The sequence below is a fragment of the Setaria viridis genome, chromosome 1 (genome assembly GCF_005286985.2).
Source record: "Setaria viridis chromosome 1, Setaria_viridis_v4.0, whole genome shotgun sequence".
Lineage (NCBI taxonomy): Eukaryota > Viridiplantae > Streptophyta > Magnoliopsida > Poales > Poaceae > Setaria > Setaria viridis.
In genome coordinates, this window is record NC_048263.2 from 33,189,187 (window position 1) to 33,461,051 (window position 271,865).

The following is a 271,865-nucleotide window of genomic DNA, read 5'->3' on the forward strand; positions in this document are numbered from 1 at the left end:
TAAGGAATATATAATTATCCTGGCTGTTCTGTCAGTGAGGCACAGCTTTTTTTTTTTTTGCGAGGAGTGAGGTACAGATATAGATGCTCGTTATTACAACCTCATTCCGAAGGTGATCGAAACACACAACAAAAGTTATTATCTTATGGAAATAAAAAAGATGACTTCAAACTAAAGACAAAGTCTATTATTAGTGCACCTCGTACCTATCACTCTGTTATTGACCACCCTCCCGAACATTGCCGCACTTTCTTGTATATGGTGTAAGTCCTCCCTTTTTGCAATAATGACTCAAGTGGCTAACCGGGAATGTAGAACTTTGTCGAAGACCATCTCCAAGGCTGAGCCAAATAGCCCAACATAACACCCGCTTGAGGTGCTTTATTTTTTACGTCCGTGGACGCAAATCTGGACTTCAGACTTCTACGTTGAACAACACGGAGGACCTGAGAGATCTGCTTAACTTCAGTGCAGGCTTCAAATCAGCTCGCGAGTGGTGCGCAGCGTGCTAGTCAATTTGACCTGCGATTAACAAGGGAACGTAAAATTCCTGAGTCGATAGGCGGCAAAGCCTTTGAGTAGGCATTCTTCAAATAAACACCATTAAGATATGTTCAATATAATCATGCGGTGTAAATAAACAGAAGCATTAATGGCAGTGCCATCGGCTGTATGAGCCGACGGGTTAAGATAGAAGCAATACAAAGCAACAGCCATAAAAGGGAGCCCTTGTTAACCACACACTTATCAGATAAGCTAACAGATCTAGCCAGTATCTTGTTAAGTGTATTGAACTCAGACAAGGTAACATGAATGACAGAGCATTGGCATCAATCGACTAACTTAAAAGATTAGAACATAGCAACAAGGACCAGCTGATGCTGATTGTACGCAAGCCAGATATATTATCAGATTTTAATTAATATCTTAATAAGTGTATTGAACTTAGATAAGGCAACACGAATGAGAGGCCATTCACCTCGATCTGACAACGTAAAAGACTAGAGTACAATCACCAAAGACCTCTTGCTTACCTCTTACAAGCCTATTAAGGTAACAAAGTTTAATCAATATATTAACCATGTAATTGAACTTAGATAAGGTAACACGGTGAGAGGGTATTAACTTTGACCCGTTAATCTTAATAGATAGGCTCGCGGCAGCAAGGCCTTGTACGCTCCCCTATCAGCTCAATGACCTCATCATGCTTCCGTGAGATACGGATAAGACTCGACCGAAGCATCGGCTCTCAATGGTAACACGCTGATGTCAAATGCCTGACAGTTAGCAATACGAGAGGTAGGGGTAAAGATCTATCGGACCTAGCATATATATAAGGTAGTAAGAGCATGCAGAGTCTACCAACCAATACGATCTGATAACTATGAATGTTTAAACAAGGTGAGGGAGCCGATGAAGACAACCTAACCAGATCTAAATGTTTGATAACTGTGAGCAACGTCGAAGACAAGCAGAATATTGGACAAAACCTAGAAAGTTCTACTTGCAATCTAAGTTAACTCGATAACTAGCCACACGACCGAATATCAGAATATAAGACTTAACTTACAAAGTTCCGATAGAGATCGTATGACCGGGTGACGGTACTTACAAATTCGCTAGAGATCAAAACCGATGTAGCCTTGCGCGTAAGAAGAAACTCGTCGAAAAGCTACGTTACTTTTACTTCTAAGGGTTTGGCAGCATGGCGCCGAAAAATTGTATTGATTTATTAAGATATATATGTTACAATGGCTAGAGGTACATATTTATATCAATAATGACTTATGACGGGCTACGACAATGATCTAAACAAAACTTGCCTTAACATAAATATCTAAACAAAAGGAAATCTTAAGATACATGGACTCTAAAGTCAAGAATCGTTGCTAATCCGACCTGTCCGTGCGTGGATGCGTGATTAACATGGACTTCTCCTTTCCATGCGGCAACTGGCTTTTCCTTTTATTTTAATCATCTTCCCGTACATGTGCTGGCCTGCATGCTCTTTCTTTACTCTGCTTATCTCTTCTTGTTAGCCGATCCCATCAAGTCAAATTAATCCTTGCTCCTCAATGAAACATGGGATTTTATCGGCCTTTGGCCGGTGTCAACCACGTCAACGCCACTTAACCATCTTATAAATATATGTGAAATTGAACTCGGCCGATTAGGGTAAAGAAAAAACTATTCATCGTTCTCCGAAGAAATCTAGCAACGAACAAGGGTGTCGCGTTGATTCATCTAAATTGCGATAACAACGCTTCAAGTTAGGTTTCCATTCTCTCTTAGCTATATTGTCTTTGATAAAGACTACCCATTATATATATAAATGCCACATGAACACTTTAATCTAAGGAATTTGAAGTCTTCAAATGTATCCATGGCGTGCGATGACGGGCATGCTTAATGACCATCTAAAATTTTTCTTGCCGGTATTCAATTGAAAATTCAAGACGCATGCCAGCTCGTGAGCTTACTATCTACTACCAACGCTCTGCATAAAGAAACAGTGAGCGTTTTTTTTTTCTTTTTTGAGGGTAACATTGAGCGGAATAGGTAAGCTAAACACGATTGGTCGGTTTCATTTGTCAATTGGGCCAAATTAACAAAAAGGCATATCCTGGACTGGGTTTTACACAATTGGGCCAACCCTCCATTACTGTTTTATTGGGCCCATTCAGCCCATATTAGCAGGAAAGTCAGCCTGCATATGTGGTTTCTACACTTGCAGTTGCAGGAGCGGGACAGCCCGCGAGAGGTCAAGACTCGCCTCCGACGACGCCCCACGCCAGGTCCGGCGACCATGGGCACCGCGGCGGTCGACCTCGAGGCGCGTCAGCTCCGCATCCTTGGCCGGATCGCGGACCTCGAGCTCGCCGTGCAGCAGCGCCGCATCGGGGCGCTCTCCATCTCCGCGGCGTCCCCGGAGGACGGTGAGGCCGAGGCGGGAGCTACCGAGGCGCGGCTCTCGGTCCTCCTGGCCGCGCGCGGCGTGCGGGACTTCGCCTTCCGGCGCGTGCCCGCGGACTACTACGACCGTCCCCTTGAGGAGCGCCGCGGCCTCCTCCGCGCCGACTCGGTCGCTCAGCTCTGCAAGAGCATCGTCATGGTACAAGGTGTTCCCTTTCCATTTCCTTGAGGGCATTTCGTCGAGCACTTAGCCTGCCTAATTGCGTTAGGTTCGCTACAGTTACGTTGATATGGCGTTTTGTCGAGTGATTGGTGCGGTCATGCTATTGGTCGATTTAGGCAAGCTGCATTAGGTTGTTAGTAGCATGTGGAATATGAAGGAAATGGTGTCCAAGATTAATTGCTTCTGGATTGTTAAATGATATACGAATTGTATTGTAGGATGGAAAAATGCTTGTAATATTCAGATTTTTTAGACGACTACTACTAGATTACACTCAATAAGACTGTTGCTATCTTCTATTGTATGTTCATACTTGATTACAGTTAATAAGACTGTTGCTATCTTCTGTTGCTCGTAATGTTCTGTACCATTCTATGATTGTACTAATATGTTGGGTGAGTGCTGTTGCAGTTGACTTGTTACAGGAAGAACTGCTCTAGTTTTGTGTTTTTGAAATCCTACAGTTCTAATAGCTGTACAAAGGATAGGATAATTTACCAATGATATAGCCTTGTTTCTATGAACAATGAAATACTCTTTGAGGGCTACAACTAACAATGACATGTAACGATTTACTTCCTAAGCATAGAAGTGTAGAGCTACAGTTTATGGCCATGCCTCAAAATCCGACAATAATCTTTCTTGATGATGAATATGTCCTTCGTTTATTAGGTGAACACCCAAGCCACTGCAGATGTTGTTGACTGCAGCAATCCAAAAAATTCAAAATACTATGTTGTTGTTGTTCAGGTAAGCTTTAAGATACCAGAATACCATTCTGAATTTATGACCTTATATTTATCTTGAGAAAATGTATATCCTTGCAGTATATGGCGCGGCTTAACGCTGAAAACATCAAGAACTTCCTGTACGAACTAAATGAGAAGCAAATACCCAAAAAGAGATTTAACAGTAAGATTCTTACAATATAATCGAAGTTCTATTTTTATTTTTTTTGTAGGCTGATGCGTGTATGGTGCCTCCTTTGGTTTTTAATTAGAAATCTGTAGCCTAGACCCCTCTCTTTCTGATGGTGTACAAACGAAATGGAGTGGATTCACACGGTGTATCTCATTTCCTGATGCTATACAGCAGCTAGGACAGGAACTATTTCCTATGTATTTATTGTCTCCACATAGAGCTCCTCTTTTCATATACGGGGAGTTCTTCTAAACACAGATTGCCATCATCAAAGATGTAGAAATGTACTAAATCTAGATTGCAACAAGCTTATTGCAGCGGTATTACTGAGGAATGGAGAGCCTTAACCTTGATAATGAAAAGATGTTAGATGTGCTACTAAAACATTTTAGTAAAGTTTTGGCCTTAATAACTTCCACTATGGGCAAAGTTTGTCTGTATTCCTAGCCAGATTGCAGGATATTCTTCTGCCCTTTACTTTATTGCTGTTGGTGCTGTCAGGAACTGACCTAAACCTGCTGCCAGGCCACAAGAAGTCGCCAGTTCTACTGATTTCTGAAACAATGGTGCATGCCATACTTTATATATCCACTGAAAGAAATGTGCTTCTTTTGCATTCTGGACATTTTCATTGCCTAGTAATAAGCATTGACGCATACCATAGCTTAGGCATTTTGAATGGCTGCTGGCCTACTATTGCTGTCATCTGAAACCGACCTTGCTTTTTACTTGTCTAATGCAGTGAGGTTGGCACCAGAAGAGGAGTCACACAAGCTTACTGGGTTTGTGCACAACGCTGTCACATGCATCGGGATGGAAACAGACATACCGGTAATGTAAATTTGTAGTTACATTGTAGCTATTGAAGAATGTACATTGCAAAGATGCTGCCATAAGCTTCAACTTAAATTCAAAGATTTATTTGCATATCCATACACGACATTCTCTACTAAACATCTTATTTAGCTGTCTAATGGCTACAGTCCTACTCCCGTTACATAAGAACAAATAAATGGTAGGAGTAGCCGATAGATAGATGATCCTACTCCAGCTGCATAAGAGTAAATGCATTCAGCTGTGACCTGTGAGTATGGAGAAAACATTCTCAGTTTTATTTTATTTTATTTTTCAAAAGAACAGGAGGTGCTAGGCCTTTAATATATATTAAAAAGATAAAATGTACAAAGAGGGTAAAAGAAAGTTACAGGGAATCTAGCCAATCACTAATACCAGGGAAATAACTAGCTTTGGCTCTGTGGATAACATTTTGTCAAGTTGATGCTTTCGGTAGATTTTTATGTACTTGCTCAAAATGTACGTCGTAGAGTGAACGTGCAAAATTAGCAAGGTACTTGATGCAAAAGCTTCCTCCTCAGGTTATCATAGATGAAGCTATCACCAAGTTGGATGAGGGGTTCTTCTGGTTGGGTGGCGGAGAAGTTGACCTCAAGCTCGGGATGCGAACCTCACAATTCCTTAGTGCCTTTAGTCCATTCGTTGTGAAATGCAGCTGATGATAATCTGCAACGGAAGAGAAGCTTCTGATCCATTTGGTTCTACAGAGCGTCTGGATGCATCACATGGAGGCACACCACAAGTAGATTTTGCTTGGATCTGGGGTTGGGATGTCTGTCTTTTTTGAAGCAGGCTATCCCCTTCCAATTGCTCACCTTGCATTGTTTACAGCTGACTGTTGGTAAGATTGATGTGGTGGGAGGGGACATTCTTGGGAAGATTGAGATATTTGCCACAACTAGGCATATAATACTCTTTGTACTTTGTGCCTAAAATTCATGTTGGTTTCTGGTGTGGGTACTTGAGAACTAGGAGTTACATGATTTAGTCATGGTAATTTATCAGGAAGCTCAACTGACAATAAATTTCTGTTGTTATTTCATCGTCTTATTAAACGATAAGCCAATATCATATACGTTGTGCACGCGACATCAGGACAGGGCAGCGGAATGATTTCGGCTGCAACTTTGTACAATAGAGGCGCAAGAAATAGATGAGCATTACGGTTGTGAACTATGAACACGTACTCACGGAGCATGAATGCATGGTTGACTAGTTGTGAATGGGATTCATTCAAACATTCGATTCTTGATTTCTCTATACAAAAGCACAAGATGCACTGAGATCAGGCAACTGAAGAACTGCTAACCACACTGTATATATCAACTGACTAGGAAAGAGGCCAGATAGATTTGAGCCCCTGTTTTGTGTCGCTTGTCTGCTTGATGCACTCGTCACTGCTACCTGTTATGAACAGCCGGTGCTGGGTGAGCATCTAGGTAGTCCATGGCTACTAGGGTTTCTGCGGTGTAAGCTGTGGTCGTGTTCGATCCTACTATTAGCTCGCTGTTCGACTCCGCTCCTAGCACCGACCGCTCTCGCAAGCTCGACCTCACCTACACAGCAAGATGGAAAAAAGTTTTCCTATATCATTTCCTGGCAGATGCTTTGTTATGCCAATCGCTACATATGCTACACATGTTGGAAATGCATTACATGCTGCATACCTTCATCCCTTCTGATCTTTTTCTCAAAGAACCACGGCAAGAATCACCTGCAAATCAGACGACTGTCTATGAATGACCAACATATCAATCAAGGTGGCTAGCTACGAAGTTTGTACAGGCATCATCGACGGGTAATCTAACGATACGGTTTCATGTTTCGCTCGAGGTATCCAAAATATCTACGGTTAACAAGCACCAAGTCAATTTCAAGCATGCATAGTTGCATACTTGCATACACAGATGAATGTCGCCTAAAGGCCAATAAAAATGAAAAGACGAAGAAATATTTAAAGTGCAAGACGAAGAAATATTTAAAGGATAGCTACATTAAGGTCAGAGCAAGTGATACATGACATTCTCTCATCGGTTATGATGCGGAGTGTGGGTTCTAGGTTGAGCGTAATCCAGATGGATTCCCTCCTCATGCCCATGACGACGAAGCTGCCGCAAAACCCTAACGACATGTCTAGCATTTCTAACTACTGCACCTGATGATGCCATTTCCTTCTTCGCCGCAATCACTGCTTCATTGCCCATTGATGTATCCATGTTGCTTCCAACTGGAACCTCCGATGAGGATCTCATCTTCCCCTTGGAAGCACCACCATCTGTCACACCCTGTGGAACAACTCCACAGAGAAAATGAAGAGGGTATAAAAACCATTACGTATTAAGGAGTAGATAGAATCTGACCGAACGGATAATCCAGTAAATTCCATGGAATGATTGTAGTTAATAGTTGTGAATTAGATAAATAGGTTACCTTGGGTGGTGAGGAAGAAGCAGGCAGCATTCCTGAGTAGTCCTTACCATGGACACGGAGATGGCGAGCTTCGCAAGAGTTTATGTAAAGAGTGAGGATGAACGCAGCTATAAGGACAGTAGTGGTGGTGCTTAGCTTTAGCTGCCCCTTGAGAGCCAGGGTAGAGCTTGGGCTAAACATGGAGGAGTGGTGTGGTTGCTTGTAGTGATCTCTTAGAGTACATGGATAGGTTAGAGAAAACGGCATGGAGGGAGGCACAAGAAGGATGAAGTATCAGAGAGAAGGCTATGTGTTTTCGCGGCCCAACCTCTGCTTTCTATCATCGTTCCAATGGTAGATAGAAGAATGAGGAGGAAGGATCCATAAGCAAATCAGTTTGACGACGTTACCGCTGGATCGAAATATATACGGTACATAATGTATGGGGTGATTTTAGAATAAACTAAAGGTGCCGAGGTGTACTTTTCAAAGCTAAGGGTTTCTTCTTCATGTCAAGTGGCTAAGACATGCGCCTAGCTAGTGACCTAGTCAAATCTTTATTCTGCATCTTTAGCCTCTGAGTCTATTCGCTTCAGCTTATCAGCCACCGAACAGTATTTTTTTCTCACAGCAAATCAGCCGTTTCAACTTTTCAGCCAGCTTATAAGTCCAGCCGAACAGGCCCGTTTTTGCAAACGGTTAGAATAATCCATGTACTCGACCTTACTCTGTGTGTTCAACTGAGGCTTGTGATTAACCAGGGGATCGGATTTGGGATCAGCGCATCAAAGGCATGGAGAGCGTTCTCGCGAAGGGCCACCACGCACCATCCTCACGAAGGGAAACTCGGCGTGTTTCTTAACACAACCTGTCGTACGAATTAGAAGATCTCTCGCTGGCCGATGGGGGCGCGAGCAACGAGGCAGGGAAGGGCGGAGCCACCTACTCAACCGCACGTGAATGTCTCGATCCGTCCGTCCCCGCCCTTGAGGGCTTGAGGCACCGCGCGCAGCAGCCGCGCATAGATTTTGTGGGCGGCCATGCGCGTCGCCATTATGGCATGCAGTGCGATCCACTGTTTCGGCACAGCTTGGAGCCGGTCCGTATCATCGAACCGATTAACCTATCGGGGCTTCCATCGCCTCGATGTGACCAAGTTGGCATTCTTAAGCTCGACTCTAATTCAGTTCAACTTGCCGTTTTTATTAATTCACTCGTTAATTATTTTCATTCTGTTGCAGAGATGGTAGCTTCGGTTGATCGATCCCGTCGACATGGACATGATGAACTTGAGTGCTTAAACAAGGCTTTTTTTTCGTTAATTGCTTGCAGTGCAAAGTTGTTTGCGCGTATTGATCGACTAGAAGAAAGGAGTGTTGGTCTGAACTGTGAACTGCGAAAGCAAACGAATGTGGCTACTGCATAGTGCATACACATACACTCTCGAGACTCGAGAGTGTGTGCAGGGTGGCAGCGCCGATCGCCGTGCGTGCGTGCGGTGGGGCCGGCCGGCCGGTTTGCTTGGCGAGGCAAAAAATGGCGCTGCCTGGCTGGCTGGCGGCGTCGGAGAAAGTGCCGGTGAAAAGGAAGGAAGGAAGGACGGCGGCTACTAGGCTGGGCTGTGGCGCGCGCCTGCCGCGCCGCCGTGTCGGCCGCGCGCCCGCACCCGCTCGCCTGGCGTCCCCGCCCGCGCTGGCCGCTCCCCGTTGTCGTCCGGCGCACGCACCATCACATCCCCTGTGCCCTGTCGGTAGTCGCGTCCATTCCGAAGCACTCAGCCAGTCAGCCTCGGCCGTGCAGGATTAGGCGTTCGTGCCAACGGAACCGGCAAATGCCAACGACGAGTCGTGGCTCGTGGTTAGCCTTAGCCGCCGGTTTGAGTTGGCATCCCGCATCCCCCTCGGCCTCGTGGCGCCGCTGCGGCGGGCTAGGCGTGGACCGCGCGATAAGCCGGCGAGTCCTAGTATAGTGTCACTGAAATCGCAAACAGATCTCTGATCTGCTGGTAGGATACGCGAGGCAGCGATGATGAACGGATTGGGTAGTTGGAGTATGTCGACTACCCCACGCTTTAGCAGTTGGCAGTTGCGGATTGGGCGAAAGTTGGGCAGCTCTCTTTTTTTCACGTCTGGCCCAACTACCCACCAAAGAAGATCTTCCCGGCTGCCGGCCCGGACCAGAAGACTCTCCAGCTAGATTTCGGGCCTGCTTGCCGTTGAAATCGTACCGGAAGTGGCCCACTTACATGTACAAATTATATTGCCATTAGATTACAGACAACTAATAATAAAAAGAAAATTCTAAAGCTAGTGTGGAGTTTCATGAAAAATTTTATGAGTATTAAATTCCATCCCACATCAGCAATTTTGAGAAAAATTTTATGAGTATTAAATTCCATCCCACATCAGCAATTTTGCTGATTTGACAAGATCTTTACAAGAAGAGAGAAGTGGGAGTTTCATCATATACGTAAGAGGAGTTTCATCCCCATAAAACTCAACCGGCAGACTTACCCAGTTTCTATAACACTATAAAGAAAAAAAATATGTACCAATCCCTATAGCCTCTCTTCCTTTCTCAGCGTCAGCGGTTAGGACTGTACATCACACATCATCATCACTGAAAAAAGGAGAGCTGCCAATACAGTACTCCGTAGCGCGGGACGTTCACCATAATCATCATCATCCATTCATCCGGTACACTGTACAACACAGTGTACGAGACCACATGAACCGTGCAGCACCCCCGGCTCTGCCATGTGCCGCTGCCACCGTCCAGCGATCGCGCGTGCTGACTTGCTGACAGAACGGCCAGCGCAAAGACACGTTCCCAGGCGATAAAATTTGCCGCACGCTAGCAGCAGAGCAGCCGATGTGGCCAGCCACGAGAAAACAAACTGCACGGTACTGGAATTGTTATAACCACTGTATTTCTACCATTTTTCTCATGGCAGAAATCTATTTGGCATTTTCCATGCCACGGTGAAGACATGAAATGAAAGAAAGTATGCAATTTTCGCCTCATGCAGTCAGTGAATTGCAGGGAAGGGAAGGGAACGCTCCCCTCTGTTGGGACCACTGGCCAAAAGGAAAGGGAAGCAACCTTGGCAAACTCATCTCAGCTTTCCATCGTTAATGCCAAAAGGCTTTAGGGGCTCCGTCCCTCATTTATAAATGGGAAAGAAACAGCCCAATGATCGTCTCTTTGAAAACTTTGTTGCCACAGGAAAAAAAAAATATGACATCAGTATCCGTCCTCCCCACAGTTTTTTAGAGCTATTCTTTTCTTCCCCGGAGCAGAGGAGGAGGAGGAGGAGGAGGGCGTTCTTTTATCCGCGTCGATGGGGACATTTTGTTGTATGGATTGGATGGGGGCATTTTTGGTTGGAAGAGAAATTTCAGTGGCTGGGGCCCACCGGGGACCGTGACACGTGGAAGCGACATTGCTTCGTTGTAGTTTTTTTTCCCTGTACGTCCTTTGTCACTTGTAATTGACTGATGAGTAGCACTCGACTCGTAGAACGAAGACGCTTCAGTAAACAGTAAACTACACGACGATTTTACTTCCTATCTGATCTGATGAGAGAGAGGGCAATCACTCACCCCTATCTTCAGACTCTTCAGGGGCATTTTGGTCAGAGGGGGTAGCAATGATAGTGCCAGTATTTGTTTGGGACCAATTGGCTTTAAGAAATTCTTTCTTTTCCCGGCTACTATCCCTTTCTTTCTTTCGGGGTCTCTGGTTATTATTATTTCCTTTTGGACCCGGCCGGGCCGCGGCCCTGGTCTCGAGTCGAGCCCTCTGGTCACAGTCAGTCCGGTCACTGTTCAAAAGACTGTGAAAAGTGAGCGAGGCGACTGGCCGGGGCTAGAAAATGGCACAGGATCCTCTGCCCCCGCAGCTCAAACGGTGCCAGGGCACGGCGTGCTGTGTTTCAAAATGTTCCAATCCAGCGCGACGGGCCTGCCCGATAGGATGGGACGACGCCGTGTGTAAAATGTTTCCTTTCCGCAGTAAAAAAGTGCCGGGGATTTCACATGCTTTTGTCTATGCTTGCGTTGCCCCGATGTTCTTAGGGCTTGTTTGGATCAAAGGTTTTTCAAAGAAATTTTGGAGATTTTCATTCCTTTGGAAAGGAATTGTGTGGCTGTGTTTGGAACAAAGGACTGTAGAATTCCATTCCAAAGGAAAGGGAACCATCCATGCACATTTCAAAGGAAAAAAAAGCATCAGCCAAGGGAAATCTTTCTGAGTCTCTTCCTCTGCTGTGTGCTGTCTCAGTCTTTTCTTCTAATATGTTGTTGTGTGCTCTCACAGATCGTTAGTGAGCTAGGCACTTGATAAATGGCAGTTGTACTGATTATGCATTAGGCATCCAGATTTTTTTTCTTACAAAAGGCTAGCAGAACTAAAAACTGAGTGTGATACTCGCATGTTTTTAGTGTTCCCATTCTAGCATAATTGTTAATTAGCTTGGAAACTTAGTACAAAGCAACTCAATTAAGTGGGCATTGTGGTTATTTTGTTTAATTGGGCATGTGAAGATCAACATTTTATCCTGGGATCCAAACAGTCAAAGTTTTCCATTCCTGTATTTTGGAATCCTATAGATTTCTACTTTTCGCTCCACTCAATTCTTACGTTTTTTTCCATTTCTCTGTTTTACATTCCTATGTTCCAAACAGACTCTTAATTGGGAATTCGAGGTACGCAAACGTTTCCCTTTTTACCTCGAAATTCCACGAATAATAAATTATGTTATTTTAGGTTCTGTTTGGAGCCACATGACTAAAAATTAGTTCAATATTTGGAAGTTAGGAGGATTAAATACAAGCTAATTGCAAAACTAATTGTACAAAGTCATGACTAATTGATTAGTAGAATCTATTAATCCTAGTTAGTCCATAATTAGCTCATGTGATGCTGCATTAAATCTTATATTCATTGACTTGGGCTCAATCTAGTGTAACATTTTCCACGTAATTTTATACCGTTTCCGTACCACAGTTCTCTTACAGAACATATTTCATATGAAAACCAAGTAATTTGGTCTTATAATTTGATTATACCATTCAATTGCATCAGAATCTAACCTATCTCCACCTAACGATCAAGTTATGAGATGGGAAATGGGGTGCCAGGGGACATTTGCGCCCCCCCCCTCCCCCAGATGGTCAGTGATGGGCGACTATTTAAATGGCGAGATTAGAGTAATTCCAATGGACTATTCATTTTTCTTTTCATTTGAATCTCTACCTAAGTTGGCAAACAGATTTTCATGTTTAGTTGCTCATTCTAACAAACTATTCATTTTCCACACTTCAAACGTTGGATGGGACGGTCATCCGAATAGCAATACTAAATTTTGACTTGAAGAATAGGATAGCAAATATTTGAAGTTGCTAGGAAAATGTTACGAAGGTGGCGGCAACGGCATAGCGGTGGTAGTGCTGACGGTGTGAGGGGAGGTGAAGGTGTGATTAGATTATCATGCTTCTTATTGCTGCGTTAACAATAAGTAAAATGGCGTTAGAAGGAAAAAGGTCAAGACGAGGATAATAATCCCGTCCTTTTAAACACCGTAACTTGTTTTGATGGAATGCCCTGATGAAGGTAACGTCATGTCGAATTTCTTTTTGTATTTGGTGTATCAAGTTTGCCATGTTTAGGTATGTTTTCATTGTTGTCGTTTGCCACACCTTTTTAGCAGTCAATCTAGTATATGCAATTACAAATCGTCTGTGTCGAAATGCATAACTTTGCATGGCATGAAACTCAGAGAAATACCGAAAGGGTTGGTAACGGAAAGAAGAAGAAGAAGCGCATGCTCCTCTTTTTTTTACAACCATCAGTCCATCACGATTCACGACAGCTACTTTGGTGGCCAGACGTGAGGACAAAGGCTTCAAGACATGAAGGGTGAGCAGTAACATGTGGTCAAGACGTTTTTAGCCATACAGTACCCATGCCATGCTCGTTCACGGCGTAGACGTCACATGATTGGAGTCTCGCGCGTACTGTTAACCGAACAAAACAGTCGTCAAAGCTCCCCCAAAGATTTGGTGCAGTACATCTGCGTCGGCTGCCTGGCGCCACTTCAATAATTTTCGAATAATTTTGCTTTGCTTCAAAAGATAAATTTTGCATCCCGCACTCCACAATCCACATACAATTAAAATACTCTTACTGGTAAAGGTAAAACGAACCCCGTGGCTTGTAACTCAGAGTTACGGGAGATATACTAGTAAAGCGTAGGTAGGAAAAAAACTAAAAGCTAGGAGCAGATTGAAAACGACGGAGAGAGAGAGAGAGAGGAGACACTTTTTTAAACCTTTTTTATGTTGCACGCATCCAGGGACGATTGCAGTAGAGAGAGAAGAGGCCACAGACTCGCAGAGCAAGCAAGGAGAGAGAGGGAGACCATAGCATAGCAGCTTGCAGCAGCAGCAGGAGGGGAGGGGAGGAGAGAGAGAGAGAGAACAGAGCAGAGGCACAAGGCAGGCAAGGGCACGCGGTGCTCCTGCTTGCCCCCACCCTCCTCCCTGCTCTATACTCTCGCACGCCCCCCGTCCCCCACCCCATCAGAAGCGCCGCGCCAAGAACTCCTCCTAGCCATAAGCCATCCCGGGTTGCGCTGCGCTGCTCCCCAGATCTCGCCGCCAGATTATGTGGGATTAGGTAGATGAGGGCGGCGCTGTTCGGTGCCGAGCGGAGCGGGGCAGCAGACCTCGTCGGCGGCGGGAAGGTGCTGTTTTGGCCGGAGGGGAAGGCGAGAGCGCTGGTGGAGCCGAGATCCGTGCTGGACTGCACGCTGAGCCACAGCCCCAACAACTCCAAATCGACGCTGTCGTCGTCCCTGGGCGGCGGCGCCGCGGACTCGACCGGCGTGGCGGCGGTTTCGGACAGCAGCGCCTCCGCCGCCACCGAAGCCACCAAATGGGGATCCCCTGGTGAGCACGGCGGCGGCGGGAAGGAGGACTGGGCCGGCGGCTGCGAGCTGCCGCCGATCCCCGCCGGCCTCGACATGGGGCTCGTCGGCGGCGACAACTGGGACGCCGTGCTCGGCAACGCCGCCGCCGCGGGGCAGGACCAGACCTTCCTGAACTGGATCATTGGGGCCGCCGGCGACCTGGATCAGCCGGGGCCGCCGCTTCCCGTGCACCAGCAGCCGCTCCTTGACAATGCGGGGTTCGGGTTCCCGGCCGCGGACCCCCCGGGCTTCTCGCTCGATCCCCACCTCGGCGGCGTCGCCTCCGACATGTCGTCCCCGGGTGCGGTGTCGCACACTACCAACAGCGGCGGGGGCAGCAAGGCGTCCTCAGCCTTCGGCCTCTTCTCTACGGAGTCCGCCTCCCTCCAGCCGCCCCCGCCTCCGGTGCTGTTCCACGAAGGTATCGACACAAAGCCCCCTCTTCTCGGTGCGCAGCCGCCCGGCCCCCTCCTCCACCAGTTCCAGCACCAGCCGCCGCCCACCACAACTTTCTTCATGCCACTCCCGTCCTTCCCCAATCACAACCAGCAGTCCCCACTCCTCCAGCCACCGCCCAAACGCCATCAATCCATGGGGGACGACCTCTATCTCGCCAGAAACCGGGCGGCCGCGGCGGCGCAGGGTCTCCCCTTTCCACCACTGCATGGCCCTGCTCCATTCCAGCTCCAGCCTTCGCCGCCACCGCCCCACGGGGCGATGAAGACGACGGCTGCGGAGGCGGCGCAGCAGCAGTTGCTGGACGAGCTGGCCGCGGCGGCAAAGGCCGCCGAAGCCGGCAATTCCGTTGGCGCGCGAGAGATATTGGCGCGGCTCAATCACCAGCTTCCCCCGCTCGGGAAGCCGTTCCTCCGCTCCGCCTCCTACCTCAAGGAGGCCCTCCTCCTCGCGCTCGCCGAAGGCCACCACGGCGCCTGCCGCCTCACATCACCACTCGATGTTGCCCTCAAGCTAGCGGCATACAAGTCTTTCTCTGACCTCTCGCCCGTGCTCCAGTTCACCAACTTCACCGCAACGCAGGCGCTTCTTGACGAAATTGCCGGCAGCACAGCTGCCTGCATCCATGTCATTGATTTTGATCTCGGTGTTGGAGGCCAGTGGGCTTCCTTCTTGCAGGAGCTTGCACACCGCCGCGGCGCAGGTGGTGCAGCTCTGCCGTTCGTTAAGCTCACTGCCTTTGTATCAACTGCTTCGCACCATCCACTGGAGCTGCGTCTTACCCGGGATAACATCGCACAGTTTGCTGCAGACCTTGGAATCCCCTTTGAGTTCAATGCTGTCAGTGCTGATACGATCAATCCTGCGGAGCTCATTTCTACCACAGGCGATGAAGTTGTAGCTGTTGTCCTCCCTGTTGGTTGCTCTGCTCGTGCACCACCGTTGCCAGCGATCCTTCGGTTGGTGAAACAGCTAGGTCCTAAGATTGTGATTGCCATAGACCATGGCGGCGATCGTGCTGACCTTCCATTCTCGCAGCACTTCTTGAATTGCTTTCAGTCTTGTGTGTTCCTCCTTGATTCACTTGATGCTGCCGGCATTGATCCTGATTCTGCTTTCAAGATCGAGAAGTTTCTGATTCAGCCAAGAATTGAGGACATGGTGCTTGGGCGGGGCAAGGCGGACAAGCCAATGGCATGGAGGAGTGCATTTGCAGCTGGTGGGTTTGCGCCTGTTCCTCCCAGCAACCTGGCGGACGCACAGGCTGACTGCCTCCTGAAGCGGGTGCAGGTCCGTGGCTTCCATGTGGAGAAATGTGGGGTTGGGCTCACACTCTATTGGCAGCGCGGCGAACTTGTCACCGTATCAGCATGGCGGTGCTGATCAGCAATCCGCGCCCGTGCTCACCGACGTTTCACCATTCGCTGGCATCTTCAACTCCAGTAATGTGTATTTTGTCTTGCAATTAATTGTTGCAAAGAAAACTAATATCTTGGTGTTGAACACTTCATGTTGATTCTCTTTGCAGCTTATTAGCTAGAACTAGTGGGTTTAGCGATGTTGGTGCCAGTGTCTCTAGTGTAATGATGTTGCTCTAGGTTTTTACCGTGCTTGCTCTCTGCTCACTTCAGGCATTCTCATGTCATTTGAAACACTGCTTGTGAGGAGAGGGTATAATTAACCTATCAAATGTGTCTGTGGTACAGGATTAATATGTGTTTCCTATTTCTTTATATTGGTTTCTTGTTCTTATAGTATTTTCGTTATGCAGTTCGATTGTCATGGACCAACTTTTAATGCATCATGCTATCTTATCAGCAATTTACTTCAAACTTCTGCTGTCATCCATCGTCACAATACCAAAATGTGGGTCTGACTGACATTAGACTGAAGCATTACAAAACAGTATTGTTAACCAGATGTATTAGAAACAATAGAACTAAATTTATGTTTAAAGAAGGGAATTATAGATTGTCTTAAATTTTCATTTGCTCTGCATTTCTATTTGAGTTGTATTTCGTGACCATGCAGTTTGTCGGCACTTAATATGGAATTTAGAGGGTTTATTTGAGGATCAGCTATGGACCCCATGTTGATTTTATCTTGGAATTTAGCTTTCTATAGTAGGAATTTCATGTGAACCGTAAGACCAGACTTGTCAAATGGTGAGTGCTGATCATTCGACATGGTTTTGAGAAAGCTGATCGGGAATGCAAATATGGTATTCAAGGTGTTCCTTAAACACAAAACAAAAAGAAATGAATCATATGCAAGAATGTAAGTTGCTGCTTGTTTTGCTAATGTGCCAAACGTAGACAGCAAGCAACACAAGCGATTCACACCTCACGAACCGTTCTGTTATATTTCCGCAATAGACTTGATGCCAGTAGAGTAGTGGATTAGTAGAGCATAGCAAGCACAAAAGACAACCACATACGTTTTATTCATGAGGGAAGGGTCAGATTTCACTTGTCACTTTGTAGAACCCGCAGCACAAGAAGGTTTTCTCAGTGAAAGCGCTTAGGTCAGCTTGTTGGTTTCCTTGTTTGTGGCCCTTGGCGTATCTTGTTTGCAATGAAGATTTGGTGTACTCAACTCGATTGTGGGAATGTATTGACTGCTCTTGAACCAAAACTCAAATAAGTACTACTCCCTCCGTTTCAAATTGGATTTTCTAGATATATAGCTTTTGCTCTGCACCACGATATGTATTATGTCTAGATACGTAGCAAAAGCTATGTATCTAGAAAAGCTATTTGCTATGTATCTAGAAAATCTAAAATGAGCATCTAAAATGAGCAGTAATTTAGAACGAAGGGAGTACAAGGCATGCCTTTAGCGTTTACTGGGCGGTGGGCACAATAAGGGGGTGTTTGGATACACCTTTAGCACATGTTACATCGGATGTTCGGATACTAATTAGGAGTATTAAACATATGTTAATTACAAAACTAATTGCACAGATGGAGTCTAATTCGCGAGACGAATCTATTAAGTCTAATTAGTCCATGATTTGACAACGTGGTGCTACAGTAACTATTTGCTAATGATGGATTAATTAGGCTTAATAGATTCATCTCGCGAATTAGCACAGGATTCTGCAATTAGTTTTATAATTAGTTCATACTTAATCATTCTAATTAGCATCCGAACATCCGATGTGACACTGCTAAAGTTTAGAGCCGGCATCCGGACATGTTTTCTTTTTTGGCTTTTGGTACTCTTGGAGACATCTGAGTTCTTTTTTATTCTCATCTACTGCTTGCAAGATATATATAAGTCTGTACCAGTGCCATCATGTGATATGTCCTACCTCTGATTAGAAAATATTTCACAACTATTTTATCTTACCTGCTACTGGCTGATTAGAAATACCGGGGAAAAGAATTCTGAAAGGCCCGGACAAGAAAACCGGCACGATTATTTCAGGTCCAGTTTCATCTCCTGCTTATCGCTCACATGGCCGTGTCCCCTCCTGGCTCCTGCCTCCCTACACTGTTTCACATTCTTGCCTTCATGTTCATGATCGCCTGCCATGCGTTTGCCTTGGCTTCCATCCGCTTACCTTATAAAAAACTTCTCAGCTGTACTGGTGGTACCAGTTGAGAAGATGGTTTTTCTCGAACAAATCTAGGATTTGAAAAGCTTGGAAACTGGAGTACTACTACATGTTACATGCATGACAGCAGGGGAGTACATGGTGAGCTAACATTTTTCTTCTCCCTGGCAGGATCCTTTGCGCTAGAGAAAGTTCACGGTTTGCTTGGGTGGGTTTAGAGGTCGGTCGGATTGGAAGTTTGGAACACGTGAATTTGCCGCTTACATTACATATAGAAAAAAACATTTAAAAAAAAACCAACATCAAACACACGATTTTACATTTTTCGTATAGAAAATCATTCACAAACAGAAAAAAAAAGTCCGATAGAGTCTTATAAGAGTTATACTGTACTTACACTTCATGTAACATGTGTAACCGCATCACGAGTTGCCGCGATTGTTTTTCGTTCTCGTTTGACAGTCTCGTTAGCAGTGTGAGATGTACACAGAGACGACGATGCAGAGGATCTGGGAGAGGCTCGCTGCAACGCTCCTACACGAGAACGTGCCCTTGATCATGAAGCTGACAGCTACCATTTTCTTAAGCCCCGGGGAGGCGACGACAGGCTACGCATTTGTTTATTTCGCCATGTCCCTACCCTCTACCACCCCATGTGTCCTCTCCTCGCGCGCCGCTGCATTGCATGCATGCACAAACGCCAAGTGCCACTCTGGAGGCCTTTTCGCTAATCCAAGGAGCTTAGCACAGCGACGATCCATTCTTTTCAAGCTAATGTACTTTTGCTTGCTTGCTAGTAGAATGCTAGTACACTAGTACAGTATGACCCGCCGCTCTCGTCCAGCAACCATCTCGCATCGGTTTCTCCAACCCGGCCCTGTAGAGAGTAGAGACGAGCTGCCTGCTGCCCACTGTCCCGTTGCTGTTAGCAGTGTGGTGTAGGTTGAGGAAAAGGAGGCCTCGAGTCAGGGCACGCTGAATTTCGGGGGACCCTAGGGCTTCTGGTCTGGTGTGGTGTCTCCGGTAGAGGCCTTTTATCAAGGCAGCCTAGTGTGGTTTTATAGTTAGTACAAGGTCCAAATCAGTCGCAGTGTCCGCACGGATGCAAACGGTCTACCTAACGAACTAGCTGATGGCAGCTCCAAGCCAATTTTAATTTAGTTTTTATGAAAATCCCAAGCCAACGTTCTGTAGTAAGAACCCCCAATTCGCAAAGCAACTCTGGACGAATGGCTCTGTTCTCCTGCAGAATTCTTGTATCAGTAATCAGTTCCGCCCAAGTTCCCTTGTGTATAGTTCCTGACAGCAAAATTGGGTGATCTCGGAGCCGGGCTGCCGGAGAGAAGACCTCGGTGAGCACCGAGCAGCAGGTCACTCCAGCCTCCAGGTCAGGACACGGCCTCGTGAAGTGTCCGTCGATTGGACCGAGGGTCATCGTCAGCCGTCAGCACAGCACAGCGAGGGGGCGCACTTGCAGGGGGTCCACGCGCCATACTCCAGGGGCCCCCTTGGCTCCCTCCCAAGAGAGACCGAGCCATGGAGGGCAGATACGCGCCGATATCCTCCCGGCCAGCCCCACGTACAGTGGCCAGCGGGGGACTGGGCTGGCGGGCGGAGCAGTGGTGACTCGACGCACACGCACACGTAACACACGGCAGCAGCACGGACCCGGACCGGGCCGTGAGGCGTGGGCGCCCCTGATGGCCTGGCCGGCTGCCAGGACCACGCCCACACTACTTGCTACTACCACCGTGCACTGCGGGCGCGCGCCCGCCGTGCTCCGGAGCGGCCGGCGCGCGCGGCAGGCAGGGGCACGCGGACACGACGTGATCTCTCGCTCGCGGCAGGGGCTCCGGGCTTTCTCCTCTTTCCTCTGCCGCTGCGGAAACAGGGCTGAACAGTTGGATTGGACGGAACGGGCGGGCGGCGACAGCGGGGGACGGGCGGGCGGCGACGCGCTTGCTATCTCCTCTCCCCAGCGTAGCTGCGTAGAGCGCGGCCGCGGGCGGGTGACGCAATGCGCGGAGGCGAAAAGCAAGGTGGGTTTTGGACTTTGGTTTGGTTGGCGATATGGTTCGTTTCGTTGCGTTCCAGGACCAGGCGGGGGGGAGGGGAGGGGACCCCGGCGGGGGGCTTGGCTTTTCGCAAAAGAGGCGGCCTTTGCTTTCGCCTTTGGATGGACGTTCCAAAAGGACGGCGAGATCAAATCTCGTGGCGTGGGGGGAGGAGGAAAAGGGGTACGTGCTGCGGGCAGGAGCCTACCCGCCCGCTCCACGCGATCCCCGTTCGTCCGCTGCGGTGACGGTGTGCGTGCTGGGTTCTAACGACATGTTTAGTTTTTCGCGTGCCCGTGGCGTTGTTCCTGTTCCTCCCTATGTTTGTTTAGGTCGTCCACGGTAGCAGCGCATCACGAGTTGTTGGTCCGTTGGCTTGTTCCAGCCCGAGAAAAAAAAAACCAGTAGGATTGTGCGTTTCCTGGCTCGCGGGCAACGTGCTGCGGTGTGCCACTCCGGATCGGCCCGGGAGGAGTGGGATCGCCGGAAGAGCGCACGGGGTCGTTTCCTTGCAGGCTAGGGAACGAAGCTGCTGCCGGCCTGCCGCTCCTCCTCCTCCCGCCCCCACGTTGACGCATTGGTTTTTTAGAGTAACAGGCATCTTGCCCTGCCCCATTTTATAAAAACAAGGCACCGAATTCACCGTTTAAGCGTTTACATGTTTTGAGATAACCAGATCAGCACTCTACCTAGCTACCCTGCAGTACCAGGCAACACACTGATCGAACACAACATATAAGCACCATTCGCAGATTCTGAGACAGACATAGCAGTTTGTCTCCCTCGTGGGAGTCGCATGAGCCACTTCCTGCAGGCTCAAGCAAGCAGCCACATCGCACCTATTTTGATCTTCTTCATGGAGCGCCTATTGTCAATGGGGTCTTGAGGGCTTTCTCCACGAAGCTGAGCCATCGGCTCATGTCCTCCAGCTGGTCTCCCACGTACATTAATTGGCTTCCAGTTTGTCATGCATTTCCATATCTTCTTTAGCACCATCTTTATGTCCACCCAAATCTGTTCACGAAAATTCATATCATTCCTTATTAGCCAAATACCCCAGCAAACTCCTGCAGAGATGCTATTGGTCATACTATATTTTTTTGTCACACACCCATTTACTAGCCAGCTCTGTGTAATTTGTAATCAAGACATGTGTAAAGGAGTTAACAAATGCTCAGATGGCTTTAGCTGTTACACACTCAAAGAACAGATGCTGGATGGTTTCATTTTCCTCACAGAACTGACATTTGGCCGGTTTTATTATGTTTCTTTTCAAAAGATTATCCACCGTCATTACCTTGTTGTGTGATAATAACCAAAGGAAAACTTGGACTCTAGGCGGCACCTGCACCTTCCACACAGAGGGGATATACACCGGCCTAACGTTGACGCATTGGTGGTCTGTTACATCCATACGGGAACCCCCCCTCCTTTTTTTGCGGCGGGTGTGATTTACGACATTCTAGCTTGATCATGGCTTTAGGAAGACCGCAAAGAACGTCTCGATCGCCAAAGGTTTCAGAGTAGTAAAAGTCAACAACCAGTAGCTAGAAAAAAAAAAGGAAATAACCGTGTGCTAGAGTTGACCTCTGAATTTGTGAGACATTTCCAATTTCTACACGGCTACGCTGCTGAATATGTCCTTGGACGACATCGACACGCACACAGTTACGTCGGTGTTGCCTAGCTCTTAATGGCGCGCCGTCAGGTAGCGCGTGCGAGAGGTCTCCGGGATCGCGTCGACGGCGACGACACCTCATTTCTGGGTGCCCAGAAATGGAAAAAAGAACCCCAACTTGTGTTTCTACCAAACATAACCGGTTGAACGAGTCGGAAATCCATCCTGGTGCAGTTTCAGAGTTTCTGTTCGTTGCCCCTTTGGGACTGTATTCGTACATGGATGGCAGGTTCTGTTCAGATAGAACATCTGAAAACAAGAACGCCTGCTGCCTTGACAATCTGGCTTTGAAATGATCTAATGGTCACCTCTCTTTCAGCTCACACACACCGAGCTGACTGTGACTGAAACGATCGATAAAGTCCTAGGGAAAAGGGTAGAAGCTGAAGTGATCGTGTTGGCGGCTTAACCATTGGATGCACACGGTTGCTTTTCTTCACGACGATGCACATTTTATTTAATCCTGTCTGTCGACTGTACTCTCGCTTTGCTTTACGCCAAAAAATGGAAACAGAGGAGATCTTAGGGAACGATACTGTACCACTCTGTCGCGAAGAGCGATGGGGGCCAGCAGAACTGCAAAAAGGCAGGACGCTTGTTTGGACAAAAGCCGCCAATTCGCCCAAGGTTGAGCCCGTGAAAGCACAGCGGATCACCACTCTATCAGACGGTGATCGATGATCCGGCGATACGCTTGCGGCCTGCCTGAACCGTGTTTCGCTCGACCTGCTGGAAAGCTACGACGCATATGCTGCCTGGCCCAACCTGCAAAGCAGCTGCAGAGCGTATCCCGCAGCCTGGTTAGACGTGGTGGCAAAGGCGGTCACATGGCCTGGTGCCGCGGCAAATCTAACTTGTGCATGACATTACATCAGAGGCACATGCACGTCCTCAGGTCAAGAGTAAAGTGAGCCGTCAGTGACTGATTACATTAGGGCCGGCCAATAATCAAAGTCACGCTAATGTCACAGCAGCTATAGCGTGGTGGATGCGATCACTTGGCTTCAACGGTTTCAGACGTGCGGGGTTACGGGTCTGAGTGCAACATGTCGTGTGTGCGTACGTCTGCGTCTTCTAATAACCGAACATAAAAGGATGGGTATATGGTCAAAAACTAAAAAAACGGTGTGCGAAGTGGGACGGAGAGGAGAATCGAAAGGAGGAGAGGAACACGCGATCAGGCCTTTGCACCAAAGCAGAATAGCGAAAGGGCTCCCTTGTCCTTATCAACCAAGGCTGCGAGCTTTTTGTGCCCGTCGATCTCCCCTCTCATGGCATGATGGCTAACGGAAAAGAGAGAGAGAGAGAGGAGTAAAGCGCGCCGGGCGGCAGAAAGCGGCCGGGCCGGCGGCAGCCGAGCTGTGCCGTCGTTGCGTCTCTGCAGCCTTTGCATCGAGATCGTTCGTGTAGGGCGAGAAAAGAGGCCGCCGTCCATTCACAGTCTGTATTGCACCACGACGCGTTCTCGTCAGCGTATGGGCAGCTGGGCACGAGAGAGAGAGAGAGAGAGGGCCAGCAGCGTACGTCGTGTAGGGCTCGGGCATGTCGGTCTCCACCCACGTACTGCTCGCAAAGTGCTGTAATAATGCAGGGGGCCTTTGCAAAAGGGAGGGAGGAGAGATCACATCGTGTACAACTTGGATAAGGACCCGGGGTGAGGTCTGATTGCGATACCGATACCACTCTTCATGCGTAAGGTAAAGGGGCTTGCCCGCTCGGCCGCCGGGCCATAGGCTTCAGAGTTCGGAGCCCCAAGGTTAATGCACCAGCCGCCCCCACACTTTCCTCAAAACTTTGCCGGTTTTTAACTTGGTAAGGTCAACAAAAGAAAAGAGAGAATTAAAAAGCTCTCAAAGTAATGCTAACATAGACTCGAATTAGTGGGCTAGTTTAACTGAACATGGCCACGTCAATCACTGAGAACGGGAGGACAAGGGTAGTTTCTCCTCCTTTTTTTTGGGGGGGGTGGGGGGATTGGTTGCATGGTCATTGGTCAAGAAAGTTAGAAAAGATAACCAAATATTATGTAAGGTCACACTCCAGTCTCTCTCACCCGTATTGGCCGATGGCCGATTGCACGCGCGCGTAGGGCAAACGCTAGCTTCTTTTTCCCTCCCACGAACGAAATCTTTTCACCAACTTGCCGTCCCCGAGGCCGAGAGAACGCACTCATCATGCTCGCTCGTCGAAAAGCTGTGTGCTCGGAAAGGGATAAATAGAGGGGGCCCAATGGGCGTTGCGCTCATGCTCCGTCGTCGTCTGCACCTTGGGCTGTGCCGTGAAACAGGACACCTCTGCATGCAATCTCCTCGCCATTTCGATCGCGTGGTCCTCTGCTCTATCTTTCTGTTGGTCTTTGGAGTTTAGAATGATGGTAGATCGATCGATTGTGTCCGAACAGAAAGGAAGGCGGGAAAGTCATCAATTTATACTGTATTGATCAACGACTGATTTCTTTTTGGGTGTAGATTGTGTCACCCTGCTCCTCGCCCGGCAAATCCCTGAACACGTCGCCGCAATAGAAGACATACTTCTGTTGATCTGTTCCAAGGTTTATTTACTCTTAAAAGAACATTTACTATGTGTGTTTTAAGAAATAAAAAGGTGTCCATGTTCTGTCAGCGAAGTGCCCGATGGAGTCGAGATTGAACACAGGTAGATGTTAGCGCCGTCCACACAAACTAACCAAGAGGCAGGGTCAACTCCCAGCACCACAAGCCAACAAACAAGCAAAAAAAACTCGTGGCACCTTTCAGGCTTTCACCCAACACGGGCCACGCGCGGGCGCGGGCGCCTCTCGCCGAGTTGTGGCGGCAGCCAAAAACAGCAGCAACAAAACAAACCGGAGATCGCCGCGCGAGTGCCCGTCCCTCTCCACCTGCACTGCACTGCACCGCATGTTCCTGTCACCTCCTGCTTTGGATTGCGTTTTCGTCTCTCTCAGGTCAGAGTAGCTAGCCGATATGGCCAACGGGTTTCTTCTACGCTTCCAAGCTAGCTCATCGGCCCAGCAGTCACATCGATCGGTGGCACGCCCGGCTTGCTAGCTACCTAGCTAGCTGCTGCCTGGCCGGCTCTCCCTCCACGTCGACCTGGGCGCGCGCGTACGAGGCTTTTTCGCTCATTCTCCCTGATCTCCTCCGGCAGAGAATGAAAGAGATCGCCGCTGTTGATGGATCGAGCGAGAGTGTGATCCATGTTCCGCCGCGCGTCGCTCTCGGCCTCTCGATTTCGCAGCTCTCGCCATCATCCCATCCACACCCATCATTTGCCTAGCTTTTTTCGATGTGCGGTGGACATGGGCCGCCCGGGATAAGGGCGGCGAAGGCCAGCGCAGCGCACGCGACGTTTGCCGCCCGCCCGGGCCTCCGATCGGTCTGCCTGCGCATGGATCGACGAGGCCCTCCGGTAGCTCCATCTTCACCGCGAGCCAGCAGTCATTCACAGGGAGAGGCGGAGAGATGGTGGTGAAGCTGACGGGGAGGTCACCCGTTGATGGATGGATGCGCGCGCGCGGGGCCGGTTTCGTTTCTTGCAGGAGGAGACTATACGCGTGGTGGAGCCTAGGAAGCTGTCACTAGCAAAGCGAGGAATTTCGGGAACTGTCGCGTAGAAAAACTTTTATTTATTTGCGCTCCACCTGGAATGTACTACGGACGCTGCTTTGTGGAAAGGGCAGGCGGTATACGCGATCGACACACAGGGGGAATATATTCCTCGTTTCCTTCTGTATGAAGACTGCCCCGTCGTTACCTTGTAAAATATAACATCCCACCTTCAATTGAGTGACCCATGCACTCCTGCTTGCGTGCTGTATTTAAATGGGACGCGTCTATGGGAGAGACAGAGAGAGAGACCTTTGGTTGTTCACTGTGAAATGCTCTTAAACAAGGCTGTTGGCTTTAGAACAAAAAAAGGAGGAGGATGTTTACCTTTTTGCTACTGCTGGGACTTTATCTGTTCAAGAAATCAAATGTGATACTCAGTCCCTTCTGCAGAGCCTGCCCCTGACAGGAAAATGGCTTCCTTTTTGTTCTTTAAATTTACGTCCCCAGTTCTAAGCGAATTTGTCCAACCGGCTCGGCCCACCTCCCTTGCCGCTCGGCGCAATCGGCCCACAAGCCCAACAACCCAAAACACACACAACGGCGTGCGCGTCCCGTCCCCGGCGTCTTCGAAGCCGCCACGGGGAAGCCCGTGGGGATAGTTGATGACGCCATATGTTGTGAACAAGCAAGCAATGGAGTATTATGGCGAACCAAAACATGAGGACAAGAGCTACCATTGATCCGTTGTGTAAATTGTAATGCTGTGATCAGATGTTCAGATCGTTAAATATGTCTTGGAACTTGGAAGTGCAGGATGCTCGAGGCTGTAACCGGGCAGTAGCAATGCGTCAGTTCGGAGTCTTAACTTCTTCATGCGCATCAGCAGCACTGACCACTGCCCAAAAAAGTTAGAGGCCAGAGTCAAGGGCACTGTCAGCAGACCTTCCAGCAGGAGGGTGGAGCAGCTGCCGTGCCAATGCCGTAGCCATTTTTTAGCATTGCGAGCACTTAGAAATGCGGGGGGGGGGGGGGGTTTAGCACCTGTCACATCGGATGTTTGGATGCTAAGTAGGAGTATTAAACATAGACTAATTACAAAACTAATTGCACAGATGGAGTCTAATTCGCGAGACGAATCTAATAAGCCTAATTAGTTCATGATTTGACAATGTGGTGCTACAGTAACCATTTGCTAATGATGGATTAATTATGCTTAATAGATTCGTCTCGCGAATTAGCATAGGGGTTCTGCAATTAGTTTTGTAATTAGCTTATGTTTAGTCCTTCTAATTAGCATTCGAACATCCGATGTGAATCCAATCATCACATATTGTTGACTACGACTTCCATTTTTCTTTTCTTTTTTCCAACAATCATTCACACAACTCCCAAATATGCCTCGAAATCCTGTAGTAAACAAACTTGACAAAGAATGCTATCTATACACAAGAAACATGGACTACCAGCTCAGGTCTAACATTTTGAGGGTTTCACCATTTTGGAATCTCCAGGAAAGCGTAAGCAATTCAGTTATCTCCAGCCTAAGCTTCCTCTACAGAGGACACAGGCAGACCAGTTGCTGCTGCCGATCTCTGGGATTCTAGCTTCGCAGAAACCTCAGCCATGACCAGCCTTGATAACAGCAGCCCTGCAACGAGGGCAGAAACCATCAGCATTGTGAAGACCGCAGTCCAGCTCTTAGCAGAGATGTAACCCGTCAGCAAGGGACCAACTGCAGCGCCAGCTGAGCCTGTCCCGTCTATGATTGCCGTCACAGTTGCCAATGCCCTGGAGTTGCCTCTCAGGGAGCTGTGTGTTCCGAGGTCTGCAGAGACCGCGGTGGTTATGAGCGCGTAAGGGCCATTCACGAGCATGCCGGTGATGAACATTAGGATGATGTTCCAGCAAAGCGAGATGCTCCCGTATATGCGGTAGAAGAACAGTGTCGGTATCGCAGAAAATGTGAAACTTGCTGCTGTCAGTGCCCGGGCATCCAAACGGTCTGACATGTGGCCAGCAAGGATGCCGCCTATGACACCACCTAAATCAAACAACGTTGATAGCGCTCCAGCAGTCGAGTCTGACAAATATTTTCCACCAACAGCTGGGAGGAAGAAACAAGATGGTAAATCAGTTAGTTAATAGATACAGAAGACTGAAGTCAGTTGTTCAAACCCTTATGATGTGCAGCAGCAGTACTGGATCACAACACCACAGATTAGCATACTAAGATGTGCATGTTGCACTAGCTTTTTTAATTAGCATACTAAGATGTGCATGTTGCACTAGCTTTTTTAACAGCTAAGCACAAACTTCGCAGACATCATACATTCATACTCTGTCATGATTACCATCATAGCTGAGGTTATACCAGAAACTTCGGCCTTCCATTGGTCATAATGCCAACGAAATGACACAATTAATAGAAGGCAAAATAGGCGGTTCGGTCCCTCAACTCTTCCACAAGGGTCAAATTCGTCCTTCAACTTTCAAATCGACCAATCTAGTCCCTCAACTTTTATTTTTAGGTCAAACTTGTCCTTGTACTGATGTGGCGCTCCATAATAGCATGAGACTAATGCGAAAAGTCTTTTTTGCCCTTGTCTCATTCTTCCCCTCAACTTCCTTTCTTTTCCTAACTGAGATGAAGAAAACGAAAATAAATAATAGTGTGAGATCTAGTATCTGCCACGATATTGCAGCACAAACGCATCGAATGGAACCAGCAACGATATTGCTAGCTGAAACCAGCAAATGAACCGTTGTTGGGCAGCCAGTGTCGACCTCCAATCCTCCATCCACGGCTGGCTTTGCTAGCAGTCAACTGGTCACTAGTTAAGGCTGCACTGCATTGGACACACATCAATCGATCGATCACATCACGTGATCTATGACGGACGGACGGAGCAAGGAAGAGCAAAGGTCATAGCATGTTCAGCACAAAAGGCAACGCATGGAAATTGAGGAGGAAAAAAAGAACCAAGGGTAAAAAGGACTTTTCGTACATAGTCTTATGTCAAAATGGAGCGCCATGTCATCACAAGGACAAGTTTGACCCAAATAGCAAAGTTGAAGGACTAGATTGGCCAATCTGAAAGTTGAGGGACGAACTTGACCCCGAAGACAAAATTGAGGGACCAAAACGCCTATTTTGCCTCAATAGAAGTACGTAATAAACTACAATTGTTGACATAAATAGTGGGATTAGTTGTTTAGGTTTTTGCTAGATCCCAGCCTAAAAAGTATCTCATTAATGATTCCGTCTAATAAGTACTTGATAATTGATGGCATGTAAGGTTGCGTAATATCTACTATCAGTTTGTTCGGTGCTATATCTTGTTGTCTCCATTGTCTCTCTTCAAACACTGTTCCCTAAAATCCTATTGCATCAAAACATCATATACTCATATCATGTGCACATCCCAACTAAAGGCCAAATAAGCAGTCATTTTTATGCAGTACAAACTAAACTATGGCTATTCTCGTGACAAGAAAAAGAAAAGACAAATTGCATGATTAGTTTCACCAACCTGTGTGGCTAATATAGAAAGGAAGCCAATATAGGAACGTGTAGGCGACTAGCTTGCAGAAAAACAGGCAGAGAGCAAATGGCACTACTCCAGGAATTCTCAATGCTTCAATGAATCCCACTGGCTTTTCTGTTACTTCTGTCTGTCCTTCCAATAAAGGGGTGCCTATTTCATTCTTACCAGAATCATTCAAATGGTCATCCTCAGATCCAATAGCCTCAGGGCCAGAAGGCAAGAACAGAAACACAATGAGCCCAACTAATGCAATCATAACACCAGGAACAACAAATGACCAGCCCCACCCAAACTTCAGGAGAGCAGCTGCTATCAGAGAGCCTGATATGTTCCCTACAGAAGTATGAGCATTCCAAATTCCCATGATTAGTCCCCTCTTTTTCTTCCCAAACCAATTGCCGACAACTGCTACCACTGAGGGCCACCCAGTTGACTGAAACAGGCCAGCAATCAATTGAATGCCCAAGAAATAGTAGAAGTTGTGTATATTCAGCCAGTATCCAGCTCCAAAAGCAGCCGTGAACAAACCAGTTCCTATCATTCCAATTGTCAGAAGGTTCCTCAGATCCACTCTGTCACCAATATGGCCAACAAAGAACATGCCAATTGCATAAATTGCGAGAAATGCCAAATCAACATCCCCAAGCAATGCAGTGCCATTTCTGGAATCAAATGGTGCCCAACCACCATAGAGCACCGTTTGGCTCTCAGCAGTATGCAATTTACCAATATTCAAGCATCTAGGCCAGTGCAACAAGCCTGGCTTTGACGTCTTAGGATCAAGAACACCTTTAACAACACTAGTGGTTTTCCTTGCTGCATGGTAGCTAGCGTATGAAAAGAATGTCAATACCAAGACAAGGGCCTGGCATGTCCTAAGAGATAGAGAACTTCCCTGAACACACACGAAAAGATGAATCCCAGGAGGTTTTGTGCTACGCATTGTTACTGCTGTGTTTAGTTGGATTGGAACAGATGAGCGAAGCAGAATTCAGCTCCTCTGCAATGCTAGAGCCTTGAAGAAACTGACTAGCATCTACAAGGGCGAACACAAAACATCAGAAATTCCCGTAGTGATTCGGTACCTTTTTTTAAAAAAAACATAATTGATGTATTATCACGTATGGAGCAATTCAAAAGGAAATACAACTAATGGGACTAATCCGTGTACAGTAGTGATTCGGCTTTTTTCCCCTTATAAAACAAGACTCATTATTAATGCGACTATGTCCATTTTGAATCAGTCATTGGCCAAAGTCCAATCTTAATTGCGGGAAAGATATACAAGAAGTTAGGCCTGCTAAATTGCGGGCAATCCTTTTGCACTGCTCTAGGATTAAACAAGTTGTTCAACCCCGAAGTGGATTTGAATCCCAGATCAATCAATTTGAATCGTCCTTTAGAAGGCAAATTTATAACTAGAACCAAAAATAGGACTTATCTCATTATCTCATCAAAACTGCCTGAACACCTACCAGAAACCTATACTTGCAAGAAAGGAAAACATAACGCCAACCGATTACCTCCATGAGATGCGGCTCTTATGAAGAGGTCCGATCGAGGGGGAGGGGGCAATGCGGAGGGCAGCTTCTGGGAGCGCCGCAGTTGTGGCTTTCCTCGAGGGATCAGGAGCTTATGGCCCGCCGGGGTGGCCAGTACAGGGCTTGGCGTTTCTCTCCTCGCCCAGGGCCAGGGGTTTGTTGGGGCCCCTACCATCCCCTTCCTTTTCTAGAGGCAACCAGTTTGCTCTAGCAGCAAATCACTGGTTCTGATGGACACAAACATCACACACGTGTTGGTCTTTTGTGATCCTAAAAGATCAATCTCACTAAAACACGGACATGGTTATTACTGCATATCTGATTGAGACAGGGAAGCTTCAGTGTGAAATGATTCATGAATAATAACTATTTTCCTATCCTATCATGGGATTCTGAGTTTTGAATCCCTGATGGAGTCATGGTAGAAACTTCGTGTGTAAATAAACCTGTCTCACCTACCGACTACCGTGACTCCTTACAATGCTCATTGTAACTCGTATAGAGTACAAATCAACGCAGATGATTGCTGCTGTAGTGATGTATGCCACGAGCCACGAGGGGCAGCGTGCTATCGGCGCTCCTTCTGGACGATGACCACATGGCTATATGCATGTGAACAAAGGATTGCGTGTGCAAGTCGAAAGAGACACGGTCAATTTCTTGGACGACATTCTGTACACGGATGCAGTTGACAACGTTGCATGCCACCTCGCTGTTGCACCCAACATAACTAATGCGACTTAACAGAGACACTACTAGCAATAATTACATTCGGATGTTAGCTTCTAACAAATCAATCGGCCGCAACACAGACGGGTAGGATCCTTCTTTTTGCTGCGTGTGGAAGGTTTCACGCCACGGCATCCGAGGATGGCAAGGTCCATGATCCGAGAAGTAAAATTCTTCTGTACCAGCAGCATCACGACGCAAAATAACAGGGTTATGCTGCAGCTCTCCTCCTTTCTGTACACATCTCGCCCATTCAGGTTCCAGTATGTACATCTTACAGCAGAATCTGGTGGAGCCTCTAAAGTCATGCACGTTAGACGCTATTTCTCACGGCTTGAGAAGTCCATCGCTTTCGTGCAACACTGATCTGTCTGCCACCTTCAAGCTCACTGCAGCATCAAGGACACTCAGGTAAGATGCGATGGATATTTAGTAGCAGAAATGGTCATTCAGCGTGCCAATCACAAACCTGTCAATCGGGCCGTGAAGGCGTTGACCTCTGGTACATTAGCCAGTCAGGTCCTGAAGAGCTACTGATTATCTATAGTGCACTTGGGTTATTTGCAGCAGGACCGGTGAAGACTATTAGCTGCTTATCAGCTGTTGAAACCAGAAGGGTGGTGTTCTCTTTGTTTAGAGCGAGTGCAGTGACGTCCATTCCTTCTCCCAGCTTCAGCGTATGAATTACCTGGCAAGTATATACCTAACTGCTTAGAATTTTGCACTAGTGAAATCAGAGGTAACAACACATAACAAAAGCCAAAATGTTGCATTCCATGTTCACCTCAAGTTTGTATAGATCAAGGAGGCAGATAGAGGGTGCATCAACAGATAGCCTGGTCTCATTTGATTCTTGTACATCTTCATCACCACAGGGCTTGTCAAGCTCATAATCATCTTCTGTAGCATTACTGTCCTTATTATTGCAATTACTAGCCGAACAAGTTCCCATTACAGCAAACTGTCCATCAGCAGAAGTTTCAATGCAACTGACTCGTCCAGAGAAAGGTGACAGAACTGACGTAGCAATAGGGATTCCGTTAACAGTGAAGGTGGATAGTCTTTTCTCGGATTCATTCCAAATTAATACAATTCCTTGAGAAGATAAGCATATGGAATGGGCTTCTGGCACATCGAGTTTCTTTATGAGCCGTCCTGTCCTCAAGGAATGCAGCAGGACACCAGAAACACTCGAAGATGACACAAGTCCCAGGTCAGAACTAACAGAACAGCAGGTTACTTCTCCAAGATGACCTCTTAGTATATGCATAGGACCTTCAATTCGTCGCCTCCTGTAGGTTTCTAGATTTTTGCTTGAACTACTATTGCTGCTACTACCAGTGGCTTGAGGACTAGTAGGTGTTGTTGGCGTAGATGGTGGAGGTTCTGGAGCATTTTTCTCTTGTGAAGAACCCACCTGACGTATCCTCCAAAGTATAACTGTTGTGTCACGGGATCCTGTAACAAGATAATTGCTGTCTGCAGACAGTGCAAGACAGGTCACAGGAGCAAGATGCCCAAATGCAGTTTCGACAGTCCTTGCTCCATCCGGGGAAATCATCTTTACAGAGTTATCTGCATGCCTGCCTATAGTCGAATAAAAAAGGATATCAGAAACAGCTTCAGAACAGTTAGCATTGCAAGACAGAAAACTAAAACAATATAATAACCCAAAGATATGTAGCATTTTATTCAGGAACTGATAAGAAAACTAGTTTTTTGATACCATAACCTTTTAGGCTTCAATTTAGAAGATCTAGGAGGGTTCTGTAGAAGAAAAGAGAGCAAACAAAATGTATGGAAGAACACCAGTTTTTCAACAAGTAGCATTGAAGGAAAAAATTGAACCGCAAGGAAATAGTTACCAGTTATAACTTCTTTGTCACATGTAACAACAACAGCTGATGAATTTTGGACTGCAGATGCAGCAAATGCTACAGCTCTTGGAAACTGGTAGTCTTCAGTAGAGCCTGAAGATCCTTTAAAGATGCGAAATATAGCACCGCCACTTGAATTTATGGCATTTTTTCCATGATGGAAAAGGAAAGGCGCCCCTAGCCCATCTGGAGTATTTGGCTGCCAATGGTGCAACGCCACATGTACTGTGGGAACATTAGAATCTATGACTACAATACAATCTTTGGATATAAGCATCGCGCTAGCAGGAACATTGCAGTGATCCGGACTAGGAAGTGCATAAGATCTAACTTCATTTGGGTTCCGGAATATTGTCTACACAGAAAAAAAAAATTAAAGAAGGATATCGAGTTTAGTACATCATGACTTATCATAGTGCCAAAAAAAACAACTGATTGTTGTTTAATGCAAAATACAATGGTGCCTAGGGGCTAAGTTGTTACCATTGTCATTCTTTTTTTTTTTTGAAACTGTTACCCTTGTCATTCTTTTTTCTTTTTTGAAACTGTTACCCTTGTCATTCAACCATCATTTATGTCAAAATTGCATGGAACAAGGAGTGGCACCAACACTAACAGATCATGTTTAATTAGAGTACTAAAGAACATCTAATACATGCTGTCAACTTATCATATGCCCTTGAGGCAAAAATGGAGATGGATGTAACTTAATATGACAGTGAACTGTTGAATGATGTGCTATTCTGTCCCTTGAACAAGCAATTAACATTAATCAGCAAGTATGCAATTTATTTATGATTATTCTAAATTATCCATATTTCATATCTACTTGGTATAGCAACAGTACATGCACAAGTATGTCTATCAAATAATGAATTTCTTTTGTAAAACATGAAATGGTGCTTGTAATGCTTACCTGCACCTGTAAGATTTCTGTCAACGTCCTTCTTCTTATGTGGGGAACTGTCAACAGCTGAGATGGCGTCTGTCCAAAATTGGATATTTGATTTTGTGTAGCTCGCCGTTGCATCTATATCATTTTTTAGTAAAACATTAGCATTTGTATAGTTACAAAAAATCTGAGAAAAGGAATGCATAATACTTACTGGATCAGTGATTTTATCAATATCCACCATCCCATCATATGTAACATGAGGGAAGACATTGTTGGCTACCACTGCTTCTTTACCTCTCTGTTTATATCTGAAACAAGTATCCAATGACAAAAGAATGTGAAGAAAGAATAATCAATAAATGCCTCTTAAGAGAAACTCAGGATAGTTGAATATGTTCTTCCTGATACTAGTTCTTTTAAGGAGAACAATGTATACATTGAGTCTCAGTTCTGCTAAACATAGAAACCATATTCCAAAGATCCATTTATCATAAAATTAAACAGACAGACATTAAAGCAGCTTACTTAGTGGTCAATTGAAAACTAGCATTAGGGGTTTAAAGAAGTGAGAGCATATTGATAATATCGCAAAAATAAAAAAAGTAGGATAAATGATTGAGTAAAAGGCAAATGCAGTTACAAGTGGCAACAGAATAACACATAACTAACATACCCAAATATTAGATCGATCCATTCATGCAAATGAGTGGAGACATGATCACTCTCGAGAGCTTTACGATGTATATGAATAAAATCAACAGGGTTCTCAGCCCAGGGAGGCAGTGCTACAGAGCCTGCAATAATACTCTACATTAAGGGTTTCAGTTTCACTACCTTATTTGTACGGACTGAAATGAAACTCACCTAGTCTTCCGCTTGAGTTCAAATTAGTAAATACCTCAGGAAGGTAAAACAACTCTGGAACCTAAAAAAGATAATCACATAATCAGATTCTAGTAGAAGATTCCAAATAGACTTCTGCACCAAACAATACACAGTGTACATTGAAAAATACATCAAAGGAGCACTTGTTTAACAGAAACTTACTAGCTCTTTTACATCATCCAAGCCCTCAAGAACACTGTTCCATGTTTTGTTGACATCAGAGAACATGCAATCATCATGATCAAACTTGGCACGTTGCAGCTGAGCAGAGAGGGTACTAAAAGGCTCTATCCTGGAAAGGTAATACAATACCTGCAATAAATATGATATTAATTTCCAATATCTTTGCAATTAAGGAATTGTTAAAACAAATCATATATGTATAATGTAACTCATTCCAATCAACTAAAGAATGGTTTGTCATTGAACAGCAATGAATACTTAACAGAAATCTCTTAGTCCCAACAAAAGGCACAAGCAGATCACTGAATCAAAACTCAAAATCATACAGATATCAAAAAGTTGTACCGTGCCAGGACTAGAATAATGTGAACTGTAGTGAAATTTCGGGATGATCGGATCCTTGAAACTGGAGTAATGATCTTGGAATTTCTTCAACCGTGCAGGATTTAGTGCACCAATTGGCTGCATAGGAAATCATCAAGTATCACCAGTGAAATGAATGAAAACACATGCAGGACCCAGACTATCAAGGAAAGGGGCACACAAATTTACCTTTGAAAGATCTCGGTATGTGGACGGACTTTCCAAATCCAAGGTTTTGGATTTGTAATCTGCTATCACCCATGGAAAAACAGGATACTGCAGAAATAAATATAGAACATAAGGAACAGTAGCGAACATGTTACTCCCAGGACTGAGAATCATGTAGTAAAAAAATGCCTGAGTAATATCGTTGTAACTGCGGCCAGCAAGAGTGTTCAGTTCCATTAAATACTCGAAATTGCTAATCTGCACAAGCAAGGTATACTCAGATCTTGATATTTAATGCATAGGCTGTACTGCTACAGAAATGAAATTATTGTGTTTGTGTACCTCCCATTTAGCCCAGCGCTCCATCAATTGTGTCTGCTTGAGGATTTGCTCAGGCCTCTAAAAAGATATCTTAGATTAGTGGCTCTGAAAGGACTAGAAAAACATCCTGGTTTCAGAATTGCACTGGACACTTACTTGGGTAGCAAGGAAAATGTCGTTCAAGTAAGGAGGTTTGGCGTGAACAATGGCCCGATATGCATGAGTACGTGCTCCTACATCCTATATAAAGTTCAGGTACAATTTCAGAAAGGTTATTCACCTATTATACGCATATGGTTCAAACAATGTGGAGTAGAGTCTCATCAAGGTTGTACCTCGAAATCAAATAAGAAGTTTGACCTGTCTACCATGAACAATTCCAAAGCGCTTTGGCGTAGCAAATATCTGCAGCAATTCATTTAAATCAGCGTGACACAAACTGGTGCTAACCCTGTAACGTGAATCTATACGAGCAGTCATGAAATGATCTAACATGTGAAAAATACCTCCATAACTAAATATTTTTTCTTAGAAAATCATAAGCTAACAAGTTCAAAATCTACCAGACGGTAAAAAGAACCACTTACCTTCTACTATAAATCTGATGAAGTGACGATATGAGCCAGCTCCGATCTCTATCTTGCTGATCATATTGGCCACTAGTTGATGTGATATCATCCATGTAACTGTCACTCGTATGCTCATCAACGATAAAGTTAATCCTCTTTGATGTGACCTGAGAAAAAGATTACATACTAGGGTTTAAGATATCGTTAGCATATTGGATTGGGAGATGAAACAGAATAAAGGATAGAAAACATAAGAGAGATTTGTAATAATACTAAAATCACACCTACTCCATACGATAAAATTAACTAGCTAAGATCATTAGTGAACTGAGATTTGATTATCATGCATTCAGGGTTAATATAGCTATGAAATAAATTGAAACCTTATGCATAAGAGAAGCATGGTAGTCATGTACTTATGTTTATTTAAACTTCAGTTTTAATTGATGCCATTATCATTAACGACAAGAAGGTATGACACTTATCAGAAGTTTGATTTGGTACAACATGCAATGTACAACTATATAGTGAAACCACGTACATTAGACCACACTTACTTGGAAGGTTCCTTGTACAACCTTCAACGGCCGAATCATCATTGAAGGAAGTTCAATAATAATTCTCTCATTACTAGGCCTATAACCAGGTGCAACTACTGTGGATCGGACCAAGTTGCGAACACCAGAAAAGTCAGAACTTCTTGAATCCACTGATCCAGTCAAAGACTGATCAAGTGGTGATGAATTTGTCAGTTGATCATCTACACTGCTGCAAATATTCTCAGTTTCACCCTGCAGAATGTCTTCATGTCCTCCATCCACTGTAATCAAAGAACTTGTTGAAAGAACATTTGTAGGTAAAGAGTCTCCATCTTCTGAGTGGCACGCATTGGAGTCTGCTCCATCACAAAGAAACTTCTGCTCCCCATAATTAGCAGTAGCACCCAAGTGATTCAACCAATTGTAGTTTCTTTTCATAAATCTTCTCATTCTTAATGAACTTTCAGTTAAATCTAACTTCCAGAAAATCTGTGTACAAAGATGGAAATACACAAAAGACATCGGTGAGAAACAAAATTCATGCATGCCATTTAGCACTAAGATGCAACTTTTTCCCTGAATGAAAAAAATGATCAATTCAAGGTCATCATAAAGTGGTCAGCAAAGAGAATTGCTTTTTGTATAGTAATGAGATATAACAGGGAAGTGAAAGTAAACACAGAACTGCTACCGTACACTATCAGGGGTGCACAGGAGTTCTCCGAAAGGCCCATAGAGTCTACTTGTCTCTATCAAGCAATGAAGAAGATGCCGCCATGCCCGAAGTCCAATTGACATGCAACTACGGTTCAATATTTCAACCTGTGTTCGCCTCTCCATCTGCATGCCCAAAAGTTACCTTTAATGATGCATAGAAATTTCTAAATATCAGGAGTGGAAGTGTTCAATTTCATGACAAGTTGACAACATACCTCAACTCGCTGCAAATTCCGTGCTAAGGCGAAACTGGAAACAAGAAGTGCAACGTATTTGTACGAAAGGGCAGAAAAATCTCTTCCTGAAACAGACTTTGAATCAGCAGACTGCAGACACTCCATCCACGCAGCACCCATAGCTTCAGACGTGTTCCACCTTTGTGCACGCTCAATATCACCGGCAGATCTCCTTTGTACTGAAGTTGCCATTGCTACAGCACTAAGACCCCTTCTCGAACCAATCTTTGCACTACGCTCAAGGTCACGAGCAGCAGCCAAGGCTGCAGCTTTCGCAGCTGCTTTGTCCTTTGGTGCCGATGTAGGCAAGCTTGGTGTAGTATCTAGAGGCTTCTGAAAGCTTGAGAATGTGTGCAATTTAGCTGATCTACGCTCAAGCAATGAGGTGTCACGCCTGCGCAATTTATTAGTTGGCGGTGCTATTGTTTCTGTCCCAGAGGCACCAGCAGCAATCATGGCCAATGCCATTGCAACTGGTGGAGAGGCAAAAGCAGCAGCCCAGCCAGGTGATATCATTGAAACACCAACCTGAGATCAAAAGAAATGAAACAAAAATATCACCATGAACAGATGGGTTTTTGAAGAAAAACAGTGGCGAGATCTTTATCCAATAGGAACAATACAAACTTTTGCATCAAAAATCAGCATTTTTCTTAAAAGTAACATCCAGTAGAAATGGTACACTATCACAACTAAAATGTTTACAAAGACTTAGCCGAAAGCATCTCATGAAATATTTCACATAAGAAAAAATAGCAGCACTAAAATAACTGATAAGGGCTGTACAACTCCTAGTTTCAAGAACATGAAAATACACCATAAATAAGTTAACCACTAGGTTTGGTAATGTGCCAAAATTCAGAGTTCCCTCTGCAAAATAGCATTTTTCGGAAAGCTATAAGATCCAAAAATCACATTTCTCAGCAACAACCTGCTAGAGCTTTTAATGCTCTAGTACCAACAGTCACTGATACAAATGAGCACAAGCACCGGGTAATCTCAGTTGTAACTCTAGCATGAAATATAAAAATTAACTTTTACCTCAACAGGTGAAGTGTCTGCTGCTGAAGCCCAGTCATCAACAGCTAGTGGATTTTGCGCATCTGGAGATGTAAGCTCATGTATACCAGCCAAAATAGAACGATATCTTTTCAGAAAAGCTACAAATGGTGGCATGATCAACCCAACATACTTTTTCCTCAATGGTTTTCTGTCACTGCTTACAGCATGCCATAACTGTTATGATACATAAATTTCATGAGCAACATTTGATAAAACAAACTTTTTTCCTCTAGCTCCTAGAAACAATCAATATCAACAAACAAACAGTAGCAGAAATGCAGAATAGTATCCCACAATTTTAGAAGGCCTAAAATAGAAAACTTTACTTAGACATTCTAAAATGCCATTTAATGTTGCAATATCCCATGGTACAAGATGTGAATATCATAGATCACAAAGAAACCGAATAAGCATAGACAAATTTCCTTCTTTAAAATCAAAGGTAGCTATAGTAGAGTTTAGGGTAGTATACAAGTTCAGATATAGGACATATGCTTACAGTTTAGATACAGCAGTGATGGTACATGCTTTGTGCGTAGGAAAATTTAATTCCTTTAAATAAACACACAAAAAAACACAAGATTTATTACAGGTGATATGGACATTCTATGTAGGTTTCATAGAAGCTGAAAGTAACCGTAAGCTTTACAGAAAGAGATGAGCAAAGAGCTTCAATGCAGGTAACATTGAAGCATTAAAACACTTTCATGGATTCCTCCAAAACAGAAAAATAGCTTAATAACGTATGATTCCTGGCACTTTAAGAAATAATAATATTTTTTAAAAATGTGACATCATGTGCCGACTTCAATGATTATTCAATCTGGAATAGTACAACTGGAAAATGGTATTTCATCAAATAGAGATAATATTATTCTATGCAAGTAATAAATAAACTTACCTCTGAATAAAGAATAGAAGAAGCAACCAGAACTCGCTGTCTCTTAGTTTCTGAAACTGGCATATTTAAAATAGGGCCAAGCACTCTGTAAAAAGAGCAACAGCTCCAAACATCAGTAAAGATGAGATATATGGCTACAAAAAAAAGAAAAGAAAATATTGGATAAAAAGTCACTCCAGAATACGCTTGAACATTGAGAAAGAGTGGGTCATGATGTAATACAAAAGCATCAGCAATATTACCAAAGCTCATTTTACTTAAATAATTGTAAACATCATGTAACACAGAAAATGGCATTGGAAAGATGTCCCCATGGAGCAATTGTCAGCTTCACCCTGGACACTATTTTTTAATTTACACATATATGTATTGTTACTGAACTAAGAGGTTTCTTTTCATTCCCTATGAACTAGGAACTTCATACTCTAAACAGCACAAATAGGTCGTATCCCTTTTCATGGACATTGATTTACAGTAGCTACAGGGTGTACCTCCACAGAAGTGCAGCCGGACATTTTTTGATTGATGCACTGGAGTGACCATCAAGTGGCAGCATGCTTCCAGTTTGACAGCCCAATCCTTCTGAGATCTCATTCTTCATGCTAATGTTCCTCGTGAAAATGTCATCTTCCCCACTGTCATCCTCCCTCATTGAAACAAGGATCAACCGGAGCATACAAAAAAATGGCTGGTCACTATCTAACAACTGATTAAGGGCACCCATAACACCCATGCCAGGCCCAGATCCAACTCCAGTAGCAAGGCAACCCCCAAGTCCAGAATCCAATAGAAGTGCCTGCAGCATAGCAACTGATTTCTTTACTAATGGAAGTTCAATCCAGTTTCCATTGGAGTCCTTTTCAAGAACAGATTTCCATGATACAAAACCACTTCCCCCACCACCAAACACATTAGATTTGGGCGGAATGCATACACCATACCACAATCGGGTTCTGTACTTCCACCCTTCTGAAAGGTCTGAAATACAGCTCCCATAAGATACAAATGCATGCCTGACCGATCCATAAGGCTCAGCTGCTGCTGCTGCTGTTACACGTTCCATCACCTCAGCAGAAAGTTGTCCGTTTGTATCTGCCGTAGAAGCAAGAACCTGAATATTTTTTGACAAAGAAAACAACAGTGTAGTAAGATAAGCTTCAATAGATGATATAAAGAGTATTCCAAAAGCAAGCGCATAGCTATCATCGATGAAGTAAAATCACTGTTGCAGTGCACACAGTATTCTTCTGGATTATACTTGTGCTTGTTGAGTTCCAAACTTAGTGCAACTGAGCAGTCAATAGGCAACACAGAAAAAAAAAGGACAACAGAGAAAACAATGATAGTAAGAACGGTATACTGCCATAAACATATCATAACAGCAACTACTAGCTACAGATATTCATTTTAATAAACAACTTACAAGCTGCAAACAGGGCATTTGATTATAATTCAGCCTCTTCAGAAGTCCATACTTGATCCCCGTAATGGCTAAGGACCTTATTGATTCTAAGGTTAAAGAAATAGCATTCTTTATTGTTTATTTCTTCATGATAAGTTGTTCCTAGAAGTTGGACTTCCAATCATCTATGATTCATATATTCCCCAATTAACATAATAGTGCTTCTTACAAATTGAACATATTTGGACCGACATCATATCATCTTGCAAATGCACCACAAATACTCAGAAGTAGAAATAACATCATACGCAGAAATATTGGAAGGCCATTCTAGATATACATACATCAACTGGAAGACCACCAGCATCACTGGACAAAGACTGCCTTGAGCCCCCAGCTTCCAAATGCTCACTGCCAGATCTACTCAGCGAATTTGACCTACTGGCAGCTAATGAAGCCACTGAGGCAGGTGAGGCAGCACTATCAACCAAACAGGACATGAAAAAGTGTTGACTGCGTGACCTCAGATGATCTTCTACAAGCATCATCAGGACAATTGCATTCTCAGCCAATGCTACCGAGAGATTGGCAGCTTTCTCTGCTTGTACTTTTGTTTCTTTAGGCACTAAATCCTCCACTGCAACACCAGCTGCTGTGGCAGCAATTCCTCCAGTTTGCTGTAACGATGAATAAGAGAAGTCAATAATTGTTGAACTGAGAATCATTAATTTCATAATTTTAACTTAAGAGACCATTTTTTACGGGACAATACATGGAATGTTGGTTTAGAAGGTCTATGAGGTTACCCTTTCTATCTTAATTGCATAGGCAGTGATCCTGTCATACAAGGTTGCAAGGGCTTATAAGCCACAATTAATGTGTAGCTTCTTGTGCCAATTTTGAAAGTTACCTTGTTTCACATAAGTGGACACCAAACTGGCTAAGATACACCAAAGATAAAGGCCTAGCCCTACGCTGACTTATTTCCAAACTTTGACAGGATCGTACCAGAACAGGAATAAAATTAGATGAAAAAAGGAGCTACCAACAGAAAAATACATAAAAAAATATGCTTTAGATCTCTGGTCGTATCTTTTTTTATTGCATCCGCCTTGCATTTGAGAGGGGGAGGGGGGGGGGGGGGTTTAACTGTATAGGGTCCCACTTTGTTTAGTCATGTACTCATATATGTTAGCAACGGATAGTTCGGCAGGACCTTTGGGCCTTGGGTGCTGGCCACACAGGCCTACTGCCGTGCACCACCCCTTGGTTTTGGTAGATGATATTCTGTTAGGCAAGGATCTCCTAATTTGTGGTGTTTCTATAAACCCTGGAGACCCTTGCCTACATGTGTACACATGCTCTGCACCTCATCTATCGATCTACTATTTCCTAAGCCCTTTCAATATATATACGAGTGCTATTCTTAACAGTATGAGTTTTCTTAGACTCTTTTATCTTCTTAATATAATGATGTGCAGCTCTCCTGCGTGTTCGAGGAAAAAAAGATATGCCTTGTTTGTTGGAACATTATATTATAAAATAAAATTCTATATATGAACAACCTTTGAAGAAGTAACACCTACCTGAACTTGAAGCTCCTGGGCAGAAAAATCAAGCAGGCTACCCAGTAATCTCCTTTTGAAAATTGGTAATGATTCTTCACGCCTTAAAATGAACAAAATAGCACAAGATATCACCAATGCAAGACAGCATTAGATATTTCTTCACAGAATCGGAATATGAAAATTAACAAAAAAATATCAGCCTTGAATTTGGTCTCAGGAAAAAGCATATGTGTGCTCTTGGGAACAAAAGAATGTGATAACAGATAAAGCACAGATAAATACATGCCTGAAACATTAAACAAAAAACACAAATGCAGAAGCGATAGATAAAATAAATAATTAACTAGAAAACTTCATATGCGCTGGCGCACTGCTGCTTATTGTTTACCTAATTCTTTGGTCACCGGTGCTAGATCCTCCAACCATTGAAAGCCATTCTGCACAATGTATTGCTGCCTCTACATCCTGAAATATTACCACATTACAAAAATTATAAAGCTGCAACCAAGTGTCCATGTCAAAGAAGAGTATGACGAGGGAGAAAGCCCAAAAAAAGAAGTTTGAATCTATAAAATATGCCATTTTCTAAATGGAAACAAGAGATCAAAGTATCGCACCTTCCACCCATCTTTTTGTCGCATTGAATGCTCCAACATAACAACTAGAAAATTGTGTATGAGATCTTCAACCTCACATGTGCTTACACCATCTGAATCTTTGTCGTCCCCCATCTACATATCAGTTTACACATTATAATCTATACGGAAGTAAACAGTCCAAAAAGAAGAAAGTAGGGACTACAACTGCGAGCTCTTAACGTATGCCCGTTACAAAATTCTTTGATTTGTCATCGGAGAAAATATTACCTCATGATTAGAAATCAAAATGTCCAATATCCATTCGGGCCATTCGCTGATGGAAGTCATTGTACTTCTATTCTTGGGCTGACTACAAACCAAATATAGAAGATCCTGAAATAACGTAGAAGGGCACCATGAGTGATCAAACAGAAGGAAAAACAATAAATAACATACTGTCTACGTAAAAAATGTCATCCAAGTTTCAAACCATAGAAAAACGAAGTTTAAGCATTCACATATTGTACTGCCTGAATTTTCAGCATTAATCAAACAATTGAACCAATGAAGAATTGAATGTCATAGTTACATGAATGGTGACATATAGAATAAATGGATGCGGCAAATGATACACTACCTAGCCTCCAGCTGGAGGCTGGAGTATATTTTCTAGTGCTGTGGTCACTTCTGGCAGTAGCCAGCACCTAAAACCATTTTCGTAGCTTAGTGAAGTTAACAAAAGTTTCAGTATATATAAAGGTATTCATTTCTGACGATTCCAGTGTATAATGTTAACCTCTGCCCAAATCAGACCTTAGCACATACTCCTGACTCATGCTAGTTATGGTATCCTAAGCTTTTCCAAAAGAAGCGGAAAAAGGCATGTCCTGAACCCAGATGGTTCTTTTAATTGTAATGGAGCTAAATCCAGATGAGATTTGGTTTGGCATAAAACTTAAAAAGAACTAAAACTAGCCGACCACTTCCATTAGATGCTATGTACCTAAAAGACAACAGTAAAATTAGGCACTTTGGAGAAGCCTTGTTTTGTTTTCAGCATTCAGAGTGGATAAACATCAAGCCAGTGTGACACAAAGTGTGGAATAAGATAAAAGAACTGGTGGGTGGTGGCCAATCTTCAAGGATATGGTATTTCCCCAGATGGATCAGTGTATTCTTAGAACAAAGATGAGAGTGACACTGAAATTGAAATACATCTCCGAAGACTAGAAGCATAGATGGAAAGATCATCGTTCAATCATTCGGCTGGGAAGGAATAATTAAGAGTTTGGAAAGTTTGGTTATGCTCTTTTTATTACTGGTAGTAACCTGTTTCTATGCCTTACTATCAGCTGGAGGCTGCGATATATATTGGAGTAGAAATGTTTTGATCTGATCTAACTGTTGGCTCTCAGGTTGATAAAATTCGTACATAGATGTCCTGTTAATCTAAAAAGAAAGAACAGAAGCACCTCTCTGGAGACCTCCCTTAATTTCAGCAGAATGTCTCCATAACTGCAACTTTAGCAAAGGCATTTAAAGTGCCCACCCCACCTTAATCCATCTTTGATTTCATACCATCTATGTCGCTCCACAAGCACCAAAGGCCATCATCTAGGAAGGTAGAATCTCATGTCAAGCAATATCATCTTCCCTAAGGAGGACATCAACCAGGAAATATGGATGAAGGATAGTTATTGTGGCTTTGGTAATCATGGTACACACATTGTTATAAGTAATGGCTGATTCATGGCTAATGTCCATTGGGCAAGGTGAGGTCTTGACCCCCGTGTTGTATCAGAACCTCTGTATGTTGTTCTCCCTTCGTTATGATTACCAACCATCCATATCTGCATATTTTGACTTTGGAACCAATTATCAAAACAATGGGAGACAGCCATGGTTTAAAGCCGAGTAGCTGTGGAAATTGAAGTGTCAGAACCTCTAATAAACAAAAGGTCCCTCCATGTTTTATCTGATTGAGTCATCAGGACTCAATTTAACCATGTTATTCATATTGGCATCAACCTTGTCATACAGTAATCTAGTAAGAACAGCACTTCCATTGTGTATAAATTTATCTAAAACTTTAGCATGGTTTTTCCCGTGCACTTTGTGCATAAATCCTGTTAAGGGTAGCAGTATATGTGTTCAGGGTAGCTGTGATATTGTGATCTTGGTCAAGTGCTGTGTGATGCAAATAAAGACAACCCATTTAATGTTTATCAATGAAGAGAATAACAATAATGAAACAAAGTTCTACAAGAAGATATGTAATAAAATCTAGTTATTGGAATCAATAAAACATTAAGACAGAAAACAGTCTTAACAGATCGACAAATATACCTGAATAGCATGAGCTTGGAATGCCCGTGATGCATATGGAAGAGAACAGAGTAGGACCATCAAAAGTGGAATGTGTTTAAAATGACAACCAGAATCATGTAGGTTTTTTAGGTTATCTTTTGGTGAAGAAACATCGATCTGCATTCAAGAACACAAACACAAATTCAGAAATTCCAGAGGAAAAGCAGTTGTGCCTATGATTAAATGAGCAAAATTAATAGTGTGAACCAGAGTTAAATAAACTTGAACTTTTTTCTGTAAATCATGGTTGAAAAAGGCTCTAGGATGTTTACTCATTCAAGTACTTCCAAGAGAATTGACAAGTGATAACATAACCAAAGAGAAGGCAAAAGAGGCAATCATATTGACCCAGTACTATAGTTCTGGAAACATGATGCATATCCTTTACACATAACTACATATAAGGCACCTGAAAAACACCCATACCACTGAAGAAATTAATGCCCGGTAGACATTTCTGGTCATAAGCCTTTTTGGGGCTGCTTGGAAAGCTTTCTGCAATGCAAAGAGCAGTAAAGATACTCTGTCTTCAAACATGGTATTTCCTTCTCCATTACAGGTAGTCAGAAAACCACTTGGCAACTTCGGTCTCACAGTAGATGAGGTAAAAGTCAGGTGGCCTGATGCAACTAAAGCACCCAAAACATGGACTATCCCAACAAGAACTCCATCACCACCATCGATATTGTATACGCTATTTTGGACATTGTCAGAGATATTTGGGACATCGATGCCACCCAAATTATTTAGGAACTGACCCTTTAGTAGGCACCATTTGCTAGTAGACTCATGTCCACTGCCAGTTTCATGGGAGGTTGGTTCTTGATGCTGCACTGACTGAATCTGATGATCCTTGCAGCTTTCTTCACCATTAGCAATTTTTAGTTCCAAATCCTTATTAGTAAGATTAGAAGATCCATTCCACGAAGCAGCATTTTGTGGCACATTACTGCTGTGGAAAATATTGCTATCACCAGATTTAGCCTCCCTCTGCAAAAGAACAAGTAATGCTTCTACTACTCCACGAGAAATGAAGGACTGAGCAAACATGTTAGCTCTAGAAGTGTTTGGATGTGCAATCAATCTGTAGATGAGAAGCAACACCCTAGCAACCTGCCAAATAGAACATTACCAAAATCATAAAACCATCTCTTGCTTAAATTACTCTTGAAGAAATTATACAATTGATTAAGAGCATGAGCTTGGTGGACATCTCATAAACTAAAAATAAAACTTTCAAACTATAAATGCCCACAGGTTTTAGAAACACATTATTTTGTGTCTGAAGGACACATTATAGTTCAGAATCAGGAATAGTTCAATTAAGACACCACTAGTTTCTACTTAAAACTCAGTTCTGTATAAACCAATACATCTGAGTGTGTACTCCGGATGTCTGAGCCATGAAATGCAGTGCCAAGTGCAGTTACCTGATTAGGTTGTGGGCAGTCGACGACAAATCCAACCAAACAACGAACATCATCAGAAGCAAACGTAGAAGGTGCTGCTCCTATCAACAGTTCAATAACAACCAAAAGCTCATCAACCAAAGCATTTACATTTCCTAAAGGTCTCTCATGTCCAGTAAGTGTGAAGGTATCAATTGAATCTGCTTCATGAATTACCCAATAACACCTTCTGCATCCATCAAGAAGCATTTGCAGTGCGTTTGCATCACGCATGCAAGTAGATTCAGCAAAAACCATGTCTGCAAGTGAAGAGAGAAGCTTTTTCTGCAAAAAATAGTTGCATGAACTCCACATCTTCAGGTCCAACAGCAAAGTGCTGAAGAGCTGCACCTTTTGACCATGATCGTTTCTTTGAGACTGACACAAAGATACAATTGCAGTAACAAGCTCCTCAGCACTCAGTATCTCTTTCTTTCCACTTTCTAGTTTGGACAGTGTGTCCAACAGATAATGTAAAACTTGTGATAGCAGCTCTGGTCCATGAATACGGCACAACTCATCTTTATTTCCAGGATGTTGAACAGCCAAGGAAATGATCCTGAAAATAGGGACAGAAAGAGACGCGGTGGCAAGAGACAAAGACAAATCGCCAAGTATAGGTTCCAGGTTATCCATCTCGACATTGCTCACAATTAGTGGTAGTAATGCCATTGGACCTCCATAAGCCAAAGCCCATAAAGATTCAGCTGGCCGCACACGATGAGAAACATGAACCATGCCAAGAACTTCTGCAGGCCTTCGGTGAGTACCTAAGATTCAACATAAGATACCATCAGCAGTAATACTTCTGAACCAGCCCAAGCACTTGTTTGTTATCATTGCATGACAAATGTTTTGGCACCCATTGGAATGCCCTGATCACTGGTAATGGTTAACACCATGTTATTGAAACATTTATTTAACTAACACAGGCATGGTTAATGCAGGACTGTGGAACAAAATTTTATGTACAATGTTGCAGGTGATAGCCCAAGAAAAATAACATAATAAGCTCCGAATTTCAAAAACATTTGAGTAGCCATTGCATCAGGACCTAACTAGATCATGGTTCAATCACCAAGTAATAACCTTATAACCAAGCTCCCCCACCCCCAAAAATAAAGAGTTCATGAGTCTCAATTATGAGGACAATGGTAATGAAAGCAACCTAAGAAAGAAAAACAATATCTAGAAAACAGACCTGTTGAGCCAGAAGGTGAAGCATCAGAGCAAAACCGGCCATTGAGCAGGCTGGGATGATAGAGAAGATGTAAGCTTCCACCAATCTCAATATCAAGTGCATAACTATCTTCTGCAGCTTCCCTTATGTGATTACTTGTAGATTTCCAAGGAAAACCAGCACCATTGCCGAAACTGGGAAGTGCATCTCCTCCCCTGGAAGCTAGTCGACTCATTCTCTCTGGCCCAATAGGATCTGTAAATATATAGATAGGTCCCATCTCTGCAAACAATGGACATTGCCGTCGGCGCCGTTGAAGGCCAGCGATAGTTGGTGATGGGTTGGTCCCAATGCAGCAAAAAGCCAGTGGTTTCACGATGCGCGGGGGCTCAAATGGACAGCTTTCGTGAAGGTCCCCATCCACATACAAACGCAATTCACTCTCAGCCTTCCCAAGCAAAGCTTGCTTGCTTGTATGCTCCAGACCAACAAAGTACCAGCACCGTGGTTTGAATTCATAAGTGAAATGGAGAGAGGCCTTTCCCTTCCCAGCCCCACTCTCCACAACTAGAAACTGGCCATTGAAATAGGTCTCAATGCCATGGCTATCCGAAGTGAGGAAACTGAAAAGCCGGGGCATGTGCTTTGTTCCTTCTCCCGCAAGCGTGCAGGCGGCAGCAGCCGCCGCCGAAGGTGATGACTTCCCAGATGTTGATGCTGCAGCGGCTGCAACGGCCGCAGATGCCGTATCTGTGTCGAGCGAGGCTGAGAAAGACTCAACGTATATCCATGTGGCAAACCCAAAGCCATTAGAGAACGGCCACCGGTTATCCCCAGGGCCGAGCAAGCCGGAGCTCTCCCCGTCGAACTCAAAGGTCACCGCCGGGCCTTTAGCCTCGTTGCTTGCCACGGCGTTCTCCAAAGCGAGAGTCAGCGGCGTGGCCCACCGCGTGACGAGAGCTTTCTTGATCAAAAGGAGCCAGGAATGCAAGTCCCTGACACTGACCGAGTGCCCACCCAGCACTTGAATGCACTGCACAATCGGCGTCCCGTCCCACTTGCTGCCCTGACCCATTCCGACGAACAGCTTCTCTGCGACGTCGAGGAGGACTGCGAGGAGGCCGGAAGCGGAGCACATGGTGCGGTTGCGGGTGCAAGCGCTGAGGGTGGCAAGGAGGCCGCGGGCCATGCGGGTGCGCGGCGACGGCTCGACGCCGCAGGGGAGGTAGGGCACGAGCTCGGCCGCTATCGCGGCCGCGCGCGAGCTGGACATGATGCTGGGCGGCAACCCGGTGGCCGCGCCGAGGCCGTCGCCCGCGCCCTCGTCGAGGCCGTCCACGCCGCCCATCGTGACCATCAGCACGTCCACGATGAAATGCGAGACCTCGCCGTTCTCCTCTGAGACCATCTCGCGGAGGTGCTCGACCCCGCCGCCCATGATCACCGCGTCCACGGCGCGCACCACCTTCTCCGGCACGTCCGACGCCACTACCGGAGCCAGGCGCCTCCGCAGCGGCGGGGAGGGCTCCGACGGGGCCGACGGGGAGCACGCGCTCATCTCCGTGTCCGATACCTCCTCGTCGTTGACGGCGTACGCCTCGTCGCCGAACGGGAGGAGCGACTCGGCGGCGAACCGCTCGTCGACGCCGTGCTCCCACGGCGCGGGCGGCGAGCCATCGGACATCTCGCCGGTGTCCTCCTCCCCCATCTCAAATGCTTACTCCATAAAACATTTGAGAAAAATGTGAGGAATCTGTTGGCCACTGGAACAATGAGGAAGGATCAAACGCGATGGCGAAAATTTTGGGGCTGAGACAGGACGACGACAAAATTGGGGGGAAATTTTGCGATTCGTTCGGGCGAAAATGTTGCGATTTGGGTATGAGGCCGGGAAGAAACAGTCGGAGTTTTGGGAAAATGCTCGCGCGAGATTAGTGGTGGTGGCGCGGTGCATGGCCGTGGGCGTGCCCCGAGAGGCGGAGGAAGAGAGAGAAGAAGAAGCGGCCGAGCGGGGAACGCGAAGAAATGGCGTCGCTGCCGCGATTAGCTAGGCCTGTTAATGGTTCTTGAATCTTGACGTGGCAGGATTAACGAGCATATTTTTCCCAGGGCGCGGGCCTGGCTCGAATTTAGCGGCCATTTCCAAGGAGGCGGCGGCATGGCTCAGGCTGGGCCGAATGAAAGCCCAGAAAATGTTTTCTCCTGATAATTTTGACTTTTCCATTTAATAAAGGGCAGATGTGAGAAAAAAATCAGAACTATTTTTTCAATATATGATCAGAAATGGGGCAAATTAAACTCAGGTGCAAACATCAGCAGCCTTCCCATTTTGGCGCAGCATATACTTTATCTCCCTCTAGTTTTAAGGAAAAATAAATTTCACTGGAGTCACAAAATTACTGTTAAGCCAAGATGTGTGTTTTCAATTATTCTACAGCTTCCTAACACCTTAATTTTATATTTAAAAAGGTTTTATATAGAAAGACATTTTAATTTTTAAATAATTATGTTGCGAAAGGATTAGGATGATAGAGCTTCCAATAACACCTGACTTTTTCTTATATAAAGAGAGACATCTAAACAATTTCCTTTTAGAACATAAACTTCAAATTTGATGTAGAGCACGGAGCCAAACTAACACTGACAAACCTGGCCTATACCTTGCCTTATTTCCCCTAAAGGATATAGTCATTGGGGCTTTGTTAACGAAGATGATGATTTTAAAGTAACAAAGGAAGTGATTTTTGGAGGATCAATATAATAGAAGAAATGTAATCCGAAGTGAGCATCATACATGTTTAATTAATTCACAACTTATGTTAGCCATAAATCTAATAATATTAACTCAGATTTGAATAGCAATTAAACAATGCAAGTTGGTTAGATTTGTTACATCGTTAATTGGTGTCGTGATTTATGCTTTTCTAATGATTATTATTTTCATATTCTATTACTGTTAACTTATCAAATTGCCAATACTCTGGTTGCTTAATTTATGTTAGTTTGATGTGATGTTGTATGTGACGATAAACTAGTTTTTTTTTTAAGTATTTCAGGATAAGTTTCACAATATTTGTAGCTTGTAATAAGAAAGACACTAGACCTACCTTCCCAAATCGGTGGAAGAGGTTAACCTTTGATATACGAGTACTAGCGCTGTCTCAACATGATGTTTGTGATGTCGGGATGAGAGAGAGGACAAGAAAATTTTACTCGATCTTGCAGGCTGCCTGACGCATATGTAAGTCTTCTTTCTAATCAAGAGAAAAGTAAAGTAGAACTGGGAGAATATAACACAATAAATGCTTCAACAAACATGGTAGTTTTTTTGGTTTTGAGTAATGTTTTTGTTCAAATGAGCATGAGCCTATCATAGTTCTCTAAGAAGACATATGGTTGGTTTTGTCTTTTGATAAATAATGCTGAAGAATATGGCACTAAAATAGAAGAGAACCTTCTTTTTTAGGGCTATGGCTTTTTCCCCAATTCGGAATAATAAGTCCAAACAAATAAGAGCAGAGTAAGAGTGTTGGATGTAATTTTATATGAGAAAGTCTTTAAAACTATATTTTTTTTACCTTTTTTCGTGCAATATATATGTTATTTCTTGTAAAATCAATATATCTTAAAAGTTGTTCAGATGTGAATCTAGCTACACATCTTTTGTAAAAGAAACCTATACATAAGTTTGTAAAAGTGGTCCATCAACCTATGCTCCCGCACTACCTAGTCATTTTGAAGGGACACTACAAATGTTAGAAATCTGTGGATAAATTTAGAACCCACATCAAATCAAGATTGTATATCTCTACTGTATCATTTGCTCATATTCTAACATAATACTTATAGATATCTGTAATATTTATCTAGTTGTAATACATTTTAATTACCAATTATCATATATATATATTTATATGTTGTTTCCCTTTGCATTCAATCTCCACGTGTTTCAATTGAAACCTTAGCTTAAGTTATGTGTTTAGGTTTAACATGGGATTTGATATGCTCATTGCTTCCAACATATATGTATGTGCACACATCATGCATGTATACCCTAAGTTATTTTTTTCTTTATTAACATTGATAGATGTAAATAACATGTAATAACATATTAGAGTACCTTTAGATTTTTTTATAATTTTAGAAGTATATAATTTAAATTCATTTTTAAGGTTAGTTTAGGCTTTTTTAATAATAGCATATGTGGGTACTCAAGATGCAAATTTAAGGGTTATTGTTAGCTTATTTTCACAATGAAGAGGCGAGTACTTTTTAGATAAAACAGAATAGATCCAATGGTTACTACTATTATGGATTATAATTGGAGTATATCAAAATGGTAGCGTGGTGTTTCTGTTTTTTCAATGAACTTTAGATTTATCTATTTTTTAGTGTGCCTCGTTGACAATTAACGTGAAGGCTCTTAAAAATCCTATAGTTGGTAATACTACAAGATTTGATCTTTCCGGATAAAAAACATGTCTTATGTTGATGGACGATATGGAGTAGTATTTGCAGCAGTAGACATGCGCAAGACCAAGATATAAGATAAATATCAAACTTTTGGAAATCGGTGATTAAACTACGGTACATCAGGCTCCACAACTAGCATTGCATAGACACATGAAAGACTCGAGAATGCCACGAGATAAAACACCAAATGAATTCTAGTTTACAGCAGTAGCAGGACTACGGCAGAGACGGTAAAAAAGGGAAAATGGCATACAGTCTCATACAGAGGGCAACACTTTTGCGTCCAGGAAAACAGTGACACGAAAACGGATGACCGTCACCAACACAGAAGGAATAGCAAGGGCAGGAGCTGATGCGCTCCTGGAGGATGCAGCGGTCGGGCTGTTTCAGAGGGCTCGCGACTTGATGATATCCATGCTCATTTCGCTCGGGTCAGTTGCTTGTAGCTCCACCTGGATACCGTCCAGCTCCCTCTTGAACCGGTCCTTGGAACTCGCATAGAGCATCTTGCTCCTCACCCTCGATGTATCTGGGGCCCTGCATAGAGTTTCAAGGTTCAGTATTAATGCCTTTTTTTAGCAGAGCTCAATTTCATTTCTGCGCATTTGGCAGAGTTTCATGGTTCAGTGTTCATGCCTTTCTTTTAGCAGAGCTCAATCTCGTTTCTGCACATTTGGCACAGACAGAAATATACATATTACCCACAAAGCTAACATGTCTAAATGTTTTGCATATCATGCTTAAGAATCTAATGACCCATGATCAATGCACTCGATCAAAGATTTATGTTAATTTTGACGGAAAATAAAGATTTATTATATGAAGCAGCTTGCCGCCTGTAAGTATTTGTTCTGAACTCATGCTGCTAAATTGCCTGGCTCCACAAAATTCACCAGAGGGGAACAGATCATGATCTGTAACATGAAGTTTGCATTAGAGATTTGATATGAGTTCCTCGAGATGCTAAGTTTCAGTTTCTTAAGATGCACAGTGTTACAAACACGGTATAATTGGCCAATCGGCTATTACCAGTTCTATGATACATCTGTTTCACATGCATCAGTAATTATCTATCAATTTATTTCGCAGCAATTACTTAAGCTGGTGAAGGATCAAGGACAGTAAAAAATAGTGTTTGGACATGATAGTTTAACTGTGCAAACACATGAACATGGATGATTTTAGTAGCCACAGAAATTATAGTCATATATATCTGTTTTGAGAAACAGACGTGCTAATGTGCGTCATTTTGCAGATCACAGATCTCTGCTTCTGTTTTTACACTGTGTAGTAAGTTGCTAGTCTCTCCACCCCCAGATATCTGTGGATTTACGCCTTTTTTCATTCAACATTGTCTTTGGTGTTTAGTGCAATAACTTTTTTCAAGTCGCAAAGGTTGAAAACAATGCTGAGAGAAATGTTGTAATATACCAATGGCCAAGCTGCAGTAACTGAACATGTATAGATGATCCTCTTGTGAAAAAAAATCAATTGTAAACTAAGAATTCAGGGAAGCAACCATCATTTAGGCATTTAACGTACATAAAGAAGGTTGACAGAATTGAATAGATGCAATGGAAATGGAAAATTCTGCAATGAAGAACAAAATCAAACAAAAAAATATATGTGGGCTGGAGGGTTACCAAGAGATGAAGAAGATCTTGCTCTTCTGGCAGTTCTCATCAGTGACAAAGTCAAAATCAAACACCGCGTAGCGGCACTCGTCGGCGGGCAAGCAGGCGGTGAAGTCCTCGTAGCTCTCACCTGGTTCTCCCAGCCTGTCCACCACCACCTGCTGCACCTTCTCGTTGATCTTGAACACGATGAAACGGAAGCTCCTCTTTGCCTTAAGTTCCAGGAACTTGAGTTTGCATTCATCACACACGGCCATTCCCGACGCGGAGTTCGACTTACAACGAGGAAGGCCCATGACAGAACCCACCACATCAGAGAACATTTCTGAACGAAATTGAGAGAGAGAAACAGAATAAACGTACTCACCATGATTGATGCTTTTGATCTCTTCCTTCCTTTCTTCCTCTGGTTGAGAAACAAACGGAAATGCGCAAAGGAGAGAAAGGGACGTGGACAACAGCACAGAGGGGAGAGATTTCTAGGCCTGAAAGAGGGGGAGGAGGAGGCCAGATATAGGGGAGGGAGGGGATGGGCAACCGGGATGGAGGCTTGCATGATGCCACCACGTCCGGGGAGGGGCCTTTGACCAAGCACGTCCCCTCCTTCGTGTGTGAGAACCAGAAGCGTTGTGCCCAACCAACATGCGCGCCACCACCCGTCCCTATAATTGACAGCCCCCTCTCTCGGCAGAAACGTTTGTGGCAACAAACCAACATGCCGTGCATTCGGCCTGTTTCTTTTGCACGGTGTATGTCTTCTTTAATTTGCATTAGTTTAACAGTCCTTCAAGACAAATTGATAATTGCTTCTCCTGTATTGCGAGATAAAAAAAATAGTACTACACTTGTTAGCTGTAGCCTGTAGGCCTGTAGCCTATAGAGCAACGAATAGTACATCTTTGTTAAACTCAGGATTTTAATAGGATTTTTTTAACTAACGCTTTCATCGAAGTATAATTGCGCTCTATCTGTCACAAGTATAACACTTACTGTTCTATCATGGTCCAGCGCAATTCAGACTTTGCATCAACCACACTAGATCCGGGATTTTTGCGAAGACCCTTTTCCTCCATCATTCTCCGCAGATCTTGAACATCGGCCCATCTGTCAGCTGCGGCATATACCTTCCCAAGGAGCACATAGTTCTCAGTATTCTCCGGCTCAAGCTCAAACAAATGCTTAGCAGCAACCTCCCCAAGCTCAACATTCTCGTGTAGAACACAGGCACCCAGCAGAGCACCCCACACCGAGGTAGTTGGCTCGAATGGCATGTCTTCAATGAGGCAGTACGCCTCCTCAATCCTTCCAGCTCGGCCAAGCATGTCAACCAGGCACGAGTAGTGCTCGACACTAGGCATCAGGCCATGGACGTTGCGCATACCATCAAACAGACGAAGGCCTTCATCTATCATACCAGCATGGCTACAAGAGTACAGCAATGAGGCCATGGTTATGCTGTTCGGCTTCACCCCCAACTCTGCCATCTTATCATATAGCAGGATGGCAGTTCGAGCATGTCCGTGCTTTCCGTATCCAGCAATGACAGTTGTCCAGGCAACCGTGTCCTTTTCAGGTAAACACTGGAAGAGCTCCCATGTCACATCCAAATTACCCGCCTTGGCATACACGTCGATCAAACCAGTGGCAATCTCTGCACTCCCAAGAAATCCCAGAGTCAGTAAAAAACAGTGGATGTTCTTCGCCTGTACCAGGTCAGCGGATTCTGCATAGGCTGGGAGGACACTTCCCATTGTTGCAGAATCTGGGCGCACTGATTCTGCAATCATTCGTTTAAACAGCCCTATAGCTTTCTTTTCCTGTTTTCTGTGAGTGTAACCAGAGATTGCTGCATTCCAAGTTTCAGTCCATCGTGATCCTTTTTCGACAATCAACTCTATCATCTTCATATGGCCACATTTAGCATAACTGTCAACAAGTGCAGTCTCAAAAACAATGTCTGATTGAAGCCCAAGTCTAATGCACAGCGCATGTGTGCACTTGGCATGCTTCCCAGATGGCAAACTGGCACAAGCTGAGAGCAGATGCGCCATAGTCACAGCATTGGGCCGAGCTTCACTTGTCAACAGCATCTCACAGCCAATAGTCAAGGCCTTGCCCGCACGGTCATTCAGCACGCATGCACCAATCATTGCCGTCCAAGAAACAACATCCTTATCAAATTTGTCATCGTCAAACACCTTTCTTGCGTCCTCCAAGCTTCCGCACTTCCCATACATGTCTATCAAAGCGTTCTTCACTGCGACATAGTTCCCCAAGCCTCTCCCCTCAGCCAGCCGGTGCACGGCTCTCCCTGTTCGCAAGTCCTTGGCTTGCGCACAAGCTGGCAGCACTGACACAACCGTGGCACGGTCAATGCCAACGCCACCACCAACCATCGTCTCAAACACCTCCAAAGCCCTTTCCGCACAGCCGTTCTTGACATATCCGGCAATGACCGTATTCCAGGACACGACTGTCCGGCTCCGCATCGTGCCAAACACTGCCTCCGCAGCAGCCACTTCTCTGCATCTCGTGTACATGGAAACGAGCGTGTTCTGCACGTACGCGTCGCCGCCGAAGCCCGCGGCCAGCGCGCGGCAGTGCACGGCGCGACCATGGCGGCGGAGGCGGAGGCCGCCGCAGGCCTTGGCGGCGAAGGGGAAGGTGAGGTGGTCGAAGGCGCGCATCCGGGAGTAGAGAACGAGGGCCTCTCGGTGGAAGCCGAGGTCGGTGTAGGAGCGGAGCAGGGTGTTGGGGAAGGAAACCGGGGGCGGCTGGGGCATTTGAGCGAGCAGGTTGTGGGCATCGAAGGGGCGGCCGCAGGCGCAGTAAGAAAGAAAGAGGGGACGAAGACTGTCGTGGTGGAGGTGACCGGACGTGAGGAGGAGCGCATGGAGCTGGGCCACGGTGGCCGGTGGGAGCGGTGTCGAGGAGTTCTTGGAGCGGAGGAGGAGGGCGAGGCATTGCCGGACAAGAGTGCTGGTTGTCATTGAGGATTTCAGGGCCTCGGGTTTCGGGATGTTGAATCTGACGGACGGTCTGTGTTTCGGTCGGGGCCTCGGGGGAGAGGCAAAATGGGTTTCAAACTGAATGAAAAATGGAAATCTTTGTAGAGTTGTGTTGACTGTTGACTTGTGTAGCACAGCGTTTACAAAGTGCATTGACGTACAACCATTGGATTTGAAGATGCTAACGGCAACAGAATATCACGTGACGGACTGAAAACTTCATCCCATCCCCGATCAAAGCAGGCAATCGACCTTGCAGGGCAGTCGCCGGAAGAAGTTCGTCGGCACGTCGGGCAGCCTCTGCCGGAGCGCCGGGTGCCGCATCAGGTAGAACCCCGTCAGCAGCGCCACCGCCTGGAACGGCGCCAGAAAGGTGGTCACCGCAAGGAACAGGCACGCCAGGAGGTACACGGCCGTGGCGCGGGGGTCTCTCCACGTCATCGCGCACCGGGCGCGCTCGACGTGGGCTGCGACGTCGCCGACAATCTCCTGTATCCGCGCCCCTAGGCTCCTCAGCCGGTCGTACCGCATGCGCACCACCTCGGGGGGCCGCTTCGTCGGGAACTCGTCGAACTCCTCGTCGAGCTCGTCCTGGTGCGCCATCTCGGCGTGCGAGACCTTCGTGTCGACGTGCCACGGGTGCCTCGGCCGGCGCCGGTAGTTCCACAGGCCGAGCAGGAACTTGTACAGGAAGAAGGTGGGCAGGATGAGGTTCGGGCAGCACACGAGCATGGCGTAGATGATGTGCACCGCGATGGTGGTAGCCGGGTTCCTCCAGTGGCAGACGTCGACGAACCACCTGAGCGCCGCGAACAGGGGCGCCAGCGCCGCCATGACGCGGAAGAAGTGGGCCTTGCTGCGCCGCATGCTCCACCGGTGCGAGTGCGCCTCGCAGAGGTGCTCGATGCACTCCCGGCGCAGCGGCGGGTCCATCCGGCCCAGCCGGTGCGCGATGAGCGCCACCGCCTCGCGCCGCAGCGTCTCCTGGTGCACGATGGGCAGCGGGTGGTGGTAGTGCATCGGCGGCAGGTGCGGCCGCGCGTACGTCTGGAGCAGGCCCAGGGTCGACGTGCTCGAGAACCGGACGGCGAGCTGGAGCTCGCCCATCTTCTTGATGCCGCCGCCGTGGAGGGAGACGAGAGGGTAGGCGTGCGTGTAGATGCGGCCGGTCTCGAGCGTGGAGAGCCGGATGCGCACCTTGCCGAGGAGGACGTCCTTGACGGGGTCTCCGGTCACCAGGCCGCCCTTGTCGCCGACCTGGCAGTTGTGGAAGACGGCGACGGTGAGCACGGTGCAGTGGTCGTGCACGTCCCAGTAGCACTGCTGGTGGAACCGCGGCGCGAGGCTGTCGATGACGGTCTGCGTGCGGAACCACTTGACGCCGTACTTGGCGACGCAGTAGGCATCGCAGGAGCCGCGGCCGTCGCGCGTGCGCATGGAGCTCAGGCCGAACGCGTTGTGGATGCCGAGCTCGATGAGGCCGATGGGCGGCCGGTTGTGCCACAGCTCCCTCGCCGCCGGCCGGACGTCGCTCAGGTAGTGGACCGGCTCTGTCAGCACTCTGTATCCGCCTTCGAGGCAGAGCCGGACGCAAATCTTGGTAGAGAACTTTTCTATCTTGGCGGCTCCCTCTGGCCGCACCAAATTGAACCTGTCGGTACGAAATAGAGTTCTTTATTAACAAATCTCCTTATAATTGTTTAATCCATTTCTTAATTTGCCGGATATTTGGAATTAAAATTCCGACGGAAATTAAAAATGCACGTACCATCTTGGGCGAATTGGACGAGCGTCCCACCGTCGTTCGAATTCCTTGAACGGAATGTGGACGTGGCCGATGACCTCCTCCTTGTCGACCTTGACGCGGTCCTCGACGGAGAGGATGAGGTGGTCTTCGAACGGCTCGGCGGCGACGAACAGGTGGTCCTCGTTCCAGCCGTACGACGGCAGTCGGGAGACGCACGTCTTGGTCTTGTGCACCTGCCCGGCTATCCTGGAGCGCACGAACACCTCGCCGACGCGGGCCTTGTCCACGAACGCGACGTCGCGGGCCTCGATGATGTTGACGCGCACGTACCACAGCCGCGGCACGGTGTACTGCTTGCATCGGATGTGCGCGGCGAGCTTGGCGTCCACGGCGAGCGGGGCATCCGCGTGCACGGCCAGCGGGAAGCACTCGTCGGCCTGCGTGCCGAACCACACGGCCATCATCACCTCCCCTTTGCGCTCGCCGTTCTTGTCCAAGACGTGGTACCACTGCGGCGCGAGCGCGCTGTCGGGCGGCACGCGCACGGGGGCGTCGCAGAGGTCGAAGCGCAGTTTCCCGACGTAGTCGTCCTTGGCGAAGCCCTTGCCCCGGACCACCACGTCCAGGAACGACGCCTGGATCCGCTCCCGCGAGAACGCGAATACGTCGTTCCACTCGGGGCTCGCCGTCTTCTCGATGTGCCGCGTCGCGCAGGAGTAGCCCCCGAGCTTCACGTCGGCGAAGGGGTCGAAAGCGCCGGTCCACTTGAGGTCCCGCGCCTTGACGACGCGCACGTACAGGTACTCCATCCGCTCCACGAGGTCGTAACCCCCGGCCCGCCCGCCAGCGAGACGGGGCCTCGTCTCCTTGATCCCGAACTCATCTAACGGCGGCGGCGGCAGAGGGCCGAACGGGCCGAACCTCGGCAGGACGCCGGCCATCCCCACGCGACGAGCGCTAACTCGGGTTGGCAGAGCGACACTGGTCTCTGCTCGTGAGGAAGCTGCATGCTCTTATGTGCGTTCCGCACTTCTGCAGTCTGGCCACCAAACGGGTCGTGACGTCGACTCGTCGAGCGTGCTGCTGGGCGCATACGCATGGACTTTTTTGGGTTGGTGATCGACACGGTTGGTGCGTTTGCTGAGGGACGTTGGTGATCTGCCGTGGTTAGTTCGAGCAACGTTCTGTCGTATGTGTAAAGAGGCATGTCATGCGCATGACTTCAGCATGTAGAGCTTCCGCTTGGTCAGGTGTGTGAGTGGGAAGATCAACTAAGATGACCAACCATGTTTGCTAGCGTTTGGTCGTTTGGGACGTCTAATCATACGTCTGTTACGTTACTGTGACTCACTATCTCACAGTGAAGATTAGTTTAGTGACTGTTAACGAGTCAATCCAGTTTTCTCATTATTGGCTGACGCCCATTTTTAGTACTGATGGAGACCGTACTGGACGGGGAATATTCTGGGATTAAATCTGCTGTGGGACAAAAGTGTAAAACCCCTTTTTTTTCCACGCGACTGAAAAAGCTATACATATGAATTCTACTTTGTTTAGTATATTATATTAAACATATATATATTGCACATAGACCTGAGCGAATTCGGCTCAACCTATAATCCATTTATTTTACACATGAGGTTTGTTGGGTGGCCTGGCTCAAAAATGGATTGAAAACTCCGTCCATGTGGGTGGACTTGGGATTTTTTTTCGAAACTTTTCAGGTTTTTTGTCGGTCTAATCTGATTTTTTCTCAGTTCTAACTACAGAACCATCCTAGCACCACCATTATTCCCCCGCTTAGAACCGTCCAACCGGGCACCGGCTGCCGCGCCTCACTATTGGCCTTCCTTCCAGGGGCACCTGCGAATTTCCAACCTATGAAACTCCGAACCCTAATCTTTTCGAAGTTCAACCGGAGTTAGAGGAGAAACACAAAATCTAGGAGGAAGAAAAATTAAGTGAGAGATCACCACAAATCACTCAAGTGAGTGATCAATTTCCCTAATGTTCTATTATACCGCGAGTTTATATGATTTGTTTCAGGCGTACAAGATCTCTGTTAGTTTTGTTACAAAGTTTTGTTTGACCTAAACAAACTTTTGCTCCATAGTCAGGTTTTGTTGACATGGACAAATTTTTGTTTAAGAATAATCTTATCAAGCACGCCATAGAAAATAGCATAAGAAATCCCTATCAAGTAATATGCACTGTACCTTATATTAATACATTTTTTAATCAAAGAATAAGCCCACCAAACCTAATACAAGTGATATGCATTATTAACATTTATCTAAAAAAAGTTTACTGATCAACATAAGTAAAAGTAATTAATAAGTAACAATCTGAACAAAAATAATTAATAAGTCGCTCCTAATCTCCTATGAATCGGCCGGCCCATAATCACGGCGGCTAAAAATTTGTTGCCTCTACGGCAGTTTGCCTCCAACCAAGGCCAAATAACCGTGGCCGTGCTAATTTTGACTCGGCAGGCGAGAACTCTGGGAGCATGGACATTTGCAAACAACCTGTGTCAGCTTGCCGGAGTTTGTAGGGATGCAAGCGGGGCGGGTTGCGGCTCCCCGCCCCCGCCCCCGCGTCCGCAAGAGCCGCAAGTACTGATGCGGGCATATGCTTTTTGCGGGCGTTGCGGCTGCCCGCATGTGTCCGCCAACTCCACAGCGGGCGGCAGCCATCGCGGTCATCCCATCGCGGAGACCGTGCGCGAAGGCCGAGAACAGCATCGTTGGCATCGTGTCCGTGCAGCCGCTGCACTGGCACGGCGATGATCCTAGTGCCCACCATGACCTGTGCAAGCCAACGCTATACTGACGTTTGCGACGGTCGCGTTGCTGTTGCTGCCGTCTCCAGAAGTTGCCGGCCGCCGGCATCGGTGCAGGTATACGGGCATGAGGCTGGGGAGCTCGCGGTGGCCTTGCCGTTGCCGGCGAGGACGAGATTGCTCTTGATGCCTTGACGGAGAGGTTGTTGCCTTGTCGGTCCTGAATGTACGTGCGCCTGTCGGGGACGCCGCCGGTTACGAGACCGACCTGAACACCTGGTCACAAAATCACGACCTTCATCTCCTTTCTGCGGATGCAGCTTGCCATACCGGCAGTCGGATCTTGCTGCCGTTGACACCCGCGTGGAGCGTGGTGACTAATTGAAAAGCCAACAAAGAAATTACTTGCATCGCTAATCTATGGTTTGTTGCCGTGTATAATGAAGATGCTCAATCCAATCCATGCAGCTCTGATGTCGCGAGCGGTCCGCGTAGTCTGATTGGCAAGGGAGTTTTGCAGGTCCACCGCCCGCTCATGTCGCGCGCCGCAAGGGATGGGGCGCGGGCTTGCGGCGCCGCCGGGTACCGGCGTACCGCGGGGCGCGGGCAGAGCCGCGTAGTCCGCTTCAGCGATGCGGGCGCGCGGCGCGGGATATGCAGGTTCGCGGCGCGGGTTGAGCCGGCGGGTTCGCGGCAAAGCCCGCCCCACTCTCATCCTATGATGAGGTACGCTAGGCCATTGACGTCAGCATGCATGATGAATACAAGTACGAGTATACAGCATGAGCTGATGAGCTACGAGTGAACCGTGAAGTTCGATGTTAGCCGTTGCAGTGTCATCGATTGACATGGAAGTTTAACGGAAAGCGCTTTTCTTTGATAAGGAATGTGAACCTGCCCCTGGAGGCTGCCGCTGGAGGCCTGGAGGCTGGAATGCTGCATGACTGCATTACAAGTTGCAACTGCGTGCCTGCATTGCAGCAGTTGTCCAACTGGATTTTTCACTTCTACATGTGACCACATGAGCTATCCAAGTCATTCATTTTTGAATCAATGGTGAGATGGATTATGGGTAGGTGAGAAGTACATGGGTAGGTAGTAGACTAACGGTTGGATGTAGAGAAATTAACGGTTAAGATAAGTCATGTGGTCACATGTACATGTGGTTTTACAATTTCCTAGCGTTGCCGCCTTCCGTGCTCGCTGTAGAGCTCGTTGCGGCGTTGCCCATGTGACTTTGACACCCTAAGTTTACAATTTACGTATGCTACTAGACAAGATTATGTCCGTCAATACACTGCGACGGATACGAATAATGGACCATATTTACATTACCATTGACTTTTACTTAAAAAAAACATTAGCATTTACTTCAAAATACGAGGGCGATCGAAGGAAGATGCTCAGAATACACTCCTCTCAGCCTGCCATCAGAAGTCCACGATATCCAATAGTGTTCTTCTTCTTGTACGGATCGAGAAGAGAAGTTTCGTTTCGAATAATGGCGAAGAGAAGTTTCTGCCCCATATAGACACTCCAACGCCTACTTGGTGTCACCACATGCACCGTCAGAAGGGATCATCGAGATGCCACTTTCGGCACCGTTAGAGCAGGTCCAATAACAGATGAATCGATCGACATGTCGTCATGCTTTTACGGAGGTGGATGAGAGAGAAGAGTGAGCTTGTCGCTGCACCCTTCGGCCAGCTCAACACGCACTCAAGAATCCTTTCTCACTGCTAGGTCCCGCCACCTCCACTGTTGCCTTCTTTCCTCTTCCGATCTTCTCCAAACTAGCTGTGGACCCGTACAAATAAAAATACCAATTGTTAGCAGATGTGAAAGAGACTAGTTATTGTATGTATTAGGCTCTACACTTACCCTTGCTAATTTGGCTTGGCTTATAGCTAAAATTAAACTTGCTCTTGCAGTCTCGCGAAGACGGCATAGTTTGTCCCGCTTCCAATAATGCAATAACCATATGTAACTAATGCACGTTTTCGTATAGCACAGTCAGCTAGTGTTGTCCATGTCTCTTTGTCGCGCGCTTAGGGCACCGCAATCAGCTAAACGTTACACTGGGTTTGACCCGCGTGAAGAACGCGCCATGACGAACCGTCGAATGCCGATCGGACGGCGGAAGCCTGCGCGTTGACGTTTGACCAGCCCAGATCCCGCCCGGGCCCGCGTGGGACGTGGCGAGAGGTAGAGCCCTCCCTCATCTGCGGCAACCGCCAACAAGACGCATCCGTGCCCACGCCTCCGCCGCAAGATTTTCCCTTTTCTTTTCTTTTCTTTTTTTTGGAAAGGATACCTGAGCGGTGACCGACGCAAGATACCGTGAATCACACTCATCAGTTCTCTCACACGCGCTCCTCACCGGCTCCGCCGCACTGGTATAAATCGCGGCCCGATCCCCGATGCCCCCACGCCCCGCCCCGCTCCTCTCTCGCCTCCGCGCTGCCGCCGTCGTCACCCCTTGCTCCTCCGCCACGCCGCCGCGGTACGGCCGCCACCCTCGCCTCGCTAGCCCCTTTGCTTCGTCCCCTTACTGCCCGCGCTTCCCCCGCGCCGCCGCCGCCGTGGTCTCGCCGCTCGTACTGCGCCCGATCGCCGGCGGGTTCGCGCTGTTCAGCATGGCCGCCGCCTCCTCCGCCTCCTCCGTCCACGACTTCACCGTCAAGGTACGCAAATGGCTCAATCGTCTCTATAGAAAATCGATACCCACTTTCCTTTTGAAAGTGAGAGTAGTTCGAAGTTTGTATTCATGTCCTCGCGGACTTCAGCATTTCCACATCGATCCCTCCCTGATCTCGCTGCTATTCAACCCTTGTTGTATTATTTAAGTCAATATTCTAGTAATCTAGTTGTCGTTTGAATATTGTCTCGTTCCCCAAAGTCTCTGGTTGTTGCGGAGGTGCTACCATACTGTGTGAATTCTTATCCTTAAGACTACCTGTTTTTTGTTGCTTGCAGGATGCTAGCGGGAAAGATGTGGACCTGAGCACCTACAAGGGGAAGGTCCTGCTCATCGTTAATGTTGCATCCCAGTGGTACCGATTATCACCGCCTTCTTCACACCATTTCCTGTTCTGTGGTAAAATTGATCATGGTTTCAGAAGTTTTGTGGAATGCATCATGTGAATATGTGATTCTTTTATTCATGGTGAAATGATCAGTGTTTCATGGTGAAACTGGCCCTAGGAGAGTGCTTTTGAATTTTATAAGCGGCATATGCTCATTTAGTTATATTATCTCAGTGTATTTTGAAATTTTGAGATTTACGTTAAGTGGATTAGTGGGAGGAAGCTGGCAAATGGAGACTTGCAATTTATGCTTTGTTATGGAATCTTAGCATATTCAAGCCTAAAATTAGCTGGCAAATGTAGATTTACAATTTATTCTTGTCATGGAAACTTAGCATATTCAAGCCTAAAATTTTACCTTGAAATATTTTGTGCTAAGCGTGCACCCTGAGGGCCATAGTAGTTCCTTTACTTGAGGGTCGACGTTTGAGTGAATTATACATCTCAGAAGAATTAGCCTGTTAAGCAGATAACTTGGTTTCAGATGAACATTTAAATGTTGGGCCTCCTGTCAATGGATCATTTATGCAGATTTAAGTGTCATGCTATTTTTTCTGTTTCTGTTTGTAAGCTAAGGAATATATATCTTTTGGAGAAAGTCTTTTTATGCCTAATTTTGAAGTGCAGGTGTAGAAATGTATAAGATTGTGTATATTACTTTTGTATTAACAAAGCTACTTGTCGTTGCAGCGGCTTGACCAATTCCAACTACACAGAGCTGAGCCAATTGTATGAGAAATACAAGGACCAAGGCAAGTATCTAATCTTGTGCCTTGTTATTCCTTAATCATGGAGTGTGCATGCACTGTTGCTCATATAGATCAATTCTGTCATGTTAAATCATGTTTATTTATGTGCTAAATGCTGTTGTCGATTTGATGTGAGTTCAGGTTTTGAGATCCTTGCTTTCCCATGCAACCAGTTCGGTGGGCAAGAACCTGGCACTAATGAGGAGATCGTCCAGTTTGCTTGCACTCGCTTCAAGGCTGAGTATCCAATTTTTGACAAGGTAAATTTGCCCACAGTATTTTTTCCTTTCTCCTTTATATGTATTAATCTGAAACAAAACAACAATCAACTTGACCATCCATAACCAGCTTTGATCAAGGAAATTCGACCTGGCTACTATTCTGTATTCTCCATTTTGTATGTCTGGGTGAAATGTGATCTCTGAACTTATCTCCTGTTCTAGGCAGTCTGACAATTGTTTCCGAACACAATTGTGGGAGTTAGGGACCAGTTTTATTGTTTAATTTATGCACGCAATATAATTGTTCATATGCTTGTACTTTTGATTCTGATTAGCATCAAATGGATTGGAGTTTTAACTTCCATTTTTTGTTAGGTTGATGTCAATGGTGACAACACTGCACCCATCTACAAGTTCCTGAAGTCCAGCAAAGGCAGTCTCTTCGGTGAGAATATCAAGTGGAACTTCTCCAAGTTCTTGGTTGACAAAGAGGGGCGTGTTGTGGAGCGGTACGCACCGACCACTTCCCCACTCAGCATCGAGGTACGTTGCACCAGTATGATTTGTGCTCCCCTCATCGTGCTTTCTTACATGATCATATATATGGCACTAACATTTGTGCATCTTTGCAGAAGGACATCAAGAAGCTACTTGGAGGTTCTTAAACCTTGTAAACTGGAGCCACTAGCTGCAGTGCTGCATTGCATTGGGAACCTGATGCTTTAGTAATGTTGTAATAAAGCTGTACTTAGAACTGAGATGTTTTTACTGTCCTCTGCCTGCCCTGTCTTGTGGTAAATGCCATCTAATAAATTCGATGCAATGCATGATGTCTCTTGTTGAGACTTCTGAGAGTCAAATTTTGACATGGGGCATATCTTGCGGGCCTCCTCGTCAGAGCCAGGTAAATATCAGAACAACTCTCGCTAAAGACCAAACGGGCTTAATTTGACGGCCGCATTTTTTTTCATGTTTGAAGTGGGAATTTCAAAATTGTGATGATTTGAACTATGAATTCTTATGGATCCAGTTTGCCTTTCCCCATACCTCCGCGATTTTTCCTGCTATTTTGCTAGGATAGCACCCAGATTATCTATTCAGCACCTGGCTAGCGGCTAGCCCGCCTACCCGCCACGCTCCATCAGCCCCAGCCAACCACCGGCCGCCAGCCAGACTGCAAGAGCCACCGGGCGGCCGGCACGGTCTCTCCATTGTTGCTCCACAGCTCCAAATCTCCAATGCAGCATTACTCGTATCTCCACTCCAATTTCCCACTCATCACCTCATCATCGTTTTCAGAAGCTAAGCTTTCCACGCAGATTCCACGATTATAAAGTCGACGAACTTTCAAATTAAAAACTCAAATCCCGGAAACGTGAGGTGCAGGACTGAATCATGTGGCCGTCGCTACATAAACCCGTCGCCCACGCCCACATGCGCCTCCTCCTCGCAGTCTCCGCCTGCTCCGGTCCACTCCACTTCGGCACCACCACCAGCGCAGTCGCGGCGGCGGTTACGACTCGAGGCCCGAGCCCGAGCAGCGGCGTCGCGGCCACCGCGATGCCTTCGTCGTCCTCCTCGCCGCCGCCGCCAGCCGAGGAGACGACCGCCGCCGCCTCCCCCGCGGGTGGGTTCCGCCTCACCGAGCCCTCCTTCCTCGAGTCGCTGATGCCGAAGAAGGAGATCGGCGTCGACCGCTTCCTCGCCGCGCACCCCGAGTACGATGGGCGCGGCGCGCTCATCGCCATCTTCGGTGAGTGTCCCCCTTGCTCTCCATTCTCCAACCAGCCGATGCGTAAAATTGCTTAGCGCTGCCCCCTATGGGTTGGGTTGGCTGTAGTTGACTTCACACGGAGCCTGGAGGCTGGTGTTTTCGCCGATGTGGTACAATTGAGGTGTTCGGTGCGATCTGTTGGGCTCAAGGTTTTAAGTAGGTGATACTATCATACGCATGTCGTCAATGGAAGAGTGGAGTTCACTGAGGTTTGGTTCATAGCTTTGTGTGGCTTGCACTCTTTCAGTGTTTAAGTGGTTACTGAACCGTGTAGCTTGAGTTTTCTCTGTTACTGCAGGGTTTTTGTATTTATCAACTTAGGGCCCGTTTGGAGCCTTGGGGCTAAACTTTAGCTCTATGTTTAGATGCTAATTAGGACTAATGGATTCTACTCACCAATTAGCTACGACTTATGTAATTAGTTTTACAATTAGCTCATATTTAGTCCTCCTAATTAGCATCTAAACATAGGGCTAAAGTTTAGCCCTAAGGCTCCAAACGGGGCCTTAGTTGGGCTCTGTGGGTTTTATTTACTAGTTAAAGTCTTTTACAGCCTCTCTGAATTTTGTGGAGCATATTTGTGTTTTCGATATTTGTGGCTTAACCTAGCACTTATAGTGTGACCTTTGTCTTATATATGAGATTCATGGTCTGTGGAGTCAATTGAATTTGGCAGGATATATTTTTTTTATAGAATCCTGCTTGCAGCTTATGGGGTTCCTTTGCTTACTTGCTGTATGGTTCAGATAAGCATTTACCTGTTTTCATGAGTGTTTGTTTTACCAAGTTTGTTAAAATAAACAACCATAGTTTGGTAATATTAAGATAAATAAACAGTTAGTCAGAGGCTGTTACATCTGCATTAGATATTCCTCTGGAAAGTTTATTGTTTAGGCAAGAATGAATTCAAAGCATGGGCAGTTGGGCACAGCTTGAGTCTAGGGTAGTTGGGTGATCTACGACAGGTTTGATTTTGGGAGCAATTCTATGCATTTGATAGGCTTTGATTCTCCTAGCTGTGTTGTGCTGATGTGACTTGTAAACGTGACAGATTCTGGAGTTGATCCAGCTGCTGCTGGGTTGCAGACTACTTCAGATGGAAAACCTAAAATCCTTGATGTTATTGATTGGTACTATTGACATTTCCAGCATCTGCTTATCTGTTCTTGTCCTTTTATTTTCTATATGACAAGTTCTCTTGAACGATGTGTTCATTGATTCAAGTACATTTATGCTCCTAAATGCAGCACCGGTAGTGGTGATGTTGACACATCCAAAGTGGTGAAAGCTGATGCTGATGGTGCTATTGTTGGTGCTTCAGGTTGGTCAAATTGTGTTTAGATTCTGTGTTATTTCTTGTTCTTCTCAAAAGGTAGAATTTAAATGCTTAACTTTTTTTTGAAATAGTAAAAATGTTTTGGAGCATGAACTTTTACTTGCTATGAGTTATGACACTAGGCTGTTGAGGTTTTCATTTTGTCATGTTGCCCTAATTTTAGCATGTACAATATAAATTCTTAAGGCATCATCTACCAGTCATATTTTAGTTTACTATTGGTTGAATGTTCCTTGTCTTGTCAAAGCTATGTCGCCAGTAGGATCCATATTCTGATTGGCATTCCCCTGTTCTTCCCTGATATGCTAAGCTCTGTTTGCACCCAGGTGCTCGTTTGGTTGTAAACTCCTCGTGGAAGAACCCTTCTCAAGAGTGGCATGTTGGCTGTAAATTGATATATGAACTGTTTACTGATACACTTACATCTCGATTGAAGGTAAACTTATTTTTCAGTGTCTGCATTCTAAATTTTTTATGTTGAAGTTGAGATCTTAACAAGCATTTACCCACCACTACTTCAGAAAGAAAGAAAGAAGAAATGGGATGAGGAAAACCAGGAAGCAATTTCTGATGCTCTGAAGCAGCTGAATGAATTTGAAAAGGTTCACATCCATTCTGATTGCAACATTGATTCTCCCCTCCTGCTTATTTGCTTTTTTACTGTATGTACTGCATTCAGCTCTTTGCAGTGTAGACAAGTACTGCTGCAGGGTGCATTGTTAATTGCACATTCAGAAGTTCTCACCTTTGATGATAATGGCTGCAGAAACACACTAAGCCTGATGATGCCACGCTGAAGAAGGCTCATGAAGACTTGCAAAGCAGACTTGATTACCTGAGGAAACAAGCTGAAGTAAGAAAAACACATATAATGCGCGGGAACTTTTCTAGCTGGCTTATAGTGTAATGTGTTCCTTCTGTTTTTGTAGGGTTATGATGACAAGGGACCTGTGATTGATATTGTTGCATGGCATGATGGTGATGTTTGGAGGGTTGCTGTTGATACCCAAACCCTTGAGGGTAAAAATAATGGCGGAAAACTAGCAGACTTTGTTCCGTTGACAAACTACAGGTATGGTTAATTTTGTGTTATTGTGTTGTTAAGTAGATGCAGTAGTCCCTTACACAGTTCTTGTTCATTTCTTATCCTGGCTTTGTTTTATTGTAGTGTATAGCCCATGCTTAGCTGCATGTTGTTTGAATGAATTGTATTTCATTTACCAATGATTCTAGTCTTCTAGTTTCTAAAGGGTGCTAATAAATACTCTTTCCATGGTAATTTTATATGGTTTTGCAACGTCCACCCTTTGAACAAAAAGGAAGTGTTTAATGAAAGCATATTAAGTATTCAAATGAACGAATCTAATGGTTGATTTTCTAGTTCAATATATGACACTCTAATTTTATAGTGCTGGTGTCAAAGTGTGAACTCTGTATCTTAGGAGCCAGTTTTAGTGTAAAGAAGGTTTTTAATGCACCTATATGCATGAATGTTTGTATGCCGGAATGTAAGCTCTACTTGTTCCTAAGCCTTAACCAGAGATCATTCTAACTCTATTTTTGTAGACTTTCTATATACCGTTACTAGTGTACCCCTTATTGTGGTTGGGGCTTCTGGCTGCTTTCATATTTGTATATGACCGTATTATCTAGCTTCAGGTTTATATGCAGTTTAGATGTCTACTGAATGACTAGCCATTCAAACATAACCTTTTATCTTTATTTTCACTTCTGTTTGGTACCCATTGTCATTCTTATATTGAGCAATATGTTTCTGATATCATATGAATGTCTGATCTACTATATTTTTTTTGCAGGCTTGAACGAAAATATGCAATTTTTAGCAAATTAGATGCTTGCTCTTTTGTAGCAAACATTTACGATGATGGGAACCTCGTTAGTATAGTAACTGACTGCTCTCCGCATGCTACTCATGTCGCGGGGATTGCTGCTGCATTTCATCCAGATGTACGTTACTTTAATCATCGGCTTCTCGTTATATGAAAATTGTGAAAGGCACTGTTGTGTTGATATGTTCTTGCACAGGAACCTTTGCTGAATGGAGTTGCACCTGGAGCACAATTGATTTCGTGCAAGATTGGAGACACCCGCTTAGGATCAATGGAGACAGGGACAGGCCTGGTTAGGGCCTTGATAGCTGCAGTAGAGGTAAAAATACTTCTGCCATTTTGTATATTATTTATTGGTGTGAATTGCAAAATGCATTTGCTTGTGGTCAATTGAACAATACCTTCATACCACATCCTGATGAAGTGCTTAATGGTTGAGGAATACCTATTCGACTAAAACATCCTCAGCACTCCATTGAATCTTACGATTTTTTCCATGAACTGATTCCTTAAATTCTGACATCCAGCACAAATGTGATTTGATTAATATGAGCTATGGAGAGCCTACAATTCTTCCTGACTATGGCAGATTCATTGATCTTTCTAATGAGGTGAGATCCTTTACTACATTGTTATTTCTTATCCATATGTATTCTTGGGTTCCAGTATTCTATCTTAGAATGCTTGTGGAAATGTAGCTGAAAGTCTATATTGTTTCACAGGTTGTGGACAAGCATCGTATTATATTCATTAGTAGTGCTGGAAACAGTGGACCTGCTTTAAACACTGTTGGTGCTCCTGGTGGGACTAGTACAACCATAATTGGTGTTGGTGCTTATGTTTCACCAGCTATGGCTGCTGGAGCTCACTGTGTTGTACAACCACCAGCTGAGGGGATGGAATACACCTGGTATGTTGTTAGTCTGTAATTCTTTCATGGTATTTTATGATACACCTGACCAACAATTTCATGTTATGTCATCTTATTATGGATGAAAATATATATTGTGCAATTAAAATAAGTCTGGTACAACCGTGGAATTGAACATCAGGCGTGTTTGCTTGGGCTTAGCTTCTACTTTCTCTTTGAAAGTAAACCAAAGCACAAATATTATACTTGTCCTAGACTCCTAGTGAAGGTAATTGTTATAAAAGAATGCAAGAAAAAGGTTTCTTGTGGTATTGCTTCTGCTTGATTCTCATAAGATAGGTGGCAAATTCTAGATTCTTTAATTGGCTTGACTGACATTTGTTTTGTTACAACCGTGCCTGCTTTTAGACAGTAACATTGAATCTGTTATGGACATTTAAGGTCTAGCCGAGGCCCTACTGCTGATGGGGATCTTGGTGTCTCCATTAGTGCACCTGGTGGGGCAGTTGCTCCTGTACCAACTTGGACGCTTCAATCTCGCATGCTTATGAATGGCACTTCCATGGCATCTCCTTCTGCCTGTGGTGGGGTAGCTCTTCTTGTTAGCGGCATGAAGGTTTGTGTGGCCAATGTTTCTTTTTTGTTAATGCAATGCAATTAACCTTTTTTATGCTTGATAAAGCAAGACAAAACGGTACTAGCTCTTCTAATTTGGAATATATTTCAGGCCGAAGGCATTCCATTAAGCCCTTATTCTGTAAGGAAAGCAATTGAGAATACAGCTGCATGTATAAGTAATGCACCTGAGGAGAAACTGACTACAGGAAATGGGCTTTTGCAAGTTGATAGGTTAGTTGCAGCTGTCTCTTCCATGTTATGCTTTGTGAGGAAACCTCTGTGATCTGATGGGGTTGAAATTTCAGTTGACGTCATAGTGTTGATTTGGCAGGGCTTTTGAATATACACAGCACGCGAAGAAGTTGCCACTTGTTTCTTATAGAATCTCAATCACTCAAGTTGGAAAGTCAAGTAAGTGCCCTATCTGTTTTTAGTATTTAATCTAATAAATCTTCTTCCAAGTGTTCTTGGAATCTCATTTGATCAAATCCTAAGGTTCCCTTTCTTTTCTTTTTAGTCATTTTTTCTCACTAAAACTTCTCTAATTTGCATCATGTTTATGCTTTATTTGAAGTTATCATTTGTAGTAATGGAATGTTGCATGCGGCTGTGTATGATGTTTTCATGTTTTTTAATTCTATATTGTTTCTAGTCTTGAATAATGATGCATATCTCAACATCTGTTATTGCTTTTATTGACAAACAAGCTTAAATATCTGTATTATTTATTGATGTTCAGTTGATATATTATGTGTTGGAGTTGGATAACATGACAGCATGTCCGCCTTGCAGTTCCTAAATTAAGAGGAATATACCTTCGGGGGAGTAATGCATGTCACCAAACAAGTGAGGTCAGTTCCTGCTAACCTGTTTTAGTTACCCTATCATGCTTGTATTTTTTCCTTTCTGGAAAAGAGGCTGGAGGTGCCAGCAGTGTCATTGACCAAAGGAAGATGGTGCTTTTACTTCTGTAATAGGATAGTAGAAGTGTAGGATTCTTTAATATTAAAAAAGTTATAACTTCTTTTTTATAACTTTTTTTTTCTATTTTTCTCCTCTGTAGGGGTAGGGCAGCACAAAAGAGTGTGATCTATATTCTATAAGTTTCTATTATATTCATAACTAGAATCATGTTTCACTTTTCAGTGGACTGTTCAACTTGACCCTAAATTTCATGAGGATGCCAGTAATCTGGAGCAATTGGTTCCTTTTGAGGAGTGCCTGCAGCTGCATTCAACTGATACCTCTGTTATTCAAATTCCTGAATATATATTGGTGACAAACAATGGGCGCAGTTTCAAGTTGGTACCTTTTGTCTATGCAGCTAGATGATTCTATTTTTTTCTTTCATTTGTCGAACTTTAATATAATGTTTCTTCCATACTTGTTGAGATTTTCAGTTTATGTGAACATGTACAAAAATATAATTATTGGTGTATATAGATCATATGGCCATTAGTGATGATAATAGATGATTTTGCTAATGGACTGTGGTTATTAACTTATTATCACAGACTTCTGTTGAAGTGATAGCACATGGCATTTTAACATGTAAAAGCTCTTCAATTGAATGCTAAATGTAGTTTCATATCAAACCATAAACCTGGCGAATGAAACACATACTCTTTCAATTTAGACTTGCACGCTAGTAGTAAATCAGAATCTTTTGATCAATATGCGATGTTAATTCTGTCAAGTGAAACTTCTTGATTTGTTTTTGCTTTGCCTTTTTGCAGCATTGTTGTCAATCCTGCTAATATCAGCAGTGGCCTTCACTATTATGAAGTTTATGGCATAGATTACAAAGCACCGTGGCGTGGGCCCATTTTCCGCGTGCCAATTACTGTAATAAAGCCTATTACTCTACTGGGAGAGCCACCATTATTGTCAATTACAAACCTTTCGTTTAGATCTGGTACTCATTTTTGTCACATTCTTACAAATTTTTATTTTTTCTTAAATTATATGTCCGTGTGCTCAAATTATTTTTGGATGCTTATATTTTTGCCTATAAAGGTCTGCCAAAGTATTTACTTATTCAGCCGGTCACTGGCTAAATGGTGCAACCCCCATCTCTCTCACACGGTGCATTTTGTTCAGAAACTAGTATTTTCATGAGTTTTTTGGAACTCTTGCTCACACTATATTTGTCCAATTTCTATTTATATAGTTTAGAGATTTAATAAACTCCATCTATTTTGGTTACCTATATATTTTTCCTTGCTTACAGGTCATATTGAAAGGAGGTTCATAAATGTGCCTTTTGGAGCTTCATGGGCAGAAGTTACCATGCGGACATCAGCTTTTGATACTCCTAGAAGGTTCTTTTTGGACACTGTTCAGGTAAACCACATAAGATTTTATCTTAGTTCCTATTTCTAAGATGCAATATCTAACATCAAATATGCCAGATCTGTCCACTGAAGCGACCTATCAAATGGGAGGCTGTTGTTACTTTCTCTTCACCTTCTTCAAAAAATTTCAGTTTTCCTGTAGAAGGTGGCTTAACTTTGGAATTGTCAATAGCCCAGTTCTGGTCTAGTGGAATTGCTAGCCACGAACCTACTTGTGTTGATTTTGAGGTACTTCTATCTACATGAATAGTTTTTTTTCTTCTCCTGATCAACCTTAATCCTTGGGCTCCTAGATGGATTTGTAAATTTAGTTGTGAGGCACTCGTTAATATCATCTGTTTCCATGCTGAGTACATTTATTTCAAATTGCAGATTGTGTTCCACGGAATATGCATTGATCAGAAAGTAATTGCCCTTGATGGCAGTGAGTCACCCTTGCGTATAGTTGCTAGATCACTTCTAGCATCAGAGAAGCTTGCTCCTGTTGCCACCCTTAACAAGGTAAGTCGAGAATCTGTAGAAGCCTGTGAAGAGTTTCAGTTTTATTTCCATATATTGATTTTTAAGCTTGCAGATCAAGACACCTTATCGACCTGTGGAGTGTAATCTTTCTTCACTTCCCACTGACCGTGATAGATTACCCTCTGGCAAGCAAATTATTGCGCTGACCTTAACGTGAGTTGATATTTGCTTCTGACATAGCTCTACATTCTTGTCAGGACCTTTTTTTAACTTTCTTTGACTGACTGAATTTCTGCAGTTACAAGTTCAAACTGGAGGACAGTGCTGAAGTAAAGCCCCACGTGCCACTACTTAACAACAGAATATATGACAACAAGTTTGAGTCTCAGTTTTATAGAATTTCAGATTCAAACAAGGTGCATTTATTTTCCTTTCAGAAAATTGTTTCTTTAACTTATTCGTCCCTCTTCAGTGATGGGGAATTTAGATATTCTATCCATTGATTATTTCTCTGGTTTTGATTAAAGCATTCTCATCTTTTCCCTGATCTGCATGGATGTACCTGTAAAATTATCTGAGTTATTATTTGTGTTTTCACTCTCATTCCACTCTTCTTTGAAACACAACTTTACTAATATGCGAGATAAACTATGGAAGTTTCAAGTAATGCATGGTGTAGTTAGTCAATTAAATTTTGGTGTAGGGTCAATTTTTCCCACAGAACTGTGGCTGTGGACATAGGGGGCAGAAAAAATGACAGAACTGTTCTCTTTGCATTAAGCAGCGTGTTTACTCTTCTGGCGATGTCTACCCTAGTTATGTCAAACTTTCAAAAGGAGAATACACACTGCAACTGTACATAAGGTAAATCTCTGCCACCTACTAGGTATCTCTATGCATTCTCATATTTGTTTAGCCTCATTTTGTTTTTAATAATATGTAAATGTGTTGATTGTACGTTACCCAGACCGAGATTTCTAACCTGCCTGCTGAATCTTAATTTATTCCAAGCGGTTGATACTGATTTTTGAAACTTGAATATTTCAGTTATAACAACCTATATATTGACATCGATTATTTACCACTGAATTAGTCATGTCTCACTCTACCATCGGATTTCAAATCTCTTCACACCATGCTATTGCTAGATGTCCTTTGCTATCTGGACGGCACCGTTTGAAACTGGAGTTATCAGTTATCTGCTGGCAAATCATGAGTTAGTAACTTCCCCGATGGCATGCACTGGATTTATGGCTATAGAAAACAAAAGATTATTGCTTAGTAAAGATTGAGCTTCCTATCTGGATATGGCGCCGATTGAAAATGGAGTAATTGTTATCCACTGGCAAATTATGAGTTAGGAACTTCCCCGATGGCATGCACTGGATTTATGGCTATAGAAAACAAAAATTATTGCTTACTAAAGATTGAGCTTCCTATTACTCACATGCAACTCCTTTCCTCTTGTTTTTCTTGCTATACATCTTTAAATCCTTCTACAAAAGAAGAAAAAAAGATTGTCGGGGTGCAAATTTTGACTAGTGTTGACAGTGATAAGGATACAAGAGATGAATCTTTAATTAGATGAGCAAAGATAGGGGGGGCTACCCAGTGCAAAAGCTCCCACACAAGGTGGGGTCTGGGGAAGGGAATTCCTAGACAGCCTTACCCTTGCAAAATTCTTTTAAAATTCTGCGAAGAGGCTGGTTCGAACCCAGGACCTCCGGGCCACAAGTGGAGAGTTTAACCACAAGATGAGCAAAGATAGGGTTAATTTTTATGTCTTCTTACCTAAAAGGGTAAGTTGTGCATTATTTTCATGCTCTTCTTGTTCTGAGTTACTAGGGGGCTGTTTGGCTTGAAGCCAAACCAAGCCTAAGGTTAGGCAAGTTTGACCAAGTTAGTACTTAGTAGCTGTTTGGTTCTAGCCACAAACTATGGCAAGATTCCTTTTCTCTTAGCTTGGCCCCACACATCAACGACTTAAAAAAGGTGTGGCAAGATTCTTAGGCTAGCCAAAGTGTGGCAAGCAATTTGATGAGCTAACCTTAGGCTAGCTTGGAAAAAATTTGTGGCAAATGGTGGCAACCTTAGTATACCAACCAAACATGCCCTAAATACTAACTTCGCGTTCTGGTTGTGGTTTAAACACACTACATTCTGTGTTAACGAAAAAAATACACTACATTCTTTTATATGTCAACGCATGGAAATCCTTTTTATGATATGTTTGCAGGGTTATCATATGTCAGATGCTGCAAACCATCTCATGTATCATGGTCTCTGGTTTATTTATTAATACATGTATTGGTGTAGGCATGAGAATGTGCAATTCTTGGAGAAACTCAAGCAATTGGTTCTGTTTATTGAGAGGAAACTAGATAAAAAGGTATCCCATCTAATACTGATGTTTCACATTTCGAATAATGATTTAGCAACTACCAACATGGCTGATGTAGATGTTATGACCTTATCACAGGATTTCATTCCATTGAGTTTTTACTCTGAACCTGATGGCCCTATAGTTGGAAGTGGCACCTTCAGATCCACAATTTTAGTTCCAGGGTATTTCCTACTCAAATGTTTGCTATTATCTTACTAGCTTCCGACTCAAATGTTTGCTATTATGTTACTATAATAACACTTTGTTGCAACATTTCTTTACATTTTCAGAGAACCTGAAGCATTCTATGTGAGTCCTCCATCTAGAGAACAACTCCCAAAGGTATATATCCTCTTGACATATATTTTGGTTAGATATCAATACCCTCAGCCATGTGATTTTGCTGTTGTGTTATCTGTTGATTGCTCTGCAGAATGCTCCACCTGGGGCTGTTTTGGTTGGGTCCATAACCTATGGTACTGTAAGCACATTTAACAAGAAAGATGACCAAAAACAGCATGCTCCAGTATCTTACAATATCTCGTATAGCATTCCACCATCAAAGGTAACACCAAATTAAATTGTCAGCTCCCTATTTTCTACCAAGGTTGCTGTTATGATGATCCTTTCTGGAACCATAAAGTCCCAATACTTTTTATACACATGTTTGTGCTCTATAATTTGCCTCATATGTTCAATGTATTTTGTTTCATACTTTCATTCATTCATATTTCAGCGTATTCAATATGATTATGCTTTCGCAGGTTAATGATGATAAAGAAAAGGGGGTTTCAGTTGGAACAAAGAGCATATCTGAGCAGTTAGTTGAGGAGGTTGGTCCGCACTTAACTGGAATCCTTCTTTTTTATTTGGGTGGGGGTGGTGTTTGCTGCCTGTTTTTTGGGGGGTGGGTTGGGGGGGGGGGGGGGGGGGGAGGGGGGGGGGGATTCCAGTTACATGGAAATAATGATCGAATTGTGCTTTTTAGGTTAATAATAACTACGGGTTTTCTCTTATTGCAATTCAAACTCCTGGGAATATCACAATCCTTACTATGTATTGCATGACTAGGTTCGGGACACCAAGATAAAGTTTCTTTCCAGCCTTAAGCAAGAAACTGAGGAGGACAAGTCTGCCTGGTCGGAGCTTGTTGCATCTCTGAAGGTAGGCGTTGACATACAATTCTTAATAACAATTTACCTTCTGATTAGTTGTAGTCAGAAAGATCAAATTCTGCATAGCACAAATTATATCACTTGTCTAATACTCTGTTAACCATATGTCAACTCTCCTACTGTTTTCGCTAAGAACAAAAAACTATATGTCAACTCTCCTTTCTAGTTGAAACTTTAGGCAATCTTACATGCAAGGACTATTATTTCCTTTTGTGATGTTTTTGTAGCATCCTCAGATGTAGTTACTGCTGAATGACTCATCCTTCTTCCGATTTTATTATTTTGTTACATATTTTACACATCATGTTAACATAAATTTGGAAGGTCCTTTATTTATCTGCTTTACACAAAAAATTAATTGTTTCAATTTTCTGTTGTCAAAATCATAAACTGTACATAGTTATATTGTATCAGTTTTGTTTTTGCAATGCCAACTAAGTTAACCTTTCTTGGCATGCTGCAGTCAGAATATCCAAAATATACACCCTTGCTTGCTAAGATTTTGGAATGTGTACTCCGGAAAGCAAATGACGATAAGATTGGCCATGAAAAAGAGGTAACTACTAACTAATGTTCCTTTTCATTTATGTTGACGTGCATTTTTGTGGAAGGCGCTCTGCATCTTATGTCTAATTTCTGAACATACCAAAGTTTAAACAAATTTACAAATTTGATGTACTCAGATGAAACTGTGCTTCTTGTTTAATGCCATCTGCCATCTCTGTGATTGGTGCAAAGCATTTAGATAATGCCTTTTAAAACTCACTGCTAGCGGTAAGACAAATCATACCTGTATTCCGGAACTGGAGAATGGATTTTTCCAAGGAAACCTATCTGCAGCAGCATAGTATGAGAGCTGTGTTAGAATTCTCTTCTTCGTGCTTCTTATTTTTCGCTTTACTCTTATGGAGTGATCTTGGCTCACTTGACTTTTGCATAGCTCGTTTTCATTATTAAGGGCTTTCCCTACTGCCACCCCCACCCACCCATCACCACCCCGGAAAAAAAAAATTCACCACTACTTTTTTTCACATTGTTATTTTGGTGTTCAGGTTATTACTGCAGCTGATGAGGTTGTGGACAGTATCGATAAAGAGGAACTTGCAAAGTATTTATATCTAAATTCGGACCCCGAAGACGAAGAAGCCCAGGTAATTGGATGAGTACTTTGTTTTTGTTCCTTTTTAGTGAAAATGTACCAGCTCCTGCTGAATGCTGACTACCTTAAATATTTTACTCCACGATAGAAATTTAAGAAAAAACTGGAAGAAACACGGGATCAGTTCGCTGATGCACTATACCAGAAGGGTCTCGCATTGGCAGAGATTGAGTCACTAAAGGTGCAGAATCTTACTTTGCATTTCATGATTCCTTACCTAAATGCCTTTTTTTTTTAATATTTCTTACTCATGGTGTCAAAACCTGGAGCTTAGATGTATCTTGCTCATTAATGTTCTACTATTAATCTCTCTTTTTTTTTCTGAAATTCAAATTATTGAAAACCTTATATCAACATTGCGAAGTATAACAAGATTAGTTTTTCTACTTTTTGCTCAGCCAATATGTGGATTGTTTTTATACTGCATCCATTTGGTATTCCAATTTATTCTTCTTGGTGTCATATTTTTTCAACTGAATTTTCAAAAGCATGCATTTTTGTCATAATTCAAATCCTTGTTTTGTGACAGTCTGATGAATCTATCGAGGCATCTTCTAAAGATATTTTTGAGGAAAATTACAAAGAATTGATTAAATGGGTTGATGCTAAATCTGCTAAATATGGCACTCTGACTGTCTTGCGTGAGAGACGCTGTGGAAGGCCTGGTACAGCATTGAAGGTATATTCTGCCTACCAATTTCCTACTATTTGCAAGTGCAGTATCCTCTAATTATATTCATGAAGATGGGTAGACATTGCAGAATACTACCTCCGTCTCAAATTATAGGTTCTTTTGGTTTTTGTAGATTCATAGACTTTGTTATGCACTTAGATATACCCTATGTCTAGATGCATAATAATATCTAAGCATCTAGAAAAGTCAAAACGACCTATAATTTGGGACGGAGGGAGTAACATATCTTACGTGCACCTACGTTTAATAATAATATATAAAGATGACTTTTTCTATTAGTTATTGTTTAATTGGATGCTTGCGAGTTCAAGTGAAAACTTGTAGGTATTGCAGAAAAGAAAACTTACCTGTAACTATAAACCATGATCTAGTGGTTGCTATTCCTGTAGTTCATGCACTACATCTTCTGCGTATTTTAGCTAGCTTACATGGCTAGGTGCAGTCAAAAAGTGATCCCTCTATTTATTTTCACTGGATAACACATGTGAAGTGATGAAATTTTAGGTTTATTCCTTAGAAAACAAAATGTTGTTCCCTTGTGGTGTTGGTCTCTAGTCTGAGCTGACTGTCTTCTTGTCTTGCATAATTTTATTAGTCTTACTACATGTTTCTGTTTTGATTCTACTCTTGATTTGAGCATAATTTGCGTCAATCTACATTGGGATTTATATCAATTGTCATTACAGCAACGATAATTTGTCATACAAATTCAGTTAGTTGTTGTAGTTGCAATTGAGCAACACAGGGATGATAACATAGAAATTTCAGAACAAAGTCGATAAATCTGAAGGACCCTGAAAGTTTTGGGCCTTCCACATTTAATTTTCTACTTTGTTTAAGTCTTTTTGTTAACTTTCCTACCGCTGTTGTCCCTAGGTTTTGTTTTTTCAAGGTTCATCTAAGCTTTGTGCTAATATTGGCTGTTTTCATGATGTCCAGGTTCTAAATGACTTGATTCAAAATGAATCTGAACAGAAGAAAAAGCTCTATGATTTGAAGATCCAGTTGATCGAGGAAATGGGATGGAGCCATGTTTCAACCTACGAAAAGCAGTGGATGCAAGTCCGCTTTCCCCCAACTCTGCCTCCGTTTTGATTTTCAACCCATATCTTTACTATCATTCTCTAGAACCAGTTCAATTGTTGCCATTGTTACATCAGTTGATTGTTTCGATGGTCATTTACTTGGCATTTTCTCTTAAATAGTAATAATATAAAGGGCATATAGGCGAGCTACATGATTTTTGTGTTATTTTCTTTTTTTGTTTGTTTAGCATCTTTCGAGCAATCCTGACTTTAAGACCGAGGTGGTCTATTACATATTTAGGGTCAGACCGTCAAACGACGTTTGGACGGTGGCGGCATCAATAGTTTTGCGCACGGAGCATCTGTGCAATGGGCACTGACGTAGCCATGGCCGTTGTCGTGCCAAAACATTTCCGGTTTCCTGTTAGGGGTGCATTGATTGCGTCCCCGGAGTTGGTCTCGAAATATAAGCAGAGTGAGTTGGGGCCCTTTTGGATGGCTAAGCGAGCCTTGGGTGCGCTAATGGACTAAATATGGAGTAGTCAAAGGCTAATTAAGACTAACATTAGACTAACTATCGATTACTCCCTCCGCAAAGAGTGTCCCTTTAGTTCTGTCCGAAGTCAAACAATCCTATGTTTGATGTCTAGCAATACTTTCATTAAATTCATTATGAAATATATATATTCATAGCAAACTTATTTAATATTATAAATATTGATATTCTTCATTATAAATTTGATCAAACTAAAAATAGGTGACTTAGTCCCTCCGCAAAGAGTGTCCCTTTAGTTCTGTCCGAAGTCAAACAATCCTATGTTTGATGTCTAGCAATGCTTTCATTAAATTCATTATGAAATATATGTTCATAGCAAACTTATTTAATATTATAAATATTGATATTCTTCATTATAAATTTCATCAAACTAAAAATAGTTTGACTTAGGACAAACTTAAAAATAGTTTGACTTAGGATAAACACTCTTTGCGGGACGGAGGGAGTCATTATCTATGCAGTTAACCTACTATGTTGGTAAAATTGCATAAACACTCTTATAAGCCATTTCAAGTTTGACATTACCCCCATAAATCATTTTGTTACAAACATCCACCCACCTACTTAATGTTGTTGCAAATACTTACCTATTATGCCTAAACTTAACCGATTGAACACATTTTCAAAAATAGCAACCGCCAATGTTATCTTTACTGAAATTTGAACACATTTTCAAAAATAGCAACCGCCAATGTTATCTTTACTGAAATTTGAACACATTTTCAAAAATAGCAACCGCCAATGTTATCTTTACTGAAATTTGGTACTTCTAGTAGTATACTCTTGATATTTTTTAAGAAGATTCCACTATCTGTAAAAAAAATTCAATGTGAATTGGTAAATGAACATAATGCAAGCACTTGGGCAAGTTTGACTATGCTATCTCGGTATGTAGTGGCTTTATCTCGGTGAAAACGGGTTGATTCGTTTAAATTTCCACCCATTGGGGTGGTTTTTTGCAACAAAATTTAGTAATCGGGTAGGTATTTGCAATGAAATGGCTTATGGTTGCAATGTCAAACTTGAAACCACTTAGGGATGCATTTATGCAATTTTACCTACTGTGTTTAGTTCTATTTGACATTCAAACAAGAGAGCTAAAGGTTAGTTTTGGGATACAAACGGGGCCTTAAACATTAAGCAATAGCTGCAGTTACATTAATAGCAAACTGTTGAACACATCGAATCAACAAAAGAACGTACGACCACACCAAAAAAAATATTATACCCTTCCTGTTAAGTCTTGGCCTCCAGAATAGAGGTGGGACTTGCCCTTTCGCCGCTCGTGCCGCCTCGGGTCTAGACGGTATTACATGCTGGGTCATATCAGCTCGGTATCAAAAGCATTCATGGTACGCCTTCGTGTCGCGCTACACTCGTCTGCTGGCATATATAGTTCTAAAAAGTAGTGGAGAAAATAAATTTAGTTATATAGATATTTTAAGTAAATGTTCGAAGTTTTATTAATATTCATTGCCACAATTTCAATCATGGAAGGTAGGTTTTACGATTTTATTACATGATCGTAGTTATGCCAAGGTGTAGTAGAGATTGTAGGCTGGAGACATGATGATGTGTCATTTATGTGTCGTCCCAATCAAATATCATACTTCGGATGGTCAAAAATAGCAAGGTCGAAGTTTTAAATTTAGTTCAGCAAAACAGCAAATTTATGCTATGTCGTATTTTTGAGAAAATTTTTAACTTTGAAATACTCTAGTTTTAACAATGGTTTTCAAAATAAGGCTTGTGCATCCTTGGGCCTTGGCCCAGCAGTGTGCTGCATACACGCTAGAATTTTGTGGCAACACCAACACACGCACAGCGAATAAACCCGGAATCAGAACCACACGGCCAATTAACTTACATACCAATAAGGCAAAAACCTAACCTTTAGTCTGAAAAGTGCTGAGTTTGAAATTTTGTGCAGTTCTTCGGAGCAGGCTTAGAAAGGCGTATGCCGACCCGGCCACAATCTAGGACCTATCCCTACGCTTGGCAGGGCCATTTTTCTGCCCCGCTGCTTCTCCTATTCCTTGTGTGCTACCTTTTTCTTCTTCATCGCGCGCTCGCGCCTCTCTTCATCCTGGATCAGCCGGAGCTGCTCCTCATCCTCTTTCCTCGCAAGTGCCGCGCTTAAGATCAATGCAAAAAAAAAATCAGCAGACATGCAAATTAAAACTAACCTAAGGTACTGCTGCGGACATTACATTCTGAGGTCTGACTTATGCAGCTGAAATGAAAACGGTTCTCATATGTAAATGGAGATGAAATTAAAGGTTTCACCAAGGCATGCAACCAAGTACCTTCGTCTCTCTTCCCTCTCTATACTAGCAAAATCAGCTTCCATGTCACGGTCATCTTCATCTCCGCCAGGAATAAATTTTTCAGGATTGTACCTACACATGAAGCCGAACACCAAATCAGAGCTAGTACCGAAAATTCATAATATGGAATGCCTAACCCATGGAGGCCACCACGTGAAAGAGCACGATAAAAAAACATAATAAAAACATACTTGAATATTTTTCTGATAATGGATGAATAGTTTCCCATTCCATCATCTGATTTTCTTTTCACTGCACGTTTTTCCACTGGACGATGTGCCTGCAAACGTAAACCAATGTTGGAATAAAAGTACTCAATGGTTGTATTGTTAATGGCAAACGGTCTGTTACCTTGAGTTTTGAGGAAGGACCGAGCAGCTTTTGTTCTGATTTCGATCTCCCATGGAGCACAGCCGATCCATTATGTCCAATATGCTGACCTTGTACAGATTCATCAGGCCTTCGACCTTGCAAGGATTGCTGACGGCCATTGCCTTGCGGTCTCTGAATCTGCAACTGATGCTGCATCCTCTGGCCCTGGGATGCCAGCTGTTGCTGCCTCTGGCCAGGAATTGACGCCTGCGGCTTCTTGCTCTGCACTGACGGCTGTAGCTTTTGGCTATTCGAGGATGGCTTCATCAACCCTGGAGTTTTCTTCTTCATGTTAGGCAGGTTGGACCCGTTTATACCAGCAGCAACCATCCTTTTTCTGTCTCCAAGAGGGTCCTTCCCAGGAGACCCTGCCTTACTATGGACACGAGCCTGAAAGGAAGCCCTGCTCATACCAGCAGAATTCATCGGCCCACGAACATGGGACTCTGCATAAGTACAAGCATTATATTTATGAAATTTACAGCAACAGGAAAAACTAACTTTTGTTTAACCGATAAGTAGTGTCCCTACCAGATTTGGGATCAAGGAGAGGCCGCCTATTGTCAGATTGCTCTTTTGTAGGTTGTGGAGTATCAGCATCATCAGAGAACAAAGATGAGTAATCTCGGTTCTCACGAAGTGCATTAACCTTTCTTTTCTCCTGTATGTGTCAAAACATAAGTTTATAAATCAATCTATGCAGAGGTCCGTACAATAAGCAGAATAGTCAATCTTGCTTTGATTTCCTTTTACCTCACTAACAAACTTTGGCTTCTGCAGATTCTCAACTGTGCCAGGTTGCACCTTTGAAACCAATTGGCCACCTTTCTGCAAGCAATGTTTCAAGATACATATGACTACAGTTCAGCAAGATAAAATTCTAAATGTAATTAAATGTAGTGTTTGCACGTACTCTGGATGGCACGTTTTGTCGTTCTTTCATGATCGATGGGCATCCTTCTTCAATGACTCGACGAGCAAGCACTGGCTTTGATGGACCAAAGAAGGTGCCATATCTGCAAAAAGTTCGCCATCAACTACAGGAATTGAAATATATATCCGAATGACTATTCAAAGTCAAAGAGCACACGTACCCGTCCTTCGCCGGTGGCATTATCATCTGATTCACAGATGATGAACAGCTAGCCTTGGAGGTGCCAGCAGCCATTGCAGCATTTTTCCTCCTAATTTCCTCCTTTAACTGCTCCCTCAGGCTAAGTATCTCTTGCTGCCCAACTGGAGCCTCTTCCTCCTCCTCCTCAATCTCCTCTACTTGCTCAACCTCCTCTTCCACTTCCTCTTCAATGTCATCCTCCAACTCCGCTTGCCGCTGATGCTTGTGCTTCGACATCTCAGCATCTTCTTCATCGCTATACACGATGAAATCACCGAGGTCGTCGTCGTCATCTTGGTCAAATTCTTCGTCCTCAAATTGCTGCTGGAGGCATCCATAGGAATCAATAGCATCGGTTAGAAACATCTGCCAATAAACGGCTAATTCTGAGTAGTAAAGTGGTAATAGAGGTTAGCATTGGAATCAATGAATAATGGTATGATCATGATCAAAATTATTTTACCCAAGATCGATTTTATCTTACATTGGCTTCGTTGTCGAATTTGTTCGCCATCTGTTCACGATCGGGCTGATCGTACACAATTCAGAATACCTAAAACAAATTAGAGAGAGAACTTGTTGTGAGAAAGCATGCAAGGCATAAAATCGATCAGTAGAACTTTGAACTCGATGAAAGCGTCGAGTTCGAACACAGATCAAAAGCAGTGTTTTTTCCGCGTAAGACAATAGAGCTGAAGAACATATAACAGATGATTTCCGGAAAGAAAAAAACCCAACTCGGCGGAAGTATCTAGCCCTAAACGCGCTCCGCCGCACGGCGAGTACGCGTGCGGCTGAACCGGCGCAAAATTTCCAAGGTGCGCGAGGGAGGGAGAGGATTCCTCACCTGAAGAGATCGCGATGCCGGCGCGCCGCGTAGAGATCTTGCTACGAAGTCGGCGCTGCCGCGATCGATCGGCAACCCCGCCGTCGTCGCCTACTCGCGAGGAGAGGAGACAGCGCCGATCCGGGAGAGTAACGATGCGTGCGGGCGTGGGCGGGGGGGTGCGAGCCCTCCTGGTATATATATAGCCGCCCGCGTCTTCCACGCGCGCGTGGGCGGGGGCGCGCGTCCTTCCGCGACTTCTCTCATCTCCGCTGCGCCCCACCCTGCCTATAAGCAAGCAGATCGATCCGCCTCCTCCTCCCCCTGCTCGTCCCCGGCCGCCTCTGTTGCTGGAGACGCGCGCGTGCGGGGATCATATCACGAAGCGAAGCCCCCTCGCGATCACGTGCGGCGAGAACGCCAGCGGAAGGCACGGTGCGAACCCGAACCGCTCCTCCTTCCACCCGCGCCGCGGGCCACATGATGGACGCGGCACGCGCGCGTCTGGTCTCTGCCTCCCTGGAGTCCGAGCCGGCCGGTGAATACGGGGAGCCCCCTGCCGATCCAGCCATGGTTTGGGGGGAGTTGGGAGATTGGAAGGAGGAGGTAGAAGCGGATCCGTGGATTGGAGGAAGCCGCGGATTGATCGGCAAAGCCGGCTGAGAATGTGAGATCGAATGGATCCATGCTTCCGAATTTATCCTAACTTTATTTGTTGGAAAAATAATCGGGACGATTAATTGTACAGGTCGGTTGAATTTCTGGGTAACGGATTCGAATCCGGCGGCGTAAAACCCGGCGACGTGGCGCAATAGCTGGGCATTTACTCGAGCGAGAATAGGAAAATTGTTTTGAAATTTTCAAGCGCTCTTCCTTTATTTAGCAACTCTTAATACAGCCGTATACGAAACTCACGGCCATTCATGACGGGTTCCGTGCATGCTGACAATTGTTGCATGGTTTCCTATTCGTGCTCCTACTGTCCGTGGTCTCCGGCCGGAGTTCGAAACCTCAAGAAAGAGCTTAAACTAAATCCAAAGGTTTAAATTACAACACTATTTTTCGACCGCAAACTTCATGTCCTGCATGAATTCAAAGAGTTCAGCCACCGACCCGAGCTAATTCTAATATAATTTTATGTCAGAAAAGCCATGATGCACCTTAATCAGCTGAAGGATAAGTACTACGCATTCGGTTCATCCGTTTATGAAGTCTTGCGAATACTTTGCGCGCATCAGCACTGCTGCAATTCATACTTGTCCATTACCTCTGCCCAAGCATACTCCACAAGACCACAAGACACTGCCAATACTTAACAACAGCGCAATGTAATGTATGATCCAGCTACACAAGCTACTATTTGATGACTAAATTATTCATGGGCAATTCAACAACAAATTACAGAATGAATGAGTGTTAACACGGCAATGTAATTTGCATCTTAACGTGCTCACCCCTCTTCTTTGGTTAGCACATACACACTAAATTATCTCCACAAGAGGCAAGAAAACTCAAGCTGGTAGGGGAATCCACTGGTCCTTCTGCATCTTCGTCATCCGCCATCTCACTGGGTTGGATTTCCATTACAATCTTCACTGCTGGACATCTGAGTTATCATTCTTGACCGCCGAATCAACACCTGCATTATTAGGAGAAATTGTAGTCTGGCCTAACCCGGGAACTTGATTGTTTTCTCCAGCTGGTGGAGCTGGAGCTGGCTCGGTGGGTTTCATAGGCACATCCTTCACAGGTTCGGCTGAAGGCTTCTCTAATGGTTTTACAGGCTCATCCTTCACAGGTCCAGCTGAAGGCTTCTCTGCTGGCTTCGCGGGCTCTTCTGTCACAGGTCCAGCTGAAAGCTTCTCTGATTGTTTCACGGGCTCATCCTTCACAAGTCCAGCTGCAGGCTTCTCTGTTGGTTTCACAGGCTCAGATGTAGCACCAAGCTTGAGCCTCATTTTCTTGGATAGTTCCATAACTCCCTTTATTTCTGAAACACGAGCCATGAATATGCATGTAAGATCAAGCCATATCAACAGAGAAACATCCTGAACAGAACATGAAACTTTTGGTGACTAATATTCACTATTTGAGTTACTAAGTTCAACAAGCATCATTAAGACATTGAGTCGAAAAATTCCCCACTAAATATAGGTAAAACACATGTTGTGTGATTAGCAGTGCAGTGAAGAATGTATTTGGGATGATAAATGTTGCTGAGTATTTAAAAAGATATATTGCATGGAGTTCGATAGATAGAACTTAGGATGCACAAGGTGCATATTTCGTGTGTTTGCATGCAAGATTTTGGATACATGTCATGTAATGTCAACTCTTAATAGGTAGAGATGCGAATGGGCTACATATTATGATCTGGAATGCTGTTAAGCCAAATGAGGAGCAGAGTGATTAAAGTTAAGATTACATGTAACCACATTAGTGGAAATGATGCTAGGAAATTTTACTGTCAAGTTTGATCATGGTGTTCTAGCTGAAGAGACAAGACATAAGAGAAATAGAGGATTGTGCCAAACTACTAAGTTCAATTGCTCAGGACTTGCAGGTGCTAGCACAAAGAAAACATTTAACTGCAGGCTCCCATAGTCATAATAGAAAGAATCCTGCCTGGTTCGTTAAAATAAAAAGAAATTATCTTTTTATTCTGCGACCTAAGCAACTTATAGGGGAATTCAGGTTAGCTGTAAACATTTAATTTATCTTTCATCTTCTAATTGGTAGATTGGAACTCAGGAATGGTGGACCCATCTCATCTAAAAGTTAAAATGTAAATGTGATCAACCCCCCAGTTCCACTTATGCCATTAAATTCTTTCTCCACCCATTCGAAATCTTCCACCCCTGGACCTTTTTACCACTTCCACCACAGTATACGTTACGGCCTCCCCATCATGAGCATGGCACCACCGTGCATAGGCCCTAAGTTTTTGCAGGTCCCTGTAGGAGCACCCTGCTTACACCCAACAGTTCTGACTGAGTTTTAAGTCGTCCCTCCCGCCTAAACCAACCCAAGATCTGAGACAAACGGATAAATTTGCATGCTTCATTTCAACCTTAGTGGCCTCTACAGCCACTGACTCGTCAGCAACAAGGCCAGCATCCAGCAATAGCAAGAGGATCAGCACTCAGGGCACCAGTGGATCGAGCTATGCAAAGCCCACCAAAGGCTGTTCTTTCTGTCCTAACCCTAGGTTGGCTCGATTCCCTTCAATTGAACAACTATTTTCATAATAGCAAGACAGAAATTTAGGCTTTAATTGTATACCTTTCAGAATCTCACGAGCAGCATCAGTGTTGCGGAAATCGGTAGCCTGGTAAACCTTCAAAAAACAAAGATTGGGCAGTTCAGAATAGATTCGCAACACCGGAAGGTACACTGCATAACAGCTTGAAAAATATGTGAGTTCACTAAAAGATTGTTCTACGGTCGTGTATCCTAGACTTTGCCCCAAATCCCAGCTTTCCAGAAGCATAGGCTAATGTGACCAACTCTGCCTTCACCACAAGAGCACATCCATCTAGTAGTAAAAGTGAGTGCGAACCTGGACGAAGCGGACACGCAGGTCCGCGATGACGGCGCGGATCTTGTAGTAGTCGGAGGTGTGGAACCCCACCTCCTCCAGCTTCCTCTTCTTCGGGGCTGGGGCTGGGGCTGGGGCTGGGGCTGGGGCTGGCGCTGTCGCAGGTGCAGGAGTGGGGGTTGCCGCAGGCGAGGGCCCGGGGGGTGCTGCAGGCGCTGTCGCCGGGGACGGCGCGGGCGCGTCGGGCTGAGGGGGAAGAGGAGGAGGAGAGACCTTTTGATCCGGTGCGGGTGCAGCCGCGGGTTCCGCCGACGGTGGAGGAGGCGGGGTGGCGGTGTCGGCGGCGGCGGCGGTCGGAGCGGCCATGTTCGGGTGCGCGTGCGCGTGGGGCAATGCTGCGAGCCTGCAGCTGCGACTCAGGTCCGAACTCAGGATGGGGGCTCTGTTCTGGAATCTGTTGTGAGAGACGACCTGGTGCTGTTGTGAACCAGTCTATCGCCCGTATCAGCGTCGCGCTACTGGACGGTGGCAGATTGGAATTTGTAACCCATCAAGATTCAAGAGCACAACACGTTTCCAAGTATGTTTTCGAAATTGTACCGCAATATTGCAACCCTTTTTTCAATCAAGGAAGTGACTTTTTGCAAGAAAAAAGAAAGGTAAGATGAGCTACCACCAATGAGCCATACAGTCAACGTAACCTAGAGCATGGGGCTGTTTGATCCCCGGGCATGCCACTGTGGTGGTGGAAATCGGCGCCACAGGCCGTGGCACACGGTTGGGAGCAAGCATGTCTCATGTCGAAGCCACGTACATTTCTTGAAGTAGAGTAGCCACAAACAGTGACCAAAAGGTTTTTGATACTTTTTTTTTAATATTTTAGGTGGCTAATCCACTTGTCGAGCTAAAGAAAAAAGTTGCTCATATTTGGTTATTTGAAACCTACGGTAAGGCAACCTATATCTGATTGAACTATCCCCATCCTCAAATACATGACATTTAGGGCATGGAACAATCACAGCCTTAAAACGATTTATATCACTAATTCACTATACACGCAAGTAATATGGTATGAAAACATAATAATCCATCAATGGCCATGGCCTGGAGTTTCTCTTTGATGTTCTTGTTGAAACTCCTCTTGCACTTGAATGCATGTGGTTACTCTTGAGTTTAAGACTCCATGGAAATTTATTGTACCTCCGTATGCTGTATATATCTGCCATGTTCTTGCATTCTGTTGTCTTAGCCGCTCCTTCTCCATGGAGACGGGAGGAGTTCTCGAACTTCTGTTGGTCAGCGCCGAGGGCCTCAAGCATGCTCATCATCACCCGCGGCGTCTGTAGCGATCATCCTGTGTCTCATAACCTGAATGCCGTTGGAGCACGTTAGGCTCATCGTGCAGCTCTTGCTTGCAGGATCAAAAAGGCATTACGTGACCATCGAGTGGGGTGGTAAAATCGTGAGCAGTAAAATCACCCAAGGTATGAATTCCTGAATTATATGTCTTTCTTTCCTAAACTTAATTGAGTTCTCTTTTGAGATGGAAGCGGTAATTCGCTGCAGGTAGAGGTAAAAAGATTTGGTGGAACGAGAAGTTCAGGTTCCCGCTGTCAGACGCCGAGTGCAGGGACCTGGAGAAGGTGACGCTCACGATCATGGAGATCGACCAGTTCGCCGAGGACACCCCTGTCGGCGAAACGAAGTACGGCGAGGGTCACAACACAGCGTCGAACACGATCGAATCCCCGATCACCTGCAAAGATCGCAGGTAATTAACACTGCTCGTTTTGCAGGGTGCACGTCGGCGAGGTCATCAGCGAGGGCAGCGAGCGGGAGTTCCTGCAGATGAAACCGGCACCGTACAACGTCGTGCTGGAGGATGGCACCTACAAGGGCGTGCTCAAGCTGGGCATCAAGTTCATCTCCAGCGTAAGCACGCGCACGCCATCCGATCCCATGGAGACTCTGCATCTGACGGAGCACGTTCTTTGCGGCAAAATGCAGGTGAGCCTGAGGCCATCCACGGACGGCGACGGCGTGCGGTGGTCGGTGCCGGCGAGGCAGCCGAGCGTCGTCGGGTACGGGTTGTTTCTGAGCTTCGCGTGCCCGAGCATCCCGTGGAGGCGGCTCTTCTTCTTCTGCAGCCGCTCGAGCGGCGGACAGAGCGGCGAGAAAGATCTGTGAGAAGTGAAAGATCCGTGACTGCGAGGTGTGCCATAGCCATGAAGCATGTAACTTAGATCAAATCATCAAAACGATTTGGATTATTAGTAATTGTAGCTATGAGCTGCCAAATATTTTAGTCAGATCTTTTATAGAGCTGGTGCCATGGCACATGAAAGTGTACCCGAAAAGTTGATTTTAATATGGAGGATGCTCTAGCTTCTTTTTCTTGCGAAATTTGTACAGTTTTCTTGTTCATTTGGTAGGCAAGCAGCACAAATACAAACATGTGTTCGCAAAATAAACGGAAAAAATTTAAAAACAAAACCAACAATAAGTTTGCTAGTCTTATGGGTGGATACGAGGTGCTAAAATTAAACTTAATAGATTCTTCTCGTGAATTAGACTCCATCTGTGCAATTAATTTTATAATTAGACTATATTTAATACTCCTAATTAATATTCAAATATCCGATGCCACGGATACAAACTTTAAAACTTTAGCAAGCACCCCCTCATTCAGGCGTGGGGGAAAGGATCTGTTTGATTTCGAAACATCTCTCCGGGTCAAACCGTAAAGAACGCCCCTTCGTATTCGTTGCTAGTATTATTACGACCTCCCCGATTCAGAGCCGTCCGATGCAAACATCGACGGCACGCGTGGTGGGAAGAATCGAACAGAGACCCCACCGAGGCACCGGCTGCGGCGGCCGGGCGGCGGGTCTCGAGACAGCTGGAGAAGCGAACCAGCCGAGCAAGGAGAGGATCAGAGGAGGAGCGGAAGAGGACATGGATGATGCAGCTGACGGCTGACGCGACTCCAAGCTCCTAAGACGGCATAAACCCCTCGCCATTTAGAGGAGGAGGGGGAGGAGGAGAAGCCAACGGCGGCCCTTCTCCTCCTCGCCCTCGTGAAGCACGGCCAGCGACGGGACGGGAGCTCGCTCGCTGTCATCCAGAGGTAAGCAGCCTCCGATCCCAACTCGCGCAGTCGCACGCCTCGTAGCGCCCGCTCGGGTTAAATCGGGTGGTACTGTTAGCTCGCGTACGCTGGAGGATGAGACGCTCATAGATTCGGAGGTTGCTGGGCTGTGCGCCAGCTACGCCGTCTTGTGCGCACAGGGTGTTCGATGAAATGCTCCGTAGAGCATGATAGCTGGGACTCGGAGTCTCCATGGAATTTTCGCTGTTTCTCTAAGCCATAAGATCCTATTGCAGCTACTGGGTTGCTTTCTGCTTGCTCGGTTGTGTTGGTAGATTGCTTATGCTCGTGAGATTCGGTCTTATTAGAGTGCTACCATACTGCGATGGCGTGTTCCTTGTTTCATGTCCGTGGTTGCGTGCTAGGCTTATTCTAGTTTGAAAGTCATTGAAATGTCTATGCTTATAGTATATTATAATTATCATTATTATTGCTTTGCCGTATGAGAACTACTTCATTGGGCTTAGTGCTCTTTGTTCATTTCTTGCCTCCTGCAGATCTCAAGCAGCTGATAATTGAACATGTTCTTCTTTTTATAATATACTACCTTACAAGCTAGTAAAAGATGAGTTCAACCCGTCGAGCTTCAAAAGCTGCAAAATCAACAATCAATTACCACCGGCTTTCATTAGATGAGCACCAATTATTTGAGCCAGATGCTTTAATTACTAAGGATCGAGATGCCAATCATCAGCCAAGGCAAAGTCCTCAATTGCGCAGAACATATACTGATAGAAGATTGACCACTCCCCAGTTTGTATCAGCATTAACAGGGATCTGGAATCTTGTTGGCCAGTCTGAATCATCTGGTACAACTCAAAGATCTGAGAGCCATGGGGTTTCAAGTAGGGATGACCCTATGTGTTTTAGCAGGGATCAACAAGGACACATATTGACACCTTGCTGTGTGGAAAGCTCAAGTGATCTGAGATCTCGAAACTGTTTGTCTACACCAAAATCTATTTATGAAGATCTTAGTTCAGTAAAGAAGATGTTAATGCTGGCACCATTCAGTAGCATTTTGGGTGCTTCATCCACATGGAGCGATATGCATTCCATCAGTAAGATTGGGGGTGCACATTATTTGCAATGTAGAAATATATACTCCATGCAAACTGAAAAGAAGGAAAAATCTGGGACTTCTCAAAGTAGCAAAAGAAGCATATGTGAGGAAACTTATGCTGCTTCAACCAATATGGACATTGGGGATGATAACTATTCCAGTCAAACAAGAAGCACACCAGCTGAACTATGTACTAGCTCAAATGAAGAAGCTAAAACTGCACATGATTGTGAAAGTTCTCTGCGTGATACTGAATCCAATCTAGAGATTTTTCATGATGATCCTAATCGTTCAGCTTCCTCAGTTCATCAAATAGAAATTGCCAAAGAGGGAAGGATAATGCTAGGAAATCAGATTTCCAGCAAGGCATGCATTGATGCTCATCTTGACACATTGACATGCATGTCTCGTCTGGTTGCTGATGATGTTGTTCTTGATCCAGCAAATGCAGATCAATATGCTTATGGAGATGACATGTCTCTGCAGCATTCTGTCGATAAGTGGTCACATGAGCATCAACCAACTTTTGAGCATCGATGTGATGGTGCTGTTACCATAAACAGGCATGCTGTGGCAGGAGCCTTAGCTGGGACTGCAGTCAGTGTTTCTTTGCATCCAGTTGATACAGTGAAGACCATAATTCAGGCTAACAGTTCTGGACAAAGTTCATTCTACCATACACTCAGGCGCACTCTTGTTGAGAGAGGTAATGTCCAAAAATAGCAATTCCACCACTTAAACTTTGTTCTGTCTACTCTCACCCTTTGAGAAATATCAATTGCTATAATATTTAGAGTTTGATGAATTTCTTGTAAAGGTGTTCTGGGACTGTATGGAGGACTTACTAGCAAACTTGCTTGTTCTGCACCCATTTCTGCAATTTATACCTTAACTTATGAAATTGTCAAGGGGGCTCTTCTACCTGTTTTGCCAGAGGTGATTTCACTTTAGTTTCTTTTACTGATATATGCATGGTATATACTTCAATCTTGCTGTTAGCCTGTTACATTGACATCTGTGCAGGAACATCATTCAATCGCGCATTGTGCTGCTGGTGGTTGTTCTAGTATTGCAACATCCTTTCTTTTTACACCTAGCGAATGCATAAAACAACAAATGCAAGTGGGTTCTCAATATCAGAATTGCTGGTATGCAATCTTCCTTGACTCTTTCAGGGTTGTTCATTTGTTTATTCCTTTATTTTAGAAGCTTCTTTCTTTTTTAGAGCCTAATAAATAGTGAGATAGACAGAAACCTACTAGTTTCATGTCATAACGAATGATTTTGTATGGTATCTTCAAACGACTACTCCAGTAGGATGTCGTCATTTCATCATTCTCCTCATCATGATCTATTAAGTGTTTCATGTCATCAGGAATGCTTTAGTAGGATGCCTTAAAAGGGGTGGGATTGCTTCATTATATGCTGGATGGGGTGCTGTTCTTTGCAGAAATATCCCACATTCCATAGTAAAGGTATCAAATTTTTAAACGCCTGCATTCAAGTACAATAATTTAATTTTAACTTTCTCTGACAATTTGTTTTTGGTGTAAGGAACATAATCCCTTTTTTTAACTTGCAGTTTTATGCCTATGAGAGTCTCAAGCAGTCTATTTTGAAATCAGCACCTGAAAATGTCAAGCTCAGTTCTGGCGAAACAGTTAGTTTTTGAACTTTACCTTGTTGACCATTTTTTTTATGTTTTTATTAGTTAGAACTGAAGCACAACCTGTGTGCACTTCTAATTACCATCCTGCATCGTTTGCCAATGCTGAGAGAGAGAGAGAGAAACCACTAGTTGCATAGGATTATTGAAGCATTCTACCATCTCAAATACGAAAGATCAAATCAACCTTGAACCCCTTTTGGTTCATTGCAGCTTATATGCGGAGGTTTTGCTGGGTCAACCGCTGCTCTGTTTACAACTCCATTTGATGTTGTCAAGACACGAGTGCAATTACAGGTATTGCGACAAATGCATATACTACGTTCCGTGTTAGTTTACCCAATAACTTCCGATTGTGATGTTTATCATATATCATTGATTAATTTGATAATAGGATTGTAATCATTTGAAAGTAACATGATTCAGCACCTGTATACATTCGAAAGCAAACTGATGGTCCCAGCAGAACTAATAATTTAGTTTTCTTGTTTACTAGGCACTCAGCCCTGTTAGCAAGTATGACGGGGTTCTTCATGCACTGAAAGAAATTTTTCTTCAAGAAGGCTTGCGTGGTCTTTACAGGTACAAACATCTACCAGAGGAATACCATGCTATTGCATTTGAGTTATTATTCATTCCTGTCAGAAGATCCTATTGAAGTATGCAAATTTTCAAGCAACATGTTTTCTCACAGGGGTTTGACTCCAAGGCTGGCTATTTATATATCTCAAGGCGCTATATTCTTTACGTCCTATGAGTTTCTGAAAACAATTATGTTTCCTGAACAAGAGGTTCATGCAAGTAGCTTTTGACCATGAGATGACATGACATGACATGGTGCAGCAGCGCTGGAAGTAAAGAACATGTATTGATTTGTCAATCTCATCATCTAACATCTAGGTGGTCTGACTTGAGGATTTAGTTGTAATTACTGTGTCATCCAATTTTGTGTCTTGTTAACAGAGTTGTGTACATCTTACAATACATTTCCGGGTAACCTCAGATTTAGGCGATAGAAAATTTTGTACAATCAGTAAAAGTGATAGCAGCAAAGGTGATAGTCAAATTCCCTTTCAGGGAACCTGTGAATGCGTCAAGGACTCATGGTTCTGTATCTTAGTGTCTTACTGAAACAGATGTCATTTTTTAACCTGAGGGAATCTGTTGCTCAAATACCGGTATAATTTGTGGTTGCTAGCCTGTGATCAATTGTGGTACCCAGCAATATAGCTTCCGACATCATCAGAAATTATGCTTGGAGAAATTTATGTATTCTTCCATTTGCACAGATTCGGATGCTTGGAGAAATGCATGTTTTCTTCCATTTGCATTAGCTGTTAAGGCAAACAAGTGTGAAATAAGATATGTCACATCCAAATGATGCTATTGAATTTGCCATCGGATGTACTTCCAAAGTTACATGTTAGCTGAAAATGTTTCCAAAAGGCAATGGACAACTTTGTGTATTAGAATTCAATGAGGAATTTGGAATTCGGTTTATAGCGATATGTGAAATGTCCAGATGACGGGAGATACTATTTCTGAATTGTGAACACAGTCTCCGAAATGCACACTGAAACCACATTAGGAGAAAATAGTCTTTCATAGTCGATACAACTTGCCATGAACAAGCACACAAAACATTTGTACAGCACATGCTAAACTAATTAACCGGCAAGTGGCCTCCCTACCGCTTCCATTTTGTTCCGACAGGATGCGCATTTGTCTACTTAGTCATCCGCCATGATATACACAGTAAAAAAAGGTTGAGCAAAAGCTAACTCCAAACTCTCCTACAGGCTACAGCTCATCCAGCTCTACTATGCCGTGCGCATCAGACACGGCTGGAGGAAGCACGGACGGAGACGGATCAAGAATTCACCGACGATGTCACAGTCCCCTGCGAGCCGGCGCGCCGCGCGGCCGCGTACCTGGCCAGGAAGTCGGGCTCGCGCTCGCAGACTCTCCCGTCGTCGAAGTTCTGGGCGTAGCTGAGCGGGTCGTAGTTGAGCCCGCCGGCGCCGAGGACATGCGTCCGGTAGCGCCGGCGCGGCCAGCTCATCCGCCTGAGCCTCCGCCACAGCACCGCCGGGCCGAACCGGCCCCAGCAGGACGCCACGGCCGCGCTCGTGCGCCCGTACGCGTCCTCCATCGCTGAACGAGGTCTCGTCGCGCCGGTGTTGGTCTGTTATGCGCGCGTGTCATGCGTGCGCCTGTTGGACGTGCATGTGCCTGGGCTACGGGTTGAGATTTTCTACGGAAAATGCAAAATTGCAATGGGTTTTTTTTGGAGCTACTAGCAGCAGTCGTGCTCAGTTAGCCGGCGCCGTGAACTCAACACGGAACCACATAAAATTCCCTGTCGCGGCACAACACGGATGCAGGATTGCATTTATCTCGATTCGTGATGTAACACTTGTGGCGTCGCGTTGGTACTCCGGGACAGCACAAACGTGGAACGGACCACGGTTTTCCTTGCTCTACTTTTGGAGACGGGAAAAACATTTCCAGTCGTTCCTTTTCTCGTGAAAATAAATTAAAAAAACTCATCCGTCATTTCCATGCGAGACAGAGTAAAGATGGGCCTAAGCCCTTGTTTACTTCCCTCCAAACTCCCAACTTTGACACTATGCAAAAAGAAGATTCCCCATCACATCAAACTTGCGGTACATGCATGGAGTACTAAATGTAGACGAAATCAAAAACTAATTGCACAGTTTTGTTGTACTTTGCGAGACGAATCTTTTGAGCCTAATTAGTCAATATTTGGACAATAATTCACAAATACAAACGAAACGCTACAGTGTCGCATTTATGGCAAAATGTCAATTTGGCACCTCCCAACTTGGGAAGTAAACAAGGCTAAGATAGGTGTCGGTACGTCTGGTTATCGGACGCGGGCTGGGAAACCGCGCGAGCCCGCTTGGTTTCGCTGCTCCCAAAAATGGCTCGGTCCAGTTGCAACTGCAAAACACGCTGAGCGTTGAAGCAGCGTTTCGACTGGATTTCAGCTAAAACGGTCAAACAAATGAACTGAACCGACCTACTCGAACAGTCAAACTTCTTCAAACCTACGAGCTCAACTGCTTCGCCAACCTCGGTTTAGCCCAAGAGTGGCCATGCATGTACCTCACCAAACTGCCTCTGCACGTATATGTCCCCCTCCCTCCTCTGCGCAGATGCATCTCCATCTCCATTCGAGCAACCTTTGCATCCTTGGCACACTTGCATCTCCATCTCCATTCCAGCAACCTTGCGAATGCCATTCTCTCGATCAGAAATGGATCCAACAAAAGTCGCCCTCATGCTCGTGCTCTGCTCCAAGCTGCTTGCGGCCATACCACTGCACGACGACGACGACAACACACTGGCGCCGCCGGGGATGCAGGGCGGCCAGTATGACGCGGTGTCGAGCACGAGCAACATGGGAGAAGGTGTCGTTATCGGGGTGCTCGACGACGGCATCGACGCGGGGCACCCGTCGTTCGGCGACGACGGGATGCCGCCGCCGCCCGCCAGGTGGCGGGGCCGGTGCAAGCACACCAGGGTCGCGGCCTGCAACAACAAGCTCGTCGGCGCGCGGGAGTTCACGCGGCACCTCCGCCACCCCGCCGGACGGGCGGTGAGGGCGGGCACGCACGGGACGCACGCGTCGAGCGTCGCGGCCGGCACGCCCGTGCGCCGCGCCGACGGCGGGGGCGCGGTGGTGTCCGGCGTGGCGCCGCGCGCGCACCTCGCCTTCTACCAGGTGTGCGCGGCGGCAGGGTGCTCGAGGGGCCCCATCATGCACGCCGTCGAGTCGGCGCTCGCGGACGGGGTCGACGTCCTCTCCATGTCGCTCGGAGACGACGACGGCGTCGGGTTCCACGAGGACCCTGTCGTCGCGGCCACTTTCTCGGCTGTCACGAGGGGCGTCTTCGTCTGCGCCGCGGCGGGCAACAAGGGCCCGGCGGCGGGGTCGGTCGCGAACGACGCGCCATGGATACTCACGGTCGGCGCGAGCTCGCGGAGCTCCGCTCACTCTACCAACGTCGCGGCGTTCTCTTCCCGAGGTCCGAGCCGCAACAACGGCGGCGTGCTGAAGCCGGACATCGTGGGTCCTGGCGTCGACATCCTCGCGGCCGTGCCGCGTTCACGGCGCGGCCCAAGCTTCGCGTCCCTCTCCGGTACGTCCATGTCGGCGCCGCACCTCGCCGGCGTCGCGGCGCTGGTAAAGAGCGCGCACCCGACCTGGTCTCCCGCGGCCATCAAGTCCGCGATAATGACCACGGCCGACACGTCGGTCACTGACGAGGCCGGCGCGCCGGCGAGCTACTTCGCCATGGGCGCCGGGCTTGTCAACCCGGCCAAAGCCACCGACCCTGGCCTGGTCTACGACATCTCGCCGGAAGAGTACATCCCCTACCTCTGCGGATTGGGCTACACCGACGACCAAGTGAACCGGATCATTTACCCTGCACCCGCCGTTCGCTGTGCCGAGATGGAGAGCACCGAGGCGAAAGATCTCAATACCCCATCGATCATGGTCGCGCTGACGGCGGAAAGGCCGGCCGTGACGGTCAGGCGGACGGTGACCAACGTCGGAGCGGCGAGGTCTGTGTACCGGGTGGACGTGAGTGAGCCGGAGGGGGTCTCGGTCACGGTGATTCCAGGGGAATTGCAGTTCGACGATGTGAACCAGAGGGCGAGTTTTACTGTCACTGTGGAAAGAGCTCCTGGCAGCGCGTTGGCGTCTCAGGTTTTGAGCGCGCAGATTGCGTGGGTGTCAGAGGAGCATGTCGCGCGCAGTCCGATATCCATTTCAAGCTAAGTTCTGACGGACACTTGAAAGTAGTTAAAACCCTTAGAATTCAGATTGTACATAAGACAACAGTGTTAGGAAGCAAGTTATATCAGATAGCTGACACATGAGTCGCGCGATTGGTCTTCTTCTGAGTTCCAACAGTTTGGTAATGTTTCAGTTTCACATGAGAAAAATTGTCATGTACACAGAGAAAGCCGAGATCCTTTAGCAGGTCATGACTCGGTCGTTCTTTTTCCGATCACGTGCCCGTGATCAGATACATTTTACGAATTTAGAAACTCGACGTGCCTAGATAGGCTTCGTTATGTTCCCAAGGGTTTCGTACATGTTACTTCTAAGCATGGGCTATCGAGTATATTGATGGGTAGATCATCAATTCATCATCATTCTTTCATGCAAAAGTAAACGCTCCATAGGTGACCACTGCATTTCCATGTCGGAATGCCAGAATGATCTGTAAGATTGCTGGTGACGCATTGAAACCTTCAATGTAGGTAGGAATCAAGAATTCGGTTGGGTAGTACGTATCGACATTGAAGGGGAGAACTGAATTTATACTGGCGTCTGCAGAGAAATGTTCAGCAATGTGAGGTGCATAACCCTCTTCCAATTCCTGCACGCGCGTGGAGCTCAACTAAACATGTGACCGCAAGCAAGCAACCTCAAATCCTGCTTACCCTTGCTATATTAAGCTTCTTCATCATTCCCATCAGGCACAATGCCATTTTTAGGGTAATGAGCAATCTCCTCGCATTAAGCTAGACATAATCGGTTTCACCTTGGTTCGGTCTGTTCTTCAATGGACCCTCCGAATCCAATGCGATTACCGGTGCTTCTCCCCATCCGCATTGCCGTCTTCCTCCTCGCCTCGCTTCTGGTGACCACCGCCGTCGCGCACCATGACCTCGGCCTGCACAAGAACTACCTCATCATCGTGCGCACGCCGTACGAGTACGACCGGAACCTGTTCAAGGACGTGTCGAGCTGGCACGCGTCGCTGCTCGCGTCCGTGTGCGACATGGCGGAGGAGGAGCTGGACAAGGACCCCTCCGCCATGGCGCGCCTCATCTACTCCTACCGCCACGTCGTGAACGGCTTCGCGGCCCGCCTCACCGAAGAGGAGGTGCGCGACATGGCCACCAGGGACTGGTTTGTCAAGGCCATGCCGGAGAAGACGTACAGGCTGATGACCACCCACACGCCGCAGATGCTCGCGCTCACCAGCGAGGCCTCCCACGGCGGCCTGTGGAAGAGGAGCAACATGGGCGAGGGGATCATCATCGGCGTCCTCGACGACGGCATCAGGCCCGGGCACCCGTCGTTCGACGCGACGGGCATGAAGCCGCCGCCGGCCAAGTGGAAGGGCCGCTGCGACTTCAACAGCTCCGCGTGCAACAACAAGCTCATCGGCGCGCGGTCGTTCTACGAGTCGGCCAAGTGGAAGTGGCAGGGGATTGACGACCCGGTGCTTCCCGTAAGCGAGGGCTCGCACGGGACGCACACGGCGAGCACGGCGGCCGGCGCGTTCGTGCCGGGCGCGAACGTCATGGGCAACGGGCTCGGAACGGCCTCTGGCATGGCCCCCCGCGCGCACATCGCGCTCTACCAGGTGTGCTTCGAGGACAAGGGCTGCGACCGCGACGACATACTGGCGGCGCTCGATGACGCTGTCGAGGAGGGCGTCGACGTGCTCTCGCTCTCGCTCGGTGACGACGAGGCCGGCGACTTCGCCTACGACCCCATCGCGCTCGGGGGATACACCGCCATCATGAAAGGCGTCTTCGTCAGCGCGGCCGGTGGGAACATGGGCCCGGACCCCGCGACGGTTGCCAACGAGGCACCGTGGCTTCTTACTGTGGCGGCAGCCACAACCGACCGGAGGTTCGTGGCCTCCGTAAAGCTTGGCAATGGGGTCGAGCTCGACGGCGAGTCCTTGTTCCAGCCGAAGGACATCCTGGGCGTGCATCGACCGTTGGTAAGGGACCTCAGTGACGGCACGTGTTCTGACGAGAAGGTCCTTACGCCGGAGCACGTCGGCGGAAAGATCGTCGTTTGTGACGCCGGCGGCAACCTCACCTCCCTGGAGATGGGGGCCGCGCTACGGGAAGGCGGCGCAGCCGGCATGGTCGTCATCACCGTCGAGGAACTCGGCTCGGTGATCCAGCCCAAGGCGCACGCACTCCCGGCGTCGCAGGTGACTTACTCGACAGGGCAGAAGATCAGGGCCTACATGAACTCCACGAACAACCCGACGGGCGAGCTGGTCTTCAAAGGAACCATGCTCGGCAACCGCGACTCCCCGGTCGTGGCGGCGTTCTCGTCGCGGGGGCCAAGCAAGCAAAACCAGGGGATACTCAAGCCCGACATCACCGGCCCCGGGGTGAACATCATCGCCGGCGTCCCCAAGCCGGCGGGGCTCATGACGCCTCCCAACCCACTGGCGGCCAAGTTCGACATTCTGTCCGGCACGTCCATGGCCACGCCGCACCTCAGCGGGATCGCCGCGGTGATCAAGAGGGCGCACCCGACGTGGACGCCGGCGGCGATCAAGTCGGCCCTGATAACGACGGCCGACACGACGGACCGCAGCGGGAAGCCGATCGCGGCCCACAACGGGTCCCCCGCCAACCTGCTCACGGTGGGCGCCGGGTTCGTGAACCCGATGAAGGCTCTGAGGCCGGGGCTCGTGTACAACCTGACGGCGACGGACTACATCCCCTACCTGTGCGGGCTCAGGTACAGCGACGCCGAGATCAACTCGATCATCCACCCGCTGCCGCCGGTGTCGTGCGCGGGGATGCCGGCCGTGGAGCAGAAGGACCTCAACTACCCGTCCATCACCGCGTTCCTGGACCAGGAGCCCTACGTCTTGAACGTCAGCCGCGTGGTGACCAACGTCGGGCGCGCCAAGTCCGTGTACGTCGCCAAGGTGGAGGTGCCGGGGGAGCTGTCGGTGACGGTGACGCCGGACACGCTCCGGTTCAAGAAGGTGAACCAGGCGAAGGGGTTCACGGTCACCATCAGGCCCGTGGGCGCGCCGAGGAAGAAGGGGATCGCCCAGGGGCAGCTCAAGTGGGTCTCGCCCGAGAACGTGGTGAGCAGCCCGATCCTCGTGTCGTTCAAGAAGTTCGTCCAGGATAACTCCACCACTGCTCATCTGAAGCATTGATGATTAGTGGATTAGATCCCGGCTGTTAATTACCTTAGATGTAATATGGGTTTGCAGGAGGATAGATTCTCGTGTTTCCTCTTGATAATCGGGTCCTCTTGTGTGCAGTGTACGTCTATGTTTAGGGCATGTACAACAGTGAGACAGCTGCTATCTCTAAGTTCTTGAAATTTACAACATAGACGGCTAAATAGACAGCTCGTACAACCCACAGACAGCTGCTATCTGTTTTGACTGTCAACAAATCATTAAATATTTGCATGCAACCATGATCAATCATGAATAGTATTTCTATATGCTATTGCGTTGCTAATGGATAGAAAATAAATTCTTCAAAGTAAAACATATATTATATTATACTATATATTTCAATCAAATATAACATAGATCTTCGTCCCCATAAATCAAATACGAGTGAAACATTCATATCTAATTTTTTTTGTTTCCATAGCGATGCCATATGTGTTCAACAAGATCGTCCCTGAGTTGTCTATGCGTTGGCCGTGCTTGGATAGCAGAATTCCTTCTAAGCACCTCCGCGAAGCATGGATTGGGGTTATCACTTGTATGCACTTCAGGCGGGAGCACAATCGTCGTACTTGCATTCTCATTCAAATCCAAGGAAACTCTAGCCAATTCCTTCTCATCCTCCACTATCATATTATGAAGGATAACACAAGCTTGCATTATGTTGATAACATCCTCCCGCTTCCATAACCTTGCTGGCCGACGAACAATATCAAAGCGGGATTGCAATACGCCAAATGCGCATTCGACATCCTTCCTTGCTCCTTCTTGCATCAATGCAAATAATTTGTCTTCACGGGTCTGGGGGGCTGTTATTGTTTTCAAGAAGACCGCCCATTCTGGATATATTTTATCAGCGAGATAGTAGCCCATATCATACTGTTTTCCATTTACGGTGTATTGTACCCTTGGAGCTTCCCCTTTTAGAACATTGATGAACAATGGTGACTTGTTTAGGACATTGATGTCATTCTGAGACCCGGTGGTACCAAAGAAAGCATGCCAGATACGAACATTATGAGATGCCACTGCTTCAAGAATCATAGTAGGAACACCTTTGTCACCACGTGTGAACATGCCTGCCCAACCTTTAGGACAATTCTTCCATGCCCAATGCATACAATCGATGCTTCCCAACATTCCTGGAAAACCACGAGCCTTATTTTCTTGCAATTTTTTTTCTAGTTCGTCACTTGTAGGAGGGCGCAGGTACTCTTGACCAAAACATTCAATCACACCTACAGCAAATTTTCCAAGAATCTCCAAAGAAGTGCTTGCAGCAATTTTTAGGACGTCGTCAAGTTGGTCGGCCGGCGAGCCATATGCTAGCATCCGGATTGCTGCAGTACACTTCTGAAGGGGTGAATGTCCCTCTCTACCAGTTGCATCAACTCTTCTAGTAAAATAAGGATCCCAATTACAAAGAGTTTCAACGATGCGCAGGAATAATGGTTTATTCATTCGAAACCTTCTACGAAACATCTCATCGGTGTAGATAGGATTTGCAGAAAAATAATTAGCAACAAGATCATCATGACCTTGTTCTCGACTCCTTGGTATGTACCTCCTTGGTCCACTTTGTCGTCGGCGCCGAGTCACAGACGATGTTCCTCCTTCGATGTCTGCCTTTAATCCATCTCCAATCTGCATCACAAATTCTTCTACAATTTCATCTTCTGCTAGGAAATCTTCCACGGTGAACACCTCTGTAGGATCAAAGTCATCGGCTTCTGGTAGATCATCTTCATCATCGGCAGGTGGATGTGGTTCCATAGTACTAGAAAAACAAAGTTTCTATGCTGAATGAATGGAAGCAAGCCACCTATTTATAGTCTGCAGTCTATGACTGGATGGAATTTCATACGGGAGATATGCAGTCTGTACGCGGTTTCAAAGGAGACATGCAGTCGGTGGACAGTTTCACAAGGGGAGACATGCAGATAGTGGACTATTTAACATACAAGTAACTGAAAAATCTTGAAACGCATGCTTCTGGCAGATCAGGTGTTTACCACGCATTCACACAGGTTCACACAAGTAGACATATTCAAACATTCGACAAGTAGACATGTTCACACAAGTAGGTTTCATCTAATGCCTGTGTAAACGAAGGCAACAGGCCATCATCAGCTGGGCTGTTTACTAAAAGAACTAGCAAATATTTTTCTGTTGTCCAGCAGAAGACAACTCACCATGGCTTCCAACGCCCAAAATTAATTATCCTGTACTTGAAATCATTATATAATCAGTTATCAGCTATTCTATAACTGAAAAAAAATAAAACTACATAATGTGTGCATACCTGACTAGCTCATTTCAGGAAATAAAGACTTCCTAAGACACTTCATGGCAGCAACACGTTCAGCTTTTTCTTCATCAGACATTGAACTTGTATCTTGAGAGATGAGAGAGTTGTAAGCTTGCATCATCTTTGATTCCTTCTCGAGCCTTTTTGCCTCTTTGGTCTCTTGAGCAGTAAGATGAGCCAATCTAGTGGTTTCAAACTTTTCAGATGATAACTTCTGTTGTAGTTCCAGTACCTTCATGCGGTTTGCATTTAAATCTTCCTGAATTTTACTAAATTTATCGAGCTTCTCCACATCAATGGCTGATTCCTTTGATTTTCCATCATTATCCAGGTTTGATCCTTTAGACTTCATTTTTGCAGCAAGAGCAGCCTTTTTAGCTGCCTTTTGTCCAATAGGTCGCTCTAGCATTTCTTCAATATCATCATTTTCATCCTTTTGTCCTTCAATGCGATATGACTTTCTTTTACGAGCATTCTTGAGGTCTTCATTATATGTTTTCCACTTTGCCACATCTCGGCATATTTTCCAAACATTCTTTAACACAAAGGGACCTAGCTTTGCCTTCTTGTTGTCTTCCAAATAGAACTTGTATGCTGTATCAATCCACATCTGATCAGAGTAGCCACTTGTGAATAATCTGCGAGCCTTCAAATATGCACATTCATATAGATCAATCCACCGATTAATCTTGTGCCATCGATCCTTGGCTTGCTTTGAATTTCTTTTCCTCTGTGACAGAATAGTCATGTTGTATGAATTGACAACATCACCCCAATAGTGCTCGTTGTTCCTATCAGCTCCAACGGATGAGTCTGTTGAATTTTTCAACCAAGCACTCATCAGTTTCTCGTTTTCTTCTGGTGTCCACAAGATCCGCTTCTCTGTCCTGACATTCTCAGTATCACTATCAACTTCAATAGCCTCCTGTTCAGATAAAACTTGTACTTCTTGAGATGAATTTCCACTGTTGTTAGGCTGCAGTGCATCCATTGAGGCAAAACTGACACCAACATTGACAGGCCTTGGTGCCTTGAAAGGTGCATAATGAGATGGAGCACCAACAAAATGGGAATTCTGTGATAAATGGGATTGGTTGTTGAATAAGCCCATAAATCCACCAGGAGGGTGTGTGCTGTTGTCCCTGCAAAATTGTATACATGAACTTAATATTCACCGAAACAGTTCTCTACCAGGGGATACACGAGCTAGCATTTCCTTTGTTTTTAGTTAGCATAGATTCAACTTTGATCTTAAATGGCATCCATTTAACAAAAAAAATGACTGACTGCACACTGAAGATAATTCTAAATTGACCGACTGAACATATTCAGCTATTGATTCAGTGATCATCACTGAACACATACATGCAGCCACCAATTCTATTGAACTGGAAAGATTCAGTACCTTGAAAAAAATCAGTGATTACTAAATACACATTCGGTAATTTAGTTATTAATTCTACTGAAGTGAACATAGATCTTCTAGTTCCTATCCCAAAAACATTAGCACTATCAGTAACTGGAAAATATAATTGCAGTGCATACCTAGTTAGATACTCTCAGCAAAACAACAAGCAGCAACATATGTAAACTTGTGAATTAGAAAATTAGCAAATATTTTTGGAATTACCATGCTGGATCCCAACTGGATTGTTTCCCAAACGAAGGGGAACTTGGACTGATGGAGCCACCACATCTGCCATGTGAAGAACCAACAACGCCAAATCCGATTGGGTAGCCTTGTCTGCCATGGATTGGTGGAGAATCGAAGCTGTCTGCCATGGATTGAGGTTGGTTGTTGGGGACGAGCTACTTCCGCGACCGACGAACGCCGCCGTCGCACTGTTGCTGAGGCTGACGAGGTTGGGTGCTAGAGCCGAACCGCTTCCACGAGGAACTTTGGTCGCAGCCGCACCCGCCGCCGCTGCAACCGCCCGCGTCGTTCCTGCTGCCGCCGCCGTCTTGCTCTTCGAAGGTACCGTGACCTTCCTCTTCGAAAGCGATGCCATCCTGCTAGACATCGCTGGAGAGGGAAGAGGCAGCTCTCGACAATGGCACGCAAGGGCGGCGGAGACTGTCAAGGTGGAGAAAATGGCAAAGACAAAACATATACGGCGGGAGATTTGGCGCGCAATCGGGAGATTTGGCGCGCGCACAGCAGGATCCGCACGGTGTCGACGAGGAGGCGACGCTCCGTACAACGCGCAGCCAGCCGTCTTCTTCGCCTGGGAGCACGAGCGCTTGCCGTCGTCTCCCCACGCGACGGCTTCCCTCTCTCTCTTCAGTTACTGCAGTGAAGCGAGAGGGATTTTGCAAAACTTCCATCGTGAGACGACGGCTGCCACGACCGTTGTACGTGCCCTTAGACTGTAAATCAGCAATGTATTTAAGTTTCATGTTAATTTTTCGCCCTAGATACTATATTACAATCATCAATTGATTTTGTCTCACTGGTGTTTCTAATGATACTTCCGCCGTCACCAAATCTATTAAAGTTTTGAGTTGAAAACCTCATAATTCAAGTTAAATGTTGTCATTTGTTTTGGTTTACCTAATCTCTACTACGGAATGGAACTTACAAAACGCCGTTTCAAAGTTGTCAATACACCTAGTTGAAAGTGATAAATTGAAATCGTAAATGGGGTCCAAGTGATATATAGAATAATCTTGAGGAAATTTCTTATTTAGCACTAGAAGATGGCTCGATTCCTTTCTTGACCTTGAACAGTTTTCTCTTCCTAATACGATATCAACTTCTAACTTTCAATCTTTATTTGAAATTTTCCGTCACTTATGTTAGTTAAGACAAGCGAACGATCTCCAAATCATCTCCAAAAATTATGACACTTTTTTAGTGATAAAATAAATGAATATGAACCCATTTTTATTAAAAGGACAAATGAACCTTTACAGTTTTAAAATTAAATTTCACAAATTAGGCTACTTTATAAATTAGCTGAATTTGTATGGTACCTAAATACTTTTAAAAAATTATATGAAAATAACTAATATCTCTCACATCAGACGCAGGAACTTATTAAATTATTTCCTAGCAAAACTTACATAGAGAATTATGAAGACCCATAAATTTGGGAAAATTTAGAAGAACCTTGTAATTCTCTATGCAACTTATGATGGAAAATGATTTTATAAATGACTACATCTCATGTAAGGAATATTAGTTGTTTCTCCATAATTTTGAAAAGTATTTTGGTACCATAAAAATTAAAATATGCTTCAAAAGAAGTCAGGTTTGGTGAATTTTAATTTGAAAACTGCAAAGGTACATGTGCGTTTTTAAGCAAAATAGATTCTTCTTCATTTGTTCTATTATAAAAAAGGTTTCATAAATTTTGGAAGCGATTTGATGGTTGTTTCGTTCGACTTAAGTGACAAAAGTGACAAAAATGTCAAATAAGGAAGAAAAGATAGAACTTGATGTTACATAAGAGATATAAAACTTTTTTGGTGTCAAGAAAGAAATTGAGTCATCTTCTAGTGTCAAATAAGAATTTTTTTTTGAATAATCTTTTAGGTTCTCTACTAAACATCAGGTAGCTATAAGGTGATATGCGTCAACATTTACTATTTGTATGGGGCCGTGAATTGATAAAAAAAGAGAAAGCACATCTAGCTCTTGTTCAAGAGGTAGCTTTTAACAAAGAAAAATGATCATAGAGGTTCAAGGTTCGTTTCTGAACGTATAAATGTCAGGGTCGCTATCGAAAATACTATTTTACCGTGAAATTTCATTGAAGTCTCTGAGGTCCATGGGCCAAAATTTTGATGGAGCACAATGCCAAAGCAGGTATCACTAGTTCGCTATTCACAAGACTGGAAGAGTGTCTCTGCCGAAGGAGAGATTTCCTGCAGCCGGCCGGTCGGACGCGGGTCCAGGACTCCAGGCTTGACCGGAAGAAGAACGCGCTATGCAGCCTATACTGCTGTTACAAGGGAGCCCTCGTGGAGAAGGCACCACCTTAGCCCAAAATACGATGTGTCTATCAACAGCGTTAAACAGCTACGGCAGATTGACCAGACTTGACCTGTACTTCTTTCACCATCGCATGCATGGGCAAAAACGCACTCGGGTGTCCTGCGAGAAGAAAGGCCCTAATCAAAAGTCTCCGGATTTCTGCTCTTAAATTCAGCGACAGTTTCCATCCAATTTCATTGCAGGCAGCAGGACGCCCCCCGTTGACTTTGATCATTGGAATGGTCAAGTCTCTCCCGGCTTGGACATTCTAAAATTCTCTCATATTCTTCGCCGTCGTATTTTACGTTGTGCTTTCGTACCATTAAGGATTCTTCTATAATACAATAACCATACGATCATTCCCAGGACTTGATCACGGCATGCGTTGCTAGCTTCTTCAACAAACGATCTTCAAGATCAGAATGTCTGGCCGCGATTGGAGGACAATGATCGCCACTTTCTTACACGTAACGTGGCCATCTGTATAAAGTAGTATAGACTACCGAGTTGTCTGCTTCCGTAGATGACAATGATGCGCGTGTTCATCCTCGACACTCAATTCATCATAGGAGGAAAGAACAGTTTCATGAAGCAATATACAACTCCAGAATTGGGACAGAGCCTATCCAAAAGAACTCGGTATCTAACGGCGCCAAACAGGAAGATGCCCGGCAAATGTTAAAAAATTCCATTGGAGTTGACTTCGCCTAGGTCAGCAAACTTAATTATAACAAACCAATCCAAGCTAGTACACGAAATGGCAAGGAAGGATAAAGAGACCCATGCTACATATCCACAGATTTCCTGCACCCCAGCAATCTCCGCCAACAGCGGCTTGAACTGGAACTGGGACAGGAAGGATGGAAGGCGCCGGTGGTGGTGCCGTTCACAGGCGGCGGGACACGTCGTCGTCGTCGCAGTACAGCTTCAGGACGTCGGTGAGCAGCGCCGCGGACATCATTGCCGGCGATGAGGTGGAGGAGGCGAGCCCGCCGCCCGTGGAGGACAGGGTTTTCGTGGCAGTGCCCGAGGGAGTCAGGCACGGGAAGAGCATCCTTCTTTGGGCGCTGGAGAACCTGGCCAAGGACGGCACCGGGGTCGTCATCACCCACGTCCACTGCCCCGCGCAGATGATCCCCATGAGTAAGCTTTCCTCGTTGTTTGGATGATTTTCTTACGAATTTCAGTTAGTATCCATGAATCTGAAAAAATGGAGACGATTTGTTGGCTCTGGAGATGGTTTACCTGCTCATTTGTTAGCTGGGCTGCCAAATTTGTTTTCACCTGGACAGTCCCGTCCAGTCCGAGTTTGAAGCACGGCAGCTTCTTAGAAGAAAGCCCAGGAGGGTTTTTCCTCCCACCTGTCCAAAAAGGCATTTCCATCTTCTGAATTCCTGCCGCACGGTTCATTTCTCTGAAAGCCTGATCAATTGTTTCTGCTGCATGATTGTCGGCATGAAAAACCTACCGGAACTATTATGCATTGAAAGAAACAGGCATACATGCTTTCAAGTCTCAAGCCATAAAAAATTCACAACAGTCTTAACACCTTAAACTTTTTCACTATGATACAGTAAAAAAAAATCTTCCGTGATGATATATGATTTTAAGAAGTTCAGACTTCACTGGATTGTCCTTATTCTGTTATTTCAGTGGGGGCAAAACTTCATTACACAACAGTGAATCCACAACGGGTTCATGATCATAGAAAGAAGGTGCGAGCGGAGGCAGAGGAGAAACTCGATGAGTATGTCAAGATGTGCATAAGGAAAAAGGTACTCTTCCCCCGACCTCCCTTATGCCATTAATAAAACTAATGAAAACCTGAACCACCTAGTATTGCATTCACATACAGGAGAATCAGTGAACACTTAAGTTTCTTAAATGATAAATTGCTGCCAAATTACCTGTCATAGGTCAGCTGCGAGAAATTAATTATAGGATGTTGCTAAAGGGCTTGAAGAGCTTATTGCCCTTCACGGCATCACCAAGCTTGTCATGGGAGCAGCTGCAGATAAACACCACTCAAAGTATGAATCCCACACCTGATGATTGAGTTTCTTTCTCATGTTTTTTTGGTGGTTTAAAGCTGCAAAGCATCATCTAATTGAACATGTATTCCTTATTAGCAAAACACCTCAGTGTGTTTAAAATAAATACAGGAAACAGAAGAAAAATTTTGGTCGTTCTACCTAATAAGTATCCCTATTGTAGGAAAATGAATTCACTTAAATCCAAGACGGCACTCAGACTGATGGAGGCAGCAGCCTCATCGTGTAAGATATGGTTTATCTGTAAAGGGCATCTTATATGCACCAGGTAAGATTAAGCCAAGAAGGTTTTTACCTGCCTAAGATGTGTACTATTCTCTAGGACTTTAGTATAGTGGTCCATCAGTTGCTACTTTGCTAGTCTGTCTACCATAACACCCGTGTCTTGGGGCTAACAACCATGGTTTGAGTTCCACTGAAGTTAGATGTGGTTATTTGAGAACTTTCTCGGATTTGACTGCATAACATCGCATTTATTCTATTATTAACGTGACAATGATAATCAAATCCATATCCTTACAAAAGAATTAATGTCACTAAAGATCATTGGAAAAATACAAAATGAAAGGGATTAATCTGACCTCTGAAGTCTGAACCCTGCAGGGAAGCAAATACAACAGTTCCTGCGATATCAGCATCACCAGCATCCACAATTGCATCAAAGTCCTCAGTAACCAGCGTTGGTAACCATCTGAGATCGGTGACAATCAGTCACTCATACTCAGAGAGCGAGGCATCAAGCTCAAACGGAAGTCCAGGGCATGATCTGATAAGATCGAGAACAGAAGTAGGGATGTATCCCTCTCTAGATGCTATCAGCACACCGTCTCGGGTATATGAATCCGATGGAAGGCCTACAAGTACATCAAGGAGTTCTATAGATTCCCGGGGTGAATTTGGGAGGAGATCGCAAAACTCCTGGTCTGATCCATTGAGGAATCATGATGCAGTCACTATCTCTGGATCACCAATGCTGCATCAAATGCAAGAACCTGATGATGAGAAATTTCCATCCCCTTCTCATGAGCTTGTAAGTATCACAAAGAAACATAAGAATGACGAGTTGATAAAGACTCAGGTAAATGAAGTATAACAGAGGACTGAAGTTTGGTACCACACAGGAGAATCCAGGCATTAATGCTAACATATACGATAGATTCACGGAGGCTCTCAGTGAAGCTGAACTTTCTAAGAAAGAAGCATATGAAGAATCAACCAGACGCCGAAGAGCTGAACGAAATATGATTTCAGCTCTTCAAAAGGTAAGTTTTATCCATTATTCATGATTGGGATTGCAAATATTGAACCAACCAAAATCATATGCTACTTTTACAGGCAGAAGAGATAGAAAACTTATATCAGCATGAGATCAGGGAGCGAAAAACAATTGAGGAAACGCTCGTGAGACAAGCACAGGAGATTGAAGAAATGAAAATGCAGCATCATGCTATCTCCAATGAATTGCATGATGTCAAGGAGCAGAAGCTCGCCCTAGAGCAACAAATAACAGAGATGGCATCTGCTATCAAAGATCACGAAGAGAAGATGGTGGCGAACAAAAACCTTCTCCATGTGCTGCAAACAGATAACGAGAAGCTGCAACAAGAGCGAGATGCAGCTGTAAGTGAAGCTGAAAGCTTGCGCCCGAAGAATGACCAGAAAATGTCAATGCTGTTGCCAGTTGAAACACTGAACACCGAGTTCTCCTACTTTGAGCTCCAACAAGCAACCCAAGGCTTCGATGAAGGACTTAAGATTGGTGAGGGTGGATTTGGAAGCGTCTACAAAGGTTTCCTCCGCAACACAACAGTTGCTATAAAGTTGCTGAATCCGCAAAGTATGCAAGGGCAGTCAGAATTCAACCAAGAGGTGATGCAATTCATCAGGTCATTTACATCACTTCATACAATCAAATAGGCAACCGTGCTTGACCCTTAGTGACACCATTGCAGGTTGCTGTCCTCAGTAGAGTGCGGCATCCAAACCTTGTCACACTGATTGGCGCGTGCCGGGAGGCATTCTGCCTGGTGTACGAATTCCTCCCCAACGGCAGCCTCGAGGACCGGCTGGCGTGCACCAACAACACGCCGCCACTGACATGGCAGGTGCGCACCAAGATCATCTGCGACATGTGCTCGGCCCTGATCTTCCTCCACTCGAACCAGCCGCACCCGGTGGTCCATGGCGACCTGAAGCCGGGCAACATCCTCCTGGACGCCAGCTTCGTCAGCAAGCTGGGGGACTTCGGCATCTGCCGGCTCCTGAGCCAGTCGAACACCGCCAGGTCCAACGCCACCAGGTCCATCACCACAAAGCTCCACCGGACGACCACCCCGAAAGGGACCTTCGCGTACATGGACCCGGAGTTCCTTTCCACCGGCGAGCTCACGCCGCGGTCCGACGTGTACTCGTTCGGCATCATCATCCTGCGGCTCCTGACGGGGCGGCCGCCGAAGAGGATCGCCGAGGTGGTGGAGGACGCGATGGAGCGCGGGGAGCTGCACGCCATCCTCGACCCCACAGCGGGGAGCTGGCCGTTCGTGCAGGCCAACCAGCTGGCGCACATCGGCCTGCGGTGCGCGGAGATGAGCCGGCGGCGGCGGCCGGACCTCGCGGGTGATGTGTGGAAGGTGGTGGAGCCCCTCATGAAGGCCGCCTCGCTCACCGCCGGGCGGCTGTCGCTCGCGCCGTCGCTGGACAACACCCACGCGCCGTCCTACTTCGTCTGCCCGATCTTCCAGGAGGTGATGACCGACCCCCACGTCGCGGCGGACGGGTTCACGTACGAGGCCGAGGCTATCATGGGGTGGCTCGACAGCGGGCACGACACGTCGCCGATGACGAACCTGAAGCTCGAGCACTGCGAGCTGACACCGAACAGGGCGCTGCGCTCGGCGATCCTCGAGTGGCAACAGCAACAGCAGCTGCAGCACCGGACATGACCATTTTCTGAACCGGAGTGTAGCTGCACGTCACTGGAAACTTCATCTAACTGTAAATTGTGTGCGTATAGTTTAGAGCTGCAGAATTCAGACTGAGATTTTACTATTTTCGGGGGAACTTTGTTCGAAGGAAAAATAAACAATGAAATTTAATGCTGTGGAAATGGCGCGTCTAATATAATCCTTCCTAGCGCATAAGGCAGATCATTTTAATCGAAGTCGATTGAAAATTCGGCATACCTCGCGGGAGGAATTAGATCCACCTCCGTGTGCAACAACACCGGACCGGGCAAGCGGAGGGATCGAGGGGTGATGGCGGAGACGGCCACGGAAGAAGAAGGCTGTCCTGCTGAATCTCCCGCCTCCAGGGAATGCAACGAAGACAGAGTTGGGGCCTGGGATAGGCGGGAGAAGCAACTCAGCGGAGGACGGCGGCGGGGAGGGCGGGCGCCGCCGAGCCGGTTGGCAAGTCGTGAGGGGAGGGGAGTGGGCGCACCGCGCGGGTGGTTGTAGCGAAAAGAGGAGACCGGCACGTTTGCCAAAATTTTCTTAGGCCCATCACGGCCTTTTTAGGAAAAGGCCATCGTGGACGCGGCCCAATAAATACTTAGAGCGTCATCACCACCCCGAATAAAACCCCCCAGAAAACTCATAGCATTTTTGGAGAATTTTTCTTGCACATCTTCTAATATTTGAGATTCCTACACAGACTCAAAGCACGGGGCAGAGCCTTTAACGCGGTTGTCTTGTTGGGGAGGAGCAGGACACATGTCAATGTTCGGTTTGGATGCCCAAAGGGCCAGCAGTGGCACATAAGCGCAGGTATGCATGTTTAGGGCAATTACATTGCTACATGTCAGCGGTCTTATAGGTCGTCTCATGCAAGTGCCACGTAGGATTTTTGATGATGTGGAGGAGAGAGAAAGAAGTCGTTGCTTCGCGAAACAACCACCTCATGAGCTAAATTGTAGGACTACGAGACAACTTAACAACCATTGTACGAGTTATTGTTGCCATGCAACTCATAATATTTTATTTTTCTTATGCACAAATTAAGGAATTATATACCACTACCAGACAACTTATAGGACAACCCATTGTACATGTTGCCTATTAAATCGTCTCAAGATTACGTGTCAATGCATGAGACCGCCTATTAGACGACACAAGGGTGGAGCTATTTCTCCAGCTATAACACCTTCGAGTTAACCTTTTTACATGAAACGAGAATGAAAGTATAAGTAGAGTGATATGTGTACACGTACCCGCTTCTCGGAAAGGTTGGGCGGTACGGTTTTGGAGGATAGGGTGTTACCATTTGAAATTTTGATTTTATTTTTCTCTCAAATCATAAATGTGTTTGGTATTCTGTTTGAACTTTGAAGTATGGTGTTACTTGGATTTTGTGCAAAAATAAAGATCTAATATAGATATTGCACCAGGATGGGATTGGATATTGGATTTTTTTTATTTTAATTGGATTTCTCTATATTGGACATGGACATCAATTCATTCCCATCTCTAGATGGAGGTGGTCAATCATAAAGTCAGCACTGATTTTTAAAAAATTAACATCAGCTTCATCTCATTTTGTTTTGCTTGCAGGAGGTGACCGACTGAAACTTTTTTTTGGGAGTTTCTATTGACCTCCTTTGTTCAAGTTGTTCTGGTTTGGGAAGGGAACGAGATCTGGAGAGTAGTACTGCCTCATCGCTGTGAGCATAGCGATCGGAGGCCATCGGCGCCGCGGTGTTGCCGTTGCCGCACGCCTCTGTGCCAGCACCGTCTCGAGTCTCGAATGGAGCGTGCCGCCGGAGTGGTGCGCGTATCGGGCAGGCCGGCGGCGGTAGACAAGGTTTTCGTGGCCGTCGACGAGGAGCACGGGAGGGGCACGTTGCTGTGGGCTCTGCAGAACCTGGCCAAGGAGGGCGCCATGATCGTGATTGTACATGTCCACTGCCCCGCGCAAACCATACGCGTGAGTAAGTATCCGTCCGTCGAGGTTTGCGTTATTTGGGTTGATTTTTCGTGGCAGCAAATCTGAATCCCTAGATTAGGATTTTCCTGCCCTATGCATTGCATACTAGTACTCTTTTAGCATTCCATAGACAAATTGATGTTCAGTCGAGTTTGGCTGAAAGAATCGAATAAGCCTTTGATTTTAGCGTGCAAGACAAATGATACGACTGGCCTGTTCTGTCATGTAATCCTAGTGACAAAGCAAAATTTTACTGTAATTTCGTTAAAAATACGAGTAATAAACTACTGTTTCATGCCGCTAAATTTTCCTGGCTGTTAGTGTCCCTATGTGTAAGGTAAAAAGAAAAGAAAACTTTGTACCTGCGGTGTCTAACTACTACACCTTCTAGTTCTCTAAAAAGAGCAAGTTTGCTGGTTGTAAGATAGGAGTATGCATTTCATTTACTAGATACATCAGAATTGGTAGGGAAGTTCCTTCCCGATCCACGAGAGTTAGGCCTAATGCCTCTTTATCCAAACAAGCACTGAGGGTGTCAGAAATTCTTCATTGATCTGCTTTTTCAAGCGAAGTTTTCTTTTAGTCTCTTCTGAACAAGACTTCCTTCTGCTGTTTTAGTGGGGGTAGAAGTTCATCACACCATGATAAATCCACAAGTGGTCGACGCACACCGAAAGAAGGAGCGAGCAAAGGCAGAGGAGAAACTAGATGAATATGTTTTGATGTGCACAAGGCGAAAGGTGCGATCCCCAAACTCTGTAACATCTTCCTCAGCATAAAACTAACTGACGAACCGTCTACACAATCAAGAGACAAATCCCAAGAAGGATAATTTTAACAACAATGCCATGATCTTCTGTTGTTGTGCTTCGCAGTTCCGTTGTCAGAAATTAACAACTGAAAATGATGAAGTCGCCAAAGGGCTTGAGGAGCTTATCGCTCTTCACGGAATCACGCATCTTGTTATGGGAGCAGCAGCAGATGGACGCTACTCGAAGTATGGATCACAATACCATCTTTCATGGCACACGCTTTGGTGCTGAACTACAAAGCTCCTTCGTTTGCCCACCTGTACAAATTTAAACATGGAACAGAAATATATGCACGGCAGATCCCACCCTTAATACCATCTAGCAGTTGATAGTGAAATGGTAATTATAAAATATAATATTATAATATCCACTACAAAAGTTGATCTATTGCAAACTTTTCTTTGGATAGAACAGCGAAACATGACAAAAACACAAAGATATATTTCTCACTAACGGTCGAGAGAAAATAGCAATGGCACAACAGTTATGAATTATTGTGTTGACATTTCCAATTTTTCTATAACAGCAAAATTTGACTGTTAAATTTGTATTCTTGAAACCATATTATGTCAACATGGGGCAATATTGATAGTTTTTTACTGTGGCCACAGTGCTTTACTTTCCTGGAGGCTCAACTGGTCCAAAACAGCATGCAGACTGATGGAGGCAGCAAAGGAATCATGCAAGATATGGTTTACCTGCAAAGGACATCTGGTATGCACCAGGTAGGGTTATCCTTGGTTGCCCATTAGCTCGATATACACAGCAACTTTATTAGACTTTTATGATATTGATACCAATGACCTACAAAAAGATAATATCAATGAAGTAGTAGATGAAACTTTTTTTAATCTCACCAGTCAACTGTGATAGGGAAGGAAATGGAAAATCTTTTGCAAAGCTGCCACCACCAACTGAAGAGGCACTTATTGAAGTTCAGTACTTCAGGGAACTGGCACATGAAGAATCAACCAAGCGAAGAAAAGCAGAACAAGATCTGTTTTCTGCTCTTCAAATGGTAAATATTTATTTCAGGAATTCATAATCAAATTGCAATGGTTATCTATTGGTAAAAGATAAACTGTCTACTGTACAGATTGGAGAGTGGAAAATGTTGCATCAGCATGAGATTTGGGGGCGGCAAGCAATTGAGGAACAGTACCTGCGAGACAGGCAAGAAGTTAGGGAAATGATAAGAAAGTTTGAAGCAATTTATGATCAACTAGATGATGTACAAGAGCTGAAGTGGCGCATTACAGAAATGGAGACTGCTAGAAAAAATCACAAAGAGGCGTTGATAACAAGCAATAACTTTATCAAAATACTTCAAGCAGACAATGAGAATCTGCAGCAAGAGCTCATGCAGCGCATAACAGAAATGGAATCTGCAAGGGAAGATCACAAAGAGGAGTTGGCAGTGAGCAAGAGTCGCGTCAAAATGCTTCAGGCAGACAAAAAGAAGCTGCAGCGAGAGTTGAAGCAATGCATAACAGAAATGGAGTCTGCAAGAAAAGATCACAAAGAGGAGCTGGTAACGAGCAATTACCTCGTCAAAAAGCTTCAAGCAGACAATAAGAAGCTGCATCACGACCTAAACCGGTGCATAACAGATATTCAGTCTGCAAGAAAAGACTATGAAGAGGAGTTGACAACGAGCAAGTACCTTGTCGAGCTGCTTCAGTCAGACAAGGAGACGCTGCAGAAAGATCTACAGGCAGCATTAACTGAAGCTGTAGACTTGCGCAGGAAGAGCTTGCTGTCATCAGCATCTGAGGCAGATAGCACTTCCCCACCATCATACTTTGTATGTCCAATCTCTCAGGTGAGTTACTTACTGGAAAGAATCGCGAGTTTCTTGCTACAACAATAGATGGTTCAGATCCAAATGTGAAACTCGTTTCGTGTCATGGATGGTTTACAGGAGGTGATGAGCGATCCACACGTTGCAGCAGATGGGTTCACCTATGGAGGCGAAGAAATCAGGGGATGGCTCGACAGCGGGCACGACACATCACCGATGACCAATCTGAAACTCTCTCACTCCGTGCTGACCCCAAACAGGGCGCTCCGTTCGGCAATTCTTGAGTGGCAACAGCAGCAACAGCACTCGACATGACCGCCACTCGAGTTTGGGTTTGAGATTTGAGGAGCAAAGAAAGTGCGATCCATTTTTGCTTGAACCCGATTGCAAACTGTGACATGATCACCTCTCTTAGATCGTGCGTGGAAATATGGAATAAATTCTGATCCGCCTCCGCATGTAACAACCAACAACACCGGACCGGACCGAGTGGCCACCGATGACGAGCCTCAAGCTCGAGCACTGCGAGCTGACCCCGAACAGGGTGCTGCGCTCGGCGATCCTCGAGTGGCAACAGCAACAGCTACTTCAGCTGCAGCACCGGACATGACCATTTTCTGAACCGGAATGCAGCTGCACGTCATTGGAAACTTTATCTAACTGTAAATTGTGCGTGTAGTTTAGAGCTATAGAATTCAGACTGACATTTTAGGGGAAAAACTTTGTTCAAATGAAGAAAGAAAAATAAACGGGTGAATTTAGTGCTGTGGAAATGGCATAAGGCGCACCATTTTAATCGAAGTCGATTGAAAATTCGGCGTACCTCGCGGGAGGAACCAGATCCACCTCCATGTGCAACAGTACTGGACGGGGGCGAGTGGAGAGCACGAGGGGTGACGGCGGAGGCGACCACGTAGAAGAAGGCAGCGGTGGGAAGCGGGCAAGCGGCAAGCCGGAGCAGCGGCTCAGTGCAGTCCGGAGTGCGGCACCGCAAGGTCTGGGCGAGGGCGACCGCGGCGGCCGCCGCCCGCCGGTTGCCACTTGCCAGCCGTCCGAGTGGTGGGCGGAGCGCGCGGATGGGTCGTAACGATTTACGCTGGCCTAAGAGCTTGGCCCGTTACCTAAAATTTCCTAGGTCCATAATAGCCTTTTTAGGAAAAGGCCCATCCTGACCTACAACCGTGGATGCAGCCCAATAAATACTAACGGGCCGCATTGGCGAACCCACCAGATCAGTTTAAAGTTTTTTTGGGATAAACAAGCACCTCATATCATTGCAAAAGCGCATGTTCATATTCATAGATAGATCTAGCACAAATCACGAAAGGATGAACAAACACCTCATATGACATATCATTGCAAAAGGCATGTTCATAATCATAGATAGACTTAGCACAGCAGAATTAATGAACAAGTTTCACAAGTGCATCAGGTAGCAGATGAGGCAAATCTCAAAATTAAAGTAGATAGCAGTAGCACGGTACGTAGCCATAGACTCCAGTTCCAGCAGCCGCTAGCTTTACATCACGATGCCACCCTTCATCGGAAAGGGAACAACGAGCTTCTTGAAGAAATCTGATGGCAACATGAAAGGAGGATCGTAACGATAGCCACGGATGCGTCCACTCCATCTGAGATCAAGCGGCGTGCTGTAGGGGTCAAGGTTGAAGATGAAATCAGCCATGGAATGCCATGTCTTACGGCGCTTGTTAGGCAGCAGGAGACAGAGGGTACCGTCCCGCATAAGGACTGGGCACTTGGGCTCCATGAAAGGCAAGCTGGGCGGGGTGGGGTCTTGAAGCTGGGCAGTCCCCATATGTGTCTCACCGGGAATCCCGTGTCTTTCTGCCAATGCTTCTTAGAGAGATCCGGGTCCAGCGTCCACACGGTCAGCTCCGCATCGCCATATTTCCTAGGAGGAGTGCGATCGATGCAGACGAACTTGATGGAGCCCCCGACGCAACCCATGGTCCTGTCCGGATACAAAGCCCCCATGTCCTCAGGCTTGGTCTTGTCACACTTGAGGTCGACCGGGATCGCTTGGGGTAATGGGATGAAGTGGAGCTCCACGACAGAGCCGTCAGTGGCGGCAGGCAGGTTGCAGTACAGGAGGCCTAGCGAGAGGTCGACGAAAAAGGCCTTCCCTTCGAATGCGAACATCACCTCCGCTGAGAAGGGATGCTGGACCTCTGCCGGGTAGCGCCTCAGATGCACCCGCCACGGTTGCTCTTCTTTGGCCTCCGGCGTCCAGACGCAGAGGATGTCCTCGAGAGTGCTGAAGCCTTCTTCCTCCACGGGGGGCACCCGCCTTTTTGCCAACACGGCCAGGTCGTAGCCGCCATCGTCGCGGCGCAAGGGGAGAGGCTTCAGCGTGGACGAGGCCGCGATCGGGTGTTCGTCGTCCGGCGCGCAGGGGATCATCGAGAGCGACATGTCGGCGGCGTCGTAGATGAGGTAGTAGGTGCGCCTGCTGATGTAGTGGAGGCGGAAGTCCACAGTGAGAACGATGCGGTTCTCGTCGGAGGCCTCGACGAAGCCCTTGGCGTACAGGTCGTCGCCGTCGATGTGGATGGGAGGTCCGTCGTCGCCCTCGCCGAACTCCGCTCGGAGGCCTTGACGCGCGTCGCCGTTCGCTTGGATGTACAAGGCGGTAGAGAGATCCGAGATCGGCTACTCGATGAAGCGCACGTAGAGGGTTAGACCATCCAGCACCTTCTGGCCGTGCTCCCCGCAGCCGTAGGCCTTCCTGCTCGCGCAGTCGACCATCGCCCACGCCTCCCCTTTGACAGGGGGAGCCGTGTCCTCCAGATCCACATAGGGATCCAGCACGACCCATGGCGGCAAAGAAGGTGGCGGCGGCGGAGGACGATAGGATCGGGACGATGACGCCCGCGGGGGTAGGTTTCCGCCATATCCGCGGCGACCACGAGAGCCGCCACGGCTGCGTGCTTGGACACTGGCCATGGCTGGCGGTGCTGATCCAGACAATTGGCGGATAGGTGTGGTTTAGACCTCTGATTTCGGTGGAGGATGATGGATGGAGGACGCGCCGCCGGATTGAGAGGAGGGACGACGATGTCCTCATGGAGACGGAGTAAAATACGCGCGTGCTCTCGCACTAAACATGCATACGTGTATTCTCTGTCCCATAATTGCAATTCGAAACTAGGAACATGGCCGATCAAATCAAAAATAAAAGATAAAAAGAACTAGGCACAGGCCACGGCAGATGTGATGCTTGTCATCAACAATACTGTCATCTCATCCATTTTAGTGGTTGCACTCTTCTAACGGGAATGCGCAAGTATGCTAACCGGTAAGGTAAGTACCATCCATGCATGATTGTCCACTATAGCATTCTCAAATGCAGGGAGTTTCTGACCCTGTATATATGGAGAGGGGCGACTCCTAATGCGATTTAGTGGTGAAGAAGAAACATCTAATATGAAGGGCGGTGGGCTGTTGGACCTGATGATCTTCGCTGTACTCTTTAGCTGCTGCGTAACTTCGGCAGAGTGTAAGTACATTGGGACATTGTTGTTTCATCACTGAATTCACGATGGCTTTCAGGCTTTGGATGTAGCATCTTTTCCCCTGCCTTTTTCAATTGAATCAGCAGTTTGTCGATTGGATCCGTAGGTTGAGGCGTTGAGCAGGCTGATTGTGAGACAGGCCTTATTTTCAAAAGTTTTAGCGTTTGATGACATTTAGAATAGAGATGTTTGGGTTTATAAGGGAAGACGATTGCCCTTAATTTTTACATACAGTTTGTCCATTTTGGATTACTAGGGTGCAGTGACATACTAATGAACTCCAAATTGTGATAACAGGTCGCCCGCAGCCACTAGAAGTTCAAACTACTATGGTTTATGCTGATCATTCTACATCACTAGATGATAACGATAAGATCTGCATGATATTTTGCATGCACGTGTCCTGCAACGATTTCGGTCATGGCTAGCAGGACTGCTACTGCTGTGGGAATATAGATCGAGCGGAGGATTGCCACCAGACGCTTGAAGAGTGCAAGGCCAAGTGTCCTGTGTGCAACCCCGAATGTTGGTGGCCCTCACCCCTTCGATCAATCATGGATAGACGACCGATGCATGCGGCAAGTCAACCATGAACGCTACCTTATGGCTTATGCAAATAAGAAATATAATCCTGTGTGCTGAAGTCGTCGGTATGGTGCAAAATAATATACTCTTGCATATGATACATGATTACAATCGCTAAACACGTATCTTCAATGCGGCATTGAGATTTTGTTATAGTCATTTTCTCTGTGTTCTGCTTTGTTTTATTTTTTCCACTCTTTATAATGTTCTGCTGAGAGTTATGAATCAATCATCTGGCAAAGTTTCTGGAGAGAGATATTGTTGTTATGGCAAAAATTCTTCGTTTCTTTTCTAAAAGGAAAAGGGAAGACAGTTTGCCCATCAGAAAGGAGAAATCCAAGTCAAGATGGAGTCCTCCAAGGGATTTGGTTAAGGTGAATGTTGATGGCTCCTTTGTGCCCCAAACAGGTGAGGCAGGGGTGGGCGTAATAGCGTGAAATCACAAGGGCGAGGTAATCTTCACGGCATGGAGGGTTCTCTTCCACTGCGCGAGCGCGGTTGAAGCTAAGGCCAGAGCATGTGTTGAAGGAATCCGCTTAGCGGGAGAGTGGACTCCGGGCTCAGTGATATCGGAGATGGATTGTGCCCAGATAAACCAAGCTTCGAGGAGTAGAGAGGATAGATCGCAGGTCAGCTTTGTGGTGCAGGAAGCCAATGACCTTAAGCAGTTGCTTGCCAACTTGGAGATAGTTCTGGTTAAAAGAGAGTGTAACATGATAGCAAATAATTTAGCTTAGTTAGCTAGGCGGACATGCCATTCTGCAGCTTGGCTAGGATGCGCACCTACGTGTGCTGTAGGCCTAGTTGAACAAGATTGTAATCTTATGTCGCCTAGTTAACCTCCCTTTTTTCCAAAAAAATCTCAGCATATTATTTTTGCGACAACACCGATGTCTTCATATTTATTGGATATCTTTCTTTTTCATCCTAACGCATAGAGTGGTCGTCACTTTATTACATTATTATCCAATAGTCTCTCAGTGTGTGAAATCTTGTGATGCGCTCCCAAAGTCTGGCCCAACTACCTCCTGGAATTTCAGAATTTTTCTTGGGCCATAAGAGTAAAAAACTTGCGCGCGGCGTTGAATGTTGCCGTTGAATGTTTCACAGTGGGGGTGGTTCATGAATCATCACACCAATTTGCAAACTCTAAAATTCCACTGACTTGCAACGTAACGCCATGTCGTTGGTTTTGGTTGGCCGTTCAAGTCGGTTACGGGCCCACACGCAAACCATGAATCATGCCAGCATCAGCAGGCCACGTCTGAGCTCGCCATGCTCGCGTCCTGTGGCCAATGCGGGTGAAGAGTCTTGGCGCAACGTGGCGGCGACTTTGGGTTGTTAATTGGCGGGTCAATGCAGGCGAACATTATCGGGCATTGACACGCCACCCGGTACGTCCCTTTCCTTCTGGCCTCTCCGATTTCCTCTAAGGATCTACTACTCTGCAGGGTGCTACGAACTCACAGCACGCCACACCGGGCTCCTGCGCTGATCGTAGAGAGCGAGGCGTCTGCAAATGGAGGAGCGCGGCGGCGGAGAGCACGAGGCGTGGGAGCAGCCGCTGTGGAGCGCACGGGGCAGCCCCGCCACCTCGTCGGCGGGCTCGCTGGCGGACGAGCCCGACGACGACGCCGAGGACAAGGTGTTCGTCGCGGTGCCCGAGGATGTCGGCGACGGGAGGAGCACCCTGCTGTGGGCGCTGCACAACTTGGTCAGGGACGGTTCCGAGGTTGTGATCGTCCATGTCCACAGCCCCGCACGAGCGATCGCCAGGAGTAAGTTTTCGGTTTCTTTCGTGACCCCGTGCCTCCTTAGTCTTTCCTCTTCTTCATGAGGGGCACGGGAGACTTGCGCTGTGCAGCCTGGATTATGCAGGAGCATCACGACCAGTGCTCAGTTACTGTACTCAAAAGCATTCATGATATAACCAATAATATCATCCATATCAGCCAAAGCGCAAGCATGAATTTGCATCCTCTTTGTATTTGAATTCTGAAAGCAATTGCATTTGTTATACGTAAGGAAATTGTCGCATCTATCACAATTTTCATACCCGCAAATGCTAAACTGATTTACACTCCATACAGAATTTCCTTTTCCTCTCAATCAATGTAAGTGTTTCTAGATTTTCTTTTTTTTTATAAAAAAATTAGTGTGTGAATATCAGAACAACAGTGTTTGGGGTAAAACAGAAAATCCCCCCTTTGCCCCCTTCACACTTCTAAGCGTGAGAAGTATTTTTTGCATCTTTTGCGTAGAATGGGAATGCTTGCATCTTACACTTGTTTAAGTTAAACAGCTTGTGCTTTCTGTTATATTTCAGTGAGGGATCATACCAGCATGAAACCAGAAGAAATCAAGGAGTACAGGAAGCTCAAGCGAGCAAAGGCAGAGAAGAACCTGAATGCATATGTTCAAATAGCAAAACGCACAAGGGAAGACATAGAGGTGCCCTGTCCTGCATCGCTTTGTTGTAGCCGCTAGCTAGCTGGGTTGTACCACCCCCTCATGAATTAACGGAAAACCTGCAATTTTCACTACTGCAGTCTCAACACTAAATGAGCTTGATAAGATGAACATGATATTCTACTGTTCCAGGTTGGTTGTGAGAAAGTAATAATTGAGATGGATAATGTTGCTCAAGGACTTGAGGAACTCATCATCCTTCATAACATCACCGAGCTTGTAATGGGAGCAGCTGCAGACCAACACTTCTCAAAGTATGGATCAAAGCAAATTAATCTAGTGTTTCTCATCAACCTGTTTTCTAAAATTGGGAGCATACATAAGATGAATATGCATCTCCCTTCTGTGATTCTGAATGATTAATGAGAGTAACAGCATACTATTGAACTGAAGTACCTGAAATACTCAAAGATTTCTTTTTTGTTGCTCTCCTTCCAAGAAATGTGTTACTCCGTAGAAGCTAGCATGCTTAGAGCAAGAAGTTTCTTAAGAGTATACCTCATGATCGCACATTCTAACAGATGGTCTGTAATTGTAGAGAAATGAACACACCAAAGTCAAAGACAGCACTCAAGCTTATGGAGACAGCAGTTCCATCATGCAAGATATGGTTTACTTGTAAAGGGCATTTGATATGTACCAGGTAAAGGACGAAGTACAATTGACACCAGCAATTTTGGTACTTTCAGGCTTTTATATCTACAAATAGTACATTCAAGTTCAACTGGGAGACTGTGTCCTTAACAAGAAATATAACTCTGGTTGCTCCAGTTCAAAATATAGGGAGCACTAATTCCAGTGCACTAGTGCTCCAAATGGCTGAAAATTTACTGACCTTGCTTATCAAAACTTACAGGGAAGCAACTGAAAGCCTTCCTGCAATACTTCCATCACCTGCAAAAAATGCACCAATGGCACCAGCATACAGCATATCAAGCCAAATGGGATCAATGGCACCCGCTGAGTTGGAATATGAAGTATCAAGCTCCAAAGGGTACACTTCAAGCTCATTGGTTGCAACAGAAATGACAGATTGGGATTATCTTTTTGGAGGTGATCATCCTGAATACATATGGAATGATAATATGTCATTGCCAAATAATGTCTCCGTGGTTTTTTGGGCTCAAATATGCAAGCAGATGATTCTACGCTTACAAATAAAACCTCCATATTAGCAGAATGAAGGCATGAGAGATTGGAATTTAGTTTGTAAAGTGATCTAACATGAATTTTAGGCATCAATAGTGTTCACAAATAGATTCAAGACATTACAACTTCTGTATTTTTGTATATTATATTCTTTATCTATGTTCAAAGTGATGATCCAAAAAAAATTATTGGGTTAATATTGGCGCAGGAAGTCAAACCAACCATTTTTAGAACGTGAAAAAATAACCATGCTCATATGTGAAATGTGTCCAGAAAGAGGAACAGTTTCTATCCGAGCAAATAAAACTGGTTTTAGCCATGCAGTCCAATTTTCTTTTAAAGGTAGTCATGTTGGTTTTTCATTTTAATGATAACTCCAGATTGGGGAATGACAGTGTATGGGTCATCAAGAATTGATGCTGCTGCCAATTTCTCCGGAACTGCTGCTCTACCTCCAATTATCGGTGATGCAAATGAACTAACACCAGTCCTGCATTCTCCTACACAAGAATCTGATAATGTCTACTTGCTGCTAGAATCAGCATATAATCAGGTATGTACATTATTGTAAGTATTGTAAATGAGAATGCTATCACTATATATTAAGGTCCAAAATAAATTAAGACTTTTGCTGATGGTACCTTACAGGAAGACGAACCCAGTGTAGATGAAGAAATGTATGGGAAACTTCAAGATCTATGTAGTGAAGCTAAGCTGTTGCTGGATCAAGCTGATGATAAGTCTCATAAAATAGGCAAAGCTGAAATGGACCTGCATTCAGCACTTGAAAGAGTAAGATTTCATTTATGGGTTCAGACTGCAGCTTGCATTATCTGTAAAGTAAAGTAATGAAAATAGAACCCCGAACCATCATATTGAACAACACAAACCACCAAAATCTCCTTGCAGATTAAAGAGTCAGAAGATTCTTATCTTCAAGAGGTGAGCCAGAGAAAAGAAATTGAGAAGACGTTTGCCAGACAGAGGCTGCAGATTGAAGAAATGAGAAGGCGACTATGCACATTATCTGATGAATTACAGGATTCAAAAAAGTATAACCTTATGCTTGAACAACGTATAACACAAATTAAATCTGCTGCAAAAGATCATGTGGAAGAAATTACTGAATATTTTATAAAACAATCATGTGAGGAATCTAAGAAATGCCAAAAGATCGAAATGGATCTGCTTTCGACACTTCAGAGAGTAAGCAATTTGTACCAGGAGTCTACGATTCAACTAAGGAAGCACGTGATACAAAATGTAAAGTATTCTTACAGGTTAAAGAGGTGGAGAGTTTGCTCCAAAATGAGAAGGCACAGAGGGAATATATGGAAGAGAAGATAGCAAGACAGAGGACAGAGATTGAAGAAACAAAGAGACAACGAGATAAACTATATTACGACTTCCAGGACGCAAAAGAGCAGAGGATCAGACTGGAACAAGTTGTAAGTTTGACAGTATGTTATTAAGATTCAGTGTGTTGCTGAAAATTGTTCAGAATATCTGACCGATCTTTTGAAAAGGATGCGTCTGAAGAAACTAACAGAAGAAGAAAAGCGGAAAGAGATATGCTCTCATATCTTCAAAGGGTAAGTTTTCTTCTTCCTTTTCTGCACCATCGTGGTCTGTAATACAAAATGCAGGTCGTCACCAAAATGTTGAATGCCCGTACAGATTAAAGACCTGGAGAATCAGCAGATACGTCAGTTGAAAAAACAGGAAACAATGGAGGAGACAATGGCAAGACAGAAGGAAGAAATTCAAGCAACAAAAAGAAAGTTACATGAGATACATGGCAAACATATGGCTGAGATCAAGTCTGCTGTGAAAGTCCATGAAGAAAAGGATGCAAACAGCAAACAGCTTTTCCAAGAGCTCCAGGTAAAGTATGACAAGTTACTGCATGAGAGAGACACTGCAGTTATAGAAGCCAAAGAGCTGCGCCAAAAGAACAAGCAAAGTGCCTCAGTGACAAATGAAACTCCATACACCGGGTTCTCATTTGTCGAGCTGCAGAAAACAACCAACGGATTTGATGCAGAATTTAAGATTAGCGAAGATGGATTTGCAAGCATCTATAAAGGTTTTATCCGCAACACAAATGTAGCAATAAAGTTGTTCCATCCACGAAGCTTAAAAGGGCAGGCAAAGTTTTATCAAGAGGTAATTGACATTACTTCCCTTCAATTCTGTAGCGCCCCTTTTCAGAATGAGCAGTGACATTATTGTTGTACCTGGGCATCACTCCTGCAGGTTGCTGTCCTCAGTAGAGTCAGGCATCCTAATCTCGTCACACTGATGGGAGCATGCCCGGATGATTTCGCGCTCGTGTACGAATTCCTCCCAAATGGTAGCCTCGAGGACTGGCTCTCATGCAAGAAACACATGCCACCTCTGACATGGAAGGTGCGCACGCGGATCATTGGGGAGATATGCTCAGCTTTAGCCTTCATCCACTCACATAAGCCTTATCCAATTGTTCACGGTGATCTAAATCTGGGGAACATTCTCCTTGATGCCAACTTTGTCAGCAAGGTGGGAGACTTGGGCATCTGCCACCTTCTCAGACAACCCGACTTACCAACCACCAACCTGCAACATCACCCTACAAAGAACCATAAGGGGACACTTTGCTGTATGGACAATGGTGAATTCAAGTCAGCAAGAGAGCTCATGCTGTGGTCCGACGTGAACTCATTCGGCATTATCATCCTTCGCCTACTGACAGGGAGATCAAAGCAACAGATTGGTGAAATAGTGGAAGAAGCAATGGAGAAAGGTAACCTGCATTCTATCATTGATGCCTCCGCAGGGGACTGGCCATTGATGCAGGCCAACCAGATGGCACAGCTTGGGCTTAGATGCATCACCTTGAGCTGGGGGCGCCAGCCAAATCTCGCAGGGGAAGTATGGGTGGTGATCGAGCAACTGATGAAAGCTGCTTGCCTGCCCACTGGGCCATCTCGATTTGCATCACCTTCAGATGCTCCCCCTCCATCACACTTCATCTGTCCAATTTTTCAGGTTCGTGATTCACCAAAACCACAAATATATAGGAACAAAAAAACATGAACCAATGATTTGCCAATAGCAGTTTAAATACATGGGACTGAAGCATCTAGATTCTGAATTTACCCCTCTTTATCTGATGCATGGTGGACAGGAAGTGATGAGTGATCCCCACATGGCAGCAGATGGGTTCACATACGAAGCCGAAGCAATCAGGGGATGGCTTGACGCGGCCGACACATCGCCGATGACAAACCTGAGACTAGCAAACCGCACGCTCACCCCAAACAAGGCGCTCCGTTCAGCGATTCTCGAATGGCAACAGCAACAGAACCGGAGGTGACTCATTCACTGGACGCGGGTGCAGCAGCAGCTCACGCCAGATGCTTCATCCAGCTGTGAATAGTGTGAATAGGGTATTGTACTGAGTTTTGTTTTAGTAGCATGCAAATTGGTGTAAGGAAGGGAAGAGGGGGGGGGGGGGGGGGGGGGGGGGGGGGGGGGGGTGAGGGAGGGATTTATGGTATCCGGAGCATGGCGCGTCTTGCAATATGAAACCAATTGAAAACTACTCGTACAAGCGTGGAAGCGGATCCTCACCTGTCTTCGCGAACCGTGGGCAAGGGTTGGTGCCGCAGTGGTGCGCCGAACGACCCCCAGGCTCGTCGGAGTTTGGTGATTCTCCCACCGGAATCGCCGGAATCCTCGTCGTCTGCTGGTCCCATCGTCCAGAGGTCAAGGGTAATTGGAAAGTCGGAGGAGCTAGAGCCGTAAGTGGCTCGCGATGGAAGCTGGAGGCAGGGAGCCAGGGAGCCAGGGACCAGGGGCCGATGGTGGCGGAGGCGGAGGCGGAGCTAGCGGCGCCGGCGACCTTGCCGTTGCCGGTTACCGGCCCCAAAAATTTGTGAATAGGACCCTAATTTGATCGCGACTATTAATCGCGATCCGAATATTTTCAAAATAGACCCTGGTTATTTTCAAATAGACCCTTATTTGATCGCGATTAATAGTCGCGATCCGATTTTTTCCAGAAATACCCTTGTTATTTTCATATATACCCCTGATTTGGATCGCGGTTATTAATGGCGATCCGAATATTTACACAAAGACCCTGATACTTTACATATAAACCCCTAATTTGGATCGTGGTTATTAATGGCGATCCAAATATTTGTACAAAGACCCTGGTTATTTGCAAAGATATCCCTGATCTCTCTCTCTGCTCCCCGGCAGCACCATCCGACCGTCCGCCGGCGTCGCGCCGGCGCCGCCGTCCTACTCGCCTTCCGCCATGGATGGAACCGCAAATTCCCGCTACAGCCATCCCTCCCCTCGCTCAAGCCCTAGCACTGTCCAGTTCTCTACTTCTCTGCGCAGTGCGCACCCGCGGCAATGCAGGAAGCATGCGCTTGGTTCGCCGGCATCCGAGCCACGCGATTGAGCTCACGCCGGAGCCGCGCAGGTCGACACAGCGGCGGTGATATACAGCATCCGCAACCTACGGACCTACCCAATCGATGGGGCTATGCTCTAGTGTGTTGTGCAATCTCTTCCAAGTTCCAACTGCATGCACGGTTTGCACGCCTGCCCATTAAGATGCCGATGAACCTGTTCTTCAGAGTTTCGATTTCGCTGCCAAATTTGTCCGGAAGAAATCGATCCTCTGATGCTTTAGCAGAAGACCCCAGTGCGAATGCGAGTGCTCTTTTTCAAAAAAAAAAAACATTGCTGGAGTGCTGGGAAAGGCCCAAGCACCAAGCGGGCCATGTCCGGAGAATGGGCTCGAAACGTAAGCCGGCGAAGACAACAGAGGCGGCGAAATTCTTCTGCGAGAGAGTCAGCGCCTTCTTTTGATCTTTCGTTGGAAAAATTTTATGTTTAGTACGGGCGAAGAACCGACCATGTTGACATAAATGCCATAAATGCCCAGGCTCGCGTGTTCCACAGCGTTGTCAGCCACGGCGCTGTACGCACCGCTACTCAGCCTGTTCGTTTCAGCTTATTCAACCAGCTTATCAGCCGCCAAATAGTATTTTTCTCTCACAACAAATCAGCCGTTTCAGCTTTTCAGCTAGCTTATAAGCTGAAGCGAAGGGCGGAACAGAAGGATCTAGTATCAGCGGCAGCGACCATCAACTCAGAAAAGCTTCCTTTCCTACTATTTTCTGGACGGTTCTTCCCGATTCCGCCCAGGATTAGCCGTATCTGAAGAAAGAGCTTGTGCTGAACTTTGCCGAACGGCCAGCCACATTCAGAAGCTACGGAAGATACACACGGCACGGGTGTGGCCAGCGTCCATTCCATTCCATTGCGCCTCGCCGAGCACGACTGCACGAGGGAGACAGGAGAGAGGGTCGACAGCGGGGCTCCAACGGAGACGTCGTCCTCACGCTCGGACTCGAGAGAGGAGCGAACCATCAATCATATACTCCTATGCACGCAGCGCAGCAAAGCACTGAAAGCAGCATCGCCGGGATGGAGAATCGCAAATCATGCAGCAACGACTGGTTCGGTCGCCAACTGTTCGGCTGGCAGTGGCAGCGGACCCCTGGCATCTCTATTTTAGTTGCACGAACAAAAAGAATCGACAGGTGTGTGTGTGTCTTCGCCTGCATGGTCTGTACACTCTGTAGTAGCATTGGATAAGGGCATATTCCGCGATCTTCACCCTGTTTGCAGAAACTTGCAATTTGCAATTGAGCTTATCACATGAGCTAGCCTTTTCTGCTTTTGTTGCGTGAACAAAGTTGAGAGTTGAGTCCATAGTAAATAGGAATATTTGGTAGCAGGGATTCCAGGGAATGAAGCTGAGCCAGTCATTCGCAGCATGACCAAACCACCAGCACCCGCCGCCCCCAACCCCCAAGCGTGTCAGCCAGGCAGTGGTTGGGCCTTTTGTCACTAAACTAATCCGGCCAATAACCTTTTCATATTCTAATGAGAGTGGATTCATCAGTTCCTCCCATTTGCAGCCAATCATTCGAGCTCGGTCGGCTGGCCATATCCAAATTCCGAACACCATGGTTCCACCAAGAGATTTTAAAAATAGCAGTGGAGGCAACGGAACAGGAGTACAGGACCCACGGCGGGCTGACGACAACGGCGCGGTAGTTGGCGGTGGTGGCGCCGCCCCGGACCTCCGAGCCATCCATGATCACGCGGGCGGCGGCCGGTAGTACGTGTGTGGCGCGCACGGCAGGGCCGGTGGTGGAAGGGTTGTGATAGCTGAGAAGCCAGTCTAGGGGGGGCAAATCTGACGTGGGCTCATCACCGAATATCATCTGGAAACCTTTGACATTATGAAGGCTGCAGTTCTGCACATGCTATGTACTTACGCCACCATCAGAGAGGACGTGTGCCACATGAAAAGCCGTTAGTGGATGAAAACCACAGCTGAAAAGCCGTTAGTGGATGAAAACCACAGCTGAAAAAATAAGCTCGTACTACTGTATAAAAACTCTTCCTTCTCTTCTTCTCTGGCGACATTTCTTATTGACTACTGTTCATCCGGGGAAATTTCGTTTATCTGCCATGCTTGGCAATTGGCATCGTTGAAAATGACAATTTTAATTCAGGCTACAAATTCCAGGGACGCAGCTTCCAGTCCTGTCCTGGAATCCCGGCTTCTCCTCGTGCCCTCCTGCCCACGCTTCCGTCTGCAGGAGTGGAGCGGGACGAACGATTGCCCTTGCCCTCAATCATCAAGCGCGCTTCGGTGTAAAGATTCCCCGTCCGTAGCTGTAGCTTGGCTGCATGGGGCCCCCTGAATCGCTGGAAAATCTGCACGATTCCAGGCCCGTTGATTGCAACGCAATCACTGTTAGCGTCTCGCCCTCCAAAAAAAAAGCTGTTAACGTCTCCCAGCCTTTCAAAAGAGAGCAGCTGCAATGCAAGTACCCTTGTTGCAGCTCTCTGCTCGCTTTGGCAGAGCCGCAGCAACTTTTTACACCCCCCCCTGCAGTAGATTTCCAGTACATTTTGCAGCACGGTTCATGGGTTCCTTGCCCAACCGGATAGGTCTGCAGGTTTCTGGTCCATGAGGGCTTTTTGACTCTGGAAAGGAGAAACAACGCGCGCACTTGCGCAGCATACGGATCATGGGATATCTGATTGTATCAGGATATGGTTTTATTAAAAAAAAAAGTATCAGGATATGGGCACTGTCACTTGTTCCACTGAAGATAACATTTCAGAACACCGTCCTCAATTCTTTTTGGAACAATGGCCAGGATTGTTTCCTCGGTAAGTTGCTGAACCTTTGGGGTGAATTGCACTGCAGTTCCCCCCCCCCCCCCCCCCCCCCCCCCCCCCCCCCCCGGTGATGCTTCCGGAGAACCATACGGAATAGCAAAGCAAAGAGGTTAGGTTCACGTTCCATCACTCGTCCAAAAAAGCGATGCATGAAATCATGCCCCGCTAGCACATGTTAAAAGCAACAACAGGAACAGTAAACTCTGTGCCGTAGGCCACTCCAGTAGTGCTGCCATCTTACTTTTATCAGTGTATCTGTTTGAAGCCGACGATTACAACTCATAATTTCACATGTAGCACGACGCTGGAACAGTAAGCAGAGGACAGCCACAAGTGATAACAAAAAGGTAGAGGACAGCATTGCTCGAATGGGTGAGCTATAGCTATAAACAATTCGCAGCCGACGGACGGCAAACCACACACAAATTTCTCAACAATTCCTTCCTTGCCGCGTCGCTGTCCTGCGTGGCGGAGCGCTGTGACCTTTGGATCAGTGCGCTCGGCGCTGCCCTTTGTGGCTTCGGATCCCGGACAGAGACAAGAGAATCCTTCGAAGTGAGGAAAAGGCTCACGGAGCCTAGCAAGGATGAGTGCAGCAAAAGAATGCTGCAAGCAAGTATATCTCTTTCCCACAGGAAGTAAAAGAAACATAAAGAGGAAAAACCAATGCAATCCATACTCAATCAGTGAACCCCCTTGAATTTTTTTTAATGAAATATGAACCATTTCTTTCACCAATTCAGCATCATCACCTTGGAATTTGGATAGACGCTAAAAAATTTCTAGCTCCATCCTTCCGTTCCATACTTTTTTCTCATTTCAAAGTTTCTGCACGTCAATTTTCTCGCTCGAAACCAATTTTTTTTTCAAATATTCAAATTGGATAATCCTAGAAATAATACTACAAGTACAACGAGAGAAAACGGCATCTAACCAACCGCCAGTCTGCCCCCACTGCCAGTGGGTCCCATCACCCACTCCCGTGCTCGCCACCTTCTCTTCCTTTCCAGAAGACCAGAACCACCTCCTCATCAGTGCCCTTCTGAAAAACAAAGGGAAAAAACCAGTGTCTTCCTCACTCACTCTCCACGCACTAGCCGTCCAGCTCCCGAGCTCCCTGCACCCTGCGTCTCTGCCTGCCTTTATAATCCCCCCGTGCCACACCACCGCACAGACACACACCGCTGCTTCAAGAAACCAACGAGGCCAAACGCGCAAGGGAAGAGAGAGAGAGGAGAGAGATCAGATGGAGGGGAAGGAGGAGGACGTGCGCCTGGGCGCCAACAAGTTCTCGGAGAGGCAGCCCATCGGGACGGCGGCGCAGGGCGCCGGGGACGACAAGGACTACAAGGAGCCCCCGCCGGCGCCGCTGTTCGAGCCCGGGGAGCTCAAGTCCTGGTCCTTCTACCGCGCGGGCATCGCCGAGTTCGTCGCCACCTTCCTCTTCCTCTACATCACCATCCTCACCGTCATGGGCGTCTCCAAGTCCAACTCCAAGTGCGCCACCGTCGGCATCCAGGGCATCGCCTGGTCCTTCGGAGGAATGATCTTCGCGCTCGTCTACTGCACCGCCGGCATCTCAGGTCAGCTCTCCTTCCTTCTTGCTGTGGCTTCAATTCTTTCCAGCCAACTTCTTGTTGACTTAATTTTACTGTAATTGCTGCACAAGATTTTGCTTCGATTCGTCTTGACCCTTTTTGCTATGGCTAATTTCTAGTGTAGTGAACGGAACCTGTTCTTTAGCTTGCTTATCTCAGTAGTAATCCTCCATGGTAGTGACTTAGTAACGCACGTAGTGTGCAATTCCGAGATATTGCATCAAAGGAGTTTAGAATCCATGAGAAACTTGTATAGGTAACAATCCACTATGCTATATAGCTCTGGCATATTAAAGTTATGCGACTTTCACAAGGCTACTATTGAATATACTGCTCTACAGTCAGTGACCCTAAAGAAGATGGAAAACAAGATGATTTTTGTTGTTTTAATTGAAATTAGTAGGTCAAAATATGTTACATTTCTTATTTCTTGTTCAAACAGTAGCTAAAATTCCGTGCCTTTATCTTCTATTTTCTTCATTTGTTTCCAGCATATAGCAATTTACAGTTATCTGCCATCAGTATGGGGATTAGCAGCCCCCTGCTTAATTCTTTTTTTTTTATGAAAGAAACCAGATCTTAAGCCAGCTCCCTTTGGCTTCTAATTTGTACAGCCTTTCTTGCACCTCGAGGGATTTGTCCTTATTGTAATAAATATATTTCATTAGCATACTGTACTACTTTAGCATGTGCTGCTTGTTATTATGCAAAGGCATCCTCAACCGCAAGTGGTAGTTCATTTTTGATGCAGCACTTCATTCCACAGTCTCCTCAGTAGTGCTTCAAAGTTTAAAACGCAAAAGGCACCATTTTAATTAGTTGAGTGTCTACCCACAAAAAAAAAAAGTTGAGTGTCACTCACTCAACGTAAACAGAGACATGGCAAATAAGAAGCGTAAACTGCAGTCGATCCTTTGTAATTGTGAGGATTGTACATAGAAAACTATAGGAAAATTTTGCTACATCAATTAACTAACTTATTGTAGTCCTGAATAGTCCATATGGGCAATTAAACATGTATTGTTGTGAATTTGTACTGCAGTACTTAAAATTATTTACTCCTGTTTTATATATTGATTCTTAATCTCTGGTACTACCTCTCAAAATATCAAATTGTGAAAGAACGTATGCTATATTGCTATTCTGCAAGCATAAACCACAAAACGACTGCAACAATCAAGGGCACTACTAATGGTTCTACTTGCAACTGCAACAGGAGGGCACATCAACCCGGCTGTGACTTTCGGGCTGTTCTTGGCCAGGAAGCTGTCCCTGACTAGGGCCATCTTCTACATAATCATGCAATGCCTGGGTGCCATCTGTGGAGCTGGAGTGGTGAAGGGCTTCCAGCAGGGACTTTACATGGGCAATGGCGGTGGTGCCAACGTCGTCGCCCCCGGCTACACCAAGGGATCAGGGCTTGGTGCTGAGATTGTTGGCACCTTCGTCCTGGTCTACACCGTGTTCTCAGCCACTGACGCCAAGAGGAACGCCAGGGACTCCCATGTTCCTGTAAGTACTGCTGCTGCTTGATTTCCCTAGTTTGTTCAATTGTTGGAGTTCTTCATCAATTAATTTAGCTTATCACATATATGTTATTTAGTCGACATTTGCAACTAAAATCTTATATGACAGTGTTGTAATTTGTGTTCTGAATTTCTGATGTTCAACTTAATTAATAGACCTCATACAGTATGCATGTAACTATTTATTGTCTTTGACATTAAGAAGCCGCATGTAATGAACTTATGCACTCTAGGTCCTATGAATTGAAAATATATGCATTCTTTTCATTACATATTTTCATGTTTGTGCTAATGCTTACCATGAATCCTTATTTGGTGAAAACAGATCCTTGCCCCACTACCAATTGGGTTCGCGGTGTTCCTGGTCCACCTTGCCACCATCCCCATTACTGGCACTGGCATCAACCCAGCTAGGAGTCTTGGCGCTGCCATCATCTACAACAGGGAGCACGCCTGGAGCCACCATGTGAGTGGAACCCCCTCTTCAGTCCTCTTCTCACCCACTTTCCATTTCCAGTGGTTTTGTTACCTACTCGCACTGAAATGTCTCCATCCAAAATATCAGACATGCAACCACCGTCTTTCCATTGTGCAACAAATATAGTGGCATGTTCTGGAAAGTCTGTTCTAATTCTAACTAGGTTCTGTATTTATTCTCACCTCACCTATGTGAAATATTTTTTGTGACCAAACTACCGGTAATCATTCACTCACCAAACTACTAAAATGATGCAGACAGAGTGTGGCATGCCATTGACAGGCATGACCTATAACTATATTGCTCTGGCCTCTGAGGCTGTGTTAATCTTATCACAAAGGCTTGTCTCAATCCATGTAGTTGGCATGTATTAATCTAGGCTGTGTTTGGGATATGATATCATTCTGGTCCTTTGCTAACGTACATTTAATCGCCTATCGATGCCGAAGAGTTGGTATAACCTTGTTCCTGTTCCTATCATTGTTTGCAGTGGATCTTCTGGGTCGGCCCCTTCATCGGCGCTGCCCTGGCTGCTATCTACCACCAGGTGATCATCAGGGCCATCCCGTTCAAGAGCAGGTCTTAAGCTGCGACGGCCCCGCACGCCGAGACATGCCAGCCCGAAGAAAAGAACGAGCGTCTTCCTCTCTGATGTCTTGTGTGCCCACGCCTAGTATCTCTGTCGATTCGTCGCCTCTCTTCACGACTGCTGCGCTGTTCTGTTAATCTGAACCCAGAACCTGTGTATTTCTGTACCGAGCTCTTGTTTGCTTTTCTATCGTGGAGATTTAAGTTATGGCCATTTGTTGCAAGAGTTCCCGTCCAGCTGCTCTCTGTGTGTTGGGATCTTGGCAAGAAACGACAGATATCATGTGAAAATGCGAATCGATCAAGTGAAATTCCACGAAAGACATCGAATTTGGATTCTTCTTAGTTCTAAGATACGCATCCGGACCACCAGTTCTAATAACATCATAACATGACAGAAAGCGGCCTCCAGAACAGAAATCTGAACAGTGCATAGCGACAACACTCTTAATTGGAGACAGATGATAAAGAGGCAAGCTAGACATCGCGCAACCGTTGGTGGATCGAAGACGGGAAATTTTGCTCTAGGACATTGCTCAATGTTGATTTTTGCTGGTAGACATCACTCAAATGTGTCTTTGCCAGTAGACATCGATCAGTTGTGACTATTTGCCCACAGACACCATAGCCATTAAAATAATATTTTTTAGAAACAGAGAAGACATAGAAATCTAAAATGACTATATTGCCCCTAACCCCACCGCCACACGCCGCTGCAGCTTCCTCTAGTAGACAGCACGCATCTCATCGCATGTTCGCAGGATTATGCCAAGTACAGTTTGCAAGACTCAAGCAATGATCTATAAGCAACTAGCTTAGGAGCGTGGCATGTCACTTAAATCAAAAGAAAAAAGTCACTGCTAATTACTCACTTTTGTTGTTCTTTTTAATGGATGTGCAAGTGCAATGCATTGGGTCTGAAACATAGCCTTTATCTGGCTACTAGCTTCAAATATGGTTTGATGCAGCGTGGGCTGCAGGGGCATTTTCGCCTATTCACTTATTTTCTCTCTCTTCAACTCTATAAAATTATTATTTTAACAATCATGGTGTCCAAGAGCAAATAGATACATTTGAATGATGTCCATGAGCAAAGATAAAATTGAATGGTGTCCTCCAGCAAACACCAACATTGAGGAGCGTCCTCCCAACAAATTTACCCATCGAAGAAGCTCCACTGCTCCGGTGCTGCAGCTTGATGAATCTGCAGTGGCGGTGGACCTGACCTGCTGCCGTGGTGGTGGCCTTCCCCCACCAGTCCAGCAGTGCCATGATTGGGGAGAGGACGAAGATGATGGACGACAGGTGTAAAAGACGATGGTGGATGGGGGACCCGGGGCCTATCCTAACGCATTGCTGGCCGCGTACTCTACGCCACGGCACATGGGTTGTTCCTTGATGGCGTTGCATCGCAAGCCGCCAAGGTCCTTTCGAATCAAGGGTGCAGAACTGCAAATGCAAACAGCTGGTACAGGGTATCGGCGCCTTTTACCACTACCACATTTTCACCCTACCACTGGGTGGTAGACATGATATGATCCACCCCAGATGAAGCCATCATGACGTAGGCACACCAGGCGTGCATACGACCGTTTGGAAAGAGACTTTACAAGAAACAATTCATGCGACAAATAAAAACTGTGTTTCTGGAGGCGCATTGCAGATGGCTACACCTGGGGATGGCCAACATTTGGACAGGTTAATTTGATTAACAACTTAACATGATTTCCAGAGTAATTGATATGTTTAATGGATTGACCCGGTATTACAACAGCAGAAGCAACACTTTGCAGGGTGCACTGCAGCTGATTCATATGTAGCTGTTAAGTTTTTTTATAACAAAGAAAAAAGAAAAGAAAAGGGTGGTTAACGGCTCACTTGCTTTCTCCTGTGCAAAATATGGACTTCTAGTTGAGTCCCCTTCTGTACAATGGCCTTCAACCCCATAAAAGAAAACAAAAAAGAAAATGTTGTAGATACGGGAGTAAGAGTATACAGGTTCAGAGTCACTGTTTTGAGTCCTTCAGTATCTGGACAGTCTAGTATACAACATCCCCCACCTGATAGGGCATGTCTCACCTGTCATCAAGAATGCAATTCAACAAATTTCAGTGTGCACAGATTACATGAATAGAATATTGAATGGTGATGTGGAAGTAATCTAGGCATCAGAATTCATACAATAACCAACGCTTACAGTTTGACAACCAAGGCATACAGCCACATTTTAAGAAACAAAGGACTTGTTCTCCAAACTAACTATGCAAACTATGCTGTGTGTAAAGTAGTTGATAATGTGAAGAAGTTATAGCATGTTAATTTCTACTCTCAAGTCTACATGATAGATTGTAATTCTCTTCCTTCTCAAGTGAGACATAACCATTGAATACCAGAAAATTCTGACAAGGGACATACCTTTTTTGAAGTAATGGGATTGACATTGGAGAATCTTTATCCACTGCCAATTGTCAGCATCAGATATAATTAATGGACATCTCTTCTAATATGATACAATTAAAGGTTTCCACAAACCAGCTTAGAACCACTAGCTACCACATATGCCTGACTGAAAGCTTAAGCAGCAATTTTTGCTAGAGAATCAATGGCCATGATTGCGCCCAGGAGGACCAGATCTCAAATCCAGTGAAGGTTTTAGCTTCACATAATCCCCAAAGCTCTGCTGAGAGGATCGCTCGGAAGGCAATGGCCTATCATGCGAATCCCACACATTTGCATGTATCATCTTTCCAAACTGAGAGCTCAGGATGTCAGCTTCAGAGACTACCCTCTCCTGAATACCTGCTGAATGCTGTACTCGAACAAAACGTCCATGTACTGGATCAGCAGGCCGGCTAGGTAAGTGATCATCAAGACCTCTTGATGTAACTGTGAAGCCCTCATTTCTGTAAGCTGGTTGCCTCACATGGTTTAAAGGAATGGCTCCACTGCCACCAGTTAGAGGAGTGGAAGCACCCGAAGTAGTTCTGGGGCTAGAAATTGGAGAAGGTGACATTCTACCATTTTGATGTTGTGGAGATCTTGATCTCAGAAGAGGACTTCCACATGGAGATACAGGACAAGATATATTACTTCGTATATGGATATCACTGCATAGAGGCAATAATTAGAGGGAAGATATTTTCCATGGAGATAGACAAGAAACTTCACTGAATTGTATATTTTTTTGCCAGGAGCATTGGGTTGAGTTGATTGAAAACTAAGTTACAGCAAACTAGTATAGGCTACAGCAAATAGGAAAATGTAATTATTCTATGTGACAGCTATATACAGGTGGGTACTTTGTTGTTTAATCTCAAACAGAATAACATAAGTCACAGATTGAATGCAAATTAGGATATAATACGCTCCAGCAGATACCTAGTTTTGTTTACTGCTCCGTGAAAATTGCTTCATATGGACACATAAAAAGCATGAACTTATGTACTCAACAGATAAATTCAACAAAAATTGAATGACTTACCTATTTGCCAAAGAAAATTTGGCAGCTCTTCTCTGGAAAATCGACTGGCCTTCCAAACCAAGTGAGGACATATTTCTGGCATGCCCAACCACCTGAAACATCATGAGAGGCAAATAGAATGTAATGCAGTCACATGAACAGCAATAACATAAAATAAGCAGCTGCTTGTCCATTGATATGGCATTATGGCTTTAATATTCCATGTAGGTCAGTGTGCTAGCGCACCTTGTAGACAAACGCTAATCTTTAACAGCCATAGAGAAAAATGAAAGGGGAAGGACGCTAAAACTAATAAATGCTTATATTTATGAAATTATCTGTAGGCTGAAGAAGCATGCCAGTTAATTAGTTGAACAATAAAATTGTTTCAGAAACAGTAAACAGTTGGTACCTTCGAATTTGTTTTGCAGGACATAACCGTCAACTGTTCCAGTGGATCAGAGGCAGCTGATTTTTCAAGTGGTGGTGCATTTCGTACAAATGGATGCTGCAAAAGATCCACTGCCGTTGGACGGCTGGATGGATCACGTTGCAAGCACTGTCTTATGAAGTCTTTCCCCTCTTCTGAGAGGTGATCTGGTATTGGTGGAAGCTCCTTACTGTTCCCTATCTTAAACATTGCGGCAATCTATGGAAAAAGTAAAAGGTGAAGAGCCATGTTAGCATCCAGATTCAAGAGGTTACAACTGATAAAAAGATGATTCTGATTATAAATTGCATCACCTTACAAAACAAAAGGTAACATAGTATCAATAGTATGAACTGCTCTGCCGAGCAACACTTCAAGATTGTTTTTTCAGTGATAAAAAAAAATCAAAGTGAAACTAGCTCTCTCACCATTCTTCAATAAATTCAGTAAGCATTACATGCACTTCCAAAGCTTACATGCAGCATAAGGACATAGTTCTTGAAGAATACAGTTTATAATAGTATTTGGCTAGTCATGATATAAGAACAGTAAAAGCAGTGAAAGGGTCTCTAGCCTAGTGGTTAGAGCACTTAGCATCCAGCAAGCCCAGGTTCAACTCTCCGTGGGAGCGAATTAAACGGGTTTGGAATAAAAAATTATAAAAAAAATAGGTTGGGGCTTCCCCTACTAACTTCAAAGAACTGTAAAAGCATCAAGGCAGTAAAATGAAACAATTTGCCATGCTGAAAAAACAGTTTAAAATGTAGAATTGATTGAAGCTTAAACTAAAAAAGGCCAGAATTGTTTGACTTAGATGTCTTGGCTTACTATAAGAACCGTCCATGCACGCGAACAGAGAAAACCAGAATCGGTTGGTTTTTTAGAAAAGTAGTGAAAAAATGAAAAAAAAGAGGTTAAAGTAAATGAACCCTCCATTTGCTGGTGACTCCAATATGAAACTTTTATACCTACTAGTTTTTAGATCTGTTCTATAAGAATCCCAGCCTGATTGCTAGTACCACTGTTGAACAGCTGATTGGCAATTAATGCAGTGGCAAAAAAAGATGCATCATGCATCTTACATGGCAAGTTATCCTAGCAACAGAAAATTTACATTACAGAAACAGAAGCCATAGCTTCAGGGTCCAACACTAACCCCTTCGTATTGACTCCATGGTGGTTTTGAGGTAGCCATCTCTAGGACTGTGCATCCTAAACTCCATATATCAACTGCAAGGTTACATCCACTAGAATTTTTTATAACCTGCATATTTGTCACAACATAAGCAATGAAGGCCAAGACTTTTAAACCCAACCAAAATAATTAAAGTAACGGAACAAACAATGCACGATTTGGAGCAATACCTCAGGAGCCATCCAATATGGGCTACCCTTAAATGAAAAAGGGCATTGCTGTCCATTGATCTAAGAAATAAAACAGCAAAACACATGTTTAGACAAGCTCACAGGTTAAAATCATGTATACTATATAAGAATCATCTTTTGAGGTGAGAAAAACATTCTCGAAATTTAGATGAAATTTAATACAAGCACTTAACCAAATAAACAATAAAGTTACAATAAAAACCTCAGTTAAGTTGGAGCCATATCTAAAAGCCAGAAGACAATGAAATCTAAGCCAGAAGATATGCTAACAGGAACAGCAGGGGCCAAAATAAAGTGGTCAATTCTTATCGAAGAAGTTGAGCCAGTGCAAGTAGTTATTAGTAGAGGTCCAGGTGCAAAAGGAAGGTACTACATTTCCTTCTGTGAAGATAAAATACTATCATTTGAATTTTGAGTTGTTTTCTACACATAGAGAGAGAAAAAGGAGCAGAAAACTTACATGTTTTGCCATTCCGAAGTCAGCAAGCTTCACACGACCATTAGGGTCAACCAATATGTTTGCGCCTTTGATGTCCCTGCAAATTTAGGATGAGAATAAGTAGAAGCAAAGATTAAAAAAAGTTGCAAATCCCTAGCAGGCATACAATAATTGACTAAAAAAGGGTAACTATATAAATAATGTTACCTGTGTACTGTATTCTTTGCATGTAAATATGCTAGGCCCAAAAGTATTTGTTTAGTATAACTTCGAATTGCTTGCTCACCAAACTGCCCGTACTCTTGGAGAAGCTTATGTATAGATCCACCAGAAACATACTCAAGGTATATGTAAAGCTTATCATTAACCTGTTTTGAGTATAATACAGAGATGCATTTAGAAGAATCACAAGACTCACGGAGAAAAGTATATACATTTCTGCAGGTTCCATGCTTTTTTTTCCTTTTCCTGCTATTCACTACAGGAAGAGCGTAGTGAAGGGTAGGGAACATGGTCTATTAGCAGTAGATTACAACTAAAGGCAGCAGCTTATACCGTTTCAGATCCATAGTACCGCACAATGTTTGGATGCTGAAGTCGGCTCAGAAGTGATATTTCCTGTGAAATGAAATAATAATGTCAAAAGAGAAGGTACAACATAAGGAGTCATGATAAACAAGTGGAGTTTTCAATGTTGAGTGTGAACATGTAGAAAACACCATACCTGGCACAGCTGCTTTGCGCTTTCTTTTGATTTAGGATCATCTGAGAAAAGGGTAACCTCCTTCATAGCACACATTTCACCTTTATCACTGAAATAAATGACAATAAACAATTAAAATGAAGAAACAAATGATGATCCAGTACAACAAAACATTCATGCACATAGTAAAGACAGATGATAACTAGAGTTATTGTGATCAGACATATAATGCTGTCACAGGACCACTTCATCAATGATAAAAGGAATGAGGATACCACCCAAGAAAAAAAAATTAAAATCCAGAGTAATTCGTTACTGCTTATATAACAATATATGTCATATTCTAGCGCAAACTTCTTGCAGCACAAATAGATAATCTGGATTTTTTTAAGGTAAAGCATTTGCGCCAATGACTCCTTCCAAATATACCAATATTAACCATGACGTGTGATTTCACCACAAACATGTGATAGATTGCAAGAGAAATTTTGAGTAGACAATAATGCTGAGTGCAGATAGTAACTTGCTAAAACATCATCATTTATGTGAGAGGCTGGCAGCACTTGAAATAAATCCTCGAGAAAGAGAGAACAGAAAATTGAACATTCAAAACTCACATAAAATCTGACTTAGTGGCTACAAAAAACTGAAGATTTGATAAACATAAGTCAATTTGTAAAAAATTATATTATAACTTCAATCAACATACAAATTGAAATGAGTATAATCCAGTTCCATGCATGGAAAGAGCAAAAGGCATACCTGTTAAAACCAACATATACATGGCCAAATGTCCCACGGCCAATCAGTTTTCCCTTCTTCCACCGTGATCCAGGACTGGGTGGATTTTCTGTTCTACCAGGACTACGAGATATAGGACTAGTTGGGGTAGAGTTGTTTGGCAAAAAGGTGGAACTATTAGAGATGCTCAATGGCGGAAGCGGCAATCTGTGGGTTTGCTTCTTCTTCCCTTCAGCATGTCGACTTGTTGGAGATTCAGGAGCCACCCCACCAGCCCTTGGATGCAAAGGAGAGACACTTCCACTATGCACCCTAGAACTTGGACCAGGACTTGTCATTCTTGGGCTCGGAATTGGTGAACACTCTGGACTACCGCGGCTAGGCTGCCAAAAGAGCTGGGCTAGCATATCACCTCCCACTGAATTATGCCCAGATGTCTGACCAGAACCTGGACTGGAGCACTGACCAGACCCAAGGAAAGTTACGTCTGCATGAGGCTTCACTGCCCAAAAAGCTGAAGTTGGAATCTGGTCGGGACATATAATTCTTGGGCTTCGAGTAGGACTTGACATCAAACTATTGGGAGCACTCTCCAAGGTAATTTGCCTTGGGCCTTGTAAATTAGATTGATAGCTGTCAGCAACAGTACCTCTTGGAGATGTTGACAGAATTTGGTTACTGAGAAAGGTATTGTTTGGCTTTGCAACATCTTTGGTGCTCTTTCTGGTGATAGCACTAGAAAGCTCTCTGTGCACAACACTTCACAAGCAGAGTATTCAAAATTCGTAAGCATGAATTCAAGTAATTACAAAAAACATATTGAAAAGAAGATGGACTTATTCATGGCACCTGAGAGCATACCTTGAACTATTTGTTGCAGTAATTCTAGTGGCATTTTCAGTTTCATTTCCCACAGGGCTCTGAAGCCGAGAATCTCCTGGATCATCACTATCAATAGAACAGTTGCTGGAGACAGAAGCAGTAGCCTCTTCAGCAACGGGTTCAGTAGCTTCAGGTCTTTTTTGAGGCCGAGGGAGTGGTAGCAGGTGTCCTTTGCCACGCTTTTCCAAAGTGGATTTTGAGTCGGTAATATCAGAAATAGTGCGTGTCACCCTAGCACGTGATCCAGGAAGAGGAAGTGGTTGCGCATGTGGTCTATCTACTGCAAAGCTCTGACACCGAGAAACCTCTTTTGAAGGGGATGTTGAGCGGGATTGGGCAGTGGACCAGCAACCTTTGTCACCAGCTGTGTCTTTACCATGTCTACGACTCCCTCGTGATTTTCTGCTTCCCTTTTGCTCATTTGAACTTATGAGACGCTGAAATGTGTCAATGAGGTTTTCTTTGGCAGTCTTTTTCACTTCTTTGGATGAAGATTTTCCCCACCATGTTGGCATACTGAATATAGAATGCGCTGTAGAGGATTTATTTATATACTCATAGCGAGGTCATGCAGATTGATCAGCTACCATGCTATGACAATTAGCTAGAGATGGCGAGGTTGAGAATTAGGGTACTTCAACAAAGCCGTAGACCCACAATGAACCTTCCACACAATGGAACACTGAGGTGTTTAAATTTCCTGTTTTTGCTTCGTCAAGTAATACAAAATTTCAGCTCAGCGCCGTCTCCACCTCAAAGTCTGAAACCACATCCATAAGACAGGCGATATAATAACAATAATGCAGCACTGAAACAAAATATCAAGAAAACTTCTTAAGCCGACTGCAATAGTTTTTTTTTTTGGTAAAGATGGCATCCCCATTTCCATTGATCAGATGGAAATTCCAGAGTACATACAATGATGCAACAGAAACAGATAGAGACCCACACAATTCAGTTTCAAAATTTATGAATTCAAGTGGATAAATGGCATCCTGACCGTACCTCCATGAAATCGGAAGGCACAGTCCAAAGGCGGACCCACCAGCTGAATAGTGCTGTTGGGTCTGACCATGGATCCACCTAATAGTGCATCCCTTAATTGCATAAATACGACTACTTATACCGATAAAAGCATAGTGAGGCTAATTTTGGTACTTCTATAATCTATATCTATAGGTAAGTACGTAACCATACTAGCATAAAAGGCATGAATCAAGCCAATCCAGGGTTTATTGTATACCCTGTAAGCATCAACAATTGTGACCACTCTCCTAGATACCCCTATTTTAGATTAAAAGCATCTAAAGATTATGTGCTGCACTGAAACATGGTCAACACTATAGATTCTTCAAAGTAAAAGGCATATTGACTAGAAAATGTGGGTCAGATTTTGATGCTGCAGTTCAGACTTGGACAACACACACACAAACACATATGGCATAGCATAAATAAAAATAATTGATATTACTCATGCATATATCATCCGATATAGATTAGAAACATCTGCAGATTAATAAATGTATTGAAATATAGTAGACGAACTACTAAAAAGTAAAGGATCATTTTGACTTATCATGATGATGTTTTGTAATTGTTCGTGAAAGTATGCACGGCTCCAACAATAAGGCAAATAAATGAAGAGCGCCAGCTGCTCTAAAAGAGAAATCTCAAGGCAATAAGAACACCCTTTTTTTCCTTGGTACCAGTAATTGAACCCCATGTAGGAACATATATATAACATAGTGAGCGAGTTGCTAAATTTTCATCAATTGCTTAGATGCAAAAGGGTAAATAATGGGGAAAATTAATTTCTAAGCTCAAGGTCATCTTCTAGGACCAAAAATTCACCGACAATGCTAACAGGCAGAAGGACATAGCATCCAATCAAACTATGATCATATGAAAAAACACTAGTCATACAGAATGCAGATTTCTCTCAGAACTTTCACGCAATAACCATTCCAGTCAGTATATTATTTATTGCTGGCACTGGCATAAAATATGCACAATCCATTCTGTACCATTCATATTGGTGGCATAAACTACCACGCTAACTCGCTCTAACGTATAACAACAATAAGTATACTGATAAACTCAGCTAACTTCTATACAAATTGGAACTTATGCAAGAACAGACTAAACGTGGGGCGGATGAGTCGACACTCCAGATTTTTGTAAAATAAACTGCACATGATCGTGCCCACGAAGAATAGCAGCCTAATCGAACTATGGATGGACTAGAATAGCGCACCAGGTAGCAAGCAAATCCTCCACTAGCTGAGTGTACAGGACGTAAGATTCCGATTTGATTGCTCACAGTCGCAGCAGTCAAAACGGCCCCCGAAACAGCACGAAGTCGAAGAACAATCTACCCAAGCAAAGCAACCAAGCAAGCCAGGGTCACGTACCAGCAAAAACGAAGAAACCAGTCCAGGCCCGGATGGATCTCCAGTCCACCCCAGTCAGGTAGCACTAGAGCGGGCAACAGAGGTGGAGGTGGTTGCCACCTCCCGCCCAAGCAGCGAAGCTGGCGGCGGAAGGAGACCTGGCCCGCCGCACCCGGTCGCCTGCAGGCACCGAGGCTCGCCGGCGCCGAGGCACGGCAAATCGCGACGGAGAGAAAAAACACACCGACGGCGGACGAATTCGGGGAGGAATCGGGCAAGCAGGGCGGGCGCGCGAGCGGAGCGGAGGAGGAATCTGGGGAGGGATCGGGGGGAGGACCGCGCGAGAGGGGAATGCAGGACGCGGGGGGCGGGGGAAAAAGGGGGGGAAGGGAAGGAAAGGAGACGACGACGGGAGAGGAGGAGCCGGGGGAGGAGGGAGGGGGGCAGTTTTTGTTCGCCCTGTCTGCTGCTGCCTGCTGCTGCTTGCGCGATGCGCAGTGCGAGTGGGATGGGGTGGGGGGGAGTGTGCTGCGTGCGCCGCGCCGCGCTGTGCTGGGACGGGACGGGGGGAGTGAGAGGGGGAGGGAGGCGAGGGGGGATGGTTGGTGGTGGTGGCGGCGAGAATCTCGTGCGGCTCGGGATCCCTGTGGGCTGTCCCTGCCGTGGGTGGGGTCCGGCGTGCCTGCTCTTTGTGCCAACCGCCGAGGTTTAACTACGGTGTTGCTGTGCATGTGCTGCGAGTGTTTAAGCTTGTGAGAAGGCTATGATTAGCGGCGGATCAGACGCGATGGCTTGCCGGGCCTGCCGGCGGCAAAAAAAAAGGGGGGGGGCTTTTTCGGTGTGTTTTTAGTATATATTCCCATGTGTTTTTAAGCATAATATATGTTCCTGATGATTATGTACTTGTGTGCAAAACATTGTTTTCGAAGTAACGAAAATGTGAGTGGTACAGCAAATGAGAAATTTGAATGTGCTCTTGTGATTTGACGTTAACTGGCACGAAGGAAGCAATTTAGCTTTAGGTTACTCTCAATAATAATGTGTGCTGGTAGTTGCTACTAGAGTTGTAAGTAAAATCAATACCAATAGTAGCTGCATCAGATAATGCATATGATCTGTATTTCTTTCTCGTATTGTCTCCGAGGTGATTGTGCATTTGTGCTGTCCCATTTTAGAAGTTCCATTATTAAATAAAAGGCATAGATCAATACTAATTGGAGTTTATTCGGTGCAACGGTGCGGTGGAGACACAAGGCACATTGCTTTGTTTTTCCTATACTTTTCAGAATCCCCCTCCCAGTATGGAAGCACAGCTTCAAAGATCCAACAAGCAGTGGCGAGGCAGTTCTCAAACCCCATGGGCCATGGGACACATGTACACTGGTCCGTTTAGAATTTTCAGCAAATAGCTTAGCTGTGTTTTCTTTTTTGTTTGTTTATTGCAAAACCTTCCAAGAAATATATTAGCCTTGTGAAGTCACCACTATACTCCACCGGTGTTTGCTTTTCTCACGAGGCCTTGTCCCTCCCACCTATGTACACGTTTTTCTTGTATGTCTCTATATTTCCTTCTTTTAATATACTCCCTCCGTCCCAAATTGTAAGTCATTCTAAGAATCTTGGAGAGTCAAAGCATCTCAAGTTTGATCAAAATTATAGAGAAAAATATAAAAATTTATGACATCAAATAGATATACTATGAAAATATAATTGATAAAGAATCTAATGATATTTAGTTGACATCATAAATGTTATTATATTATCATATAAATTTGGTCAACCCTGAGATACTTTGACTCTCTAAGATTCTTGAAATGACTTACAATTTGGAACGGAGGGAGTAACATGTAGCTCTTCTAGTGCTTCGCTACAAAAACTATCTTCATGTAAGAGCCAAAGACTTTGCTTGAAAAAGGTAATAAAATTTAAGCACTCTTGGACAATATTGACATATTGTAGCCTCTGGCTTGTATGGAATCTTGTAGTAAATCTATGAATTAGGGGTGGGGATGGGGGCATCTCGTATTCTCGTGGATGATTTGGAATCTTGGACAATTTGGAAGGAATTAGAGGTCAGGACTCCCTATTTTAATTCCACAGGCGTTTGACAAGAGAGTTTCTACCTGTGGAAGTTGGCATCTGATATCTTGGAGGAGGGCAGAATATGGGCTTTTCCTGCTACGGCCTACGGCTTCCTGCTCGGGCAAGCGTTGCTGTATAATCTTTTTGTTTTGGTGCCCACCCGGTGCTGCGGGGAATGGGATGCTCTAGCTGTAAAACTCATGATTTTCACTAAACGAAACATGTGTACAGGCACATTCTTTGAAAAAAAAATTGAGCATGTAAGCTCAATTGCTCGATCATAGCTCCTTTAGAACCGGGGGAGAGGGGACATGCAAACTCCTGTGTCTTCTTTTATTGTAAAGGATGAGGAAACAAAAATATCAATAAGCTATGTACATCAACAACTCATAGATTTAAAAGAACATACTAGGTCTAAGTGAAAGCCAAGGCATGTAGTATGTGAGCCTGGCAGTAATCAAAGGCAAACATACAGCTTTTCATAAAAGTCAATTTCAACTCAACAGAATGGAAGTCTGCATACCCCATCAGTTAGGACATTGTGCACTTTGCTGGTTTTCCTTTCTCGTATCTGGATCTTAGCTCTTTGCCCTGCCAGTGGATATGGCATAGGCAACATTTAGCTGCCAAGTAATTTCACAAAGTATCACACTGGTGGAGAGCGGTCCGCAAATTTGAGGGTACGCCGATGCAGGCGATCTGCTCCCTACTCTTGGGAGATTTTGAAGGAACGCAATGCACGAATTTTTCAGCGAACTTATTCCCTCTCACTGCGAAGATCAAGGAAGAGGCGTTTGCCTGGTGCTTGGCTGGTGCAAAACGGCTTAGAGATGTTGTCCCTTTAGGGTAGAGCTCGGGTTGAATGTTTTTCCATTTCCCTTTTCTTTTAAAGCTTGTAAAGTTTTGATCCTCTTCTTTATCAATACATGACGAGCAGTACATTACTGTCGGCCGCTTCAAAAAAAAAACATTTATCTGCCAAGTTGTTGCTAATGCTATTGGCCTGATGTAGGAAGAGGGGAATGTGAGGAGGAAAATGACAGCGAAATTACCATTAGCAAGACATTATTAGTTAGATCCTTACCTTTAAGGCGTAGGGGTGGAATTGATCAAAACCACCTAAAAGAATAATCAGTTCCGCCTTTTTGAAAAGGAGGTCCGTTACTATTGTGTGACATGCATACTCTTTTTAAGCCATCTTCGTGTCCGCAATGGAGATGACCTCATCTACTCCCTTCATTCCAAATTATAAGTCATTCTAACTTTTTTGGAAGGTCAAACTATTTTATGTTTAGCTAAAATTATAAAGTGTATCACAAAAGTTTATGACACCGAATAGATATACTATGAAAATATATTTAATAAAGAAACTAATGGTAATATCATAAATGTTAATATTTTATTGTATAAATTTGGTCAAACTTGAGATACTTTGACTCTAAAAAAATTATAATGACTTATAATTTGAAACGGAAGGTGTAAGTTGGCAATACCAGTTGCATTTAGGCCGATTAAAACTACTCGTTGGTAAAGCAAAACGACCCAAAAAAAACAAATGGTTGTTTGGCCTTACCTGTGTTAAAATCATCTGTGACGGAATAGGCCTCATGCCGTGTTGCGCTAGCAAGTTGCAGCAAATAAAGTCGGCATCTTGCACCGGCCAATGCCCTCGTGTCCCCTGCGCTCGCATTGCACGAGAGAACAAAGAGTTTTTGTAGCGGCAGTTCTCCTTCCCGCTCCGATGGACCTCCTCGTAGATAACCTTCAACTAGACGTGTCCGGATCTTTAGTCCGGATTAAAATTCATGTTACATCGAATATTTGGATGCTAATTAGGAGGACTAAATATGAGCTAATTATAAAACTAATTACACAGATGGAATCTAATTCGCGAGATGAATCTATTAAACCTAATTAATCCATCATTAGCACATGTTTACTGTAGCATCACATTATCAAATTATGAACTAATTAGGCTTAATAGATTCATCTCGCAAATTAACCTCCATCTGTGCAATTGATTTTATAATTAGTATACGTTTAATACTCCCAATTAGTATTTAAAACAAACTCCCTCTCTGAGAGCACACGGCATGCATGTTGACCATTGCCGTATCGAGTGGTTATTACATTCAGTCTCTGAATGAAATTTCTGCAACCCTGACAGAAACCAGACAGACGTTGTTTTGGTCGGCCAGCTGCACACCCTCACTGACAAGCAAGATTGATGCATGCTGCAGTAGATCGTACAGTTGCAGCAACCATAACCAACCGTTGAACCAGAACAAAGATGACTTGATCGAATGCAGCGCTAAGCAACCACATCTGAACAACCCAACGGTCTGGACTTCGTTTTCTCAAATCCTTCTGATCCGGACGTGACCGTCGCTGTCGCGTGCCACACGATCCATAATACTAATGCGTAGTATTTGAATGGAAACATCGTTGTCGTCACAAGAAGAGTGTATGCATAACGAACCCGCAGCTGCAGGCCGGAATCAGAAATTCAGAATGAGCTTGTGGCACGGTCAGTCGGTCAGCGACATCGGCGTCGTCGCCTTTATGCGCCTGCAATTCCCAGTAGCTCTTCACCTGCATCTGCAGGCTGCGTGCGTGCCTAGGTCTTCACCGGAACGGACGGCGCCAACAAATGCCATCAATTCGAGACACCGATGTGTGCCACTCCCTCACGAGCGAGCGAGAAAAAACGCCATCGAATGATCGGTACATGCAGAACGGAGGTTCCTACGATTTCTATTGCTTTGTAGCAATGGAAAGCAACACGATGTCCGTGCCATGCATCGGCCACTGATGAGACATGAAGATTGCAGCCCATGAAAATGATGGTCCCAAACAAGCAAACAAAGTTCAGTACACGTTTACTTTACATGTTTGTTGCTTGTTGGTAAATTTGACAACTCTCTAGGAATAGATTGGGGAAAAAACATGAAAAAGATTCAAAAAATAGTAGTAGTAGAACAGCTGGCCGGTCACCAACACGAACTGCCTCCAACAAATAATCTGCAGCACTCGATCCTGAATTATTACTCTATTTTTTTTACCCTCCCCTTTTCTTTCACCCCTTTGTAGTAGACGTAGTACATGCCCAGATCCAAATCTAGCTAGATCTTGCCAATATAATTGCAAAAATTTCCCCATCTCCCTTATCAGAATGGTAAATTCCGGAAGAGAAGTGACTTGAATGCTCTCACCAAACCCATTTAATTTACTTACTGTCTTGTACGCTTATCTACACATTCAATGTCCAGCGTCTCCTCGGCAGCACGGATCTTGGCGCGCAGATCCCCGGGATCTTCTACGCGCAGGGCGCCGTGGCCGGCCTTGCTGCCGCGTCGGCGGCGCGGAGCTCGTCGATGACCGGGGCCAGGTCGCGCGGGCGCACCTCCATCCGGAGCCCGTGCTTCATGAACAGCGTCAGCGACATCTTCTGCTCGACGCGGTGGCCCGGCGCCACGGCCAGGCGGTGGCGGAGGAGCACGCTGCCGGCGATGTTCTTCATCTGCAGGTACGCCAGGTCCTTGCCGAGGCAGATCCTCGGCCCGGCGTTGAACGCCACGAACCGGTACGAGTCGTGCGGCTCGAACCGGGTGCCGTCGGCGGACAGCCACCGCTCGGGGCGGAACTCGAGGCAGTCGTCCCCCCACACCGTCTTCATGCGCCCCGCCGAGTAGATGGAGTAAGTCACCGAAGACCCCGCCGGGACGAACGTGCCGTCCGGGAGGTAGTCGTCGGCGACGACGTGCTTGGAGTCCTCCGGGACGGACGGGTACAGGCGCAGGGTCTCCGAGAGCGCCGCCTTGAGGTAGACGAGGCGGTCGAGCTCCTCGAAGGTGAAGGGCGACGCCAGCCACAATGACGGGTCGTGGGAGCCGCGGGACGCGGCGAGCGCGGAGCAGAGCTCGCGCACGACCTTGCGCTCCACGTCGGGGTGCGTGGACACGAGCCAGAAGAACCAGGAGAGCGCCACGGAGGAGGTGTCGCGGCCGGCGAGGATGAAGTTGAGCGCCACGTGCTGCAGCGACTCGTCCGAGTAGGAGCCCTTGCGCATGAACCGGGAGAGCAGGTCGTCGTGCGCCGCGGCCGCCGCCGTGTCGCACTTGCCGTTGCCGGCGAGCTCGAGCTTGCGCGCCCTGATGACGGCGGCGAGGTACTCGTCCACGTGCGCGACGCTGCGGGCCAGCGTGGTCTCCATGCCGAGGCCCAGCCACTTCTTGCACCGCCACAGGCACTCCGGGAAGATGAACCGGTTGAGCGTCGCCTCCGTGGCGCGGTCGAAGGCCGAGGCGAAGGCGTTCTCCGGCAGGCCGGGGGCGAGCGTCTCGGGGTCCTTGCCGAACGCCAGGCCGCAGATGTTGTCGAAGGTGAGGCGGAGGAGGAGGTCCTGGAGGTCGACGTGCGTCTTCTCGTTGGCCGCCTCGTCCAGGATGGGCAGCAGCCTGAGGTGGATGGAGCGCGACACCCACCGGGACATGGCCGTCCGGAGCGTGCGCGTGGTGAACTCGAGCGCGGCGGTCTTCCGCTGCGCGACCCAGGTCTCGCCGTCGGAGTTGAAGATACCGTCGCCGAGCAGGTCCCGGAAGACGGCGTGCCAGAAGGGACCCTTGGGGTAGTTGTCGAAGCGCGCCTTGAGGACGTGCTCCAGGTTGCGCGGGTCGCAGGTGACGGTGACCAGCCCGCCGCGGCGCGCCACGCCGGGCACCGCGAAGATGCAGGTCTGGTACGTGCCGCCCGTGCGGCGCAGGTTGCCGACGATCCACTCGTGCATGTCCTCGGCGTGCTGCACCAGCCCCGGCAGGCTGCCGAGCACAGGCCACACCCGCGGCCCGCTGAGCCCACGCGACAGCCGCCAGAACCACGCCATGTACGCGGCCACCACCGCCACCACCACCGCCCACGTCCCCACCTCCATTGCCAGCCGGCGATCGACCAGAGATAGCTACTGTACACACACGTACGCTCACAGCACCAGCTAGATCAACGGATCCGATCAGACCCGATAGAGGAGAAGATCAAGCTGGCTGGCTGGGCTGGCTAGCTAGTGTAATGCGGTAATAAGTGAGTCCACATGGAGCGTAGCAATGAAATGCTGCAAGGGGAGGTGACGGGATGGCAGAGCGCAGCAGGGAAGACGGAGGTTTTATAGAACTGGTCGGAGCTTGCACAGTTGAGGATGGATGGCGATTAATTGCTGGTCCGTATGTACGTCGGTCTTACCACTACCAGTAGTACACCACACTCCCGAGTCCCTAGCTGCAACTGCAAAGCTCTGCTACACAGCAACACCCAGCGTGTAAAAAAATTGCCGTACCTGACAGTAGCAGCGTACACGTACGTGTGTACAGATGTACTCGCCACAACGCGTGCGTACATCACATTTACACGCCACCCATCAGGTCTTTGTGGTTACTGCGACGGGTGGTCGATCAGCAGCTGAGCGAAAGCAAGAGTCCAAGGGATCGGGCTTCACCGGCGGCGGCCTGATGACCGGCCGGTGGATGATGGAGCGGAGGCTAGTTGGCGGCGGCCGAACGGGAAACGGCACGGGCGGTCGCCCATAAATTGCCGCCGGGGGCCGTTGGGTGGCCGCGCCGCGCCGGGTTACTCGCCAACAACTGGCCGGAGCGCGCGCCACGGGCCAATCCGCCGCGACGTCGCGCCACCTACCCGTGCAAACGCCATTGAATGCTCGGCCGGGGAGGCATTGAAGCCCGAGGGCACGCACAGCTAGCTGGAGCCGGCTTGGCTTTGTTGTCCAAGGGGATCGGGCTAGGATGCCTTTTCGCGGAGTGGACTCACTGTGGGAGACGCTTAAATGGATCGGAGACCGACCGGTCCGTATGGATCGAGCGATGCAGATGCAGTAATGCACTAATGCCACTGGTGCGGTGCACGACGGCTACGGCTTCGGCTGGCTGCCTGGCTTCTCGTGCGGGGAGGGACGGTGAGGTAGCAGGAGCATGTGGCGTGCCATCGAGACGGGCTGGACGAGACCTGGGGCATAAATAGACGGCCGTGGAGCCGGTGCGTGACCGGGGTGCGCCTGCGGGATGGCGAGAGGAGGACGAACGGGGAGGTGTTGGTTGTGGTTGGGTTCGCGGGTGGAGTTCGGAGAGGTTTGGTGTCGTCGGGCGAGCGGCCCTTACCCACAAGTCCACGACCACGGACGTCGACGTGAGCAGTGAGCTAGTAGCTCTGGAGAGAACTGCTGGCGCGCGCCGCGCGCGGTGTCTTTCGTCTTTCCTCAATCCCCGTCCCCTGCTGGCTGCTGCTAGTCAGCGTGTTATGAATTATGATGCGCCGTGCTAGCAAGGAGCAAGGTCGATCAACAGGCGTGGTTTATGTCAACCGATCACATCATCACCTAGTTCAATTAGTTATAGCGTGTTTGACTACCTCGATGTTTAATTTGTTGGACTCACTACCGGGGAAAGCTAGTTCCTAACCCCCTTTAGTATCGGTTGTGCAACCGATATTGCTACTTCGGTACTAAATAGAAAGATTTTAGTACCGGATCAAATAACCAGTACTAAAGGGGTATTATAAAATAAAAAAATAAAATCCCGCCGTCAAGCCCCGCCCCCCCCCCCCCCGCCGCCCCCACCCTTCCCGACCCCCGCGGCCCCCACCGCCGCTCCCGCCCTCCCGTGGCCCCGCTCCCGGCGGCCCCCGCCACCCCCCGCACTCCTGCCACCTCACCTCGCCCCGCACGTCGTCGCTTGCCGCCACCTCACCTCGCCCCGCCGCTACTCCTCACTGCCGGTGTGGGGCGAGCGGAGGGTGGAGGGAGGGGAGGCAGAGGAGGTGCCGATGGCAGTATTAAGAGGAAGGGGTGCAGAGAGAGAGAGAGGGAGAGAGAGAGAGAGAGAGAGAGAGAGAGAGAGAGAGAGGAAGATGGGGGGAGGCGAGCGGATGGAAAAGACGGTAGCGGGTAGCGGGGTGTGTGTGGATAAGGCTGGTGGAAGCTCCTTCAGTACCGAGTGGGAGCTCCACCCGTTAGTACTAGGTGGAGGCTCCAACCGGTACTAAAGGTCACCCATTAGTACCGGTTGGAGCTCCCAACCGATACTAAAGGGGGTCACGGGAGACTCCTGGGGAACTATTCGTAAAAAACCAACTGATACTAAAGGTTAGGATTAATGTTCAGTTTTCAGTAATGACTAATGACCAACTAGACCTGGAATCGGGAGGAGCGGCGAAACCTGAATGTCAGAGCCTTGCTACAGGGCTGCTGGACGCCGAGCCAGAAACTCGCGAGTGGCTCGGCTCGTTTGTAGCTAGGCTCGGCTTGGTCAATTTTTTTATGAGCTGTGCAACTATTTTTCTCATTTTGTTAATGAGCTGGCTCGAGCCAGCTCGCAAACCAAACAAGCTAGAAGGCTAAATGTCCAACATAGGGAGTTGAGCTATCAAAGCTGAGCCGAGCCATCGAAGCCCTGCCAAGCCAACCGAGATGCTACATGCATGATGAATTTTAACGTTTAGAACTTTATAATTACTATTTTTTAATATTTTATATATATGTTGTGATGTCAGTCCTAATTTTACATCAGCTCGCGAGCCTAACGAGCTGGCTAGAGCTACTGACGAGCCGAGCCGAGCCAAGCCGAGCTAGAGTTTTTGCTCATTTTCTTAACACCCGAATTGGCTCGTTAGGCTATCGAGCCAAACTGAGCCGAGTCCAGGTTACCTCCTCGGCGATGAGAGTTGGAATGAATCCTGAACATCAATTTTACTTAAAAGTTACAATTAAATAAGTAAAATAATATGAAAAAAGGTTGACAATTTGGCAACGCTCTCTCTGTGCGTGGAGCGGAGCTCCTTTTCTTCCCTTATGACCCTGTTTGGCACCACTCCTCTTCTAAACTCCAGCAACTCCATCAAAAAATTCAACCAAACACCCCAACTCCAAAACTCCATGGAGTTGGCAACTCCATGGAGCTATAGTGCAAATGGAGGTGGAGTTTTGGAGCACCTCTTTTGCTGCTCCAGAAACCTCTCTTTTAAACCTCCTCGTGGAGTTAGTGGGTAATTACCCACCAATGCCACTGGTTACACAAAAAAATGTTTCATTCTATTCTCCCTTCTATTCTCCCGAGCCCCACTCACCGCTAGAGCCCCGCCCGTCGCCGCCCCTGTGGCCCGCCGCCCAACCCCGCACTTAATTGTCAATCCACATTGAAATCGATCTTTTTTGGAGCTGAGAGCACCCATCTAGCCAAACACCCCATTTTTGTTCTAGAGTTTTGGAGCGGAGCTGGCTCCATGTGGAGTTCTGGAGTGGAGCAGCTCCACCCGGAGTTGGAGCCATGCCAAACAGGGCCTATATCCTAACGGAGGCGTGGGTGTGGACGGGCGGCGCTCCTGCACGTTGTTCGTCCCTACCCGGGTAAGGGCGCTCGCCACGTTAGAAAAAAACGTTATAGCCCAGCTATGTCACGTTAAAGGAAGAATGTTAGGCTGTGCAGAGTTTTGTTACACTGTTTCCAAAAGTGCCATATTAGCTTTAAAGATTTAAGTTGATGAAACAACATCTCATAATGCACAATTTCATGTCACGGTTTCATAGGTTACTTATAATATTTAATTGTTATACGGTGTTGAGATCAAATATGCCATACGACACACTAACCATGACCACATAGAATCTACAAAAGTTATGAAGATGAAATAAATTGCTCTCAATGGGGGTTTCATCATAGTTTCAACGTCTAGGTAACCGTGTACACATGGTTTCATCCCTATAAAACCCAACTCCTCTCTCCCTTCATAAATCTTATGCCATGTGTTGGGGGGGGGGAATATTAATGATCTCCCCAAGCCCCTGGAAACAACAAAACATAAAGGCCCAGGCCCACCTAAGGTAACAAGACTAGCGCCGGCCCAACACGGGGGGCGAGAATCACGCTCCACCTCGCCCGACCGCGTATCCCGGGGTCAGGCATCCCCGACCTCCGGAAGACCAAGCTCCGCCTCGCTCGACCGCAGGTCTGGGGTCGGGAGCGTCCGACACCCTGCCGCGGGTCTCCGCCTCGCCCGACCCCAAATGTAGGGGGTCAGGCTGACCCGGGCCCGCCAGACAAGTATCCGCCTCGGGCGCAGATCTCATGGGTCCCCCTATCGATCTCGCTATAAATGCGCTGCAGGTCTGTCAGGAAGAAGGATGACCGCGCCCCTCACGCAACCTGCTGCAAGTACCCATGCGCGGCCGCACTGTACAAGCTACAGTATCTGCGGCCTCCTCCCATTCACCACAAGGCACTCATGGCCTGCGCCGCCCGGAGCAGAGGGAAGCCTCGCCCGTTCTCGTGTCCCGCGCGCCCGGCGGCAGGGATGTGACGTCTGCCCTCCGCGAGCTGTCAGCAGGATGGCAGAATCCGCCGCCTCCCCCAACGGACACCTGAGTCATGACGAAATGCCATCATCACGACCTGGCGGCTACAGCCCCCGAGGAGGCCATCGACAGGGCGCGGCGGCGGCCACCCTCCTCCGACATACGCACCGGCAGAAGTCGAAGGCCGGCGAGGACGCCGGGAGCCTGGGAACTCGGTTCCTCCCTTCGTGTTGTATTTTTACCTAGCTATGTTTATCTCTTTACGGCTCCCCACACTCGGTCTCGCCTGTAACCTCGGTGGTCTCCTTACGCTATAAAAGGAGGATCGGGGGCCCGAGACAAGGGGGCTCCACGCACAACTCAAGGCACCATAGCGCTCCCAAGACAAGAGAACACATACACACACCCTTCTAGAGCATCAGTGTACACCCAAGAGACTTGGGACCGGATCCCTCTCTCGCACTCCTGTAACCCCTACTACAGAACCCCGCGTGGGCAACACGAGTACCTCCCAATACTGGACGTAGGGCGTTCCTTTGCCCGAACCAGTCTAAACCCTGTGTCTCCCACACCACCATCTCAAGCCTTACGCGCATAAAAGAAATTTACTAGTCTAAGTCTTGACCCGCTAATCTTTATAACGACACCATGCCATTATTTTTGCTATGTGGTATGTCATTTCAATGAGTTTGAAATTCTCATGAAACTTGCATTGAGAATGGTTTTAGACCAGTCTCAGTGAACAGTTTCATTGCACAGTTACCAAGACTGAAAACTAGGTAACTGTGCTAGTTGAGTTTCATTCCCATGAAACTCATCTCCCATCTGATGAAACTATTAATGACCTTGCCAAATCAGCAAAATTGCTAACGTGGTATTGAATTTAATGCCATGAAACTCTTTACGAAACCCCACTGGAACTGGCCTTGCAACTCACCCATATCATATTAGATCCTATTACATCTACTGTGTTGTAATGTGATAGGAAAAATGCGTCTTGTGTGATTTTTTTAACTTTACTTGTGTCACATTCACGTGAAAAAAATATAAGCAGGCATTCCAAACATATGGAAAATAATAAAAAATATGCATCACGTTTGGCCTCTCTCACTTTTCCCCATCTTTCAAAGGTTATCACGTTCATCTACAAGTGCAGGGCACGACGGCTACGACTTCGGCTGGCTGCCTGGCTTCTCGTGCGGGAAGGGACGATGAGGTAGCAGGACTACAAGAGCATGTGGTGTGCGGCGTGCCATCAAGACGGGGACAAGACTTGGGGCATAAATAGACCGCCGTGGAGCCGCGCCGGCGTGCCCCGGCTCCTGGCCCGGCCGGCGGGTGTGGGTTTTGACCAGGTTGCATTTGTGGGATGGTGAGATGAAGACGAAAGGGGAGGCATTGGTTGGGTTCCGGGTGGAGTTCGGAGAGGTTTGACGTAGTCAGCTCTACTTTAGGGATAGAGAGTAAAAAAATCTCATTTCAGCAAGGTTTCTACTTGGGTCGCTACTCTAGGAGGCCTCTACTTTTCTCTCCTTAGGACCCGTTTGGTACGGCTTTAGCTCGTGAAAAAACAGCTCTGACTCTAGCTCATCTGGAAAAGTAGCTTTTTCTGACTCTAGCTTATTTTGTAGGAAAACGTTTGGCAAAACGACTTCTCCTAGCCTTTTAGATTGGAAAGAAGGTATCAAATGCTCAAAATACCCTTATATATTTTTTTCTCTTTTCTTTTCCTCCTCATTTTCCTTTTCTTTTTCTTTCCTTTTTTATTTCTCTTTCCTTCTCCGATCGGCCCCTTCTTTTCTTTTCCCCTCCTCTCTCCTTATCCGATCGGCCCCTCCCTCCTGGCCTTACCGCCGCCCCGGCCCTCCTCCTCCGCCCCTCCACCGCCACCCCGCCGGCCCCGGCTCCCTCCGCCGCCACGGCTCCGCCCCGACCCTCCTCCTCCACCCCTCCACTGCCATCCCGTCAGCCCCGGCTCCCTCCGCCGCCACGGCGCCACCCCAGCCCTCCTCCTCCGCCCCTCTGCTGCCACCCCGCCGGCGGATGAACTCATCTGCCTACCGGTCCACCCCGGCGCCGTCTGCCGCTGGCAAGTCCACGAGGCGCGGCGTCGCCCTGCTCCTCAGCGCGGGGCTGCCGCGGGCGACCGCCGCCCAGTACAGCAGCCGCGCAGGTGACGGCGTCGCGGTCGCGGAGGTGGCGGCGGATGCCGTCGTGGCCTCGCCGTCGTCGGTGAAGAGGCAGTACTGGCGCTGGGGACAAGGATGGAAAGTGACGAGGAGGAGCTGGAATAAGCCACTTGTTTTGGCTTCCGATGGGTGGAGAAACACATAGATCGCATTTTGCGGGACTTCTGCTGGCTTTCGCGGGTGAGCCGTTTTGCGTTCTCCCGTTTGGCACAGCTTCATCAAAAGCTACCCTAGAAGCCGCTCGATGAGCTGTGCCAAAGGGGCCCTTAGTCCTATCTCCCACTGGCAAGTAGGGAGGCCCCTGCTCGGTCGTTGGCCGTTTCAACCCACCCGCGTCGAGGAGGAAGCTGCTCGCTGGACCTTGCCTCGCTCCTCTCTGCCGTCCTACGAACTATCCGATCCACCCTCACCCCTTCGCATCGCCGCACGGACTCGTCGTGTCACCCTCGCTCCACTGCATCACATTGACCGGCCGCTTCAATCCCGCACGGGGCGGCCGCGCGGGCCCGCCCTTCCGCGCCACCGCTCGATTCTGGTCACGCAGGCCTTCCTCCTCCACCTCGTCGCTCAATTCCAACTGCACAGACCTTGCTCCTCCGCCCCGCCGCTAATTTGGGCTGCTCAATTCCCGCCGCCGATTCCGGCCGCGCAGCCCCCGCTCCTCCGTGCCGCCCCCTCCATTCCTCCCCCGGTGCGGCCAGATCCGGCTACTCCGTTGATTCCTCACCTTCCAGACGAGCTCTGCAGCCCCACTACCGTGTGAGGAGGCATGGGCGGTGAGCTGCCGGTGGTAGCGAGGGAGGGAGGGAGCTAGTGAAGATGAGGTGGGAGAGAAGAGAGAAAGGTGCCTTGGAGTTGGAGCTGGACGGCAACGGCGGCACGCACCAGCGAGCTTGGGGAACGGGCCACCGGGTGGGGTGATTGGTTTGCATATGTCTTAGGTTTGGGCCTGACTCCTGGCAAAATTCCAGGAGGAAGCTCAACCAGTCACAATCACAACCTCATTGTACTGTGCATGAGCGGCAGTAATGGGTTCATGTGCCAATAAAGTATTTCAAGCAAGCAAATGGCAAATATGGGATCTTTGCTTGATCAATATAATACCCTCCTTTGAGGTTTCATAGGCAAATAGTTGAATTTTCGGTTGAGCCGGCTGGACTAGCTAGGGACGAATCATCCTTTCCTTTGATAGCACGAGAGATACTAGTCGCGATCAAATAGCATCAGAAAATAAAATAGATCAACTTAGGAGTAGCTAGGCGATTTTTCATTAAGAAGAAGAAATAGTTAAATTTGAGCTAAAGGAGACTCGAATCTAGATGGTTAGAGTGCACGATCACACCTCCTATTCTAATCAATTGAGCTAGACTCACTTCCTAAATAGCACCAGAAAAGGGACACCGAAGGTCCTGGTAGATAGCTTGGGCCTTGATTTACTACTGAGATCGAGAAGCATGGGAGTAGCAGCTGTTGGGTGCGATCGATCGCCTTACAGTTTCTAGCTAGCTCTTGTAGCTCCTTGCTCGTTTTTAGTGTGCACTTTTTGCTCCTTCCTCCTTGCTCTGCATGGCGTGCCGGCGTGTCGCTGTTGCTCCAACGGTGCCGCATTGTTTGGTGACGAAGAGCATGCATGGAAGGAGAGTTGCCGGGGGGCTGAATGAATGACCATGTTGTTGTGGCAGGGTGATACTTTGTGAGATCTCATACTTTATCATCAGTGCAGAAGTGACTTCGTGTTGTGATGATGGTTTATATTTTTTTAGCAATGATGATGGCTTGTTGGTCACTACCGTCTTATAGGTTTGTCGTCTTCTTCTTCTTTGTACTCCTATGCCAACAAGACTCTTGCCGGTTGCTTGAAAAAAGTTGCACGTGTCTTGCTCTTGGCCTCTTGGCCCGAATTCGGACTTGGTCGAAAATTGGCGCCTTTAAGACGTTGCTGGGCCGGTTTGTGGATCGGAGCTAGAGAAAATTCCAGTTTGTGGATGGATGGATAATTCCATATTGCCACAATGGGCCCAGATTAGGCCGTAAGGTCACCTCACATCCTGAGACGTTGCGAAATACTCTGCTTTCATCTTGTCAAAGCTATACATGTACCGGGCCGGTGGGGCGAGACCCTTCTCCAGTTTCTTTCTGCACATTCTTGGCTCTTCTACAACTCCCATCTTTTTGCCAAAAAAGTTAAAGATCAGTGTGAGCACATTCTTAGATAGTCCAAGATATGCATGCCATCCACACTCGCGGGGCCGGTTGCCATTATGCTTTCCCTCCCTCCGAATCGATTCCGCCGGAGTAGGAGTGAGGCAGAAGGATTCCAATTCCAAAACCACAGCTCCATCCAAACCGCCCACACCGGCCCTCAGAACAACGCTTACAGCGCCATGCGATGAGCTATCGAGCTCGCTCGCTGCCCCACGGGCCATGGCCAGCGCACGTCGCGTGGTTTCGAAACCCGCCGGCTACTCCAGCGGCCACAGCCTGTCACGACCCGTGTAGAACGCTCCTCTCGCCACTCAAAGTATCGGGCGAGCTCACTATATAGCGGCACTGATGCAACGTTCGTGAGGAATCGCTACGAGCAGCTAGCTACGACGGAAAGAACCGCACGCCCTCCCTCAACCTCAAGCACGAAATCAAAAGTTCCAGTGGCCAAACCTTCTTGATCGATCGACCGATCGGGTGTTGCGGAGATGGCGGAGCCCAGGCGCACACGGCCGTCGACGTTCCGGTGCGCGGCGGCGACGCTGCTGGCGGTGGCGGTCGTCGTCGTCATCGTCGTCCTCCTCTGGCTCTTCCTCCACCCGTCCAAGCTCGTCCTCTCCGTCGACCACGCCTCCACGACGGGCTTCAACTTCACGGCCGCCGGCGGGCTCGCGGGCGCGTTCGACCTCACCCTGCGCGCCTTCAACCCGAACGAGCGCGCGGGCGTGTCCTACCGCTGGCTCGACGTCGGGGTGTGGTACAACGGCACGTACCTCGCCGGCGCCCACGCGCCGGGGTTCACCCAGTCGCCGGAGGACGAGACGCGGGTCGACGTCGCCGCCCGGGCGGCGCCCGACGCTTGGACGCTGCCGCGGGACGTCCAGGAGGGCATCAAGAGGGAGCGCACGGCCGGGAAGCTGACGGTGGACGTGCACGTCGTCGCCAAGGTGAGGTTCCGGTACGGCGTGGTGAGGACGCGCAAGTACACCGTGCGCGCCAGCTGCCCGGCGGTGGCCATCGACTTCGCGTCGCCGACCTCGTTCCACCGGGTGCCCTGCTACGTGCACATCTGAGCCGCGCGACCCTGCGTGATACTCTATGCTTCAAGGATTGGCTATGTGTGGATTGACTGATTTGAGAGTTGCCTTCTTTCGTATTACGATTACCTTGGTTTGTTGTACATTTCTTTCTTCACTTTATATTCTTTGCTGTAAATTGTTTTTTTCATGGGGTTTGGTAAAGACCTGTTGACAATTTAATATTATCAAGTAAATATTATTGATATTTTTCGCTTTTCATAACGAAAATATTTATTTTTCAGAGATTTTTGCTGAGAATTTAGTGCAGCTTATTTTCGCAATTTCGTGTTCAGTACACAGCATTTCATTTGGGCCCCAGGAAGTACTAGGAAACTCGGTCCGCCCTGGTCGACTTATCTTCACTTGGCTCGTAACTTGGCCCATCCCAAAGTTTGTTCAACATACAGGCCCAATCGAGATTTGTTATTCTACTTTTTTTTCTTGCTTTTTAAAAAAAGGAAAAATGTACTCTCCTCCAAGTTTCAACACCAAACGTGATAATGGCATTTGATGACAGAACCTCTAAAATAAACAAAGGACAAGTTGAAGAAATTAGTGCAATGGCGCAGCAGCACAGATGAGATCAGGTCGTAAACATAAATCTTGCCTATCACATGGCATCATGGCCCAAGTGCCTAACATGTCGAAGAAGCTTGGGATCCTGCCAAAAGAGAGAGTAGTTTCGTACAGAATCATCAACCACAACCAGTCGCCCTCATGGGCAAAGCATCTCCAACACGCACCTAATGGCGCTTAAAATACCCCAGCCAAATCATCTGCCCTCTGATTTCCCATCCTACAGCTGAGGTCTCACTCTTGTAGTCACAATCCGACGGCAACCGAACCCTCAACGAATCAGGCCTCGCTGTCAACAGCAGCGGGCCCGGTTGTACAGTCACACGCAGTGCAACCAACCAAGCAACAAGATCCCCATATCCTCAGCTGCAAAGCTCCAAGAACCACCCCAATCCTCTCCTTCCTTCCTTCCTTTGCTTCCCCTGCTTCTCCGGCCGGGCGGACATGGCCATGTCCATGGCGATGTCCAAGGCCATCACCGCGCGCCATGCGACCCATTTGCAGCACCGCCTCGTGGCGTCGAGCTCCCAGGCAGCGCCACGGCTGCCACTTCTCCCGCGCAGGCCGAGCCTCGCGCTCACGGTGGCCTCGCCCCCGCGGCGACTCCTACCGGCGAGCCCCAGGTCCTCGTCGAGTGAGTCGGACCTAGCCCCCACTCCGCCGTCGGAACGCACCATGACGGCGTGGGACCTAGCTAGCCTCTGGGTTGGGCTCGTCGTCGGCGTGCCGTCCTATTACCTCGCCGGCAGCCTCGTTGACCTCGGCATGTCCGCGCTCCAGGGCGTCGCCACTGTGGCATTCGCCAACCTCATCGTCCTCGTCACGCTCGTCCTCACAGCAGCGCCGGCGGTCACCCACGGCCTTCCGTTCCCGGTGCTCGCGCGCGCCGCCTTCGGCGTCCGCGGCGCGCACGTCCCGGCCGTCATCCGCGCGCTCGTCGGCTGCGGGTGGTTCGGCATCGAGTCATGGATCGGGGGACGCGCCATCTTCCTGCTCCTTCCGTCCCGGCTCAAGTCGTACCAGCCGCTGCTCGCGCCGGTTCCCGGCCTCGGCGCGGCGCCGCTCGAGTTCGCGTGCTTCCTCGCGTTCTGGGCCGCGCAGCTCGGCGTCATCATGCGCGGCATGGAGGGCATCCGCAAGCTCGAGAAGTTCGCGGCGCCGGTGCTCTTCGTCCTCACCTCCGCGCTGCTGGCCTGGGCCTACACTTCCGCCGGTGGATTCGGGCGCATCCTGTCGCTGCCGCCTAGGCTGACAGGCGCCGAGTTCAGGAAGGTCTTCTTCCCGTCGCTCACCGCGAACATCAGCTTCTGGGCGACGGTGGCCATCAACATCCCGGACTTCGCGCGGTACGCGCGGAGCCAGGCGGACCAGGTGCTCGGCCAGGCCGGGCTGCCAGTGTTCATGGGAATGTTCACCTTTGCCGGGCTCGCCATCACCTCCGCCACCGAGGCCATCTTCGGCCACGTTGTCTCCGACCCGATCGAGCTCCTCGGGCGCATCGGAGGGCCGGTGACGACGTTTCTTGCCATCTTCGGCATCGGCCTCGCGACCATCACGACCAACATTGCCGCCAACGTCGTCGCGCCGGCGAACGCGCTGGTCAGCATGAGCCCCCGCAGGTTCACGTTCGCCAAGGGGGCGCTCGTCACCGCGCTGCTCGGCATCGCGTTCCAGCCGTGGCGGCTGCTCAGCTCCAGCGAGAGCTTCGTCTACACATGGCTGCTCGGCTACTCGGCGCTCATGGGTCCCATCGGAGGGGTCATCCTCGCCGACCACTACATCGTGCGGCGCACCGCTCTAGACGTCGACGCGCTGTACTCGGAGGACAGCGGCAGCCCTTACTACTTCCAGAATGGCTTCAACGTCGCGGCGATGGCGGCGATGGCAGCCGGAGTTGCGCCTATCGTGCCGGGATTCCTGCAAAAAGTTGGGGTCCTGCCGAGTGTCTCGAAGGCATTTGCCACGGCGTACAACAATGCCTGGTTCGTCAGCTTTTTCGTCGCCGGTGCCGTCTACTGTCTGCTCTGCGGCCGGGGAGGGGTACAAGCGAAACAACACAGCAATTGACACCAGGCTGATGGCTGAACTTGTAAAAATTGCAACATACAGTTAAAAGTACGGAATTGTTGTTATGCTCAAATTAGTCGTAGAGCTTTCAAACTTGCGTCATTAACTACATGTAAAATTGGTGGCAGATGCCCTTATAAGCTGGCAAGACTAGCATTTTACCTTTTTCATTTTGAAGAGGAAGAATAGCATTCTACTAGCATGGTAAGAGTAGCGAATCAGGCATCATTTTTGTTTGAAAATTGCAATTCCCACTCCTGGGGACACCGCAAAGGCAAATTTACTTGAAAACAACGGTTAGCCCAAATGCAGCATCTTATCCTAGCTACGCTATGCAAAGGTCCACCATAGGTTAGTATTCAGAAGCTCTAGCTGTGCAAAAGTCCACCCTTAATTGTTTTAAGATTTCTCATTTTCCATGCCCCGATGTTGATGTATGAATCATTGATCACAAAAATGAGAAATTATACAGGAAAAGTTTATTGATCAATTATGTTTAGATTAGTTGACACTTATGCTAGATGCTTGTAGCAACCTACAAGTGAACATAATCATCACGATATAATACTTGCCAAACAGCTTGAATCTCAGTCGGACAGCTATGATGAATCAACCTAACCTTGAAACACTAAAAAGGATCAAGGGCTCAAGGCCGAAGCAGAGATGTGGATTGCAGCAAGAGCATCTAGGTTGTCTCTTAGTCATAGTGATAGCTAGCTGGCTTGGCCACTTTGATCAGGCAGTTGTTTGATTGATGTAAAATTAAGCTAGAGGTTTCATGTACAGTGTGTTCACAAGGCGACGCATGTTTTTTTTTTGAGGAAGTCAGGCTATATTTTTTCATATATAAAAGCTAAAGGCGACGCACGTTGTGTAATTAAACTTTTACCATTTCTTTCTTAATACAAACATGTGTAGCTCTTTTACGTATTTGAGGGAAAAAATAACAGTAGACACATCATCTTTTTCTTATAAGTAATCTACCCTAAATCGCTTCCTCCTCACGTGTATCCATATTTGAGCAAGAATAACAACCATGAGGAAACCGTTGAGGGTAGCTACTCGGATTTTGGTAAGAGGAGCAACCATGTGGAGAGTGCATGCCAGATGTTTGGTGAAATGTCCGCGAACATATTAAGGATTAAAGGTCACCTAGACGCATCTTGGAGGTCAACATTAGCTAGTTTTTTGACCCCATTATTGCGAGGGTGTTTCATAGTTTTTGATCCGGCCACAGAGGTGGAATTTGTGAAAGTGTTTGGGCCTGGCCAACAACCTCGCCCTATACTACTAACGATGTGTAACACCCCAAATCTCCAACTTTGCAATTTGTTAAAATTTGCTAGAAACCAATTTTTTTTACTTGTTTAAGGCATATAAGGTCAAGTTTTGCATTTTCTAGGCATTTAAGCATTTTTCTAATTAAATAATGAAATATAGGATTTTATTTGTGCATCCATGCCGTTGCATCGTTTTCATCATGTTTGATTGGTTTCGAGTTCGAGTTTCACTTTTGGGTGGCTTTTCTTCTTTCTTTCTGTAGAGTTTCAGTTTCAGTTAAGCCTTTGCCTGTGTTCAGTTTCAGTTTTTTTTTTTCTGTCAGCAAGTCTTTAGTCCTGAATTCTGGAGTTCAGTCGTCAGTTCCTATCAAGTTTCTTCGGTCCTATTTGCTGTTGGCAGTGGTAACAGGCGCCAGCTCCTTTCAGTCCTGCGCTGGCTCCAGTTTTCCTGTCCAGTTTAGGGGAGTGCGCTCCACGAAAAATTGCTCAAAAATTTCGCAACCAAACGCGTCTAGCTCTAGCACCTTCGGCTCCAGAAAAAAGGTGGGGGGGGGAGGGGGTAGAGCCACGTTTTTTTGGAGTACCTCAAGAGGTGCTCCAAAAACCCCCCTTTACAGACCTCCTCGTGGAGTTGGTGGGTATTTACCCATCATTGCCACTCGTTACATAACTTACCGGTTTGCGAAACAAAAAGAATCCTCCCGTCGCCCCCTCCTACCCTGCCCGCTGCGCCGCCCCTGCCTTCCACCGCGGTCGGTCGTGCCCACCGCGCCGCCCACCCCTGCCTGCCGCGCCGCCCTTGCTCGCCGCATCGCCCCCACCCGCTGCGCCCCGCGCCGCCCTTGCCTACCGCACCGCCCGCCCCCACCCACCGCGCCTCGCGTCGCCCGCCCCCGCCCGCCGCCCCGCCCCTGCCCGCCGCGCCGCCCCTGCTCGCTGCATCGCCCCCACCCGCGCCGCCCCTGCCTACCGCGCCGCCTGCCCCCGCCCGCCGTCCCGCCCCTGCCCGCCACGCCGCCTGCCCTGCTCACCGCGCCGCCCCTGCCAGCAAAGGAGAAGAAAGGGAGAACTAAAGGAGACTGACAAGTGGGACCCATTCACATGGGTATAATGGACTTTACCCAGCAACAGCTTCTATTTTCGGAGCTGAATTTGTGCATTTTGCCAAACATGTAGACAACTCTGGTATTTTTTTGGAGTTGGTAGAGTGGAGCTGCAATGTGGTGGAGTTGATGGAGTGGAGCTAAAAAAATTGGAGTGGAACCCAGTTAGTTCAGCCTGAGAGCTTCGGTTTCAGTGGCGATCTCCTGCCTGCATTTCTGCTTTTCTGAATGGGAGCAGCAGCTAACTGCAGCGTCAGTTTCTTCTTTTCCAGCCGTCGCAATCTCCTGGCAGCTGCAACTTCTGGGCTTCGGCCCTTTTTTGGTTCCCTTCGCGCAGCTCTTTCTTTTCTCCTCCGCTCGGCCCAACGAGCAGCAGGCTGGCCCAGCTAGCGGCCAGGCCTCCCTCGCATCTCCCGTTTCTTCTCCTGGCAGCCCAGCGCCTATCCGCCAGCACGGCCCAAAGCCTCGCCTCCGCCCAGCTAGCAGGCAGCGGCCCAGTTTTCCTTCCGCACGCACCGGCCCAGCCAGCAGCTAGCAGCCAGGCCAGCTTAGCCCTGCTAGCGGGGGGTGTACCCGCCCCTCACCCACCCCTAACCGCAACAGCTAAGGATAACCACCCGCCCCAACCCCACCTAAAAAATAAATTAATCACCCCGCCCCACCCCGCCCCATAAAAATGGGTACCCATGGCAGCTGCATGCCATTAATTTATTTTTCCAGAGCTACAGCTAAAAAAACAAGTGTCTTAAGCCAAGTGTCTTAAGCTACACTTAAAAAAACAAAACAAGTCTCTTGATCTACATAATAGACACTTCAGAAGCCCTGTCTTCTAGCTGCTCGTCCTGGTTTCTTTAACTTCTTCCCAATGGTCTCTTGATAATCAAAATGGTAAACAGCTTGCCCGACCAAACTAAAATGGGCCATGCACTCATTTACTCATTTTTTTCTATCAATTCTCACTGTCTGTGTGTCAAGGAGATGTAGGTTACTGAAACATGTAGAATGAGACCCCCCACCAAATATCACTCTGCAAAGCAAGCAGCAGCATGCTCTGATCTTGGAGAAGGGGGAGTGCCTCTGAAGAGCAACATCATAGTTTTAAAACAGTCAGATATTGATCCTGCACATCAAAGCAAAGCAAGTATAATACAAGTTTCATCGCATGTCCTAGACCAAGTGTAATTACCAACTGCAAGCTAAATATGCATCATTCTCATGTCACTTTCAAGTTTGGATCTCCACAGTTATATAAGAAACCAGTTCAACATTAACAGGAAGGAGGACCATTCCTATCCAGTAGGGACCCAGACCCAGAACATAAAAATACAATCATTTGTACCAAAAAAAATTACTAATGTCAATTAGCCAACTGAACAAATTTTCTTCATAGAACTTACGTGGTCTCAAATTCATCCCAAGTCATGGTCTCAAGATCAAGAATGTGCAGATCATTTAGAAGTGATCTCCCATGACCTTCCCCGCCAAACACAACCAAAGTGTCGCCAACAAGAGTCACTGATTGACCACCACGTGAGCTCTAAAGTAAATAGAAAAATGTCAGCACAGATTTGGAAAATAAATCAAGCAAATTTCAGGTAAGGTAAAATGTGTAAATACTGTAGAAGCTTTTCTGATGATAAAATACAAACAGAATAATCATACCGGTGAGCTTCCATAAGTACGCAGGGAAGACCAAGTGCAGGTTTGTGGATCAAACTCTTTAACTGTCACAAATACATTGCATAAGCAATACTGAAATAGGAACTTTTACACTGAGAAATGAGTAGTTAGAAAAGAAACATATTATCCTAACCACTGAGACTTTCTGTAGGTTCCCTGCTATGTCCTGCAAGACATAGGATCTTATTTCCCCATGGAATCTGGAAGATAGCAAAGCCAGATGCAAATACACTATACAGTTATAAGCTAACCAATAGGGAAAAAATGGCCAATTTCACTCAATTCACGTGTAAAGAGAATTTGGTGGTTACCAGTGAATGACCAGCACATGCAGCAAATGAGACTGCTTCAGCTGATTCTGATTTAGCTTCCAGCATTGACCATGACAAACTTTTCAAATCCAGAACCTATGATCATACAAGGGTTCCAGTATGAAGACCAATGCCGTTGTAAGTAAGATTGATACCAATGAGGTGATGATTCTATAACATCTCAATTGAAGTTGTTTGAACCTTAAATGCAACTACCAAAAATACAACATTTAAAAGTTGTTTGAATCTATAATTATGGGTACCTTTAAGATTCATTTGAGCTTCTTCGAACTCAAAGAGGCATCATTATCTCAGGTGGCTGCAGATACAAAGAGGCATACTAGAGACATCAGTACATGTATATGCAGTAACAAGTTGCAAAGATATAACTGTCTTAGTAACATACTAATATGCAGTAAAAATTACCTTCATTGGTGGGATACTTGTACAGCCAATCTTTGCAACAGACCAAAGCTTCAAGAGTTTCTGGTGTCATTGAGCTTCGATTGTCACTAAGAATCCGACCACTCAAGCTGAATGCTGATTCAGAAGAAACGGTGCTGAGTGGAATTGCTAAGAAATCGCGTGCCATCGCTGACAGCATAGGGTACTTGTTGGAGTTTGTCTTCCACCAAGTCAGAATTTCAAAATTTTCATCTGTTCTCACTGGTGGTTCATCTAGATATGCATCAAGTTCTGATTTTTCAATCCAAGTCCCTCTCCTCTGATGCCTATATTCAGCAAATTCTTGTTCTAGTCTTCTTTTTCCAAGAACTAGCACTGGAGAACGGTTCACCATGCTCCTGGACGCACCAGTTTGTGATACTACATTTGTATCATTTTGTTTAATAACCTCTTCATACTTCCTGAAATATAGGCGAAGCCACTCTTTAGCCTGATTTTTGCTCAAGTCAATGTCAATAAAGTTCATGCACACCTTCTCATAAAAGAAGTCTAAGAAGTCAACTTTTGTTCTTGGATCAAGTATGCTGCAAATAACAAGGACCATATTGTAATTTCCATTCCAATACTTATCAAATTTCCTCTCCATTGCTTTTGCCAAATCTGCGATAACCTCATCCTTGTACCATTCTGGACTATTTAGAGTTTGATGGATACAAAGCACATTATCCAGGAACATGTGGGAAGTAGCGTATCTATCAGCTGAGAACGCCCTGGTAGTTTCTTCAAAAACTCCAAGAAACTCACCAATATATTCAACTTTGCTAAACTCTTCTTCAGTTGGAAATGGTTGCTGATTTGCTTGGGCATATCGCTTCAAGACGATCTTGTACTTTACTGCCTCCATAATCATGGCATGGGTTGAGTTCCAACGGTTGGGAACATCAAGGACTAAACCAGCCTTTGCAGCAAGACATTCCCTTTGAGCTATCTCATTGAAATCCTGGATATGTGATGGTGATGAGTTAATGTGCCTAATCAGATCTCTTATCAACTCTATCACAGCACTAACAATGTTCATACCATCTTGGACAAGAATGTTGAGTATATGAGCACAACATCTAACAAGAAGATGCTCACCACCAAATAACATGTCAGACTTTCCGCTTTCTTGCAAAAGATCACAAGCTGCCTTGTTATTTGCTGCATTGTCGAGTGTGATGGTAAACATCTTCTCTTTGATACCATAATCTGTCAGAACAGTTGTAATGGCTTCCTCAATAGCTACACCCGTATGTGGATACTTCAGATCCTTAAATGCAATTATCTTTTTCTTCAAAACAAAATCAGGGCCAATATAGTGAGCTGTCACACAAATATATCCCAACTTTTGGTTTGATGTCCAAAGATCAGATGTGAAGCAAATGCGAGAGTTAAGACTCTGAAGTTCACTTCGTAATTCTATCTTTGCTCTCTCAAACTTAGCAACACATTCATTACGAATCATTTGTCGCCCTATGCATCTAAATGCAGGTTGCAATGACTCCATCCAAGGCTCAAACCCTTCATCATCAAACTTATTGAATGCTACATCAGCTCTAACACACCATGCAATCATCAAGTCACGACTTCTCTGTTGATTAAAGGTGAATGAACCATCTACAGGCTTTTTCTTCATTGTAGCGACAAATTTGTTCCTATCATCACTAGGGATTGTGGGGCAATGCTCCGCAATGTGAGTTCGAAGGCTGTTTGTACTTGATTTTCTGTTTGCAGTCAACTTTGTTCCACAGTACTTGCAAATTGCTTTGGGCATGTGGGGCAGCTCCCTCATCCGCACGCAGCAGCTCCTCTTGCTGCGCTGTGGGGCCCGTGTGTCATCTCTCTCCTCCGCCAGCTCTCGCCCGCACCCGTTGCTCCAGCGCCGCTTCTCTGCTCGGACTCGAGTCCGAGTTTTTCTTCGCGCTGCGTCCGTCCTGGCCTCTGGACCCACACACCAGGGCTCGTACAAAAGGCTGCCGCCGCTATCTTCTTTTCTCCCCAACCGCAACCGCTTCCGCATCTACAGCTCCGCGCCGTCGCAAGCTCGCACTTGCGCCACCGCTCGTGCGTCGTCGATCTGTGCCGCCATAGCTTCTCCGTGGCCAACAACGCCCCCCGAAGCTACGCACAAGGTCCTCAAGGCCGCCCGTGGAGTTTCGCGCTCGCCTGTGTGCATCTTTTCCACTCGCCCGAGCTTACCGGGGCGCCGTCGCCGCCGTGCGATCTACGCCGCCTCCGCCGCAGGTTTCCGCGCCGGTGGCACCCTTATCACGCCTGCAGTTTCCTCCTCTACCCCCTGGCCAAATCCCTGGCCGAATCTGCACCCGGAGGCTCGTTCCGAGCAAGTCCGTCGAACTACCCTTTTCCGCCGCCGCTCGCCATCGCTGACGTCAGCACTCCTTCTGCAAGCCGTCGGATCGCCATCCGACGGTCCGCATCGAGTCAGCTGAGTCAACAGCCACGCATTGCGTTTTAGCCCCTGCGGTTTTCCCTTTTTGCACCCCAGCTTTCCGCAGTTCAAAACTATTTAAACATTGGGTCCCTAGAAGTTTGGTTTCTCGCAGTTATGTCCCTGCATCTTGTTTTCAACGCAGTTTTTGCATTATAGGTCCGTTTTTGACGTTCTTTATGTCCGCGTGTTCGTTTTAATGCGTAGAATAATTTTGTAAACTTGTTTTCTCTGTTTATTATGATTGGTGTACTATTTTATTATGTATTGCATTTGTTTGCTTGTATGTCCTCGTGTGGTGTGTGTAGACGATCAATAGTTCGAGGGATTTGAAGATCAAGCTTTTGAGGAGTACGAACAGCAAGAGCAAGGTCAAGAAGGCAAGTTGTGTCCTTGATCATTTCTTTAAGTCCTATTCATCTTTACTTTCATGTTCTATAAAACATTGCCATGCACAGTATAGTTTAAACTTGATGGGTCCCAATTAAGGATGTCCTAGATTTTATTTACCTATGCCTTGACCAACCGAGTTAAATTTATGTTGGGTAGCTCATGCTTAGTGCTCAAATATGGTTATGATGGTTTAATCTAAATCATTATTAATTTGGTATTATTTATGTATACCTTCCATTAATATAAGACCATTATGTTTAATCGGAACATGGAGCGACCACCCAGAAAAATAGTGCTACCAGAAGACTAAATGGCTCTGGTCTTGGCTGAATAATTAGAAACCTTAGTCTGAGGTAATCTTACTCGTGATGAGGCAAGAGGGGGGACTGAGTCATTGCATTAGCGGCCTGTGATAGGTTGTGCACATCAGACACCAAAACCTTAGCGGGGTACCACTGACTAATGAATTTTTATAAAGGCCTCGTAACGTCCCTATGCAATTACACCTCGGAAATGTGGTATGGTGCCTTGCAAACACCGCATGGTTGGGTCCAAAGTTCTTTTAAACTTTTACGTAACTTGGGGTAAAGATATGTAACCTCTGCAGAGTGTAAAACTGATCGATCAACCGTGCTCACGGTTAAGAGCCGCCTGAACCCTCACATGATAATACAATCAAAAGATGGGCTTAAATTATTGTTACTTTATTCATGGTTATGTTATCACTTTATGTATGTTCTTGTTTAATTTTGGGTGGTATAAACTTACATCTAGTTAATTGTTAATAAAATTTGACCAACTAAATTAAAAGCTGATGTTGTTTAAGCCTTAGCCATACCTTGATTTGCCTTACACTACACTGTTCCCCATGACTTGTTAGTATCAACCATAAATATACTCACCTTTGCAAAACCGTTGTCTAGACCAAGCTAATCTGGAGGAGTACTTGCACGACTTTGAGGAGTTCTAGGTGTACAGTTCTTCGGTCAGCTGCCTATGGAGTTGTTGCTATCTTTGGAGTTCTGCTGCGTAATAATTAGACTTTGTAGTTTATTTGAGACTTTCGGTCATGTAATAATAGTTAATACTCCTTTTATTTCGTTATGGCAGTGTCTTTGATATTCACTTATATCGTGCATGTGTGTAACTTGATCCTGCCGCACATGTATTCAATGCACTTGATTTTATCTTTAAAACCGGGTGTGACATGACGATGAGTTATGATGATTTACGACCAATCCCATGTGTGTTTCAATATGATTGATAGAGACGTTAAAGGGCGCAATGGCCTGGTCCAACTCGCCCAGGCCACCGTCCCACCTATAACAATGACCATGGTTGTAGGCAGAGGGTATGCGTGTAGTTTACAGCCTAGTCGCTGAATTAAACACTAAACACATGTACTGGTCAACTTGGTCAAAAAATGGTGTAAACGGTAAATTTAAACAGGAGTTACACCCTTACACGTGTTTACACACTTAAACACACGTTTAGATAGTTGTGTAAGCAATAAGAAACATGTTTTGGTTGGATAATTTTGGGCACGAGTGGGATAATGTTGTGTTATGTGCACAACTCAAATTGTATTTACTGAAAAAATATAGTTGACTATAATATTTATATGCATATTTACCGCTACAGTGCAAACCGTGTAAAGCGTTTAATTTAGCATCTAAACTGTCTAAACACTAAATGGAGGGTGTCCGACCGTCTAGCGTTTAGCATCTAAGTAAAACACTAGTCATATGCATAACTCTAAATATCATGTGCGCTCAAAACTTTAGCAACCTCGAGTTTCAGTAAGACCTCAATTGTAGGTTTCATAGCTGGGCCAAGTGTATATGATTAACCATGTGTGTTAAAGGGTCCAAACCCATATTTATCCTTCAACCTCTCTTTCATTCTTAATCATTCATTTGACTCGCATGAAACAATGAGAAATAAAGGGAACAGAAAATGCCACAAGTGGCACGACTAAACAAGATGGATCTTGCGCCCGCTAGACATTGACTTCAGAGATTGCCCGGTCACTCACTCATTAATATCCACTTTCTCTCCCCTTCATCTCCTTTATGGTTTGTTTTCTCTTCGGTGCCAATACAACAATGGGGCTATGCTATTGAAGCGATGAGCCACAACTTGTGGCAAGTAGCTCCATTGCCGGAGGAGACAGCCACATATTATCAAGCGCTATGCTAGCTGGTGCTAATGTCGATGCACGGTGCCTCTAGAGCCAAGATGGATCTTTAGACATCGTTGTGCATCTCTTCATTGAATCTTGCAACAACAAACACTGGCACCGACTACCACAACAGCCACAAGTTTCGCTTCTGCCTACCACAACAACCACAAGTTTCGCTTCCACCATCAAATTTATGATGAGATCGCTATGCTTGTTACATGCTTGATTGGTGGATGCCTAACCTAAGTTGAAAGCCCATGTACATCAAATTGAGACATTTAATCAAAATATTTTTACAAACCAATAGAATTTTTAAGATTAATTCAAAAGTGTGCGCAAATTAATGTGAAGTTTTCAAGTTGAAAGTTTGTGTTAATTGTGTGGTAATAGAGTTGAAAGTTTGTACTAATCTTATTGAAAGTTTTGTAGTTTGAATTTTTATTAATCAAATTTTTAAGTAATTCATGGTTATATTTTTTTCCTAAAACCAATGAAAAGACATCAGCAGCTGAGTTTGCTTTTGAATGTATACAGTTGGCTAGTTGATATATCTAGTATTCTCTTCATGGGGTTTTTGGTTGCCACATGTTTTGCTTGTGTCATGTTCTGCTGAATGCTGATCATCGATTTGATAGCATGTATGCATGTAGATTATAGTGAGCTTAATTACTTGATCTCGAACTAACAGCGATGATAATTGTTTCTAGTTGTGTGCAGATCGTTTCCCTCGCAAGTCCAGCTCCATTGCACATGTGCTCGGATGGGACATGATGCTGCTCGGGCACACTGGCCCTTCAGATTTGTTGGTTTCGCAGCAGCCAGCGGGAAGCATGACAATTCTTCATCTGACGCTGTGGACGGAGCACTTCACCTTCGCAGAGCTGCACATCAAGATAGTGGACAACGACTGCACGTGCTGTGTGCGGATCAGGCACTCAGGTCGCGACGGTGCTCCCTTCCAACTTTTTTCTCATCCTGGACTTCGATTGTTTTTGTATTGATAGTCCATCCAGTTGAATGCTGTTGAACTGTAATTTAATCTATTGCCAAGAGAATGTAATTTTCCAACTTAATTGAGCTACAAAACTTTGGTCCTGACATGCAATGCAACCATTACAGCTGCAGACATGATATAGCTGAATACTATGAACGATACCTTATCTAAGAAATGTATGCTTATTTCTGCATTCTCTTTCTCAAGTCTAGACTGAAGCTCCTAAATAATTCTGCAATTCTTATACCACTTTAGCAATTTCAAATAATATAACATCCCACATTGTTGACCTTTGTGCCCATAGTCTATACCATCCAATGGTCAGTTTCTAGCTGGGGTTGTTTGGCTGATGTAATTGAAATAGCTAGTCTGTGATCTATCTAGTGCATGCTTACTTATAAATAAGCCTATCTTATGGGAAGAATTAACCCTTCTCCAGATAATGTTGGTGCTCAAATTGTCTTAGTTTCAAAATTATTTGCCACCAAATGTATTTGGTCTTCTCGTAGCTGATTGAATGCTCTCCATATAGCTAGGCACTTCAATAATAACCATCTCAATGGATCTTTTCCTCGTGAACTGTCGCTTTTGAGGAATCTACAGTCCCTGTAAGTATGCCTTATGTCCCTTTGTTTTTCATTAAGTAACCATCTATGTTAGGCAGAGCCAATTTGGAGAAAGACTAACTAGTCATATGGCTGCTTATGCAGGTGGATGTTTGATAATTACATCGAAGGGTCTATTCCAGAATTTATTCAGAATTTAACCAACCTCACAGACTTGTACGCATAACCACTTGGCGTCTTGTTGTTAGGTACAACTCTTCCTTCTTTCCATTTTTTTGAGAGCTAATGTTGTGATCCTGCCGAGAGAATATACGGGATGAAACTTCAAGGACCTATTCCAATTTTTTTTTCTAATTTGATCAACCTAGAACACCTGTAAGTCACTCTCATGGTTACTTGTATTAAAAAAAATCCTCCATTTTTTTTAAATTTCCATTCGGTGGTAAATATTGGAGAAAATATTGTTATCATTCAGTAGAAGCCTTCAATCTGATTTTTTCATATCGATATGCAGCATTTACTGCCAACTTTGATTGGGATTTGTTTACAGGATGCTTGGTGATCTTGAGGAAAGCATTCTTCTTTTGATTTCATAGCAAATTGGGCAAACCTTTCAACATTGTAATGTCAAGTGTCACCATCTCCTAGTGAATTATAGTCTAGTCTAGTTATTAATGCAATTACTTAATTTTTGCTTTATTTTTATTGTGCAGATCTCTGAGAAAATGTGGGCTCACAACTCAGCTTCCTAATATTCTCCCAACCTTGCCCAAGTTAAAGTACCTGAGAGTTTTTAAATAAATTTTTTTAGTAAACTACTTTTGCTTACTTATGCTAAAATAGTAATACTCCCTCCATTCCAAATTGTACGTCATTTTAACTTTTCTAGGAGCATAGTTTTTACTATTCACCTAGATATATACTATGTATAGATGCATACAAACACTTCTGAACTAGAAAAGCCAAAATGACCTACAATTTGGAACGGAGGGAGTAGAACTTAGTATTGATATAATCTTTTAACACAGCTGTTACTCAATAGGATGCATTTTGGTGTTATTGCATTTGTGAATTCTTTTGTGGTTTGTCAATTTCAAATGGATAATGGTATCAACAAATTTTATGCATACCCCTCTTCTAGCTTCTATTATGCCGGTGGATAAGTTAGTTAGAAAATAAGTTGGATGATCTTGATTCTTCAACTTAAACAATGAAAACTGCAAAGCCTTTGTTCCAATGAAGTTGGGGTGGACTAATCTTGTGCAACTTAAAATTTAAAATTCTTTTCTCAAAGAGGGGAATACCTGGTGCTTGTAAGGATTTGATGTATCATACCAAGCTCCAGCATTTTATCATTGTCTTAGCTTTGCTATAAATCCACTGGTTGAAGTTATCCAATATTTTAATATGAGTAAAGTGCACTAACAGTCCTAAACTTGTTCAAGGATGCCAACTAGTTTCCCAAACTGCTAATATACTATTTTATGTCTCTGAACTTGCTAAGTGTGTCACTCGAGATCCAAATTTTGCTAAATAGTGTGTAACTACCCACGTGGCATGCTAGCAAACCAATGGCAACGACACATCTCTCTCCTCATCTCCCATGAACCGAGCAATACTTTCGAGATGGCAAGTAGAAAGATGAACATTAATTAGGGAGGTTTGGACCTTGAGTGATACACTTAGTAAGTTGAGGAACCTAAATTTGCAACTTAATAGTTCACGGACCTAGGTTAATGAAATGATCTTGATGTCGCCTAGAGGGGGGTGAATAGGCGTAACCTAAAATTATCACAGCTTAAAACAAGTTTATCAGTGATATACGAAGATTCTGGAGAATATTCTAGAGATTCTGTAACTTGCAGAATTTTCGAAGAAGTCTACGGATTCTCCGAAGGTTACTTAATGCAGCGGAATAAAACTCTCTCTGCTAAAAACTGGAACCTTCGGTTTCCAAAATCGGAACTTCCAGTTTTGGCTCGTCCAAAGAGAACCCCCACACTTAGAGTGATGAACGAGCTTGAAAGGATCTAGGATGTCGACTAGAGGCTGAAAATTTTTACACTTTCAAACAAGCTTATCAGCAACTTCCAGAAATTTCCGAAAATTGTTCCAGAAATTTCCGAAGGTTCGGAAATTTCCGGAGAAATCTTTGGATATTTTCGGACTTTGAAAGAAAACAACTACAACCTCAAGATAAACTTGCTGAAAAGTAAATCGGCGAATATAGGTTGTTCAACAGGTTATTCTAAGCCTTTAATACAAGATAGTATAGCTTCTAACTTGCTAGAAAAGGGATCGAGCACAAACCCTAGAAAAAATATTCTATGCTTGAATATGAATGAAATTAAGAATAACAAGCACAAGAGACACAAGGATTTGTTTTCCGGAGTTCAGCTTCACACCTTGATGCCTACGTCTCCGTTGAGGACCAACGAAGGATGGGCTTTTCACTCCTAAGCCACTTTCCTCCCTCTAGCGACCATAAAGATCGAGCTAGAGTCACTTACTCAATCGTCGGGGCAATACAAACTTCCTGAGGCAGCCACAAAGCTTGGATGCTCAACCGGGCAACGCCTAGCCGGCTAGGAGCTTGAAGCTCCAAGACTAACAAACGCGGAATGCCGGCTTGACGAAGAACAAAGGTACTCAAGAGATAGAGTTTCAGCTCACTAGCACACTCCCTTGCTCTCTCAAGAATCCCTCCTTAAATCCCCCACCAAATCTTCACCTAAGGCCAAGAGGGGAGTGAATGCTTTCTGAGCTTTCAGGACAGTGAGGAGGCAAGAGAGAGTGAATGGGAGGGGGTATTTATACCCCGTCACCCCGAAACTAGCCGTTAGGGGTTAAATTTTCGAAAATTTCTTTGGAAACTTCCGGAAGCTCCGGAATTTTTCGGAAAACTTTCCAGAAAAATCCGAACCTCCGAAAACTCTGTAAACTCTGAACCTCCGGAATATTTCGGAAAAACCTTCGGAAAATTCCGGAACTCTCAGGTTAGCACCAATAAGTATCCCCATATGATGTGCTGGTGCAAAGGGTGTCTCTCATAAGTTTGTTAGGTCATCTTGAGCACCTTTTTCAACATAAATATCAGAGATCATGTATCCCTCTTAATATTGCGGCATTCCTGTACTAAAATTCAAATCGAAATAAATTTAGACTTGAGAATATGCCGTTTATCATTTCATTTCCTTTAGAGGGGTCCATCACAAGTGCTTCATGACCAATAATCCTTTTAAACCTGCTTATGCACTTGAAACTTTGTTAGACACTTGAGCTTGCATCATTAAATCACCAAAATCCACTTAAGGGGGCCAAGAGACTCTTCAGAGCTCGAGATCAAACCAGACTTGGTGTAGTAGCTTAGTAGGTGTTTCTTAGCAGGCTCACAGAGTTCCTGCACTTTACAAACACAAACACCTGAGTAGATCAACCAAATCAACAAGTTCAACAATAAATGCAAGTGTAAGCAAACCAACGAGGAGATACAAAGATTTGTTTCACCGAAGTTTAGATTCACCACTGTGAATCCTACATTTCTGTTGAGGAGCCCATTGGAATACGAGTCTATCTCAACTCCCTTCCAAAGTGCCAAGTCTCTTTCAACCACTTTCCTCGTCTCTACTAGATGACCTTTTTTCTTGCGGAGGCAAGATCGTAACCTTCACAGATTTTCCGCTGCTCACCACACCTTTGGGAGCTAGCCGGCGATGCCTAGCCCTCTAGGAGGCTTCAACTCCAAGAGTAACAAATCCTTCACTTGAAACTTGACAAGGCAAACCAGTGCTCAAGGAACTTAGTGCTCTTCTAATGCTCACGAATGGCTCCCCTCTACTACCCAACTCACAAGATCTAGTAAAGATCACACAACCTCACAAAGAGGGGTTGAGAAGAGCTATCTTGGCTTTAGTTTAGCTTAGAATAGGCAGGAAGCACACCGGCAACCTCTAAAATAGCAGCCAGCCACTGAGGAGGGTGTGGGGGTATAAATACCCACTCCTAAAAAACTAGCCATTATGGTGTCAAACCAAAACTGGAACTACTGGTTTCCCAAAACCGGAACCTTCAGTTTTGAAACCAACTAGCCGTTAGTGATACGTGACACCCAAAACCGGAACTTCTTGTTTCCAAAACATGAACTTCCGATTTTGCCACTGCCTGACTCGACAGAGTGTGTACGTGTGGCTTTTGTGTTTCTCATCAACTCACATAGGAAACTTGAGCACTGAGACTTTGTCAAATAACCATGTGATGCATCCCTCTTGGTAGTACAACATACTTATACTCAAGATCAAACATAAATACAACATACATCCACTTGAGCTTCATCATCATGAACCATGCCATACTTGATCAATATATCCACTTGAGAGCCGCATCCAACTTTGTTTCTTTGGTTTGAGCTCTTCAACCTTGAGTTAGTGACTTGGATCAATATTCAACACATATGAATGAAATCCAACTTTAGATCACAAGTCACCCTTTTATATGACTCAATAAACATTTGATGCATCCCATTGCTATACTCGGTAAGGCTTGACTTGATACCTCGAAATCCTCCAAGCACTAGCCACACCCTAGCAAAGTTCATGGCCCAAGTCACCACTTGACCAGACTTCTCTTGGTACCTCGTTGCTAATCCCTTGCTCGATTCCTTCATCCAGTCGCTGCCACATTTGAGTCTACCTTTGTTTTGACATCAAGAATGAAACCCACTTGAGATCATATCTTCTTTTGACTTCAATATCCCATTTGTTGCTAACAAGCTTCTTATTTTATTTAGAGACTGAAGAATAACCTAATGTCATCATGCCTCTATGTTCACCTTTATTTGCTTATCATATATCATATATAAACATCATGGGATCACGCATAATATTCCTACTTGTGACATTTATCTTCAACACAAGCAATCTTGAAAATATGAGGCTATCAAATTGGCCTCTAATCATTTTCTCCACCACTGCTTGTTTTCCATGCTTAGATGCACTACGTCATATGTCACACTTGTTCTTTTCACCATATAAGCTTATCAATACAATTCTTTATCATAAAGGTTATTCACCAATAACTTTACATCTACTCATATGCTTAATAAGTTCATTAGAACTTTAAATCTAGTTGTCATTCGACACACCAAAACCCACTAGGGGCCTAGATGCTCTTTCAGTTAACACCCCCTCCTCAACACCACACAAAACTGTTGAAAACAGTCAATAATGTTAAACTTTTTTATTCTGTTGATATTCATTTTTGTCATGAGTTTGAAAGATGCTTAATTGTCTTGTATCTTCTGCAGGGATTTGAGATCAAACAGCTTATCAAGCGCAATAAGACTATTGCTTCCATATAAGAACTCAGAGTATATGTAAGCTACGGTTTAATCCCTGAGTTATATGCATCTTCAGTAAGCAACTGAATTAGACTTGATATTTTTTCGTAACTAATAAACTTGGCGGTGAATGCAGTAATATTAGAGACCAAAGGGTAAAATGCATTTAATTCAACAGCCTTGACTTTTTTCAAGTTCTAATGCATATTTCTGTTCATCTCTTTAGCTTCAGGTCTGGTATCCCCATATCATGGGTAGGCATTCAAACTATTATACCGCCTCCTCTCTAATTATGCTGGTTCCCCAAGAAGAATTCCTGTGCATTTGCCACCTCAATTTCCTTCTATACTAGAGATACCATGCGCTTGGATTTGTTAGAGTTTTTGTTTGTCGCTTTTTCTGATTACAGAAAGTTACTATCACTAATTGGATGTGAAGTCTGAACCATAGGCATTCTTAGTTTTAGATCCTTACATATGGATTTTGCGTCTGTCAACCATCTGTACTTCAAAATTTTCAATCAACCTTGTAATTTCGAGAGCTTAATTGATGCATGTAGTTTTTGGCCTATCTTGAAATCTAGAGGAGATTTTGAGGTATGGGTGTAGAGATTTCAAAACCACAAATTGTAGGCAGCGTTGTGCAACAATATCTAGCACCGAACTAAGAATCAAGAATGCATGTCTAAGCCATGCAAACTGCATTCCACAAATGATCTGTTAACACCTATATGTCTAAGCCATGCAAACTACATTTCACCAAGATAACTGAGTTCCATGATGTTTGTGTTTCCACTTTGCTCATGAACTTCATTCATTCAGATATGTAGGTGAAAACAACTTTAGTGGACCTCTGCCTTCTGAATTCGTTCGACCATCAATTCCATTGTAAGTGTTTGTTGTTCATTTATGCTTTCCTATATGTCCGCGCTGGTAGATGGATGGCAATAGACAGACTTATCTTAATTAGTACAAAAAGCCTTTGAGGATTTGTACTTAAAAGTTAAAACATTAGCACTGTCGTTCATTACCATGTAAATCCACTTTTGCGCAGCATAGGACTTACCATTCTATCATGACACCAAAACTAATTCTGGGCTGCAAACTTTATTAGGATGCCTCACATTCACACTAACTCATAATTGACTATATCCATGCTGTTGTAGTATGAAATATATTAACATTTTACCTTTGGGATATTCTATCACAGTTCACAGGCGAACGGGCCTCTACCTGAGTTTGTTAGATGGTCTCAATAGCACTCCTCAGGTCCTGGGTCCGATTCATCGTGGGAGCGAATTTTAGGTTGGAGTTAAAAAAAATCCCCTTGTGTGTCACCACTCACCTCACCAAAGCACAGGTCAAGTTTTTTCGACCTTACATAGGGACCCTCCTACCTGGGGTAGTTGCAGTGGTCGCCAGCCCAGTGGTAGTCTCACAATGGGTTACGGGTCCCTATGTAAGGGTGAAGCAGAGGTTCGAGTTTTTCTTAACCTGCGTGAGAAGGTCCTTCTCTTAGCAAAAACCTGGGGGCTATCTTACCCCCCGTAGGTCAAGTTTTTAAATCACAGTTCACAAAGTTGTATGATGAAAATTCTTTACTTAAATCAGATCAAACTTTGAATTGAGCATAGTTATAATAACTTTGATAGAACATTGATGTATAGTCATATAGCAATTGTAGGAGCTTGCGAACATGGATCTGAAGCGGGAAAGGCATTACGTTTCTACTCTTTGGGTTCCCTTAGGTGCATATTCTATGCTTCTAATTCTCAGGACCTGGCACCTTCCCACCATCCTCTGCCCTTTTAAGTAAAACTTGATTTACATTTTTTTTTCTGAATGATCTTGTCTCTAGTCCAGACTGATCTTGTGCATGTCTAACTCTTCTCAATTTTGGAATAAACACTGCAGGGATGTTTCATATAATCCTTCTGTTAATGGACGCCTTCCTAACAAGCCTGCTTGTCAAAATTGGCTCATATATAGATTTCTTACCTTTTCTCAGTACAGTAATCACTATTTTAACTACTAAATAAATTGTAGCAACCTTATTCTTTTGCAAACATGCTGTTCTGTGTAAATTACATTGGGACTTCAATTGATACAAGTGGAACAATTGACAGGTACTAACATTTTAAATAATAATCTTGCATTCTTTGATATATTTTGGTAAATAAAAATCCGTGTGTTATTGTTTTGCAAATTAGTATACGCACTTTTGAAATTTGGATTACATTCATTATTGTTTCCTTGCTTCTTCTTTTTTCACATATATGTTTTTAAAGAGAACTTCTCTAACCCTGTTAATCAACTTATTATCTTGTTTAATATCTTACCTGCTGTTCACTGTAGCCCTTCCTTTGCCCCCAAGAAAACTTACTAACATGACTACATGTCCCTTGTAACTTCTATTCTCTTCATGCAATTGAGAGGAAATAACTAGATCTGTATAAGAATTGGCGGACTGTGACAATCAATGTTATTGCAAATTTCCTTAAAACACAAATATAAACATGCCTACCTATTAGAAAAATGTCACATGGCTTTTCTTTTTATTCTGGAGATCAACTTATTAGTTACTGAATTGAATGATCGAGTGTATAATAATTGGAACATGTAGAAAATTATCAATGAGAATATGGTAGAAGAACTTCTAGACCTACGGTGTCCTTGCTACCCGTCGTAACTCGTAACAGTATAAGCCATGAGATTGCCCTACTCATAGGAAGTGTAGTTTTATCACTGCATTATTTTGAAATTTGAAGTAATATGCTGCATATTTCTCACTTTGCTTTATTACCATGCAGTGCAGATCTAACAAACCTGAATTGCCTTCACATGAAAGAATGCAACAGAAATAATTTAACTAGTAAGTTCTATAAAAATCTGTACTTTTGATATTTGAGCATGCCATTATTGTTGTTAGACTGCTGGTGCTCATTTCTTAACTGTAACACCACTTTCAATACTCAATATTATGGTGTAAATTCTACGGAGAGTAATTTTCTACAGATCATTACAATCGCAATCAAATGAGGTCTACTTAAAAATTCCACCATAAAGGCCTCAAATGTTCGGAAATGCCATCTCCATATATGTTTCCAATCGATAGCATGCAAAAGTGATCTATCTACCTTTGCCCTATCTCTGTTCTGCAAGGGGCCTTTCACTCTGTTTCGCTGCTCTAATGCCTGGTAACAGACTCACAGAGCACCAGCTTGTATACTGATTTAGTGATGTCAACCAGTTACTGATTCAATTTCTACTTGCCCGTACCAATACAGAACACTTAACTCATGTCTCACTAAACGCTACTTTATTTCTTCAGTATTTTTCCGCTTTGCATTGATGCCAGCATTGTATTGTTATCTGTCTGTCGTCTGTCAGTCAGTCACTCGCTCTTCTCACTCTTAGATATTGTTGTGTTCCATTGTCTGTTTTCAATATTTCAATTCTTGATTTTACTGCTGCATTAATTGAGTTTCTTTGAAGGATCAATGCATGCTACCAAATATTCATTTTGAACCCTTGATATCGATGTTTTGTTGCCTTGTTAAGATTAAATATCTATAATGGCCAATCTTTTTTTTGTTTTTAATGGACTTCATACAATATATGCCTGATTTTAGAATTATGGAAAATAAAAGGAAAACAGGTGACATGGTTGGGCACATTGTTAAACTCTTGGTCAAATAATCCAAATTACAAGTAAAATTTGATGTGGTTCTTATTATCGTTCATATATAAGATGAAAGATACCGCAACATATATTTGCAGCCAAAAAATTAATGAAAGAAGCTAAGGCCCATATGGATCATGCCTAGTGTAAAGCATGCTGCACTTTTTGTGATTAAGAAATTGATTGCCACAATTGTGTCAAACTTAAGGCAAAAAAGAAAAAAAAATACACTGGCATTTGGGACATGCATCTAAGCGAGTGTAAATTTGTTCATTGCAATGTTGATTTATGGGGTTATGAGAGATGCCTCTGAAGTTGTACTTAAACTTTGTTCGTCAATTCTGATATTGATTTTTGGTGATTAATGCCCTACTTTGAAGCGCAATTGTCTTTTTACCCTCATTTTTTCTAACTTTATGATTTTGCCCTCAACTATTCACAAGTCATTGTGATTTTGCTTTTGGTCTTTGCATATTTGCTCCTGTTTTGACCATTGACTAGGGGCAAAATCACATTGACTTGTGAATAGTCGAGGCCAAAATCACAGTTACACTTCAAAACAGGGGCAAGAGTTGGTGGTATCTAGCATATTTTCTGCAAACTTGTAGTCTTTACCTTATTGATCGATTATGCATGCAGATCCTGCAACTTCCTTCGCTATAAATTGTGGTGGCAAGCAAATGCATTATTCAAATCCGATGCCAACTATGTTCTCCGAAGACTCCGCTGATCTTGGAGGAGCAGGCTTTCATATTAATACCACGAGTCATGTGGGTTCTGATCCATTTAAGAAATCCAGCGGTATTGTAAATACAAGAGATATTTTGGAAACAAACATGCCAGAGCTCTACAAAACAACAAGAACATCAACAAGTTCGTTGCGGTACTATGTGGTAGGTTTGGCTAATGGGAAATACACCGTCCAACTCTTCTTTGCAGAGATAGTCATAACTGATGGACCAGGATGACGCTTATTTGACATTGATATGCAGGTTTGATCCCTCTCTAACGAGAAAAATGTTTTAACATATCCAGTCAACAAACCATACCTTTGTATGGTGAATTAATTTCAGGATCAGAATATCAGGAAGGATTTTGACATTACTAAGGAAGCAGGGGTCCTAGAAAAGCCACTAACATAACCCAGGAAGTGACTGTTGACAACTCCATATTGGTAATACATCTGTATTGGAGTGGAAGGGGCACCTGCTGCATTCCCTACGGAGGAGCTTATGGGCCACTGGTGTCAACGATAAAAGGTAGCTACTGAACATGCCCCTGCCGGTCTGTTGACCTCTTGTCTTGTTCTGGCACAAAACCATTAGCTGACTACGAAATGCTTGATTTTCTCAGTTACCCAGTCCCATGACCGGAAGATCAGTCCTCCACAAGCACCAAGTTCTGATTCTGCACGACAGGATGAGAAGAGGAGAGGAGTGATTGTGGGCATTGCAGCACTTTGTATTGCTGCTGCTGTGATATCTTCATCCGTTTCTACCTTTGGTTGAAATGGGTTTCACTTGTGAAGCGCCAAATGGCATGAGGAGTTCGTCTGATATATATAGTTGATTCTTCGGCCAGTTTCCTTCATGCGAATGAGCCTATGTATGGGCTAGCTTGGGAGGCCCGATTCCCGGGTGGATCCCGAAATTTTCCCTAGGCTGGACCCTCGCGCCGCAATTTGGCTCCGGGCTAAAATTCCCTAGCATTTGGGAGCCCGTCCGATGAGGGAGCCCAACCCTATCCCTCCGTTTTCCACAGGGTGAGCCCTCCCCACCTCAAGGGTCCGGACATATCTCCCCCATGACGCTCGTGAGTGCCATCGCAGCATCGCCCCTGCGCCTCCCCGTCACCTCCCCATCCTCCCCGTCGCTGCTCCTCCCCATCCTCTTTGTCGCCTTCCCGTCCAGACTGCATCGCCTCCCCATCGCCCCTTGCCTCCGTCCAGGCACCACCACCCCTCCGCCTGTCGCTACTGCTCCGTCTCCTTGTTCAGGCACTGCCTCTCTGCCTCCATCTCGTGACTCCCGGGCACCGATCTGCGACGATGTCCTGGGCACTGCAATTGTATCATGTGATTTTATCATGGAACTTAGGGTTTTTGTGTGCTCTCTCTGTGTAGGCTGAGCTGAAGGAGAGGCTGGCCAAGGTGTACGAGGTGAAGGACCCTAACACCATCCTTGTCTTCAAGTTCCGCACCCACTTCGGAGGAGGCAAGTCCACTAACTTCGGCCTCATCTACGACGACCTCGAGGCAATTTATAGGAAAATAACAGAGTTCTTCGATATAATTCCATCACTGACTCATAGATTCTTTAAGCTCCCAAATGTGAACCATACACATGTGAAGATTGCATCAGACCCTCGATTTATGCCTTTCTTCCAGAACTGCATTGGGGCTATTGATGGCACTCATGTCCCTATCACCATTACACAAGAAAGAGCCGCTCCCTATAGAAATAGGAAAGAAACCTTATCACGGAATGTGATGTGTGCATGTGACTTTGATTTAAATTTCACTTTCATCTCATGTGGTTGGGAAGGATCTGCATTGAGGCAAGGGTCCTACGGTTTACACGTGCAAAGGGTTTTCATGTGCCTGTGGGGAAGTTCTACCTTGTAGATGGTGGATACACAAATACATCCTCATTCATTGCTCCATACCGAGGAGTTAGGTATCACCTTAGTGAGTTTAGAAGACATGGAAATCAGTATGCAAATTACAAGGAATTGTTCAACCACAATCATGCGCAGCTTCACAATCATATTGAAAGGGCCTTTGGCGTGCTAAAAAAGCAGTTTTCAATCCTAAAAGTTAGGATATTTCATCCAATTAAGAATTAAATTAAAATATCAGCGACAGCTGCAGTATTTCACAATCTCATTAGAGGGCAAAATGGGGATGAAGGGTGGCTGGATCATCAACCAAATAATATCAACCCATCTGATTATGTTGAGTTGCCACAGGGGGATAATAACTACCCAAATGAACTGCAATCAAATGATAGAAGCACCCTACGAGGCCAAATTATCCTTCAGATGTGGGCTGCTCGTAATAATTAGGTGAAGCATAAATGTAAGCACTAGTATGCATGGATTGTTTGTTCATGTACTGTTTTTTTTACTTCATTACTTATTTTTGTATTATTTTCACAACATTCTTTATCTAATCTTGTTTATTCTTACAGCCATGTCAACGGAAAGGGCTACATGGAGCTATGTATGAGAAGGGGCTTGTGGATATTCTGAAAGAGTTTGTCAATATCGCAATGTTTAAGGGACAGAATGGGTGGACAACAATGGGTGGACAACAAAAGGTTGGAGGAGTATCACAAATAAATTTAATAATATGTTTCCGAAGGCACATTTCATGAAGCATCAAGTGCAAGAAAAGAAGAAAGAGCTAAAAAAACTATAAGATAATAAAAGAAGCGAGGAAAAATGGTGTTGGCTGGAACGACACTTTTGGATGATCATTGCAGAATCAAAAGGTTGGGAGAAGTTGATTAAGGTCAGGTCTCATATACAGAGTAGAATCTTGAGAGGATAACCACAAAGTTGTCAAGTTCCGCAAGAAGTCATTTCATTTATATAACAGCTTGAAATTATTGTATGAAGATAATGCTTTCATCTTGCTCCTATTTACATTAATGGTCACAACTTTAGTTAACTATTCACTTGTTCACCCATTCAATTGTTTGTTTAATAGGAAGTGTGGCCACAGGGGATTTAAATTTTACATCAATTGAGCCTCCACCCTAAAGAACTGAGCTGCGAGCTGAACCCACTCCCCAAAGAAGTGAGCTGCGAACTGAACCCACTCCCCAAAGAAAGCAATCATAGCACAACACCTAGCTTTGGATATAAGAGCATGGCTTCTATTGATAGAAATCCACTCAGTTTTAATCTTGGTGGTGTAGAAAGTACAGAAGTTCAATATGCTCCAGCCAGTCGTAATTTAGAGGACCAAGATGTTACCGGTGGAAAGAAACGCAAACAAAGTTAGATGGCAGCAAAACTTGGGGATTACATTGACTTTAGAAAGGATCAGATTGAAAAAACTCTAGAAAAGTTAGAAGAGAAGAAGAGATGTGAAGAAAACTACTCAATGGAGAAATGTATTGACATTGTGGATGCCATGGAAGGGCTATCGGACGAACAAAAAACTGATGCAAATGAAGTTGTCCAAAGTGAAACGAACAGAAAAATATTGGTCGGCACCAAAAACCCAAGTGTCCGGTTGATTTGATTGAAGAAAAAGATTGCTCGGGTATGTTCCCTTTCTCAGTTTTGTACCCTTGCTCAAGTGTCGGTTGAATCCTCTATTTGCATATATAAAACATAAAATTTTATTCCCTGCTGGTGTCACTGATTTTACATTTTTTTTGTGTTGCAGCTTTCTACCTCCAGTGCTGCTACAAATGAAAACTAAGACGCCCTTGTGTCTGCCTTTCAGTGCTCATATAAGGTATGTTTGAAGCATTCTTGTTTCAATTATCATTTCAGTAGGATACATGCCATGTCTAACTGTCTTAGCAATACATATCTTGTCACATGTCTGTGCAATACATGTCTTATCACATCTCTTGTCTGCAACATATCTTGACAGATATCTACAATATATCTTTACAGTAATTTTAACCTTGTCAATGCTAGTATTACACCATCCACCATACTGTAATGGTCAGGCTTTCCAGTAGTAATAGCAAAAAAAGAGTATTCATGTGAATATCTATGTGCATATGTGTATATTTAATCATTTGATTTTTATATTATGTACAAAGATTTTGCTCATTATGTAGACCCCGGTATTGTTCAGCTATATATATCTTTGAATTATCTGATCAATACGTTATATGCAAGATTTTAACTATATACCTAAGTTTTCTGCAGAATAATTGATGGATCAATAATTTTCTGATGTCTCGTTCATCTATTATCATCTATATGGTCTGAAGGCTGACGATCTATTTTGATTATATGTGTTCCTTGTTTGCTAAGCAAAGAGCTATTTTATTATGATGTGCCATGCTACCTTTAAATTATGTGACATGAATTTTTCATATTGGAATTTGTGTTATTTCGTTTAAATCTAGCTATTTGATTATCGGTCAGACACTATGTCAATTTGCATCTCTTCATTCAGAAAAGCATATCAGAGAAGTAAATTTTATTAGCCTTTAGATCTAAATCCAAAGGTTAAAAAATCAGGTGCTAGACCCTTCAAAACATCCTATTTGCCTTCTCACAAAAAATCAAGTGTTTTGTTATCTTCGGACACCTAAGTGCCGTGAGCTCTAAAATATTTAGTTTTGACTAGAGAGGAGGATTCTCCTTCCAAACAGCAACCCGGGAGAGGGGTGACTAGACAGAAGGATCCTCCTTCCAAACAGCAACCAGGGAGAGGGGCTAGCTCTGCCCTGCGGTAGAGGGGATTCCAAAATCCTGAAAAATCCCCGTGGTGTAATTTACTCGGGGGCTAATTAGCACTGAGCTGCTAAACCAGTTCTAATTGTGTTTTATAAGTTGGGGGAAATGGAATTTGAGCTCCAAAAATTATTGTAAATAATTTTCTATTTAACAAACTTGAAAAATATTATTAATATTGCCTTCTGCTCGCATTAGAGATCAAATGAGCTATCATCAATTTCGGGGTATATAGATCGTTTTACTTTAAATCAGATAATCTATCAGAAAAAGTCAGGATTGACAAACGGCCAGTTTGACAGCAGCATCTCCAGCAAGCTTTAAAAAAAACGAGTCTCCAGACATCTGTTTGAAACAGGGCCTATATGTCCCGCACATACATACACACGATGACACGACATGCCATTTCCATCTTGCTCTGTGCCACGCTTGCTTGCTCGCGGAGCTCCACCTGGGCGGCCAGCAAGGATCTTCTTTAACAAGGCGTGCGGAGAGCAGGTGTCAAGATCTTGGCGGGCGAAGCAGAGCAGCTGGCGGATCATGGCCCGTGCGATCCTCATCCTCCGCCGGTGGTCAAGCTCGACGGGACGTACCGTCACCTCTAGCATTTCTGCTCGGAGTCCAGCATTTAACATGGCGTTAAGATTGTTCGAAAAAAGAATATGGCGTCAAGATGCAGGAGCGGAACCTGATTTTCTTACAGGAAACGATCAAGCGTTTTGAGCGCAAAGGTTTTCAATCCCGTTGGTGAGTGATGCGCATCCGTGCAACTGCCGCTGTTCTTGTGATGCGCAATTTTATTTGCGATTCGTGTTATGCATCTAGTGCAAGTACTTTCGAGCAAGACTTCTCCTGGATGTACACTGAGACATAATCTAAAAAGATCAAAAAACGAAAAGATGTTCCAATATGAACAGATGCCAAGCGTAGATGCCCTACTTTCCTACTGTTTTGCCAATGCGTCACGCGTATCGCAAGCACAGCATCATGGGCGGTGGAGATAGCAGCAGCAGCAGCTCCTGCCCACCGTGAAAATCGACGGGTTATCCCTCCCTCCCTCCCTCCTGCAAAGCCCCAAGAGGGCCAAGAACCTCCAAAACAACAGCTAAAATCAACCCCTCAAAACAAAAGGAAGGTCCGAGAAACCAGGACGTGTTATGTCCATGGCGATGTGCAAGGCCTTCACTGCTCGCCATGCGACCCATTTGCAGCACGGCCACTTGGCGTCAAGCTCCCTGGCGGCGCCACGGCTGCCACTTCTCCCTTGCAGGCCGAGCCTCGCGGTCACGGTAGCCTCGCCACCGCGGCTCCTACCGGTATGCCCCAGGGCGTCGACGACGTGTGTATCAGACCTCTCCCCGACGCCGCCGTCGGAGCGCACCATGACGGCCTGGGAACTTGCCAGCCTCTGGGCCGGCCTCGTCGTCGGCGTGCCGGCCTACTACCTCGCGGGCAGCCTCGTGGACCTCGGCATGTCCGCGCTCCAGGGCGTCGCCACCGTGACCTTCGCCAACCTCGTCGTCGTCGTCACGCTCGTCCTCACGGCCGCCCCGGCGGTCACGCACGGGCTGCCGTTCCCGGTGCTCGCGCGCGCCGCCTTCGGCGTCCACGGCGCGCACGTCCCGGCCGTCATCCGCGCCCTCGTCGGCTGCGGGTGGTTCGGCATCGAGTCCTGGATCGGCGGTCGCGCCATCTTCCTCCTCCTGCCCTCCAAGCTCAAGTCGTACCCGCCGCTGCTCGCCCCGGTGCCCGGCATCAGCGCGGCGCCGCTCGAGCTCGCGTGCCTCCTCGCCTTCTCGGCCGCGCAGATCGCCGTCATCATGTGCGGCATGGAGGGCATCCGCAAGCTCGAGAAGTACGCGGCGCCGGTGCTCATCGTGCTCACCTCCGCGCTGCTGGCCTGGGCCTACACGTCGGCCGGCGGTTTCGGGCGCTTCCTCACGCAGACGCCGAGGCTGACGAGCGGCGAGTTCTGGAAGGTCTTCTTCCCGTCGCTCACCGCGAACATCAGCTTCTGGGCGACGGTGTCCATCAACATCCCGGACTTCGCGCGGTACGCCCGGAGCCAGGCGGACCAGGTGCTCGGCCAGGTTGGGCTGCCGGTGTTCATGGGCTTGTACACCTTCGCCGGGCTCGCCATCACCTCCGCCACCGAGACCATCTTCGGCCATGTCATCTCCGACCCAATCGAGCTCCTGGGGCGCATCGGTGGGCCAGCAACGACGTTGCTTGCCATCTTCGGAATCACCCTGGCGATCATCACTACCAACATTCCCGCCAACGTGGTCGCGCCGGCGAACGCGCTCGTCAGCATGAGCCCGCGGAGGTTCACGTTCGCCAAGGGCGCGCTTGTCACCGCGTTGATCAGCATCGTCTTCCAGCCGTGGCGGTTGGTCAGCTCCAGCGAGAGCTTCGTCAACATCTGGCTGCTCAGCAACTCGGCGCTCGCGGGCCCCATCGGAGGGGTCCTCCTCACCGACCACTACATAGTCCGGCGAACTTACTTGGACGTCGACGCGCTCTACTCGGAGGACAGCGGCAGCCCTTACTACTTCCAGGGTGGCTTCAACGTCGCGGCGATGGTGGCAATGGCGACCGGAGTGGCGCCCATCGTGCCCGGATTTCTGCACAAGGTTGGAGTGCTAACGAATGTCTCCAAGGCATTTGTCACGGCGTACAACAATGCCTGGTTCGTCAGCTTCTTCATCGCCGGCGCCGTCTACTGCCTGCTCTGCGGTCAGCGAGAGATACAAGCAAAGCTCCAGTACAATTGATATTGACGGTGGCGCTATACCTTGTTCCATATCTAGCACATACAAAATTTATACGGTCCATTTATGTTAACTTCTTTGCTATTTGTTGGCATTTTTGTTAAACAACCTATAGCTGGGATTTGTAATAACAGATGGTTGAGTGAACAACTTATGCGGAAGCCGAAATAAAGATCATCTCAATATCGAAAAAGAAATACTCCGTGTTACTAGTGAACTATTTTTTTTTATCTCCCTGGTGTGCATGCTGCAAATTACAAACGAAGACATTTTCAACAAAAAAAACTGTAAATCACAACCTTTAGTCACACCTCTTACTGCCAACATTATATTGTTCTCTGCAAATTAAAATTAGAATTAGTAACTTGTAAAAGTTTGCAATTTTTGAATGGTTTTAGAATGCCCTTGTATGCTGAAGAGCAGAGCTTTTTACTTGTTTTGCACCAAGATTAATGTAGTTTGTCATCCCCAACCAAGCATCAGTTTGGTCAAAAAATGTACTTCCCACTTCTTGCATGCAAACATGACAGATTCACATGACATCAGTGGCTACCTCTGGATGCAGTATCTTATCATGCTTTGTGTTACAAGTTCATCCTCAATTGCATTTACGATTTTTTTTATATTTGCCATGCTATAATGTTGATGTATGAAACATGGGTCAAAAAGGATCAGAAATTACACATAAAATTCTTACTGATTGAACAAGTTGGAGATCAGTTAATATTTGCACTACATAATGTAGCTGTTTGGAGCAACTGTTAGTTGAGCATTATCATCATGACAATACTCACCAGTCGCCAAACAGCTTGGATTTCAGTCGGACAGCTATCATAAACCAATCTAACCTTCAAGCAACAGGCCCTAGCTGGCATATCAACGTGCCCTAGTTTTAATCATCTTCCCCCTAGATGCCTTCTTCTCCATTTTCTCCCTTTTCTTTCGGGTCTTCTCATCTTCAACTTCACCCTGTAAACAGGAGGTATTACCTATCTGTCATATCTCACAATTCAAATAATGTGCTCAAGTTGATGATAAATCTATTTTTACCTCTGAACCACCACTGAAAAATGTTCCTCTCAAAAGACCGAAAATCTTGTATCCAGCAAAAGCTGGAATCTGCAAATGAATGGGTATACAAACATTAAGCAAACAATAAGAAGTTAGCAATCATTGGTGAGCTCCCTTGAGACTTGGAACAGTGGAAGCATCTGCAACTCCAGAGTCATGAGTGTATCTAACATCCAGAACGTGCAACCACAACTTGAACTAGTAATGTTTGCAAGAGGATTGAAGCCTAAGGAATTCTATTGTGACACAAAAAATACAGAAATGAATCGATATATGAATATAACTACTTGAAATGAGTAGCAATTAGTGATGGCCGTCTGCATTGGTTATTCACTCGACTTGTCATATTACTTTGCTTTGCAATTTTAAGAAACATGGATAGAAATACAGGCTAGACATATCAGATAATAATAATACATATGACCAATGTTTTTAATCAGACAGCTAATGTTCAGATAAAACGACAATCAAATTCTTTGCAGAATAAAAAGCACACTGTGAAATTGGGGTCCAAAAGGGCACTGAAGCATTGAATGGAAACACAATTTTTAAACAAACATATGGTGTGTGTTGTCTTACCACTAAATACGTCCACCAAAATTTCTCAGAAATGATGGACATCAGTTGCACAAAGACAGTGATATAGATCACATCATACAGATACCTGCAGGACAAAATGTAAAAGAATTGTCATTGGTTTGAAGATAACCAAAATATACCACTAAACTTCTCTGAAAAACATACCACTACGAAAACAAGTTGTTGACTCCTCAACTCATTTTCCCATTGTTTCATTTTTGTGGGGCACTGTTTTTGTATTTTTTGTGTTATTAATGTAACTAGGATCTAAAGACTAATATGTGAATGGTTCAACTTTGAAATGCTGAGAGCTAGGTAGGCAGGGACTTTATAATCCTCTGTACATATGACTCACTGAGAGAGATATTCATATGCATTCCCATATCTAACAAAAATATCTGTTATCAAGTGGCCTAAGCTAACATTTACACTATGTCAAGCAGTTACTTACTCGCAAACCCCACCAGTGCTCAAGTCGAAGCCACCATCCAGTAATTCTCCATTATCAGAGTAAACTGGCTTTGCCATACTGGCAAGTTGCTTGTATGGAAAAAAGTATGCAGCAGATGTTAACATAAGACCAATCCAATGCTTCCAGGTGAAGGATGAATGCATTATCGCCATCCTCACCACTATGTAAATAACCTGTAGAACGGGAAAAAAAATCATATATGAAACCAGAGTAGCTAAAACATATAATTAGCTGGTGGCGAGGTCAAGACAAAAGCAACAGAGGGAAACATCCACGAAGCATTGCAAACATTTTATGTATAACGATGTTGAACCACATAAAGAATCAATACCAACTATTATAACAAACGCCACAATTAAATGAGAGAAACAACCAAATTAATAACCAAGGTTATAGGAATTGAGTGTGGTTCAAAAACATTAAAGAGATACTGGATACAGATAGCTTTTCCCCCCTGACATGAACTCTCAGCTGGTAAGCTCATCAACAATATATTCTGTCATTAGTGCATTGTAGCCTTGGGTGTATCAGGAAGAAAGGAACATGTCATCGCTCCTTAGTGACCTCCCAACACCAAAAGGCGACTAAGGCACAGACGAGTGATTCTACAGAACCAAACAAAATTAAGCTAAATCTCCACCGAATTTTATCCCCCAGAAGGCAATTTTGTTCCCTTCACAGCACACTGGCATCCCAGATTCAGTTCTAGGCAGAGTGTTATCCCTTCCGGCCTTCCAGGAAAGCGAAGAAATATCTAGCAGAATGAGCACGTCAATACTTCAAATACTGTCAGCCAGTCCAACTTTTCCAGGTTTCACAAAAAATACCACCGCACGAGCTGTCCGAAAAACAAATTGGACGGCAACGATCTACGGGGGGACGAGAAGATTCCACGGATCTGTCCCGCGCGATTCAGGGGAGGGGAGGGAAGGGGAGGGGAGGGGAGAGGATATTGAAGGTGGGTGCTCACGTTGGATATGAGGATGATGCGCAGGAGCAAGTCCAAGCGCTTCTTGTTCTCGTCCTTCATCTTCTTCGCCCCCTGCTTCGCCATGGCTGCGCTGCTCGAGGTTCTCCTCCGGTCCTGCCCCTTCGGCTTGTGCTTGGAACTTGGGATCCTCGTGTTTTTACCTGGCAAGAAGTCGAGTCCGTCCGCCACGCGAACTCATTTCTAGGCGGACCCAGTCTTGGGCCGGGCCGCTTCCCCTTCTTCCCTCCTGATTTGCTTTGGGCTGAACCGGATTCTGAGGCCCATTGATCCGCTAGTGCCTGTAAGTCCGTAGCGCATTAAGGCCACACCTGCTACGCAACCGTACGATTCCACAACGGTCTAGCGCGCTCTACCAAAGGCACCAACCGACGGGGAGAACAAGCGAGCGATCAAGGGGGAGAAAGCGAGCGAGAAAGATGGCGCAGGTGTGGGCGGTGTCCCTGGCCGTGGCGTCGCTCGCCATCGGCATGCTCGGGGTGCTCGGCGTCTGGCTCTGCTACCTCTTCGACGCCGTCGCGCGGGGCCGCCCGCCCCGGACCCCGCCTCCCACGCCTCAGGCGGCGTCCGAGGAGGAAGAGGAGGAGTACGGCGGCAAGAACGGGCTCTCGGAGGCGGAGCTCATGTGTCTCGGCGGGGTCGCCGTGCTGGAGTCCACGGACGGCGGGGAGGGGAAGGAGGAGGAGGACGAGGGGGAGGCGCTCTGCCCGATCTGCCTCGACGCCATGGAGCCCGGCCGCGCCGTGCGCGTGCTACCCGGCTGCAACCGCGTCTTCCACCAGGACTGCGTGGACCGGTGGCTCGCCATCTCGCCGCGCTGCCCCGTCTGCAACGTCTGGGCTGCGCCGCCGCGGTCGCCCGCGTCCTCGCCGCCGGCGCCCAAGACCGGCTGGGATCCTTGAGGTGGGGGCGGCGCGTCTTCTTCGGCGCCTGGCGGGTCAGTTCTTGGTTCTTGACGAGTTCTTGGTTGGGTTCTGATCATCGACCAAGAAGCCTTCTTGATGAAATCTCGTCGGTTTCGTACTTCTGGTGAGCGATTCTTGACAAATTCTTGGGGGGCTACTTGATTTTGTGAAGGATTCTGACGGGATTGCATGTACATCGACTCAATCCTCGAATTCTTGCTCGAAATCAGTAGGTTTTGAGGGTTTAAGTTCTTGTTCTTGTAACAGATCATCACATTTAGACAGAGTTAGTCTTCCCGATGAACGAGCTGAACAATTGACCATCCCAATGTATCATTTTCGTTGTGGGATTGCATATTCTGTCCTTTTTATCTGTCATTGGCAGAAGGAATGCCTGTAACTGTGAATTACTGCAACTTTTGATGTGGTCACGAAAAACAGAGATGGCTTTCAAAGATTCAGCATCTTGATGTGGTATGTGTAGGATTGGTTTAGTGAATCTTTGATACTGTCAGAGTTTCGTACTTCTATTGAAAGATTGGTTCCTATTGTGGTGCAACTTCAAGGTTCTTTTAGTGCTGGTCTACAGAATCGGTAGACCTGATTTGATCCAGTTCTTTGATAACTGATGTTCTTTAAGTGTCATTTACTAGTTTGAACTGAATCTGTTTACGGGACTTGTCCATTCCTATCAGATACCTAAAAACCTTTTCACTGATCTTAAACAAGTAATGTATAATCCGGTTCCATTTTAATTTCTTCTTGAAATCTCCAGGGTTTTGCAGGTTTTAGAATTTCCCTGTAACATTTCTCTGCATTTGGCCATCTTGATGAAGAGTAAAACCTGGTGTCAAAAGTATTATTTTAGCTGTTCTGCCTTTGATCTTTGATCTTTCAATGGCTAATGGAATACCGGCAACTAGAACATGCACTTTTTGAGGTGAATTTTCTGCAGCTTGATGTGGATAAGAAACAGAAGCAGCTTTCAGAGATTCTGACATGTGTAATACTGTGATAGCTGGGTAGAGACACTGAGAATGTCAGTTTCAAACTTCTGATGACTTACATGGTTATTAAGTCCCTGACTAGTGTTACTATCCAAGTTTAAAGCTTCGTTCCTGTTCTGCGCCAAGCTAATATTTTCAGAGTAGTATACTAACTTTACTACCAGAGTTTGATGCTCAAAGTTTCTCAGAATCAGTTGATTTTGCAGATCCTTTATCTGGCTCCATGTTTTGTTGTTTCAGAGTGTTCCATTGCTCAACACTGTCAAGTTATAAATTTCAGTCTAGTCAGTCAGTTTGCTTGCACCTTGCAGCTAGTAGGCTATACTACTAACTTACTCTCTCCGTCCAAAAATCCAAAAATACTATTCACTTTGGTTTGCGCTAAGTCAAATTTGTCTAACTTCGACTAAATTTATAGGAAATATATAATAACGTCTAAGATACCAAATTGGTTTCATTAGATCCGCCATGGAATTTTTTTTTGAAACAAAGTCATGGAATATATTTGATAGTGAATTTATTTGGTATGTGCTGTTATACTTTTTTATAAGCTTATTTTAAAGTTAGACAAATTTGACTTAGTACAAACTCAAAATTTAGTAATTTGGGATGAAGGGAGTACAAAGCAAACTAAAGCTCAGGACCACATATTGCCCTGACGCTGCTCCAAATCAAGTCTAGCACATCCGTCTGCGTTTTTGTAGCACTTTTGGTGATCAAGTATCAGCTGACATGTCTGACGATCTACCAACTTTTGAACGGTGAACGGCTGAACGCTGTTCTTTCAGATCTACGTTACGCTGTTCTTTCAGATCTACGTTTGCCTGTCGCTAATGCTGCCAGACACACAGTCCCTGAATGCCGGCCTGCTGGCTGCTGGCTGCTGGCTGCTGGCTCTGTGTAAAGTACCTGTAATTGCCTTATGGGATCACAGAATCACAGGACCCAAGTAAAATTAAATTAGAAGAAAAATATTTGTACAGCAGAGAGCAAGTAAGCGAGAGAGAAAAAAATTGCAAATCACTTTTGTTTCCTCATTTAATATGAATGAGCGATAGGGTATCAAATTGAATTTGGTAGAAGCAAGAAAAAAAACAACCTTCATTTTCACTAGAAACTGGTGAAAGAACAAAAGAATATAGAAGTTCTAAAGGATATATGTTTCTGAGCATGGTTCGCAAGTAAAGTGATCACAGTATTTCTCAGTATGGAAACACCCATATATTTGAAGACAAGAAAGATTTGTGAAGAAGTGTGGATCATCAATTAACTATCCACATTCAATACAACCATGTTTTGCATTCCCGTAACAATTTTCTTACAGAAATGGCCCAAAAGCTCATCAGACATAGTGTTGTTCCTTATTAAAGTGATCAGTAGCAAACAATTTAGACTTCATGAATTTTGGAGGGGGCTGAATACAGTAGCAAACTCCAAGATGCAACCATATTAGCCGTTCCCTGTCATGTCAAGTAGTTCATCGAGACCTTTTAGTCTCTGCTTCCCTTCACTAATCAAAAACCTGATCTTTTGATTATCATCACAATGGCGATATTTCTCGAACTCGGCCCTTGTGGTCTTCCTCAACTCATCTAGACAAACCAAATTCATGAATAATTAGTTGTGCCTTAAAATATAGCAGCACACACAGCAGAGTAAAAAAGCAAGGAGCCTAACCTCGGGCATGTTCAGGAGCTCGTTGAGTAATTCGCAGTGCCTGTCTATAAAGCTTTAAGACACGTGTGCGCAGGATGAAAGCCCGTAAATCCATGAAACGCGTCATTGAAGAACAACTTAATGCCAAGTAATGATCAGGCCATGTGAAACCTCCCAGGAAACTGTAATTTCAACAAAACCAGATGCATACAGTCATATAACATGCAGACATATAACCAGATGCATACAGTCAAAACCAGGTGCTTGAAGTTAATATTATGGGTGCGCTTGGTTCCGGAGGTCCCTCGCCTCGCTGGTGCAAGTAACGAGAGACTTCCTCACACAGACACCGAGACATCCAAGCCAGGAAACCAAACTCACATGGTCGCTGTGCATCCTCGCTCAGCAAGGCACTACAGTGCCAAGCGAAGGATCCAAGTGCGCCCTATGTTTGACATCTGTATGGGAGTATGGCACACATTAACACAAGTATATCATGCATACTAAGCAAAGTTTTAAACTTCTCTAGTCAAGATTCAACAACTACAGACTGGCAGATTACTCATCCATGCCGCAAAAACTATGCATCGCCACACATTACTCGCTAAGGATAAATATTGCAAAACTATGGATAGGCTCAACAAAGTCTCTCATCTTCTGTTTTCTCATGAACAACAAAAAACAAGTGCTTCAAGAGCTTATGTTCTTCAGGAACGAAGTGTGGTTGTAACTATTTTTGTCTCTGGTCATTCTCTTGAGCAGTCAAACTATAATTAAACAGGTAGAGATGGGTAATGAGTAGAACCCGAATATACAGTGGCTTAAATCAAAACTCTACAGGTTTCCATATCAAACATGTAGAGATGGATTGAGTGACATGAAAGACAAAACTCTTCTGAGTTTCAAAAGCAAACAACAGAATTAGTTTTCACCTCGGCAACGCAAGGGCATTCTACCGGTTGTCTTAATTTCGATGCTCAATGACCTGCCTCGGATCTCACAGATAAAACTTCCTCAGTAATGCTGCATGCAGATATACACGGTACATGGGTGCATCATCTCACCTGATGCATTTCAACAAACACCTAAGGCTCACACGTACGAATTCAGCTGTGCATGGGGTTCAATTGAACTCCCAATTTTTTTTAGGACTGCACCCGTGATCCACGGTGTCTAATTTCCTATCTAGAAATCTCCAAATTTAGCTACCAAAGCTAGCTCCAAATCAATAGGAATTCAAAAACTAGAGCAAGCCGCAGTCACTAACCGACTTGCCTCCGCGCCGCCGCGGGGGCCGTATGCCCTCTCCGCCTCCACCAGGTCCTTGCCGCGAGGTGCTGCCTGCCGCCGCTGCCTGCTTCTCTAGGCTGCGCTCCTCGCCTGGCCGGGCCGCAGATCACCGCCACCAGATTTGGGGGGCCGAAGTTCACTAGCTGGACTGCTGCTGGAGACTTGCTTGGAGAGAGAGACAAACGAACGAGCGAGGGCTGGGTTGAGAGAGTTAGGGCGTGGGCTGCTTCTTTGGGCTGATTGCAAGGCAGCCCATATTTCTCTGAACAAAAGAAAACTTTTAGCCCATATGTACAGTTATAATCCTGCTAATAATTTTGAAAAAAATTCCCTCTCTGTTTTTTTTCTGCGGCGGTGCTTCGACATGTGTCTTTCGATTTACCTTGTCTGCCGAAATTTGCCTTCGGCACAAGCAGCAGTTGTGCCGAAGAGGACTGCTATTGGATTTGTAGTATTGAATTGCACTTTGGAGCAAACCATGTGACCACGCGACCATTGATCCACGCTATCTAGTGAAAAAGGGTAGTATAGTACTAGATTATGCGCAGTGATCCGCTAGGGTAGTATAGCAGCATTGCCGTTCAGTGTTGACCTACCGTGTGTAAACTTCCTAGCCTACAGAACGTAGGTTCGTTGCAGCAACCGTACGGGATTATAGTAAACTTCCTAGCCTACAAAACTGCAACGAGAACTTGGGAAACGACGCAGCAGTTTCAGCCCTTGTTTACTTCCCAAGTTGGGAGGTGCCAAATTGGCATTTTGCCATAAATGCGACACTGTAGCGTTTTGTTTGTATTTGTGAATTATTGTCCAAATATTGACTAATTAGGCTTAAAAGATTCGTCTCGCAAAGTACAACAAAACTGTGCAATTAGTTTTTGATTTCGTCTACATTTAGTACTCCATGCATGTACCGCAAGTTTGATGTGATGGGGAATCTTCTTTTTGCATAGTGTCAAAGTTGGGAGTTTGGAGGGAAGTAAACAAGGGCTCAATCTCAATGTCAACGCGAGCAACCCGCCAACCCGTACGCTCTCCGCTTGCGGACTCCAAGATGTTCCTAGATTCAGGAGCACAGTCTGCGGTCATCGCCTTCGTCTCTCTCGAGGGACGAACGTACTAGTACTACGCAGAAGCAGATACTTCGATCCCCTTCCCCACACGCGTGTCTCTGCAGAAACCGACGCGACGTGTCCTGCTCCGCTTCAAGGAAGGACACGATGATCTACCGCTCCTCGTGCTGAAAATCTCGCGAGTTCGATCAACGCCGCATCGTCGGCTTGTCATATCGATCGATCAGCGTCCAGGGAAACCACGAGCGTGAAACGGAAGCAACCGAGCACGAGCGGTTGCTGCATGGTGCGTTTCGACGTCAATGCCACGGTACAGAAAGGCGAAAGCATAGCAGGACATAAATGCTGTGCCGCGAGCTCTGCCGGCAAGCAGAACGGTGGTTCGCGGGGTGATTGATGGAGGAGGGTCTGGCCTGATGGTACTGTCCCGGATTGAAAGCGGGCAGCAGGTTAGAGGTTCAGAGGTTCAGGGGCTACTAGACCATGATTGAATGTCGTCAGAAGCTCCCAATGATTTGTTGGGGTCAGGATGGGATGCGTTTGCCAAACTTCAATTCGTAGGTCTGGCCAAATTTGCACTGCTTGTACGGAGTACAAGACTAGTCGATCGAGACCGTATTATGTTTATGTAGGGTGAAGCCATGCATACAGGATTACAGAGATGGTAAGTCGTGGAGTGTACTTTATTTCCACACAGAAAGGCATTTCTGGTGAATCCCAATTTTCTTGATGCTTTAAACTCGCAACTACCTAAATGTCGGAATAAAGTTCATGATACTACAAAAAAAAAACTTCTGTCAGTTCTAGCTTTAACCGTTTGTATGCTACTTGAAATAAAGCAGAAACTGCACATCAGCACACAACCGAAAGCAGTGGCATACGCTAGTGTGCTTCGTTGTAAAATCTCAAAACAGCATAGGCTTATGTATCTGCTCACCTTATTTTGATTCGAAATCCAAAATAATGCGGAGAAAAGGGTAGCCCGTACAGCGGCAACAGCAACCACGACATGGCAGCAAGCTTATAGCCAACTAGTGGATAACAGGAAGAACGAGAGACCATGGTTTCTTTAATAGGACAGCCATCTGGCCATGTGCGACGGAATCTTTGGCACCGGTTCACCTTTTGCTCGGCTCCTAACCACTGATACTTTTGGTTATGTTCCATGCCCAACCAAAAGGCAAAACAACCGAACACCTAAACTATTTATCCACAGTAAATAGTACATGTACACATGCCGGTTTCACAGTTCACCGTTTCATCACGGGTTCACAGTGGCATGGAATGGCGACAAAGTAAAATCTCACTGCCAGACGAGAGAAAAAACAGAAGCAATCCTGGCAGCTTGCTACCCCCTGAACAACCTGCTCACACCATCCATCATTCACAGCAGGTTGGATGCCAAAATTGAGATCAGTTCATCAACCGTCAGCACTTGCATTGTGATGACCCAACCCAAGGTCCAAAACACATCTCTTTCCTCCCTCTTTGCTTGGTTCACACCAAAAAAAATCACAGGGCAAAATGCACAAACTCGCGGAGGACGATTAAGCAGCCATTGGAGCCCATGATAAGCAGGGTCCGGAGCAAAACAGCGCTGTACACATACATCTAGCACTTAGCGGTGATCAAAACGTACCCAAACCCATAATTAGTCAAGAGATTACTAGCCATCAGCGGACGCCACCCATCATCTACTAGCGGTGGTTATCATCAGTAGACCTCCTCGGGGATGCTCTGCAGGCCGGGCTCCCACTCCCCGTTCGCCTGCATCCGGCGCGCCGCCTCGGCCGCCCGCCGCATGCTGCGCCGCCGCAGCGACTGCAGCCTCTGCTCGGCGCCCGGCCCGGCCCCCGCCGCGCGCTGCCGGTGCCGCTCGCTGGTTGCCGCCGCGGCGGTGGCGGCCGCGGTCACCGCGCCGGCGCCGTCGCCGAGCGCCGCGACCATCTGCTTTAGCTCGCGCTTGCTAACGACGATCTTGACGCGCACCGCGCCGCCGACGTCCTCCCGGGACAGGAGGCGGCCGCCGTGGTTCAGCTGCTCGAGCGCGGCCGCCGCCGCCTTCGACTGGTGCCGGGCGTCCGCGGCCGCGTCCCTGGGGAAGAAGCACCTGGACGCCATCCCCGTGGCCGCGGCCTCGTCTCGTCCTCCGTGGGACGGCGGGCGAGCTCTGTCCTGCTTATGTACACCCTCCTCCTCGACGTCCCTTGCAAGTTACAGCACAGAGGTCTAAAGCGAAGGCAAAGTGAATGTGTGGGCTTCCGAGTAATGTGACACCCCCCATACCAACATGCTTTATATACTAGCTGGCGACGCCTTGCAGTTTGCTGAGCGCAGCCACAACTGTCTCCAAATACGCGCTACCTGCGCCCATGACATGTGGGCCTCGGCCTGGACCACACCTACGTCTTCCCTGACCTTACCATCACCTGTGTGACCTGTCTAAAAACTCTGGCCCCTCCTCTGAGATTAAAATTTCGGTACAAGTGATTAATAAAGTAATAAGGTCTGGGGTAGCTTTTTTAAGACTTTAAAACAATCATGAGACAGGGAGGGACTAATTGAGATGGGAGTTGAATAAAGATATGGGCGGCCTCACATGGCTGTCCCTCTCCTCGCGGTCGCGGAGTGAGATGGAGGAATCATTGCAGAGGCCCCTTGCAAGTAACGTGTTAACACAAGCCCCGCCCGATGACTCGTGGAGTCTACGTACATTCGGTAAGATGGCGTATTTGACATAGGCCTCGATCGTTCGCTAGTCGCGCTACAGCACCCCATCCACGATCCATGTTCCTCTTGCCATTTCGGTATTTGCTACTTCCACACATTTTTTGTAGGATAATAAAGCTGTAGATTCTAATTCGTCAGGTACGCGTACAAATATACGCATCTCCGGTTTTGTGTTCGATCCGATCCTATTTTTAGACACAAGCAAGTTTTTTGGTGAAAAAATCATGATCATTCAGAGATATTGCTTGTGTCCCTTTCAGGTCTCCGGATCGGATCCTTGCGTGTACGCGGGACGATGATTGATGAATCGAGCACTCTCATCGCATGATGATCACCTAGCTTAGGTGTGCTGAATAGAACAGTCGAACGGACGACGGTCGTGTGAGGCGGCGCTGATTTTATTTCCCCCCAAATTTTAAACTCCAACGGAGTAGCACGTCAATGTAGATCAAGCCCCTTGTAACCGTCAGTTAACCACCGGCGGCATTAGGAATTGCTCCGAGATCAGGGCTGCGCTGATGATTAAACCCCCAACTAGCACACACACCGGAAAGATCAACGCGGACGGTGAACCAACCTTCCATGATTGCAGCTTGTAACGCGGACCCGATTTTTGCCCCGCAATAATGCAGGCAAACACGGGTTCAAGCCTCAATGCTAGCCTTCCTCCGATTCGGCTGAGCAGTGACGACGCAAGCAGCCTGGTTTCCGGCACGCCAAATGCTGTGCAACAAGAAGACCGCAACACCAACACAACATGACCACAACACCAACACAGATCGAGCCGGAATTGGGCATGAATAATCATACAAGTTATCCCTGCATCATCCGGCCGGTGTGTGAAACGAATTCTCCTGCACAGCATAGGCGACGTGTCTGTCTAGGTTTCGTCTGCTCATGATTAACTATAACTAACTTGTCAACGGACGTAAGCAGTCTTTGGCTTCTCCGGGGGGTCATCGACCGATCTGGTTTCTGTGGCAGTGTACAATGCATGGCGGCCATGTTTGCAGGAAGGGGTAACATGCTGCATGCGAGACCGATCAGCTCCATCGTAGCTGCCTAGCTGCTAGTAGCAACCGTTTTGCTTTGGGTGCAATGCAGACCATGGCACAGAGATATTCCCATAAACAATGCCCGAGGATGATGCATGTATGATATTCTTTCGTTGGTGCCTAGCTTTCTTCACATGAACAAAGCTAGGCCTCGCGCTGTACATTGCGTGCCCCGCAGAGCGTCGCCATCGCCGCGGTGGCCCACATGCCAGCCTCATTGCTCTCGGCGACCTAGCTAAAGAATATAGAGATGCTTAAATTAGGAAGCAAATACACGGGCCCTGGCCAGATCGATCTTGAATTTTTATAATTCGCAGCTAGCTGCAGCCTAAGGGCATGTTGAGGTTGCTTCAAGGAAGGTCCCCTGCAGTGCAGTTTATACAACAAGCACAACCCCGGGAACCGTAGTTAAATCGAGCTGGTAGCCTGGTACTACGAGCTGATCGAGCTGCTCTGCAGCTGCTCTTGTTTGCTTGCGGCCGGAATCCATGCAGGTAAGTACGTGAGGTGTACACACTACGGACAAAACGCATGTGAAGTGGGGCGCCTCTTTTTAGGTCAACATTATATGGAAGCGTTCTACTATGTTGCAGGAGCAGGACGCCTCTGGCGATCCCAGATTCGCGTTAACAACTGCTTTGATACTGCTGTGATGTATGGAATCGTCTCATCCGACGGAGGATCCACCGGGTAGTGTGAGCCTGCTATCAGTCGATCAGAGCTGGTGATCGACCTGTCGATCTGCTTGGGAGGGAGCCTGCGATCAGTCGATCAGATTCGGTCCGCTCATGTTTGACACGTAGATGATATGTTTCGTGCATTGCTTCTCGCAAAAGATCCACTGAGGCTTAGAGGAGCTGCAAAGAAGTTACTTTGCAGTGAAGAACGCGATGGTGGAAAAATTTAGCAGCTGAAGTCTAGGTTGACGAATCGTTACCCTTATTCAGCAAGTAAAGTACAAGTGTATTCGTGATCAACTTTGGCATGCGGGGTACTACACAACAACAGAGGCGTACGTGGCTAGCTAGCTCGGCACAGCTCTTAGATATTCGTGACATCGAATTGTTTTGACAGGTCACATGCACTCCGGGGCCGATGGGGCCCAGCGCCGAATAAACAAGAACGAGGGAACCCGAACAATAAAAAATGAGAGAGTACCGTGACGCAACGCTGATGCTAGCGTGACGTGCTAACAAGGCTCGAAATCATGGCGCCCAACTCCGACTCCCCCGTCCCAATCGGCGTTCGGCAAACGAAATTATTTCGGATAAGCAGGACGCGTAGCAGCGTCGCCCATCCATCCAGGACACCACATGACCGCAACTTGTGTGCTAACAGACATGGCAGCGACCTGGCCTCCTGGTCAGGGGCCCCAGGGCCGCGTGCACGGGCGGACGGACCGTTCCGCCGCCCCGCCCCGGCCGCCGGATCCCGCCCCGGCGGCGCGGATCGGGCGCGATCGGGGCCGCCCGTGCGGCGACGCACGGCCGCGAACGCGTGCGCCCCCCGCCCTACGCCACGAGACGTGGGCGCTAGCTGGCTGGCCGTCCGCGCCGCGCCCCCGGCCGAGGTCGTTGCGTGTCTGCGCCCTCGTCCTCCCTCCTGATCGCGAGAGCTCGGAGTCGGACGGAGCCCTCGCGATCGGAGGGCACGCACGGTCGTTTTCGGGTAGGGTAGGTCACATGCGCGACCCAACGTGTCCCCGCGCTAGCAGAGCCTCAGCGGCGCGGGCCGCGGCTGCTTGCTACCGCGGTGGTATGCGCGCGCGTCACCCACACGGCTGTCGTCTCGTCGGGTTGCGCTTCCGCGGCGGCCGCTGTCACCGCGGGGGTTCTTGGGCTCGATCGGTGGCCCGTGGCGCGGGGCTGGTCGCCTGCCTACGCAACGAGGGATGGGTCCGCCCCGTCGCCACGGCCGTGTCCCATTTGCGTGTTGGTGGGCGGGGGCGGCCGTGGAGCCGGGCTGGATTTTCGCTGGTTTCATCGCCGCTTTCGCGTCGTTTTGTCTGCGCGGGGCACCGGTCGCCGGTCGTGCGAGCGGCTGCCTGGTATAACTGGCGCGCCCGGGGCGGTGGTCTGATCGTGACAGTTGCGCTCGCGCCTGCCTGGATCGTGGAATAGCGGCGGTCAGATAGGTGGTTTGATTGCTTGCTAATTTGTATATTTCAGGTACGGTTGATTATATATGTATAGGAAATAGGACTGCGTTTCTATTTGAAGTTCGAGAGCGTACGTAGTACAGTTGGCGAAGGAATCATGGTGTGAATTTGTGATACACGTTTTTTGGCATCACCTACTTCAGCCTTCAGGTACGCGCGGTGGCCAGTAGTGTCGTTGCGATTCGTACGCCAGGCCTTGCCATTTTCAGTGTAACTGCATGTGTAAGGCCATGTGGCGGCATGGGTGCAGCGAGCTCGGCTTCATGGCACGAAGGAATTGGATAAAGTGCAGCTCGTTGTGCAGCACGGCACGGTACTGCGAAAACAGTTCAGCCGGGTGTTATAGGTGCCAAGTAAATGGGAAAGTTTTCTCCTACGGAGCGCTGGCGAACGCACGCCCAGCAGGACCAGGCTGTTTGCTTCAAAAAGCTTTTGCGAAGCTTGAAAAGCCGCCGACGATCTGTCTGTCCTTCGTTTCTCTTCTTCCACGGCCCTCTGTACTCGTGTGCACATGTGCAGCGCTTCACAGTTAACCCTGTCTCGCCCATGCTCCATTGCTCCGGGAGGGATCGAGTCTCACAAATTACATCCTATCGCCCGGGCGATCGATCAGGATCGGCAGCAGCGTCAGGAGATGTCCGTGCAAGGAACCAAGACCAGCGCTGGCTGTCATTCGATCGACTGCGCTGAAGCTGATTAGACGTTGGCAAATGATACTTATCACAGGCCATCCAGTAGGCCATGGTGGTGTACGATTGCTCCCCTTGGATCATGCACAAATCACAACTGTAAACCTCTCGTTTAGATCTTGTCGTACTACTTGTCTATTTATGACGAATCTTGTGGCGAGCTGGCTCCCATTTGGCCAGTTCTCATGTTCTTTTTTTCTTCAACGATTACTTCTCATATTCAGCTGCAGCAGCAATAGCATCTGCTAGACCACTGACAGTCTGACACACACATGGAGCAGGACACCAACTCGACGGCGAAGAAAGGGACTTGACACGCTGTTTGGTTCCTTTTCCCCAGTTCATTATCCTTTATTGATTGATTGGTTCAATCCAGATATGTACACCGATCTCTCGAAAACAGAGGGAAAATTTTTGGATCGATCGATCCAAATGCCAGATTAAAATATGTGACATTTCAAATTTGGGATGCAACCATTGGGCGCTCATTTTGGCCCAATCAAATAGGCTGGTTGCAATCCAGGAAGAATAAGACGAGGATCAGGAGGAAGCTATACACGCAGATAGTAGAACCCACTACACGTACAAGCCTAGCTAAAAGCATTCCTCCGGGATGCTCTGCAGCGCCGGCGACCACCGGCCCCGGCGCCTCCCGACGGCCGCCGCCTGCTTCTTGGCGTGCTGCCGTTTGAGCACGCTGACGAGCTGCTCCAGCGCCGGCGGCAGGGAGAAGCCGCAGACGCCGCCACCCGCGACGGCCGCGGCCACCTGCTTCAGCTGCTGCTTGCTGAGCACGATCTTGACCCGCATCGCGCCCGCGGCGCCCTGCTCACCCGCCGCAACCGCGGCGTCGGCGATGCTCTCCCCCGTGGACTGCTCGATGACCGCGACTGTCTTGGTGTCCAGCTGCAGCCGCGGGCACCTCACCAGCTTCCGGCCGTCCCTCCTCATCAGCACCGGCGAGGCAGCCTCCAGCTCCATGGATCCGAATCTCTCTGATGATCTGAAGAATGCTTCTCGCTCTCTCGCTTGCTCAGCTAAAGCTCCTGTCTACTATTCTCGAGTCGATCTAGTTGTTGTAAACTTGTAACGCCAGCAGCTAGAGAACAACCAACGAATATATAACACCTGCGCGGGTCTCAGGCTAGGGTTTTTATATAGAGAGGGGGTTTACGACGACGAGTGAGACAGCTCAGAGGCGGCTGGCTATGTAAAGATCGGAAAGGGACGCAACAGGTGGAATCTTTCTCCCATTTTCCACGGGATTAGTTAAGAGTTTCGGTTGTTTAAATACTGCCGATACAGATGGAAACGGTAGTACTTGCAGCGTGTCAAACCCTACGGTGTGCATGGACCGTGGGCGGGCCCCGCCGCGTCACATGCCGGTGGAGAATTTCTGAGGACTAGCACCAGTGCGTCCCCGCAGGTGTGATCTGGATTTCCCGTCAGCTTTACAAGTGGACTCATGTGCCATCTCGCTATAGGGATGATGCCTCCAACAGATGAACAGAGTCACAGCTTATTTGGTTATTTGATGTGTATGTACAGATCTGAACGTCGTGCGTAGATGCCATGGTATGATACGTGCAGTAGATACAGTATGATATTGCCATGCATGTCTCGTACGTACGACACGTACTGGTGGGGGTAATTAATGCCGCTGTGTGGGGTTTGTCTGCCTGTCTCCTGTCTCTGTCTGCAGGGATTAGCCGAGCTGAAACGATCGATCGCAAGCACTCAAGCAGGTGGTGTTAATTCTGACAGCACGCATGCACGCGTCGGCTGCACCCAGCAGTCTGCGGGCGTCGTCGCATTCTCGCATGTATACGCACGGCCGCACGCATCTGGCGCAGTTCGGCGTTAATGAATGCAACTATACTTCGCCTTGTTTAGTTTCCAATTTGGGAGTGGCAAAATTGGTATTTTGCCATAAATGTGCAACTGTAGCATTTCGTTTGTATTTGTGAATTATTGTCCAAACATTGACTAATTAGGCTCAAAAGATTCGTCTAGCAAAGTACAACAAAATTGTGCAATTAGTTTTTGATTTTATCTACATTTATTACTCCATGCATGTACCGTAAGTTTGATGTGATGGGGAATCTTCTTTTTACATAGTGACAAAGTTGGGATTTTAGAGGGAAGTAAACAAGGGCTTGGTTTAGTTTCAGCTGCGGGGTGTTGGAGACTAACGAGCTAAGCTACCGACGTGTCGTTGTCGTACGAGCTGGTACGTGCGTAGTTGCGTACGTACAGTACTCCAGCCCAATCGCCGCGAGTTAACATGGTCACGTGGAGTACTGTAGTCTTGGCGATCGATGGATGGGACAGTACGGGGGCCTCTCTCGTCGAAGGACTTGAGGAGGGAACGCCGTGCAGTCAAGAACGGGGAGAAGAGAACTGTAGACACGCGTACCACACCGACCGACGCCCCCCCCCCCCCCCCCCCCCCCCCCCCCCCCCCCCGCACACACACACACGCACGCACGCACGCAGACACACACACACGGCCACTGTCGAGCACTCGGTGCTCTCGGGTGGGTGCTGGCCGGTGCGGGGCATGGTGACCCATCGGAGCAGGGGAACCAGTACAGGCCGGTGGCCGGCTAGAGCTGCGTGAGCTGGACCAGAGCGCGTTCGTTTCGTTTCGTTTCGTTCCATTCCTCCGACGAATATATTCTCAGTCACGTACCTCACGGCGGTTCGGTCGTGGGGGAAAGAATTTTCTTTTGGACTAGTACGACATTTTTGCTGGGGATAATGTGCGCGGTCTACTGGCGGATGAGGCTGCTGCTCTTAGAATATGGGGAGCGAGAACGGGCTGGGCGTCTGGGATAATGATCGGTGTTGACGGCTAGCTCGCAGATTTAGGATATTGTACTGCAGTGGTAGTCAAGCAGCAGTTCGACGGAGGATTAAGCGGCTTGTTCAGACAGGGGACAGGCTGGCTGCATATGCATTTGACACGTACTCCGGCTCCGTAACATTCATTGACATTTGACTTCAACAAAAAGAAGAAGAAGATAGAAAATACACACAAGACGCTCCAGGCACAACAGATAGAACAGTCAACAGATAGCCCATAACGCTCATTTGCTGTTTCTGTGGCGGCGGCGGAATTCCTACAGAAACGGTCCAGTTTTCTGTTGACGAAGCCCACTGGACGTTGGGCTGTCATCTATGTTAAGCTGAGGCCCGGCCTTTTCAATCCGATCAACTCGGCAACATAAAAGCATGAGCAACTTGACTGATAATAAGCCCGATATGTTTTTCTTCTTCTTCTCTGAATTGTGTAATCAAACTCTAAAAAGATATCTAACGCCCAAATGAAAAAAACAAATCGCCAATTATGTTTTTTTCATCTCAGAGCATGATCCTTCGACACCTGAAAAATTCGAGCATGTATAGGTGCAGATTACGTGCTGTGTACTTATGCTGAAAAATTCGACACATGTAGCTGTGTACTTGCTGGGGTAAATTACGTGCAGAGAATTCCCTGAGCTGGCCATTCTTCCAGTGCAAGAACATTTAGGCCCTCTTTGGCACGGCTTATTTCGACTTCGGCTTCATCTATTTCACGCAAATCGAGACACTGTAGCGTGAAGCCGTTTTGTAAGCTGGGACTAAAATGAACTAGAAGCCGGGTGAAGCCCATTTTTTTGGCTTCACCGTTGAAGCCGTTTTGGGATGAGCCGTGCCAAAGGGGGCCTTAGATTCCCTGCAATCAGGCAGAAGAAGAATCAACGGAAATCCCAGCCCACTCGTAATAATAGCAAGCGAAACGACTGCGCGTGTCTCCTCGGAGCATATCGGCAACAAACAAACCAGAAGCCGCTTCCCCCATGAGCAAGCAACATCTGCTCGTGGAGTCGTGGTGGCACCAGACTAATTATAAAACTAATTGCATAGATGGAGACTAATTTGCAAGATGATCATGGACTAATTAGGCTTAATAGATTCGTCTCGTAAATTAGCCACCATCTGTGTAATTAGTTTTATAATTAGATCATGTTTAGTCCTCCTAATTAATATCGAATATTCGATGTGACATGAATTTTAGGAGGTCAACCAAACGCCCCCAAACTAGCTAACTAGCTCGGCTCGAGCTCAAAGTGCTCAACCGCTGGTAGCGTGCTGCGCGCACAGCCCAAGGCCTGAGCCTAATCAACGACGCTCGTCATCCTTTTCCCGGAAGCAATACCGGAGGTCCTCCAGCCGGCGAACCAGATACGACCGCGCCATCGCACCCTTCCATTCCCGTCAGGAATTCCGGGGCAGCAAGTCACCGGGTGACCCAATCAGCTCGCCCCCCGGTGTGGGGTGGAGTGCACTCCAAAGCGCACTGCCCCTGTCGATGCCCCATGCGTACAAGCCACTGGAAGCCCGGAGCTCCACCCGCTCGTCATCTCGCGGCGGTCGGGTCGCCATCGCGGCTGTACGCGAACGGCGCAGAGGCTCCGTTGGCAACCGGCAAGCGCTGTGGACGATCAGGGCCGCGGTTACGGGGGTGGTTTGGCCTGTTCGGGCACCGCACGTCGCTCGCGAGCTCGACCGGCAACCCGAGATGTCACATTTTTTACTGATGGGTTGATGGCAACCCAAGGGTGAAGGGTCGATGTAGCTCCGTGGCCTTGCTTGGAAGCATTGCATTCGCTTGACCTTTTTGTCGCAGCGTGGCGTCCGTGGTTGGGGTATAAGAGACCTTAGCAGAATGACATAAACGCATGCGATTTTTGTTAATCTCCTCAGTTCGTGGAGAAGTTTCACGGCTCTGCAAAAAGCCGAAAACACCATGAAGGACTTCGCCGGGCTGGACCACCTGTTCGTAGTGTCCTTCCTGTTTTACTTCTCGTACATGGTGATCCCGGCGATCACCGACGTCACCATGGAGGCCGTCTGCCCCGGGCGCGACGAGTGCTCCGTCGCCATCTACCTCAGCGGCTTCCAGAACGCAGTGAGCAACAGGGCATCGCATGCTTTCGCCGCCATTTGCCTCAGCTCCGTTGCCATTCATGAACGACTCTTGCAGGTCACCGGGGTGGGAGCGCTAGTGGTGACCCCGATCGTCGGGAACCTGTCGGACAGGTACGGCCGGAAGGCGCTGATGACGCTGCCGGTGACCATGGCCGTCGTGCCGCTGTGTAAGTGGAGCGTTCATCATGATTTGGCCCCATCTTTTCTGATGAAAATCATGCGGTGCCTTTGATCAGATTTTGGGACGCTTCATCTTTTGTTTTGGCAGTTGTTTTGGCGTGCAACCGCTCGGAGGTGTACTTCTACGTGTACTACGTGGCGAAGATCGTGTCCGGGATCTTCTGCGAGGGCACCATGCATTGCCTCTGCTTTGCCTACGTGGTAAGAACTACGGACTGACAACAACCGAAGTCACGACGTGTACTCTCTCCGTCCCAAGAAAAGTGCAGTTCTAGTTTTTCTTGGACAGATTAGCGGTGGGGTGAAAAGACTCCACTACCTTCATTTTTTTACCGCATGCAGTAAATTTTAGCATACAAATCAGATTTGACCACTTAATTAGACAGGTAGTTAGATATATTTTCTAAGATCACACTATTTTATGGAATTTTTTTAAAAGTTAGGATTGCATTTTTTATGGAACGGAGGGAATATCGCAGAGAAACATATAAAGTAAAACACTGTAAAAGAACCGTAGGTAGAACAGGAAAGCTTGAAAAAAATAATTTAAAAAGACGATGAACTGAAATTGTTGCTACAGGGCCCACGAGTCAGTTAAACAGAAGTCATGGTCTCATGGACCCAAGCGCGAGTCCTTGACCAGGTCAAGTGTGTGGACGCAGGCGGACCACGTGGGGCCCAGCCGTCGCGCGGCGGCGTTCGGTCTCCTCTCCGGTGTGTCGGCGGCCGGGTTCCTCTCGGGGACCCTGACCGCGCGCTTCCTCGCGACCTCTTCCACCTTCCAGGTCGCCGCCGCCGTCGCTACAGCGGCCGCGCTTTACCTCAGGGTTTTCCTACCGGACTCCGGCGGCACATCCTGCGTTGACGAAGCCTGCGATCCGCTCCTCCAGCCTTCATCTTGCACCTCCTCCACCTCGTCTTCCGCTTCGTCCTCCGATGAAGAGCTCTCGCCGAGGCTGCCGCCGCCGCAGAAGGGCGGGCTGCCGTCCGTATCCGACATGGTCGCGCTTCTCACTGGCAGGTGAAATTTGTATAAAAAGCTTTTTATTTTTTATTTTTTTGAGAGTAGTGTATGGCATCAAATTTGTGATAGTGCCCTTTTCTAACTGAGGAATTTTTTTCCAAATTAATTTGAATTTCTAAATATTTTGCTGATGCCTGGTTTACTGCTCCCTGTAGTTTGACCTTGTCAGGGGCAGCAACCATCACTTTCTTCTACAGTCTAGGTGAACATGGACTTCAGACAGCATTGCTGGTATCTTTTTTAACCATGTGATAATCTGATATGGATTTCGATTTAATTATGCGATTCATTTATAAGTTTTGAACCTTGAAGAAGTTCTAGCATTCAACAGATATGTGCAAATTTGTAGCATCTAGATTCTGGTAGACCTGTTGTTTGGTATCCATAATTCATGCCCAAATCCACACCCACCTCAAATGGGGAGGGTACGGGTAGAAATATATATACCCATTAGAAATGGGGAAGGTAGGGTATAGGGAAGGTACAATTTATCCATTGGATATACATAGTATGTACAAAATTAATTATCCATTGGATATGGGTGAGAATGGGGAGAGTTAGGATTGGATAATATATATTTGGATTTGGGTATGAACAAGAGTGGGTTTGTTCATACCTTCCCTAGTGGCAGGCCTAGATTCTGACCTTCGTGTTTGCAGGAGTTTATCAGAACTTTTGAATTGTATTGCCTTTTATCAATTGCACTCGCTGGCCATCATCATTTATATGTTTTCATATGCTATATGCTTATCAATGGTCGGATCATGTGCAGTACTACCTGAAGGCACAATTTGGTTACAGCAAAGATGAGTTTGCTAATCTACTTCTAATTGTTGGTGCTGCTGGAATGCTATCACAGGTACTAAAACTAAATTAAAAGAACTGTTATGTGATTGTAGAATTGCATCCTTGAGTTTTAATAGTTATGCTGAAGCTATAGCATTGAATTTTCAGTCGTTTCAGGACTCCAATAGCATTCATTTATTTCTTGAAGTACATTTGGCTTTCCTGAGACTTTAGATCATCTTTGCAGCTAACTGTAATGCCTATCTTGGCTCCAATTCTGGGTGAAGAGATACTTCTTATTCTCGGGCTGCTAGGAGGATGTACTCATGTAATAGCTTTTCACCAAGACATTTATTGGATCTTTTATCAGCACATTTCTACATTTTTTGGCTAAATATATTATCATATATTGCAGGTTTTCTTGTATGGCATCGCATGGTCATACTGGGTACTTTCTTTGCACTTGACAATTTCTTCGTATGTCAAATTTTAGTTTATAATTCATGTCCCAATGATATGACCCATATGCTGGCTTTGTAGTTCAGCACTGCGTCCCAAGCGTTAATGTAACCAGTGAAAATCATATGTTGAGCATCTTAAATCACCTCTTCCTGAACTATTCGGAATCATATTTCAGGTACCCTATTTGTCTGCAGCATTTGTAATTTTGAGTGCTTTTGTTCACCCATCGGTAAGCCACTGCTAGCTGATTTATTTTTTATTCCTGTACCTTATATGTGATTCCAAACAATCTTGATGATCATTTTAACTTTTATAGATAAGAACCAACGTATCAAAAAATGTCGCATCAAATGAGCAGGTAATTTGATTTCTGATTGCAGCGAACTTCAGATGTTGGTCTTATATTACCTGAAAGTTGCCACTACTATGTTTTGCTTATCAAATCTTTGTTCTGGCATGCCTTCTAGGGAATTGCTCAAGGATGTATATCTGGGATTAGTTCTTTTGGCAGCATACTAGGTCCCCTCATTTTCACTCCCTTGACTGGTAAGCATGCATTATACATTTATACCATCAAAGCAAGTATACCATGTATTGATCTAGCGAGTTATATCTATCACAAAAGTCTCATCTTGCTTTCCTGTGCCAGCGTGGTTCCTTTCTGAAACAGGGCCCTTCAACTTTAAAGGTTTCAGTATTTTGTGTGCCGGCTTGTGCACCGTAAGTCTTCAGTGGAAATATTTGGAATTTTGTTCAGTGCAAATTTGACATTTAGTACTAACGGCTTGGAATATTTTGCAGCTCATTGCGTTTATTATCAGTTTGAGGATGCGTGGGGCTCAATCTAGTGCATCCAAGAAGAGCACCGTTGAGCATGAGCAAGCATGACATAGTATAGTGCCGTCTACTGGGTTTTCATTCTGTCCATGTACATAGATAGAAAAGGACTGGATGAAAGAAGGTAAACTGAAGCTAAAAAAAAAGATATAATGTGGCAAACTGCTGGAGAAACATGCTCGATTTGGAATAGTTCCAGGAGAAGGAATTGGCCTATCAACTAGGCATTTTATCCTTCACTAGAATGTTGCGTATTGAAAATTGAAAATTGCCACGCGTCGAGCAAGTTCAGTCGTGTTGTAAATTTGCTGCTAGTAGCACGTACTGAACTACTGCATCTTCTGCCTGTTGCTTCACTGCTTCAGAGTGTCCATGAACAACACTCTATGGAAGCAGTTCACAAAGAACGTGAATCACTAATCAGTTAAGTTGCTTATCAAGTTTTACGTGCATGTTCGTGTGAGTTCTGCTTTCTCTTGAGATAATAGCATGAAACTGCCTTTGAGGATCAGGGCTCAGGTGGACCTAAATCTGTGCGGGATCAAAAATCAGACAACCGTTTGGAATCGAGCCAGCATCAAACAAAAATACAAACCAGAGGATGCAAATAATTTCAATTAGAATTGTAGGGTTTTCCCCTAGTTAAAGGGAGCCCTTCCAGAAATTCTCTGGGGCCAGGCCACAGAGGGGGTTTGGAAATAGTTTTCAACCAGCAATTGACGCGCCTCGGTATAACCTCACTAGCTGCGTCATTGCCCCAAGCGCAAAGATGAGTTCAAACGCTCGCCCACAGCCTCGTTTTATGCTTGCGTCGAGGGCGCGTGACTGCTAATCCGGCGACGTGGGACTAAACAAGCCATCGACCTACCTACCCCCAACAAATCCTAAGTGCGGAACTCGACCAGGTACTCGGTACGCCACCGGAGTTCCCATATTGGGCCTCTTCTCCACTGTGTTGACTCCCTTATTATCATGGGCCTAGCGATTCAGCCTCGATTTTATATGGGCTTCAAGGAGAGAGAGGCGTAATTGAATCCATATACCGATTGATTTGATTTCGGCCTTCCTCCCTCCACCGGCTGCAGTCCGCCGTCCCCACGTGCACCCTCGATGTGCCTCGACTAGAGATCGGCACCGTCATGGCCGGCCGCATAGTCGCGAGGTTATCGATCTAGACAGTGACCACGTACGTTCTCGCCGCCACTGCATTCGGCCGGCACCACCAGGCGGTGCGGGTTCCCTCTTCAAAATCATTTCTCCGTCAGACGAAATCCATAGCAACACCCATCGCATTAGCCAAGTTGCCCCCCATCATAATCCGTCGATATCCCAGTTACATATCACAACGATTCCTTCTAACAATGCGAACACTACAAGCCTACGACCAATCAGTCACCAGTTCATCACACACCACAGGCCCCAGAACAGAACCCTGCGCGACCCAATTACTCTATACCCAACAGCACAGCACGAGCCAGCCCCGCCGCCGAACGGCAGGAACGATCGCCACCGTCACCTCCCGTCGTGGTACTCGCAGTCGGCGGCGACGCCGCGGACGGGCCTGCCGAGGTGCGCCTCCCGGATGTCGAGGCGGCAGTGCACGCGGCGGTAGAACTTGGAGTGGAGGAGGAGGCCGAGGATGTGGGCGCGCGCGCGCAGCACGAAGGCGAGCCGGACGGGCACCACCGCGGGGCCGAGGCGGCCGTTGTTGGGCTTGCTGTGCAGGCTCACGCCCGCGCCGTAGAGCGGCACCTGCTTCCCCACCACGGACACCGTCACCATCCGCCCGCTCTTCCGCGGCTGGTAGAACTCCTTCATCTGCATAGGTGGAGAGCGTGCAGATGCCACAAGGAAAACAGTAAGGAACTGTATGCTGTAGAAAAAAAGTTCATAGCCACAATGACGGAATGACCTGGACGCTTTTGACCGTGTGATCCAATACAAGGAGCTAAAATGTACTGGGTCATGAACAGTACCTTCAATGCCATCATGGCACTGCGCCGCTTGCACACTGGGGGCCATCATCCGGTCCGCCATAGGATTCTCACAAGCAGGAGCCAGGAGAGGCCTCACCCCAAGGTCGCAAAGGCGTGGTACCGGTAAAAGCAGTGATGTCTGAAACCCAGGAGGACGTAAAGGCGCGTCCTTTTTTGGCGTCGAAAGGGGCGGCACAGGCCTGCACAGCGACGTCTCACGCCGGGGCCTTTGGCCTTTGCCAAGAGGGCAGCAGGATGCGGCAGTGCGGCGCCAGGAGCTCCTGCTGCACGGACCATGCTGCCGCAGTGGGCTGCAGCAAAGACTATTGGCTGGTCGTCTCGTCCCCTCGCTTCCCTCTGTACTGATCGCCACAAACTTGGCTACCGGCCGGACCTTCTCCTCGCCCGAGGTCACAGGATTGGAGGAGGGAAAAATCGTTTATGGCGGCCTCTGGCTCGAGTCACGTGAACGCCATGGCCACCCCCGAAAAGATCTCTGGGTCCGTGTATTATTGCATCCCAGTTCACTTCGCCAAGCATACGAAAAGCCTTTTGTTTTGCATCACTGGGTCCGTGTACTATTTGCATCCCAGTTCACTTCCTAGGAATGTAGCAGATAATACAAATGATACGATATTCTAGCGAGGATCAGTCCATGCATAAGTGGCTATTTTCCCATCACGGAAAGCTCTGCCGGGCTAGTGATTGAAGGGTGATCTTTTGTTCTGTGGCGAGGAACTGGTAGGCGGTTTCGTGTGTCATGTGTGAAGCAGCACAGCTGAGCTAGTGAATAGAGATTGTCCTACGTGATTGCAACTATGCGCTCAAGCTAGAATCCAATACTCCAATTCCAACCCAACCTCAGGATGGACCAATTCATGTCTACCCCAAGTCAGAAATCGTCTGACGGCCTGGTCTCTGGATCGAGGAACCAGCAATTGACAATGGACGCCACTCCTTGATGAACGTGACAAGATTGGACGCCAGTTTTCCAAACAAGGTTGTACGTGAAATGGAGCTGCTGCCAGACAAGAAAGAAGGGAACCGTGCTGCCAGGTTCGCTTTCTCCGTTACCTAGGCCATAGGATATACCAGCCCTAGGCCACTACGGCAGTGCTCATGGGAATGCTGAAAAGCCGGCAGAAATTCCACGGCCTGTGGGATTACGGTTCAGGATAATGAGGAGCAATTTTTGGTTGCCCCACATAAAAGCCAGGTTCAACCACGTTCAACCTCTACGACGCACTCTGGATGCGCGTGGGCCGGCACCCTCGCCCCCCGGACGTGATGGCCCTCCATCGTCCGCGCGCTCCGCGCCTGCTCGATCTGCAACTGCGACCCCGCGATCCTCCGCACCTCGACGGACCAGCCCGGTCGCCCGGATCGTCCATCCACCTCGACCGCGCGTCCGATCCACGGTGCTGACACGTCATCACCTCCAGCAACGGCCACGCCTGGCTCGACTGCGGCCGTCGACACGACGCCTGCGTTCTCGACAAGTACACGGAGGCCGGGCTGCGCTGCTCCGGCTCCGGCGATGTACAGACGACTCCGCCGGAGCTGCTGACGATCGTCCCGACGCCTGAGCAGACGTCAAGTTTATCTCCCTGCATTTATCTCCCTGTTTTATTGCACAGACGTCAAGTTTCCTTTTTGATGGGACCTGCTCGTCTGCACATGAGGCCTGCACCCGAACCATATAGCTCGCCCTGGGCCTCTGCCTCCTCACATGCGCGCGCGCTATCTAATTCAAGGCTGGCCATTGCCGTTACGAGCAATAACAACGGGGGATTCATTGCCTAATCAGAGCGGCCGTCCACATCACCTTCCGATCCAGGCGGATGCAATTATCCAAGCCTTCCAAGGACATGCAACGACACACGGCAGGAAAAGGGAGCCAGGGGTTTAGCACTTACCTCGCCGGAGGCGACGGTGAGCTCGCCGTAGAAGAGGAGGAATGGCGTGGCGGTGACGTGCAGGCTGAAGAAGGTGCCGCGGTTGCGGAAGCGCAGCCGCACCGTCGCGTTCATCGACATCATCTTCGTCGGCACGCCCGTCCGGTCCGTCCCGCCCTGGATGTGGTACGACTCGAACACCACGCTCTGCGCAAGCACGAACGGACATGACGTGAGTAGGCGACGCGCAAATCGGCCGCGATCTGTGCGCGCGTTCCATAAATTGCAACAGATTATGTCTGTTGGGGATTGGAGACTTGACAAACGCGCTTCCAAATTCCAAAATGTTTCAATGTCCATGAGTCAATCGGACTTGGAAACGACAAACTGGAAGTACCGATTTCTCAGATGTAACGGAAGAGCAGATTGTAGTGCAGACCTGGAGAGTGAGGAACTGAAGATGGTACTGCTAACTAGGGAGTGGAATCGATGCCAAGGCCAAAAAACATGAATGCACTAGAAACTGTATTGTACTCGGCAACCAGAGTTTTTGTTTCTCAATGAACGGACACATGGGTACGAGGAGAGCAGAGGGACGGACCTTGACGACGACGTGAGGCTTGTAGGACCTGCTGGCGCCCCAGAGCACGAGCAGGAAGAAGGCGAACACGGCGACGAACGCGAACGCCCCGAGCGCGTAGCACCGCCACTGCGACGAGGCGAGGAAGCCGCCGTGCAGGGACGCGTCCTCGTCGTCGTCGTCCCCGACGCTGCCCGCGCCGCTGGACTGCGCGAGCCGGCGCCAGGGGGCGCTCACCACGGCGGCGACGTCGCCGCCGGAGCGGAGCTGGTCCGAGAACAGGAGCCGCCCCGTGGAGGACTCCCGGGAGTGGTGCACGCCGCCGCCGCCACCGGCGACGGCACCCGAGTGGCTATGGCGGTGGTGGTGGAAGTGGTAGTGGAGCGGCGACTCGGCGGGGGTGGACCCCGCGAGCGACATCTTCTCGGCGGCGGCGGCGCCGCGGCCGGACGCGCCCAGGTGGACGTCCGGGTGGGAGGCGGCGGGGCTGAGCACGTAGTAGGCCGGGCGGCCGCGAGGGGAGCGCGGCGGCGTGGATGCCGCCAGGCTCGTCACGTCGGAGTCCGTCTTGGCGTGCCGGGCCATCCCTCTCGCCTCGGGAGCCGCGCGGCGCGATGCGCGTGGGGCTGCGGGAGGGAGGAGGGGGGAGAAGAGGAAGAGGGCGCTGGCGCAACGGGTGTTTGATGAAGGTTTGAAGGTTGTGCTTTTGAGACGGTAGCGCGGTTTTCCCTGTTCCGCCTGTGGCAGCGAAATGTGAACCTGTGCTTGCAACAAGAGCAGTTGAGCACCGCCGGGTAAGACCAAGCAGCGGCCTGGCCGTGGCCGATTTGAGATCTCGGAATGCTCGAATCAAACAAGCGATTTGTGAGTTTTTCTTGGTCGATGTTCGACGCTCTCCTCTCGTTTATTCGTGTCCGGCTGCTGTGGTTAGCCTATGGTTTTAAGGATGAAAATTCTATGATGGCACTTGGTGCTAAAGAGATGCTAGGGTGTGAAGGCGGCAAAACCGACCATGGAAGGTAGAGTGGCAATGTGACGAGGCAACGGCTGCAGTGCCATGGGCTGTAGGTGGGTAATGGGCGGTGCCGGTTTTGAGGAGATGTGAAAATGGAGGAGTTAGTAAGAGAAAAGTTACAGCGTGTCACTGTCAAACTTCACAATAAAACCACATAAGAAATATGGAGTGGAGTGATCATGAAAAAACGTGAGATAGACCAAGCAAGCGGCTTAACCTTGACATAGACTTGGGCTCGACAATTGGCACCTACCTTTAACGAAATAGCTAATTTTTGTTGTAAAAAATATGAGACCAACAACGTCAAGGAAAAATAAACTCAAAGGAATAAAATCAATAGTTTAAAAACATAATATAAAATTTGCGGTCCAAAATTTGTTTTCTTACACGATAGAGAAGCACGCGGGTGCATTTTTAGGTAAATTTTATATCTTGATTATGATTTGTGGTATCCTACTTTGCGGACCAAGCCAGGGAGGTTCAGGGTGGATTCGGCGCCAGATATGGTACCGGTGGTAAAGAGCCGTTCCATTCATGCTCATCGGCAAGAACAAGTGGACAAATTGAGGAGAGGAATGTATATGCACAATGATTTATGCAAATGAGAGATTGACGGGAAGACCGTCCTTAAAGGGAGGGTGAGCTATGATACGATGTAATGGATACTCCTAAAATTAGCAGGCAACAAAAATTGATTATGCACTCCTAAGGAGCCACTCAAAACAGACCCCATGACCCCCGCGTCGTCTCATTGGGAGGTGACACGGGGGGCGAAAACCACTGCCGCTGGGGAAGCCCTCTTTGAGACCTAGTGCGGCCGCTGCCGCCTGTGCCGGCCGGCGACGACAGTGGCAGCACCAAGCGGTGGCCTCTGTGGTCTCCTTCCCTTCCTCCCTCTTCTTCCTTTTTTTTCTTTCGATTTGGTTGCCAGCGGTGCGGATTCGACGTCTTGTTGGGTGTTTCGAGATCCTGCGAGCTCCATTCGCATGGATCTGGTCAGGGACACCGTGATTTTCACGATGGTTCATGGTGGAGCGACCTACAGGTGACGGGCCACATCGGGCCTTGGCGGTGGACTCTTGGCTCCGGCGGCCTTGCTGGCGTTTGGATCAACACCCTCACCGCTCGGATCTACACGATGGCCGGCCGGCTTCGTGGCGTAGGTAGCGATTGTGCTGCTGCTGGTGCAGTTGCCGGCTGTAACGGGGCCCACTACCCAGCGACGCTGGGCCGTGGGTGGTGGCGGCGCTCACGGCCTAGCGTGGGGCCTGCTGTCCAGCAGCGCGGGGGCTATTGTGACACCGCACGACCTTGCGCGGGGCCTGCTGTGGCGATAGCGGCCTTGAGCAGACGGCTCAAGGTGCTATGGCGGCGGTGGGTCGCGGGCGGCCTGTGGTGGTTGTCTCTGGTGGTGTGCACGGCGGGGACGCCCATGGTGCAGGCTGTGATGTCTGGTGGTGGCAGGGACGCCTGCAATAATCACTAGCGCCACCGCCGATATTATGGCCATGGTTGATGGAGCGTGGCGCGTGCTTGCTCGGCTACTAAGGTCAAGGCGAAAGCTTGGATGGCGACGTCCATGGATGCCGCTTCCTCCTTGGAGGCGTCCTCTTTGAAATACCTCTCTGTCCTACCTTGTTGGATGATGCGGGTGAAAACCCAACCTTTCTTAGGTTGGCGTCGATGGCGCTATTGGCATCATGACCTGCCTGAAGGCGACGTGATGCAAATTCCAACATGTTGGTTTGACATCCCCTCAAGGCTGCAGTGGTCGTTGCCTGTATTTTTCTTTCTTTATTTCTTTTCCTCAAAATAGAAAAAAAGAGGTGGTGGTGGTGGTACGGGCGACATCTTTCTATCGGAGCAGTAGCTAGTGATATTGCGGATGTGTTGTGGCCCTTTCACGGTGGTGTCGAGAAGAGCAACGACAAACTAATAGCATTGTGCGACCCTTTGGTAAGTTGTTGGTAAAAGCCTTTGTCAAGTCTGCCCAAGAGTCGATGGACTTGGGTTTAAGTGACTCGAGCCAGGTTAGTGGTGCAGGTTCCATGCATATGGGGAAGTGAATGACTTTGGTGTCGTTGTTACCCCCGGCTGCTTGGACGGCTAGCGAGTAACAGCGGAGCCATTGAACTGGGTCTTGCTTGCCATCGTACTTGGTAATGCCGGTTGGTTTGAACTTTTCAGGTAATTTTTTTTTCATTACCCGGTTTGTGAAAGCGGTAAAGTGGTTGTAGCTATCGACTTCCCGTTCACGCCGACTGTTAAGGATTTCTCGTAGATCGCTGATGTTGGACATCTCGCGGTTCTTCCAAGTAGGGCGAACACTTTTAACCGAGTTGGTGCAGCTGGCTTCACCTACATCCTTCTGTTGAGTAGGAGCTTTATGCTTGCTTGGACCTTGGCTGTGTTGCCGAGGCTGGTTGACTACATCGTTGTTTCGCGGAGCGACATTTTTATCTGCAGCCCCCCTGCTTCCTTCTGTAATGCGGGGAACGGACGGGATTGGTGATTCTTTGTCAAGCAGTTTGTAAGGTTGCTCTGCGAGTTGTGCGATTAGTCCGTTGCCACGCTGTACGAGTTGAGCTGTGGTTGCGTTATCCTTGTCTTGAGGCATCAGCGTCGTCAAAAGGTTGATTGAAGCGATAGCCGCGAGTGGAGTATTGTGTTCCTGGGCCTGAACTGCGTTGAAAGCCCGTTCGAGATTTGTGATAGGGATATTTGTAGCCATCGATTGTCGACGCTCAGCTCGAGTGGTATTGCGCGCCCTTCGTTGGTTGCGTTGTTCGGGAGTTTCATTGTCGGTTGTGGATTCATCTTCAGAGATGTTGTCAATTTGTGCTAGTCGCCTGGGGGTTCTGTTCTGGCTAGTACCCGGATTGTTATTCTGAGTAATAACAAGTATCTCCCTGTCCGGGTAGTAGCTTCCTGAACTTGATGTAGCAATCTCTGTATAGCTTCCTTTGTGGTTGGATGTAAGTGGAACGCCTTCTTGGTACGGCAGGTTGTCTATATGGGCGACGAGGCGCGAGTCGTAGTCGCGGTTGAGAAAAGATGGTCGCAATCCCGGCCAATGGACCAATCTGCCTTGTGGTGTCGAAGTTATTACCAAGCCTTGGGCTGGACCGGATAATGGTATTTCTGGAGAGTAGGATGAGTCGGAGTCAACGTCCTCATCATACCCGAGTTCGACTCGGGTTCGAGCAAGAAAATCTTGATAGAACTTTTGTCGCGTTGCGAAGTCCGTGCGGGAACCGCTTTGAAGTCGAAACTGATTTGGATGCTGACTGGGGTCGCCGAATCCGAAGCGAGTCCGACCTTGAGTCCAAGGGTCGGCGGAGCCTGACCCTGTGAGGGAGTAGCTCCGCCTCGCCCGACCCTTAGTGGAGCGCCGCCTCGCCCGACCCTGAGTGGAACGCCGCCTCGCCCGACCCCAAGTCCTGGGGTCGGGAGAGCCTGACCCTGTGGGAGGGTAGCTCCGCCTCGTCCGACCCCGAGTTAGGCTCCGCCTCATCCGACCCTGAGGCCTGGGGTCGGTGAAGCCCAACCCTTGAGCGAAACGTTGGAGTAGTCCGAGGCGAAGTCGAGTCCGACGCGTAGGGCTTGTTGACTTTGAAATCTTGATTTTTCCTGGTTACTTCTTCTGGTTTCTTCTCCTGAGAGTCGACGATCTGGCGTCGGAACGATCCCGAGCCTTCGGCGATGCAGAGCCAGGATCCGAAAACGAAGGTGGCTCCGGCTTCGATGAAGAAGACGGGCCTGATGATGACTTTCGCCATTGAGTTCTCACTGAGAAACTCGACGAGAGCCCCTACCTGGCGCGCCAGCTGTCGGTATTTTAGACCGGCAATCCGCCTAGGGGGTACCCTAGGTGGTCTTTTATGCGGTAAGGGTCGTCGAGAATCAAGGAATCAATGGTGACGCGAGGAACACGATTTAGACAGGTTCGGGCCGCTAGATCGCGTAATACCCTACGTCCTGTGTGTTGGTTTGTATTGATGTATGTTCTGGTCCTGAAGGATCTGTTTTGAGGGGGGTCCCTGCCCGGCCTTATATACCTGGGAGGGCAGGGTTACAAGTCTGAGTCCTAGTCGGGTACTATTACAGAGTTCTACTCGGTATCGTCCCGAGTAGTTTTCCATAAACATACAAGACTAGTCCGAGTAGGATACGACCATCCTTGTTCTGATCACGTCCGAGTACCTCCCTTAGTGGGCCGTCCAAGGCCTACTCGTGGGTCCGGGGAGTAGTCCCGACAACATGTGTTGATGTCCGAATCCAACCGTGTTTGAGTTGAGTCGAGTGGCATGATGCGTGGTGTGGCACATGTTGATGTCCCAATTCAACCTGCCATCGTTGTTGAGTTGAGTTGAGCGAAGTTTAAGTGGTGCGATAGCGTTGTGCGGCTGTGTTGATATCGCAATCCAACCGGCTGGTGGTGGTGTTTATTGTTCTACCCAATCTGAGCTCTTCTTCTTTTTAACATAATAGGCATCTCTTAAAAAATTATGCACTCCTAAGGTCAATCATAATTTGTTTGTTTTTTTTATTAAATACTAGGATGCAATGCCTTCATTTTTATGAGGTGACAAAGAAAATAATGAGAAAAGGAATGTTTGGCACAAATAACGAGGATACAATGCCATTTGTGTTGTTTCTAGAAATTTGGTGGAAATAACAAGGATAGTAGAAATTTCGTATCTTTGATTGATGAAACCTGCATACACATCCCGAGGATGTATTGGGCCACGTCGCCTCGATTTATCAGCCTTTCGTTCCCGTGGTGGATTAAGGGGGTGTTCGGATACGAGGTGCTAAACTTTAGCAGGGTCACATCGGATGTTCAGATGCTAATTAGGAGGACTAAATATGAGCTAATTACAAAACTAATTGCACATGGAGTCTAATTCACGAGATGAATCTATTAAGGCTAATTAATCCATCATTAGCAAATGGTTACTGTAGCATCACATTGTCAATAATGGACTAATTAGGTTTAATAGATTCGTCTCACGAATTAGACTCCATCTGTACAGTTAGTTTTATAATTAGACTATATTTAATACTCTTAATTAGTATTCAAACATCTGATATAATAGTTGCTAAAGTTTAGCAGGGTAACACCCCCTAAATCGGTAGCGATGAAAACGGACGAGAACGATCGAGAAAACCCCTTAACCGTGTTCTGTACCATATTTTTTCACTGGTAAGGGTAACGGGAGCGGGACAGCAGGGAATGGGATGGGAAGCGGGATAAACCGGTATACGGAAACGAACAAATATGAGCGGTAATAAAACGGAAACGGGCGGGAACCAGCATCATACACCGGGATGACATTGACACGTTCCAAATAGCAATAGCACCAAGGAACCAACAACATTACAACAGCAAGTCCACAAATAGGCAACTAGTCCACATGTCCACCACAAATACAAACGCTGGCTGCCCAAGGCCCAAGCGCCCAACCAGCCACAAGTCCACTGTCCACAAATGGCAAATAGTCCACAAGTCCACAGATAGACAAATAGTCCACAAATAGTTTTAGTTCTCCACAAATAGCCACAAATCACAAATAGCCAGCCACAAATCTCCTCCAAATTGTCACAGCTCACCCTCTTCATTCATCACTTTCCATTCCTTGTTCCTAAGAGAATCAAGATATAGTGTTTTAGCAAGTTGAAATAACAGTAATGGATGAGACATAAATCGGATGAGACATACCTCATCATTTATGGGGTTCTCAGGTGAGATAGGAGTTGTCTCTAGAGGTTGCAGGTCAGCTAGAATAGAAAGAATATATTTGATATCTGAAAAAAATAAACACATCACAAATAGACAGCGACAATTTTAGTAAATAATAGGAATTTTTGTCCAATTGAAATTGAAAAGGGGACTACGATCAGTACCTTTTCTTGATGCATGTATCCAATCTTTGGTGCATATTAAAGCTTGTACTATCTTAGGATCGAGACGATTACGATAAGAATCAATAACTCGACCAGCAGCACTGAATGTAGACTCCGATGCAACTGTTGACACTTGTATGGCCATCATATCACGAGCAATTTGTAAGAGAATAGGGAACTTATTCGTCTCATTCTTCCAGTATGATAAAATATCAAAGGGATTTTGCTTCTGAAGTGATGCTGCCATGTACATATCCAGCTCATTTTGACTCATTTCCATCATCCACAGTCTCATTATATAAGAAGTTAAGGTCAGCATCTACATTTTCTTCAAGTGGATCTGGTAGGCTGCTAGGATCAATCTCATTCACAGCAGTCTTTGCCTTAGAAGATACAGATTTAGAGCTAGCATAAAACTGAAACAAATTCCTTACAACACTAAGAAACTCTTCAAGTTGGACCTGATAGTTGTCACCATAGAACCTTCTCATGTAGTACTCTACAAGTTTATGCTTATACCTAGGGTCAAGAAAGCAAGTCACTGCAAGACTAGTACTAGAATTGGTCCAATACTTGTCAAACTTTTCTCTCATAGAAATTGCTATATTTTTAATAGTGAAATCATCACTAACACACCATCCGTCAAGCATATCTTTTATGTCACAGAAACCTTTGTAGAATAGATTCACAGTAGGATATGAACTACCAGATAGCAACTCAGTAAGATCATAAAACTTTCTCAAGCACGTAAAAACTTTAGTAGCCATGGACCACTCACCATCACTAGGAGAAATAGGCATGTACTCACGGTGATTTGAAGTTTTCAGCCTCATGAAAGCAGGCTTGTAGTGCAATACATCCCTTAGCATCATATACGTGGAGTTTCACCTAGTTGAAACATCAAGTTGAATATCCTTTGATGTATCCAACTCACACTCAGTAGCACTCTTCATGAGTGCCTCCCATTGCAAGGGAGATCCCTTTATAGTTAGTGCAAGTGACTTGATCTTTTTAAGTGCATGAGAAATAACTTCAAGTCCATCTCTTGCAACCAAATTGAGGATATGGCATACACATCTAATATGAAAAAATATACCATCACAAACCAGGGAAGCATTCCCATTCTCCTTAAGATCATTAATGAGATCTGTGACTACCACTTGGTTAGCTGCAGCATTGTCCAAAGTCAAAGCAAATAACCTTTTCTCAACAAACCAATTGACCATGACTTCAGTAAATGACTCAGCCAACTTATGACCAGTGTGCCTTCCTTCTACATGAAAAAAATCCCACAATCCTCTTCTGAATACGCTACTCATCATCTATCAGTGCAAGGTAACACACATGTACCCTTTGTTCTGACATGAGGTCCACATATCCCTTGTTGCACTGAAACGACTAGGAACAATTTTGAGATATGCATACAATTTGGCGTTTTGTTCTACATATATATCCATTATCTCTTTTCTAGCAGTGACCCTAGACTTGAATGGGAAACTAGGGCGCAAGGACTTAGTGAATTCAACAAAGCAGTTATGCTCAACACTATTGAAAGGTTACTCACGCATGATTATTAACAAATACAATTTATTGACACCGGCCTCTTGATTATACCTGTAAGGCTGAACATTACTAACATCTTTCCCATGATCCTTCTCTGTCTTGAGCTGCAGTTGCCCTTTGACAACGCTATGTGCTGACTTCAAATGATTCCAAAATCCAGTTGTTCCATAGTTGCACTCAGCTCTATATCTCTGCTGGCAATTTGGGAAGTTGCAGTATCTCCACAACTGCTCATATTTCTTTCCATTGACCTCCACTACCTCTGTTTTGTTTGTGAAATACTTCCACACAATAGATGTGCACTTCTTCTTCCTCTTTGTTGTCGCTGTCTCAACTTGTGCTTCCTCCTCACCATCAAGAACAACTACATCTGCAGTGGCCATAGTCCAAGGTCCTTGAGTTTGTGTCTCACTAGGTGCCTCTCCCTCAACCTGTGTAGCCGGTGCCGATGTGTCACTAATAGTGCCAACTACTTGATTTGCATCTACACTTGGTTCAGTTGGTGCTGAAGATGATCCATCACATGCCTTTCTCTTGGATCCTGGAAAAAAGATATGCAAATAGAAGTCTTTAACCACACTTGAAAAAAGATATGCAAATAGAAGTCTTGGCTCCTGCAAAACAGCAAAAGATATGCCTTTCTCCACACATTTGAAGCCACACTTTCTAATTCAAGCATTAAATACAGATACTATCAAATTATTTCCTGTTAAATGTTAACTCAAACAAGCAGCCCCTAACAGCTAACACAAACATCCTCCACTGGAAATGGATAGTACAGTACATGATATAAACATATTAAAACATTGAATGATTGAAACATCAAACATAGTGCAGTTAATGTAGTCTTCTACTATGCTAGTTCATACCTGAAATGGATGCGGATCCGCTCATGCTGCCTTTGACAGAAGAGTGAGATGACGACATGCATGGCATCGACGATACTGCTGGCAGCAACCAGCCCAAGCCTAAGTGCTTCTCCAGCACTGGCATTGTGGAGCCAGAAGGTCGGGAACAGCCGCTTCGTCCTCCTTCTCCTTCTCCACTGCGCGGCATCCTTCTCCACTTCTCCTTTAGCCGGAAACGGCACGCGGCAGGGGCGGGGGGCTAGGCCAAGGGCCGGAGCCTCGCCAGGGGCGGAGCCGCGGAGGGCCCGGCGGCTGCAGGGGGCCAGCCAGCCAGGGGCGAAGCCGCGGAGGGCCCAACGTCGGTAGTGGGCCAGCCGGCCAGGGGCGTGGCGCGACCTGCGTGCGCCGACGCCCGACGCCGAGGGGCTGTAGCTTGGCCGCCGGGGCAGGCAGGCGGCGGCGGCGGCGGCGGCCGTGTGCTGTGTGTCGGTGTGCGAAGCGTGAGATCGAGAAATTCGACTATTCGAGACCGCACGCCAGTCGCCAGGCGCCCAGGCCAGCCTAGGGTTGGACGGTTGGTTCACTTGGTTGTCATCGCCTTGTTGGGCTGGCCGATTGGAATTTGGGGAGGACCGGAGGAATGAGATAGACAGATCACAGATTGACAGATAGTGCATATTGAGCCTATCCCGTTTACTAGGAAACGGGACGAATACGGGACCATCCTGGTTGAAAACGGGATCCCGCAAATACGGACAGGATATCCCCTCAACCGTATACATTACCGGTTACCCTGTAACGTTTCTCGTACCGTTACAAGACTTTACCGTACCGTTTCCGTTTACCTCCAAATACAGACAAAAAACGGTAAGACGGATTTTATCCGTTCGTTTTCATCGCTATAAATCGGGCCGTCGGTGCAGGCATCCAGCTCCAGTGTTCTCGCGACCATTCGCGAGCATCTCGGCACTTCCGTCGTTTCTCGTAGTTGTGGAGCACGAGCTCGAACCTCGCCAGGGGCAGGGGCCAAGCCTGCCTTACCCTTCCTCTGCCCGTCGCCGTCTCCTCTCCGCCGCGACCGTCGATGGGCTCCCGCATTCCTTTCTCCTTGGGAGCAGGAAGAGCCATCGGGATTTCATTCATTCCAATACCGAACTTGGCATACGCTTGCAGCAGCCAGCAGGTGCCACTCCTATCAAGCCCAGCAGGCCACTAGCTTGATCAATGATACTCGGCTAATTGTTTTGCAATCAAAACATTCAACTGAAACGCCCTACATGTGTTTGGTGGAATGTGTGCAAGGAGCATCCACCATGGTGCTCCGGTTATTCAAGCTCTGATAATGGTATTACATCACTCAAGCTTCAGGACAGCAGTGGCTAAATCTGTTGTGGATGAAAACGAGACAAGACTACTCAGCAAAGCAGTTTGAGGTGGTGTGCTACGTCAAGAAGTTCACCAGGGTATTGTGTTTCATGCTAATTGAATCCTTCTAAGGTGAATCCAAGAAAGTCAGTTGCTGAATTGGAATATAATGAAAGAAGTTCAGAGTTATCCTTATAACTTAGTGTTAGATACTAGTTGCTGATAATCAAATTGGTTTTGTGCTTGAACGTCTAGGCTTAATATATCCGCAAAGAATCCTATTTGCCTGGCAACTAGCAACCCATGTGGCTACTTTGTAAAATAAGTACCAATATTTACAGCTTCTAATCAAGAGTTGCAACTGCCTGTTATATGGTTCTTATATCATCTCTTTGTCCCATTTATCCTTAGATTTCTTCTCCCATTGGAGCAGTCCTTAGATTAAATGTTAACCGAATTGGGTAATTTTCTCATATTATGTGATTCTGATGTTATCTCTTTGTCCCATTTATCCTTAGATTCGCTTGAGCAGTCCTTAGATCAATGTTAACCAAAATTGATAATTTTCTCAACATTTTCTTCAAGGATTAGCTGCAGGCTTCTAGAAGAGACAATCACCTGCTGACACCTCCATTATGGGCCATGGACTGAAATACACCAAATACAGTTCTCAGTCCAAGGAAAGACAATGGAGAGAGCTCAGTAAGGGCGCGGCAACACCTGCGTCATCCAGAGTGAGAGAGCACACACCTTATTTTGTGCAACTGGTATCTTTAGGCCCACCACTTGTTGGATGACAATTTCCTATTTGAGCCCATCAGCTGGCCATACAGGAAACGTCCAAGAAGCAAAACGAGCCCAAAACGAGCGGGCCTCACTGTACTGACTGGGCACCTTAGGGGCCCATGAAGGGAAGACACTGACCTTTGCGCTTTTGCCATTTTCTGTGTGGCCTGCTTACCCGTATGACATCGAGCGGTTGGTTTTTGTTGCCATTTTGTTTTTTGCCTGGGAACAAAGTTTAATTTAGTTTGCTCATAAGAAACATATGCCTACCCTACATAGCTGAAGATTACCTGCTTTTATCTTTACTATTACCAATTGAATGCTCATCGTCATATCAAACCATCAAGTTTGTAGATTCGGTCATTGTTGATAGTATGCATAAGAAACCACATCCAGTTTTCTTATAAATTATTCATATTTATAATTATTTAAAATAGCCTAAGGGAATACCAACTTTTAAATTATTCAACTCTATCATTATGCGAATAATTTACGGTAAGCCTCTTAATCTATCTCTTTGCTCGCCAAAAAACCCGCTCAATCTATATCTAACTTAATATTCTATGCCATCACCAAATAGTAACCCAATCCCTATACATGCTCCTAAATTACAAACTTGTATATTATTAGCATATATGAAAACATTAATTCAAAGGATGTATGCATGCATGCATTGTATGTGTCACAATGCAGTCCACATATATATGCATGCCGAAGCGACGAGCATATCAAATGTTTAGCGATCATGGCAGATGTTTTTTTTAACAAGTCACATAACAATGACAATTCAATGAGCGTGTTTGGAATAAGAGGCACAGCAAGGAGTAGTCTAAGGTTAGAACTCAAAATGCCGAACAAAATACTCTTACAAATCATAATATGTGCAATTTGTAATGGAAAGTCAAAATCATGATTCATTGAGTCATAATACATGCATGGGAAATAAGCCAATAACTAGAGATGACACTGATCACATGCTGAACAAACATGGAAGTATATACATATAGTAAAAGAAATTAACGGAGATGGACAACGTATAGAGTAATCTTTAACGACTGAAACCTGGTCGCACTCCCGGCCAGGCAAGACGTCCACATCATCCAAAAGAACACTGGCCGTCGGATCGCGCGCGGACGGCCCGGATCGTCTAACAGAGGCCCAGCGATCTTGCAAAAAAACCCCTAGACTTCGTCGAAATTGAACCTGCCATCCCAAGACCTCTCTCAGGATTTTTTTCCTAAAACACCCCGAACTTCGTCGAAATACGACCCGCCGACTGTCAGGCATACATCTATGGGCTCACCAGAAGGTTCGTACGGATCCATACGAGAAGAAGTACACCGAGATATACCAGGACATGGAGACTACGATACAGAGTGGCGTAGTCTACATGGACTAGCAGGAGACTAGTTATAGACAAGGAAACTACTCTTCCGAGTTAGAGTAGAACTCTATGATCGTATCCGACTAGTACCCTTGTAAAACAACTACCCTGTAACCCTGCTCCCCCAGTATATAAGGGCGGGTAGGGACCCCCTCAAAACAAGTTCAATCCAATACAAGAAAACAACACACAAGACGTAGGGTATTACGCGATCTAGCGGCCTGAACCTGTCTAAATCACGTGCCTACGTACACCATCGAGCTCCTGATTTCGGCGACACCCACCAACCAAAACTCTACCTCGGGTACTCCCTTGGTAGGTTGCTGGGTTTAAACACCGACAGCTAGCGCGTCAGGTAGGGGAAGTCGCCAAAATTCTCCGCGCGAGTTCGATGGCTCAAATCATCATCAAGCCTACGATTGCGTTCGAAGCCGGCACGGCGTTCGTCTTTGGCTCCTGGGTCTGCATCGCTGATGGCGCTGGAAGTATCCACCGCTACATTACAGAGGCTCCAGAGAAGAAGCAACTTGGCGTCACCCTTCGTCGAGAAGCTACGAAGGATTTCGTCGACAAATTCAGCAAAATTTTCAATCTGACAAACAGCGAGCTCGAGTACAACTTGGATTCTATAGCAACTCGGACTGGCTCCCACGAGCAGGCAAACAAGCCATCGTGCGGACCGAATCAAACTCCGAGTCGATACCCGTTTGGACTCCGAAATGCGGCTTTGGTTTATCAAGCAACTCTATCCAAGTCACAATCCGGATCGGAGACAATTGAGGATCACAACCTCGACTTCTACTCGGATTCCATCGATGAAATTCCTTTATCAGATCTGCAGCAGGGCCTGGTGATCACTTCAACACCCCAAGGCAGATTCGTCTACTGACCGGGCATGAAGTCATCGTTCCATGACCACGATGACGAGTAACGGCTCATCGCCAACCTTGAGATCTTACCATACCAAGAAGGAACACCTTTGTCACACATCTATAAAGAAAATGGCTCCACAAAAGTCATCACCTCAAGATCTGGTAGCTATTACCCAAAAAGAGAACTCTTCGCTTTAATCACAAACGGGGAAGAAGGTGAACAACATCAACCAAGAACCCCCTGACGAGAGCGTCACCCAGATGATGTCTCACAAGATGAATTATCTGCCAATGTCATTGAAGAAACTGAAAGCCAAAGGACTCGGCGGAGGGCAAGAAACGTGCAGAGTAGAATGACGTCTTCAACTAGCCGCCTAGCTCCCAATTATAAACCTCGATAGAGCATTCGAAATAGTGCAAATACGGCAACACAATATGTCACTCGCCACTATTGCCTACATCGACCTCATTACTTGTGCTATGCCTCAAGACAAGTACAGTACTCTGATAGCATAGCAGCCACCGATCGCGGTCCCATAGAACCAGACCGAGAGGTTATGATGGTTGATGTGGATTGGAGAACCCCTATTATCGACAACATCAAAGAGCACAAACTACCCTCAGACCCCATCTCTTCAGGATTCAGCCGAATCTCGAGGACGAGATTCAATTTAAGTGGGGTAGGTTTGTAACATCCGCAAAAATCACCAACTTAAATCACTCGTTAAAAATTGCTTTCAAAATCTTGTTACTGCTGAGCTCCCGAAAATCCAAACTCCTTCCAGTGATTTCGCCGTCCCGGCACCCAAGCCGACAGCCATCATTTTATCCTCTCCTGTAATTTTCGCCGCGTGCCAGTCGACAGACCGCCACGCGTGCTCCGACCGCGTGCCGCAATCGCCGCCGGTTGCCCCTTTCCTTTTTCTCTTTTCCCCCAATCCCTTTATTTTTCTTTTTCTCCTTCTCTTTCTTCCTTTTTTTCTTCCTTCTTCTTTCTTCCTTCTCCTTTTTCCTGGCGCACCTACCCTGGGGCCATTACTCCTCTGGCGCCCGGCCCCCTGGCGCCCGACCTCTCTAGCGCTCGGCCACCCCCGGCCCCCGCGCGCTCAGGGCCCACGCCGCCTGGCCTGGCCCCGCGGGACCGTCGGCCGCGCCGGCGCCCTCGGGCCGTGCGCCACCCCGGCGGCCAGCCCGTGCCGGGCCCCTGCGCCTGCCGCCGCTGAGCCCCGCCTCCTGCCTCGCCCCGCCGCCGGCGTCCCCTACCACGGTGCCCGCAGGCCGCGCCCGCCGTTGCCCCCACCGTCGCCGCCGTGCCGCCCGCCGGCCCCCACTTCACCGGTCGCTCCCCGCCCCTCCCGCCGGCCTATAAAAAGGGGCAACGCCCCAGCCACCACCGCCACACCTCACCCCAAACCCAGCTCTACCCAAGTCCCTCACCTCCTTGCACCCGACCGCCGGCGCCGCCCCTCACTAGAGACGCGCCGCCACCACCAGGAACACCGCCCCCAAGCCCCTGCCGGCCCCCCTTTTCCCACCTCCAACTCCCCACGGTAATGGGCAAAATGTTACCCCCTCCATCTACTCCACCTCCTCCGCCCCACGGCTCGCCGCTGGTGAGGCCGACCGGCCGGCCGCCACCGGCCCTCCTCTCCTCCTCAACCCCTGGCCGGCCCAAGCAAAGAGAAGAAGAAACCCCCCTCCCCATTTCGATCTAACCCCCTCTTTCTTCCTATTCGCAAATCAGCCCTCCCACCTCTCTCAAAGAAATCTCATAGATACACCCCTCCACCTCCAGAAATATTTACGGATAGGTCCCTGGTGTATCACAGAACAGTCCTAAACCCTTTCTTAAGCCCCTAATCCATGTTTAACTCGTCATTTCATGTGCCAAACTTCCTCCAATTAATCCCAAATTCGACCTAGTCTTCCTCCAGCATACTTCCACCGATCCATATCCAAATTTCCTGAAAATACTCATTCTAACTATTTCCCGTTCGCGTTCTCTGTTCGGAGCTCAACGGGTAAAATCTTATTTCCTTTTTATTTATTGTGTGCCCGTTTGTGTGTGCCGTAGATCGCGGAGTACCCGAGGAGGAGCACGAGGAGGAGTTTGACCGTGAGCCCGAGCTGGAACTCCCGGAAGGCTTTGAGGACGGCAAGTCCAATCTCACCCTTTGATGCATATTTATTCCTAGTTTTTCAAACACAACCTATTGGCCTGTTTTATAAAAATGCATATTATTTTGTTGCAAGACATGGTTGGATGGCCGCCCCTTGATTGTTATGAATATTCCTTGTTATCCTATAATTATCTCTAAATATGACTTGCTCTGTTTAGATGATAATTTTTAAAGGCAGGGAATGCTTAGATGAGATGGATGGGTGTTTCTTGTGTGAAATACCAAATTGTGGGCTCGTACCTTAGTGGTTGAGCAAGGTTGGGAGATATCCATCTCGTCGTGGTTAAGGACCGAGTTGATGTGTCATCTTGCCTAATTCAACCATCGAGCAACCACTCGACCGTTGTATGGGCAACGGCTTAGCATAAATCCCACTAGCTAAACTGTTAGTCTTCAGGAGAGCTGGTGAGCAACGGGAGCCCATGGAAAAGGGAGTAAGATCTTTGTGACTTAGGTCCCGGTTACGGCCTCGTGGATAGGTCGTTAACCCCCCGGGTGCTTCCATGTGTACTAGCCAGTCTTAGCTAAGGTGGGTAATGGCTTTGTTAGGATCCGCACCGGCACTAAGGTGATCGTGTTGTGGTACCCTACTTGTGGGCAAAGTGTACAACCTCTGCAGAGTTAAAATCTATCCGGGTAGCTGTGTCCATGGTATTGGATGAGTTACGGCTTGGTCACATAACTAGCACTTGGAGATGGATGGTTTTTATGGCGTGTGTTGGATTTTGATAGTGTCCGGCAGTTGTGCCGTGAGCTATGGCGGACGGGGAGTCCGATAGCAATAAAAGTTGGATCCTTTGTGTAGGATCAACCCCACTTAATGTTTCGGTTACTAAAGGAAAATTTTTGCGAAAACTTTTTTTAAACGAACCCATGCAAGTGTTGAAAATTTAGCTTTATGGCAAAATGAACCCTAGCCTTATCCTTGTTAACATCCCGAGCATATACTTGATTGTATCCCCCTCCGTGGATGGGGTTGGACTTGTTGAGTACTTTTGTACTCACCTTGCTTCGTTGCTACAGAGGAAGACCCGGACTTCGTTGCCGAGGACTTTGAGTAGAAGGTTGTGTCCGCACCTAACGCTGCCTGTGGTGTTGGCCTTCGCAAGATGTTTCTTTTGGCAGTCGCTTGGCTAGCCGCTGTTAATTATTTGCTTCTTATCGTGGCGTGGCTTTCATGCCCACTCCCTCGGGAGTTGTACGGTAATCGAACTATCTGTTGAATAAATGTGTTATCAGCCTCCTGGGACTGATATTTGCATCACATTTAGTCTCCGCTGATGTGGGGACGCTTCATTTCCACTTCCTGGTAGTTTCCCTCTTGGATTCACCTTTACAAGTCTCTCTCTTGGAACCCTCCTTGGACCCCTTCTTGGAACCCTCAAACTTCTTCCCCATCCTGGTCTTCTCGAGCCGCTTCACGCGCTTACGCTCGGGGGCTAAGTGAGGGGAGGCGGCATCGGCGATTCACGAATGGTGTGTGGCGACGCTCGAGGAAAAGTTAGGGTTTTCTGAGGAAAAGGTTAACATATGCAAATGACAGCGTAACGGGAGAGGATGAGCCGTATCCCTTATAACCGCGGCGAAGTCTCCGCGGGTAATGGGCCGATGTTTTTGCTAATTAACGACAATTACAGCCTTATCCGCGCAAGACAAATTTTGTCAAACTGGCAGATGCTGAAAGGTCATGGTAATAGATTAAAAGACCCTTATACCTCCCGGAACTAGTTAGGTAACGGCTCAGGGGCTGCGTATACTGTGCCCATTGGATAAAATTTTCTTTTTCTTCAATGATCAAGATGAAGATGGAACTGTAACAACTCTACCTAAATTAAGTACATTAATTCTAAACCAGTGTCAAATCAAATCCCTAAGTAAGAAGTGAAATGACCTTTATAAACCTAAGAAGCTCTCTTTTGGAGTTTGTTTTAAAACCTTGAAATTCTATATGCAAACTTAAGTTTCTGCCCAAATAAGAGTTTTAAAACTTTTAAATTCCAACAACTTTTGTTAAAGGCACCTTGTCTAATTCGGAGTGGAAAGGAGTCAAAAATAGCAACCCAAGCCGGCCTTCCTACAGGACCCTAAAAATCTCTTTAAGTCCTGGAATTCAAGTTCTCCTCCATCTTTGCAAGCTTTCATCTCCCGTTTTCCTATCTAAACTCGAGTCAGAGCCTTAATAGAAGTTGTAGTACCTCAAGAGTGTTCCAACTTTATTACACTGACCCAGATCCAAATCGGATCTGAACTTGTTCAAAATCCCGGTCAAAGTGAGGTAAACCAGTCAACTCACCCTGGTGCCTTGAAAATCTTAAGTCTGGAATCCCAGATTTTTAGCTAACTTTGGCCGGAAATATCTTCGAATTCTTTCACAATCTAAACCGACACCTTAAACAAAGTTTGGAGAACTACCAGAGTTGAACAAGTTTGTTTAAGGGAGTTTCGGGTGTTGTGTTGAAAGATTCGGAGAAGGATCGCTCCAAAGCTGGTCTGGCTTGCAGCCCGATAGGAGCCTCGACGCCCGCGCGCCCGAGCATGTTCGCTCGCGCGCCGCACGCCGCGTGGCCGCCGGCCACCAGCAGCTCGCCGTCGCCCTATCCCCAGCGCGACAGCGACAGGACGAGAGCCACGGCGCCCAACCCGCGCCCGCGACAGGACGGAGCGAGCGCAGGGCTAGCCAATCGCCCGCCGAGCGCAAGTCGCCTTCCGCCTGCCACGGCTCTGCTCCGCCAATCCTGTTCCGCCCGTTCGCCGAGGAAGCTGAGATGCCCCCGATGTCCCGCGCCTCCGCCCGCTCGCCCAACCCCCACGGTAGCCTTTCCGCCTCGCCCGCCAGACAGACCGGAAGCCCCAGACGCGCGCCGCCCAAGGCCAATCGCCGCCATAGACCACCCGGACCTCCGCCTCTTCTTCCCAATGGCGTCGTCGGCCAATGGCCGCCTCGCTCGAGCACTCGCCACTCCCGGCCTTATTCTTTCCCCACCGGAGCCCCGCCTCGACCCTCCGCGCCACCCCGTCCCTATAAAAGGGAACCCCCTCACCAGCAATACCACCCCTTGCCACCGCTCGCACCTGCGCCGCCGCTTTCTCCTCTGCGCCCTGCTTTCTCCTCTGAGCCACTGCTTCCTTTCCGCGCCGCCGCTGAGCTTCCGTGGAGCTCACCCCTTGCGCCACCCCCACACTCCGGCGACTTCGCCGCCACCCGCAAGCCGCTTCTTCCAACACCAGCCGCCCGCTCCTCCGCGCGGTATTAGAGCTTGCTTGTGTCCACCAGAAGCACCGCCGCCGCCGGACCACCGTCGAAGTCTCGCCGCTGCCCAAGCCTTCATGCGTACAACCTTCCCGCTCCAGCCTGCTCTTGCTCGGCCCCAAGGCTTCGCCGGTAGACCTGGAGGTAAGCTACTTAACCTCCCTGTCTTTCCGTCTCGCCCGACCCCTCTCCGTTCGGTTCGCCCGACCCCTCTCCGTTCGGTTCGCCCGACCCCTGTCCTTTTCGTTTCGCCCGACCCCTGTCTTTCCGTCTCGCCCGACCCCTATCCTTTTCGTTTCGCCCGACCCCTGTCTTTTCATCTCGCCTGACCCCGCCAAGATTCGCCGACCCTTTCTCCGCCTCGCCCGGGGGCTCGGTTGTAATTATTTTTCCTTGACCCGAGGGTATCGGTGAAATGTTTTCGGGGACTCCTCTGTGTTGAGTTTGAGGACCTTGGTAAGGTTTTCCTTAAACCTGAGGGTCAGACCCTAAGTTTTCCCCAATCCGACCCTTCCATCTTGCTCTCCACCTACAGAAGTTGAACTCAGCCACCTTTCCTGTAGCTTTGCTACAAGTGTCCGTGTTAAAACATGAGTGTGTTGAAATAACCTTCTAAAAAGTTTAACCCCTGCATTGCATTTCCGTGTAGAGTTGAATCTCGCCGACGAGACGTGCGAGCTTCATCCAGCCCCGGAAGAGGACCCCGCCGAGGAACAGCTGCACCCCTTCGAAGGAGAGCCCGAACCAGAGCAAGACCCCGAGGACCCCCAAGCTTTTTCTGAAGGCAAGCCCCGGTGCATGAACTCCCTGTTTTATTTCATGCCACTTATTGATTACTTGATTGCGCATTTACGTTTCGAGGAGTTGTAATGGAACCTTAGATGCATAACTTAGTACCTTGTGTTTTGAATACTAGTTGCTAAGTCCGAGTAGTTGCATTGCTTAATAGGTTTCGGTAAAAGTCGAGTGATCTCCTATCACTCGCGAGTTATAGGAGTTGAATGTTTCAGATTTGTCGCAACTCTAAGGACGACGGACGGGGTCAGGCTTGTGTCGATGCTTGGTGGATTGCCCCGTCTGTCTAAATGAAAATGAACTAAGGTCGAAACGTGTCGGCGTTCGTGATCAAGTGATTGAAAGTACTAATCTCATACCTAGTATGGGATGGGGAAGCCTAGTACCTGATTGAACTGGGGCGTGGCATACCTTCCGGCTGTCCTTGGAACGTCGTTCCCATGGTGCATCATGTGGGTGCAAGTGCGGTCACAGTGCAGCAATAGGCTGGGACTGTGGAGCATTGCATGCCAAAGGAAGTTGGCCCTGACACGTGCCTAAGGGATCGATGGGGATGGCTGACAAATGAAGCGACCCTTCGTGGTGCGCGGATGTCGTGAGATTAGGTTTGCCATGCATGGTTAATAAATTCGAATCGATTCGTCTGCCTCTCACAGATTGGGACTACTTGATCGCTATTCTGCACTGAGTAAAGAAGGAACATGATGATGATTTTAATCTTGATGTTTGTCAAGTAAATTGCTTGGAAACCATGTTTGTTTAGTATAAGTTGCTAATTTAGAATGGATAAAGAACATAGAACATGAGCTAAAAGGTTGAAAGTAAGGACTAACTTTAGATGCTTTTGGCAAGAAAAAAACCCCAGAGCCAGAAAGCCTTGCATGTTTAAGTCTCCGTCATGTCCTTTCGACGGGTCAGTCTTGCTGAGTACTAGTTGCTCAGCCTTGTTGTGGCTAATCTTTTTCAGGTAATGTCAGTAGCTTGGGTGTTGGTACCACTTGGCCGACCCAGCTTCCTCCAGGCTGGACCGTCGAGTGGGATCCTTCCTCGGATGGCGAAGGAAGGAGTTTTTGATGTCATGATCGGCTCTGTCATGATGTCTTGTATCAACGTTTAAGCTTCCGCTAGTTTTAAATTGACCTCGAACCATGCAAAAATTTCGGTTTGAATTTCCAAAAACTCTGATGTAATAAATTGTTGAACTATGTTGTCATGATGGAATGTTGTAATCTCTGTGCTACTCACCTTCGTGTGAGCGATGCTTCTCGATCCTGTTTACGTGGTTTATCGGAGGAAATCCGACGGTCGACCAAGTTGACTTGCTTAAAGTGCATAATCGCATGTCAGGCAACTTCAATGCATTTTAGTTAGGTTAATTTGGGCGGTTCTGCCACAACAACAAATGTAGATTAACCCTCAGCCTAATTCTTCGATTCAACCTAAGGCTCGGGGGTTACTCCATATGGAGTATAACGGTTTGAAGACAGACTTCTCAGAAACAACGTTAGATGAGGCTAGAGTACCTTTCAGTTGCATGACAGCACTCAAGTACTCAAAGACTTGGCCACGACCAAAGTACTCAAAGAGCACCAGAAACTAAGTCGAGCAACGTCTGCAAAAGTACCCGAGGCTGTTACATTTGACTACAAAGTACTTGGGGGATAGTCGGGCGTACATCCATGGGCCCACCAGAAAGTTTGTACGGATCCATGTGAGGAGAAGTACACCGAGACATATCATGACATGGAGACTACGTTACGGGGTGGCGTGGTCTACATGAACTACCAGGAGACTAGTCATAGACAAGGAAACTACTCTTCCGAGTTAGAGTAGAACTCTATAGTCGTATCCGACTAGTACTCTTGTAAAACAACTACCCTATAACCCTGCTCCCCTGATATATAAGGGCGGGCAGGGACCCCCTCTAGACAAGTTGAATCCAATATGAGCAAAACAACACATACGACGTAGGGTATTGCGCGATCTAGCGGCCCGAACCTATCTAAATCGCGTGCCTACGTACACTATGGAGCTCCTGATTTCGGCGACACCCACCAACCAAAACTCTACCTCATGTACTCCCTTGGTAGGTTGCCGGGTTTAAACACCGACACCGACCACCGACATCTCTCAAGCAACCTTTTGAAAAAAACCTCTACCTTTCATGAATTTAGAACGATGTTCTGCCAGTTTGTAAAATACAAATAAAAATGTATAAAAATGTGGATTAACTTTTGTTGGCTTCGTTAGGACATGAGGTATCCAATAAAAATATTAAATCTTGGTAAAATCCATTTAAATCATCTTAATACTTGTATTTTTGTGCTCTTATAAATGTTTTACGTCCACAAATAATGGTTACACTTTGGTATGAATTTGTTTCTTTGACATATTACTTCTGCATTAATAAATAGTTACTATTGGATATAAATCTTGGCAAGATCATGGATAATACTTTGCCAATATCTTAATCATGTTAGATCCTGTTTACTACTATAGTGACTGCACAACTTCATTTATGAATTTTTAATTATTCATGGCTCCGTCGTAAAAAATTACAAAATTTGATCTTTGATGCAGACAAAATTTTAGAATTCGAAGCGCTTTTGCTTATATCTAAGGCAACACCATTAAATAATACAACAAAAGGATTCACAACGTATTTAAAAAAGAAACAAACAAAACACAACATTTCAATACCAGATACTTTTCAAATCCGTTGTCTGATATTGCATAAATATTGTACGCTTTATTAAACTATAAAAATATATATTCCAAACCAAATAGATGGAGGGCTATTTCTGCACGGCAACACCGTCCACTGTTCTAGTTAGTATATAAAGTCTACCTCAATCAGCGATAAGAAATATCAAACGTGATTAACTGGTTGTCTACGCACTAAGCACCCCTGCCCGCTCTCCTTTTTCCATGTATAAGTGTGCCCCACCACGAACCTTAAACCTTCTCTTCCGGTGCTTTCTTCCTCAACCATTCTTTCTCTTTCTCCATTCTTCTTCGATGGGCAGCACACATGTGGTCTCGGCAAGCACCGAATACAGCACCGCGCAGTGGCGCACCGACGGCCGCGGCAAACGGCCCGTGAAGGTCAAGCAGGAGAGCAGAGGGCACTTCTCTCAACTCCATAACTTCGGCACCATCGGTCACGGTGAGCATGCAGGCCTCAACACGCGTGTCGACTGCGTCAACGAGCTCCTCCGCATGCTGCTCGACGGGACGTTGCAGCGAAACAGTGAGAGTCATGCCTATGGACGGCACCATCGATGAATTGAAGTGCTAGCCTACCAGTGAGTTCAAGCTCGGCCTCTGGAGCTAAAGCGCTTCACACCCGGCGAGCGCTTCGACGAGTCTCTGGTTTGATGTTGCAATGGATGGTTTGAGATATTGAGGTTGTTGTGTGCCAATGTTGCAAAAAATGATTTGAAATGCCAATTTTTTTATATTGCAAACAAATATTTTTTATGTTGCATAAAGTGTTTTTTGGATGTTTCGTCACCTAATTTGCTGAGTTGCGATTCTTTGACAAAAAATGGAGATTTGGATTGGATGTTGCATGAAATATCACCATTTATTGCGGTGGGGATTTTTTTAGGATCTCTACAGTTGTTGTGTTTATGTTGCACAAAGATCTTGATATTGCAGTCTCCCTTTCTCTATATTGCCACGGACCATCCAATGTGAAATTTCCTATCAAACGTCCGGGTGTTTGTAGCGCCGATACAGTTGTTTGTATAGATAGATAGTGTTAGACACTGTAATATCTTTAGTTAGAAAAGAAAAATATAGTGTAAGTAGTACATCATAGTATCTAACATTTGTAATATTACTAATATTACAAATGTTAGATACTACGATATCCTTAGTTAGAAAAGAAAAATAGATTGTTTTCAAAAATGAATGGACGAGAGTAGACAATTTTAATTAGATGTTGGCCCTGAATTTATCCAAAATTTCAATACTTATATCTCATATAGTAGCTGATAGTATGTGCGGGAGAACATACTGATGGACTCGTTTCTAATTTCTAACAAATCAGCAAACACTCGTGGCTTCCAGACCTGCATGTTTCGATGTTTTTTAGATTCTAACGTCAGCAAATACTTGTGGCATTCCACAACGCTAGCCACAAGTAAAGCTTTTGCTGATCCTCTTTTTCATGTGCTCAACTGCTCATACCCACTTCGGTACCCGTGTTCATCCCTGGTTCAGCCGCAAGAAAGCAAAAATCCCCTGACGCTAACAACCCGCAACCACTCATGCACGTACGTCGCGGAGACAAGACGACGCCACGGCGACCGAAAAGCCCAAACGCAACGCCTTCCAGCTGAAAACGGCAGGGGGACGCGTGAGAGCTGAGGCGCGATGCATGGGCACGTCCCCGTCATGGGAAGACGACTCCACAGAGAAGGGGAGAAAAAAACTCTCCACGATTTTCGCCGAGACACGCGAGGCGGCCGCCCGCTGGCGCCCATACAACTGTTCCGCCCGCCGCTGGCGCAATCATACCGGCGGAAGAAGAAGCCGTGGCCAACAGTCCAACACGGCCGCCGCGTCCGGCGGCCGGTCTGGAACGAGGCGAGCGATGCCAGGGCACTCCTGGCCAGGCACCGTCCCTTTCGATTGAAGTGTCGAGCGCACAGTTGCCATTCTGCTTGCCCACGTTTGCAGGGCCCGGCCTGCCCCAGCGTTCGCGGCAGGCGGCCTCGACGTAGCGCAGCTGGCATCGCCTGTAAAAAGCGGGGGGCGCCCGTAGTTGTTGGACTTGCTACGCGCCAGCGCAACCCGGCCGTGCGTTCGGTTTCCTGGCAGAACAGGAACGCATCGCGAGCTCGGCGAGGCGGATGCGTAGCGCGCGGCTCTACGCCTCTTGCGTAGGAGCGCACCACCATCGCCGTCGCGACGTCTCGCCCGTACACGTAGCGCGTCCCTTTCCGTCGAATGTAATGCGAGGCCATTTCTTTACCGGCATCATGGACCGCCGGGGTAAACATAATACGAGGAACCTTATCTTTTGGATCGGGTGCGGCGCCGGAGCTAGCCGTGCCTTTTAGCCTCTAGTCAGGTGAGTCGTCACAAAGGAGGGGGACGCACCATGCGAGATTGACGACGGTAGGTGCTGCCTGCTGGACGCCTGTCCATGCATGTTGGACGTTAGCCACTTTAGCCTAATCTCGGGGTCCCCCCATGAACGTTGTAAACAAACATCTCCGATAACTAACGATGATATAGGAGACGTGAAGCTCCAGCAATTCAGTTTCGCCACGTCGCGGCGCCGTTGAAAACGACAGTTCCCATCTCGTGTTGGCACGATAGCTCTTCGAAACCAAAATTGGCATCATAGTAGTTTGTTGTCTGAATCTCAGCAAACCGATCTCCAAACCATCAGATCAATTTTACAAACATTGTCAAATCTTTGATTGGACTTCACCACTGCGTAGATATCGTCGAGGCGATGAAATGCACCTGTGTAATGTCCAATTTAGAGCCCGGATGAAAGAGTTATGGCTCTGGCAAGATTTCACCCTGGGCAGGCCAGTCAGACCGGTTTGGATGGGCGGTCTGACCGGTTTGACCAGCCTAATCCGAGTTAGGATTTGTATTTTGACACGGGATTTGTATAACCATCGACTCCTACTGGGGCAACCTTCCCACCCTATAAATATAAAGGGCCACAGCCGATTGAGAGTAACCCAATCGAATCAAACAACTATGCATTTTATCATTTAAATCTAAATCTCTTCCAACCTCCATGTTGTTCGTCTACTTATCTCCACGATCAGAGATGGCGTTCTAGGCTTACTAGTCGACCTAGAGCACACCAGCGATGTCCATGCCCTGACGGGTCCTCCCGAGCAAGAGCTTCGACGGTCTTTGCTAGTTTGCTCGTAAACTGGTCGTTTTTCGCCACGTAAGTATGCTGGTTATCCTTTTGCTGGTTTGCTCGTAAACCTAGCCGTCTTCCATCACGTAAGCATGGTAATTGTCCTCTGGAACGATCGACTCGAGCCAAATGCGAAACCGGTTTAACCGTGTTGCTGGACCAGTCTCACCGGTGTGTGCAACATTTTTTACTATTCAGTCTGTTTGCGAGGCGCGCGTTCTAGTGCTCTTGTGTGGGCCGGCTAGCTTTTCTTTTCGTGGACCACCGTGCCGGCTGTGCTTAGCTGGGACGCGCTCATGTCTGATCTAGTTCGGACACGCTAATACTACTAATCGATCACCGTACTGCACCCCGGATCTCGTCCGACCTGCCGGGTTTGTAGGTTTCCTGCCGAACATGACAAAGGGCCAGCCGCGTATTCCAGCGGTCCGGTCCAAACACAGCTCATGCTACTGTGTGTGTGAATATCTTATCATGACCAGTGAGATATCACGAGACCGTGACAGTAGCCGCCGGGAAACGGACGTGCCATTGGTGCACCGGACGTCGGACGAGAGCTAGAAGAGCCGGGGCGCCACACGAAACCGAAAAGCAGAGGATCACATGTTGCGCGTGGGGTTTCCGCTTTCTACCGGTGTGCCGCCCCCTTTTACTCTCCTCTTTTTTACCCGGATCTTCTTTCAACGTGGCCGGCAAAGGCAAATTCACAAAACCAGCCACCATTAACCGCGACCGCTAGAACGATCACCACGATGCGTCGATGGCAACATACATCAACTGCAAGTGGCCATTGCCGGAGGCAAAAACACTACTCAAACTGCGGATCATCAGTCATTACCACATGATTTTGTTAAGGAGACATGATCTCCCTCGTTAACGACACTTTGCGATTGCCACTCGCTAACTGGGACACGCATTCCCTGTATCTTCGCCGCCAGTCCCGCGCACGGCGGCACGCTCGCTACGAAATCACGCACCCAAATCTCTGATCCCCCACTAACCCCAATTCTCTAATCGCGCCTCGTACCGAACACCTGCCATGACATGCCACGTACCCGACGTGGCCACCCCAAACCTTTGGCCGCGGCGCGGATCTCTCTGGCCCGTGCGAGTGCGCGGGTTCCCACGACATGCGCTGACCGCCCACACGGGACGCGGCCCCGGCCGGCGCTCTGCCCGATGCGGGGGTAGGGCAGCGCGGGCTGCAGGCATAAAGGTAGCCGAGCGTTGGCGGCACGCGGCCGCTCCACGTTGTTCCGGAACTTTCCGTTCCGCCGTCTCGCGCCCGCCCTCGCGAACCGAGCACCACCGCCAGCGCGGAACGGAACCGGCGACGCGCTATTAATCCGGCCCACACAAGTCATCACTGCGAGCCAAGTATAGCAAGCGCGGAGGGCCGGAAAGGGGAAGGAGTGAGGGGGCGAGCGTGGAGTAGCTGTGGTGCGGTGGTGCCCGTCTATCTTGGGAGAGTGTTCGGTGTGTCCGGCGGCGCGGCGATGGACCAGGCGGGGCGGCGCAAGAGCAGCCTGCGGTCGCAAGGGTCCGGCAAGTCCTCGTCGCGGCCGGGGTCAGGGGCGCTGGAGGAGGTCGTCGTGAAGATCGACGGGAACGGGAACGGGCAGGCCCCGTTCTCCTTCCACGGCGCGGATGGCGGCGGCGTGGGCGGCGGGGGAAGGGCGGGGAATGCGACCCCCAGCACCAACTCCACGGCGACCACGCCGCGGACGGCGAGCAGGCCGAGGTCGAGCGAGGCCAACTCGCCGCGGTCCCCGGCAAAGGTGTGGCGGGAGGGGAGCTACGAGTTCTGGAACAACGATGGCGCCGGCGGCGCCGATGGGCGGCCCGCCGCCACCGAGGCGTTCAGCTTCAAGAACCGCCCGCCTCAGTCGCCGTCGGATGCGCCGTCCCCTTCGCTGTCTCCGCAGCAGCAGCAGCAGCAGGCGAGCGCCGCGGCGGAGGGTGGCGGCGTGGACCCGCCCACACGGCTCATCGGGAACTTCCTCCGGAAGCAGGCCGCGTCCGGCGCCGAGAAGTCGCTCGACCTCGACCTGGAGATGGAGGAACTCGGGAGGACGGCGCAGCTGCGCGAGCAGCCGTCCTTCTCCAGCTCGCTCGAACGGGACGCGCGCGTCTCCTTCCAGGAGCCCCAGAAGCGGAACTCCGCGTCGTCGTTTTCCTCCGATTCCGACACCGACGACGACGGCCGAAAGCGCGGCGGCGGCGAAGACGACGGCGAGGTGGTTCGCTGCACGTCCTCGTCCACTGCGGCGGGAGCGGGGCCGTTGCTGCGAGCCAAGACGCGCTCCCGGCTCATGGACCCGCCGCCGCAGCCACAGCCGCCACCGGCATCGGCTCAGGCACCCGCCGCGACTCCTGTCATCGACGAGGAGCGGAGATCGTCAGGCTTGCGGACTCCTACAAAGTCCGGCCAGCTCTTCTCGAGGCTAATGTCCGGCAAAAAGTCCGGCCCCATGGGCAAGTCAGGTCCGATAGAGGAGGAGGAGGACGACCCATTCGCGGACGAGGACATCCCCGATGACTTCAAGCGTGGGAAGCTGGACGCGCTGACTGTCCTGCAGTGGCTCGGCTTATTCCTCGTCATCGCGGCATTGGTGTGCAGCCTCACCATAAAGATCTTGTCCGAGAAGAAGGTGGTTGGTTTGCACCTCTGGAAGTGGGAGCTCCTCGTGTTCGTGCTCATCTGCGGCCGTCTCGTCTCCGGATGGGTCATCAGGATTGCCGTGTTCGGCGTCGAGCGCAACTTCTTGCTGCGGAAGCGTGTGCTCTACTTTGTGTATGGCGTGCGCAGCGCCGTGCAGAACGCGCTCTGGCTCGGCCTGGTGCTCGCCTCTTGGCACTTCTTGTTCGACAAGAACGTCCAGCAGGAGACGAACTCTCCAGTGCTGCCCTACGTGACGAAGGTGCTATTCTGCTTCCTCGTTGCCACGCTCATCCGCCTTGTCAAGACATTGCTGCTCAAGGTGCTGGCCTCGTCCTTCCATGTCTCCACATATTTTGATCGGATTCAGGAGGCATTGTTCAACCAATATGTCATCGAGACACTATCTGGGCCACCTCTAGTGGATGAAAACCATGTGCTTCAGGAGGTTCATGAGCTCCAACGCGCAGGTGCAACCATACCAAAGGAGCTTCGTGATGCAGTGCCAACCAAGAATGTGTCTGGGCAAAGGAACATTCAGTTATCGGGGGTCATGCCTAAGGGAGAAGGCAGCAAGCAGTTGTCGAAGGAGAAAGGGGAAGGGATCTCTATTGACATGCTTCATAAGCTCAACCAGAAAAACGTCTCAGCTTGGAACATGAAGAGGTTGATGAGGATCGTTCGGTTTGGGACACTAGCAACTATGGATGAGCAGATACAGCAGGCAACAGGTGAGGGGGATGAATCAGCAACACAGATACGCAGTGAATATGAGGCAAAGATAGCTGCCAAGAGGATCTTTCACAATGTAGCAACGCCTGGCTCCAAGTAAGTCTTTTTTTTTTGTTGTTGTCTAGGAAGATGGTCTTATCTCTTTGCTTGATGGTTTCATTAGGGCAAAAAAAAAAAATTCTGTCAGCATTATATAAACAACTATCGGTTGAAATAGAAAAATCAGGTTGTGGTTTGAAGTAATGGTGTGATTATTTCTTAAAGGTAGTACTATTGCAGTTGCTGCGATTGTGTGCTGAAGTTATTTAATGTTTAGTGCAACTAGGGTGAAGATGTTCAGAAAAAATATTAAACAGAGTGCTCTTGCTTTAATATTCCAAATGCTGAGGTTCATAGTGTAATGCTTACTCAAATTATTGATCTTGAATGTGTGAAACTTGCAGGTACATATACTTGTCAGATTTAATGAGATTCATGAGGAGGGAAGAGGCCATCAAAGCAATGGATCTTTTTGAAGGAGCACAGGAGCACAACAGGGTCAGCAAGAGGTCTCTCAAGAATTGGGTGGTAATAATCTTGTCCCTATATTTAGAAATATGAGGTTATCATGAGCTCCAAAGATGACTTCCTTAACACTGTTGTTTGGATTATTATGTAGGTGAATGCATTTAGAGAGCGCAAGGCTCTTGCCCTTACACTTAATGATACAAAAACTGCAGTGAACAAGCTGAACCAGATGGCTAACGTTGTTGTCGGGATCATTGTATTTGCACTCTGGCTTCTTATTCTGGGTATAGCGACAACCCATTTCTTTGTCTTCCTCAGTTCACAGCTTCTCTTGGCAGTTTTCGTATTTGGGAATACACTGAAGACAATTTTTGAGGCAATTGTCTTCTTGTTCGTGATGCATCCGTTTGATGTTGGTGATCGTTGTGAGATTGAAGATGTTCAGGTAGTTGTGATCTTCTTGCTCTTTGTCCACTGAATATTTTATCGCACTCATTCACTGACGTTGCACTACCTTGATTTCAGCTGGTTGTTGAGGAAATGAATATCATGACAACAGTGTTTCTCCGATATGATAACCTGAAGATCTATTATCCAAACAGTGTACTTGCCACCAAACCAATTATGAATTTTTACAGAAGTCCGGACATGGGAGACGCAATTGACTTTTCCATTCATGTTGCAACACCCGTGGAGAAACTGGCCCTCATGAAGGAACGCATATTACGGTATGTCTCAGTCTTTGTCAGTTTTGCTCAAACCAGACTTGCCAAGAGAGTCAACAATAGAGAGGGCCAGCCCGGTTATTTGAAAGAAGACTAAACAAAAACCTATCAAAATGAACATGTAAAAAATATAGTGTGAAGCCAACAAATGATTTGGTACTGGGATCGACGGTTCAATAGCTGTTTTGCTGCTTTTCTTTTCTTGAGATGTGTTTTGCAGCTATTAGATCATGCATTTCATCTAGCATACATGTTTTAATTTTCTGCCGATTTTACTGCATTGAGCTAATTTACTTCTTCACTTGTAAACTGCAGTTACATCGACAACAAGAAGGAACATTGGTACCCGGGAGCCATGATCGTCCTCCGGGATGTCGATGAGACCAACAAGCTGAAGGTATCAATATGGTTCCGGCACACGCTCAACTTTCAGGACATGGGCATGAGGTTCGTGAGGCGGGAGCTCGTGCTCCAGGAGATGATCAGAGTCTTGAAGGACCTCGAGATAGAGTACCGGATGCTGCCGCTCGATGTTAACGTGCGGAATGCGCCTCCGATCCAATCCACAAGGATGCCCACGACATGGAGTTACTCGTGAGGCGATGACAAGGCTGGAGCTTTCAGCCGTGAGATTGCCGATGAGCAACTTGCTACCTTGGTGGGTGTCAGCGCAAAGTGGTTTTCGCTGCAGGTGCTTGGTAGCAACTAGAGCTAGAGAACAGCAGATTAGCATTGTAGAGAGCTGTTAGCGGTGCCGCCTGCAGCCGTCGCTTGTGTGCGCCCTGTAATTACTGTACCCTGTTGCGTGATTATACTTTTCTGTACATTGGATGGAAAATGGTTGCTGAGAGGAGAAATTTCCAATTTCATCATTCTCAAAAGTGGGCTTCGCCTAAATACCATCCCGCAGATGGGTCTCACCAAATTGTCATTGTGAAACTGTGTCCACCCGCCCAAACGCCGTTCTTTCCTTTTCTATTTCATTTTGTGATTTCAACCATCCTTTGTCAGCTGAACTGACTAATTTACCCCTGGCTGGCCGAGAGGATAAGGTTCTGGCCGCGATGTCCTCTGTCTCTCGCGCCCCTACGTCGTCCCCGTCGCGCGCCGCTATCTTCCTCGCTCGACCTGGACAGCCATGGCGCCACGCCGCCACCAGCGCGCCGTACGGACCCGCCACGGCGCCACCAAGCGCCCACCCCAGGCTGCCGTTGTGGCCGGCTATGGCAGCTACTTGAAATCGTTGAGGTCACTAATGGCGCCCACGATGCCGTGTTCAAGATGGACTTCACGTCTTCACTGCATGTTTAAAACTTCAAATACGCAAATACGAAGACAGATAAACGATTTAAATTAACCATCGATGATCGATGCTTAACTAACTGAATTAAATGGAGAGGTACAGAAACATGAAGGACGCCATGCTGGTGGCCGGCACTGTGCTCCGCTACCACAACGCGCAAGGAGCCAAGGACTTTGATCCCGAAGCCAACGGAGACACGAGCACCGGCGTGTAGGCACATATAGCGCAAACCCGTCGGAGCCGGACTGCTGTCCGACGGCGGCGGGGACCGGGCCGAGGCATCCTGATTTCTCCACGCCGTCGACGACCTGCGCTGGCCCGCTCCGCCGTCGCCTTCGCGTCCATCGGCAGCCGTCAGGAGTCAATCGTTGCGGATGGGGGACGGGAGGCAATGCAGACCTCCATTGCCGCGCCTATCGAGCGTAAGCGGAGGGGCCCAGGCGGGATTAGGATGGTGCACACGCCCCTAGCGACGCACCAACGCGTCGCGGCGCCGGCGGGCACGGAGGGAAAGAAAGAGGGCGAGATGAAGCTAGAGTTCGGTCCAATCCAGGCTAAGGGCACAATGGTCCGCTCACCTGATAAAATATAGTTGAGATCACAAAATGAATTAGAAAAATGAAGAAAGGCATTGTGGCGTGTGGATACAGTTTCGGCAATCTGGCGAAACCCATTTGCGGGTTGATATTTGGACGAAACCCGCTTTTGAGGATGGTGAAATTGCAAATTTCTCTTCTGAGGGAGAGTGATAATTCGAAACGGCAAGTATGGCATGATAGTTGCTTTCCAAAGAAAAAAGTATGGCATGGTAGTGATGTTGTGTACGCGAACTTTGTGACTTCTCATTCCAGCGCAACTGCGCAGCCACGGAGCCGCTGATGCCCCGTTGCCGTCACCGTCGTGAAGATGCTCGCGCCGGCCAGTTGCCAAAGCAGAATGGATGCAAGGAGGATGCTGGATGCGCATGCGGCAGTAACATTGAAGATGCGGGCCGTAGGGTGGGTGCGTCGTGCCGGGATTGTGGAGAGATGAGGATGCAGAGTGTTCAGCTATAGAACAGGAGCAGCTGTGATGAAATGTGGGTGCTCGTCTGCGAGGTGCCTGAAGTTCTGAACTTTCCCCAACAGAATCCAACTTCATAAAAATCAACGTTTAATTCTTGTTTAAGAACTTCAAATCTTGCCCAAAAAGAATATGTTTCAGTTCCATCTCAGTCCTAATCAATCTATCGACTATCCTGGTGAATCCATCGAAGCTTAAACAGCAGAACACCCAAATTCAGAAAGAACTGAATGCAGAATGCAGAATGAACTACTAAGGACTACCTGAACAGTTCGTTGAGAAATTAATCTAAGATCTTGCACTCGGTACCATCTTATTTTATTTTTTTTGAGCAATGCCATCTTATTTTATCAACGTACTACTACAAAACCTCAACCGAGACATCAACCCAAGTTCAAAGTTCTGAACATCTATATCAGGGGTGAGAACTCTACGGACAATCTCTCGCCAAAGGGAATTACGAATTCAAGCGTCTAAACAACTATAGCAGAGGGATTATAATTTCTGACAAATGGAGCTGTCACCAATTCTAAGAACCATATGCATGTCACTTGCTCCAATTTTCAGTAGCAACTGCGATCGCGCACTCTTACGGCGTTGCCGCTGCATCCTGGAGTTCAAACCCTCTCTCCACCGCGTAGTCCACGAAGCTGTACAAGGGGAGCACCCGGTCGCCGTACTTGTCCCCGAACCTGTCGGCCTCCGTCTTGGCCTGCGCCTTGAGCTCCTCCACGATGCCGAGCGCGCGGTCCATGCCCAGCGCGCGCAGGACGCTGGCGTTCCTCCTCATCTTACCGTTCCCGGACGCGCTCCGGATGTCGTCGACGAGCTCGTAGAGGACGCCGATGGTGCGGCCGTAGCGCCGCAGCGCGGCCTCCTCGTCGGGCCCGGCCCCGCCGAGCATGGCGCCGCAGGCGGCGGAGCACTCGGCCATCTCGCCGAACTTCTTCGTCAGGACCCGCATGACCTCGGCCTCGCCGAGCGCGGTGGCGCCGGCCAGATCGAGGAACTGGCCCGCCGCCATGCCGGTGGATCCGACGGCGCGCGCGAGCTCCGCGAGGACGCGGAGGAGCACAGCGTGGGGAACCGGGTCCGGGGACGGGGTGTGGGCGATGACGTGGGTGTAGGCGAGCGGGAAGAGCGCGTCGCCCGCGAGGACGGCCATGTCGGTGCCGAAGGCGGCGTGCGTGGAGGGCCGCCCGCGCCGCGTGGGTGCGGCGTCGAAGCAGGGCAGGTCGTCGTGCACGAGCGACGCCGCGTGGAGCATCTCGAGGGCCGCCGCGGCCGGGAGCGCGGCCGCGCGCGGCGCGCCGAGGAGCTCGCAGGCAGCGACGCAGAGCACAGGGGGCGCCCGCTTGGCGCCCCCCTCCTTGCCGGCGCCCGGGAGGACAGCGTAGCGCATGGCGGAGTGGATGCTCTCCGGGGGGCGCATGGGCATCGCGGCGTCGAGCTCGGACTCCACGTCGGCGATCAGGGAGGTCCAGTAGCGGCGCAGATCGAAAGAGGCGGAGGCGGCGGGCGCGGCAGAGGACGCCCGGACGGGCAGCAAGTGGTGGGATCTGGAGGAGGAGAGGAGCTTGGGGAGGGGGAGGAAGGTGGAGGAGAGAGCCATGGCGATGGAGAAAGAATTCGGGGGGAGGATTGGGGTTCGGATGTGGTTTCCTGTACTTGGGTGCGTGGTGATGACGATGGCACTAGTCGCGCTTGGATTGGGTTTTTCTCCACTCTTCGCCACTATCAGTGTTGCCTACGGATTTGAGCGTTCTACATGTGCATGACACGTCACAACACGATTTTCACAAACATTCAAACAAGATTACACAACAGTATCTATTGCTCTTCTCAACCATGCACAGCTGTTCTCCAATTCTTGGACTAAGCGAATAGTAGAGCGTCATCAGTCATACGTAACAGGAGATTAATGTTTTAGACAATAGACGAGACATTATAACGATCTTTGTGGCACAAGATTGTTAGGTTAGTGACAAGAACAAGGGTACGAGCAGGAGGGGATTCAAGATTTGAAGGAAGGAGGTTTATTTTCCTCTTCTTCTTTCCTCCTTTTCTTCCTCCTCCTCGTCCATGCCTGAAATTTTTTTAAGGAGCTCCGAAGGGGTTCCATGGGCTGCGTGGGGTAGGGGGCTCCAACCTCCCCAGCCCCCACACTAGATCCACCCCTAGTATGAGAAATGTAGAATAGGTTTTAAGAGACATCTCACCGTCCATGCTCTAGCGCGATCGAGATGCAGTTGAAGGACGAAGAAAGCTGTATGTTAGGCTAACAAAAATTTAGTGATCATTTTTACTTTTTAGGAAAACTTCATAACAAAATATTCCAAGGTTTTACTGATTGACTAAACCAAATTCATCAAAAGAAAAGGCACTTCCAACATATCTAATTGGCTATCAAATGTCCAACTAAAAATATAAGGATGCTAGTGTGTGGGCTCCAGGCCTGCATTCTTTTTCAAATATATCACTTTTTTTTCTAAACAAGGGAGTATGAATTAATGCATTGCAAAACTATTAGTCCTAGACACCACTCTCCTAATCAAAACAGGCAAAGTGGTCCATTTTAAGGGGATTTTTCAATTATGGTTCTGGCCATCAACGTCATCTTAAGTGAAGATTATAGCAGATCTGTGAACCACACGCATAAAAACAGTGCACTGGAAACATCGCATTTTACTCAACCTGATTAAAAAACTGTGCCTCAAATACTGAACCTTCTCGCGTCGAAGTAAAGAGTGAAGTGATAATTGTCTTCGCCTGTCACGTTTCAAAATTGCGCAAAGTTACAGCTGGCTAAGTGAGATCATTCGCAAATACTCCCTCCGTCCATTTAAACTAAATGGTTTGTACTGAACATCATATATTTATAGACAAAGATAGTATTTGAGAGGGAGAACATGGGACCAAGATGGCTCATGTGGGACAAGGATGCAGCTCTACTCTCTAGATTGCGATTGCTAAGTGCTCGACAAGCAAACCATCAGTTTCTTTGATCGACAAACACAAACACGAGAGCTTTGGTACAGACAACAAGAAGAGAACAAATTTCTGTTCAAATCTCGGCTTATTCAAGCATCCATCAATTTTACACTGCTCCAGACGCATGCAATTTCGATGTAGTTTGGCAATTTCTTATCCTAACTCTCGATACTTGCTGCATCAGCGCCATAAGAGTGACCGGCAGAAGATGCAGCAGTTTCTCCGACGACCACGACCACGGGGCTCCGCACCGCATGCTTCTCCGACACCCAGTTCAGCTCCCCCTCGATCACCGCCTTCGCCGGTGTGCTCGCCTGCCTCCTAACTGTGACGACGAAATCCTTCTTCTGGCCAACGTCACTGAACACGAGTGTCGAAGGGCTCACCGCCACGTCGATGCCCGGTGCGGTGACCTCCGCGCGGTACGTCTCCGCACGCTCCCCGACGTTCGTCACCGTCCGCTTCGCCTCCACTTGTCGCACCTCGTCGTCCATGGCGATCATGATGGAGGGGTAGTTCAGGTCCTTCGCCGCGATTTCCCCGGCCTCCGCGCAGGAGGCGTGCGCCGGCTCGACGATCTTGCGTGTCCGGTTCTCGCCGAGGCTCAAGCCGCATAGGTACGGGACGAAGTCACCGGCGGCGAGGTCGTACACGAGGCCCGGGTCCATGGCCTTCACGGGGTTCACCTCGCCGGCGCCCGTCACGAAATAGCTCACGCCCTCGCCGGCCAACGAGTCCCCAGGGGTGACCGGATCGGCTGTCGTGACGAGCGCCGACTTGATCGCGGCCGGCGACCACTCTTGGTGCGCCTTCTTGATCATCGCCGCGACGCCACTTACGTGCGCCGCTGCCATTGAGGTGGCCGCCTTGATCTGCGTGTCGGTGTACTCCACGTCATCATGCGGTGGCTCCGCCAGCGCGTCGGCGCCGGGCGCGCTGACGTCGGGCTTCAGGATCCCGGATCCGAGCTCGACGTTGGTGATGACGCGGCGGTCGGTGTCGCTGGCCGCCACGGTGAGCAGCCATGGCGCGCTGCTCTCGACCTTGAGCATCTCTGGCCCGCTGCTCCCAGCAGGGGTGCAGACCAGCACGCCACGGGCGACGGACTTGTACGACGGCGCCGTCACGGCATCGTCGCGGAACACCGCGCCGTCCTTGGCGCCGGCGGACATCGATATGACGTCCACGCCGTCGTCCACCGCGGCGGCCATCCCTGCGTTCACGGCTGCCGGATGGCACTCCTCGTCGCACACGCGGTAGATGGCGAGGTGCGCCTTGGGCGCCACCGCGAACGCCTTGTCGTACTCGACCCCGAGAACTGACGCGCGCTGCATGAAACTGCCAACCTCATCGCTCGTCTGTTGCGCCATGTTCCCGACCTCGCCGATGAACATGGCGGCGCCCAGAGCACGGCTCGTGTCCACGAATGTCCTCAGCCCGATCAGCTTGTTGTTGCAGGCTTCGCTGTCGTCACACCTTCCCTTCCATTGGGCCGGAGGCGACGGCATCCCTTCGGCATCGGGGCTGGCCGGAAGGTTACTCGCGGCGATGCCAGCGTCAAGGACGCCAATGGTGATCCCCTCGCCCATGTTGCCCTTATTCCACACGCCGTCCCGGACACTGTTGAGCCAGGGGAGCTGCGGCGCCGGCGCGTCAACGGACATGAGCTTGTAGCTCTTGTCCGGGATGGCCTCAAGGAACCAGGGGAGCCTCGCCATGTGCTGGACCTCCGGCGGCGTGAGCCACGCCGAGAACCCGCTCACCACGTGGCTGTACGAGTAGATGAGGCGCGACTCCGCCGTCGGGAACCGCTCCGACGTGGCCGGGTCGGTGGTGTTGCACACCTGCCCGAGGAGGTACGTGTGCCACTGCTCGAGCGCCTCGGGCTCGTCGACGCTGAGCAGGCCGTCCGGGCGGCGGACGGTGACGAGGTACGCGGCGAGCGGGCTGTCATTGTCGGACGTTCGACGGATGGAGGAGACGAGATGGGACGAGCACAGGAGGAGGAGAAGGGCGAGGTGAGGTCGGGGTGTCATGGTGGTGGCGAGCGCGGGGTTACTTGCGGTGAAGCTTAAAAAGAGCAGAGACGGGTGCTTTTGTATCGCCTCATCAGGGAATTGCAGAGGGGCTAAATTTAGTAAAGCCGGTATCGTTCCGTGTTCGTCTTATGCTAAACTGTTCGACCATTGCAGTTTTATTATCTGTTGTTCCCGGCCAGAGATCAGTGGAAGTTGGAAAATGGTCACAAAACAAAAAAATATTCATATGTTTCTGAGATTGCAGTGTGCTTGGCATACGCAGATGCTGAAGCAGAGGCGGAAGTAGTGTTTCCATAATAGAAGCAGTTCACAAAGAATTTGAATCACTACGACACTAAGCAGTTAAGTTGCTAAGTCTTGTTTACTGGTTCCTGCTTTACAGGTCATCCTTTTGAGTTCTGCTTTCTCTGAGTTATAATGGTATGGCTGTCCATTTGACAGTGTCAAAGATAACAACATAGTGATGCTGATCTGATATATTTCATATACTTATGCTCGACAGGTTTCCATAGGAATTTCCTGTATTTTTTATTGAATGGTGCTACATGCTGATCAGTATTTGTTGTGTTTGGACCATCTAGGTGTCAAGCTACAGAAAAACAACTCCATTGCTTAGCCTTTGAAAATCAAGTCCCAATCAGTGCGGGACTGAGAGATCACAAAGCAGGCACACGTTCCTATCTGCATCAAGCTTGAACAACCGCTCAGGTGATCTAGACACACCAATACATAACCGCTGGGCAATCAATCAAGAATTTCAATTAGAATTGTAGGGCTTTCCCCTGGTTAGAGGGAGCCCTTCCAGAAATTCTCTGAGGCCCGGGAGGGCCGCAGAGGGGGTTTGGAAATAGTTTTCAACCAGCAATTGACGCGCCTCGGTATGACCTCACTAGCTGCGTCATTGCCCCAAGCGCAAAGATGAGTTCAAACGCTCGCCCACAGCCTCCTTTTATGCTTGCGTCGAGGGCGCGTGACTCTAATCCGGCGATGTGGGACTAAATAACAACCGTCCTACTCTGTGCACGACTCGACCAGCCTCCCAGGTGCGAACTGGGCCCTTTTGTCCGCTGTTTCACGCCCTGGTAATCATGGGCCTAGTACTAGTTTATCAGCTGGGCTTTAGTAATTTGTGTTGCCACGCCCTGGTAATCATGGGCCTTGCAGGAAGGGGCACGGGAACTCGGGAAGCAGCCTGAAAAAAAAGACTCGTTTCCCCAACCCTAACCATCTCTCTCACCCGCCACTTCTCTCTCCCACTGCCATTACCCACAAGTGCCGGCAACCTGCATGCCCGCCATCATCCAGGGTTGCCAGCGTCCTCGGGCACCTCACTGCCATCCGCGGCCGTCGCCACGCCGGTCTCTACGGGACTACCTCCCACGCCGGAGACGGATGCCGCCGCTGCCGTTGTGCGCCGTTGCTGGAGCCGGACACTGCTGCTGATCCATTTTTTTTTGAAATGTTGATCTAGTATTTGACAAATGTTGAATCAATCCGCTAAAATTGTTGAAATAGTTTTGAAAAATATCGAAGGTAGTATTTTTTAAAGGTTGATCTAGCTTTTGTTGAATCTGCAATTTTCAATTTGTCGATCTATTATTGAAAAAATGTTGAAATCTTATCTTTCAAAAGGTTGAATCAGATCTCTAGTTGGGCCTAATGGGCCTCAAAGTTATATTGCTTACCTAATGGGCCCATCGTTCCATGCCAGGAGTTTTTGGCTACTACGGTGGACAAGATGGGTTCAGGTGTTTAATATACGATCAGGTTTCCGACGCGTAACTACAATTAAATTTCATAGCTAGGCCGGTCAGAACTTACAAATTAACATGCGTCTGTGAGTCGAATCATGTGTGGCTGTATCGGTTACACTACTTTTATGAACTTTCTTGGCTTTTCAGAATGAAACAAGTCCAAATTACAGGTTGATCACGGGCATCGCGTCGCCCTGATCCTAAAAGGCTGACGAAATTTGCCGTTGCCTCGAGACTGTCTCTCAGTCAGAGGAGAACCAGCGGATAATGCAACAGCTCTGTTTTTCATGACTTCAAAATTTAACAGCGAGTCGTGCATTACAAGTCACATACATGTGGGACCCATGTGTCAGCCAGCCAGTCATATTTGCTTTTCTTCCTTTTGTTCTCCCCCATTTCTTTCACCTCCGATTCGATTCCCTGTCCCCTCCTTTCACACCCCGATCGGCCGCCCCGCAAACCCTAACCATCTAAAACCCCCGGGCCCTCTCCGATGGCCGCCGCCTCGCCGCCGCGCTCCCCACCCGCCGCCAAGCGCCCCAAGATGTCCTCCTCCTCCGACCCGGAGGCTGATGCCGAGTCCACCTCGCCCTCCGCCGCCGGGGAGCCCCGCCGCCCCAGGTACAAGCGCCGCAAGGTCGCCATCCTCCTCGGCTACTGCGGCGCGGGGTACCAGGGCATGCAGAAGAACCCGGGCGCGCGCACCATCGAGGGCGACCTCGAGGAGGCGCTCTACCAGGCGGGTGCCGTGCCGGAGGCCGACCGCGCCGCGCCGCGGCGGTACGATTGGGCGCGCGCCGCGCGCACCGACAAGGGCGTCAGCGCCGCGGCGCAGGTGGTGTCCGGCCGATTCTACGTCGACCCGCCAGGCTTCATCGACCGCCTCAACGCCCAGCTCGCGCCGCAGATCCACGCCTACGGCTACGTGCGCGTCACCAACTCCTTCAGCGCGAAGAAGTTTTGCGACCGCCGGAGGTACCTTTACCTGCTCCCCGTGTTCGCGCTTGACCCCAGCGCGCACCCGGACCGCGAGGCCGTCATGGCGAGCATGGGAAGTGGAAGCGAGCTGACCAAGTGCCTGGAGTGCTCCGAGAGGGGGAGGAAGGTGCCTGGTGTCTTGGGCCGGGAGGGGAAGCTGCCCAGCCCTGGGGTGAATGGTACTGATGCTCCCGTGGAGGGAACTGTGAACACTCATGACGAATCGGGATCTATTGGGGCTGCGAAAGGTGATCCAACAGTTTCAGAAGAAACTCAAGCTGGAAATGCTGAGCTGGGATCAAATGGTGCTAGTGATGTTGTACCTTCAGGTACTGGATAGAAATCAAGTCTTGCAATGCTAATTTGTGTTAGCCAGTGTTAATTATATTTTTGTTCCAATCTGAATACAGGTTCAGCTGATGCAGATGCTTCAATCGGCAATGAGGAGAATAAACTTGAGGCCACAGCTACTGAAGAGAAAGTACAAGGTATGGATTTCGAGAATAGCAATGGAGAAGAGAAGCCACCAACCAAGAGTGACTTTTCTTACAATGATGAGGTGAAGGAGAGGTTCAACAGGATTCTCAAGTACTATGTTGGAACCCATAATTTCCACAACTTCACCACAAGAACTAAGGCAGAGGATCCTGCAGCCAAAAGGTTTATTATTTCCTTTGCTGCCGATCGTGTTGTTAGCCTGGATGGGATTGATTTTGTCAGGTGTGAAGTTGTTGGCCAGAGTTTCATGCTCCATCAGATCCGGAAGATGATTGGCCTTGCTGTAGCTGTGATGAGAAACTGTGCACCTGAATCGATTTATGATGTTGCCTTCCGCAAGTATGATTCTTATAAGCTGATGTGGGTTTAACAGTCCATTTGTGTATATTTACACACTAAATGTTTAATTATGCCATATCTGTGTTGCAGGGATGTCAAACTTAACGTGCCTACAGCACCTGAGGTTGGGTTGTACCTAGATGAATGCATGTTCACCTCATACAACAAGAAATGGAAGGATTCGCATGAGGCAGTTTCCATGGAACCTTATTGTGAGGAGGCTGAAGAGTTCAAGGTCAAGTATATTTTCCCTCATATTGCGGCGATGGAACACAAGGAGGGAGCTGTAGCTTTGTGGTTGCACTCATTAAATCACAGGAATTATCCAGATTTCCGCTACATGGAAACTGCTGGTGCTGATGCCAAGGTTGGGGCTGAAGTTGCTGCTGGTGCAGAGGTCAACGTTGGGGCTGAAAATGATGGTATCGAAGAAGTACAAATGCCAAGTGATAATGTGAGTGAGTAAATCAATTTTGCCTTGGGGCATACAAAGCCAATGAGTATATTTGCTTAATGTATGCACCGAAAGAGGGACCTGAGACACTGCTTATGGGATGAAATAAAGAATGAAGATGGTATCAAAAGGCTAAGGTGCATGGATTTATACAACGGTGTTTTCTTTAGGCAATACATCATGATCCCTATATTAATCTTCCCAGAATAGAATTTATAGGTTGATTAATCTTATATCTGAACTTAATCAGTTACTTCCATACAGTTGTATGGAAAATGATGGCGCCTGAAAATGCTTCAGCAATGTTTTTGTTTGCTGAAATTGTTATGGAATTCACTATATTTCGTCTTATCTAGCATATAAATGAATTTTTCTTGCATTTTTTCCGTTAGCTAGTAGCTGTATTTTATGCATTCACATAATTTGCTTGATGTGCGTCAAATTTCTCTGCAGCATATCTATTGGTATTACTAGCACATTTCTGTTTGAGCACATTTTTTTTTTTTTTGGGGGGGGGGGGGGCAAGGGCTGTTCCAGGCATGCAAGCCTAGTTTTTAGGATCGGACCGGACCGGCGGTCCGACCGAAACCGGAGCCCCCGCCGGTCCGGTCCAGGTAAAAGATCGCCCGTGCAATCAGACTGGATTAAACCGCTTTGACCGGCCGGTTTTCAGGGAAAACCGGTAGAAAACTGCACATTTGACCCGCGGCTCGACCGGTTGGGCACACGTCACGTGGGTGGAGCAACGTGGGGAGGGGGAAATATGCCCAAAAATAGATGGCGGAGGGGTTCGAAACCAGGTTGGAGCTGTCCAAGATGTTGGTTCCCACCACTAGGCCACATTGCAGCTTGTGTTGTATGACGAAACTTAAGTCTATTTGAACCGGTATAAACCGCTGGTTCAACCGGTTGTTTCAATGAACCATTGAACCGAGCACCCGAGCGGTTCGATGACGTTGCATGTCTCAATAACCGAATTGTGCCAGTTCGTAGCTGACTCTAATATCCAGCATTGACCTGATTCAACCGGTTGTTTCAATGAACCATTGAACCGAGCACCCGAGCGGTTCGATGACGTTGCATGTCTCAATAACCGAATTGTGCCAGTTCGTAGCTGACTCTAATATCCAGCATTGACCTGATACAGTTGTAGGTATGCAGGCAGCTCATGCTTATTTCCTAGACAGTAATTTTATTTCCAGGGTATATTTTTTTTAGGTGAAACTAGATTGTCAATAATGCCATGGAAAGAATATTTTGTCCGCTGCTTATTTTAGAGTATTGGTTAAATGATGGGTCCCTGATTTCAGCTCTTATCAGAAAAGTTGTACTATTTTTTAAGTGATGGTGTCCTGTAGCATTTTATCATTTGAAGTTATCATGTCGGAAACTGAACCACTACATTATTCTTATCAAAAAAAGAAATTGCTAACCTTGAAAGCCTCCATGGTTATATGGGAGAAGGAGAGGACTAAATCTGAGCTCTCTATTATTCTTATTTGGTGGCTTGGTGGACTACATTAGTACAGTTATCTCCTGTGTCCATAACACATTTTGATCTCTTAAATCCTTTCCACTAGTACTTATCACTATACATATCTTATTTAATAGAAAATGAAAGGTACTCCCAATTTTTCACAGATTTGGGGTGAATGAAAAAGACAAATGTACCCTTAGTTAGTTCAGTTTGCATATAGAAAATGGAGAAAATATGTTTCCATTTAATCATGCATGCACTAGATCAACGCGCCAAATTATGCATGCATAAGATTTAAGTCCTAGAATGTTATTCTTTTTGGGACAAATTTTGAATGCCAAAATATCATTCTTTTTTGGACGGAGGGAGTATATCTGATCGTCAGTGGAACATAGGGATCAGAATGCTAAGATGTGGTTATATGTTCACAGTGCTTAGGCAATACATCAATACATCATGACCCCTAGTTTAATCTTCCCAGATAAGAATCTCTGGAATCTGGATTGATTTATCGTCTATCTGTGCCATGTTGTTTGCTCCTGACAGTTGTATGACAAATTATTTCACCTGAAAGTGCTTCAGTAATGTTTTGTTTTCTGAAATTGTTACTAGATGCAGTAGGTTCTCACATATCTGATGGCTTATAGATGCATGTCTATTCACGGTACGGCATCAAGTGTCTATTAACTGTATCAAGTTTGAAAGTTCCTCTCATTCATTTCACTTGCAGCATAATTGCTATTATTACTAGCATCCTTGTTTCAGCTGATGGAATCAATTATTCTAGGCATGTAAATTATGAGGCTTCACATCCTGCATGTAAATTATGAGGCTTCACATCCTGCATGTAAATTATGAGGCTTCACATCCTGCATGTAACAGATGCATACAGTGCCAGCGTTCTCATGGTTACCACCTGATTAACCCTGACCCTGCTGACCTACTTGGTGTGATACCCTGGCTTATGCTTGTTTCCTAAACAAATTGATGTCTATCTGAAGATCTCCCAAGAGTCTGTCTTTGTAGGTGAAATAGAACTGTCAACGATGCAAATGATAGAATCTTCTCTCCACTGATTATTTTAAGTACCGGAGAAATGATTGTACCACTTGCAGATAGAGTTGTACTACTATGCATTGGGTGGTGGTGTAGCATTTTGGCTCCGTTTGGATACCCTCTGTTTTAGGATGTTGGGATGCTAATTAGGAGTATTAAACAGTCTAATTACAAAACTAATTGTAGAGATGGAGTCTAATTCGATAAATCTATTAAACCTAATTAGTTCATGATTTGACAATGTGGTGCTACAGTAACCATCGCTAATGATGGATTAATTAGGCTTAATAGTTTCGTCTCGCGAATTAGCACAAGGATTCTGCAATTAGTTTTATAATTAGCTCATGTTTAGTCCTCTTAATTAGCATCTGAATATTCGATGTGACACTACTAAAGATTAGCACATCCTATCAAACACCCCCTTTTAAGCTATCATGTGGGAAAGCGAACCACTACACCAGTCTTGTCCATAAAGAAATTGCTAACGTAAGCCTCCATGTGTTCCTGTTTGGTGTCTTATCCATAAAGAAATTGCTAACATAAGCCGCCATGTGTACCTGTTTGGTGGTTTGGTCCGGCGAGATTTGTGGATTTCTTCTGTTTTTACTTGTGGGGCTAAGGATTTCGTTCCCTTCCCCCAATTTTCTGTTGTTCTACTACTGTGAACCACTACATCAGTATTAAAAAAAAGTAGGCGTGATCATGTCATTCCGGG

The 271,865-nt window shown here is 46.7% G+C and overlaps 42 protein-coding genes, 2 long non-coding RNA genes and 2 other non-coding genes across 54 annotated transcripts; 19 read left to right on the forward strand and 27 right to left on the reverse strand.

Annotated features, from left to right (window-relative positions):
• The first annotated feature begins 2,737 nt into the window (after positions 1-2,737).
• Positions 2,738-5,954, forward strand: LOC117867068 (uncharacterized). The gene is made up of 5 exons (XM_034751402.2): positions 2,738-3,112; positions 3,809-3,886; positions 3,964-4,048; positions 4,800-4,888; positions 5,434-5,954. The coding sequence occupies exons 1-5, from the start codon at positions 2,807-2,809 to the stop codon at positions 5,569-5,571; spliced, it is 696 nt and encodes a 231-aa protein (XP_034607293.1). The 5' UTR covers positions 2,738-2,806; the 3' UTR covers positions 5,572-5,954.
• A 172-nt stretch (positions 5,955-6,126) lies between these two features.
• On the reverse strand, positions 6,127-7,887 carry LOC117867079 (uncharacterized). The gene is made up of 4 exons (XM_034751412.2): positions 7,343-7,887; positions 7,068-7,197; positions 6,580-6,626; positions 6,127-6,468 (listed from the first exon to the last, which is right to left on the reverse strand). The coding sequence occupies exons 1-4, from the start codon at positions 7,586-7,588 to the stop codon at positions 6,313-6,315; spliced, it is 579 nt and encodes a 192-aa protein (XP_034607303.1). The 5' UTR covers positions 7,589-7,887; the 3' UTR covers positions 6,127-6,312.
• A 5,789-nt stretch (positions 7,888-13,676) lies between these two features.
• On the forward strand, positions 13,677-16,480 carry LOC117865706 (uncharacterized). The gene has a single exon (XM_034749944.2). The coding sequence runs from the start codon at positions 14,004-14,006 to the stop codon at positions 16,128-16,130; it is 2,127 nt and encodes a 708-aa protein (XP_034605835.1). The 5' UTR covers positions 13,677-14,003; the 3' UTR covers positions 16,131-16,480.
• Positions 16,481-26,815: 10,335 nt separating this feature from the next.
• On the reverse strand, positions 26,816-31,172 carry LOC117865748 (putative glycerol-3-phosphate transporter 1). The gene is made up of 3 exons (XM_034749996.2): positions 30,655-31,172; positions 29,117-30,167; positions 26,816-27,690 (listed from the first exon to the last, which is right to left on the reverse strand). Exons 2-3 carry the CDS (start codon positions 30,072-30,074, stop codon positions 27,128-27,130), a joined length of 1,521 nt encoding a protein of 506 aa, XP_034605887.1. The 5' UTR covers positions 30,075-30,167; positions 30,655-31,172; the 3' UTR covers positions 26,816-27,127.
• Positions 31,173-31,303: 131 nt separating this feature from the next.
• LOC117865729 (BEACH domain-containing protein C2) lies at positions 31,304-50,715 on the reverse strand. Its single transcript, XM_034749973.2, has 31 exons — positions 48,682-50,715; positions 47,463-48,250; positions 46,459-47,145; positions 46,012-46,149; positions 43,954-44,058; positions 43,705-43,818; positions 43,476-43,552; positions 43,106-43,187; positions 41,864-42,196; positions 40,609-41,228; positions 40,118-40,202; positions 39,196-39,390; positions 38,134-38,682; positions 37,898-38,041; positions 37,220-37,690; positions 36,681-36,829; positions 36,429-36,498; positions 36,250-36,333; positions 36,115-36,171; positions 35,962-36,030; positions 35,794-35,880; positions 35,587-35,703; positions 35,221-35,370; positions 35,038-35,098; positions 34,847-34,967; positions 34,385-34,481; positions 34,195-34,308; positions 33,267-33,633; positions 32,186-32,988; positions 31,871-32,089; positions 31,304-31,790 (listed from the first exon to the last, which is right to left on the reverse strand). Exons 1-30 carry the CDS (start codon positions 50,366-50,368, stop codon positions 31,943-31,945), a joined length of 8,568 nt encoding a protein of 2,855 aa, XP_034605864.1. The 5' UTR covers positions 50,369-50,715; the 3' UTR covers positions 31,304-31,790; positions 31,871-31,942.
• Positions 50,716-53,204: 2,489 nt separating this feature from the next.
• On the reverse strand, positions 53,205-55,282 carry LOC117855984 (actin-depolymerizing factor 1). Its single transcript, XM_034738393.2, has 3 exons — positions 55,135-55,282; positions 54,777-55,042; positions 53,205-53,670 (listed from the first exon to the last, which is right to left on the reverse strand). The coding sequence occupies exons 1-3, from the start codon at positions 55,135-55,137 to the stop codon at positions 53,520-53,522; spliced, it is 420 nt and encodes a 139-aa protein (XP_034594284.2). The 5' UTR covers positions 55,138-55,282; the 3' UTR covers positions 53,205-53,519.
• A 141-nt stretch (positions 55,283-55,423) lies between these two features.
• On the reverse strand, positions 55,424-57,928 carry LOC117857737 (pentatricopeptide repeat-containing protein At5g39350). Its single transcript, XM_072294421.1, has one exon. The coding sequence runs from the start codon at positions 57,926-57,928 to the stop codon at positions 55,754-55,756; it is 2,175 nt and encodes a 724-aa protein (XP_072150522.1). The 3' UTR covers positions 55,424-55,753.
• Positions 57,855-60,520, reverse strand: LOC117857663 (FT-interacting protein 3). Its single transcript, XM_034740496.2, has 2 exons — positions 59,544-60,520; positions 57,855-59,426 (listed from the first exon to the last, which is right to left on the reverse strand). Exons 1-2 carry the CDS (start codon positions 60,461-60,463, stop codon positions 58,010-58,012), a joined length of 2,337 nt encoding a protein of 778 aa, XP_034596387.1. The 5' UTR covers positions 60,464-60,520; the 3' UTR covers positions 57,855-58,009.
• Positions 60,521-64,648: 4,128 nt separating this feature from the next.
• On the forward strand, positions 64,649-67,220 carry LOC117865800 (probable phospholipid hydroperoxide glutathione peroxidase). Its single transcript, XM_034750040.2, has 6 exons — positions 64,649-64,988; positions 65,281-65,357; positions 66,081-66,142; positions 66,281-66,399; positions 66,736-66,903; positions 66,993-67,220. Exons 1-6 carry the CDS (start codon positions 64,725-64,727, stop codon positions 67,023-67,025), a joined length of 723 nt encoding a protein of 240 aa, XP_034605931.1. The 5' UTR covers positions 64,649-64,724; the 3' UTR covers positions 67,026-67,220.
• A 288-nt stretch (positions 67,221-67,508) lies between these two features.
• LOC117865760 (tripeptidyl-peptidase 2) lies at positions 67,509-82,271 on the forward strand. The gene is made up of 34 exons (XM_034750005.2): positions 67,509-68,113; positions 69,186-69,264; positions 69,382-69,455; positions 69,797-69,906; positions 69,992-70,072; positions 70,237-70,323; positions 70,400-70,542; positions 71,288-71,438; positions 71,517-71,639; positions 71,848-71,931; positions 72,043-72,230; positions 72,633-72,807; positions 72,919-73,040; positions 73,141-73,220; positions 73,602-73,660; positions 73,956-74,110; positions 74,546-74,724; positions 75,040-75,152; positions 75,221-75,391; positions 75,536-75,664; positions 75,738-75,838; positions 75,924-76,041; positions 76,410-76,489; positions 77,942-78,014; positions 78,105-78,190; positions 78,299-78,350; positions 78,442-78,573; positions 78,773-78,841; positions 79,080-79,172; positions 79,647-79,739; positions 80,236-80,334; positions 80,431-80,523; positions 80,872-81,021; positions 81,976-82,271. The coding sequence occupies exons 1-34, from the start codon at positions 67,756-67,758 to the stop codon at positions 82,129-82,131; spliced, it is 4,056 nt and encodes a 1,351-aa protein (XP_034605896.1). The 5' UTR covers positions 67,509-67,755; the 3' UTR covers positions 82,132-82,271.
• A 2,059-nt stretch (positions 82,272-84,330) lies between these two features.
• Positions 84,331-88,365, reverse strand: LOC117865770 (uncharacterized). Its single transcript, XM_034750020.2, has 10 exons — positions 87,278-88,365; positions 86,915-86,983; positions 86,411-86,751; positions 86,230-86,332; positions 86,070-86,144; positions 85,848-85,977; positions 85,296-85,762; positions 85,136-85,224; positions 84,924-85,016; positions 84,331-84,752 (listed from the first exon to the last, which is right to left on the reverse strand). Exons 2-10 carry the CDS (start codon positions 86,942-86,944, stop codon positions 84,647-84,649), a joined length of 1,434 nt encoding a protein of 477 aa, XP_034605911.1. The 5' UTR covers positions 86,945-86,983; positions 87,278-88,365; the 3' UTR covers positions 84,331-84,646.
• Positions 88,366-88,497: 132 nt separating this feature from the next.
• LOC117865790 (uncharacterized) lies at positions 88,498-91,257 on the reverse strand. The gene is made up of 3 exons (XM_034750029.2): positions 90,816-91,257; positions 90,539-90,593; positions 88,498-89,246 (listed from the first exon to the last, which is right to left on the reverse strand). Exons 1-3 carry the CDS (start codon positions 91,158-91,160, stop codon positions 88,849-88,851), a joined length of 798 nt encoding a protein of 265 aa, XP_034605920.1. The 5' UTR covers positions 91,161-91,257; the 3' UTR covers positions 88,498-88,848.
• Positions 91,258-92,166: 909 nt separating this feature from the next.
• LOC140221683 (elicitor-responsive protein 1-like) lies at positions 92,167-92,981 on the forward strand. The gene is made up of 4 exons (XM_072291416.1): positions 92,167-92,278; positions 92,361-92,499; positions 92,591-92,726; positions 92,802-92,981. The coding sequence occupies exons 1-4, from the start codon at positions 92,167-92,169 to the stop codon at positions 92,979-92,981; spliced, it is 567 nt and encodes a 188-aa protein (XP_072147517.1).
• A 640-nt stretch (positions 92,982-93,621) lies between these two features.
• Positions 93,622-97,844, forward strand: LOC117865816 (uncharacterized). Of its 2 annotated transcripts, XM_034750062.2 has the most exons (9): positions 93,628-93,921; positions 94,440-95,711; positions 95,823-95,941; positions 96,029-96,153; positions 96,381-96,480; positions 96,588-96,665; positions 96,885-96,968; positions 97,168-97,253; positions 97,366-97,844. In XM_034750062.2, the coding sequence occupies exons 2-9, from the start codon at positions 94,508-94,510 to the stop codon at positions 97,481-97,483; spliced, it is 1,914 nt and encodes a 637-aa protein (XP_034605953.1). In that variant the 5' UTR covers positions 93,628-93,921; positions 94,440-94,507; the 3' UTR covers positions 97,484-97,844. The 2 variants fall into 2 exon arrangements, with proteins under 2 accessions (XP_034605959.1, XP_034605953.1); XM_034750068.2 differs by lacking the exons at positions 96,381-96,480; positions 96,588-96,665; positions 97,366-97,844 and having other exon boundaries at positions 93,622-93,921; positions 97,168-97,222.
• Positions 97,845-98,238: 394 nt separating this feature from the next.
• On the reverse strand, positions 98,239-98,999 carry LOC117865835 (uncharacterized). The gene has a single exon (XM_034750078.2). It carries the CDS (start codon positions 98,821-98,823, stop codon positions 98,542-98,544), a length of 282 nt encoding a protein of 93 aa, XP_034605969.1. The 5' UTR covers positions 98,824-98,999; the 3' UTR covers positions 98,239-98,541.
• A 952-nt stretch (positions 99,000-99,951) lies between these two features.
• LOC117837205 (subtilisin-like protease 3) lies at positions 99,952-101,690 on the forward strand. Its single transcript, XM_034716796.2, has one exon. The coding sequence runs from the start codon at positions 99,952-99,954 to the stop codon at positions 101,479-101,481; it is 1,530 nt and encodes a 509-aa protein (XP_034572687.2). The 3' UTR covers positions 101,482-101,690.
• A 398-nt stretch (positions 101,691-102,088) lies between these two features.
• Positions 102,089-104,644, forward strand: LOC117844367 (subtilisin-like protease 4). The gene has a single exon (XM_034725111.2). The coding sequence runs from the start codon at positions 102,275-102,277 to the stop codon at positions 104,642-104,644; it is 2,370 nt and encodes a 789-aa protein (XP_034581002.1). The 5' UTR covers positions 102,089-102,274.
• A 429-nt stretch (positions 104,645-105,073) lies between these two features.
• Positions 105,074-106,369, reverse strand: LOC140221473 (protein ALP1-like). Its single transcript, XM_072291131.1, has one exon. It carries the CDS (start codon positions 106,319-106,321, stop codon positions 105,074-105,076), a length of 1,248 nt encoding a protein of 415 aa, XP_072147232.1. The 5' UTR covers positions 106,322-106,369.
• A 608-nt stretch (positions 106,370-106,977) lies between these two features.
• Positions 106,978-110,751, reverse strand: LOC117856007 (uncharacterized). The gene is made up of 3 exons (XM_034738411.2): positions 110,720-110,751; positions 108,010-108,121; positions 106,978-107,955 (listed from the first exon to the last, which is right to left on the reverse strand). The coding sequence occupies exons 1-3, from the start codon at positions 110,749-110,751 to the stop codon at positions 106,978-106,980; spliced, it is 1,122 nt and encodes a 373-aa protein (XP_034594302.2).
• Positions 110,752-111,707: 956 nt separating this feature from the next.
• Positions 111,708-116,210, forward strand: LOC117842134 (U-box domain-containing protein 33-like). Its single transcript, XM_034722496.2, is given in 9 exon segments — positions 111,708-112,098; positions 112,609-112,730; positions 112,872-112,894; positions 112,896-112,985; positions 113,170-113,274; positions 113,610-114,036; positions 114,128-114,268; positions 114,342-114,875; positions 114,959-116,210. Coding segments are annotated over 9 exon segments (2,715 nt in total). The 5' UTR covers positions 111,708-111,815; the 3' UTR covers positions 115,949-116,210.
• Positions 116,211-117,504: 1,294 nt separating this feature from the next.
• On the forward strand, positions 117,505-120,988 carry LOC117865845 (U-box domain-containing protein 36). Its single transcript, XM_034750089.2, has 7 exons — positions 117,505-117,930; positions 118,545-118,666; positions 118,802-118,923; positions 119,350-119,463; positions 119,612-119,756; positions 119,835-120,560; positions 120,660-120,988. Exons 1-7 carry the CDS (start codon positions 117,747-117,749, stop codon positions 120,852-120,854), a joined length of 1,608 nt encoding a protein of 535 aa, XP_034605980.1. The 5' UTR covers positions 117,505-117,746; the 3' UTR covers positions 120,855-120,988.
• Positions 118,607-121,602, reverse strand: LOC117865855 (uncharacterized). 2 transcript variants are annotated; one of them, XR_004642651.2, is made up of 4 exons: positions 121,363-121,602; positions 120,402-121,172; positions 120,285-120,329; positions 118,607-120,123 (listed from the first exon to the last, which is right to left on the reverse strand). It is a non-coding gene; the product is annotated as an uncharacterized lncRNA (long non-coding RNA). The 2 variants fall into 2 exon arrangements; XR_004642647.2 differs by having other exon boundaries at positions 120,402-121,199.
• A 408-nt stretch (positions 121,603-122,010) lies between these two features.
• LOC140221684 (uncharacterized) lies at positions 122,011-123,305 on the reverse strand. Its single transcript, XM_072291418.1, has 2 exons — positions 123,252-123,305; positions 122,011-123,209 (listed from the first exon to the last, which is right to left on the reverse strand). The coding sequence occupies exons 1-2, from the start codon at positions 123,303-123,305 to the stop codon at positions 122,079-122,081; spliced, it is 1,185 nt and encodes a 394-aa protein (XP_072147519.1). The 3' UTR covers positions 122,011-122,078.
• Positions 123,306-125,550: 2,245 nt separating this feature from the next.
• LOC117865863 (uncharacterized) lies at positions 125,551-132,203 on the reverse strand. Of its 5 annotated transcripts, none has more exons than XR_011898468.1 (10): positions 131,888-132,203; positions 131,414-131,683; positions 130,513-131,286; positions 130,062-130,177; positions 128,917-129,961; positions 127,962-128,188; positions 127,767-127,825; positions 127,523-127,652; positions 127,061-127,185; positions 125,551-126,522 (listed from the first exon to the last, which is right to left on the reverse strand). It is a non-coding gene; the product is annotated as an uncharacterized lncRNA (long non-coding RNA). The 5 variants fall into 5 exon arrangements; XR_011898467.1 differs by having other exon boundaries at positions 127,061-127,197; XR_011898466.1 differs by having other exon boundaries at positions 127,061-127,652; positions 127,962-128,020.
• On the forward strand, positions 126,044-131,747 carry LOC140223057 (U-box domain-containing protein 33-like). 2 transcript variants are annotated; one of them, XM_072294433.1, is made up of 13 exons: positions 126,044-126,435; positions 126,984-127,108; positions 127,259-127,380; positions 127,665-127,769; positions 127,983-128,179; positions 128,656-128,828; positions 128,924-129,067; positions 129,185-129,481; positions 129,556-129,723; positions 129,802-129,867; positions 129,953-130,441; positions 130,532-131,302; positions 131,442-131,747. In XM_072294433.1, the coding sequence occupies exons 1-13, from the start codon at positions 126,177-126,179 to the stop codon at positions 131,628-131,630; spliced, it is 3,105 nt and encodes a 1,034-aa protein (XP_072150534.1). In that variant the 5' UTR covers positions 126,044-126,176; the 3' UTR covers positions 131,631-131,747. The 2 variants fall into 2 exon arrangements, with proteins under 2 accessions (XP_072150534.1, XP_072150537.1); XM_072294436.1 differs by having other exon boundaries at positions 128,671-128,828.
• Positions 132,204-136,609: 4,406 nt separating the features above from the next.
• Positions 136,610-139,952, forward strand: LOC117865908 (aquaporin PIP1-2). Its single transcript, XM_034750176.2, has 4 exons — positions 136,610-137,121; positions 138,353-138,648; positions 138,988-139,128; positions 139,631-139,952. Exons 1-4 carry the CDS (start codon positions 136,785-136,787, stop codon positions 139,724-139,726), a joined length of 870 nt encoding a protein of 289 aa, XP_034606067.1. The 5' UTR covers positions 136,610-136,784; the 3' UTR covers positions 139,727-139,952.
• A 1,479-nt stretch (positions 139,953-141,431) lies between these two features.
• Positions 141,432-150,545, reverse strand: LOC117865899 (mitogen-activated protein kinase kinase kinase YODA). The gene is made up of 13 exons (XM_034750162.2): positions 150,181-150,545; positions 147,749-148,529; positions 146,909-147,646; positions 146,168-146,255; positions 145,999-146,061; positions 145,651-145,811; positions 145,465-145,540; positions 144,984-145,043; positions 144,775-144,882; positions 143,601-143,837; positions 143,210-143,301; positions 142,144-142,835; positions 141,432-141,807 (listed from the first exon to the last, which is right to left on the reverse strand). Exons 2-12 carry the CDS (start codon positions 148,282-148,284, stop codon positions 142,328-142,330), a joined length of 2,667 nt encoding a protein of 888 aa, XP_034606053.1. The 5' UTR covers positions 148,285-148,529; positions 150,181-150,545; the 3' UTR covers positions 141,432-141,807; positions 142,144-142,327.
• A 4,521-nt stretch (positions 150,546-155,066) lies between these two features.
• LOC117835569 (cytochrome P450 86A2) lies at positions 155,067-158,244 on the reverse strand. Its single transcript, XM_034714928.2, has one exon. It carries the CDS (start codon positions 157,169-157,171, stop codon positions 155,558-155,560), a length of 1,614 nt encoding a protein of 537 aa, XP_034570819.1. The 5' UTR covers positions 157,172-158,244; the 3' UTR covers positions 155,067-155,557.
• A 7,892-nt stretch (positions 158,245-166,136) lies between these two features.
• Positions 166,137-167,271, forward strand: LOC117859788 (uncharacterized protein At1g08160). Its single transcript, XM_034742973.2, has one exon. The coding sequence runs from the start codon at positions 166,476-166,478 to the stop codon at positions 167,058-167,060; it is 585 nt and encodes a 194-aa protein (XP_034598864.1). The 5' UTR covers positions 166,137-166,475; the 3' UTR covers positions 167,061-167,271.
• Positions 167,272-167,710: 439 nt separating this feature from the next.
• Positions 167,711-169,879, forward strand: LOC117837114 (purine-uracil permease NCS1). The gene has a single exon (XM_034716732.2). The coding sequence runs from the start codon at positions 168,087-168,089 to the stop codon at positions 169,707-169,709; it is 1,623 nt and encodes a 540-aa protein (XP_034572623.1). The 5' UTR covers positions 167,711-168,086; the 3' UTR covers positions 169,710-169,879.
• A 3,591-nt stretch (positions 169,880-173,470) lies between these two features.
• Positions 173,471-174,175, reverse strand: LOC117837210 (acyl-CoA-binding domain-containing protein 6). The gene is made up of 4 exons (XM_034716832.2): positions 174,084-174,175; positions 173,906-173,972; positions 173,755-173,816; positions 173,471-173,629 (listed from the first exon to the last, which is right to left on the reverse strand). Exons 1-4 carry the CDS (start codon positions 174,147-174,149, stop codon positions 173,486-173,488), a joined length of 339 nt encoding a protein of 112 aa, XP_034572723.2. The 5' UTR covers positions 174,150-174,175; the 3' UTR covers positions 173,471-173,485.
• A 219-nt stretch (positions 174,176-174,394) lies between these two features.
• Positions 174,395-176,319, reverse strand: LOC117856016 (zinc finger BED domain-containing protein RICESLEEPER 2-like). Its single transcript, XM_072291419.1, has 3 exons — positions 174,897-176,319; positions 174,510-174,857; positions 174,395-174,402 (listed from the first exon to the last, which is right to left on the reverse strand). The coding sequence occupies exons 1-3, from the start codon at positions 176,317-176,319 to the stop codon at positions 174,395-174,397; spliced, it is 1,779 nt and encodes a 592-aa protein (XP_072147520.1).
• A 20,351-nt stretch (positions 176,320-196,670) lies between these two features.
• LOC117850210 (purine-uracil permease NCS1) lies at positions 196,671-198,485 on the forward strand. The gene has a single exon (XM_034732049.2). The coding sequence runs from the start codon at positions 196,712-196,714 to the stop codon at positions 198,326-198,328; it is 1,617 nt and encodes a 538-aa protein (XP_034587940.1). The 5' UTR covers positions 196,671-196,711; the 3' UTR covers positions 198,329-198,485.
• A 518-nt stretch (positions 198,486-199,003) lies between these two features.
• On the reverse strand, positions 199,004-201,595 carry LOC117850300 (uncharacterized). Its single transcript, XM_034732160.2, has 5 exons — positions 201,418-201,595; positions 200,427-200,620; positions 199,976-200,060; positions 199,376-199,444; positions 199,004-199,294 (listed from the first exon to the last, which is right to left on the reverse strand). Exons 1-5 carry the CDS (start codon positions 201,499-201,501, stop codon positions 199,202-199,204), a joined length of 525 nt encoding a protein of 174 aa, XP_034588051.1. The 5' UTR covers positions 201,502-201,595; the 3' UTR covers positions 199,004-199,201.
• Positions 201,596-201,768: 173 nt separating this feature from the next.
• On the forward strand, positions 201,769-203,017 carry LOC117865654 (uncharacterized). The gene has a single exon (XM_034749886.2). It carries the CDS (start codon positions 201,855-201,857, stop codon positions 202,335-202,337), a length of 483 nt encoding a protein of 160 aa, XP_034605777.1. The 5' UTR covers positions 201,769-201,854; the 3' UTR covers positions 202,338-203,017.
• A 1,571-nt stretch (positions 203,018-204,588) lies between these two features.
• LOC117844257 (uncharacterized) lies at positions 204,589-206,524 on the reverse strand. 2 transcript variants are annotated; one of them, XM_072291138.1, is made up of 4 exons: positions 206,271-206,524; positions 205,385-205,461; positions 205,025-205,185; positions 204,589-204,939 (listed from the first exon to the last, which is right to left on the reverse strand). In XM_072291138.1, exons 3-4 carry the CDS (start codon positions 205,128-205,130, stop codon positions 204,797-204,799), a joined length of 249 nt encoding a protein of 82 aa, XP_072147239.1. In that variant the 5' UTR covers positions 205,131-205,185; positions 205,385-205,461; positions 206,271-206,524; the 3' UTR covers positions 204,589-204,796. The 2 variants fall into 2 exon arrangements, with proteins under 2 accessions (XP_072147239.1, XP_072147236.1); XM_072291135.1 differs by lacking the exon at positions 205,385-205,461 and having other exon boundaries at positions 206,271-206,517.
• A 2,249-nt stretch (positions 206,525-208,773) lies between these two features.
• LOC117840925 (uncharacterized) lies at positions 208,774-209,652 on the reverse strand. The gene has a single exon (XM_034721505.2). It carries the CDS (start codon positions 209,485-209,487, stop codon positions 209,080-209,082), a length of 408 nt encoding a protein of 135 aa, XP_034577396.1. The 5' UTR covers positions 209,488-209,652; the 3' UTR covers positions 208,774-209,079.
• A 4,667-nt stretch (positions 209,653-214,319) lies between these two features.
• On the reverse strand, positions 214,320-215,159 carry LOC117844824 (uncharacterized). The gene has a single exon (XM_034725622.2). The coding sequence runs from the start codon at positions 214,977-214,979 to the stop codon at positions 214,593-214,595; it is 387 nt and encodes a 128-aa protein (XP_034581513.1). The 5' UTR covers positions 214,980-215,159; the 3' UTR covers positions 214,320-214,592.
• A 3,552-nt stretch (positions 215,160-218,711) lies between these two features.
• LOC117866030 (uncharacterized) lies at positions 218,712-222,713 on the forward strand. The gene is made up of 13 exons (XM_034750291.2): positions 218,712-218,952; positions 219,028-219,139; positions 219,241-219,353; positions 219,815-220,173; positions 220,332-220,407; positions 220,949-221,035; positions 221,210-221,290; positions 221,378-221,410; positions 221,600-221,653; positions 221,741-221,782; positions 221,892-221,970; positions 222,074-222,144; positions 222,226-222,713. The coding sequence occupies exons 1-13, from the start codon at positions 218,791-218,793 to the stop codon at positions 222,310-222,312; spliced, it is 1,356 nt and encodes a 451-aa protein (XP_034606182.1). The 5' UTR covers positions 218,712-218,790; the 3' UTR covers positions 222,313-222,713.
• A 177-nt stretch (positions 222,714-222,890) lies between these two features.
• On the reverse strand, positions 222,891-223,032 carry LOC117841811 (U4 spliceosomal RNA). The gene has a single exon (XR_004637392.1). It is a non-coding gene; the product is annotated as a U4 spliceosomal RNA (small nuclear RNA).
• Positions 223,033-223,536: 504 nt separating this feature from the next.
• On the reverse strand, positions 223,537-227,750 carry LOC117866046 (uncharacterized). The gene is made up of 3 exons (XM_034750292.2): positions 226,734-227,750; positions 226,154-226,339; positions 223,537-224,079 (listed from the first exon to the last, which is right to left on the reverse strand). The coding sequence occupies exons 1-3, from the start codon at positions 227,295-227,297 to the stop codon at positions 223,774-223,776; spliced, it is 1,056 nt and encodes a 351-aa protein (XP_034606183.1). The 5' UTR covers positions 227,298-227,750; the 3' UTR covers positions 223,537-223,773.
• Positions 227,751-253,822: 26,072 nt separating this feature from the next.
• Positions 253,823-258,080, forward strand: LOC117866121 (mechanosensitive ion channel protein 5). Its single transcript, XM_034750297.2, has 5 exons — positions 253,823-256,063; positions 256,411-256,534; positions 256,626-256,919; positions 257,000-257,202; positions 257,515-258,080. Exons 1-5 carry the CDS (start codon positions 254,073-254,075, stop codon positions 257,795-257,797), a joined length of 2,895 nt encoding a protein of 964 aa, XP_034606188.1. The 5' UTR covers positions 253,823-254,072; the 3' UTR covers positions 257,798-258,080.
• Positions 258,081-259,839: 1,759 nt separating this feature from the next.
• Positions 259,840-261,306, reverse strand: LOC117866137 (heterodimeric geranylgeranyl pyrophosphate synthase small subunit, chloroplastic). Its single transcript, XM_034750298.2, has one exon. It carries the CDS (start codon positions 261,174-261,176, stop codon positions 260,154-260,156), a length of 1,023 nt encoding a protein of 340 aa, XP_034606189.1. The 5' UTR covers positions 261,177-261,306; the 3' UTR covers positions 259,840-260,153.
• Positions 261,307-262,713: 1,407 nt separating this feature from the next.
• On the reverse strand, positions 262,714-264,591 carry LOC117856026 (subtilisin-like protease 4). The gene has a single exon (XM_034738432.1). The coding sequence runs from the start codon at positions 264,589-264,591 to the stop codon at positions 262,714-262,716; it is 1,878 nt and encodes a 625-aa protein (XP_034594323.1).
• Positions 264,592-265,367: 776 nt separating this feature from the next.
• LOC117841809 (U4 spliceosomal RNA) lies at positions 265,368-265,514 on the reverse strand. Its single transcript, XR_004637390.1, has one exon. It is a non-coding gene; the product is annotated as a U4 spliceosomal RNA (small nuclear RNA).
• A 1,248-nt stretch (positions 265,515-266,762) lies between these two features.
• LOC117834787 (uncharacterized) lies at positions 266,763-268,996 on the forward strand. The gene is made up of 3 exons (XM_034714325.2): positions 266,763-267,655; positions 267,737-268,163; positions 268,254-268,996. The coding sequence occupies exons 1-3, from the start codon at positions 266,842-266,844 to the stop codon at positions 268,627-268,629; spliced, it is 1,617 nt and encodes a 538-aa protein (XP_034570216.1). The 5' UTR covers positions 266,763-266,841; the 3' UTR covers positions 268,630-268,996.
• The last annotated feature ends 2,869 nt before the right edge of the window (positions 268,997-271,865 follow it).

Excerpts from the sequence above, each read along its gene's own strand:
- LOC117866030 (XM_034750291.2), top strand. The coding sequence starts at position 218,791 with ATGAAGGACTTCGCCGGGCTGGACCACCTGTTCGTAGTGTCCTTCCTG. Across the intron at positions 219,140-219,240 it reads CATGGCCGTCGTGCCGCTGT|TTGTTTTGGCGTGCAACCGC; the intron begins GTAAGTGGAGCG and ends TTGTTTTGGCAG. Across the intron at positions 221,036-221,209 it reads CTGCTGGAATGCTATCACAG|CTAACTGTAATGCCTATCTT; the intron begins GTACTAAAACTA and ends TCATCTTTGCAG.
- LOC117856007 (XM_034738411.2), bottom strand. The coding sequence starts at position 110,751 with ATGGACCTCAGAGACTTCAATGAAATTTCACG. Across the intron at positions 108,122-110,719 it reads GACTTCAATGAAATTTCACG|GGACAACAGCACACACCCTC; the intron begins GTAAAATAGTAT and ends ACAATTTTGCAG. Across the intron at positions 107,956-108,009 it reads CTCATTATGCACCTTTCAAG|CCTAACAACAGTGGAAATTC; the intron begins GCACCAAGGCCT and ends GATGCACTGCAG.
- LOC117865654 (XM_034749886.2), top strand. The coding sequence starts at position 201,855 with ATGGCGCAGGTGTGGGCGGTGTCCCTGGCCGTGGCGTCGCTCGCCATC.
- LOC117837114 (XM_034716732.2), top strand. The coding sequence starts at position 168,087 with ATGGCCATGTCCATGGCGATGTCCAAGGCCATCACCGCGCGCCATGCG.
- LOC117865800 (XM_034750040.2), top strand. The coding sequence starts at position 64,725 with ATGCCCCCACGCCCCGCCCCGCTCCTCTCTCGCCTCCGCGCTGCCGCC. Across the intron at positions 66,143-66,280 it reads TGAGAAATACAAGGACCAAG|GTTTTGAGATCCTTGCTTTC; the intron begins GCAAGTATCTAA and ends ATGTGAGTTCAG. Across the intron at positions 66,904-66,992 it reads CTTCCCCACTCAGCATCGAG|AAGGACATCAAGAAGCTACT; the intron begins GTACGTTGCACC and ends GCATCTTTGCAG.
- LOC117865835 (XM_034750078.2), bottom strand. The coding sequence starts at position 98,823 with ATGGAGGACGCGTACGGGCGCACGAGCGCGGCCGTGGCGTCCTGCTGG.
- LOC117837210 (XM_034716832.2), bottom strand. The coding sequence starts at position 174,149 with ATGCTGGAAGCTAAATCAGAATCAGCTGAAGCAGTCTCATTTGCTGCA. Across the intron at positions 173,817-173,905 it reads ACCTACAGAAAGTCTCAGTG|TTAAAGAGTTTGATCCACAA; the intron begins GTTAGGATAATA and ends TATTTGTGACAG. Across the intron at positions 173,630-173,754 it reads GTACTTATGGAAGCTCACCG|AGCTCACGTGGTGGTCAATC; the intron begins GTATGATTATTC and ends TATTTACTTTAG.
- LOC117865816 (XM_034750062.2), top strand. The coding sequence starts at position 94,508 with ATGAGTTCAACCCGTCGAGCTTCAAAAGCTGCAAAATCAACAATCAAT. Across the intron at positions 95,712-95,822 it reads GCGCACTCTTGTTGAGAGAG|GTGTTCTGGGACTGTATGGA; the intron begins GTAATGTCCAAA and ends TTTCTTGTAAAG. Across the intron at positions 96,481-96,587 it reads TCCCACATTCCATAGTAAAG|TTTTATGCCTATGAGAGTCT; the intron begins GTATCAAATTTT and ends TTTAACTTGCAG.
- LOC117867068 (XM_034751402.2), top strand. The coding sequence starts at position 2,807 with ATGGGCACCGCGGCGGTCGACCTCGAGGCGCGTCAGCTCCGCATCCTT. Across the intron at positions 3,113-3,808 it reads TCTGCAAGAGCATCGTCATG|GTGAACACCCAAGCCACTGC; the intron begins GTACAAGGTGTT and ends TTCGTTTATTAG. Across the intron at positions 4,049-4,799 it reads ACCCAAAAAGAGATTTAACA|TGAGGTTGGCACCAGAAGAG; the intron begins GTAAGATTCTTA and ends TGTCTAATGCAG.
- LOC117856026 (XM_034738432.1), bottom strand. The coding sequence starts at position 264,591 with ATGACACCCCGACCTCACCTCGCCCTTCTCCTCCTCCTGTGCTCGTCC.
- LOC117855984 (XM_034738393.2), bottom strand. Across the intron at positions 53,671-54,776 it reads AAGATCTTCTTCATCTCTTG|GGCCCCAGATACATCGAGGG; the intron begins GTAACCCTCCAG and ends AACTCTATGCAG.
- LOC117865729 (XM_034749973.2), bottom strand. The coding sequence starts at position 50,368 with ATGGGGGAGGAGGACACCGGCGAGATGTCCGATGGCTCGCCGCCCGCG. Across the intron at positions 43,188-43,475 it reads ACCGGTGACCAAAGAATTAG|GCGTGAAGAATCATTACCAA; the intron begins GTAAACAATAAG and ends GTTCATTTTAAG. Across the intron at positions 38,042-38,133 it reads GGAATTTGCAGCGAGTTGAG|ATGGAGAGGCGAACACAGGT; the intron begins GTATGTTGTCAA and ends TTGGGCATGCAG.
- LOC117866046 (XM_034750292.2), bottom strand. The coding sequence starts at position 227,297 with ATGGCCCGGCACGCCAAGACGGACTCCGACGTGACGAGCCTGGCGGCA. Across the intron at positions 226,340-226,733 it reads AGCCTCACGTCGTCGTCAAG|AGCGTGGTGTTCGAGTCGTA; the intron begins GTCCGTCCCTCT and ends GTGCTTGCGCAG. Across the intron at positions 224,080-226,153 it reads TCACCGTCGCCTCCGGCGAG|ATGAAGGAGTTCTACCAGCC; the intron begins GTAAGTGCTAAA and ends CCACCTATGCAG.
- LOC117865770 (XM_034750020.2), bottom strand. The coding sequence starts at position 86,944 with ATGGCGAACAAATTCGACAACGAAGCCAAT. Across the intron at positions 85,763-85,847 it reads TCTCCTTGATCCCAAATCTG|AGTCCCATGTTCGTGGGCCG; the intron begins GTAGGGACACTA and ends GTACTTATGCAG. Across the intron at positions 84,753-84,923 it reads GAGAGGGAAGAGAGACGAAG|CGCGGCACTTGCGAGGAAAG; the intron begins GTACTTGGTTGC and ends ATTGATCTTAAG.
- LOC117857663 (XM_034740496.2), bottom strand. The coding sequence starts at position 60,463 with ATGGCCGGCGTCCTGCCGAGGTTCGGCCCGTTCGGCCCTCTGCCGCCG. Across the intron at positions 59,427-59,543 it reads CGTCCAATTCGCCCAAGATG|GTTCAATTTGGTGCGGCCAG; the intron begins GTACGTGCATTT and ends TCGTACCGACAG.
- LOC117865908 (XM_034750176.2), top strand. The coding sequence starts at position 136,785 with ATGGAGGGGAAGGAGGAGGACGTGCGCCTGGGCGCCAACAAGTTCTCG. Across the intron at positions 137,122-138,352 it reads CTGCACCGCCGGCATCTCAG|GAGGGCACATCAACCCGGCT; the intron begins GTCAGCTCTCCT and ends CAACTGCAACAG. Across the intron at positions 138,649-138,987 it reads CCAGGGACTCCCATGTTCCT|ATCCTTGCCCCACTACCAAT; the intron begins GTAAGTACTGCT and ends TGGTGAAAACAG.
- LOC140221683 (XM_072291416.1), top strand. The coding sequence starts at position 92,167 with ATGCCGTTGGAGCACGTTAGGCTCATCGTGCAGCTCTTGCTTGCAGGA. Across the intron at positions 92,279-92,360 it reads GAGCAGTAAAATCACCCAAG|GTAGAGGTAAAAAGATTTGG; the intron begins GTATGAATTCCT and ends AATTCGCTGCAG. Across the intron at positions 92,727-92,801 it reads GCATCAAGTTCATCTCCAGC|GTGAGCCTGAGGCCATCCAC; the intron begins GTAAGCACGCGC and ends GGCAAAATGCAG.
- LOC140221473 (XM_072291131.1), bottom strand. The coding sequence starts at position 106,321 with ATGCAGATTGGAGATGGATTAAAGGCAGACATCGAAGGAGGAACATCG.
- LOC117859788 (XM_034742973.2), top strand. The coding sequence starts at position 166,476 with ATGGCGGAGCCCAGGCGCACACGGCCGTCGACGTTCCGGTGCGCGGCG.
- LOC117867079 (XM_034751412.2), bottom strand. The coding sequence starts at position 7,588 with ATGCCGTTTTCTCTAACCTATCCATGTACTCTAAGAGATCACTACAAG. Across the intron at positions 7,198-7,342 it reads CTTCTTCCTCACCACCCAAG|GGTGTGACAGATGGTGGTGC; the intron begins GTAACCTATTTA and ends GTTGTTCCACAG. Across the intron at positions 6,627-7,067 it reads GAAGGAAATGGCATCATCAG|GTGATTCTTGCCGTGGTTCT; the intron begins GTGCAGTAGTTA and ends TCTGATTTGCAG.
- LOC117865760 (XM_034750005.2), top strand. The coding sequence starts at position 67,756 with ATGTGGCCGTCGCTACATAAACCCGTCGCCCACGCCCACATGCGCCTC. Across the intron at positions 70,324-70,399 it reads ACCTGAGGAAACAAGCTGAA|GGTTATGATGACAAGGGACC; the intron begins GTAAGAAAAACA and ends CTGTTTTTGTAG. Across the intron at positions 74,111-74,545 it reads AACAATGGGCGCAGTTTCAA|CATTGTTGTCAATCCTGCTA; the intron begins GTTGGTACCTTT and ends GCCTTTTTGCAG.
- LOC117856016 (XM_072291419.1), bottom strand. The coding sequence starts at position 176,319 with ATGAGGGAGCTGCCCCACATGCCCAAAGCAATTTGCAAGTACTGTGGA. Across the intron at positions 174,858-174,896 it reads AAATGTAGTATCACAAACTG|TTCTTGGAAAAAGAAGACTA; the intron begins GTGCGTCCAGGA and ends CTCCAGTGCTAG.
- LOC117857737 (XM_072294421.1), bottom strand. The coding sequence starts at position 57,928 with ATGCACTTTGTAAACGCTGTGCTACACAAGTCAACAGTCAACACAACT.
- LOC117865845 (XM_034750089.2), top strand. The coding sequence starts at position 117,747 with ATGGAGCGTGCCGCCGGAGTGGTGCGCGTATCGGGCAGGCCGGCGGCG. Across the intron at positions 117,931-118,544 it reads CGCGCAAACCATACGCGTGA|TGGGGGTAGAAGTTCATCAC; the intron begins GTAAGTATCCGT and ends CTGCTGTTTTAG. Across the intron at positions 120,561-120,659 it reads TTGTATGTCCAATCTCTCAG|GAGGTGATGAGCGATCCACA; the intron begins GTGAGTTACTTA and ends GATGGTTTACAG.
- LOC117866121 (XM_034750297.2), top strand. The coding sequence starts at position 254,073 with ATGGACCAGGCGGGGCGGCGCAAGAGCAGCCTGCGGTCGCAAGGGTCC. Across the intron at positions 256,064-256,410 it reads GTAGCAACGCCTGGCTCCAA|GTACATATACTTGTCAGATT; the intron begins GTAAGTCTTTTT and ends TGAAACTTGCAG. Across the intron at positions 256,920-256,999 it reads GTGAGATTGAAGATGTTCAG|CTGGTTGTTGAGGAAATGAA; the intron begins GTAGTTGTGATC and ends CCTTGATTTCAG.
- LOC117844257 (XM_072291138.1), bottom strand. The coding sequence starts at position 205,130 with ATGACGCGTTTCATGGATTTACGGGCTTTCATCCTGCGCACACGTGTC. Across the intron at positions 204,940-205,024 it reads AGCTCCTGAACATGCCCGAG|ATGAGTTGAGGAAGACCACA; the intron begins GTTAGGCTCCTT and ends TGGTTTGTCTAG.
- LOC117850300 (XM_034732160.2), bottom strand. The coding sequence starts at position 201,501 with ATGGCGAAGCAGGGGGCGAAGAAGATGAAGGACGAGAACAAGAAGCGC. Across the intron at positions 200,621-201,417 it reads GCATCATCCTCATATCCAAC|GTTATTTACATAGTGGTGAG; the intron begins GTGAGCACCCAC and ends CCCGTTCTACAG. Across the intron at positions 200,061-200,426 it reads AGCACTGGTGGGGTTTGCGA|GTATCTGTATGATGTGATCT; the intron begins GTAAGTAACTGC and ends TTTGTCCTGCAG.
- LOC117844824 (XM_034725622.2), bottom strand. The coding sequence starts at position 214,979 with ATGGAGCTGGAGGCTGCCTCGCCGGTGCTGATGAGGAGGGACGGCCGG.
- LOC117840925 (XM_034721505.2), bottom strand. The coding sequence starts at position 209,487 with ATGGCGTCCAGGTGCTTCTTCCCCAGGGACGCGGCCGCGGACGCCCGG.
- LOC117866137 (XM_034750298.2), bottom strand. The coding sequence starts at position 261,176 with ATGGCTCTCTCCTCCACCTTCCTCCCCCTCCCCAAGCTCCTCTCCTCC.
- LOC117865706 (XM_034749944.2), top strand. The coding sequence starts at position 14,004 with ATGAGGGCGGCGCTGTTCGGTGCCGAGCGGAGCGGGGCAGCAGACCTC.
- LOC117844367 (XM_034725111.2), top strand. The coding sequence starts at position 102,275 with ATGGACCCTCCGAATCCAATGCGATTACCGGTGCTTCTCCCCATCCGC.
- LOC117850210 (XM_034732049.2), top strand. The coding sequence starts at position 196,712 with ATGTCCATGGCGATGTGCAAGGCCTTCACTGCTCGCCATGCGACCCAT.
- LOC117837205 (XM_034716796.2), top strand. The coding sequence starts at position 99,952 with ATGGATCCAACAAAAGTCGCCCTCATGCTCGTGCTCTGCTCCAAGCTG.
- LOC117834787 (XM_034714325.2), top strand. The coding sequence starts at position 266,842 with ATGGCCGCCGCCTCGCCGCCGCGCTCCCCACCCGCCGCCAAGCGCCCC. Across the intron at positions 267,656-267,736 it reads TAGTGATGTTGTACCTTCAG|GTTCAGCTGATGCAGATGCT; the intron begins GTACTGGATAGA and ends ATCTGAATACAG. Across the intron at positions 268,164-268,253 it reads TATGATGTTGCCTTCCGCAA|GGATGTCAAACTTAACGTGC; the intron begins GTATGATTCTTA and ends TCTGTGTTGCAG.
- LOC140221684 (XM_072291418.1), bottom strand. The coding sequence starts at position 123,305 with ATGGTCGACTGCGCGAGCAGGAAGGCCTACGGCTGCGGGGAGCACGGC. Across the intron at positions 123,210-123,251 it reads GCGGGGAGCACGGCCAGAAG|CCGATCTCGGATCTCTCTAC; the intron begins GTGCTGGATGGT and ends TTCATCGAGTAG.
- LOC140223057 (XM_072294433.1), top strand. The coding sequence starts at position 126,177 with ATGGAGGAGCGCGGCGGCGGAGAGCACGAGGCGTGGGAGCAGCCGCTG. Across the intron at positions 126,436-126,983 it reads CGCACGAGCGATCGCCAGGA|TGAGGGATCATACCAGCATG; the intron begins GTAAGTTTTCGG and ends GTTATATTTCAG. Across the intron at positions 130,442-130,531 it reads AGGCAAAGTTTTATCAAGAG|GTTGCTGTCCTCAGTAGAGT; the intron begins GTAATTGACATT and ends TCACTCCTGCAG.
- LOC117865748 (XM_034749996.2), bottom strand. The coding sequence starts at position 30,074 with ATGCGTAGCACAAAACCTCCTGGGATTCATCTTTTCGTGTGTGTTCAG. Across the intron at positions 27,691-29,116 it reads TTTCTATATTAGCCACACAG|CTGTTGGTGGAAAATATTTG; the intron begins GTTGGTGAAACT and ends TCTTCCTCCCAG.
- LOC117835569 (XM_034714928.2), bottom strand. The coding sequence starts at position 157,171 with ATGGAGGTGGGGACGTGGGCGGTGGTGGTGGCGGTGGTGGCCGCGTAC.
- LOC117865899 (XM_034750162.2), bottom strand. The coding sequence starts at position 148,284 with ATGCCAACATGGTGGGGAAAATCTTCATCCAAAGAAGTGAAAAAGACT. Across the intron at positions 145,812-145,998 it reads GGTACTATGGATCTGAAACG|GTTAATGATAAGCTTTACAT; the intron begins GTATAAGCTGCT and ends TACTCAAAACAG. Across the intron at positions 143,838-144,774 it reads CATGGAGTCAATACGAAGGG|ATTGCCGCAATGTTTAAGAT; the intron begins GTTAGTGTTGGA and ends CTTTTTCCATAG.
- LOC117865790 (XM_034750029.2), bottom strand. The coding sequence starts at position 91,160 with ATGGCCGCTCCGACCGCCGCCGCCGCCGACACCGCCACCCCGCCTCCT. Across the intron at positions 90,594-90,815 it reads TGCGTGTCCGCTTCGTCCAG|GTTTACCAGGCTACCGATTT; the intron begins GTTCGCACTCAC and ends TGTTTTTTGAAG. Across the intron at positions 89,247-90,538 it reads TGCTCGTGAGATTCTGAAAG|AAATAAAGGGAGTTATGGAA; the intron begins GTATACAATTAA and ends CTCGTGTTTCAG.